Source organism: Macrotis lagotis, chromosome 3, assembly GCF_037893015.1.
Source record: "Macrotis lagotis isolate mMagLag1 chromosome 3, bilby.v1.9.chrom.fasta, whole genome shotgun sequence".
In the NCBI taxonomy this organism is placed as follows: Eukaryota; Metazoa; Chordata; class Mammalia; order Peramelemorphia; family Peramelidae; genus Macrotis; species Macrotis lagotis.
Window position 1 is genome coordinate 15375995 of NC_133660.1, and position 246959 is coordinate 15622953.

Here is a 246959-nt window from a genome sequence, read left to right on the forward strand (position 1 = left end):
AGCCAGGTGAGGCTGGTCACCGCTGCCTCAGTTTCTGCAATTGTAAAATTTCAGCACCGACCTCCTGGGAGGTGATGCTTGTAAGGTACTCTGCAAACCTTCAAGCTCAATAAATGGTAACTGGTCTCAAAGTGTGGCTGCCCATCTTGGGAGTCTCTCTGTGGAGGGTGCTCCCTCCCTGGGTTATTGCTCCCTACCCCTGGACCCTCTGGGCAGGGCAGAGAGCTCTGAGGAAGCCAGGTCTAGAAGACAGCATTGAGCCTCTACCTCACACCAATGTTAGTACCGACAGAGCTCGGTTGAAGACTTTCTGAGTCATCTGATCCTTGCCCATCTCTGGGAAGCAAGAGCTAGAACCATGTCTTTTAGCTAGAGGAAACCGAGGCAGCCAGAGGCCACCCAATTAGATTTGAACTCTGCTCTTCCAGGATGTGGACTCCGGCCCTCTGAAGTCACTTAACCGCCTGAGCAGAGATGACTTCCCTGTGACCGGGAGTCACGGTGAGACGCAAATCCGATGGTTTTCGTTTGTGTAATTAAAAAAGGTTTTCTCGAATTTAGAAGCGAGAGAGGGTATGCCCCTGAGGTTGGGGGGTCCCGCTCCTTTGGCCCTCTGGTGTTCGTAAACAAGGGGTAGGACCCCAGGGAAGTGCCACATGGCTGCCTAAGTGGTCCTGCCGGCAGCACCCCTCGTGCTCTGCCCTAGTTGGTTTGGGGGCTTGAGAATGGACGGGCCCCCCCACAACCGACCCCCCTGCCTCATCCACCCCCCACCCATGCATCCCAACCCCCCCATCGGCCCCAGACCGGGCCCGAGGGCTCCCACGGCCGCGGGTCCGTGGGCGCCGGTCAGTGGGCCGTGGCGCGGAGGCTGCAGGCTGTGTCCGCCCCGACGGCCCTCACCCGGCAGCTCCACTCCCGCCAGGTTCTTGGAGATGAGGGCGCACAGCTTCCTGCGGAGAGAAGGCAGAAGGCGGCCGTGGACGGGGCCCCGCGGGCCGGCTCCCGCCTCCCTCCCCCGCGCCCCCCGCGCCCCCCGCGCCCCCTCACCTGGGCACCGCCATGGAGAAGCTGGAGGTGCCGAGCGCGGCTCCCAGGAGGTCCCCGGAGCAGGCCACCAGGTGCCGCCGCTGCGGGTGCGCCAGGCCCTTGGCCTTCACGTAGGCGTCGAGGTAGAACAGGACCTGGGGGGCGGGGCGGGGTAGGGCCGAGGCCCCCCCCGGGCCAGTCACCCACACGGCCCCGCCCCCTCCGCACGTGCACGCCCCGAGGTTCCCAGGCCCGGAGGCGCCCCGGGCCGGAGGGGGGGAGGGGCGGGGATGGCCCGGGCCGGATGGGGGGAGGGGCGGGGCGCCCCGGGCCGGAGGGGGAGGGGCGGGGGCGCCCCAGGCCGGATGGGGGAGGGGCGGGGCGCCCCGGGGCCGGGCGAGGGGGGTGCGGCGAGGGTACCTGGCTGTAGGTGAAGGTGTCCCCGCGGGCGCCGCCGTCCTGGAGCACCCTCAGGAGCAAGGGCCGGGGCCTGAACTGGGGGACAGAGGGGGGCTGGAACCGGGTGCTGCCTCCGCTCCCCCGAGAGCGGCCCCTCCCCCCGGCCCCTCTGTCTCAGTTTCCCCCGGGCGGCGGGGGTCTCACCAGCGCTTCCCTGGGGGGCCCGGGGGGCCCGGGGGGCCCGGGGGGCTCCATGGCTCGGGCGCTCCGCTCCGCTCCGTCCTCCGCTGTCGCCGCCGCGCGGGCTCTGGGCTCTGGGCTCTGGGCTCTGGGCCTCCCGCCCCGCCCCTTCCCCTCTGCCCCCCGTCGCCCCGCCCCCAGTGTCCCCCAGGGGCGTCGTGCGGACCAGAGAGCCCCATCCCCGGAGGAGCGTGCCCGCGCCCCGAGCCTCGGCCCGCCCCCCTCCACGTGCTTCCAGGCGTCCCCCGGGCGAGGCGCCGCGTGCCAGGCCCCGCCCCGGCCCGGCCGGGCTTCCGGGGGGGGGGGGGGGAGGAGGAGGCCCCCGGGCAGGGGGAGGAGGGGGACTCCGCGGGGGGCGGGAGCCCGGGAGAGCAAGGAGCCGCGGAGGGGAGGCCCACCGGCCCTGGGGCGGCCAAAGCGCGCCGAGCCTCTTAGGAACGGCCACGGCTGTCCCCGGGCCGACACGTCCGCGCGTGAGCAGGGCAGGGGAGTCCGACAGACTGGCAGCAGCTCACCCGCACAGCCAGCCGGCCACCTGCTCGCCAAGCATCTCCCGCGCAGGCAGGCAGCGCACGGCCCTTTTTGGGGCGGTTGATCAGAAGGGCCCTGGCCAGTGTGCCTTCAAGGCCAGGTGTGCCTGTGATGAATCATGTCAAGGCAGTTCCGCCCCCTCCCCCTCCCAACAGCCCCCAGGATGCCCAGGATGGCTTCAGGCCCCCTCGGGCAGACCTATCTGTACAAGAGAACTGGACCCCTGGAACCTCCCCAGGCCGGGACAAGCTTCCTCAGAGCTTCCCCGCCCCCCACCCTCACCTCCACAGCGGAGAGGCCTGGCCCTATAGGACGCCTTCCAGCTCTTGGTTATGAAGGCACTGTAGGACCTTGGTCCTGGTATGCTTGAGTGCCTCGGGGCACACCTTTCCCCTACATTTACAAGGAGAATGATGCTGGGGAGGAACTAGACATGTCTGCTCCGTGTCTCTTCAAAGTGATACAGTTGACAGTGGGTTCTAGACAAAATGGGATCGGAACCACAGAGAACAGATGTCCCACACGTCACCTGGCTGCCTGGCTGGAGCAACATAAGATAATAGCTCTTGCATCTGCTGAGTCTACCCACAAGCATTTTAAAGTACCTACTGTGTATCAGCTGGCAGTTGGGGATGGAAAGGTAAAGCACAGCCCCTGCCCTCAGGGAGCTTACAGTCTAATGGGGAGGGGGGGATAAGCCTGTCCTATGGAGCGAGTCAATAAAACATCAGTCCAGCAGGTTCTCTAGCCCCTTCCTCATTGTCAGTGACAGGAGCATAGTGGGACCAAAGGGAGCAGAAGGAAGGAAGCATCACTGGCTTTAGATCATTAGCCAGACACCTGTTTGCCCGTTGATTCGAACTGTTGGTCAGGTTGAAGTAGCTGAGGTGAACCATCATAACCTCAGCATTCTGGCCACAAATGAAAACAGACCAGAGGAAATTGGGACAAGCCTGGACCCCTGAGCACCATTTTCTGATGTCAGTCCCTGAGGTTGGCAGCCTGAGACCTGAGGGCCTTACCCTAGCCCCATCTTTCCTGGACATTTTCCTAAGCCTCCCAAAAATGGAAAATGAAAAGCAGAAATGACCCAAACATCCAAGGTAATGACTTCGAAAAAGCCAATGCATGGTAAATGAGACCCAAAGAGCCCAGAAAACACCTTTGCAAGCACTAGACTTACTGGTTCACCAAAGGCAAGCCAGATTAGGGTGTAAACCCATTTCTAAGATCATACAAAAAAGGATGGTCTAAGAGGGGAGATAGTGTTGGGTGAACTAGAGAAAGTTCTGCTAGATAAACAGTGAAATAAACCCATACGAAGGTCAACTGAGGATGGAAATGGAAAGATGATTACAAACAAGAAAAAATGTACCCAATGACAACAAAGTAAACTTGCCAGGACCTTTATAACAGAAACAGAAATCACAATAGAATCAGTAAGTGCCTGTCTGTAATGCTATTCAAAATAATGTTGCAGGAATTTTTTTGGTAAGTTTTTTATTCACTTTAAACTTAAATACAAGGGAAGAAAGAAAGAAAATTGTAATGTACATACAAAGTATCTCATTTTTTTGTGTTTCCTTTAAGCAACATATTGTTGAATTCAGATTCCTAATTTATCCGTTTCTGTTTAATGGGTAAATTCATCCCATTCATATTCTAAGCTATAATTATTTGTGGTGTGATTTCCCTCCTTATTTTTCCTGGATAAATCTTTTCACCCTTTTTATCCTTTGCCTCCTCCACTCCTCATGGGATGCCTTGCCTTCCTACTCCTTAACCTACCCACCCCTTGAAGAGCCCTTCCCTTATCCTCTCTTCCCACCTTCTTATACTTTTATACCTTTCTAGCTATCTATGTTCCCTCTTTAACCCATTTCCAATGAGAGTGAGGTTCACTTGCTTCTTCTGTATTCTTCCTTTCATGCCTCATTTGTATAATTACTCCTTTTTTATCTCTCCCTACACAGTTTTATTTTCTAGAATCACCCCATCATGCAAGCTCAGCCCAAGCCTTTCTTTCAAACTACTTGAATAATGATAAGTCATAGGAGTACTGATAACATTTTCACATAAAGGAAGTAAATAACTTGACCTTATTGGATACCTTATAATTGGTCTTTAATGTTTTAATGTACCTTTTCTTTCTCCTACATTCTATATGTCATTGTCCTGGGGATTATTAATTAATGTTCAGAAGAGAATAATGACTGTCTATTGATGTGTGCAAAGATGAAGGTGGTAGGGACTCAGAGGCAGTATGAGTCTCAATTAAGGGACAGACTGAAAGGGCATATTGGTCAGTCATGGCCTGGATCCAGAAAAAGGCTGAGAGAATGAAATGGCTGTGCAATGTCCCAGATCAGAGTCAAGATATTCGCTTGGGTGGCAGAGTATGAATAAAGTACTTTGGTGTATATGGAATATCAAACTACTGGAAATCTACTGTCTGCTCTGCAGTAAGACAGAATGGTCAACTTGTCAGTTTACAAAATAGCCCCAGAAAATGGTCAGGATTCTACAAGGACGATTCACAAGAATTGTCTCTTTTCTCTAGGAATTAGACTTTCCGGTGAATTGTCAGCCAGGGATAATGGGGACAGACAGACAAGGAAAGTTTCTACCCACACATTGAGAGCAAATAAAAGCAACTTAGAAACATGAGCTATTGATGAAAGTGAAATGACATGCTTTTCCACCCCGATCTTTCCAGAGGATCAGAGAGGGTAAATTCAGAGACAACTCCATTTTTTTGAATATACCCCAGGCATTAGGATATAGGGTATATTAGGGAGGGAACAAAGTACACCCACTGGGGGACTGTAAAAGCCAGCTTGAATCATCAAAGATCTGAGTTATCTTTGTATAACACCAATAATCAGCAATCTGGATTTAAATTATTAAATGATTTTATTAATTAATTTAATATTAATGAATTAAATTATTAAATCTAGCTTTCAATTATTTAAATTAAAAAATATTTCCATATTAGTCATTTTGTCGAAGAAGAAATGGACCAAAAAGAAAAGCCACAGAAAAAAATAAAGTTAAAATAGTATGCTTTGATCAGACCCTATAGTTGTTTCTCTGGATATGGATGACACCTTTCATGAGGCTTTTGGATCCTTGTATTGTTGAAAATAATAAGGCAAGTTATTCATAGTTGTTCAATATTGCTGGTTCTTTGTACAATATTCTCCTGGTTCTGATCATTTCACTTTAACATCAGTTCATATAAGTCTTTCCAGATTTTTCTGAAATCCTCCTGCTCATCATTTCTTATTGCAAAATAGTATCTCAATACATTCATAATAGCACAGTTTCCAATTTGCCAACATAAAAAGAGCTACTATAAATATTTTTGTATATAGAGGCCCTTTTCCCTTTTCTTATGATATCTTAGGGATAGAGACCTAGTAGTGGTATTGTTGAGTTATTTACAGTTTGATTGCTCTTCAGAATGGATGAATCAGTTCACAACCACACCAACAATGTATTAATGTCCCAATTTTCCTTCATCACCTCCAACATTGATCATTTTCCCTTTATGTCATATTAGACAATCTGATTGGGGTGGAGTGGTAACTTAGAATTATTTTCATTTGTATTTCTCTAATTAGCAGGAACTTTGAGCATTCTTTCATATTACTATAAATAATAGATTTGATTTCTTCATCTGAAAACTGCCTGTTCATATTTTGACCATTTATCAATTGAGGAATGACTTGTATTTTTAAAATTTTGACTGAGTTCTCTCTATATTTGAGAAATGAGGCTTTTATCAAAGACACTTGGTGTAAAAAATGTTTCTCAAATTTCTGCTTTCCTTCTAATTTTGGTTGCATTAGTTTTGTTTTTATAAAACCTTTTTAATAGATTCAGAATTACCCATTTTATTCTTATAATGTTTTCTGGCTTTCTTCCTTTACCATAGATCTGACAAATAAACTTTTCCTTACTCTTCTGATTTGTTTATGATTCCAACCTTTATGTTTAAATCATGTACCCATTTTGATCTGATCTTGATAATTGGTGTAAGATATTGGTCTGTACTTAGTTTCTGCCATTCTGTTTTCCAGTTTTCCCAGCTGTTTTTGTCAGATAGTGAGTTCTTATCCAGGAAGTTGGGAGTCTTTGGGTTTATCAAACTCTAGATTACTGTGGTCATCTACTACTATGTCTTGTATGATCCTTTACTCTATTTCTTAACCAGTGTCAAATAGTTTAGATAAGCAATCTAGGAATTTAGGAGACTATCAGAACTATTAAGCCAATTATTAGATTTGCCTATGATGTACCAGGCAAAATAAAAGAGAAAATTACTTACATTGCTAAGTATATGGTATAACTCTAATATTGGCAATTACCGTTTGATCCATATTTTATACCATTCATTGAAAATAGCATTTATTGGAAGGTGGAAGTCATTATTTTCTATAAAATGTTGATATATTGCCTTTTATTTAATGTTATTCATATATTGCTTTTATATATACAACTTCTACCCAGAGTTCACTTGGCCAATTCATGCTAATATTGTCAAACAGAGTTCAGGGGAGAGTTACTGCTATTTCCAAGTCAATGAGTCAATAAACATTTAATAAATGCCTACTAGACAACAGGCAAAATCTTGGAGTTTCAAAGAGTCAAAAGGCAGTCTCTAGTCATAAGGAGTTCACAATTTAAAGGGGAAGATAAGAGGCAAACAATTATATCCCAGAAAATCTATATACTAGATAAAGAGGAAATAATGAACAGAGAGAGGGATTGGGAAAGACTTCCTAATGAAAACAAGATGTGGGGGTGGCTACGTGGTGCATTGGATAGAGCACCGGCCCTGGAGTCAGGAGTACCTGAGTTCAAATCCGGCCTCAGACACTTAATAATGACCTAGCTGTGTGGCCTTGGGCAAACTGCTTAACCCCATTTGCCTTGAAAAAACCTAAAAACAAAAAAAGAAAATAAGATTTGTATTTGGGATTTAAGAGAAGCTATGGAAACCAGTAGGCAGAGAGGAGAAGGGTAGCATTCCAGACCAGGGGAGCAAGCAGAGAAAAGGTTTAGAGGCAAGAGATGAACGGTCTTATTCAGGGAATATCTAGGCGGCCTAAGTCTCTGGATCACAGAATGTTAGGGAGTAAATAAAGTGTAAGAAGAGAGGAAAGAGAGAAGGGGTCCATGTAATAAAGGGCTTTGAACTCCAGAGAATTTTGTACTTGTTCTTGGGGGCAATAGGGAGCCACTGGAGGCTACTGAGTAATGTTACATGGTTGAACCTGTGCTTCAGGAAAATCTCTTTAGTGGCTAAATGGAGAATGGATTGGAATGGCAAGAGACTTGAATCAAGCAGACTACCCCACTTCCTAGTAACTATTGCAATAGTGCAGCTATGAAATGATGAAGGCAGCCCCAGTGTGGGGGACAATGTCAGAGGAAAGAAGGGGATGCATATGAAAGATGTTGCCAGAGTGAAACCACCAGGCCTTGGTAACAGCTTAGATGTGTAAGTGAGGGAGCAAATGAATGTTGTGAGTGTGTGTGTTGGGAAATGAAAGAGAGTGAAAACTCCAGAATGACTCATGGGCTGTGAGTCTGGGAGAATTCCCTTAACAGGTAAGGCTTGTGGACTTCCAGTTTGAGATAACTGAAAGTTCAGAGAGATTGGGGCAGGATTGGTTGGCTCTTGCCCTTTGTTAACAAAGAAGATCAAAATGACATCACTTTGTTTGAGACAAATTATAGTGTGTCCGACTATGACTGATCAGACAAATACAAGTTCTACCACAGGTTGGGCACAAATAATCCATGTGACTGGGGAGTCACAACTTATATATGTCACTTTGAGCTGCATCAATTCTACCCTCCTCATAGAGTACAGCACCCTCACTGATGGCACATCCTGCTGGGTGGTCCTGTGCCAGGGTCTCCCAGGCTGTGCAGTCAATTATAAAGTTCTTCAATGAGACCTTCAGGGTATCTCGATATTGCTTCTTCTGACCCTCTTATAAATGCTTTCCTTTGGTGAGTTCTCCATAAAATAGTTTTTTTTTTTTGGCAAGCATATGTCTGGCATTCTAACAATGGGTCCATCCTATCATAGTTACTCTCTGTAGTAATGTTGGAATGCTAGACGGTTTAGCTCAAGAAAGGACCTCAGTGTCTAGTACCTATCTTCTCCTGCCAGGTGATCTTCAGACTCTTCCAAAGACAATTTAAATGGAAGTCATTCAATTTCCTGACATGGTTTCATAGGCATATAACAATGAGGTCAACATAATAAATCTGTAGACCTTCAGTTTGGTAGTCAGTCTAACACCTCTCCTTTCCCATACTTTCTTTCAGAGTCTCCCAAATACTGAGGTAGCTCTGGCAATGTGTGTGTCAACCTCATTGTCAATGTGTACCTTCTTGGAAAGCATACTGCCAAGGTAAGTGAACTTGTTCACAGTACTCAAAACTTTTCCATTTGCTGTGATCGAAGGTTTCACATATGGATGGTGTGATGCTGGCTGATGGAGCACCTGGGTTTTCTTGGTATTAATGATTAGACCAAAATTATCACAAGCAGCAGAGAATCTATCCATACTTTGTTGCATCTCAGCTTCAAAGACTGCATTGAGTGTACAGTCATCTGCAAACAGAAGATCCTGCACCAACACTCCATCCACTTTGGTCTTGGCTTATAGTGTTTCAAGTTAAAGAATTTGCTGTCACTGTGGTAGCTAATCTTGAGGCCATGTTCAACCTCAGTGAATGTGTTTGATAACATGCCTGAAAACATAATGATAAAAAGTATGGGAGCAAGGACACATCCTTGTTTCACTCCATTGGTGACTGAGAAATCTTGAGAGCATCGCCCACTATCTAAAACCCAGGCATGCAGGCCATCATGAAATGATGAACTTTTGTGGGCAGCCAAATTTTGACATAATTTTCCATAACCCTCATGACTGATGGTATCAAAGACCTCGGTCAGATCTAGAAATGTTGTTTATGGACCTCTGTTCTGTTCCTGACATTTTTCCTGGAGTTGTTGGGCAGTAAACACCATATCAATTGTTCCTCTACCCTTTCTGAAGTCACACTGGCTCTCAGGGAAGTAACCATCTTCTAGGTGAAGATCAGCCTATTGAAAAGGACTCTGGTAAGAATCTTACCAGCAATGATTAAAAGAGAAATACCCCTGTGATTGTTGCAGAACAATCTGTTCCCTTTACCTTTATAGAGATGGACTGAAGAGGCATCCTTTCATTCTTGGTGGGTAACCTCTTCAATGCCATATCACCTAGAAAATTTCAGTCAGTTTTTGGATGAGCAATTGATCCCCTACCTTGTGGATCCCAGCTGGAATAGAATTAGCACCAGGTGCTTTGCCACTTGAAAGGATCCTAGTGGCATTCCAAACCTCTTCTTGTTGGAACTTCAGCTAGGGACTGATTGACTTCAACCTGAGGTAAACTGTCAATGGCTTCTGCACTGATTGATAATGGCCTTTTAAGAACACTGTGGAAGTGTTCATCCCATCTCTCTAGGATCAAGTGCCTATCATTAATCAGTGTGGATCCATCAGCAAATGCTGTGGTTGAGTGGTTGAGATGTATCATATGTCTTTGGTCCTTAAACAGCTTTCAGGGCATCATAAAAGTATTTTGATTTGTTACTGTCCATATAAAATTGAATTTTCATTTTCCTTCTTACTAAGCCAAGAGTTCTACATCTCTCTAAGCTTCACTTGGACTTTATTTTTAATGGAATTAAATGCTTCCTTCTTAGAAATGGATGAACTATCTTACTGGTAAACCTGTGGAATTCTCATTTTTCATTTAGCAGCTTCTGTATTTTCCCAACATTTTCATCAAACCAGTCTTGGTGTTTGCAAGGAAATATTCTTGCCTTTAGATAAATGGAAAACAAACAGTGTTTGTGATGAGAAGGTCATGAGATGCACATATAACAACCTTCTTCAGTAAGGTGACCATTCCAAAGTGGTAGAACACACCTTATTCACCATAAAAGTATTCATAGTGGAGAGAAACCCTATGAATGCAACAGATGTGGTAAAACCTTCAATGGTAGCTCATCTCTTATACAACATCAAATAATCCATACTGGAGAGGAACCCTAAATATACAGTGAATGTGGAAAAATTTCTTAGGAGAGATGATTTCTCACTCAGAAAACTGACATTTAATGAATGTTAGAGTATAGACACCTGATATTCATTTGCTTTTTTTTTTTTTTGCAAGGCAAATGAAGTTAAGTGGCTTGCCCAAGGCCACACAGCTAGGTAATTATTAAGTGTCTGAGGCCGGATTTGAACTCAGGTACTCCTGACTCCAGGGCCGGTGCTCTATCCACTGTGCCACCTAGCCACACCATCATTTGCTTTTAAGAATAAAAAATAATGACAAAAAAAAAAAGGTGAATGTTACTGTTGATGTTTCCAACTCTATTCCTCTCAAGGACTCCCTGCCATGTCTGGTAATCTGAGCCTACTCTAGGATTAAAGTCACTCAGAATTACAAACTTGTCTACTTTTATCCAAATAGCTGCCCTGAGTGAAACAAGGCTTCCAAATGAAGGTCAGCTTACTGAAGTCGGAACTGGATACACATTTTTCTGGAGTGGTCGCAGTGAAAGAGAATGCTGTGAAACTGGAGTAGTTTTTACAATCAAAATTAATCTAGTCAACATTCTTGAATGCCTACCAAAGAAGTGAATGACAGGCTCATGACAATGAGATTGCAACTCTTAGGAAAAGGCCTTTCCACCCTTATCAGTGCCTATGCTCCCACCATGACAAGCACTGAAGTTAAAGAAAAATTTTAAAAAGACCTGGAGACCATTATCCTCAATGTACCAAAAGAGGACAAGCTTATGATTGGGGCAGGATAGGAAGATTTGAGCATCACCAATGAATCCACAGGAGCTAAGGGGTCTAGAGGTAGGCCTACAAATGTCCATCCTGCTAACTTTTAGTTCACAAGCCCTAACCAATCTGCTTTCTCTTTAACAATCAGCCAAAGACTCAGATCTTTAGCAAAGGTATTTACTCAAAAGGCATGTCAAAAACAGTAGCTGCAAAACATTTAGTTCTCAATACTAGGGACAGACTCTCCCATACATACAGCCAGAGTCAGAGGGAAGGTGAGTGTGGGAAGGCTGTAAGTACAGTACTAGCATTGTACACTTGGAAAGGATATAGAGGGAAATGTCTTTTTCAACTTCTCCTTTTTGTTTAGTATTTTATTTTCCCCTAATTATAAATAAAAACAATTTTAAAATTCATTTTTTAAAGCTTTAAGTTCCCCACTATTATTCTATTAGAAACCAGGAGGGATGGGAGTTTAGGAAAGCCTGGAAGGATTTGCATGAACTGATGCTGAGCCAGATGAGCAGAACTAGAAGAACCTTGTACACCCTAACAGCAACATGGGAGTGATGATCAACCTTGATGGACTTGCTCATTCCATCAATGCAACAACCAGGGACAATTTTGGACTGTCTGCAATGGAGAATACCATCTGTATCCAGAGAAAGAATTATGGACTTTGAACAAAGATCAAAGACTATTACCTTTAATTTAAAAAAAAAAAACCATTATCTTATTATGTAATTTTGCTATCTCTTATATTTTATTCTTTTTCCTTAAGGATATGATTTCTCTCTCATCACATTCAACTTAGATCAATGGAACATGGAAACAATGTAAAGACTAACAGACTGCCTTCTGTGGGTGGGTGGTGGGAGGGAAGCAAAGATTAGGGAGTAAATTGTAAAATTCACAATAATTCAAAATACATTTTTAAAAATTTGTAAAACACTAGATTATAAATATGTTTGTTCCTATGTTTTACTTATCTAGTTTATTGCATTGATATAATTTATTTCAAAACCAGTGCAAAATAGTTTTTCAACCTATTTATTTTATAATACACATTGAGATCTTGAAAATCTAAAAAAACAAACAAAAAAACTCAACTTTGAGTTCCAAATTCTTTCTCCTCCTTTCTCCCCACTCTTCTCATTGAGAAGGCAAGCAATTTGATATAGTGTATGCACATGTAGTCAATAATGCAAAACATTCTGTTTTCTATGACTGTTTTCTGTCCTGGGATTGAACTATAATTTGTCAAATTTATCCCTGTTTCTTCTAAGAATGCAATTTTCATAGCATGCTTGATAATGATGTTATTAGTTAGGTACCACATGATGTAAATGGAGATGCAATCTGTAGTCATTAAGATAAGTTGTGGGTGAATGAGTAGGCATGATGCCATCCTACTACCTAGCATCCATTTTTCTTGCTCAGTAGCTGCTGTCTTATGGAGTTTTCCCTGTGATTCCTTGAGACTCCCCTCAGACCCATGGGGTCCCAGGGGGAGGGATCTAGATTCCTAGTCCCAACTAGTATCATGGACATAATGTTTGGAACACCTTCTCTAGAGGCATGGTTTCACTTATGGGCCTCCATCTAGATGAACTACATAAGTTTTCTGCTTTTCTAAGTTATTTTCCTGACTAGGTAACTTCCTCACCTCATCCCACCCTCCACTCCCCAAAAACAGAGCAGATAGGCCCACACCAATTTGGGCAGACCATAGAGAACACCAATTTTGTCTTTAAGGTCTTGAGATCTATATTGAGTTTCTTGGCCATTTGAGATGGGAGTCCAAACTTCAAGGAAATTGCAGAATTAAATCCCTCCTTGTTGTCTTTGTCCCAGCAGTCTGCTGGGGCTGGTCCAGTTGTTTTGGGTAGTCAAGGACTGACAGGAGGGAGGGTAGAACAGCATTTGGAAGATGAGGTGATCTGTTTGGTGTGGGCCAGTGGATATGAATTTCATTCACTAGTGAGCAGTACTGAAAGGAAGGTAGCAGAGGTGAGTGTCCCCCAATGGGGACAACTCCCTAGTCCAGATCCCCAGAGTATGAGGGAATACTTTCCCAGAGGAGAGATAAAATTCTTGAAACTTGCTGTAACAGTTGTAACTGTTCAGAATTATGGGTATCCTGAGGGAGTGAGGCTACCTACAATGGGGAGGGTTCTGTGGCTTTCTCAGTAACTAACTGAAAAACCATAATGAAAAGAAAAAGGGGGGATGTGAGGTGGGGAACAGGAACCACAATCATTCTGTAATATTTGGATGAAACAATCCCCTCACTCACTCCTCCCCTGCCTGAACCGACTATTTGGTGGTCGATTATTAAAAAGTCCCCAATCTCTATGCAAGATTATGATAAAGCAGATGGCTACATCCACTGCTGAAATAAATATTTTTGGATACAAGATGCTGTAATTTTTTCTAAAAAGATAACTTCTACAATTGTAAATATCTGATCTTTCCTCTTTTAATTCCTGCCTTTGAGTGGAAATGTTTTCTTATTCTGATAATACATCTTATCAAAGGCTTCCCTTTCTCCTTTGGCTGATCCCCTTCTTTCTCTATCTCTCCCTCTCCTATGAAATGCTTTTCTTGATATCCCAAGTTGCTATAGAAAATTGCTAATTGACTGTGACCTCTAAGCAGGCCTGAAAAGTTAGAGAAGAACCAAGTCTGATTTCCAGGAATATGGATTTGTTCTTCCTGACAAGAAGCAGCTGCCTCCTGGCCCATGATGCTCTGTCCCTTGGCCCCTGGCTTTCTATAACATGGGAGGCCCAGATCACAATGTTAGGTCTCTGTCTCCTCCATGAGGTCAGGCTGAGATCCATTAACCAATAATATGGTAAAATGGACATTATACAGCCAATCCCATTGCTGATCCTAGAACTCTTGGCCATCATGAGTCTAGGGGAAATGATATTCAGATTCAAATTGTATTCTGACTGTTTTCTCTTTAATAGAGGAGTGAATCCCTTCACACCAAATGTTTGTTACAAACTGCAGCATACATTGTGAATAATAATAAATCAGGCCACAGGGCTGCGTTTGGGCCTAGCTAGGGATCTAACGTTTCTGGGGATGTTAGTGATGATGATGATGGTGGTGATCTGTGTGTGTGTGTGTGTGTATGTGTGTGTGGTATATGTGTATGTGGTGCCCTGGCCCACAATCTTTTCTGTTAAATGATTTCCACTGCTCTCTAGAGTACCTGTTGTCAGGTAAAGATGAGCACTGCCATGTATGAATCCACATGGGTCTACTTAAGGTTACCTTTTGTAGATGTGTGACTAGATGTTTCTGGCTCTTCCTCTGTCCAACCTTTTCCATGAGAAATTTTGAATCTCACCAGCCAGGGTTAGGAAACTGTGACCATGAACCTGGTTACCTTGCTCTCCTCAGACATGGGCCCAGTCCCCAGAGATGAGCTCTGGGCTAGAATTCTATCTACCCTCCTGCCTTCCCCCATCATTATTCTAGGGGAAATAACATTCCACTTCAAACTGGGGTCCTGATTTAATGCCTTCCCCCCAAGTACCAGATACAAAGACATTGGGAAGAGCAAACAGACCAATCTTTCCAAGCTAAAAACAAACAGAAATCTCCCATTGGGAGTAAACTCTTAAAGCTCAAACATAAGAGGGAAACAGCCAAGGGGAAATTCCCAAAGGCTTGTGTGTTGGTTGGTTGGTTGGTTCTTGTCCTTTATTATCCATAATGACCAAAAGAACATCAATTTGTTTGACACAAATGACAGTGTGTTGACTGTGGCTGATCAGACAAATATGAGCTTGGAATGCTCTATCACAGGTCAAATACAAATTGTCCATGTGAACCCCTGGGGTGGGGACTGTAAACTTACAAGTGTCATGTTTCCTTGGAGCTGCTTCAATTCTGCCTTCCTCATAGAGTGCAGCCCCCTTACTGAGGAGGGCATGTCATGCTGGGTGGTCCTGTGCCAGTGTCTCCCACACTGTACAGTCAACTCTAAAATTCTTCAATGAGACCTTCAGGGTGTCTTGGTATTGCTTCTTCTGATCCCTTTATGAGCGCTTGCCCTGTGTGAGTTTTCCAGAAAATAGTTTTTTTGACAAGGGTACATCTGGCATTCTAACAACATGTCCAGTTCATTGTAGCTGCACTCACTGGAGTTATGTTGGAACACTGAGCAGTTTAACTTGAGAAAGGACCTCTGGGTCTGGTATCTTCTCTTGCCAGGTGATCTTCAGAATCTGCCTAAGTCAGTTTAATGGAAGTGATTCAGTTTCCTAACATGGTGCTGGTAGACTGTCCTGGTTTCACATACAGCAATGAGGTCGGCACAGCAACTCTGCAGATCTTCAGTTCGGTAGTCAATCTAATACCACTTCTCTCCCACACTTTCTTCCAGTCTCCCTGATACTGAGCTAACTCTGGCAACCTCATTGTCAATGTGTACCTCCTTGGAAAGGACACTGCCAAGGTAAGTAAACTTGTCCACAGTACTCAAAACTTCTCCATTTGCTGTAATTGATGGCTCCACATGTGGATAGTGTGATGCTAGCTGATGGAACCCCTGGTTTTTTCTCGGTGCTCATTGTCAGCCCATTATTAGCACAAATAGTAAAGAATCGTTCTGTACTTTGTTGCATCTCTGCTTCAGAGACTGCATTGAGTGCACAGTCATCTGCAAACAGAAGATCATGTACCAACTCTCCTTGTACTTTGGTCTTGGCTTGTAGCCTTTTCAAGTTAAAGAATTTGCCATCACTGTGGTAGCTGACCTCGAACCCATGTTCATCCTTGTTGAAGGCATTTGATAACATGGTTGAAAAGATCAGTCTAAAAAACATGTTTCACTCCATTGGTGACTGGGAAATCTCGAGAGCATTGTCCATTATGCAGAATCTGGGCAAGCAAACTGTCATGAGATTGATGTACAATACTGATGAGCTTCTCTGGGCAACCAAATTTTAACATAATTTTCCATAATCCTCATGACTGACAGTATCAAAGGCCTGGGTCAGATGTACAAATGTTGTACTATTAGAATAGCAAAATTTTGTAGTCCATAAAACCTTTTTTAAAATCGAAGGTAGTATCTTTGGTCTTTGTTTTAACTCCCACTGCTGTTTTCAATTTATCCTGTATAGAGCTTGTCTGCACATGGTGTTCACAAGCAGCTGGGTGGTGCAGTGAATGGGAGCGGCATATTTCCTGGAGTAGTCGGGCAGTAAACACCATATGGATTGTTGCTTGATCATTTCTGAAGCCACACTGGCTCTCAGGGAGGTGGCCATCTTTTAGGTGAAGGATCAGCCTATTAAGGAGGACTATGGCAAGAATTTTATCAACAAAGACTAAAAGAGAAATACCCCTGTGATTGTGACAGGACAATCTATTCCCTTTAACTTTAAAGAGATGGATGATGGAGGCATCCTTGAATTCTTAGGGGATAACTTCTTCAGGCCATATAACCTGGAAAATTTCAGTCAGTTTTTGGATGAGCAATGGATCCTCCCATCTTGTAGATCTCAGCTGGAATAGAATCAGCACCAGGTGCTTTGCCACTTGAAAGGAGTCTAATGGCAATCAAATCTTGAGTGCAGAATTCTGGGAATAAGAGCATTGTCAAGTTCTGGTTCTTCTTGATATTGGTTTCTTCTTCTTGCAGTCTTTCTCACCTTTCAGGAGCCTCCCCCTGAAGAGATTATGGAACTGCCTTTGTTCTTTGTCATTTACTAAGCACCTACTGTGTACTTGAGGACAATGCTAAACTCTGCATGTACTAAAAAAGGTAACAAGAAACCTAAGAAAGGAGACAATGCACAAACCTATGTGATGATGATGATGATGATGATGATGAGGTCTGTCTTTCATTTTTGAAGAAGAACATGTCATCAGGCAGGTGATGCCATGACAAGCACATGAAATGGATTTGAGTAAGGAAGATTGTGCTAAGTCACCAGCCTCACTTTCTTCTCCAGAGCCATTTGGGGTCCCACTGGACCACTTCCAGATATAATTCAAGATAACTGGAAATGTCCTAAGTGCAAGAAAACCAGGATTAAGTGACTTGCTCAAGGTTGCGCAGCTAGTGTCAAACATTTGAGGATAAATTCGAACTCTTGTCCTCTTGACTCCATCCATTCCCATTCACTGCACCACCCAGCTGCTGCTAAATACCTGTGTACAAACAAGCTCTGTACAGGATAAATTGAAAACAGCAGTGGGAGTTAAAACAAAGACCAAAGATACTAGCTTCGATTTCAAAAAAGTTTTTATGGACTACATAATTTTGCTATTCTAATATTTTATTTTTTACTCAAGGATATGTTGTTTCTCCCAAAACATTCAATTCTGATCAATGTATAGCATGGAAACAAAGTAAAGATTATCAGCCTGCATTCTGAGGGAGATGGGGTGGGGGGGAGGGAAAGGGGGAAACTGTAAAATTCAAAAGCTTACAAAAATGATAGAAACTACTATTGTACATAAAAGGAAAACAAATAAAATATTAAAAAAAAAGAGAATAGCAGTGGGAAGACACTAGAATTAAGGGGGATCTGGAAAGACTGTCTAGAAGATGGAATTTTAGTTGGAACTTGAAGTCAGTTGGAGAAACCAGAACTAGGATCCCTTATCAATTCCACCCCTCAAAAAGTCATGGAACATTGGGTAATCATTTTCCTACCCATTAGAGACTTATGGAGATGACCTTGAGACCCATTGCTTTCCTAATGGAGATTATGATGGACATTGGGCTTTGGACCCCGCTGCCTTAAGTTCCCTCTCCATTTTTTCCTGTTTCTTGGGAATTCTTCAACATCATGGTTCAAGGAAGCTCTCCTCACCCAGTATGCCCAAGCCTTTTTGGAGAAATGCAAAGCCAGGGAGGACCAGGTAATGAACAAAGCCACTGAGGAGCTCAGGAAAAGGTGGGATTGCCTCAGACCCCTTTAACTTCTGTAACAACAGTACTGGAATCCAGTGGCCCAGACCTATTTGGTTTTTAACTGAGTAGGAGGGAGATGGGACTGGCCAGGTCCCAAGCCCTAGCCAAATCCATCCTTTAGAAAGCCAGTTCTTCTCATTTTATCTTGTGCAATGGTACCATCTGATGGCCACCAGCTGCATCGCACCTCTGCTAACTCCCAAAGTCATAGACACTAGATAAATTCCTTACCGTCATTCTCCTGCCCCCCAGGGGTGGTCCCTGAACCCTGTTGTTGACTGACATGGAACTCATGACGCCATCACAGGAACCACAAAACACAACCAGTAGAGAGCCCCAGCTCTCCCTGTCTGTGGGTTTGGGGGTTCTTATGGTATCTGGTTCACCCCAAATGACTCCTGTGCTTAACCAGCCTTTCCTATGTCCCCTCGCTCTCTGCCCATTGCTGTGGAAAAGTTGGGAGATGGAGAAACTCAAGAATGATGGTGGAATCATCCTATTCCATTATCCATTATCCATTTGCCTTTCACCCAAACCACCTCTCTTTCTCTTTTCCTGCAACTTCTCAATTTCCCAGCACATCACTCATTTCACCATTGCTGTGTTTTAGAGAACTGACTCTTCTTAGGCCTGGAGCCTTAGGGAGATTGGGGAGCCTGAAAATCCCCAGGAAAAAAGAAAAGAGCCAGGTCTGAGGGCTTCAGAAGTCTGGGGTAGAATGAGGCTACTTCACCTTCATTTCTTTCATTCATTCATTCATTCATTTATTTGGTTTTTATTTGTTTATTTATTTATTTTGCTTCTGTATTTATTTATTTATTTTGCTTCTCTGCCTTCTAATGCATTCAGGAGGCTCTCAAGTTTTGTGACCATATCTCAGCTACTGGGTGACCCTAAGGGAGAGGACCTGGAACATGGTAGTGTAGACCAGAATGGGTTCTTCCTTAGAGAAGCTAGTGTGCAGGAAGGATTTGTGGGCCTCTAACCACAGGACCTGGCCAAAGCTTGGGACCTAGTTCTGAGCATTCATGTCTCATATTTAGTGTTTTTAGTAAACTGATTGGGAACATTACTAAAATGTACTGTAAAAGGTATGGGGGGGCTATGCATTTATAAGTGTATGAACTCATTGATGTCAGGGTCCTTGCTATCTGGGGGGTGGTGTAGATGAGGACAAGTTTCAAGGGACACCTTAGACTCCTAGGTCCCTGACCACTCCCTACTTCAACCAAAATGGGTCCGATTTATTCCATCATTTGTCCTTTACATTGTTGTTATTGTTCAGTCATTTCAGTCATGTCTGCCTCTCTGTGACCCCATTTGGAGTTTTCTTGGCAGAGATGCTGGAGCGGTTGGCCATTTCCTTCCCCAGCTCATTTTTACAGATGAGGAAACTGAGACAAAATGGGTTAAGTGACTTGCCCAGGGTCACACAGCTAATAAGTGTCTAAGGTCAGATTTGAACTCAGGAAGATGAGTCTTCTTGACTTCTACCTAGCTGTCCAATTTGTTTTAGCAAGCATTTTTTTTTCATTTCTGGAAAATTTTGTCCACAGTCACACAGTAGTTCTGTTTTAGAGACAAGTCTTGCTTCAAGTCTTCCCATATCCAGGGCTAGTTCTTTTTTATATTAAAATATTTTTTATATTAAAAATTTTTTGTATTAAAAATAGCTTTCAAAATGTAATCTTAATTTATTAAAGGAATTTGATGGGAGGGTAGCAGATATCCAGTGTCAATAGGGGAGAGGGGAGGGTGGGAAGGGGGAAGGATTTAGCAACCAAAGACCCCTGAAGGTGTTTTAGTAAATCCTCTCTAAAAGCTGATAGTAGCATAATCTGACTGATTGGTGATGGGGGGATATAGGAGTAGCAGAAGCCCAACCCTTCTTGGATGCCCTTAGAACTCTGAGAATCAGGATTCAAGTGACCTTTTACAATCTAATATATACTTTTTATTTTTTGTGTTTTGCCAGGCAATGGGGTTAAGTGACTTGCTCAAGGTCACACAGCCAGGTAATTATTAAGTGTCTGTGACTGGATTGGAACTAAGGTCTTGCTGACTCCAGGTCGATGCTCTTTTCACTGCACCACCTAGCTGCCCCAATCTGAACAGGGACCCAGACTTCAGCAAGCTTCTGAGGAGGTCCAAGACACCAAAATGATCAAGAATTCCTGTTAAAGAGAAGATGCTAAGTACAATTTGCTTGGTGACCAACCCTCTGATTACTCTTATTAAGAGAGGTGTAAAATGGTTTTCTCCACGAGGGTGTTTGCACTAAAATCCATCAAAGCAGGTTCACAATTCAAATGGAAGAGAGAATCTCTGGAACAGATTCCCTCTGATCAGGCCACACAATGTCCCTATCTGTGAAGGACATTGTGCTGTCTCTGGACCTGGAGTCCTGCAGGGTCTCTGATGAGATCCATCATCACTTAGGCAGTTTGGCCTAACTAACGTTTGGGCAGTAGGGGTGACCAGGACAGCAGGCAAGAGTTGATGCCAAATATCTCTTGTCCACACGGACGACCTTAAATGTCAAGTGCTATTACCCCCAGTGGAGGGAGTGTAAGGTACATGAAGCAGGAACAAGGGACATCTGTGATAATTCATGACAACTAGAGACCCCACCCAGCCTCAGTACTCTATGGATCCCCTGAGCAGGGTCTAAAGGAGAGAGACATAGAGAAGGATGAGTCACTAAGGATGAAGTGGCCTGAAGATCCCCCAGAAAGCTCCAGTTCAAGGTACCAGCCTCATCTGAGGTCCTTGAGGCTCCTTCTAGATACCGAAGTAGAAAGTGGTCTCACACAGACTGGGTGTGTGGTTAGGCCAAGTGACCTGCTCTCTCTTGGCCTGTTCTCACCTGAAGAATTAAGGAGTTGGACATGATGGTCTCTAAGAACCTTTTGGGCAGTAAATCTGATTATTGCTATTATTAAATATTTTCCCCCTTTTGAATGTTTATGTTGCCTAAGGTCAACTCATAGCAAAGTCCTATATTTTAGGCTGAGTCTGGAGTTCAGTATTCACCACCTTTCTAAAGCTAACACTCCATTCCCAACTTTCCTGACTTGGTTTCCCCACTGTTTCTCCTCAGGAGGAAGATTCTGAACAGTCCCACATCTTTGCTTTCCTTGGGCTCCTGAGATCACTTCATCAAGCAACCATTCCATTTGGGTGAGATCCTCCAAACCTGATGGGAGTGGGGAGGGTGTGTTTTATGAAGAGTGGATTGTCAGGAAAAATGAACCAAGGCCAGACAGTCCCTTCATGTTAAACATTTAATAGTGCAATTGTTGATTATATTCTGTACAGTCATTCATAGCAAGTTATATAAATCTTTTCCTTGTTCATTTATTTCCATGGTAATCATGAAAATCTTTATTTACAATAAAGAAAAAACCACAAACATGTTGAGTTGAGGTATAAAACCCATACATCTGACATATAAATACAAGTCTATTTTAAATAATACTCTGTATCATGCGTTACCTGTGTTACTCAATGGGATGGTATGTTCAACATACAATCTTCCATAGAAAAGGTTTTAGACGGAATCTACAAGGTCTAGCTATTCACAAGGAGCACATGCTCAAGAACGCTTAAGGCCCTTTATGGCTGAATCTGATCTGCTCCCCTCTTCGTGCACACACACACACACACATCCGCGCACACACACGCAGTTTCTTCATCAAGAAGAGCTTCTCAAGTAACACTGACAATGGTAACTGAAGCGCACAATCAGACAGGTACAACTCTTCCTGACCAGGCCCACTTACAGGTAGGCCATGACTGATCAGGACCAAGGAGAGGGATCCAAGAACCCAGGGCTGGTGGAGATGGAGCTTGCCATGCAGGAAGAACTGACCAAAGGAGTTCTTTGGAAACCCAAGAGATGAAAGAACAGAAAATGGTGGCACAACATGGAGGGCTCGACCACAAAGGACTCAAGCATCTCAGGGTGCCTTGGGTTTGCACAGACTTTCTTGGGAGACATGGGATTCCTTCCTCCTTCAGCATTTTCTGCTCTGGACAATACAGAATGGACTTTAGTCATGATAAGAAGTTTTTGCCTTTTGATAGAAATCAGGAAGTGTGGCCTTCCTTCTGATTTTAGCTTTGGCACTTGTATATTCTTCATCCTTCTCCTAACCTCTGTTCTTTAAAAACCAAAATACCCTTATTGTTGGATTTCAATTTTCCCTACTTTCCCTACTCAGTCCGACTGGGACTGAGGTAGGACTTTTAGTGTGGGATCATTGCCAGTGAGAGCAGATGGGCCACTCAAAATGGAGCTTCCAACAGATATAGATGAAAGGGGTCCTCTCAGGCTACAATCTCCTACACTGGCTCTCCTAATGAAAACGGGGGAAATATTCGGTTCACTGGAGAAGTTTGGGGGACTCCCCTATGAATAATGGTTGCTCATCATTAGTCCCTGCAGTGGTCAGAGATAATGCAATGGAAATCCCCCATTCTGGTAGCCTGCCAGCCTAGCAAGGCCCATTCCCTGTGTCTGTTCTGCACTCAGTCATGAACATTCACTCATACACACATCTCTCTACGGAAACCCACTCTACATTGCTGGTGTCAAGGAGAAACACCCTCCCCTCCAAAAAACACACCCTCTCTGTGATGGCTCTACCTGTCCTCCCAGCTTGGGTCCAGTCAGGGTAGTATCCCAGGAGAACAGAGTCCCTTTTTATTCCCTTCAGGAGTCCTGCTTCGCAGAAGCAATCTTAACATGGTACAACAGATGTTTTTCCACAGGGCCAGGTGTTTCAGTCAAGATTGGCTCTCATGAGGCATCTATCATGTGATCACAGCCCAGCTTGGTTCCTGGTTGGTGGTTAGACCCATCCTGCCCAGGGTTGGCCTATATGTCTTTAAACAAAACCCTCGGTGGTTCTGGGCCAAATGCAGAGTCTTGGCTGGTAGGTCTGTCGTTACCTGGATTTTCCATCTTTGGAATCCAAGTTTGGATGACTGAAAGAATCTCGAATCTTCACCACTTCAGCTACACACAAATGCCCAAACACCTTGGTGTACCATTCTGGTATGTGACCCCTAAAGTGAAAGGAGAAGGTCATTCACTAACTGGATGGGCCACACTTCAGGAGAAGTCTGGATCCATTCCCAAGCCACAAAACAATAGGATGTTTTATTTATTCAAGATTATATTCACATATCTTTATATGTATAAATATATTCATGATTCTAAAATGCCCATGGGAGCCTTGTATTCACAAGTTCTTAACTGAGAATCACAGAATTTGAGAACTGGAAGGGAGCTCAGCAATCTCTAGGTTGACCCACACAGGAAAGAAATGCAAACACATCCCTTGCCAGCCTTTGCTTGGTGATCTTCATGGAGGCAGAGCCTACCACCTACCAAGGCAACTTCTTCGCTGGGGATAGCTGCCTCTATCCAGTATCTTTCCTCTTTAATTCATCCTCTGCCCGGTGGCCAAAACATCATTTCTGAATTAGGCAGGGGCCTGCTGATGGTGCCATCTTTCTCTCTAGTCTCCCCAAAGAACTCTGTGTGGTGCTAACAGTCTGCCTCCAGCCTGGCTGCCCAGATAACCTTCCTTCTTTTGTTTTCTCTCAGGGCAGCCACAGTGTTCACTAGTCCTCTTTCCCACCTTTGCCCTTGCCTAGGCTGGGCCCTTGGGTCCCTCATCTTAGAATACTGGGCTTCCTTAGAGGTCACCTCCCACAGGAGACCTTTCCTGATTCCCGCCTCCCCCAAATCCTATGGCCTCCCCTTCCACCCTGAAATTCTTTTGTATTTAGTTACAAGAAAGCAGATTGATTTTGTGATATATGCTTCTGTTGGTTCATCCTGAGCCAGCCCCTGGCCCAAAATCTACCAAGAGAAGAGGTTTTTTTTAAAATAAATGCTTGTATGGGGCAGCTAGGTGGTGCAGTGGATAGAGCACTGGCCTTGGAGTCAGGAGTACCTGAGTTCAAATCCAGCCTCAGACACTTAATAATTATCTAGCTGTGTGGACTTGGGCAAGCCACTTAACCCCATTTGCCTTGCAAAAAAAAAACCCTTAAAAAAGTGATTTATAGTATTTTAGGGTGGCTAGGTGGTGCAGTGGATAAAGCACCGGCCTTGGAGTCAGGAGTACCTGGGTTCAAATCCGGTCTCAGACACTTAATAATTACCTAGCCATGTGGCCTTGGGCAAGCCACTTAACCCCATTGCCTTGCAAAAAAAAAAAAATCTAAAATCTAAAATAAATGCTTATAGCTCCAATACACTATAAGGTTGACAGTTTCTTTTCCACCCTGGTCATCCTCACCAGGATAGTCCTCCCTTGTCAAAGGAGCTGTCCTCCTCCACTTCCCTGGCCCTTGGTTTCCTCATGTTAACCTCATAATCTCTAAGGGTCTTCCGACCTCTAAATCTATGAGTCTATGGCCACTTTGCTGGGCTTCAATTTTTTCCTCTGTATAAAAAAGAAGGGGGCTGACCCTAATGGCCTCTGAAGTTTGTTCCAGGTCTAAGTCTATGATCCTGTGACTTCCTGGCCTCAGTTTCTCACTTTGTAAAATGAGGAGTTTGGCCCTTCCCTGTGACCTCCCTGGGCCCCAGGTAGGATCAGGAGAGGTGCTTGGACATCCGTTACGGAGATCATATTTCTAGCAATTCAGGCAGAGGAGGATGAGATGGGGTGAACTTCCCTCAGAAGGCTCCCTATTTGTTTAGTAGATAGGCTCCCAAGCACTGAACTCTTGTTCCTAAGAAGCTGCTGCAGGGGAGGTTGGTCAGGCCCATGGAGCTGGAAGGCAGGTGTGCAAGGGCTGAGCAGAGAACACAGGTCTCCGTCATCACAATCCATGAGCAATCATCCCCAATGGGAGCCATCTGGGGGAGGCCAAGGCCCTCTGCCTCGTGGTCCCTCCTGGCATCTGAGCCAGATCTGGCCTGACCTCTGCCTTCCCCCACCCTCTTTTCCCAGCTTCTCTAAGACTTGGGCCACAGCTACATACCTCAGGTCACTCCGGCACATGTAGGTGAGTTTGGATCTCCCGTTCCCAGAGGGCTCCACCAGGTATCGGGCCAAGAGCACATTCACTCTTACCCCCAATGCAGGGGCCTGGGCATGATCCACGGAGGTGAGCAGAAGCATGCAGGCCCCCCTGGGTAAGTTGGTCCTCCATGTTCTGTGAAGACAGAGATATTGAACCTAAAAATGGTGACGGCAATGAGCCCTGACCCCACATGAGGGATATGGGCTCTACAGCAAAGGGAGGAGAAACTTTTACAAAGTGGAAACCGAGGTCTGCTACAGGTTAGGAGCATAACAGGAGCGATTCTTGACTCCTCGCCCATTGGTCTGTTCAAAGTTGCAGCAGCAGCAGATGAGGCTGCGATGCTGCCAATGATGCTGCTGTGCCTCGGCTTCCTCCTAGAACCTCAAAGGATGGGCTTCTTGAACCCAACAGCCTAGGCTCTATACCCATTGAGCTGCTGAAGATACCGTGGTTGGCTGGGCACTCATGGGATCCCACTCTCACTTTGGTTCACATCCCATGGTATACCCACACCCAACATGTCCAATCCGCTGCCACCCCTGGGCATTTCCTCCTCCCCCTAAGCCCTCTCCCCACAGACCCAAACCTGGAGCAGACCATCTGTCTCTCACTCTGTGGCCTTCTCCCTGGTCCCCCAGTCTGCCCCCAGACTATTCACTACATGACTACCAAACAAAGTGTTTTTCTAAAACAGATCTGAAGTGGTTCACTATTGACTCTAGAATCAAATGTAAAATTCTGTTTGGCTTTTCCAGACCTTTCCTGGTTTCTCCTATTTTTCCAGGCTTCTCTGATCCGGTGACATTGGTCACCTGCTGGTCCTTGCACAAGATCCACTTTTTTCCCCACTAGAGCCTTTGCTCTGGGTGTGCCCATCTCAGAACGGCCTCCCTCCTCAGCACTGGCACCTGTCTGCCATGGCTTCCTTCTTTCCTGCTCCTCCTAAAAGGATCTCTCTCTTTCTTCCTTCCTTTCTTTCCTTCTTTCTTTCTCAGTCCGGACCTGTGAGAGTCCTTGCCTAGGACACTCTTAGATTCTCCCTCCACCAAAGCACCCTCTCTGCCCCTTAAGAGTCTTTTAGTGTAGGGGCAGTTAGGAGGCACAGTGGATAGAGTACTGGCCTTGGAGTCATGAGGACCTGAGTTCAAATGCACCTCAGACACTTCATAATTGCCTATCTGTGTGACCTTGGGCAAGTCACTTAACCCCATGGCCTTAAATAAATAAAAAGTTAAAAATAAAAGAATGAAGAACAAACAACAGCAAATAAATATTTTTTAAAAAGTTTTCTAGTGTTGCCTGAAGTCCCAGAGGTTAAGTGGTCACGACTTGAACTTGGGTCTTCCTGTACCAAGCTGCCTTTTGTGGCATGTGAGTCCATACTGCACACACTCCCCCAGGGAGTGGAAGGTGGGAGGTGCCTTTTTTTGGACTCTTTATCCCCAACACCCACATGGTAGATGTTTAATGAATGTCTTGCTTAATTGGCCTTTCCTGCCCATGTCCTGAGACTTTGAGAAGCTACTGGCCCTGCCATCCTGGCCCATCAGAGGGCGCACTCACCTCAGCACGACGTGGTCCCGGGAAGGATGGGGCACCATACTTCCCCGGACGAACTGATAGATTTCCGTCTGGCTGTCCAAGACCTCAATCACTTTGGCATCCAAGAGGTCCGGATCCCAAACATGCTGCTCCTTCAGGAGGCGGTTTAAGACATCCTCAGGTTTGGCAGGGACTTCAATTGTTGACTTCCACAGCCGAAGTGGGGGGCCTTCACTCACCTGGAGAAAGCACAAACATTCCTGACTGACCCACTGCCAACGGCAAACTACAAAGGCAATAGAAGGGCAGGTCTGTAGACAAGGCTGTGAGGACACTTAGACCTTCAGAGCCTTTTCCCCGTCCCCTTTTGCCCCCCAGAAAAAAAAAAAGTAGACTTGATAAAAATGACAATTCTTTGGTTTTCCTATAGGAGGTAAGGGGTCTGCTAGGAAAACAAAGGCCAAAAGTCAAAAACAAAGACACAAAGGAAGAAACAGTCCCTGCCCTCAAGGAGGGGAAGGCCACAAGTCTTTACTAGGTGAAACAAAATAAATTCAGAGTAGATAAGTGGGGAAAACCAGTTGCTACAGGAGGGATGGACATCCAGCAAAGGGTAGGATCTGAACAGAGCCTGCAAGGAAGACTTGGGAGTGAGAGAGACAGAGAGAGACAGAGACAGAGACAGAGGGGGGTGCTGTGTGTGTGTGTGTGTGTGTGTGTGTGTGTGTGTGTGTGTGTCCAAGTGGAGGCAGAGGGAGCTCAAGAAGACAGAAAGAGCAGGTTATTTTGAAAGACTTCAAATGCCAAACAGGATTTTATACTTGATCTGAGGTTCCCGGGAGCCACTGGAATTTGCTGGGGATGGCCACATGAGATTAGGATACTTTAGAAAAACCCCTTTGGCAGCGGACTGGGTTGGAGAAAGGGGGGTTGGTTAGTAGACACTGCCCCCCAGGCCAGTTGAGGAGACATCTGGAAGAGGCTGAAATGAATCTCAAAGGAGAGGCTGCAGACTAGTTGGGGGTGGGGCATGACAGAAGTCAGGGCTGTGAGAGCTACAGGTGGGAGGGGACTTGAAAAGTAAAGAAGCACCTCCAAGCTCAGCCCCAAGGGGCCTCCAGACTCTGGCCCCAGGGATCAGGCTGCCCAGGGAAGGTTGGGAATCTTCATTATGGAGATAAAAACAAATGCAGATCTCAAACTCTCCACCAAAGCAATTGGGTACAGGTTTCAAAATCCAGGGTGATTAGCAAAACAGATTTGGCCCCCAAGAGATAGAGGCAAATAAAGCAAAATGCTTAGGGTATTTGCCAGTACTCCAGTTAATGGGGGAAGGACCCAAACCACCCAAGATCTTGGAAAGCAGTCTGGCAGAAATGATATCTAGACCTGCAGCTTCTCACCCTGCATGGCAAGAGACTGGAGGATCCATGGCTTAGACATAAAAGGTGACATCCCAAAGGAGGAAGGAAGAGCAGGGAAGACAGGGAAAATAATGAAGAGCTTTAACAGAGAGACCTTTTAAGACTTATTTGTATAAAACCTAATGCAGTTAAACTAGAAGTGAAATAAGTAACTGGAGGATACCCTTGGAATGAGTTTCTTTGATAAAGGTCTCATGGTCAAGATACTAGAAATGTATTCAAATTTATAAACCAGAGCCATTCCACCATAGGCAAAAGCTCAAAGGCTAGGACCCTCTAGTTTCAAATACAGCCTCACCAAAAGTATACTGTAATGAGAATTGCAAAGGAAAGAATCTCTTAAGTTCCACCTCTCACCCATGGATGGTTATTGCTCTTTTGTCCATTTTTGCCAATTATTGGGGGGACTGTTGGCTGTTCTTTCCATGGAAGCCCCAAACTTAACTGGTGGGGGTGTTGGGGGATGGCTAAGTAAATTATGATATATAACTGTAATACAACATTATTGTCCACATGCAGGGCAGTGGAGACAACCTGGCTTCATCCCATGGTCCTGGAACAAGCAGCCTCCTTTATCTAGGTCTAAACTTTTGCACCTGTGAAATGAGGTTGTTCACCTCATTCCCCCCTCACCTTTGCTATCTTTGAAGGTACTTAGCCCCAGTCCTTGGTGACCCTCTGGATGCCCCCCACCCCCTTCCTGAGCCTCTGCTGCTGGACATCTGCCCAGCACCAATTACCTTCTTATAGGCCAGTTCCGCCTGCTCTGAGGTCGGATGGCTGACCCAGCCCTTGAACTTGTCCTTGACCTCTTTAAACAGGCTGTCCACACAGTCCTGGAGGAAGTGGCGATAGTCGGTGGTGTCTTGACCACTCAGGCAGCCCAAGGCCTCGAGGCTGAGGGGCCGCAGCTCTTGTTCTGAGTATGAGTTCCGACACCGGCTCATTTCCTCAGGGACCTAAAAGGAAGACAGTGGGGCCAGACCTTATTCCCTCAGCATTTCCACTCCCTGAGCTGGGGGCCTTCCCTTGGCTTCTCCTGTCTGCATCAGCTGCTCTTCAAGAGGCCCTAGACCATGGGATCTGGCCTTGACACCGGACACAGATCCCTGTAACTCATTTCAGTTCACTCAGCCTCAGCTTCCTCATCTGTAGAATGGGCATGGGGGTACCCGAGGGGACTCAGGAAAGAACCTGGACAGTCATGGAGGGGAGGTTACTCTAGGAGACCAGTGTCCAACTCTAGGAAGCTGCCTGCATGGCCCAGAGGTGAGGCAAGAAGCCAGGACTGTCCCTGGGCAAGTCCTAATCCCACAGAGAGGTAGAGGTTGTGCTGTTGACCAAGTCTGGTTCCCATCCCCATCTCTGTTCTCTCAGGGGCACAGATTCTTAGCCCCTTCTGGGCAACACCCCCCATCTCCCATCTGTTTTATGTATCCAACCCTCTAGAAAAAGATGTATTGACTCCTTGGGTAGAATCTGTGCTGCAAAAGGGATTTTCCTTCCAGTGAGACTGGTCCTTGGGCCAAGCCTCTGGTTACCTGGGGTGCCCCTTCTCACCTGGAAGAGCTTGTGGCATTCTGCGATCATGTGTGCCAGGCCTTGGGTAGCTGCCAGGTTTTCATTGAGATCTTTCTGGTCTGGTTTGCCCAGACTCTGCTTTCTCTGCATCACCCTAGACCAAGGGAAGGAAAGGGAAGGGGGGAGAGGGAGACTTGGTGAGGTGGCCTGGGCACTGGTCACCCTCCTGGAGTGTAGGGCGAGAGCCAGGGGAAAGGGTGCCCCATTGCCCAGAAGTCAGCAACAATTCAGCTGCTTTGGAGGATGGAAAGGATGGTGATAAACAGCCTTTCCACATCCTTTAAGGTTTGCAAGTTATTCACAAATTATTACAACCTTGTCAAGGAGGGGCTGCTTTTACAGTTGAAGAAACCAAGGCAGGTAGAGGGGCAGTGACTTGACCTGAGTCACACAGTCAGGAAATATCTGAAGCTGAATTTGAACTCAAAACTTTCTGACTCTAGGTCTCCATTCCGTGCAAGGCAGTCCCCTCCTTCCCCCTGCCCCATGACCTTTGAGAAAGCTGAAGAGAGATGAATAGTCCAAATGTTTCTGTACTAAGAGACAGACACAAAGAAATAGAGACAGAGACACACAAAAAGACAGCCAATGTCAGCCCCAAGAGCTTCTTACAAAATGGAGTTAAGCCATTACAAATGAAGAAGTGGCCTCTGTAAGTCTGCCATGTTGGATGCCATTATTTGGCCTCAGATAAAGGGGGAAGAAGGGAAGGGGTGTCCCCTCAACCCTCCCAGTCCTCTGTTCCTTCTGCAATAAACAAACAGGGCCCTGGCTGCCTGCCTGGTGTGCCCCACCACTTGGGCGGCCAAAGCTGTTAGTTAGTTATCTTATCTCTTCTTTGGCCTCCTCAGGGAAGCCTTCCCAGGGGAGGCCCTTCCCCTCAGCCGCCCCAGAATGTCCTCCAGACCTTCCTGGAGTCCATAAGAAGTGGGCTTGCCCAGCATCCAGGCTGCTCCCCTCCCGCTCCCCTCTAAGCCTGCCATGTCTAAAGATGGGGTGTGGCATTTTCCAGGAATAGCCTTCTAGACCCATCAGCTCATTCTATGGAGGAAGAATCAAGATAGCCCTGAAGGGGAGCTGGGAAGCTCAAAGACCCAGCTAGATCCCACCCTAGCCAAAGAAAAGCCCAGACCTCCTTCCTCCCAGTCAGCTGAGAACTTTATTTCTTTTCTTTTTTTTTTTTAAAGAATTTGTTAATGTTATTTATCTCTTACTGCTTACAATCCCATTCACTTCTATTTCCCACACTCTGACCTTCCCTGTCTTAGGAAGCCATTATTTGTCACACAGAATAGAAAAGCAAGAAAAACAGTATTTCAATCAACTCTCCCAACTGTATCTGGATAGGAATATATTCAACATTGCAGGCCCAGAGTTCCCACCTTTATAGCCCAAAGAGAAATAGCACACAGAAGACCTGAGGTCAAGCTCTAGTTGGGGGACTCTGGCCAAGTCCCTTGACTTTTTCATGCCCTGAAGACTAGAAATTGCTTAGAAGTAGTCAAACTGCTTTAGAGCCTGGGCCTGGCTTGGTCTGAGTGGTGTTCAGGAGGCTTTATTTGTTTTCCAGGTTCTCTAATTCCTATAAGGTTTCCTAGGCACCTCTGAATTCTTCTACTTCCTTATTTCTTTGAGAATTGTAATAAATCTTCTGACAAACATACACCAAAATGGGCTTAGCCATTTTCCTGATGTATGGGCATCAACTTTATTTCCAGATTCTTTTGGCTACAAAAAGCACTATTAGGAGTATTTTGTGGTAGAGGAAATGGTCATTGGAGTCACTTTCTTAGCAGAAGGCCTGGCTCCCCTTAGTGAATTCAAGTCCCCTCACCCATAGAAGCTTGCTCCTTGGGTCCTGAAAGAGCAGGTAGATATGACTGATGCGCCCCAGGCAGTGACATCTGCAAGAACATGGAAACTGGGGAAAAGAGCAGAGATCAGAGATCTCTGTTTTCTTTCCTTTCTTGGAGAATTGCCCCTCTCAAAATGATGGGTCACAGAGTTTCACTTCAACTCCTGGGAACATTCTAGAAAGGGACTTAAAGAGATGGGAAGGGAAGATTTACAAATGGAAGCTATGACTTCAAAGAGGCAGCCCAGCCTCATAAAGCACAGTCCATGCCAGACTAACCTTATCTTTCTCTTTTTGACAGGGTTAGTAAACAAGAGCTGAGTGGAATGCTGCATACCTGGATTCATTCATTCCCTCCATCTTAGCCAAGCCCCTGATTCAATATCTCAAATTCTTCTTTTGGAGAGGAAGGGGAGGTGTAGCCTGGATGATAATGCAAGTGTAGGAATCCAGGCCAGGTTACTGGCCACATTCAGAGTGGTCATGAACAGTTCAACAGGAAAGTGGCAGGAGGTCTTCAGGGGAATGTCCCAGGGCTGTTTGATTTGTTCATCCAGGACTCCAAGAAAGGCATGAATGACATGTTCATCAAATAAAGATGCCAACCATCTGAAGCTTATCTCATTTGATCCTCAAAGCAAGCCTGGGAGGTAGGTGTTATTGTTATCTTCATTTTACAGTTAAGGAAACTGAGGCAAACTGAGGTATAGTGGGTGGTCCAGTATCACACAGCCAGTATGTATCTGAGCATTGATTCACTCAGGTCTTCCTTGACTCTTAGCCCAGTACTCAACCCAATGTGCCTCATAGCTGCCTTTTAACACAGCGGAAAATAGTTAGGGTCCCAAAAGACCTCAGCAGTCCAGAGTAGTGGTTTTCAAGTGTCACTGACCTCTTTATAATTTTAAAAATTATTAAAGATCCCCCTCAAGGAGCTTCTGTTTATATGGGTACTAGTTATTAATTTTTGCTATATTAGAAAACAGCTTCATATAAATATAAAAATGTTTTGAGGGGCAGCTTAGGTGGCACAGTGGATAAAGCACTGGCTCTGGAGTCAGGAGGACCAGAGTTCAAATGCGACCTCAGACACTTAATAATTGCTTAGCTGTATGACCTTGGGAAAGTCACTTAACACCATTGCCTTAAATAAGTAAAAAAATATTTTGACCTCCTAGATTCAGGAAAAGCATCTCTGATGGTTGGACTTTGGGGGTCCCTTCACACCACTTTGTGAGCCACTGGCCTAGATCAATGAGTTGAATCTCATAAGTGGAACTTCAAAAGGGATAAATGCCAAATTTTCCACATGGGTTTCTCAAGGGCAAAAGAAGACTGTCTTAAGACTTGGGGATTGTAGGTAACTGCAAACTCATTGGGTTGACAGGGTGATGTGGCAGTGAAAGGTGAATGATTGAGGCACTTGCAGAGAGCCAGGGAAGATGCCCTACCCTGTCCTAAGAGAGCAGGTGAACTGGAACTCGGGGCGCAGAAGTAGACAAGCCTTTTGGGACATGGCCAAGCTGGGGATCTGACTCCTTTGACTCCACCCTGGATACAATAGTTTTCTTTTTCTTTTCTTTCCTTTGTTTTTCAATTCAGGGGGTGTGGAGAGTAAAAGGAAGGGGAAATAAATGTTTGATGTGATTTTTGGATTGCATCAAGAGAGCCAGGCTTCCAGGAATAAAGGCTGATGTCACTTGGAAGCGGGATTGGATGTGCTTTGTTTGGCCTCAGAAGGCAGAAGAGGGAACAATTGGGGGAAGTTGCTTGAGGCCTATCAACCCAGGCTGGATGTTAGGAACAAGAACTTCCTTGCCAGGAGAGGGGTCCCAGAGGACAGGCCACCCCTGGAGGTGGAGAGCGGCTCCTTGTCCCCTCAATCCTTCAGCTAGGGGACACAGCCAGTGTGACTGGAAGCTTTCCTTTGGGGGAGGGGCTGCTGAGGTCCCTCCCAGAGCTCCAAGAAGCAGGTCAAGACTTAGCCACACAACATGAATGCGAGTGAACTCAGTAAAGTCCTGGCAAGATAGGGATGTGAAGAGAGCCCAACAGAGGTCCCAGAAAGCCAGCAAAGAAGCCTCAGTAAATACCAACACTTTTTGACATTTTTTCCCTCAGTATATAAGTCTAGTCATTTGTTTTTGGATGGTTAAGGCAAACCTAGGAATCACAGACATCCTCCCTGAGGCCTGGGTCCTTTCCTTCTATCCACAAAGATTCCCATCCTTTTGAAACTAAGTCTATGAGCACTACCATGGATGAAAACTGGTACTAAGGACCCAGGAGTCAAGAAGCCTTGGCTTCAAATCCTGTATCAGGACATACTCCTGACCCTGGGCAAGACTCGTAATTCAATATGCCTCAGAAAAGAGAAGGCTGGATCCAATGACACATGAGGCCTTTTCCTATTAAGTCTTACTGGTGACCCTCTCCAAACTTCCTGAGGCTAATCCTCTGGTAACAGACCTCAAACCCTGTTCCTCCAATCTCCTCTGTCCAGTCTGGGAAGATCTTCTAGCTATTGGGGCAGCCTGGGAGGACTTAGGCCCCTCCATGATGAGGTGAGTCACTGGAGGAGGGGGAACATACCTAGGAGAAGAATTTTCCCTTTTCAAGGTGTTGAGGTGGAAGAGTGAAGGTGCTAAGCACACAGCCAGATTAGTTGGGGTCATCTGGTTTTCCTTGACAGCAGCGGTGACCTCACTCAGGAAGTAGAGCAGGGTCTGAAGGACCTCCCTGTTCTCATCTGGGAGAAGCATGATGGCCGCCTGGATGGCCTGGAGACGCTGGTCCTTGGGCACATCTGTGAGGGCAACAGCAGCAGTTACCCCTCCCTGGTCCCAAGCAAGTGTCCACTTCCCCAGTTCCATAAGACATAAGCCAGCAAGAGCAGCTAGGTGGCACAATGGATAGAGCATGGGCCCTTGAGTCAGGAGGACCTGAGTTCAAATCTGGCCTCAGACACTTCATATTTATCTAGCTGTGTGATCTTGGGCAAGTCACTTAACTCCATTCATTGACTTGCCAAAAAAAAAAAGACCTAAGCCAGCAGTCAGGTATCTCTAGTCTCTGGAAGAATCTAGAGGCAGTGCAGAACAGTGGTCAGGAAGCCCTGCATTGAAGCCCAACACCTTCCTCTCCCAAGGCTCAATGGCCTTGACCTGGGAAAGAACCTACCCTTCAGGGTGGGCTAGCCAGTCTCCCCCAGTTCCTCATCCGAGGTCAGGGCCCCCCACTCACACTGGTAGATCTGTAGAAATGTCTCCGACAGTTTGTTGGTCATCAATGGCTCTGGAAGGTCTCGGAAGTATTGCTTTAGCATGTCCGCCACATCGTATGCAGACTGCCCGTCATAGTTCACGTATGCCATAGAGCTCTCATTCATCTGGCGCAAAGCCTGGATCCTGGACTTGACGCCTGACTTTCTGAAGAGACCAACCTGTTTCCAGGCAACATGGCCGGGGGAGGGCAGGTTAGTGAGGGAGGCAGGTTGAGGATCTGATGAGAAGCTTGGCAGCCCACCCCAACCCTAGGGACTATGGCACTGACCTGGTCCAAGCACTGGCTGTGAAGGAAGCCCATGGCCTGCTGGATGCTCTGGGGGAGGGGCTGTCCTGTCCGCTGCACATGAACAGACAGTGGGACCCCAAACACGGTCCGGTCCTTGTAGTCTGGGGCCTTGAGCCTTTTCATAAACTTGGGCACAGCCCTGGGCCAGGGGCAAAAGAGGAAGACGTGGTTACCTTTCATGGGTCCCAAGTCTCTGGCAACTTAGGGGAAGCAGAGCTAGAGGGTGGGGAGGGAGCGGGGAAGAGGAGCTGGTCCTCAGCTGAATGTCCTAGACAAGTGCTCTCTTACTCAGCAGCTGAGGGGGATGGGCCAATGGCTTCACCTCTCTGACCCTCAGCTTGTCTAGCTGTAAATGGAGATCAAACTCATGTCCAGTGTGTGTGGAACAGGATGGCTGTGAGGAAAAGTGTTTTGAAGACCTTGATGTAGGTCGACGTGTACATTACCCTTAATAATACCTGTGTGACTTCACTGTAGGTGGACCTCAGTTTCCTCTTCTGTAAATGTTCTAGTTATGACCTTAGCACCTTTAGATCTGACTCTACCATTCTCATCCCAGAATAATCATAATAGCAATAAGAAGATACAGGACTTCAAGGTTTGTAAAAGACTTTACCTGTGTCCTCTCTCTTCACACATTTTGGGATATGGCCAAGATGGGAATTTGCTTTGTCAGACTCTGCAGCACCATTGAAGGAATGCTTTATCTTTAAATTTGCTCAAAATTTATGTGGGGGAGGGGGAGGAGTGAGAAAAAAAAGAGATTAACTGAAAAAAATGACCAATTATATCTTTGGCTTTTCCCCACACTCCCATGAAACAGTAAAATGGGGAAGGCCCCAGGGTCCTCTGGCTCATGGCCCCTGAGAATGAGAAAGGGGTCATGTGTTTGGGGTCTACCTTGGGTTCCCTAAACCTGGATGGGGGACTACTGAGAAATTGGTTTGATCCATTGAAGGTTATCAAAGGCCAGCCTTCCCAGAACCTTGTGGGAAAGGAATGAGAAGGATGAGAAAGACTGAGAAGGAAGGACTATGTCCTCCTTCCCAAACACAAGCAGCTCAAACACTTTCCTGCTCCCACAATTCAATAAGAGACATTTAAGTTGGATTATGAATGGGGAAGAAATAACTGACTTTTCCCCTTAAACAATATTAAAATACACCATTCTCTTGAGTACCAGGGGCTACTGTTCAAGTACCAGTAAGCTGTCATGTCCCAGCCAGACTGCCCTAGCTTTCTGGGGATGTTGAGGCATCAGGGCTGGATTTTCACGGAGCATGGCCTCTGGCATTACTGATCCAAGGCGTACAATGCCTGCCTTGTAAGGGGAGAGAGGCAGCCTGGCGTCAGGCACAGAGGATGGTCTCCGCTGAGAATCAGAGGCACATGGGAGAGGCTGTCCAGCACATATTTATTTCAGTCATTTGGAATAAATGAATCCTCTGTGCCATGAGGCTCCAAAGCTCAGCCCTGGAACAGAGATGCTTTCTTTGCTCCTGGGGATAGGCTCTAAACCCTGAGTCCAGAGGTGGCAGAGAGACCCAGGAGTGCCCCAGTAGGTAGGCAGGGTACCCTCTGGCCAGGTTGCTGCAATTAGTTCACCAAAATGCATTAAAATTAGGGGTCTCCTCCCCATCCTCAAATCTTTTAGAGGATCAAGTCCTTAGACCAAAGGGAAGATATTCCCAGGTTCCATGGAATGACCTATGGTTTTTATAATGTTCTGGCTTCCAAAGCCTGTCAAGGCTTCCCTGAATCCATTACTTGTGAGGTCACCAAAAGAGATGTCCCATCTGACTGTCCTCTCCTCTTCAGGAGGGAAAGAGGCAGAACTAGTGTTGTTGTCTTTGTCATGTTTTACAGTGGGCAGTCTTCTAAGATGGTTGGAAACCTGGAATGCACCCAACTGCCCTGTTCCAGTCATTGTGGACAGACACAGCCATCATCAACACACAGCATCAGAACCCATTAGAGTGGTGCTGAAGATGATGAGGCATCTATGCACTCACTCATTCTGGCCTCTCTTGCTTTAGCTCTGAGGGCAGAAGTTCTTTTCTTTGACAAGGCCAATACCTAAACCTTGAGCCCTTAAGGCCAGGAGACTATAGTCTTCATTCTGCTCTCTCTCATCTCCATTCTCCCCTTATCTTATCCCTTTGCTCTCTCCATACTTTCTTGGATCAACCACATCCTTAAAAAGTCTTCCCATGACCCTGCTGTCCCTTCTTCCACTACCAACCCTGCTGTCCCTTCTTCCACTACCATCCCATAGCTCTTTTTCCTTTCCTGGTTCAACTCTTTTGCCTTCACCTCAGCTCCTATTTCCTTTTCAACCCCTTTCAGCTTGGTTTCTGATTCTCAATGCAACTAAAATGGTCCTCTCAAAGGACCCCAATGATCTTTTTTTTTTAGGGTTTTTTTTTTCAGCAAGGCAAACGGGGTTAAGTGGCTTGCCCAAGGCCACACAGCTAGGTAATTATTAAGTGTCTGAGACCGGATTTGAACCCAGGTACTCCTGACTCCAGGGCTGGTGCTTTATCCACTATGCCACCTAGCCCCCCCAATGATCTCTTAAGTGCTATCCCAAAGGCCTCTTCTCAACTGCCACTATTCTTTCAGACATTTATGTAACTTTGGATGCAGCTGACCATCATGTGCTCATCATGGATTGTCTCTCTTCTTCCTTGGTCAACGAGACATTTCTCCCTCCTGGTTTTCCTTTTATGTGCCTGCCTACTCCTCTGCCTTTTTGGATGGATCTTTCTTCATTTCCCTCATGCTAAGTATCACTCTTTCCTAAGGAGGAAAGCTTTTTTTTTTCTCTCTCTTTACACCTTTTTTGGTGATCCTATCAACCCCTAATGATCATTTCTACAGGTGATTCCTAAATCTCCATTGGCAGCCCATATTTCCCATTGGCTGCTAGATGTCTCTATTGGTATGTCCCCCTAGGAATCTTAAACTCGACATATATAAGACAGAAGGCATTCTCCAAAACTGTATACCTCCAACATTGGTATTTCCATCCAAACCACAACCATCCATCTTTCCAGTCAACCCCATTTGGTTCTCTGCCTGTGAGTCATCCTCAACTCTTCATTCTCACCATGTCCCATTCTATTCAATCAATTGTTTTTTCCAAAAACCTTTCTCTTCTGCCCCCTTCAGTCTACTCATGTAGCTCCCACCCTCATTCAGTCCTTCTCCCCTTCTCATCTGGATTATTGCTACAAAGTCTAGTCCTTTCTGGGTCATTCCCTTACTTAAGACACTTTGGTGATTTTCCATGATCTCCAAACTCCTCTTTACAGTATGATACGCTTTCACTCACCATTCTGATTACTCATTTTACTCTGATTAATCTCACATTTCCTGCTCTACCCAAACTGTGACATTTCATCTCCTACCCCATTACCTCAGCAGGAACTGTTCTACATAATCAGAATAATATCCTTATTGGAGGCCAGAGCTCCCTTCTTGTTCCTCCTTCTCCCCCTGCCCACCCAGGATCACTCCCCACTTTGTTTTATTTTGAACCCCTTCTTTGTAGTTACTTATCTAGAAACAATTTCTAATTCTCCTGGGGAAAATAAGCTTACTGAAGGCAGCAGTGGTTTCACTTTTGTAACTATCTGCCCATGCCTGGTGCATAGCAGACGTCTAGTTTCTTCTCACCAATCTAACTGACTTCCCTTTTAGGGGTAACCAGTCCCTCCCATTATTTTCTCCTGACTTCTGTTATCAGCTGAATAACTGTAGTCATCCTGCTGGGGGATGCAAGCACAGATGCTCCATACAAGTGCTCAAATCTTGAAGCCACCCATTTTCTGGGTATTGTTGGGTCCCGGAACTCACCAGCTAAAGCCATGCTTGTTGGATGGCGTGTATCTCTCCAGCAAGGCCGTCAGTTTGAGGAGTGAATACTTCTGCAATAGGTTCATCTGAGCCACAGACTGGCAGGTGATCTGTGGTACTGCAGAGCTTGTGCTAGGCTGCTGGGAGCTCTGCCAGCTTAGCCTGGGCCTGTAATGAAGCAGAGAAACCAAAAGTCTTCATCCTGACACTAACAATAAAAATTAAGCATTTGCATAAGTATCTAGGTTTTCTCACTGAGGTCACAATGGAATCACACCGTTAAGAAGTGTCTGAAGCAGGATTCAAACCCACGGCCTCTGGATTTCAAGTCCTAACCTCTCTCTACTGTGGTGCTTAATTGCCTAACCTGTATTATTAATACACCTTTTCTTCCCCAGTCCTTATCCCCACAACCTCTCCTCCCTGCTACATAGGACTGGCAAAGAGTCCTCCTTGTGGTCAAGGTGTGGAGGGAATCTGACCTTGCTAACCTCTGTTAGAAGTGACAGAGCACCATAGGTGACCCCAACTAGGACCTTTGGGGTGTCTCTGAGCTCAGTGGAGAAAGGCTTATCTCTAGAACCTCTTTGGGGGAAGGCCCAGCAGAAAGGGCCTCTTTGAATGACAGAGTGAGGAAGAAGAATCCCCCTTCCTAAGGAAGGAGAGGTTTTTATAGGACCAGTGCCTTCCTCAGAAAAGTATCGTGGGATCCAAGGATCTGAGGCCTAGCACTGGAAGGGACCTTAAAAGTCATCGAATCCATCCCCTCGAGGACACAAGAGGAAGCTGAGACAGAGAGGTCAAGGAACTCTCCCAGGGGCCCCTCCTGACTCCAGGTCCTATTCCTTTTCTTCTCTGCCATGAGGCCTCTTCATTCCTAGCCAGATAACAGTTCCCCAGCTTCTCTGGCTTTCTTCCCCTTCTGGCCAGACAGAACCCTCCCTACATGGCAGAAAGCAACCTTCTCACCTGTTGGACCGAGTCAGAGATGCGCCCACACCAGAGTCCCGCCTCTCCTGGAGGTCAGAGGGCTCTTCAGTCTCATTCAGAGAGTTCCCCACACTGTCCAGGTCACTAGGTGAGGTACGGTCAGTGTCAGCCTCTAGGTGAATCTGCTTGGGAGAAGAAGGGCAGGGAGAGACGGAGTCCAGAGCCGAGTCTGAGTCCCCCTCATCAGAGAACTTCTCTGACCACTGGTTGACAATCCTCTGCATTCCTTTCACGTGGTACAAGATGTCATCGAGCTCCGGGAAGATGTCGTCCTGCTCGAGGTCAGCTAGGTCCCCGGAGCTGGAGTAGAGGCTGGAGCCCGGCACGTTGTCGTAGACGCTGAGGCGGCTGCTCATGGAGCAGGAGGAATTGCGCCTGCGCAGCCCCTTGGCCCCCTCCCTGCCATGGCTGGGGAAGCTCCCTGCCCTCCAGTTTGCAACAGAGCCCCCGTTGCCCGGGGAGGGGACTCGACCATTGGAGAGGGCCTTGGGGAAGGTGCCCGGCTTGTGGTCCTCAGGAATGTAGAACACCATGTCCTCGGGGCAGCTTTCCCGGTTCCTGAGGTTCTGCTCCAGGATGCTGTCAAAGGCCGCATGGTCAAAGGGGTCAAAGCCTTCCAGGTACATCCCACCCCTCTTCTTGCAGGTGCTGAGACTACGAGTCCTGGTCACGGGGCTTGGGGTGCTGACAGCACTGCCACTCTCAGATTGGCTGCTGCTGCTGCTGCTGGTCTGGGTGGAGTTGGAGATGCTTCTCTTGCGGACGCCTGGGACACTGAAGTGACCGCCACCCAGGCTGGAGATCTCCACGCAGTGCAGATGCTTCAGCTTCTCCTGGCCAGCCCCCTCCTGTAGGATGGGGCTGCTGATGACCAGGCCCAGCTTTGGAGGAACCGCCTTGGGCCGGCTGGCATGGGAACGCCGGAGCTTCAGGCTCTCCATCCTTTTGAGCAAGCCTCTCGGTTTGGCCTTGGCAGGCTGCCCCTGGGCTTTGGGGTGGATGCTTGGCAGCTCGGTGGAGGACGGCAGGGAACCCTCCTGGAGGCCCGAGGAGCAGATGCTCACCACAGAGTTGGCCCGGGGTGTGCCAGGCTCCAGTGGGAGGCTGCTGGCGCTGCCGAGACTGCGGACAGAGGCCAGCTCCTGGCCCTCGCTCACCTCGGTCAGCAGGCTCTCTCGACTAGCAGTAGCAACAAAGGCCTGGTTGCCTTGAGCCCCAGCAGCCAGGCCAGCCATTGGAGGGAAGATGTCAAATTCATCCATCCTGGACCATCTCTTGCTGTCCCTTTGGAAAGTCCACTTGCCGCTGATGGCGCACGGCTCATCCTCATCTGAGTCCTCACTCTGGAAAGAAAGGAGGGAAAGATGTGGAAGCCATATTACTTCTAATATGGAATACTGCAGAAGCTCTATACCAGGGGCATGGGCTGGGAGGGCTGCCAGGAGCCCAGAGCAGCTGCTCCTTGGGTCACAGTGGAAGTCCCTGAGGTCAAAGGGAGTCCTGGACTGGGGACAATGTCCACCTAGAACCAGGTTAGAGCAAGGGCTAACCCAGGACAGTCTCTGTTTCTTCTGTCTCTCCAGAATGAGAATGGACGTATGATTGTTTGTGTGTGTGTGTGTGTGTGTGTGTGTGTGTGTGTGTGTGTGTGTAAAAGAGAGCAAGAATGTGAATATGTACCCTCCAGACACTCTGAAACACACTCACTTGACTCCACCCCTCCATGTTTGAAGGGCTCTCCCCCATACCTACTGAAGCCCTTCCCAAAGCTGAGGTCTCTGGGCTCTGCCATCCCTCTGGTTGGGAAGCCCCCACCTCAGAGCACATCCCCCGGGCCTGGTTGTCTTGATAGCCACATCAAATGTGCAGATCTTGGGTTGGGTCCCCATGTATCCTTTGAGGCCCAGAGGCCTGCCTTCCCTTCCCTAGCACAAGAGACAGCAGAGGGAGGACCTTTTGGGGGCCTCTTGGTTACTTTTCTGCACAGTCAACAACACCTAACTTCATATACCTGGGGGGTGGGGCTGGGGCAAGGCAAAGGAGCCAGGGTTATTACTGAGAAGCCTCTCCCTGGGGCAGCTAGGTGGCATAGTGGATGAAGAACCAACCCTGGAGTCAAGAGGACAGGAGTTCAAATCCAGCCTCAGACACTTAATAATTACCTACCTGTGGGACCTTGGGCAAGTCACTTAACCCCATTGTCTTGCAAAAAAATAAAAAAGAAAAAGAGAAGAGAAGCCTCTCCCTGGAGGAGCACATCCTCTTGGGAAGAGAGAATTTGGGTTCCTGCATGTGGTTGGGATGTCCTCATTCTGGGGCTGCTCTGTTCTGTCCTCTGAGAAGACACCCCTACATCTATCTAATGCTGAGGGAAACTGTAGAGATCAGCTAGTCTGATCTCCTTTTGCAACCAAGGATGCTGAGGCTCAGATTGAAGGGACCCTCTGCCTCTAGATCCAGGGCTCCTGCAGCAGTGGGGACTGATCTCAACCTGGTCTGACAAGCTTCATTTCTCCAGGTTCTTGTGGTCTCCATGGCTGGAAGGAGGCCAGGCTATTGCTTCCCCTCCAGAGCAGGGGTGTCTAGCTCCCTGGGGCTTCCCTTGTCCCCCAGGATTTTGGGCCCCAAGCCGCCAGGCCCCCTGAGCAGCAGGGAGCCGGGGCAGAACATGCCTGCCCAGGTGGCATCAACATCCTTACCCGCTTCCTGTGGGGGCTGATCTCTAGCTTCATGACTGCACACTTATTTAATGTGTTCAGGCGCCTGAGGAGTAAAGACTCATGTTCAGTAAAGCAGGGTGGAGTCAGGCCACCTCCCCACCAGCCCACCTGCCTGCCCCCCAGCAGTGGCCAGGGCTGCCCATGCCACTTCCTGCCCGTCTGTGTCCTGACAAGACCACCATCACTGGGCCCTGTCAAACGGTTTTGCAATGGAAGGCAGAGGTTTAATTGGTGGAAATGGAGAAGTGGCAGGTCCAACTGCCTCTGGCCTTGGCCAGCTGGGCCCAAGGACTCCCTGGAGGCTTGACCATGGCTGATGCAATAGAAGCTCCTCGAGGGCAGGGCCTCTGTGTTCAACACAATACTTAGCGCTGGAAAAGCATGAGTATTTTTTTCATTTACTCATTGACCAATGACTGGGGTCTTTTCCTCTTTCATCCACCAAAAGATCTACAGTTCAGCCCCTTACCCGCCATGGCCTGTCACTGTCTACACCACAATGGGCCCTCCCCCCTTCTCATTTTAGGAGCTGGCGAGCCTGGAACAAATCTGTTTTGGAGGGTCCAGTCCCACTGAGTTATGAGCAGAGGCCAACAGTTTGCTCCTCCCCTCCCTCTACCATGCCCCAAATGCCCACCCAAGAAGAGAAGGGGAATGGACAGGCAGATGCCCTGGTGAGAGCCACCCCCCACCCTGGGTAATAAGCTTCCCAGAGGCCCCATGGGAGGCTGACCTTTCCCCCTCACATTGGGTGAGCCTTTTCAAGGGGTAGGCACCCTTCCCTAGGTGAAGATGTAGTACCGTCCATGCAGGTGAGGGAGCAGCACAATGCCAGCTCCCCCACATGCTTGGTCATTTGGGGGCAGGACTACCTGGTTCTCTGTTAACAAAGACAGCCTGAACAGCCAATCCGACTCCAGGACCTACTTATTATATAACTAGTTCATTAAAAAATGCACTTTGTGACTCTAAGCATTCAAAGCTGAATCCTTTTATTTTAAGGATGCCTTCAGATTTCTCTGTGGTCCCATGGTCCCCATCCTGGGCTCCTCCTTCCTGTGTACAAAGATAGGCCAGACTGACTTTGGGGGCCAACCTTAACTTAATTTTCTTGAAAACAAAATTCCCAAATAAAAGTCCATGGAATGTCATAGAATAACTGGGGCTTTAATGAATCAACTCTGCAATATCCTGGCTAGCTGGTATGCCACCCTGTTAATGACATGGGCCTTCAGACTCACCTTCCCCTAATGGCTTCCAGATGCCCCCCACCTTTTGTGCTTCCTCCACAAGCCTCACCCGAATGCCCCAGTAGGGGCCAGCCTCTGCTATTTGCCCCTCCTGGCTCAGCCTTTATTTATAGGTCCACACAGGAATACCTGAGTGAGGTTGCAGGCTGGCCCAGGCCTCCTTTGATGTCTGGGGACTGATTGATAAGCCTTCCTGGCCCTGAGCAGATTAAAGGCTCCCGGGGTCAGCATCCTGTTTATAGAAGAAAGCCTCAGGCGGGAGAGCAGATAACCCAGGGTGTGCTCCAGAGAGGATTCTCTTCTTCCAGTAAAGAGGGGGGTGGGGGAGCAGGAAAAGAGGAAGAGGGAGAGAGAGGGAGAGAGGGAGAGAGAGAGAGAAAGAAAGAGATGGAAGCAAGAGAAAAGAGGCACTTCTGGGAGCAACCCTGGCCTCGCGAGAACCTGGTGGACAAAGTCAGGGTCCCCAGATGCCCTGGCTCTGGGCCTCAATTAAACAGCTGGCTTGGGAATTCTCTCAAGGGATCTCGGGCTTCCTTTCATGGATCCAGCTTGGGGTGCAAGGCCAGCCTGGAGGGTGAGAACCTGCAGAGTTCTCTGGGACCATTCAGTCATGGCGTCAGGCCTCCAATGGGGCTCTCCACCAGTGATCCCTGAACTTGGGGTGCAGGCAAGGAAGGGGAACAACTGAGAAGGGGAAGCATCAAGCACAATCTACACTCGGAAGAGAAAGACAAAGGTGGAAAGTGGGAAATGGTAGAAATTGGGGCTAGATCAGAAACTTGTACCACACTGCACAATAAACTCAAAATGATGAAAATCTGAAGTCATCATTTCAAAAAAGAATAGAATCAAATCAGGGGCTAGTTCTTTCTAGAAGAGGGGATTTGGGCCATGGGGCGGTACATGGGCTGACAGCTTGGTGGTGTGCTGGTTGGTTTTGATTAACTGTGTCTCCTCCCCTGCTCTTTTATTTGTTTTAAATAAGGGAAAGTGTGCTGTGTAAGGGAGTAGAGGAGGGTCCTAGATGAGGGGATATTAAAACCAAAGATAGAGATTTTATATGGAACTAGGCATGACTACTTTATTTCAATATCCTCATTTTCATAAGGAAAACTGAGGCTAGTGGAATGAATGAAGTCTCCATGGTTGTGGGAAAGTGAGGAAGCCATGGCCCCAGAAATAGGATAACTGTCCCAGAGGAAGGAAATAGGCGCCTTTGCTTATCCCAGGTAAAAAAAGGAGTATTTGGAAGAAACCTTTTTTAAAGGCAGGACTTTGAATGAGCCCAAATGATTCAGCATTCTTCCAAGAAAATATTTTAAGACTCTTACCAACTCTTGGAGTTAAGGCTTCTCAATAACTTAGCAGAAGCCCTCATTTAAAAAAAAATAAGATGGATGTGATTTTCATGATGAGGAGGGGCATGTCCACATGGAAGGGTCAGTGTCAGAGGGACCATTTTGGCTGATTGCAATGTGTGATCCTGAGAATGTCATGGCACCTCTGACGACCCTCCATGTCCATCGATTGTAAGAAAGCTGCCAATCTATGTTGGTAGAGATATTTCCTTACTGTCACCTCCCTCACCCCAACTGCCCATAGGTAAAAGTTGCCAAGAGGCATAATGATCTGAAGAGCTGGCCTTCCCTCTTGGTGCCCCCCCACCCCAAGCTCTGGGGCTAGTGCTGCCTCAGTCCCCTCTCGACCCCTGCTTCCAACTGGGGGAAGTCAAACTTGGCATCAGTGACATCTTAGGCTGCACTACTACAAAAACAGATGCTGCTACAATGAGTCTTTGTGCAAGAGGCCAGGCTAGAATCCACCCCAAGACCCTGACAGATCTGGGGCCTGCATGCTGTCCAAGTGATCCTCCATTACCCAGCTGAAGGAAGCAGGGGTGGTCATACAACTTGGGTCCAAAACATTTTTGTATCAATGCCTGTCATCTCTCTGTGGAAAGCCCAGGTCTCTACCCCTGTGGACCAACTCTTTCCATGGTGCCAGAGGGGGCTGCTCCCTTGGGCCCCAGGTGCATGCCTGGCAGAAGCCCTCCCAGAGCAGACATTCAGAGGCCTCCTGACAACAGCCTCTGTATACAGACCTCCTGGGATGGGGAGCTGACCCTCACCATGAGCCAAAGTCAGCCTTGCTTGCCTCCTATTCAGGGGCCTTACACAGGCCCCTTGGGCCTTGGCTGAAGTCACCACCCACCATCCTGACCAGCTCCATGACAGGACCCAGACCGTGCCCTCCTAGACAATTCCCCAGGCCTTGCCCACAGTGCCCCAGGTGACAATAGCTCTTCTAGCAGCCACATCATCACATTTCATCCTCACACAATCCCATGAGCTGCTTACGTGTGATCTCATTGACAGATGAGGAAACTGAGGCTGAGGGCAGTAGGTCATTTGCCCAAGGTCACAGAAGTGACTGAGGCAGGACCTAGGTCTCTCATGGCTTACAATGGGGCTGCTCTCTTCTCCAGGGACCCACCTCTCCACCTCTGCCACCTCAACACATGCAGAGCAGGTTTCTTTGCTTCTAAGGACGGGGCTCCAAATTCATTCCCATGAGCTGTTATTGGAGCTGCCCTTCATGTTGACCAGTCAGTCAGCTGATCAACTAATGAGCGTTTATCAAGTGTTGAGATCTGCAGACCCAAAAAAGTAGCCCAAAGAGAGCCTGAGCCTCGCCTCTGGGAGCACCCAGGCCTAACGGGGGAGTAACACATCAGCAGCTCCAGGGCACTAGAGCTGGGGTGTTGGGAGCCCCACAAGGGCACCCTTCTCACCCCACTCCAGATTCGATGGGCAGGAGAAACCTAGGATGGAAGGGAAATAGCGTCCTCCCAGCTGCCGCAAAGCTATTATCCAGAGTCATTGTCCAGAGCATTTGAGCCAAACTGGTGGAGGAAGTGTGAGGGACAAAAGGGGGATGCTCTTCTGGGAGCTTCAAAGGCACCACCCTAACTCCTCCTCATCTCGGATACATGCATGGAAGCTTCAGTTCATGCACGGTGGGGCCATGGAGGAAATGTGGGAGCCACGGGGAGAACACGTGGGGTCATGAAGGGTGTGGGGGGCCATAGAGAGAGTGTGGGGGTCACAGGGAGAACGTGGGGTCATGGAAGGAGTATGGGGGCCACAGAGGGAACATGAAGGCCATGGAGAGAATGTGGGGGTTATGAAGGGAATGTGGGAGCCATGGGGAAAAGGTGGGGTCATGGAGGTATGTGGGGGCCATAGAGAGAGTGTTGGGTTCACAGAGAGAATGTGGGGACCATAGAGAGAACATGGGGGTCACAGAGAGAATGTGGGGTCAGAGAGGGCATGTGGGACCATAGAAAGAGTGTGAGGGTCACAGAAAGAACATGAAAGCACAGAATGTGGGGGCCAGGGAGAGAATGTGGGGGTTATGGAGGGAATGCAGAAACAGGCAGGTTCAGAAGAGGGGAGGGTGTGGGGCAAAGAGAAGGAGCTAAGCTTAGGATATGCTGTCTGTAAAATGTCTGTGAGACAGCCACTGGCAGAGGTCCGAGAGAGCAGAGCTGGGCTGACAAGGTCAAGGACGAGGAGGAGGAGGAGGAGGAGGAGACATAAAGGCTGTTGGGGGCCATGAAGAGATCACTAGTAGTCTGGTGCTGGATAGGACCACAGAAGACATCAAGTCTGAGCCCCTGGTTTTACACATGAGGAAATGGATTCCTGAGGCAGAGAGAAAGTGACTGACCCCAGATCACGCAGCTAGCAAGTGGGCATGGCAGGATTTGTACCCAGCTCCTCCTGACTCAAGCCCAGGTTCTATCCATCCCCTATGTTGCTATTGCTGTCTCTCCTGCTGTGGGCCTGCCCCTGCAGTGTGATCCTGCTTCTTCAACTGGAAGAAGCCCCATCATGTAAGCATGAGAGGGGAAGTGTCTTGCCCAGGGTCAGTCTTCTGACCCCAGAGCTCCTCTTCCCCCCATTGCTTAGCCTGAGGAGTCCCCCGATCTCACACTCTTTCCTCCCTCCCCCCATGGTTCACAGTTACTCTGGGGCCCCTCAACAGCAGCACGCCAAGCCTCTGGAAGGGGGCCCCCCTTCCTAGCCTATCTGTACCTCAAGTATTGGAACGAAGGAAAGGCCCTCCCCCACCCCCTTGCTGCTGTGAACAGATCCTGGTGACCTCTCTGGTCTGCCCCCCTCCCTCCCTTGAGCCTTAGTTTGGCAGGAGGGAAGAACTTCAGGGCCCCAGGTGGAGGCTGGGCAGGAAGCAGCCAGTTTGTACAAAGCAGTAGATGCAGCCCTAGGCCTGGATGTCTCTGAACACAGACTCAAACGAGAAGCAGCCTGGTTGGGAGAGCCAAGCCCTGAGGAGCAGGACAAGATATCCCCCACCCCCGCCCAATGCCCTAATTCCTGCCTCTCTCTGAGGAGGAAGCTGACCATGGCTCCCACTTACCGGTACAACGCCTCGATGGAGTCTCGATCCAAGAAGTCATGTTCTCTCTTGACAACCGTGATGTCAATGGGAAACAGGAGATCTGGGGGGAACAAGAGATGAACCTTTGTGAAAGTGGTTGGCACACACTGGGAGAGCCCACCAGGCTGAAGGCAGCTGCCCAAGTCACTGTCCTCCCCCAAGACTATCAGGTCAGATGGGGATCCTTGAGGGAGCAGACACTCTGGAGAGTGGGGGAGCTCCAAACCATACTGGAGAGCAGGATAGGGGATGTGTGTGTGAGAGAAACAGAGGAAAAAAGAGAGACAGAGAAAGAGACAGAGACAGAGACAAAGAGATAGAGACAGAGAGAGAGGAGAGAGGAGAGAGACAGAGACAGAGACAGAGAGAAAGAAAGAGAGAGAGAAAGACAGAGAGAGAGAGAGAGAGAGAGACAGAGAGGGGAGGGAGAACAAGTATACACAATGTATTTTGTCTTTGTTGACCCCAGGAAACAAAAAAGCCAAGCTCCAACCGCCAGCAGAGACCAGAGAAAGTGAACTGACTTTCATCCAGCGGCCGGCAGCCGGACCCTGGTGAGGGGTGGGGGTTCCAAAAAGGCAATTTTAAGCCCAAGGTTTTCCTGTGGAAATAAAGGATGAGATGGAAAGAAAGTCACAGGAGAACAAATACCAGCAGCTCCTGAGGAATCTAAGGTTCTGTGTTCAAGTCCCACCCTTGATACAGACCACCTGAACCACTTTGGAGCAGTCACTTAAGCGCCTTGGGACTCAGTCCTCAGTTTCCCTATTTGTAGAATAATGGGGTCAGGAACAGACTAAACTCAAAAATCCCTTCCAGCAAATAAAAAGAATGATGATAGTCACTAACATTTATATAGTTAGCACTTACTATATACCAGGCCTAAACATAATAATTATCTTATTTGATAGTCAGGATGACCCTGGGAGGTAGGTACTAGTAATCAATCTATTTTACAGATGAGGAAACTAAGGTGGGCAGAAGTAAAGTGACTTGTCTAGCGCCAAACACACTAGTGAATATCTCAGATCTTCCTGACTTCAGGTCTCCAGAGTGAAGACCCTTGCCATGCCACCCAGGAAGCTGCCAGACACAAGGCCCTCTGCTGCTTCTCTACCTCAATCATTTCCAAACACCATTCCACAGAAATGGGATATAAAATGGCGGAGGCAGTTGGTCAATCTGGGAACCCTGAGCAGGTGAAACCAAGCTCATCATGGGAAGTGGGAAGATGCTGTGTCCCGGGGAGGTGGCCTTCATTTTAGAGACATGAAGGCAGGTACAAGGGCATCAGTAGCCCAGTCACCCTGGTGAACATTTCCTGAGCCCCCGTAGGCGGAGTGATTGGTAAAAGGGCAAATAAGGGAAAAGACCAAGGTGGCAGAGCCCAAGCAGAAGCTGGAACCCAGCCTGTTGGCCACTGAGGCACTAGCAGGTGACAACAATGACCACTCTTCAAGTAAGAAATGCCTCCAGACACAGGCCTCCAAGGGAGCTGGTCTAGAAGCGGGAAGGGCAGAAGCATTCCCAGGAGCAGCCAAGTCTGTGACTTGGGATCCCCGATGCCAATGTGGGTTGGCACCTCTGGTTCTGAAGAGAGGGGCCTGAAGCACAGCCATGAGTGACTTGTCTGGAACCAGCCAAGAGGGCCAAGCACTGAGCAGAACCCATGTCTCCCTGGCCTGTTGGCCCGCTCTCTGTCCACCAGAATGGGTGGCTTCTTAGGTTCTTTCTAATGAGGAGGAAATAATGATAATACACTGACTGTCTAAGAAAAGCAGAGCCCTGGGCTCCCTCCCCACTCACCTTCATACAGCTGTGCATACTGAGGGAAGCCAGCTGCCCGCAGCCAGTCACAAGCTTCTTTGGCCTCAATTTCTGGAGGGGAACAGATAGGGTGCCTGGTTAGCCAGCCATTCATGAACCCCCTGGTCCCCTGCACCTAAGTGAACAGCATGACAAGCACCTGACAGATTGTGGATCAAAACCCCTCGGTGAGCCCCCCACCAAGCATATCGTGGGTTATCACTGGGGAAACTGAGGTTTTCTTTTTTCCTTGCCCAAAGCCCCAGGCTAGGCCACAGCTGAACCATAATTAGGAGGAGATGACTCTTGATCTGGTCTCTTCTCTCCTGGGAGAGCCTGTGCAATTAGGAGCCAGGGGTTGAAACAGATAAATAAGAGATGGCATGTCAGGGAGGCGCAAACTAGGCATGGCTGTAGAGTACACCCTTAGGTTTCCTGGACATCAGCTCTACACATAATTCTAGTTAAATTATTAGGGAGAGGGTGGTTGGAGAGAAGAAAGGACCACCAGGCCTTGCTGTCCACCCTGTCACTGCCCCCCCGGGGGCCACCAGGACTTGCTGTCCACCCCATCACTGCCCTCTGGGACCACCAGGCCCTGCTGTCCATGCTGTCACTGACCCCCAGACCACCAGGCCTTGCTGTCCACACTATCACTGCCCTCTGGGGCCATTAGGTCCATCCTGCTCCCATCACTGTCCTCTGACTCACTGAGGTCACGGAAGGCTCTTGGGCTTTGTCCTACATCTGTCCTTCCCAATTTGAGGGTGAGCATTTTTGGTGCAAGGTTAACCTCCTTTTTTCTGTTGGCACCCTAAGGATAATTAGCACTTAGTACTTTTCAGTTAGGAATTCATTCATTTAATTCAATTTACACACAGCTCCCTAATAAACTGATCATGATGAACATCGATTTTTGTGGGACCTATACCTGTAATGGGAAGATGAAGCCCCTTAGGTGATGGGCAAAGGCTCTGCCCTGATAAGGGCCCCTTAAAAGTTTTGGTTTTTATGTGAAATCGGTCATTTCCCACTGTTCCCCAGGCCCCATCAGTCCGAGTGATCCTGGAAGGACTCAGGAGGGGTGGGTGTGCACAGCAAGCATGGGAAGAGGGTCCTGTTGGAAGCCATTCCCCAAAGGACCAGAAAAGGCCTTTGGATTCTAAAAATACAATGGGGGCACAATGAAGCCTTTATTCCTGGCTTTCCTCAAGCAAACAGCTTGCAAATGTGTTAAGGAGGAAACAGGAAATTTTTATTGGAAACAGCTTTATTTGCTGGTCTGTTACCCCATGTAACTGAGCACAATTAGGTAAAGAACAGGAGACCCTTTTGTGCAAGCCCAAGAGCTACTGGCGCCATTTTTTAGCCATGGGTGCCATGATAAATCGGTGCCAGGAGAGAATGGCCTCAGAGCTCTACCACTTCCCCAAGCCATTCATCAGAAGTGAAACCCATTTCCAACATCCATCCCACTCCTGTTCCTATCAGGCCTTGGCCCACTTGTCAGACCTCCAGAGAACACCCTGGGAAAACCTGCCCCTTCACGTTCAACTCATTTGTTCGTTCATTCATTCAACAAGCACTTGATATAGTCAAGGAATTATGCTAAGCACTGAGGATGTAAAGAGAAACCAAAGGGGGTGGCTAGGTACCGCAGTGGAGAGAGCAGCAGCCCTGGAGTCAGGAATGCCTGAGTTCAAATTCAGCCTCAGACACTTAATAATTACCTAGCTGCGTAAGCCTTGGGCAAGCCACTTAACCCCATTGCCTTAAATAAAAAAATAGTTAAAAAAAAAGAAGCCGAAGAAGAATCATTCCTGCCCTTGAGGCCCTTCCTGGAGATAGGGGTAACATTTAATCAGATAGTAGAGAGCACCTGCACTGGAGAGCTCTCCCTAGGTTGGGTGTAGGCACCTGTTTATTCTATCACCCAAAGAAGAGTCCCCAAAACATCAAAGACCTCAGCTACACCCCTTGGCCTCAGTCAAGGATGGGGGCTTCTGAGTTGACAATGTGGGATTCACAATAAACTGCTCTGCTCTCCTCTGGTGCCCAAGTAGATGCGAAAAGACCTAGACTAGGAGAACCCTCTGATGACATCCTCTAGGAAGACAGAAGAAGCAATATCATTGCCAAGAGGAATGATAAAATGACTCGGGAAAGGGCTGTCCCCATGCTGGGAAGGCCAAGTTAAAGCCTTGCTGGTGACGGTGGTAGTGGATGGTTTTGATCTACAAAGGACCAAGGCTTCCTTGGGGCACCATGGAGAACCACCCATCCACAGTAATCCACTTTGTTCCACTTCTTTGGGTGACACTCCCCTATCCTTCCCCATGCCCCTTAGAGTTACCATTCTCCAAACCCTCCCTGGTACTGAAAGTTGAACCACCCTTCCCTGGTCCATTCCATTCAGCATAATAATCAACCAGGTTTCACTGTGCCCACTCATCAACAAACAGTGGGGCCAGGTCCCAGGTTGGGCTGAGGAAGCTGGCAGGAGCTGCCACCAAAATCAAGACTGTCTTTCCCGAAAGACCTAGAACTCAAGACTTCAGAAGAAAAAACAACCTAGTGATAGTAAGTTTGGCTTTTCTACTTTGTAAAAATTACTCTAAGCCAATGTCTCCTCATTCCTCCAGCATTCTCACAGTGATACACTCCCCCCACCACCACCACCAAGAAGCCTGGAAGAATGCAAACAAATGGATGCAAAGTAAAGGCAGAGGAACCAGGAAAACACGGCCATGGAGAGGGGAAGGAACTGGCAAAGCAGCTGGGGGATTGGAGACATCAGACATGGGAGATGAGGAGACACCCCCTCGGCCAGCAGTGAGGCTGCGGCTAATGGCAGGTAAAATTCTGCTGGACTTTTTTCTTCTTTATTAAAAGAGAAGGTTCATTAGGAGGAAGCAGCAGTAGCATTACTCATTTAGCATTACTTGCTAAACCCTTGACAAATATGATCTCATTAAACATAAGGACACTCCTGGGAGGAAGGGGCTAACGTGCTCTCCATTGTACAGTTGAGGAAACTGAGGCAGGCAGGGGTGAAATGACCTGCTCAGGGTAACTCTCTATGGTGGACTTGAACTGGGGTCTTCCGAACTCCAGGCCCAGCACTGCAACACCTGGCTGCCTAGAGGTGGGGGGGAGGACAAAGTGGGAAATGAGGAGTGTTTACAAAGGATTGATAGAAATTATTTTTCCAAAGAAAGTCTGTTCCATGTAATCTACATATAGATTCCTATGTGAACAAGAGGCCTGCTCTTATCTTTGATAAGAGCAAGGGACCTTGGGGTGTGGCCCATGAGGTGGGGGAGGGGGTTTCCTTATCATCTTATTTCAGGATCACTCCTCTTTCCCCCAAAGCCTCAGTAGAATCATCCCCAACTCCCTGGCAGACCCCAGATTTCCTGTCCCTCTCCCATGACCCACCCCACTCTCATCTCCCCATCTCTCTCTTCTCCCACAATCCTCCACACCATGGCTCACTTTCCTCATCACCAGGGTGACTGTTCCCACCCCAGAGGTAAAGAAGATGAGGCTCATAGAGGAAGGTGAAGAGTTAGTCCCCAATGGGCTGAGTGAACCCGGATAAAGTTGAGCCCTCTCACTCCTCCTCTGGTGCCTCCCTGGCTGCTCGGTAAGCAAGCCAAGGCACAGAAAGCTTGGCTGGTTTGCCTTGGGTCCCACAGTGGCATGAGGGGGTAAGGTGGTGAATCCAGGCTTTCTGACTGTGCTTACCTATTCTCCTGCTCTTTTCTTTGTGGGACCTAGAGAAAACACTAAAGAGGCTCTCCTTTGCCTCTGTTTTGTTCAAGTGTAGCCAAAGCCAAGCTGTTCTCCTTATCTGAGGTTATGCCTATTTAGGGAGGGGTTCATGAAGTCTCTTGGCTAAAGCAGGAGCCAAACAGGTGACCTCTGATCTAACCCCACTGGTGTCAGGGTCCCCAGCTCCTCCTCTGCTGACTCCAGGGAGGGGGTTGGCATGTAGAGCCACATATCTGCAGGGGGCAAGGGTTTCATTTTCAAGATGTGCAAGGAATTGATCCACATTTAGGAGAATAAATTTCTTCCCAATTATAATATTATATATATATATATATGTGTGTGTGTATATACTTTCCAAAATAAATGTTTCCCAACTGACAAACTCGTCAAAGGATATAAATTGGCAATTTTCAAAGGAAGAAATCCAAGTTATCAGCAGTCATATAAAAAAATACCCCAAATCACTAATAATAAAGCATCTCTGCAGTTCTATCTATCAGACCAGCCAAGATGACCAAAGAGGAAAATGACCCATATGGGCTGTGCTGAGCGGGTCCCGTATCTCTAGGAAGCTATCTGGAACTATGTTCCCCAAAGTTACTACACTGTGCTTCCCCTTTCATCCAGTAATACCTCGAGAAGGTCTCTATTCCAAAGAGGATCAAAGAAAGAAAAAGTTCTCTAGGTACAACAACATTTATAGCACCTCTTTGTGGGGTGGCAAAGCATGGGAAACTGAGGGGCCACCCAAGAACTAGGGAAGGGACTGAATGAGTTGTGGTGTAGGATTGTGACAGAACACTACTGTGTTGGAAGAAAGGAGGGGGAGGATTTCAGAACAACCTGGAAGACTTCTATGAACTGATGCAGAGGGAAATAAGAACCAGAAGACTTCAAACACTAATGAGAACTCTGGTCAGGGCCACACCGGCTCAAATGGAAATTGTTCCTTGTGGGCAGCAAACTTACTCAGAAAACCACAAATTAATTTTTATAATCTCTTGTTAAATCCCTCCCAATGGATGACTTTTCCATCTGCTTCAATGGATGTTGGGCATATCTGAACTAAGAAACCAGACACCTGATGGTGAATCTTCCTTTCCACCTCCTGACTGTCAGGGATGGACTCAGCTGCTCCCCAATGTCGGGGCTGGATTTGTCTGATCTGTATCCTTGTCACCAAGGGTTTTGCTTTTCAATGGCTGGGTGAAAGAAAGAAAACAAGATTTTTAATGAAAAATAAATCTAATGAGGGGATTGGACTCAGCAAATAGGGGAATAACAAGATATTAACCTGGAAGACCGGGTCCAACAGAGAGGCTTTCAGTGTAGAAATTTGGTCTTCTGGTCACTAGGGAGTCATTGGAAGTTTCTAGACCAGGGAAACACATGGGCAGAGCATGCTGGGATTTTTCTGAGAGGTTTTTCTAAAGACCTTTCTGACCTGGCTTTGGAATACTCTGAGGGTTCTGGTTTTTGTGGAGCCTGGGTGGAGGGGGATAAACCTGCCCAGCCACTGTGAGTTGCTCCCTGGGAAGCACACATGCTCCTTTTTGGCAGAGAAACCCTAGGGGCAGAGCAAGTCCTGGAGAAGACTGGGTCCTAAGGACAGGACATTATGGATGGCAGAGGAGAGAAGGGCCTTCTGAAAGCTGAACTAATGGAAATATTGAAAGAATTCAACCCAGGGAGTGATCAGGAAAACTACAACATGGCTGAAGCTGCCCATGGGAGACCCTACCCTAGTCTCCAGGAGTCACAACGTTTGCCAGGCCACCCATGCCAATGTTCCAAGCAAGGCACTGAACCAATGGTGTTTTTGGGATGCTAGGAAGGGTTAGCCACTTGCTATCTGGAAGTATTCTTTCTACTCTTGGTCCACGCCTCATCCAGTGGATGACCTTGGACCAATCCCAATCTGCTGCCCAAACCTTTGGCTTCCTCTGGAGTTCTAGACCACCTAGGTCAAGTTCTCCCAAGAGGTGCTGTTGGGAAATGGGGAACAAAATGCACCAAGTTGAGTCAATGAATATTTATCAAGCAGGTCCTACTAAGTAAGTGAGTACCCTTCCTGCTCAAGAGCAGGCTGAAGGATGCCAGACACTGATCTGATTCCCAGTTGTCTCTTTAACCCCGAGGTCGCACCCATCCTTCACCCAAGAGCCTAAATCTAGGACACCCTGTTAGGCATCTAGCCTCATTCCTTTGCCAATGGATAAAATGAGGCACAGAAGGGCAGCAATGTACTCAGGGTCATAGACTACAGCAAGATTTGGACCCCGGTGTTCCTAAGCCCAGTTCTCCCTCCACTAAGTTGTATTTTCTATTTATGTCTGTTTTCACATATTTCCAATAAAAAGTGAGTTCCTTGAAAAGGGGGGGGTGGAGCCAAGATGGCGACATGAAGGGATCCAGTCTTAGGAGCTCTCTGACAAAAACTCATCAACTAAGGACTCTAAACTTTCGAGAGACAGAACCCAGAGACCCAGTGAGGCAGTTCTCCTACTCAAGGTAACCTGGAAAAGAGCAGAAAGGCTCTTTCCCCCGGGGGGTCGGAGGAGCGGCCTGCCAGAGCCAAAGAACTTCAGCCTCCCGGAGGCAGCCCCAGGGTGCTGGGAGCCGAGGCTCACAGCAGTGGGGGAGTCTCCTGAGCTGCACCCCGGGGAACACCAGCACAAAGTGGGGGAACAGCGGGGGACCTCTGCCAGAGCAAGCACGTGGAGCCCAGCCCTCAGGGCACACAGCCAGCAGCTTGGTCTTTCAGCAGCCCAAATCCAGGAAACAGAAGTTGGTAAGCAGGAGCCCCCAGGGCATGAGCCCATTGAGCTGAGGGAGGGGAGTGAAGAGAGAGAGACTGTGGAGCTCTGTCCTCTGCCTCTGGAACAGGACTCTGGGGCTCTGACCACATTCAGATCCTGATCCCAGTCTAGGCCCCCCCACCTCGGCCCTGTGGCAGAGCGGGGAGCTTATGTTCATTCACAGACCAGGAGGGAGGACAGAACCTCACACACTGAGACCCTTGTGGGAGTGTCCCTAAAGCTCAGGAAGCACCCCCAAAAAACAGGCTTAGGCTGGGAAAATGAACAAGCAAAGAAATAAGAGGAAGACCATTGAGAAATATTTTGCAAATGAGCCCAAGAAGGATCAAAATACTCAGTCTGAAGATGAGGAAGCACAAGCTCCTACATCTAAAGACTCCAAGAAAAACAGAAATTGGGCTCAGACTATGATAGAGCTCAAAAAAGACTTTGAAAATCAAATGAGGGAGTTGGAAGAAAAACTGGGAAAAGAAAGGAGAGAGATGCAGGAAAAACATGAAAATGAAGTCAGCAGCTTAGTCAAGGAAATCCAAAAAAATGCTGAAGAAAATAGCATGCTAAAAAACAGCTTAGGTCAAATGGATAAAACAGTTCAAAAAGTTATTGAGGAGAAGAATGCTTTAAAAAGCAAACTTGGCCAGTTGGAAAAAGAGATAAGAAAACTCTCTGAGGAGAATAAATCCTTCAGACAAAGAATAGAATTCAGGGAGACTGATGAATTTACCAGAAATCAGGAATTAATACTTCAAAACCAAAAAAATGAAAAATTAGAAGAAAATGTGAAACATCTCATTGAAAAAACAACTGATATGGAAAACAGACTTAGGAAAGATAATTTGAAAATTATTGGAATACCTGAAAGTCATGATCAGGAAAAGAGCCTTGACATCATTTTCAAAGAATTACTACAGGAAAATTGCCCTGATATTCTAGAAGCGGAGGGCAAAATAGAAATGGAGAGAATCCACCAATCCCCCAGAGAAAGAGATCCCAAAAAACCAACCCCTAGGAATATTATAGCCAAGTTCCAGAACTCCCAAGTCAAAGAGAAAATATTACAAGCAGCCAGAAGGACACAGTTCAAATATCGTGGAGCTGCAGTCAGGATCACACAGGACTTAGCAGCAACTACATTGGAGGCTTGTAGGGCTTGGAATACAATATACTGGAAGGCAAAAGAGCTTAGAATGCAGCCAAGAATGAACTACCCAGCAAGGCTGAATGTCCTCTTCCAGGGAAAAAGATGGACTTTCAATGAACCAGGGGAATTTCAAATGTTCCTTTTGGAATGGCCAGAGCTGAACAGAAGGTTTGATCTTCAGATACAGGACTCAGGTGAAGCATGGAGATTGGAGGAGAAGGGGGAAATATGAGGGACTTAATGAGGATGAACTGCATGCACAGAAAAATGATACTGATAATATTCATATGAACCATCTCAGTTAATAGAGCAGGTAGAGGGAGCTTTTATAGTTGAAGCACAGGAGAAAGCTGAATTTGAAGATAAAATATGGTGTAAAAATGGAGTCAATAGGAAAAAAAGGGAAATGGAAAGGGAGAAAGAAAAAGGAGAGGGGGAATAGTCCAAGATATTTCACATAATATTTTTTTATTACAATGAGCTATTGCAATGATATGGAAGGGGGGAGGCAAGGAGGAATGAGGGAACCTTTGCTCTCATCAGAGATGGCTAGGAGAGGAAACAGCAAATATACTCAATGGGGTATAGACATCTGGAGTAAGAAGGAGGGGGGAGCAGGGGGAAGGGGTGGGGATGTGAATAAAGGAGGAGAGGATGGACCATGGGGGGGACAGTGTTCAGATACAACACATTTTCTTTTTTACTTCTTACAAGGGGCTGGGATTGGAAGGCCTGCCCAGGACCTCTATTAGAGCCAGGTGGATTCTGGGCCTAAGGGGTAGTATGGGGACTCAGGGCTTCTTGGCCCCAGGACCAGGGATCTGTCTGCTGTGCCACTCAGCAACCCTACAGAAGAGCCAGAGTGAAAGGAGAGAGAAAATATAGTACACGGTAGTGGAGAAATAAGAAAGGAGGGAGTTGCGATCAGCAATGGCAACACTGGAAAAATATGGAAGTAACTTTTGTGATGGACTTATCATAAAGAATGTGATCCACTCACGACAGAGTTGATGGTGTTGGAACAAAGACTGAAGCACATTTTTTGTTATTATTATTTGGGGGAGGGTGCAGGGCAAGTGGGGCTGGGTGGTCTGCCTGGAGCCACATAACAGAATGATTTTTGGGTGTCTGAGGCCGGATTTGGACCCAGGTGCTTCTGGCTCAAGGGCCAATGCTCTGTCTGCCACCCAGCCACCCCTACTATTATTACTATTTTATTTTATTTTGGGTCTTTTTTTTTCTTTCTTCTTTTTGGTTTTTGCAGGGCAGTGGGGATTGGGTGGCTTGCATGTCACATGGCTGGGTGATTATTGGGTTTACGAGGCTGGATATGGACTCGGGGGCTCGTGGCTCCAGGGCTGGTGCTTCATCCATTGCGCCACCTGGCCATACCTACAATTATTACTATAATTTTTTTTTAAATTTTAATTTTTTTCTCTCCCCTTTACTTTTTTGCCCAAGCAAGTCTATCTATATTCATGGGGGGAGGGGTATTTTGTTTACTTGTAAACAAGTATCTTTTATTAATGTAAAAAAATTTGTATGAAACGAGAATAAAAAAACATTAAAAAAGGGAAAAAAACAAAAAAAAAAGAAAAGAGGGACGATTTCATTTCTGCCTTATCTCCCCCGCTGGGCACAGTGTGTGGCCCATGATGGCCCTATGTGAGAAGGGAGGCATGGGGAAGACCAGCCCAAGCCGATCCACAGATTTCCTGGGAATAGAAGAGAATGGGATGGAAATCAACTCAGCTCCAAAACCTCTTTAGGTGGCCCAGCTAAGTGGAAACTGACTTTTCCCCCCCGAAAGCTCAGGGACCCCAGTGCAGTGCAGCTGCAGACTGCTCACTGCTCTTGGGGAGGTGAGGGCTCTTCCTCTGCGGGACTGACTGACTCCAGAATCCGGGAGGACAGGAAGTACAGGCCATGGGTGGGGAGAATTTATGTCCCATTCACATCCTTTGTCTAGGGAGTCTCCCACAAGTCCCAGTGAGAAGGCCAGTCGAGTTGGTGCTGGGTAGCCAAGGCTCCAGAGACAGCCTCCAAAGCTACTGAAAGGAATTATTCAGAGCACCTCAAGTTAGATTAAAATCCTGTCCCTGAAACTTCCCTTGGCTAAGTTCCTTCCCCTTCCCAAACCTGTCTCAGTTTCCTTATCTGTAAAGGGAAAATAATGGACCAAGTGACTTGAGTGGTCCTTTGGGCTAGACATCTATGGTACTGTGACCCTTCACCCAGGGATTTCAGGGGGGAAGCATTAAAGAGTCGGCAGTGGGCCCAAAGAGTTGGGACATGGGAGACCTGTTACCTGCCCACTAGAGGCTCCCACCAAGGAGAGAGAGAGAGAGAGAGAGAGAGAGAGAGAGAGAGAGAGAGAGAGAGAGAGTAACCCCTCTGGGCCTCAATCTCCCCACGTCACCTGAGGGGTTGGGACAACAACTTGCCAAGGCCAAACCCAGCTGGCTCGGATTTCTCCCCAGATAACCTCCACCTCCAGCCTTAATTCTAGAGCGGGCCTATCTTAGCAAACTCCCCCCAAAGGAAATGATGCTCGGTACACAAACAGGGCAGACAATAAGAGGCCTTCCTTCCATGGGAAGCTCAGGGCAAAAGTCCAAGCCCCAGCCTCTCCTGCTTCCCACCAGGAGCTGGACCTCCTGAGTGAGATCCAGAAGTCAGAGCCCCTAGTCAGTAAGATGTGCACATGGGGACTCCCGCTCAGCAGAAGCAGGGCAAGACTGCCTCCTGGGGGGGAAGGACACCCCTTCTAACCCCTTAGGAGATGTGGGGAGAAACCTGGGAGGGTGACTCAGGCTGAGAGTCCTGAGCAGGAGCCAACCACCAGTCACTCAAGGCTCACCCAAGCCACCCAACCAAGGGATAGTGGGGGCTCTTTGGGATGATCAAATGGCTACTAAGTATAAAAAGAATTGATACTGGTAAGGAGAAACAGCTAGCTAGATTTTCCATAAAGTTTAAATTTGCAAAACATTTAAGGATGTGATCTTGGGGCAGCTAAGTGGTGCAGGGGACAGAGTGCTGGCCCTGGAGCTGGAGGACCCGAGTTCAAATTTGAATTCAGACACTCGATACTTAGATACTTACTAGCTGTGTGATCTTGGGCAAGTCACTTAATCTCATGCTCCCCCAAAAAATATTTAAGTAGATTTCATTTCATCTGGACAATAATTCAGGGAGATAGGGAGCAATTAAAGAAATGGTCTGGGGTCACACCACCAACAGATGGAGACAATCTTGCGAGAAGAGAGGGGGGCACATTCTCCATCAACCCTCCCCCCAATTATCCACTAGTCTTTCCCTGATCTGAGTCCCCCCACATTGGTCTTCCCTTCCCCCTCACACCGGGGGAGAAAGGCTGGGCACTCTGACAGCTGGGGTGGGGGGAGAGCTGTTCATCGGGGGCTTTGGGGATGAGAAACCCTCCTTCCCCATCTGTCCATGGAGGAATCTTTCCTGCCCTTATCCCAGGTATTCTTGGTGCTGCTCTGGATAAGAGGCCTTAGCAAATGAGGCAACCTAGGAGAAATGTTTCTGCAAACCCCAAAATGCTCTATCCAATAGTGTTGTTATCCCACCTTCAGTCCCTACCAAAGAAGATTAAAGCAAAGTTGGAGATCAGCCTCCCTGCCTCCTGAGCATCCTCTCCCCAAACCCTCTTTGACTCAACCACAGGAATTTACAAAAGTCAACAGGCAGAGTCTCAAAGAGCCTTGCCGCGGCAACTTGAATTCCCCCAACCCAGCTAGGTGGCCCACTGGACAAGGAATGAGACTGGCTGTCAGGGAGACCTGAGTTCAAATCCTGCCATAAATACAGAGTAGCTGTATTTGTATCTAGGCAACCTCCTGAATAGTCTCCCACTTGCTTTAAAGTGCTATATAGCAGCTTGGTTATCATAATTCTCACTAGAAATGTGGGGGACCCTGAGTCATGGACCCTCTCAGAAAGGGAAGGGGTTCTAGGATCGAGAGCTATAAGAAATAAGGGCCCCAGAGGTCATCTGCACTGTTGTTTCATTTGGCAGTTAAAGAAACTGAGTCCCAGAGGAAGGAAGTGACCCAGTGGTGGGAGGTGTGTGTGGGGGGAACAAGCATTTAAGTAGCTCCCAGGCCCACCACCAGCAGATGCCAGTTATCTCCTTTGTCTGAGGCAGCATTTGAAACTAGGTCTTTCAGACTCAGAGTCCCGCCTATGGCCTCATGGATCAGAGAGTTTGCAGGGGAAACCAAGTCTCAGAGACTTGGGACACTCCAATCCCAGATCACCTCTGCCACTCTTTTGGAACATGTGTCCCATTAAACAAGGACAAACACATCGGTAGAGTGGGCCTAAAATGAGTCTGTTATGTGTACAAACAAGGGCCAGACCTCCAGGCCTCCAGGCTTCCCCGCACCAGACAGCCAAGAATCCTCACAAGTGGTCCTGCAGCCTCTGCTTGGACTGCCCCTTCCACACTGGAACTTCTGGGAAATTCTTCCACAAAACAAAGCTCCCTTCGACCCCTCCCCCTTTCCCCAGACCAAGAAGAACAAGTCCAGTTGCTCCTCCCTTCACAGGCAGCCCCCCAGCTCCTCCTTCCCCCCAGTAACAGGTCTCCTTAAGGAAAGGCTAGCCTACCAACTTGGTCTTAGCCTTCAGGGACTCTCATGAGGAGCCTTGTCCCAGTCCCTTGGTGAAGCTAAAGAGAGCCAAGGTGACACCCGCAGGAAAGCCAAGGAGGTGCCCCCAGAAAAGCCAAGGTGGCACCCCCCAAGGAAAGTCAAGGTCCTGCCTGCCAAGCAGCCAATGGACTTGCAAGCTCTGGGCTCAATGCTGGCTTTGAAATTCAAATCCTGGCCCACTGAGGCAGCCTGGGAGGAGGACTCTGGGGCTGTCTCCCACTCCCTCTCAGTGTCCCCATGCTACCCTGGCCCCTGCCATCCATCCATGGCCCTCCCCCAGCACCCTGAAACGGAGAGAGCCTCAGCCCCCACTCCTGGCAGAGCCAGGGGCACCCTGGGAGGCAGTCCAGGAGACATCAAAGGTTGGCCTAGGGCTCCCCAACAGTCAGCAAGAGCTACCCATGGCCTCAACCCTTTGGGTCCATTCAATGGGGGGGACACCCCTCTCTATCTGTCCAGCGCCCCCCCCAGGAGCCTGCTGTGGCCCATCCTTCCCGTAGGACTTGGGGGGGAGGGGAGAGAGGGTCTCACTAGGTACACTTGGGGGAGCCCAAGGGCTTGCCAGCACCCTGGCCCTTCCTTAGCGTGGCGGCTCGGAGTCCCCCCTTCTCTTGGGAGAGCTAACGGAACGGCTGGGGGTGCTCCCCGCCGAGGCCCCCAGATGCGTCTGTCCCCCATCCCGGCGGGTGGGTCCTGGTGAGGGGGGTGCGGTCCACCCGGAGGCCCTAGGCCGGCGGGGGGGGGGGCAGTCCGGCTCAGACACTTCCAGTTGGGCGCATCAGCCTCCCCCTCCCGCCTCTCCCCCAACACTGGGACAGCCTCGGGCGGGGGGGGGGGCAGGGAAGGAGAGATGGAGCAGAGCTAGAAGCCACCCCGAAAGCCCTGGGTCCCGTTCCAGCGGGGGGGGGGGGGGGGGGGGGGCCCACCGCCCCGCCCAGCCCCACCCCACCCCACCCCACCCCACCCTGGGCTCCAGGCCCCCTCCAGGGCTGGGTGGGGGAGGGGGCGGTTTCTGCCCCCCCCCGCCCCCCCCCCCCGCCCTCCCCGCTCCTTTGGCCTCGGGGCGCTGCTTACGCGTGACGATCATGGTGTCCGGGGCGGGCGGCGGCCTGGGCCCGCACATGGGGCCCCGCGGGGGCAGCCGCTGCCGGGGAGCCGGGCCGGGGCCGGGGGCTGTGGGGAGAGGGAGCCGCGGCCGGCCCAGCCCCAGAGCCGCCCGCACACTGGCCGGGGCGGCCTCCGGGGGCCGCCCCCAGGTCCCGGGCCCGCCCCCGGCCCGCCCCCGCCGCGCCCCTCCCCGGGGCCCGGCCCGGCTCCGGAGGACCTGGGACAGCGCGGGGCGGATCCCCGGCCAGGCGCAGACCCTCCCCCCTCCCCGGGCCTCGACCGGAGCGCCCCCTCCTCTCCCCCGGTGCTGAGGCACCTGGGGGCTACCGGTAGCCGCGGATCAGCAGCCCCCCGCCCCGAGGTTCGGGGCGGCCTCCCTTTGCTGGGGCTCCCCGGGGCCTGGCAGCCGGAGGCCTTCACTAGTGCGTCCGTGGAGGCCGCGGCCCCCAGCCCGGCAAGTTGCCTCAGTAAGACCCGGCCTCCTGGCTCTCTCGCCACCTCCCTCGGTCCCTGGACATTCAGCCTGTCGGGCCCCTTCTCACATCCTGGCCTCACGCGCCCCACGGGCAGCCATGCCAGCTTCGCCCTTCTGATACCAGTAACCACGAAGACTCGGGGCAGACCGGGATTTTGGGAAAGCCCTTCGGACAGATCAGGTGGTGGGGTCGCAGCCAGAGCTCAGCCCAGGACTCCTGACCCACTCCGGCGGCCACCTCTGGCAGGCTCCCCGCGAGCCCTTGGCAGACTCTGGCTGCCCTCCCTCCCACAGCCTGGCTTCAACTAGACGCTCCTCAGACCCTCTTGTTCTCAAGACAAGGGAGATAGATCGCCACCCCCCCCCCCATTAGCCAGTCAGAGACCTCTGTCCCTGGTCAGGCCACTGAAGCCTCCATGCTGGATGGCTCCTCTTTTCTGGGATCCCCTAATCACATCTTTAACAACGTGATTCAGCTTTGGTTCCGGAATCAAAATCAAAGTGACTTCATGCAGACTTACTATGGAAACCAAGGCAGTTGGCTCTTTCCTCATTCTATTGTCCCCCTTCCATTCTCCAAAATATCTGCACCTTCTTTCCCCATCGTCCCCCCTCACTCTTCTTCCTCCATCCTGTCTCTTGCCTCTTCCCCTCTGCCCTGGCCCCCTGGAGTAGGTCCCACATTTCAGCTCTCACCTTCTCTCCAATCCATCCTCTCCAGAGAGGGCAAATAAAAGCCCAAGTCTGATCCCATCACTCCCTCACTGTTCACAAAGCTCCAATGATGCCCTTTTGCTTCCAGAAGAAAATATCTCTGCCTTTTCCAAAGCCCTTCTCAGTGGGAATGAACCAAACCAATTTCACACTGGTCCCATTCAAAAACTCTGGGCTCTGACCCAACTCTTCTACTACCCATCCCCTAGCCTTGTTGATTCCTCTGGCTGGGTGGTGCAATGGATAGAGCACCAGCCCTGGAGTCAGGAGGACCTGAGTTCAAATTTGATCTCACACACTGGATACTTATAGTCTTCTGAATCCAAATCTGGACAAGAGACCCAGATGACTCCAAAGGAGAAAGTGAGGCTGAGGACTGCATAACCCCTCTCCCTCTCATTCAATTCATTTCTTTTTTTCCCCTAGGTTTTTGCAACGCAATGGGGTTAAGTGACTTGCCTTAGGTCACACAGCTAGGTAATTATTAAGTGTCTGAGGTTAGATTTGAACTCAGGTCCTGCTGACTCCTGGACCGGTGCTCTATACATTGTGCCACCTAGCCACCCCAATTCATTTCTTTGAGAACGAAGGTCAATCATCATTATCATCAGTCTCCCACCTTCGTGCATCCCTGTTCTTTGAACCTGGAAAACATACCTGTCTCAACCCTAGGAAGCCTCTTAGCATCCTGCATGTTTTTCAGGTGTCCCATCAACAAAGCCTCCCCACATCCCCTAGTTATTGGGATTATTTTCCTCCTCAAAATTCCTGGGCAGTTTTCTCTCAGGGTACATGTCACATCCTCCCTCCTCCTCTTCCTTCTCCTCCTTCAGTACAGTTGCAATGCCAAGGGGTGCTTTTCAGGGCTATTCCTCTTAGCCCAGGGTTGACAGAAGGCTCTCCTCTCTGGCTCCCTTGGCTTTTCAGTCCTTGTCATCTCCAAGCAGGAGGCTGAAGAGGTGTGGCTGCTGTTGTCCAACACAGCTTTCCTGGTTCAGAGCCAGGGGACCCTACTTTACTCAGGTCAGAGAGTCATGTTCCCAGTTTCTGACTGCATGTGGAGGAGGCTGGAATGTATACAGGGCTCTGGGCCAACTTGATTTTCTCCTGTGTACTCTTCATAACGATCAAGCTATCCAAGAATCAGACCCTTGCTCAAGTGGGAAATGTTTCATTGGCATCTTCTGACCTTTCCCTTTGTCCTTTGTCTCCCTACTTTCAGTTTTACTGAAGTGCAAGTGGGAACAATACCCCTTTACAAGCATCTATAACCATCCATCCATCATTCATCCTTCCATCCATTTATCCATCCATCCATCCATCCATCCATCTGCCTGTCTCTTAGGTGTTTAGGTAGCAAAATATAGAGAGTATAAGTCTGGAATCAGGAAGATCTGAATTCAAATTTGCTTCAGTGTATTGATCATTTGATCATAGTAACAGAGAATGATACCAGACAGACTATATGGTCTGTCTGTACCCACAAAAGGTCAAGAGATCTGGAGGAAGGTCACCCCCTTTTTTGGATGGAATTCTAGGGAGGATTTTCAGGAAGATACAGATATGAATTGCATGTGATTAGAAATTCTAGATATGCTTAGATAGACACAGAAGAGGTCAGAGACAAGGAAGCTAAAAACTGTCCTTGAAAATAGTTCTTTAAATAGTCTCTAAAGTAGAGACTCTAGAGAGTACAAACTGAGGCAAATCTGCCTGGGGTTTGTTTTAAACTGCAAAGCAGTGAGTGTTTACACTGTTTTTAAACAGCTCACACTCAGGTTTCTTCCTCTCCTTCTCTCTCCACCCCCACCCTCACCCCCTAGGAGGGTGTGCAGACACCCTACTATGGTAAAGTACTTTTCCTCCTTTATCTCATTTGATCCTTGCAACCACTTTGTGAGGAAGATATTATAATATTATTATTTCTCTTTGACAGAAGAGGAAACTGAAGCTGAGAGAAGGAAAGCCCAGCTCCAAGGTCCTACCATGCTGCCTCAGGAATCCACCACCTGCCCCTGGGCTGCAGGACACTGCTCAGAATGGGTCCAGCGGGCAGCCTCATTTCCTTCCTCCCTTGCCTACAGTCATGTGGATTTCTAATGGGGAATTTTTGCTTTTTAGGGAAGGGGGGACCTATAATGCTTTCTCCATTTCCATGTCCAGTCATAAGTCTTGCCAGTAAACCAACAAAGAGATATCATGTCAACCCATGATTTAGTCAGAGCCTGGTTGGAGCTGTGGGGATCTCCCTGAGGAAACCAAAGGTTTCTAAATCACTGAGGGTAGGCGTGGGGGGGGGGGGGGGAGGAAATGGGATCATATAACTTTTATTCAGTGGAACATGATAAAATTAGTGGGGGAAATAATTTTATTTGCAAGCTCCAAAGAGGATATGAGAAAGAATAGGAAGTTTAAAAAAGGAAACATGGATTAGTCAATTAGGGGAAAGTAATTAATCTTAAAAAAAAGATCCCTAGTTGTTCTAGAAATAACCACTGGGGATGAAGCTGCTCTGGCCAAAGGTGAGTTTCTTTCCCTGAAAGACTGGGATGGCTCCTTCCTAGAATTCTATCTCCTCCTCCCCTTCCCCTATGCTCCCCTCCCCCACTCCTCTCCTTGGTCAGTCACCCTGCCTGGCCTGTCTTCTTCCCAGTATCTTAAACTCCTTTTCTCCCTCCCCCCATGGAACCCCTAGCCAGTTCTTCGCATCACACCCAGTAAGTAGTTAATGATATTTGTTCAATGAATGCCACAGTAGAGTCATCCTAGAGACCTCCTAGCATCCTGGGCATTGAACTGGGAGCCTGTCTTGCCTGGGGGAAGGAGACTCTTTGTAGCTGCCTATGAAAGTTCCCAGTCATTACAATGTGGCCCAGTGACTTTTGGGAGCAAACTGAAAACCAGCCCTAGTGATCAGGCAGCCCCCAAGAGAGAAGGGGGGCTTGGGGAAAGGGTCATAGGGTCATAGGTCCAGACAGAGCTCGAAGGGCATTAAATGCAATCTTTTTATTTTAATGGGTGTTTAAAGGGTTAGGGTCTCTCTTCTTTGGAGTTGGGCACACAGACTGATCTTCGCATGTGAGGCGCCTTAGGGTTGGGATGCTGGTGAACCCCAAAGGGAAAGACACTCCTGGGACTGGGATGTTTGGCCCTTGAGGCTGCTTAGAAAATTTACCACTATAACTATAACTCCATCTACAGCTACATCCACACTCGTATCTACAACTAAATTAGAGCTACAACTAAACCTACATCTAGAACTCCAGCAGTGGAACCACCTATACCTACAAATCCTCCTACAGTCAAATGACAACTATACCTATAAAAATGGCAACTATTACAACTTACAAATACAACTCAACTATAAAATTGTAGTGACACCTATACCTACAAAGAAATTACACCAATAAGCTACAATGACAACTAAACTATAATCCCAATGACAAAATCATAACTATACCTCTACCTACACCACATAGACCAACATCTACAGCTAGACTACACCTGCAACTAACTATAAAACTATAACTACAACTACAGCTACACTACACCTACATCTCTATCTACATCGACCATGACACCTACACATGGGCCATGAGGGGGTGGCAGGTGAAAGAGAGCTGAGTCTCACCTCTGACTGCAACCCTTCGAAATCAGAGTGAAGCTCAGTTCTTCTGCCTTCCTGCTGCCCCTTCACCACACTTTCCTGACCTACACCTACACCAACTACAACTAAACTACAACTGTAACAAAACTATGTAACAAATTTTATATTATATATGCTAATAAATATTATTCTCATTCTCTCTCAAACGTCCCTGTGATATGCAATGAGGGTCCCCCTCCTTTCTGGAATGGATTTCCTGTTGTTCCCCCCCCCCTTAGAGTCTCTCCAGATGTGGGCCCTTCCTCCTCACCCCCATTCCCCCAGAATCTTGGGTTGACCTCAAGGTGTGGTTCCCTATTGGCCTGTCCTATTGTGCTCTTGGCCTGTAAGCCCCTTGAGGGTAGTGACTGTCTCCCCACATCTAGAATAGTGCTGATATCCAGAAAGCATTTAATGTTTGAAAGTTCTGTTTGCTGAGGTGCTTTTTATGGTTGTCTCCCAGCTACAGGAAATTTCCCAGAGTGTGGGATGGCTGTAGCCAGAGAGTAAGGCCTGACCCTTGACCTGGGAGCCCCACCAAGCCCTCCCAGGCTGTTCTGCCCTTCCCAGGGGACATAGTCTTTACCGGCTGCCTCACAACTCCTTGACCCAAAAGGAAGCCCAAGAGGGTGGCACACATCTTGTGTGTGGTACCCAGTGGGGATACAGCAGCCAAGGGCCTGGACAGTTGAACATTGGGGAATCAAGGAAAGGGAAAGGTGGGGAGGGATGGTAGAAAAATTTGGCTTTATTTTAAGAGCCTTAGGGATCAGGAGAATCATCAGCACCAAGGCCTTGTCCTTGGGTTCATTCAGGAATTTTTAAGTAGGCTGACTTCAAATCCCCCTACTTGACCAGAGTGAATCTAATTGAAAATAAGCGAGTCAAAGATCATGTGAGCAACTAGCATCTAGGATGAGTTCAGCAGGTTTGGGGGTGCCTCCTATTGTCTCTCATGGCCTCCAAGAGTGATGCCTTCGGGGTTCAGTGGTCTGAACATCCTTGGGTCCTGCAGCTGAAGTCTCCTAGGTCTTCATGGATGCTCCTTGGGAGCAAGGACTGTCCCCAGAGGAGGCAGGAAACATGCAATTTACTCTCTAATTTCTTCATTTCAGGGGAGAGAATCTGAGGCCTGCCTGGGATTTCTCAGATGGTGTTTGGTCCACTCAGACTAATTCATGTATACTAGACCAAAGGAACAGACACAGAGATTCAAACTCCTTTTAGATTCCCAGGTTCTGGACCTGAGACTTGGGGGGGGGGGGAGAAGGGGGAGAGGTGTCATCATGCTCTAGAGCCCCAGATGCTGACAAGAAGCATGACCAAGTTTACCCAGCTAATTCAGGAGAGCTCTAGCTAAAGTAGTAGCCTCCCCTCCTCCCTCATTCCCCTGGACTTCTCCCCAGCTGTTCTCTGGAATCCTGGAGCTCCTGGATCCCACCATGCTCAGGTGGAGATGGAATTGTCTTTTCCCCTATCTAAGCCATTAAGAGCTCTTTCTTCTATCTCTGGATTGCCTAAGGGACCCCACTTAGGAGGAGGCCGGGCAGAACCAGAAACTGATGTACTCAACGGCCCACTGGCAACCTGCCAATGCACTAAACCTCCTGGCTTCAAGCTTCAGCCGGTGACTGGGCTTGTCAGCTGGCCTGGCCTGCCCCTGGCTCACCTTCTCAGCCACTCATTGGCTGTTGACAAAGGGGACTGAAGCTGCCTTGGGGGATTGTAGTGTGGACCAGGCATGTCTGCAGCAGCAGATCTGGAGGCAGGAACTGAACCCTGCAGAGCGGGGAAGCAGGAGAACCCTTGCGACCCATGTGGCCCATGCTCCCCAGGACAGCTAATGCCATTACTGATTGTGGAGGAGTGAGAGAGTGCTCTCTCCTACTCTCTGTCTCTGATTCCCTGTGACAGTCTCTCTGTGTCTGTATCTGTGTCTGTGTCTGTGTGTCTCTCTCCTTCTGCCTCTTTCCCCCCTCTCCCCCCTTCTGTCTCTGTTTCTCTGTCTCTGTCTCCCCCCCCCCCCCAGTCTTTGTCTGACTCTTATCTCTCTTTGTCTCTGTCTCAACCTCTGTGTGTCTTTGTCTCTGTGTGTATCTCTTTCCTTCCCTCCCCCTCTCCCTCTGTGTCCTGTGGGTCCCCTCTCCCACCCTCCCTGTGGCCAGACACCATTTGCCACCATTTGTAACAGGACTGCTCAGAGCCTTTTGGCTGAGGGGCTAGAACAGGAGAAACAAGGACAGGAAGGAAAGAAATCTGGAGAGAATGTGGAGGATGGAGAAGAACAAAGACTGACATTTGGGAATAGGAGAGCTGAGGCAGAAAAAGGGAAGGAGAAAGAGGAGAACAGGAGCCTCCCAGGGAAGAGGAAATTGGCTGTGGCCAGCAAAGTGCTAATAAGATAAGAAGGGCTGGGGAGTGGTGGTGGTGGTGGGGTGGCTGCAGATTCCTACAGGCTGCAGTGGCTGGGGGCGGGGGGAAGCTGGGGGTGGGGGGAACCTGGGGGCTGCCTGGAGACACTTAATCCCAGAGCCCAGGGTCAGGAGGAGGAGAGGGGGCTTCCCTTTGGCCTTCAGAGCCTGAAGAGGAGCCTCCTTCTGCTCAATCTCAGGGAGCACTGCTCCCCTCCTCAGGGACAAACCCTCCCCTCCATGTACACCCCAAACACACAGAGAGAAGGACTCCAAGGTAAACAAAAAGACCAGGGGCTTTTAGAGAGCCAATCAACCAGTCAACAAGCAGCCATTCTTAAGCCCCATCCTGGGACGGGGAGACAGAAATGAAAGAAGATGGATGGGTGGGATAGCCCCAGAAAAGGGGGGGGACCCAAAACTCTTCCAGTTAACTCAGGAGCCCCCAGAACGGTCCTCCCTTGGCTGAGGACTTGGGTCAAAGCAGACCCTGCCTCCCTCTACTGATTGGGGTCTGAGAGATGATTTCCAGCAAGGGAGTCTGGGCAGCTCCTGCCAAGCCAGGTAAAGCTTTCTTTCCAGCATCATTGCCAAGAAGCTGAGATTGCCAGTCATCTGAAGGGGTAATAGACTATCCAAGTTTATAATATGCTCCTTATTTTATCAAATCACTTTTTTTGAGGTCATGTTCTACTGTCCTGAGAAGGCCTCTCAGGATGTCAAATTCGCCTTTTCTTACTTTGGTTTTGCTTTTTTGTTGTTTGTTTATTTTTGTTTGATGGGGAAGACAATGAGGTTAAGTGACTTGCCCAGGGTTACACAGCTAGGGAGTGTTTGTGGTCAGATTTGAATTCAGGTCCCTCCTTACTCAAGGGCCAGTGCTCTATTCCTTACTCCATCATGCTCCCATCTCTCCCTCCACTTCAAAGTGGGCATTTCATGAACAGTGGAGATGAGAAATTGCAATGTTTTGGTTTCCAATTTGAACAGTGGAAGGAAGGATGGAAGGAAAGAAGGAAAGAAGGAAGGAGGGAAGGAGGGAGGAAGGAAGGAAGAAAGGAAGGAAGGAAGGAAGGAAGGAAGGAAGGGAGGAAGGAAGGAAGGAAGGAAGGAAGGTGGGAAGGAAAGAAGGAAGGAAGGAGGGAAAGAAGGAAGGAAGGGCAGGATGGTGGTTATGTTCACCATTAATTAATAGAATTCTATATCAGACCATTGTTTAAAAGCATAATTTGTGGTTTGTTTCATATTAACTTGAAAGGTTGCTTCACATTCACATTAACAATCACAATATGAATCATTATTGAAAAAAAGTTAAAACCCGGGACTTTTTCAAAAAAAGTAAAAAACATGGAGCAGCTAGGTGGCTTAATGGATAGAGCACCAGCCCTGGAGTCAGGAGGACCTGAGTTCAAATCCAGATTCAGATACTTAATAATTGCCCAGCTATGTGACCTTGGGCAAGTCACTTAACCCCATTGCCTTAAATAAATAAGATTTAAAAAAGTGAAAAACAAATTATCCCCCCCCCCCCCAGTTGAGGCTTCAAGAAGACATTTTCATTTGGGTGAACACTCATATGGAACTCCACGAGACATGCTCATCCCAAAACAGAGTGGTCCAAATCTGTTCAGTCCATGCCTTGATGGGCTTATACACCACAATGCCCACCATCGTGAAGGTTATCAGGTTAGTGACGAGTGAATTCTTCTATCTTTTCATACCCAAAGGCTCATAGATAACTATTTCCAGAAAAAAACATTTATGATGCTTTAGATTAAGCCCTAGATGAAATCCTATAGGCAATCTAGTCCAATGTGCCCTAGTTTTGTGGGACTTGGAATCAGGAAGATTCAACTTCATGAGTTCAAGTCTGGCCTCAGACACTTATAACCAACAGCACCCTAATTTTACAGGTCTAAGAAACTGTGTTGATAGTACAGGTTTCTTCATGGGGAAGGGTCATGACCTACATTGGTAGAAGAAAGGTCCAAACCAATGGGACCCTGGGTTCTGAGAGGATCTGAGGTTCAGGAGGTCTCCTACACTGGCAGCATCAGCACCAGGGACAGGGTCAGATCTCTCACCAGACTGGGCAAGCATAGCAGCCCCAGTTGATTCCCAAGGAGTGCTTCCTAACCTGCCCTGGGATCCTCACTTTGATCCTGTCACCTTCATCTTCTCCCAGATGGCAAAAGGCAGAATATTCTCTCTACACCTCCACAGACATATGACATAGAGCCACAAGCATTCTTAAGAAGATTACAGGGAGACATTTAAGGTTTCTCTAGAGAGCAGAAAGCTAAACTGGGTGATGAAGCTGGAGGTGGGCATAGAGTTGAAGGAAGTCCCCATCTGGATAGGCTGGAGGGAGCTTCCTGCTCTGGATTCCACCATCCCAAAGTCCAGGATTTGAGCCATGGATGTGGCCACTCAGTGATGCTCCATATTCCCTCAGTAAAGAGGTAGTGGTGGTCCAATTACACCAGGCTCCCAGGGACAGCTTCTCTCCTTCAGAACCTATCCACTGGTACTTAGCTGACTTGGGTCCCAAGGGGTAGATGCCTTGTCCACTTTCACCTCTTCAAATTAGAACTCAGTAAGACTTTCAGATTAAAGAGTCAAAACTTATCAATCATTTCATGTACATAGATGACTTCTGGGTATATGAATACAAAGAAAATCACATGCAATGGCTCTTCCCTCTCAATGTCATCTTTTACTAATGGAATCAAAATGGCTTTTGTACCTGATAACTATAAAATTCTTCAAACCCCATTTCCACCCCAAGATAAATGGAAGGGCCCAACCTTGAATCCAGGGGTCATACCAAACAATGGCTAAAGCTGATACCAATGCAAATGACTTATTCTTCTCCAGCTAACTTCAAGATAACAAGGAGAAGGATACTTTAAAGAGGTTCACTGACATCCTGAAATCAAAGACAAAGGGAAGAACACAAGAAAAGCAACTGGATATCATGCAGATCTCAACTGATCCATTTGACTATAAGACAGGTCCAGAGAGTATCCTCATGAACCCTTGTACAATGGCAATGAAGCCCAGGCCCATCACCCTCGGGCAGATAGAGAAGGAGAAGCACTGCTTTTCCAAAGAGGAGGAACAGGACTGAGTTCTTGATTAACAGGTAAAACCAAAACCTTATAGAAGAAATTTCTGGGAAAAGCACTCACATTTACACTGAGAAGTGACAAAGATTGGCTGCTGGGTACATACTACCAGGTTTGTCAGATGGAATCAAAAAATAATCACCTACAGATATGGCCAATAAAATAGTGAAGATCCAAGAAAGGAATCCAAAGACTCTCCTTGGACACCATCTACATGCATTCAACATACATGTCTAAATTAGGAGAGTTAGCTTGTACAAAAGAGTGACTTATGATGACAGTTCAGGAGCAGGTCCTTTTCCCCAGGAAACATGGAAGGGTTATTTTTAAGAAGCCCAGACTAACCCATATGTTTCAATATATTCATAGCTCTTTTTGTAGTGGCAAAGAATTGGAAATTGAGGGGATGTCCATCAATTGGGGAACGGTTGAAGAAGTTATGGTATGAGTGTTATAGAATACTATAAGAAACCATAAATGGTCAAACTCTAGAGAATCAGGGAATGTGTTACATGATCTGATGTTGAGTGAAGAAAGCAGAACCCAGAGAACACTGTACACATTAACAATAACATTGGGAGTTCATCAACCTTAATGGGTGCAACTCCTCTCAGTAGTTCAGAGAGCTAGACCAACCCTATTAGACCAGCTATGGACAGTGCTATCCCTATCTAGAGGAAGAACAACAAAAAAACCCCAAAAAACCCTTTAGAATCTTTTGAACACTACATTCACTTTTTTAAAAATTTCTTTTATGTATTTCTTTCCCTTAATCCTAATTCCTCATACTGAAAATGACTAATCTGTAAGCATGTCTAACACAAATGTATGAACAATATTCACTTGATGCTTCCCACTGAGGGGAAGGGGGGGTGGTGGAAGGAAATTATGTAACTTTAAAATATGCATCTGCATGTGGATGAATGTTGGAAAACTTTCAAAACATGTATTTGAAAAAATAAAATATAAATTAAAAAAAGAAAAAAATGCCCAGATTTAGTGATCAGTGATGATTATGCAAGGAAGTGTGTAGTAGAAACTGCCTTAATATGTTACAGACGGCTGTAAAAATTGATCATCTACTGAATACCTATTAAAGCAGGACCAGCTGACTAGAATTAGACATTAGTGGTTGACTGTCTTTACTAGATTAACAACCAATGTGCATAGCACCACTCCAGACCTCAAAATGTCTTTGAGAACACAAATACATTATATAGGAACTGGACCTTTATCATAATTCCAGTCATGCCAAAATCTTATGGACATAGCACCATCCAATAAAAAAAAGGAAAAGTGATGTTTACAGTACATGCTGCCATGCCAAATATTCCCAACCTCCAAGCCCCATGGAATGAGAAACTTTCAAAATGTAGAGATTTGATCAAGGGATCAAAATCCTGAGGGGTGGAGGGGGAAGGATGAGGTGTATGGTATCTCTGTTGTGTGTATGTTCTAGACTGCTAAAGTCATCTTGAGGATACTTGCTGTGAGCTTCCAGAGGAGGCACTGCCATCACAATAGCCATCATGGTAACCTTGACATCAATGGCACCACCCTTCCACCCTCAGCCAGGAGGCTTGAGCAGGCAAGGAAGTCCTGAGTTGGCCCATGATGCCACCCTACCATCAATAGAATCACCAAGACCTCAACATAGAACCTCTGAGTCTGTGTGGTCTGATTCATTTTCTTTTTTTTTTCTTTTTTTTTATTAAGGTTTTTTTTTTTTTTTGCAAGGCAAATGGGGTCAAGTGGCTTGCCCAAGGCCACACAGCTAGGTAATTAGTAAGTGTCTGAGACCGGATTTGAACCCAGGTACTCCTGACTCCAAGGCCGGTGCTTTATCCACTATGCCACCTAGCTGCCCTTGATTCATTTTCCATACTCTGCTTCCCCTATGGTCAGAAAACTCCAATGACTGACTTCCCAGGAATATAGGATTCCCAGTTCCCATTCTCTGCTCTTTCATGCCTCCCCTCTTCCCCTTCTATGTCCCAAACCCCTCCATTATCCATTCTCCCCTCTATCTGGATGTGGTCAGGGTTGTTTCCATCCTGGATCTCACTGTGAGCCACATTGCTAATACCTTAAGCCAGGGAGTTGATTGTTAAATTTCAGGGAGCTCACTGACACCTCAGAAACTGGCAGATGCTCCAGACCACAGTCAGAGTCATTGTTTTGACTTATGAAAATAATAGAGGAAATGTTACAACTGCAGATTAAACTTCAAAATGTCATTTTTATACATTGCTACACCCTCACCACCAAAAGCTGCTTGTTAAACATTTACCAGCAGGCCCCTGATACTAAAGATCAAAAACTGACTGTGGAAGCAGTACTTAATACATAGCTTGCCATGTCATTTTCTTTCTTCCCTTCCATTTTTGGGCAAAGGGAGTAGATAGAGTAACTTTTGGTAAAAAGATAGGAAAAAAGAAAGAAAAGAGAATCATTGAAGACAGTTTTGAAAGACAGCAAAAAGAACAGACTGAGGGCCAGAAGGACTCTCAGCAAGCCAGACAGCTGGGAAAGGAGCTGTGGACCTGTGACCTAGCTCCCGAGAAAAGCAAGCACTGCCTCTCAGAGGACCCTGGTTTCACATCCATCCCTCCTTGGGCTCCCTTTTCCATCCAAATGAAAGCATTCCTTTAGTGGAATTTGTTAAGTTCAGAATTTTTTAAACTGAAGTGAAAAAACTGGTCCAGGATCATAGTAGGAGTGTGACTGGTCCCTGGCCTCTTTGATAATAGCTACGATCCATCTGTACTTTAACTTGTTTACTGTCTTTTCTCTTGAGTAAGTGCTTGTGGGCCCATGTGAGTTCCCACTGGCCAGTGACCTCCTGATCACTAAGTCAGAGAATTTTCCTTCCTCTTGGGTTGGGGCTTGGCCCTGTCAAGTTTGCTTGGGCCTGGAGTTTGAATGAGAGCCACTAAATGATCATATAGGCATGTGGAAATCCTGGCCAAGGAAGATACTTCTCTCACATTTTTCTCTCTTGGAATGTCAGGCTGAGTCATACAGCTAGAGGCTTCTCCAAATCCTGGTCTGCCCCAGGGTGAAGGAGCAGGAGGTGGTTGGCTTGATCAGGTGGTCCAAGTGGAAATCACAATTATTTTCTGCTTTGTTCTGAGCAGATTGTCCAACACCCATACTTGGAGCCAAAGCTGCTTGGACTTCTTCCTAGCCTCTGGGTATGCTTCCTATGGAAGGGTGCCCCTGGCCTTCCTGAAGAAGTTACACACATGCCCATTTTGAGTCTGTCAATCACTGCTAGGAGGTGAGGAGGATCCTGAGTTCCTGGTCCCAGTGGGTTGGTGGTAGTGCTAGTGGGGCCAACATAACTCTTTCAGGTAATGTTGGGCTTGAATTCGAATGGCAAAGTACTGCTATCCTTCCCTTTCTCCCCCAATTTTTATTTAAGTTTTTGAGCCTCAAATTCTCTCCCTCCTCTCCCCTTCCAGATAATAGGTTATACATGTGCAATTATGTAAAACCTTTCCAGTTAAGTCATTTGATACAAGAATACTCAAATAAAGAAAAAAAATGAAAGTGAAAAACAGCAGGTTTTCATCTGAAGTTAATCAGTATAAGTTCTTTTTCTGGAGGCAGATGGTAAACTTCATCATTAATCCTTTATGATTGTCTTAGGTCATACTAAGTCATTCCCAGTTTTTCATCAAATACCATTACTGCTATTTTGTTCTCCTGGTTCGGTCCACTTCATTATGCATCAGTTCATGTGAGTCTTTCCAGCATTTTCTAAAATCATCCTGCCTGTCATTTCTTATAGCACAATAATATTCCATTACAATCATATACCACAGCTTCTTTAGCCATTCCCCAATTGATGGACCTCCTTTAATTTCATGTTCTTAGCCACTACAAAAACAGCTACTATAAATATTTTTGTACAAATAGGTCCTTAACCCTTTTTTTGGGATGTTTTTGGCATGTAGACCTAGTGGTGGTATTGTTGAATTAAAGTTTTATAGTCTTTTGGGGCATAGTTCTAAATTGCTTTCCAGAATGATTGGATCAGTTCACAACTCCACCAATAGTTGAGTTAGTGTCCTAGTTTTAAAGATACACATATTCTTTAAAGAGATCTGGCACAACATCTATGCTAATTGCCAGAGAATGAATGAAAGAATGAATGAAAAACACTTCTTAAGTGTGCTGAAGATAAAGAAAGAAAAATGAGACATTTCCTGACCACAAGGAACTTACAATCTAATGAGGGAAGACTGTAGTGATCAGGCAATGGGAAGCCATAGAAATGAGGAATGGAACAATCAAGTCCATTCACACACCCTTATTTATAATTCTCAAAGAAAGAGGTGGGACTCTGAGGAGGATCTTAAGCCTGATAGCATTTGAAAGAGATAAAGAGAGAGAAAAAGACAGAGATAAAGATAGAAATCTTTCAGCAAGCATTGTTGAATACCTACCAAGATCAAAAAATGTGGTAGATGCTAGAAAAAAGAAGGAAAGAAGAGAAAGGAGGGTAAGAAGGAAGAGAACTGAATACTAAGAAGCTTATTGGCTATCCAGGGCAGGCAGCATGTCCATAATACTTATAGGTGTGGCCCCAGTAGACCTGGAGCTCACTCTGGAACACCTGCTACAGACTGGGTTTTCCCAAAGACAGCTGGCTATTATTCCCTTCAGGGTTCGAGAGGGAACCCTGAGACCTTGAGACTGTTTTCTAATATTATCATCACTCATGTGCCCATATCCCCATATCCCTAGCATCAACTAATTAATTACTAGTACTTAGATTTTACAATGAAATATTTATTGAGAAGGTAAAACAAATACTTAAGTACAAAATTAAGGATGAATTCTTGGGTCTACACAACTTTTAAAGTCCTTTCCTTCATTGCAGGAATCCCCCCTCCCCCCACAAAGGTTATTGCCAGGTATGGCATAGTCAATGGACAAATTATTCTTTGCTTATAGGACATGCAGTAGTTCCTTACTGGTCAGGGTCAAACATCACTCCTCTGGTTGCTTTATCGCAGTTGCTGTGGCTACTGGCTTTGATGTGTCCTTTGATAGTCTGGACTTTTGAAGCTCAGAGAACCATATCCTGGCCCATTCTATTTCTGATATTCATTGACCTGAGGCCAGGAAAAAATAATGGACCATGTATTCATGTCCACATGGTGGCTGGGTGGGGAGAGAACATAATCTCAGCCAGCTGCAGCTCCAGCTGGTGCTGCTTCTCTTCTCAGCCAGAGGTCCACCACATTTTTTTCTTCCTGACTCAAAGGCCTCAAGGAAGAGCAGATCTGTTGGAGCCTGAGTATGAGCTCACCTCATTCCATAGGAGAGCCAATGAAAGGTTCTTAGTAGCTACACAAAAATCAGAGCATACCTGTATGTCCTCTGAAGCAGGGAGGTCCTTCCCTATATGTTTCTGGAAGCACCTTGACCAAGCTTAACACATGGAAACTGCATGATCTAAGAACCATGCCCTTATTGGCTAGTACTCCCCTCCCCCCAATCCCATAGGTAGAGGCACTCCAACAGGTGGGAATAGGGAGGCTACTCCAGGTAGACTGCACCACCCTGCCAAATTCAGAGGCATGGAGGTGGGAAGCAGAGAGCAATGCCAGAAAAATAGCAAGGATGCCAGCTTTCCTTGGACTGTTAAAAGTTCGTGAAGGGGAATGAATTGAAAAGATAGTCTGGAGCCAGGTTGTAAAGGATTTTACAGGAGAGCCCAGAGATAAGATACAGCCACTGGAATGGTGATGGGGAATGTCTGACCTTCAGGAAGGTACAGGAGAGCCTGAGAAAGGGCAGATGCTAGGTAGATCTTCAGAGTATTGTTTCCTGACTAGGAACTTGGAAATCCAAAAGCATGTTCAAGCACACCTAGGGCTATGTCTGTGAGTGTGTGTGTGTAAGTGTGTGTTTGTGTGTGTGTGTGTGCACTACATACCAATGTTCTGTCTGGATGTATATAGCTGTGTACAGAGTAGCTAGGCAAGTGGAACAAGCATGGCTTTCATCCCCATTTCTGAATAGAAACATGATAAGAAGCTCAGCAGAAGGGTCTGGCAAAGGGCTGAGTGAAGATTCGGGGGTCTGGGTTTGAATTCCACCTTTAATATTTTCCCATACCCTGGAAGCTTCTGGATAAGTCACTGCACCAGTGTAAGCCTTGACTCCCAGGGTTGAGGCTGAGATGAGGCAGGGGTTTGGGGGTGGCGGGAAGGTACACTTGAGATTAGTAATAGCCATCATTCCACCTGAGCTCCCACAAGGCAGAGAGGGACTGTGGGTTCACAAGCTTAGTCATTATTTGATGAATGAGGGAAGGACAATTGGGGGAGGAGGTAGACTTGAACTTTTGTCCCAGAATCTGGATTCTAGAGATACCTAGACACTAAATTACTGTGTGGCCCTGGATAAGTCATTTCATTTCTATGAGATGGCACTTTACAAACCTCCCATGGTGTCTAAATGCTAATCAGGATTATAATTAGTAATAAGAACAAATTGCATTCCTTGGACCTAGAAATCAATCAGTAACCATTTTTTTTGCATCCACAATGTACCCTTTGGATGCAAAAAGAGACAGAAGGCAAATCAGAAACTGCTCCGCTGATGGTGCAGGCAGGGACCCCTCCTGAGCATCAGGATCATCACCAGCCATTGGTTGGGCAACTTTGGCACCTCCTTCTCCTCTGCCATTTACTGGTACATGAGCCCGAATATCACTGGTCCCTTTCCCAGAGCTACTTATCCCATCAAAGCCCCTGAAGTCCTCTTGGCAGGGTCTCCCCTCTGTCCCCTCACTCACCACCATATCCATGTTCCTGTGGACCTGGTCAGCTCCTTCTGTTATTCCCCACTGGCTTCCTTGCCCATTGATAGGGTTTCCTCCATCCATCATCCTTCCTACACCTCTAAAAATCATTCTTCTAGGGCAGAAGTGTGACCATGCCACTAGTTCCCTAATGTTTGTAGCATCAAATGCAAACTGCCCTCAGCTTCACATCACTTCCCCAACTATTGGAGGAATTATTTCTCATCATTCCCCTTCTGGTGGGAGAAAGGATGACCCAGAGGCCAGAGGACCTTGGGACATCCATGCTCTGCTGCCTATGCCTATTGGGAGGGCCTCTAGGCAGCCCTCTGAGAAGGTGCCAACTTTCATTGATGATGGAAGTCTACTCATTTGAGAGTTCCCAGTGCCATGAAAACCAGGCTGGGTTTGTCTTCTTCATTCACTCTCTGGTCAGGTCCCTCAGCAACTCTTCCTCCATGGACAAGGGGCTACTGTCTGGCTGGTATCCCAGAGAGAATGAGAGACTTGGGACCAGGAGTCCTGGGTTCAAATCAGTGAGACCCTTTCTGAGCCTTTCTCATCTGTAAAATGGGAATTGAAGGCAAGGTTTTCTCTACCTGCGTTCCTACTCTGGACATTCCTGGTGTACAACCCCCCTCCCCCAACACACACGTATCCCTAGGTATGCTTGGGCATGTCTTTGTATGTAAAGAAGAGGAGGAAAGGACTTCATTAACCACAACTTGTTCTAGGCACAGGAGTCATTCTCAGAATCCCAATTTAAAATGATGCTATAATGACCAACATGGTGGAAATGACATCATCTTTTCTAGTCCTTCCATATCATTTGCAAACAAATTCACTCTCTGTCTGTCTGTTTATCCATCCATCCATCCATCTATCCATCCATCCATCCATCCATCCATCCATCATATGAATTTCCTTGAGGCTGGAAGAAATGGCTGGATAACTTAGCTTCTTGGAGGCAGCATGGTTCAATGACTGTCTTTGGGGTCTGACAAGATCCAATTTCACTTCTTATTCTTATCCCTTTCTTTTTCAGATCTGAGTTTCCTTAACTATATAAAATGTGATATTGTACTGAATGGCCCTGTAGCTCCTTCTGGTTTCAGATTTATGATCCTTTTCTGGGACTCAGTTTCCCCCTCTGGAAAACAAGGACACCAGACTAGATGGTCCCTGAGGTCCCTTTCAGCCCAAGAGCAAGGAAATGATGCTCCTGTGACCTGGGGTGGGAATGAGGGTGGTCCCAGACCTGACGTGCCAGGAATCATCTGGCTGCCCAGCCTATGCCTGAGCAGGAAGCTGTCTTCTCTTCAGTGTCCAGGCTCCCAATGGGGAAGTCTGCCCATTGGAACATGGCCCCTCCTCCCATGGATGGCTAAGGGCAGTGGGGAGGTCAGGAATGTGGCTGGAAGGTCACTCATTCCTTGGAGCCACATTTCTGCACAGAGAGGGTTTGTGTTGGCTTCCATCCAGCTTATTGTCCTAGAGGAAACCTCCATGGGGTATTTTTAATCACTTTTACTCCTAGCAGGGGTGTGTGGCTATTTTAATCATTCCTGTTAGGAAAAAGCCAGGCGAGGCCTGGGAGATTGATTCTCCGGTGCCTCTAGCGCCTGGTTGGTGGTCAGGACACTGGGGCCAAGCCGGAAAGGGAGGGCAAAGGACAGGGAAGGAAGGAAAGAAAAGATGAGGGAAGTCTAGGACAGTGGGGCTTTTGTCCTTTGTTTTGAGATGGAAGAAATAAACCATCTCCAGCCCTCCCGAAGTCTGAGAATACCCCTCTAGCATCTTCAATGGACAATGGGCCTTTTCAGGCAGTGGGTGGTATTCAATGCTCTGCCCTCACTGAAGTTCATCAGTGGCACTGCTATGAAGGTGGGGCACAAGTGACCCTCTGGATATTGTGGGTGCCCCTCAGTTCAAGAGCTGAACCCCAGGTGAAGTCCTGAGCAGTAGGGCCACATCTCTAAACACTGGGAAAGGTGGAAACTTATCACTTGTGCTCATGCCCTCAGAGTTAATCAGAGATGAAGGAATGGATGTCAGACCAGCTAGAGAGACTATGCATCAGCTGGAGAGGCTGCTATCAGTCTAAAGGCAGGAGAGAACTGGTTTTCCCTCCATGAATTAATGATTTCCATCCATCTGTTCAGAGAGAAGCCCCTGTGGGGAGCAAATCTTCACCTGTTCAAATATTCCTAAAGGTCTTTGCTTTTATCCCACCTTGTCTTGGATCATAGCTCACTGTCCAAAAGGTTTAGCTCCCACCCAAGTCAAGTGAAGTAGCAGAGAGGAATTATAATAGCAACAGTCCCTGGCATGATACTCTATTAATAAAGTTTAATAATTTAATATGAAGGGGGATTAAGAAAATGGAATTCATTCTCTTTGGCTCTAAACAGACTATTACTAACAACAGCCAACAGTTATGGAGCTATTTGAGGTTGGGAAACACACAATCTTGGGAGAGAGGAACAACTCTTATGCCCATTCCACAGATGAGGAAATTAAGACTGAGAATGATCAAGGGGTTTGTCCAGTGGAGGATTGGAACTCAGCTCTTTCCTGAACCCAAGCCCAGCACCCTAACATCTATATTACCAAGCTGCCTAGTGGGAAGGGAGGACAGTCCTTCTCCTTTGCATCTCCATGTTTCCCCAAAGCTATTCCATGAGAATCAGCCCTGGGAAGTGGAGCCTTGTCCAAAATGGTTCCATTCACCCTGTCCAAGGTTGTGTTTGGAAGCACCAAGGGCAAAGAGGAGGCCTGCTCAAGGCAGAGGAGAAGACCCAGGGATGGTTCCTTGTTCCCCTGAGGCTACAATGCCAGTGCCCTGGCCAGCTGCAGCCAAAAAAGGCACCGAGTCCACCAGGACTGAGCCCAGCCCCCCCCCCCCCCCCCATCTATGTTTCAGCCCCAGGTCCCAAGTCCCTGTGGAGTATCTGAGCTAATGATTCAATCTTGTTGATAGCAGGAAGGGGCAGTGGGCAAATGAGCATCCTTCCTCTGGACTCTTCCCAGGACTCCTGAGTCCAGACCAATCCTGCCTCTGCAGGCATGAAGAGAAGGGAGAGCAGCAGGCTGGCAGTCTGGGTGGCCTTTAATCTGCTTTTGAACTCTTATTCCCTAAGCTTTTGGCCCTGGCCATTTCTTTATTAATCCTATGCTAACAGGAAACACTGTCCACCACAGCTCTGTGCCCTGGCACAGGCTTCTTCTTTTCTGGAAGGACTGAGGCTTGGGTTAGGAGTGCCAACCAATCCCTAACACAACCAGGGAAATTTCCCAACCCATCCTTTGAGAATCCAGACCTGCATGATGTCTTCAGTGGGTCACTCTTTCCCAGGAGACCCAGAACCTAGAGCTAGAACAAGGAGGGACCTTAAAGTGAAGTCCTTCATTGGAGGAAACTGAGGTCCAGAGAACTGACCCGACTTGCTGAAGGCTACCCAGGTCAGAAATAGCTCTGTATTTTGTCAAATGTTTTCTATGCTTTGGTTAATGGTAAAAGTTTCTGTTATTATTCCCTTTACATGAGGTAGGGTTGCAGTGAATGCATATTAAATGTTTGTTGAATGAATAGACTAACTAATAATGAACGAGTGAGTGAATGAATGAATGAATGAGTTAGTGATTGAATGAATCAGGGAATGAATGAATGGATAATTCAGTGAATGAATGGATAATCCTCTGGGTCAATGGTTTTCTGGACTAGTTCCCAATCTTCTACCTCCGGAGATTGCTTTGACAAAGGAGAGGCTTCTGGTGGGTGTGGACGGGTTCTGCACAAATGGAAGCCTCCAGAGGGATTATTCTATATCCTATCATCTAGGAGCATTCCAGGGGTCTTGGGGGAAGAGGAGCACCTGAGAAGCCTTTTTGTCAACAAGGAGGCACAATCTCGGAGGAGAAAAACAAGTCAACAAGCCTGTCTGATTGTTTGCTCCTATCTGGGGAACAGCAATTCCTTAGAGATGGAAGGAAATTTCATGGATTAAGACTGGAAGAATTTAAGTCAGCCCAGTACAAGGCAGTGTATTTCTCCTGAAAGCTCACCAGTATGACCTTAGGATTTAATTCTGAGTTTAATGCACAAAAATAATCTGACCTCCTTTCTGGTGGCCATGGCACCCTTCCCCCAATACACAGAGTGATTCCTTATGATGGAAAACCATGTTTGATTATACTGGAGACCACTGGGAAAAGGCATGTTGTTGTGTTGGTTCAGTTGTGTATGACTCGTTGGGATTTTCTTGGCAAAGATACTGGAGTGGCTTGCCATTTTCTCCTGCAGCTTATTTTACAGATGAGGAAACTGAGGCAAACAGGGTGAAGAGACCTGCCTAGAGACCCAGCTTAAGTGTCTGAGGTCAGATTTGAACTCAGGAAGACGAGTTTTCTTGATTCCAAGCCCCACTATGGTACCACCTAGACCATAGGGATAGGGGTGTGGAAAGGAAGCAGAAAGGTGGCCTGGTAGAATAGCGATGAGAACCTTCAATTACCCGGATATCTGCTAGAGCAGCCACTGAGTTTTGGACTTGCCTTTGAGATCATTTCATGCTTCAACATTAGAAGAAAGGATAAGGGGGTTGACTGGTCTGGACCTGACTGACAAATAAGGAAGGACCAGCAGCAGAAAGAGGAAGGATTGGAGCTTTGGGGAGCAGTGGTCACTCCATGTGAGAATCCAGGATGGAAAGAAAAGGAAAAGTGGAGGTAAGACCCAACAGAAGAGGTAACAGAAAGTGTGTGTGGGGGAATACAACACCTGCCTCCAATCCTGAGGTAAAGTGACAATCAGCTGGACTAGAGAGAGTTCTTCAGGCTGCAGAAAAGACTGGTTTGGACAAGCTCCAATAAACAAATAAAAAAGCCTGGGGTGAAGCATGTGATGCATAAGCTCCTGGGGGCAGGGATGGGTCTCTTCCATCCTAGAATAATCTCTTTTGGCTAAGAAGTTTTCTCTGCCCTTTGAGATATGTTATCTCTTTTGATTTGCTCAGAGTTGCAGGCTAACTGTTGTGTTTGTGTGCTCTTGTAGCATAGAGATATTTCAACCAAACCCTTGTAGTCATTCTCCCTAAGACTGTCCAAAGCAGAGGGTTCATAAATAGTCTTAACTGACCTATTGACTGGTCTTCTCTGACACTGCCACTGTTTTGGGGCCATCCCCATCACTTGAGCCCTGACTAACCTCCTGGCGGAGGTCCCTGCCTCAGTTCTGGGTCTGCCAGAGACAACTGACACAGTGAGCTTCCGAAAGCTCAAGACTGATCCGTCCCCCATCCCCCTCCCACACCTTAGTATTGTCCCCAGTGTTCATTCTTCTGTGGGCTTTCAAGGCCTTTCCCACCCTAGGCCCCTCTCCTCCTACCCATTCCCTATTATCCCATGATCTGGCCTCCTTGGCCCTGCCTCATACAACATGTTCCAGCTTGAGGCACTTTGTCTGCTCGCTCCCCAGGCTGCCATGTTCTTCCTCTGTCCTTCTGTCGGCCTTCCCTGAGGCCCTTCTGGAAGGATCTTCTCCACCAGAAGCCTCTCCTGTTGCTCCCTATTAGCTTGGGAATTCCTTGAAGGCAGGCACTGCCTTTCTTTTTTATCTTTTTCCCATTCCCCCCACTCCCCCACTCCCCCAGTTAGCAAAGTGCTTGGCCCACAGTAGGCTCTTCATGTTTATTAACTTGACTTGAAAAGCAAGGACAAGATGGGTAGCAGAGAACCAGGAACAGGCTGGGCCATTGAGGCACAGAATGAGAAGTTGCCTGCTTCTGAGCAACTGCCTGGAACCAGAGCCCTGTAAAACAGTAGACATCTACCTCCCTAGCTAAGTGTATATTGCTTCATTTCTAGGATAGAGGAGGAGGAAGAAGGGATGGGGAGGAGGGAAAGAGGAGAGGAGGAGAGGGAAGAGAGGGAGGAGGAAAAGGAGAAGCAGGAAGGGGAGAAAGATGAAGAGGAGGGGGAGGAGGAGGAGAATGGGAGGAGATGAAGGAGGGCAGGGAGTGGAAGAAGAAGAGGAGTAAAAGGAGGAGGAGAGGAGGAGAGGGAAGAGAGGGAGGAGGAGATGAAGAGAAGGAGGAGAAGGAGAAAGAAGGAGAGGGAGGAGGAAAGGAAAAGAAGGGAAGAAAAAGGAGGAAAAGGAGGAAGAGGAGGAAGGGGAAGAGAAGAAGGAGGGGGAGGAAGGGAAGTGCATTGCCCTAAGGGGCAGGACATGCCCAGGACTCACACCCATGAGTTGGTAATGAGCCTCAGAGGTAAATGACATTAGCCTACCAAATGCCCCAAGAACAAAATGACTTGAGAAAGGGAAGGAAGAAGTTTGATCCAGCTGGGAAAGGCTTGAAGAAAACTACTGGGGCCCGGCATGCTTTGCTCAAGTTTTAAAAAAAGAGTTTTTTTTTTAAACCAGTAACAGGTGATTCTCCTTCCTCCTCCTCCTCCTCACACTTCACTTACACCTGGGATGGCCCCATAGCCCCTGGGGCCCTCAGGCAACAGAAGGACACAGGGCTAGGGCCTGCCCTTCCTTTATATTTTTCTCCTGGATTTTTTAGATTGGAGGAGCCAGGTGCTGGGATGGCTGAGCTACTGATGGAACTGGATTGAAGCAGACATTCCAAATACTAAATGTCTGTGTCTAGTTCTTCTCCTTCTTGGTCTCTCTGTCTCTGTTGCTCTCTCTTTTTTTCTCTCTCCTCTTTCTTTTCCTGACTATCTTTGTTCCTTTGTCAGTCTCTCCTTTTATTAGGAGAAGATCTGCTGAAAAGTAGATGGAATATGGGAGAAGCTCTCCAAAAATTTCGAGGCACATTTTCTACATATTTCAGGGACTGAGTGTGCTATTTCTTTCTGCTGCTCCAATCAGCAAGAACTAATTTTTCATCCCCACCCCCCACTAGGAGGAATACAAGCTGAATAATATAACCATTCATCCTTAATTGATTTTTTAAAACTTCTGCCAAATGAGCTAACTTTGGAGAGATTTGCTAAGGTCTTTTAATATGATATTATAACTTTCAAGCTGGTCAATGTTACACATACACACACACACACACACACACACACACACACACACAAACACACAGCTTTGGTTTTGCATCTAAAAGAGGAATTCCACTGATATATTTCTACCATTTTGCTCCCCCACCCTCTCTTCTTAAAGAAGCTGCACCTTGGGTGGTGTGACCTCAATTGTTTGTTTATAAAATTCTTCATTTGAGGAGGACAGGGCCCTTTTCAGGGTTTGGGGAATTCCAGGAACTTTGGGATGCCAGAAACCCTTCAGAGTTATGTAAACAGAATGACCATCAGCATACTCATTTATTCTTTATATGCATGGATTAAAATATTTGGGATGTATCAGACATATCCCTTTAGTTCCACTGTCTTACCCAAGTCCTTGGGATATGTACACACATGGACACATGCACAAGCATACACAGACCTGCCTAGAGAGGATCTCAGGAAAGCTCTCAGAAGTCCCAGAGGCCTGAGCAGGACTCCCCCTTGCAGTGGTTCTGAGTAGCTGTCTAACCTTCCCTTTGAAAGATGGGGCAGAGAGGGGCACCTCCTGCCTTTTAAGCCAACACTTTTTACTTTTGGATGGTCCTGGAACCTGACCCTGGGGTGGGGGTGGGAGAGATGCAGCTCACAGAATAGGCAGAGTCAAAGAGTCTAGAGCCCAATGGGCATTTTTTATTAAAGGAGACTCAATTAATAGCAACTCAGGAAATAATGCTTTGTTGTCTTAATTAGCAAAATGAGAAATTGCCTTGTGCTTTGTTTTGAAATTTAGAATAGCTCTTGCATCAGAAACTCCTTGCTGACATGAAGGCCTGGGCATACACTAGGAATGATTTATTTCTCTGGTCATGTCCCAGCTGGGGCATCTTCTGGGGACTCAATATCTGGCATTGTGAAAGGATTGCCATTGGCTCCCCTTACAAGCACTTAAGCTCCTATGGCTCAAAACAAAAGTCAGTGTTATTGATAGACTGACAGGTACCAAAAGGATTTCCATTTGAGCTCCCAGAGATCTAGTTGCCTTTTCCTGAAAGAGTCACATAGATTCAGGCACTTACTGCCTTGGGTAGGAGTTGGTCAAAGGAGTAAGCTGGGTTTGACTTCTTCATGTCGGTGCACCCCTTGGAGATTCCCTGGTCTGGGCTGTATTGCTTATTCCCAGCAGGCCTCTCTAGGTGTTACCAGTCATTGTTCGACATTTCTTTCTTCTCTCTATCTCTGGCAGGCCCCAACAGCTCCCAGCATATGGGATAGCTCACTTCTATTGCTGGCTCCCATAGTTTTGCTATTCTCTAGGCAGATAGCATGCAATACCTTTTCCAGGGCACCAACCTTGGATGTCCCAAGATATTCTGGTGGATATGCTCTTTAATCTATTTATCTTGGAAAATTATGTTTTCTGGGTGTCTCTCTGGGTTTGAGGCTCATTCTCTTAATAAATATTATTCTCCATGAGGATAATAACCTAGTCTTCTCTAAATTGTCCAGCAATAGGATTGACAGGGCTCTTAATGAATGGCTATGGTTGCTGAAGCAGAATTGGAGGTGCCTTCAAAAGGTCTTAGCCTGTTGCAAATATTAGATCTTCTATCCAAGTAGCTGATAGGTACTGTGCCAACAGTAGTCTACTGGAAGTCTTTTTAGGGGTGAATATATTGTGTCTCTGAGACCCAAATCGGGGTCAGAAACTTGCAAACCTTAGTTCATAAAGGTAGCAGTCATCCAATATTACATCATTTCAGGTTCACTGAATGTTTTTTTCACCAGCCTGAGTATTCCCTGAGATCCTTGAAGGCCATTGGATTTACTACTCAGAGAAAGTAGGATCTGAAGCACAGAAAATATAAACCATGACCAAATAAGTCCCACTAATATGCTCCTCCAGTAGTGAGATGTTGTTAAGATTGAATGTAGAGGACTTGGCAACTGACTACCTAGAGGGAATGAGGGAGAGGGAAGAATCAAGAATTATTGAGGTTACAAACCTCAAAGATTAGAAGAATGGTAGTATCCCCTTCAGAAACAGAGAAGCTTGGAAGAGGGATGGGTTTGGGGGTGGGAGGAAAAAGTCTTACATTTTGAACATGCTGGGTGTGAGATGGTGCTGAAATTGAAGCCTGGAGATGAGTGACTGGTGTTTAGGAGAAAAGCCAGGGTTGGATTTGTAGTCTTCCACATAGAGGGGATTGGATCTGTATGAGAGCAGATGAGATCTCCAAAAGATAACAGCAGTCTGACCAGTTGTTCTCTGGGTGTACAGGCAAAGTGGTTTTTCTCCCCTCTATGTATTTGGCAATTTTTCACATCCTGACTTGTTTCATCTCTTGAATTGTCCTGGCATGTGGTTAAATCTGTCACTATCCTTGTCTGTTCTCCTGAACTAGACTGGAAGTTCTCCAAGGGCAAGGGCCTTAGACTTCCTTGTGATCTCTCCACACATCTGGCACAAGGTTCAGTTTATGGAAGATGCTCCATGAATGTTTGTCTTCGGATTCAGAGAGAGTCTGTGACAGACTGCTGTGGAAGTGAACTGGGACTGCAGAAGCTGGGTGAGAGTCTCTAGAGGCCACATGGAGGTGTAAAAAATTCAATGCTTTGGAAAGTGACTGGTTGCCATCTTGGATGGGTGGCTGTAGATGTTGGCATCTCCCTCTATACTTTCTCCTTTCTATGGGTCACTAGGATTTCACCTGAATCTTTGTCATGGAAGAAGCCCCACTGCTTCCCTCATAATCTGGAGGCTCAGCCCCAGGCTTCAATACCAAATTAGGTTAAGGAAAGGGTCAGCCCTTTGAGGGATCCATCTGCCATCTACAGCAGCTAAAAAGCACACTAAATACAGGGGCTTCTGCTGATACTTGTTGGAACCTGACCTTGACTGGGGTCTATGGGCCCAAGACCAAAAAAGGCACATTTACAAGAATTCATTCAAAGAAATGAGTGAATGTCTGATGCAGTCACTGAGAATGAATAACTCACCCAAAATGTTCCTTTTCCACCATACCCCAGGAAATCACTATTGGAAAAATCTCATCATCTTGCAAGATCCCCTCAGCCTCGGAGTGTGGGAGCTAAGCTCAGAACAGCTCATTTCTCATTTGGCTGCATTTCTTTGGGACTTCTCTGAGTTTTTTTATCATGCCCCCAAGTTGGGTAATGTACCCCCTGCCTTTTCAGCTTCCTTTTGGAGATTCTTTTCCCCCATCAGACAGTAAGTTCTATGAGGACATAGTGCTTGGTAACTAGTAGGGACTTAATAAATGTTTATTGACTTTTTTTTTGGTGAGGTAATGGGAGTTATGTGACTTGTCCAGGGTCACCAGTTAATAAGTGCCAAGTATCTGAAGTCACATTTGAACTTGGGTCCTCCTGACTGCAGAGCCAGTGATCTATCCACTGGGCCACCTAACTACCCCTGTGTTTACTGACCATTATGTAATGACTGCCAGCTTTCTCTCTTTAGTTTTGGCTCAAGTTTGCTTTCTTCTCTGGCTTTCTTCAGATGAGCTGATTTGTAATAATAACCTTAATAATAGTGCTACTCTTACTACCATTAAGTTCTTTAGCACTGTCCATAAAATCTGTAGCACCATGGCAGTAATATGGTGAAGGGTCATCCCCCTCATTTTACTTTGGAGAGGAAATGCCTGGCTCTCACCACTCTTAAGTTCTAGAGCTGGATATTGAATGCAGGTCTCCACCAGTGCTCTCTCCACTAGGATAGGAGGGCTTCAGGGCAAAGCTGATGCCAGATGGTCTTGACCAGTAGTCATTGTGGTGGGGTCTGGGGTGGGAGTGTCTGGGGAGGGTCAATCATAGTCTGGCTCCCAGCTCCTTGTCCTTTGTCTATCCCTGCGTTACCCATCTCCTGGGATGGATGCACTCTGAGATGTGTCCCAAATGCCTTCCCAAAGAATAAAAATAGTGACTGGAGTGACTGGACCTGTCCTGGTATGGGATATGCCCAGTTTTGGAAATTCCCTTAATTATTGCAGTTTGGTATCTTCTTTGCAACTTGGGATGTCTTTGAGAGCTTCTTAGAAGGGTGAAGCAATCCATCTAGGGCCCTGTATACAGGATAGGTCAGAAGGGGAAGACCTGTTTTTTTTTAAATTTAAGGCAGTGGGGTTAAGTGACTTGCCTAAGGTAACACAGCTAGGCAATTAAGTGTCTGAGGCTGGATTTGAACTCAGGTCTTCCTGCCTCCAGGGCTGGTGCTCTATCCACTGTGCTACATAGCTGCCCCCAGAGGGTGACTTGAGTGTCTAACCACTGTGTGGCACTGCCCCAACCTACCCTTTCTGGGATGAACTACTCCAAGCAGCATCCAAAATGGACCATGGACCTGACTAACCCTCAAATAACCTTTATAATATTTGCCAGTGCTGCTGTGAATCTAGGTACATCCACACCTGAGGTGACAGACCACACAGAACTGGGGGAGTTAACAATCACACCCCTCAGTTTAAACACTTCTACACCTGCCTAAAGAAGCTTGTGAAGAATGGAGAAATCAATCATCTCCTTCTAGCCTCATTCTTGCTCTATGGGAAACACATTAAATCACAAAAACAGTAGCAACAACAATAACAGAATTTATAAAATGCTTTGAGATTTATGTAGGTTAGTGATCCTTGTAACAAGCTATGAGGTTGGTTTACCATTATCCCCATCTTCCAGAGAAGGAAACTGAGGTTAAGAGAAGCTAAGACCAAGACTACAAAACTGGGGAATGTCTGGGGCAGCCAGCAAGACACACCACTCTAAAGTTTTTCTACTATCAACAGTCACTTGGAAAAATGTTCCAAATTCCAATGATCTCTGGTTGGAGAAAAGACAATCGAAGTGATTCTATGTTCAGCAAATAACTGAGCCCCAATTGGAAAGGGATGGTGTGGGAGGAATTATGGGAAAATTTTGATGAGTGTGAATGGGCTGCAACCCTTCCCAAAAGCCATTTGGAATAATGCCCAGTGATGAAACAGAGCACGCTTTCTGACTCAACCATACAACCACCTGGTTTCTACCACAAAGAGAAGAAAAGGGCCCATAAATAAGTTTTATAGCAAGTATTGTGTGTGTGTGTGTGTGTGTGTGTGTGTGTGTGTGTGTGTGCTGGTAAAAAACTATTGACTGAAGGGGGTATCTATCTAGTGAAAACAGCTGAACAAATTATGTTATAGCAATGTAAAGGAATACTTCTTCTGTTAGAAATGATGATCAGAGAAATATGGCTTTAAGGTTTAATTGCCCTGCTGTGTTTTCCCTTTCCTTTCTCCATGGTCAAGTCTCCAAGGGTCCCCCATCACTTCAGTGCTCCCCCTTCCAAAGCCTGTATCTGTTTCCTGTAGGGATGTCCCTTTTTTTCTAACAACCTAGACTAGGAGGAGGCATTCTGGGAATCCTTTCATGGGAAGGAGTCCTTGGCTTCCCCTTTAAAGACTGATAACATTGGTAATGGCAGAAACATCAACATCAAACATTCCAATGAAAGTCTGTTTTTCCAACTCTACATAATGGTTGCAATTTCCAGTCTTTTCCCCTGGTGGGTGTATGTTTATACTTCAACTTTAAGGGCACTTACTGCCATCTTAGGAAAAGAAATCGGAGAAGCCATAAATGAGTTCCCTTAGGAAATACAAAAGGGAACAAAACCCAGGCTCAGATGGATTTACACATGACTTCTATCAAGCATTTATAGAGCAATTTATTTTTATATTGTATAAACTGTTTGGAAAAATTAGGTAGAAGTGTCCTCCTATAGTCCTTCCATGATACAAATATAATTTTGATGCTGAGACCAAGAAGAAAAAAAGAAAAAGAAAACAATAGGTCACTTTCCCTAATGAATATTGATGCAAAAATTTTAAATGAAATATTAGTGAGGAGATCACAGCAATATATTTCAAAGATCCAAACACGATCATGAGGTGGGAATTATAGCAAGAATCCATGGCTGGTGCAATATTAGGAAAACTAGATGCAGAATTGATTATATCAATAACAAAAAGAATAAGATTCACAAAATTATACTGAAAGATGAAGAAAATGACCCATTCCTAATGACATCACTAGGAAGTATAGGAGTAAATGGAATTTTTAAAACAATACTTTAGCATTTTTCCCATTTATCTAAGAGCAAGAACAAACATTATCTGTAATGGAGATAAACTAGAAACCTTTCCAATAAGATCAAGCAAAGATGCCTATTATCACCATCATTATTCAATATTATTAGAAATGCTAGCTATAGCAATAAGGCAAGAAAAAGAAAATGAAGGAACAAGAACAAGCATCAAGGAAACAGCTATCACATTTTTTCAAATGAGAAGACAGTATGTATATTTAGAGAATCCCAGAGTCAACTAAAAAACTAGTCCAACAAGGAACTACTTTGACAGATTTACAGGATATAAGATAAACTTGTAGAGATCATCAGAATATTTCTATATTTTACCAACAAAACCCAGAAACAGAAAGGGAAATTCTGTTTACAAAACTGCAGATAGTGTAAAATATTTAAGAGTCTGCCCATCAAGACATTCTAAGGAATTCTAAGAGCACAATTATAAAGCCTCTTCACAGAAGTAAGGCAAATCTAAATAATTAGAGAATACATTGCTCAGGGGTAGGCTGAGACTATATAGTAGAAATGAAAACCAAATTCATTTGGTGCCATACCAAAGAATTACTTTATAAAGCTTGAAAAATAATAAAATTTATCTGAAGGAGCAAAAGGTCAAGACTATCAAGGGAATCAAGGGGAAAGAGTAAAGGAAGATGGCTTAGTTGTACCAGATTATGTTACTGAGTAATAATCATCAAAACAATTTGATTGACTGCTAGGTGGTCAGCAGAGAGAACCCTGGGCTTGGAGGCAGGAAGATTCATGTTCATGAGTTCAAATCTGTCCATAGATACTTACTATTTGTGTGACTCTAGAAGTCACTTAACCCTGTTTACCTCAGTTTCCTCATCTGTAAAATGAACTAGAGAAGGAAATGGCAAACCACTGCAAGAAATCCTAAATGGGGTTGTGAAGAGAAGAGTTGGACATGACTCAACAACAACAACCATCAAAACAATTTGGCATTGGATCAGAAATTGAATCAATGGAATAGATTAGGTCCAAAATTTAAAGGAATGAATAATCACACTAATCTAAGGAGTCACAGTGACAAACCCAAAGATCTAAGTTACTGGGACAAGAATTCACTATTCCTCTCCAGCTAGAGAACTGATGTCCTTAGAATGCAGATTGAAGCATTCTTCCTCTTCCCTCTATTTTATTTTAATTTTCATTTATTTCATATTTCTTTGTCCCCCCCAACATCATTGATGAGAAAATAAGTTTTGCATGACTTCATATGACATACATACATACATACAATAGATATATTTCTAACCCAGACAGCTAGATGGTGGATGGAGCAAAGGATCTGGAGTTAGGAAGACCTGAATTTAAATTCAGTCTCAGATATTTACTAACTAGGTGACCCTGGAAAAGTCACTTCATGCTGTCAACCTCAGTTTCCTCATCTGTAAAAATGAGCTGGAGAATGAAATGGCAAGCCAATCCAGTATCTTTGTCAATAGGGCCACGAAGAAGAATTGTTGCTACTGAAACAAATGAACAACAATACATTTTTTGCCTTCTCTATGGGTGGAGGAGACAATGGAGGGAGAAAGAGAATTTGGAACTCAAAATAAAAATGAAAATTTAAAAATTGGAAAAACTGTTTACGTCCAGTTACTACATTTTACCTATCTCAGTCAAATTCTTTGTCTTCTCAACAATGCCATAGCACCCCTGCCCTTCCTTTCATAGCTCCCCCCATTCCAATCCAGTCTACCTTATCAGTTTGTTTCCTCATTGGACACCTGAGGGAACCTCCTAAAGGTGAGATTGAGTTTCTGGCAGGGAAGAAATGTCAGAGTTAGAACACAGAGCAGTTCTTGTGTTCCCTGAGGTTTAGGTTGTTTTCTCCTCCCCCCCTCGGTACTTCCTTTGCTTCGCTGCTCCTAGGCTCACCTCCTCTCTACATTCCCCAGTTGGACACTGCCACACTTGAAGCACTGTCAGGTCTCCACAGCCCCTAGCCTTTGGCCTCTGGTCTCATGGGGATTGTGTGACCTCAGTTCCCCACTGTTGTCTGGGGCTCAGGGCCCAGTCTGTCTGCTTTAGGTTAGAAGGTACCAGTGTTAGCCAGTATCACCAGTATTCTCACCTCACTGGGAAAGGCCCAGGGCAGAACTCTCTGTTCTGATGGTGAACATGAAACATGGTCTTGTTAGATACAATACCAATTATATATTCAGCTCTAAGATTGGAGGTAAGGATGGGAGGGAAGGGAAGAATCCCTGACTTCCTGGTGGGCCCAACCTACAGCTGATGAGGAAAATTTCTGTTCTTGAGACATTGATTTGGACCGCTTATCTACACTAACCCTTTAGAATCACAGATAGAAGAGGTCACTGGCATCCTTTCATTGAAACTGCCATTGACATTGGACCCTGGGACCTTGAGTCCATGGGCTGATTTCAGCTCTTTTCTGATACACAATGGCTGAAATTTAAAAAAAAGGCAAAACAAGACCCCATCATTTGCTTCCTGGATCCATCCAAGAGTTGCACTCAGCATTTGTATCGTCATGGTCCTTCATGAGTCTACCCTGCTGCCCTGGGGAATGGCGCAGTAGCCTCATCATCCTGCCTCAATGCCAGTGTCAGAATGTATTCCTGTGATGTTCTATCTTCCTGGGTCCTGTCCAGGGGACTGGCTTGTTAAACTTCATTGTTCACTCCTCTGAGTAGGGAGGGTTAGCTTTTCCTCTCAGCTCAATATCACCAGCAAGTTTGATGACAGTTCCTCAAGTCATTAATAAGCATTCCAAACTGGGTGGGTCCACCCTAGAGCCCTCAGGCACTCCTCTGGAGACCTCTTTAACATTGACCAGTCACACTGAGACTCATTAGCAGTTTCTCTTGGAATTCAACAATTCTGAGTTCACTTTTATTATATTCCTGTCTAATCCCTATCTCTTCATCTTCTTCATCATAATAAACAAGAGAAGTTATCTTTGAAATCACAGCATTGGCCTCCCCTACCTGTCTGACCCTGGGGGCTAGTTGACCTCTGGCATGACCTGCCCTGGATGAGGCTCTTGGTCAACTCTGCTTTTCTTTCTACATGTCCCCCAGGCATCTCTTTAAGGAGCCTGGCAGACTGAGTCTTACTAGCTTCTAGTATGCAGGCTCCATACCAGGGCAATATTTGCCCCTCTCCCATCTGCTGGTTTTCTCTTCCAGAGATATCAGCTCAGTCATCACAGGGACCATTTCCTTTTCAGATCCAAGGATATCATTCATCTGAAGTAGGAGACTTGAGTTCATCAAGAGTCTCTCTTAAGAGTAAACTCTTAGACAAGAATATTTTATTAATGTATAAAAACTATTATTTGTATAAAATGGGAATAAATATTAAATTAAAAAAAAGAAAAAAAGAGTCTCTCTTGACTCCTCTTGGGCATCAACCACCTGAGAACCACTGAAGATATGGCCTTCTTCCTCCAGGCAGCTTTTCCTAATTCTTAGGTTGACATCAGTCTCTGGCCTTAGATCTCTAGATACTCTATTGGCAAACTCTTTAATCCACTGATTTTGGGCAATTCTTGAAGCTTATTCTTTTACTAAATCAGGAACCAAACATACACTGGGGGACAGGGGAGATAAGAGGGGAGAGACTGGTTAGGAAAAGGCTTGTCGTTATCAAATAACCATTGGGAACTCCTGGGGTAAGATAGCATTTTCACAGCTCTCCTTTGCTCACCATCACTTTTATTTCTGAATATGAGATGTTCGTGTCTTTTATCCCTTTTTGGATCTGCAGTGCTACATACCCTTATCCAGCATACAGTAGGTGCTCAATATATGCTTGTTGAGTGAAATGACTCTTCTTACTCCCTTCCCAGGGAGCCATACTTTGTAACAACAACTAATCAACTAAACAAACAAATTAAAGTGGGAAGAGCAGACCCCAGCATGTTGAGCAACGGCTGGGACATGGTTTCCTTATTTCCATGTGTGCTGGGAGGGGGCTTGGCTCAGTTCAAGAAACTCTGGGGGGGGGGGTCCTAATAGACAGTGAGTGAAATGATCCTCAGGTGTAGCATTGCCCTACCCCCACAGATTCTCCCCAAGCTCCCTGGGAACTGTTGTTAGATCAGGACTAGGTTCCACACCCATGTATGTGTAGAACCAAACCATCACACATTTAAGCATGCTCTTATACGTATCCACAGACATATCCAAGTGTATCCCATATAGGCATAGACATATAATAGACAGGACATTCCAAAAGTCTTCAAGCAGTTTCACATCAGTGATGTCTGAATCTACTTGAAACCATTAGGGATGCCATGTGTGTCTGCATATGTAGACATACAGATATCTCCATATACACATCTATCCAGTCAAATCTCTACATATATGATTTCTTTGCTATTTTCAACTGAACTTGAAGCTATTTCCTCTTATTTTGGGAGTGGATGAAAGCGACACCTTCAGGGCAAATGGCTGAGCTCTGAAGTCTCATAGAGGTGACAGTTCCTCTCCCTTCCTCTTTTTGGTAGTGTAATGTGAGCAGTGATGAACTTTCCCATAAAGAGAAGCAGACGACCCATTTGTTCCTGAAGTTGGATTTCCCCCTAGGCTTCTGTTTTCCTTCATTTTCTGGCCTCTCATTCCTCATGTTAGCATCAACTCAATCCTTGGCTCCACAGGGGTCTTTTTGGTCAGTAGAAATGGGATGGACAAAGTTGGAGGAATTTTTCTTCTTCCCTTTCTTCAGACGTGAAGTTGCCAGACCAAGAAAGGGAGGCAAAAATCTCTTCGGTGAACACTGAAGTGGATTGTCCACCGTATCTGCTATTAAGTTGCTTAAAAATAATAGCCGTGGTCCTGCTGGCGGATGATAAATGACAGAGGTAGGGATGCCCCACCAGAATTCAGGGAGGAGAAATGCCCATTTCCTTATGGCAGACATGGAAAATTAAAAGCTATTTGTTACCAGAATGACAGTTGTGTTTCTCCAGCTAAAAGGGAAATTAATTTGAGCCTGACAGTTGTGTTTAAAATTCTTGTAAATCCCCACGAAAAGACTCCCATGGTCCATAAATGTCAGCATTCCTGACTGATGGGAAGAGGGGGGCTTGTAGCAGGACCGCACTGGGGACCCCAAAGAGCAAAGCCATGGAATGATTAGCCTTCCATCAGAGGTGTGCTGGCCCTGGCCCCAGCAGTGCAGGAATTGGGGGAAGGAGGGGGTCTCTCAAGAGTTCAGATGGAGACCCTCTCCCCTTCTATGTGACCCTCAGTCCCAGTTGGGGGTCCTCTAGGGCCACTTCATCAGATCACAAGCTTTTGAGCAGGGCTCTGGGGTTCTGGGAGATCCTTGCCTCCACCCCCTGTTTCTTTTTTAAGTAGCTGAGAATATTGGAGATGGATTGTGGGTATTCCTCCTGCCTCCCAAGACCCCTCATGCATTGAGGATACAAAAGCCCAGGCACAGAAGAGGTTTCAGTGGCAAGGCCCAGGATCCACATCTGATGATCATCCCCAGACTGGGGTGGGGGGAGTAGTGTGAGAAGACCCTAAGGATGCTCCCTGCTATCTTGTCCTCTGGTCTCCAAGGGCCAGGCTCTCAGGGTGTTAACTCCCTGCTAGCACTCAGCTAGGGTTCTGAGCGAGCCTGGCTTGGTCCCAATCCATGCTCAAACACCCCAGGAATGTGGGCTGGGGCTCAGCAGCCCAGGGCTGCAGTGGCCACCTCCTTGTTCATGTTGACAACTTCCTCTGGAAACTCTAAGTCCATGATGACTTGGTTTATGTCCTTAAGGCTACAGAGGCCTCAGCTCTGTAATAGCTACAGAAGAATCAGGTGTGGGGTGCCCATGATGGGTCTTGATGGCACCACTAGGCTGTGGCATCAGCTGGCCAGTCCAGGGTCACTCCACATCTTCTACATTTCCTGTCTCTTCAACACAGATGAAGGGATGCAGGGTGACTCTGGGGTCACCTAGCCTAATCCCCCTCTTCTTACAGAGGAGAAAACTGAGGCTGAAGGTTCTTCATAGGAAGAATCTGACCAGATCCAACTTTCCCCCATAAGTAGAAGGAGAAAGGAAAGGTGAACTGGGTTGGTGCTAAGTTTTGAGGGGCCTGGATAGCTCCCAAGCCTGACCCCCTCCCTGGGTGTTTCCCAGTATTATTAGTCTGATAGCCATCTGCTTCTGCCAAACAATCCTGGATTCCTACTTAGATTTCATCCCGTGGGTCTATGCTCAGCTCGTCCACAATTGTGGCGCATCTTGGTCATTCCCTAGCATTTTAGGTCCTCCCCTCTGGCCTGCACCTGAAATGGGGCCCCTCTCATCCAATCCACAGTTTTTGGGGACATTCTTTGTTGGGCAGCAGCACCCCCCACAGCTGGACAGTCGCCATGTTGGTTCCCCTCTGAAACGCATATTGGGAAGGGCCTTCAAAGCTCAGCGCCCTTGAGATGGCCAGGGACCATCCTGCCTTGTGCCTGCCTAGAGTGGCCCAGCCCACAGCCCCTCAGAAGCAGCAGTGAGCCCCACATCTGTAATCAGCTGCCCACAACTGGCCACCCCCTGTCCCTGGCCTCTGGAATGCCCTAGGGATCAGAAGCTTTATTCATTTTTGTGGCCTTAATCACTCGGAGAGGTGTGAGATGGTGGCTCAGAGTTGTTTGTCTTGCATTTCTCTAAGCAATAATGATTTGGAGTTTTTTCTTGTGTCCATGTATAAGTTTAATTTCTTTATCTGAGCTGTCTGTTCAGATCCTTTGAGATCACAACCTTCTTTGACAAAGTTCAGACAGGTATGAAAGGCTGGGCGAGATCAGCATGGATGGGGCTTGGGCCAAAGGCAAAGAGGACACCATCCTGCCCTTGAGGAGCTTATGCGCTATTGGGGGGATACTACACAGAACACAGGGCTGAACCCAGAGCTAGTTGGTGGCTGACAATGAGCGAGGGCAGGGCAGGGCAGTGGAGACCCTTGGGAGGGAGAGGGGATGAGAACGGGAGTCGGGCTGGCTGAGCCCACAGCCCTATGGGATGAGAGAAGCCCAGTCTGCACGCCCGTATTTATTTATTTATAGGCGGCTTATCTCACCATGTGAGTTGGGAGTGGAAAAGCTCAGTTTTTAGATGAAGTGACTTGCCAGGGTCTCACAGCCAATTAGGAACTGCTGGGTGATTTGAACTCTAGTCTTCCTGACTTTGGGGCAGATTCCCCTGGCCTTTTGGGCAGACTATGGAAGGATGGGCTCTAAGGATGGACTGGGGACTTTCTACTTCACCTGGTTGGATTCACCTGGGAGCAATTAGATATTTCTGATCCGGCAGCTGAGACAAGCAGGGGTTGGGAAGGGGAGAGGCAGGAGGCTCAGAGACCAGAGGCTGCAGGGGTGACCTGGGGGAGTTTAGGGACAGGACAGGGAGGTGATGAGCATTCAAGACTCTGTGGAGGTAGTAAGGTCAGGTCAGGCCCTGCTGATTAGTCAGGTGGCTTGGGCTACCCTTAGAGAGGGGGTGGGGTGGGGTGGGGTGGGGTGGAGGGGGCAAAGGGAGGGCCAAAGTCTGTCCCTACCCTAACCTCCTTAGAGCACACAGCCTTCCCCTGTCCTTAGCCTTCCTTCCCAGGCCTTCACTGGGAGGCCTTGGGAGGAGTCTGGCTCCTGCTTCTCCTCACCCAGAGGGCCTCTCCCAATCCCCCCAGGGTCCTGGTCTCCTCCCTTTCCTTACCTCCTCCAAGCAGCATTATATTTCTATCAGGGACTTAGGGTCTTTGGCCCTGAGGTGTGAAGGCAGCCTCCTGGGCTCTCCCTCTCCACCAGCCCTCCCAGATGGTTAGGTCCCAGGCCAGGAAGGCTAGTCATGTGCCCCTCCCCCGGAGCTGGGGAAAGATGAGCAGGGGTTCTGGGAGGCTCAGGAGGAATGCTAACCCTCTTTCTGGCTAGATCATCAATGAAGGAGTGAAAGAGGGCGGGAGGATCTTTCTGCCCTCCCACTCAGGTATGACTTCCTACCTTCCCCCCACCCCCCCCACTTCGGCAGATGCAGCAGTAGCAGGGCATCCCAGGCACCCCCCACCCCCCACTCCTGAGCTGCCCTCCTTATCTCCCTTCCAAGCCCAGGTGCAGGTATGGACATGAGCCTACAGATTTCTGCCCACATAGCCACCAGCTTAGGTGACATTCTCATTCCCTCTTGCTTGGACTATATGGAAGCAACATCAAAAATGAAATCATGGCATAGTAAATTGAATTCTGGTCTCCTGGTCAGGAAGATTTGAGTTCAAATTCTGCCTCAGGTACTCATGAGCTGTGTGACCTAAGTCATGTAACTTCTTCCAGCCTCAGTTTCCTCATCTGTAAAATGAGATAATGACAACACCTCCCTCTCAGGATTAATGGGATCAAATAATATAATTGTAATGAGCTGAGTTTGGCTTGGAACATCGAAGTGTTATAAAAATGCCTATTCCTGTCCCCCCATCCCCCTCACCATGTGAACAGAAAAATGAGATTCCTCAAGCACAGGTCTGACTCTGGCTCTCTCCAGCTCAAGAAACTCCAAAGCTCTCTATTACCTTGGGGACACAAGGCAGCTTCAGCCCTTCCCCACTAGGTGTGATCCTAGACAGTGCTCTTCTTCACCTCCTCTGGGGCCAGCCTGCCTGACTTGCTTCCTGCTTCTCATCCACCCCACTCCATCTCCACTCTCCTTGCCTTTGCCCAGGCTGCGCCCCCTGCCTGAAATGCCTTTTCTCCCCATCCTTTTATTATAGAATCCTTGCTTCTTGCCTCTGTCTTCAAACCCTCTAGGTCTGGGGTCTTTTGATCTTTGCTCCATTTGCCCTTCTGATCCCAAATTTCTGGGATGAAGTCTCTTTCACTGTTTTTTGGTTGGAAATCATAAGGGCCAGAGATAAGGTCCAGGGCATTAATTGCCTGACTTTTGTGGTCTCTGCTCATCCTTACAATCACCTGTGAGAGGTAGGTGTCTTTAGGATTTCCATTTTATAGGAGAGGAAACTGAATCCTAGAGAGGATAAATAACTTGTCCAGGGTCATTTGCTCCCTATAAGGGGCATAGGATTAAGGGGTCACTTCACTGCTCACTCCTAATCGGATCATGCTAGAAGGAACTGTCCAGGTCCTGCTGCCTTAGTTGGGCATTCTGAACACAGTCAGACATGGCCCAGCATATGTAGATAGCACCCAGTTTGGACAAGTCATCCTACCCATACCCTATCCTCTAGACCAGTCACAGAGGATGCCTGCTATGGCAATATACCACTTTATGCCAAGATCCCCCACCATGACCAGGCACTGACCATCACTGCACACTGGGCTTGGTCTCTGCCATACCCTGTACCCCAGGCCTGGGTGCTTCATGTAAACAGTGCTTGGTGCCCTGGAACTGGCTCCTCTTGGACAGTATCTATTGGGTAAGCACCTGCTCAGTGCCAGGTCCAGAGATACCAATACAGCACCTGCTCTCTGGGAGCTTACATTTTCATCAGAGGAATGTAGTACAATTCCAGGAGAATAAATGCAGAGAGGAAGGGGTTTGGGGGAAGGAAGTTTGAGAAAGACTTGTGGGAAGTGGGGCTGGAGAGGACTCCAAGAGTGAGGTAGTTACCAAAGTCAGGGGGACAGTCTATAAAAGAGAAGAGGGGATGTCACTCATGGTGAGGGGCCAGGTGGCCAAGCTGGCTGGAAGAGAGTATAAGGGCCAAGGATGAAGGATACTCAGCCTGGAAAGATAACCTGTAGCAGGGGGTTGAAGGACCAGGGAGCCAAAGGCAATAGGGGGCCCCTGGAGCTTCTTGAGTAGAGGAGGTCCATGATTTAGGGGCTTGGAAGATGGATTATGAAGGGGAAAGAGCATCGAAGGTCTGACCCATATGAAGAGACTCAGGACAAGATGGAAGGTCCAGGCAACGGTATAAATACTCCAGCTCTGTCAGGGAGGAGAAAACCTGAGGCAAGATCAAGGGACTGAGGCAGGATAGGAGAGCCCATCTAAGCTTCCTCCCATCCCAGCAAAGGTATAACCTTCTGCAAGAAGGCTCTCCCTGAGTTATGAGCTAATCTAATCCTTCTGGAGAGCCATTTGGAACAACACCCAGAGGGCCATAAAACTGTGCATCCCCTTTGATCCAGCAATGCCCCTACTGGGTCTGTAACTTAAAGAGATCAGAAAGAAAGGGAAAGGACCCATATGTACAACAATATTTATTGCACCTCTCTTTGTAGTGGTAAAATACTGGAAATGAAGGGGATACCCATCCATAGGAGAACGGCAAAATAAGCTTATTACATGAATGAAATGCAATGTTATTGTGTGGTAAGAAATGATGAGCAGGTAGATTTCAGAAAGAAACCTGGATTTTCTTGAACTGATGCTGCATGAAGGCAGCAGAACCAGGAGAACATTGTACACAGGAACAGCAACATTGTGAGATGATCAACTCTGATGAACCCAGTTCCTCTCAGTGGTCCAGAGATCAAGGACAGCCCAGACTGGCCATGGACAATGCCATCCACATCCAGAGGGAAAAACCCACAGAAGCTGAATGCAGAGCAAAGCAGACAATGTTCCTTTTTTAAATTTGTTTTTTCTTTTGCAAGGCTTCCCCCTCTTGTTCTGACTCTTTTACCACATGACTAGTGTGGAAATAGGTTTAACATGACTGTGTATGTGTAACCTGGATCAGATTACTCACTGTCTTGGGGAGGGGGAGGGATAGGAAGAAGGGAGGAAAACTTGGAACTCAAAATCTTACAAAAGTGAATGTTGAAAGCTATCTTTACATTTAATTAGAAAAACATGCTAAAGGGGTGGCTAGGTGGCACAGTGGATTGAGCACTGGCCCTAGAGTCAGGAGGACCTGAGTTCAAATTCAACCTCAGACTCTTCAAAATTACCTAGCTGTGTGGCCTTGGGCAAGTCACTTAACCCCATTTACCTTGCAAAAACCTAAAAAAAAGGAATAAAGAAGGAAAAAAAAGAAGGAAAAAGAAGAAGAGGATGAAGAAGAAGAAAAAAGAGAAAGAGGAGGAGAAAGGGGAGGAGGAGGAGGAAGTAGAAGAAAGAAGAACAAGAAGCCTCTCCCTATCTTCCTCAGTGCTACCTATCACCTTCCTCCTATTCATTTCCTATTTATTTTGACTCTCTTCTCCACCCTTAATCTGGGAGCTCCTAGAGAGCTGGAGTCATCCCTCTAAGGGATCTTAACATTCTTGTATTCCCAGAGCTTAGCACCATGCTGGGAAATAGTAGGTGCTCATTTAGTATATGCAGGAGGATGATGACGATGATAATGATTGTCTTCTTGAAGAAGATCATGACATCAGGGAGGTGCTGCCATGATCATCACATGAAGTGGATTGGAGTGAGACTGTGGGCATGAGCAGTGAGTAGCTCTGAGGAAGTGGAGCAACTTTAATGGGCAGCTATGAGGTAATAATAATGATAATGATGATGATGATGATGCTTTGTTCTTCATTCTTGAAGAATATCATGACATCAGGGAGGTGATGCCAGCACAAGCACATGGACTGGATTTGAGTGAGGAGAGGCTGTGCTAAGTCACCAGCCTCACTTTTTCCTCCAGAGCCATCTGGGTCCAGTGACCAGATAGGAATCAGGATGACTGGAGATGGCCCTGGATGCCAGGCAGTCAGGGTTAAGTGACTTGCCCAAGGTCACATAGTAACAGAATCAAGTGTCTGAGGCCAGATTCCAACTCTTGCTCTCCTGACCCTAAGGTTAGTGCTTCTATCCACTGTACCACCTAATTGCCCCATAGCTTTGAGAGAAGTTTGGTTGGAAAAGGAGGAAGAGATACAAGAAGACAATGGGGGTCAGTCTAGGCATGGTCAGATTTCTGTCTCTCTCTGTCTTTGTCTCTGTCTCTGTCTCTGTCTCTCTGTCTCTCTGTCTCTGTCTGTCTCTTTCTCCATCTCTGTCTTGGTCTCTTCCTCTCTCTCTTTCTCTCTCTCACCCTCCCTCTATTCATCCATCTACCCATCTGTCCCTCTATCTCTGTTTCTCTTTCGATGGAAGAGATATGGGCACATTTGCAGGGCAGGGAAGGATTTAGTAGGTAGAGAATGAAAATTACAGAGAGAAAAATCAAGATGGGCAAGCTCCCAGAGGAGATGGGAAACACACATTCATTTGTTCGCTCATTCATTCATTCACTTCAGTGATTCAGAAAATTAGCCCTAGGGAAGTGCAGGTTATGTAGTTAGTTATAGAAGCAGGATGGGATCTAGTGTGCAACTAGGTGGTGTAGTGGATAGGACCTGAGTTCGGCTCCAGCCTCAGACACTTAATGATTGCCTATCTGTGTGAACCTGAGCAAGTCACTTAACCCTATTGCCTTAAATAAAAATTTTTAAAAAATCATTAGAAGCAAGATGGGATGCCAGGCTGTCTTTTTTGGATTGCTTATTGCATTCAGTCCAGTCCTTGGATTTAGAAAGAGATGAAAGATGATAAAACAATAGTCATTTTGAGAGATTCAAGGGCAGAAGTCAGTGTGATACAGATACTCGATTGAAGAGGTTGGAAAATAGGTCAGGGAAGGGTTAGACAAATCTTGTCTCAAACAGGTTGTATGACCTTGGTCAATTCATTCCAACATGCTATGCCTCAGTTTCTTTAATTGTAAAATGAGAAAGATGGACTGAGTAACATCTCAGGTCCCTTCCAGATTTAAATTGGGAGAGATGATGGTCAGACAGGAATTTCAGAGCAATGATTCATGGAGGTGGAAAATGGGTGACCAATGAGACAGAGGGCATTGTTGATCTGTGGGGTGAAGGAAGGTACAGATCCTGGGAGCTGAGGTCAAGGAAGCAGTGAAAAGGCTTCATGGACCCTGATTGTCTCTTGTTATGAGCATGAACCCCTGCACTGGATGACTTGACCAGAGGTTTAGAACTGGCAGGGACCAAGAGCTCAATTGTTGCTGGAGATAGAGTCAATGCCAATCCTAACCCTCCTGGTCAGCTTATCTGATCTCCCCACTAGCCTGGTGCCAGTGCTAGAAGTATTATGGCTCTGTCAAGCATCTCCCAACTCCCACCTTCATTTTACAGGTGAAGAAACTGAGTCCCGGAGGGTTCCTTGCCTAGTAGCCCAAAGGTAGGAAGAATGAATATTCAAAGCTAGATGTTCTGAACTCATCCCTGCCCACTCACAAATTCCTGGCTGTGTCACCTTCCCCCACCCTCCCCTCAAATAGAAAGCATTTATTTCCATAGAACATTAAAGTTTGCAAAGTGCTTTACAAAATGATCTCATTCCAACATTCCAACAACTGTGGGAAGGAGACGCTCTTGTGATCACCAATTTAAAGCTTCCTTGAGTCACCCAGCTAATGTCAAAGATGGTGTTGGTCCCTAGACCTAGAGATTGACTAGGGGTTGGGTGGGGGCTGAGGGAAGGGAAAGTCTGGTTGCTCCTGCCCCCTCACCCAACTGACTCCAAAGTCAAGGTCAAGAGGGTTGAATTGAGTGTGCAGCTCAAATGAAGTCTTATCAGATTCCCATCACCCCCCCACCCTCTCCATGTCTCTTCACCAGAATGACTTTAATTCATAAGCAATTGGGGACTCCTGGTTTGGTTTTGATTGTTTAAACAGCTTCCCCAAACAGGAACCCTTGGTGATAAGGAGTAAGAATGATTGGCGAAGGAGTAAATTGCTCAGTTCTCAATCTGAGGAAGCATCAAAGAGATAACCCAGGGCTTCCATGTTTTCAGAGGCAGGGTTAGGAAATGGATAGTGGAGTGTAGTGGGGGTGGTGGTGGTGGTGGTGGTTGGGACATCCTGAGACCAGGTTTCTATGGTATCTGTCTGTACATTCTTAGCTGTGGGACCCTGGACCCTGTGAAAGGGAGGTCATGGCACTATTACCAACCAGAATCCACAATAGTCAGCAAGCATCACTTAAGCATCTACAGTGTGCTTAATACAAAGCAAGGTAAAAGATAGTTCCTGCCCCCTGGTAACTTCCAGTCTAACTCTACAGGTTTTTGTCACCATGACAGGAGTTCTGGGCAGCCTAATTATGTCAGTGGGAATTATTATTGTGGTGGCATCATGGATGCTTGTCAAAGGTGAAAAACCACAGGTGGAGAAACAAGATGGCACACAGAATGCACTCCTGACCTGGGGCAATCATTGCAATGGCCTGAGAGAGAAGGAGAGTTAGAGTTGGGGATTCCCTGCTCAGACCTCCTTCAGAAAAGGACCTAGATCCAACAGGGCTTGTGGATTTGGGTCTCTCTGCCATCCACCTGGGGACATCACCAAGTAGACACCATAGCATGAAAAACTGTTTGGGAGTCACCCTAGATCAGGGACCAGGGAAGTCCTAGGTCTACTGAGGCTCTGGAGAAGGGGCACCAAAACTGAGGTGCTTTGGGAAGGGAAGGGTTTGCTCAGGCAGGCCTAAGCTTCCATCCTGGGCAGTTTGTGCTGCCTCTCCTGTCCCTCCCCACCCTCAACTCAACAGCTCTTGGCATTGTTTTCCCAGAAACTGTCCTTTAAAGTTCCTCTCTCTAAAGGAGACCAATGGGTTTGGTGGGAAGTTTGAGGACAATCTAAAGGTTCTAGTTATTTAAGATCACAATGATCTTAGAATCTCATCCTGGGTCCAAATCCCAGCTCCCTTCCCTCCTCCCTGTGTCTCTAGTTTGAGTGGAGGTATGGGAGAGTGAACCAGCTGAGAAAAAGAACAGGAGGTAGGAAGGCCATGAGCCCATCATGCCCCCAATGTCAACAAATCAAAAAAAAAAATCTGGTGACCACCAAATATTTGCCATGTGTGATTAATGGTGGCAGCAGATTGGTTCTAGGGAAGAAGTTATGATTCTCAGCTGGGGTTTTGACACACTGGTATTTCTTTTTTTTTCTTTTTTTAGGTTTTTGCAAGGCAAATGGGGTTAAGTGGCTTGCCCAAGGCCACACAGCTAGGTAATTATTAAGTGTCTGAGATCACATTTGAACCCAGGTACTCCTGACTCCAGGGCTGGTGCTTTATCCACTGCACCACCTAGCCACCCCAAAATCTGAAACAATTTTAGAAAGAAATTTATTAGATCATTTGATAGAAGAGAATGAGGCAGAAAAGAGATTTGACTCCCTCTCCTCAAGGTCTAGATTTTTTTTTTTTAGGTTTTTGCTAGGCAATGGGGTTAAGTGGCTTGCCCAAGGCCACACAGCTAGGTAATTATTAAGTGTCTGGATTAAGAGACCAGATTTGAACCCAGGTACTCCTGACTCCAGGGCTGGTGCTTTATCCACTGCACCACCTAGCCACCCCCACTGGTATTTCATCTAGACTCCAGTGGCAGCCACTCTGGTGAAGCCCATGAAGCGCTTCTCAGAATCACATTTTTAAATGCATAAAATAGGACATAAGATTCCAAGGGAAACTAAGCATATTGAAATAGCTATTGAATAGATTCCCCCAAAAGTTCATAGATTTGAGGTTTAAGAACCCCTGCAAGAGATGGGAGACACTATCCCTGCATCATTGTGATAAAGGCACAGATGAGGAGTGGTCCATTTCCCTTTGATTCTCCAGAAGGCAAGAGAAAAGTACTGAGATCGTGAGGTGGTGGAAAATGCTAGGTTTCCTTCAATAGGAGAAGCTAGAACAGAGAGCACTCATATATCATTCCCTAGACCCAAGATGAACAGCACACATCAGAACTGGACTAGCCTCTCATGGATGCCCATGTTCCATGGGATCTCCTCTATGATGAGGGCTGCTCCCCTCTATGATTACCAGGCAGTACATAGGTTCCTCCCCCCTTCTCCATGTGGGTAACTCATCCTTGGAAATTTATTTTCCAAATGTTCCTTTTTCTTTTCTCACTTCCCAATCCTCAAGACTTTCCTTGTGGTTATTACGACTTGTATTTTAATTAATTTTGAAAGATTTACTTGGGTATTCCTCTGTGATTTTTAGAGACAATTTGTGTTTTGTTCTTTTATTGATATTGGATGGGGGGAATGTCTCATTTTTCTTGTACTTTTATACTTCAACTGTTTAATTTTAAATATTTTTCTGCTTATTGATTTAATTCCACTGAGATATTTGAAATCTTGTCTTAATATTTCTCATTTATTTCTCTCTCTCCCTCCTTCCTCCCCATCTCTCTCTCTCTCTCTCTCTCTCTCTCTCTCTCTCTCTCTCTTTCTCTCTCTCTCAGTCTTCAATGACATTTCTCCTTCCTCACTCTCAGAATTTAATTTTATCTGTTTTTTGCTCTATTGTGAGCAACTTCCTTTGAATGAATTTTCCATTTTGTTTCCATTTTAGATTTTGGTGGCATGTGACTTTTAAAAAACATCCTTTCATCTTATAATATGTTTTTTTATGTCTAGATCCTGTATCCATATAGGGTGTGAGGTGTTGGTCTTGCTCATATCACAGGGCAATAATCAGGCCCAATCTTGGACTATTTGCGATGGAGAATGCTATCTGTATCCTGAGAAAGAACTGTGGAGTTTGAACAAAGACGAAATTTTAAAAAAATGCTATCTTATTATGTAATTCTGCTATATCTCATACTCTATGTTTCTTCCTTAAGGATATGATTTCTCTCTCATCACATTCAACTTAGATCAATGTATACTATGTAAATGATGTAAAGACTGAAAAATTGCCTTCTATGGGGAGTGGAAAGAAAGATTGGGGGGAAAATTGTAAAACTCAAAATAAATTAAAAAAACTAAAAAAATTCCTTTCCGCTTATCCACTATAAATTTTACAGTTTTTCTAGGAAAGTCTGAGAAGGGAGCAGAGGGGTATTGGTCAGAGATGAAATCCATTCCTCCGTCTTGCCTTCCACTCTTTGTCGCTAGTGACATAAAAGGAAGGACGGATGGATGGAAGAATTCTCTCTCATCTTTTCTGGTTTCCTTCAAATGAGTTAATATTTATAAAATGTGGTTAGTCCAGAGGCTAGAATATGCTGGAAGTTCTAGAAAGACTTGTTCTTTTCCCTGCTCCTCATTCCCCAGTTCTCAAACCTACATGCTAAAGATATCCTGATTTTGGACAATCTGGTGCTGCAGCCACCTCTGCCATTCTGGAGGCTGATGTCTCCATGACCATGTGTTCTGGGAAGGCCCCTATGCAAAGTGCTCTAGGTCTCTGATTTTTTAAAGAAAACATTCTTTTTGATGTTTTTTTGTTTTTGATGCGGCCTATATTTCCTCTTCCCTTTGCTGTCAGCCATCTCTAATAATAATACAGAACAACAACAAAAATGTAGAAAAGGAAATGTGGCCACACTTTTTCAGTACTAGCAAAAGTCTAATGTGAAAAGGTGGTGTCCACACTATTGGCCTTGACTTCTCTTCAGGAACACTCCCACACTTTCCCCATGGCGCCCTCCATACTAACCATTTTGACACTGTTCCTTCTATTTCTATTTCTCCATTCTATCCTAATTTTCCTGGTTCTGCTCTTCTGCTTTACATTCATGTTGATTTCATGCTTCTCAGTATATATCATTACCAGTAGCCTGGTAACATTCTGCTCTCTGTTATGTGACCCATTCTCCTTTCTAGAGGATCTGGCTTCGGATTTCTTGGCATTTCAGGCTTGGTTTTTTCCTCTCCTTGGGGCTGGTGTCTGGAGCTGAGTCTGCTTTATATTGTCTGCTTGAAACCAGTTTCGACAACAGAAAGCCCAGATAGTTGGGATGCTTTGACTGCCAGCATGGTCCCGAGCAGGTCTGCCTTCCATTCATCTTCCACGTCCTCCAGGCAAGTCAAAGTCAGTTGGACTGTCTGACTCCAGCCGGCCAGAGCCAGATTGTGGAGGGAATGAGGGCATCCCCGCTGACTGCCACCTCTTCTGGACAAAGAGGCTTCTGGGTTTCCTCAACTGATCAGATTTTGAGCGGCTCAGTGACCAGCAGACTCCCAATACCCAGTCATCATCAGTCATTGGACTTCCAGAAAGAATCTGAGACAGTTCCATTTCTAGAGAGTTTATGGTTAAAAAAAGAGATGCTCTCTCCACATTGCCTCTTGAAGTCAGTAGGGCAAGGTCTCATTTCCCAGGCCACACTTAACTTCAATAGTGTCTCCCATGGAGACATCAGAGCTTTTAAAAGGTTTCTGTCTTCTTAACCAGGAATGGTCCAAGTGCCCTTCTCCCTGTGGTGTCCAAGGGAGAATCTCAAAGACTGTCAAGTGATGGAGAACTTTCCTTGCTCTTTGGAAGGTCAGCGAAAGGGAGTGTCATCTGAGAAGAGACTGCTGCCCTGTTAGGGCTAAAAAGAGATGCAGGGAAGGAAGAACAACAGGACATTGTCCCTGAGATGACTGCATTGAACATTGACATTGTAAAGAAATAAGAATTGGCTTGGTGACCTGGGTCAGTGTTCCAGAAGGGAGGAGAAGTCAAAAGAAGAGACTTGGCTGGGTTCTTTCTCACTGAAGAAGTCTTGCACAATGCTTATTTATTTATTTATTCTATTGTTTGTTATCTCAGTACATTTTAAAGCCAGGAACTTTAATGTTAAGTGTGGGTTATTAGCTATATGTATAATTTATAAATAATTATAATCATTTATCTATTTTATGCATGTGTATATAAACTCACATGTTTAATGTTTATATGGAGAGAGTGACATATTAAGAGACAGAGAAAGAGGGGGCAGAAAGAGACAGACACACAAAGAATGAGAAATGAGCAGCTAATGGTATGAAAACATGTTTTCCCAGCTTATTGAACCAACAGTAGTTGTTGGGTTGGGGTGAGAGCTCAGAACTAATTGATCAGTTAATGAGAGAGACTGAAATCTTGGTAATTACGGACATATCTGAACACACATCTAGATTACCTTGGAAACTGGGATGATAAAAATGAAAATGGTAAAGGGACCAGCAGGAGTCACACAAGGGAGAATGAGTGATAGCCAACCAAGGTTGTATAGAGATGAAGGAGCTCCAGGGGCCTCCTGGGAAGGGCAGGAGCCCAGCCTCCCATGCAGGGGGTTGTTCTTTTGGCTCATTTCTACAGCTTGGAATGAGATCAGAACTTCTGGAATGACCTCCATTGATTGCTGGGAAAAGAAGTCCCTGAGCTTTGCCCTTCATCATCTTTTTTTTTTAGGTTTTTGCAAGGCAAATGGGGTTAAGTGACCTGCCCAAGGCCACCCAGCTAGGTAATTATTAAGTGTCTGAGACTGAATTTGAACCCAGGTACTCCTGACTCCAAGGCTGGTGCTTTATCTACTACACCACCTAGCCACCCCATAGCTAGGTAATTATTAAACGTCTGAGGTCACATTTAAACTCAGATCCTCCTGACTCCAGGGACATGCTCTGCAACACCACTTAGCTTCCCCGCCCTTTATTATCTTTGGTGGGAGGGGTTTGGAATTAAAATGGAAGGGCACTATAAAGGGCCAACTGGACTGTTTACTTCAGATGTTAAAAACCAAACAATTTCAAGACAGTTGGGAAAATAATTCATTTGTCCTGAGGAGAAAGAAATCATTTGATCTGAATTCGAACTCCTTTCTGAACCTTTAGAATTTAGGCTCATTGGGTCAGCTAGGTGGTGCAGTGAATAGAGCACTGGCCTCTGAATCAGGAGTACCTGGGCTCAAATCCGACCTCAGACACTTAATAATTACCTAGCTGGGTGGCCTTGGGCAAGCCACTTAACCTCATTGCCTTGAAAAAAATCTAAAAAAAATAAAAAAAGAATTTAGGCTCATTCCCCCAAAACCTGATATTTATGATTGGTAGCATTTTAATGGAACAGACATTGGCTAGCCTGATTTTATAATAGTAATGACCCCGTGGGATGAGGGAACTTGGAGGCCATCTGGATCTCCTTCTCATTTTGTAAATGAGGGAACTGAAGCCCAAGGATAGGAATGATTGAAAAATACTCCCAAAGAGCAGATTTTGTACCTATAGCATCCTGATGGATTAATTATAGAACCAGACTTGAAGCCAGGAAGGCCTGGGTAGTCCCATCTCAGACAAAAAAGCAGCTTTGTGATGCTGGGTCAGCCCACCTCTCAGAACTATGGGGATTTTTTTTCAGCCTAAAAGTTGCAGAAGAGATGTCTACTTGCATCAATCAAGGGACTTTCCTTATTTGGGAGCTGACTACATCCAAGAAAGCCCAGGTCTCATGCCTCCTTCTGTCCTACGTGCCATCCTGACCTCTAGGATGCAAATCTAAAGTGAAAGAAAACCCCCTGTCCTCACAGAATTGATGTTCTAACAAGGGTAGGGCACACATGTAGGGAGCTGGTTGTGGTGACCTGTGGGACTGTTACTAGGATGTCAAGTAGAACCCTTTCCAGGAGCCAGGGGACTGGATAGCTTCAAAGTGGGAGGTGGAAGAGGGGCTGTGGAGGATGGGCTGGAAGGTCAAGGCCCCAGCCAGCTAAGGTGGGTTCTTCATTTCTGAAGAAGACCACGACATTAGGGAGGTGATACCATGACAAACACATGAATTATATTTGAGTGGGGGGGGGGGCTGTTTTAAGTCACCAGTCTCACTTCCTCCTCTACAGCCATCTGGGTCCAGTGGCCAGTTATGAATCAGGACAACCGGAGACAGTCTTGGGTGTGAAGCAATCAGGGTTAAGTGACCTGCCCAAGGTCACACAGCTAAATGTCTGAGGCTGGATTCGAACTCCTGTTCTCCTGACTCCACAATCAGTGTTCTACCCCCTGCTACCTGGCTAGGCAAGGGCCCAGGTAGGACCGTCAGAACTAGCAAGGTTGCCTCCTCATTCCCAGGAAGAGATTTTGTCCCTAGTCACACAGCTGGTCACATTAGAGTTGTGAGTCACAAGAAGAATGGTTGTTTACATTCCTGAAACTCTTTTCAGATCAGGGTATCCTTTCTTTGGAGCAGCCCAGGGAGGGAGCAACAGATGTTAGGGAGATGTTAGGGAGATCCCAAAAGGCTCCAGAAATGATCTGTTTTTCCAGTGGATAAGAGGTCTTCACTCAGACTGGTGCAGAGGAAGGTCCAGACTAGCCCAACATGTAAGGAAGAATCTTCTGGGCATTGGGGGTGGGATTGCCCAGGCTGGTTTCCTGCTAGCTTCAGTGAGTATGGCAATCTTCATTCACTCTCTCTATGACTCCTGGTGTCCTTCTGCTTAGTGGCATCCTGCTTTGGGGATACAGAAATGCCCTGACAAATGTCTGCTTGTCCAGAGCACCATCATCCTACCAGTCCTAAGATTTATGGCCTCCAAATCACCTTTGCTTCTTTCCTCTCATTTGCTGTTCATACTCAATTGATTCTCACATCTTCCCACTTCTCATTTATCCCCATCTCAACTCAGAGGGCCACTGGCCCAGTCCAGGATCTCTTGGCCTCTCTCTTGGGTGATTGCCATACCTGCCCAATTGGGGTCCCCACTTTCATTCCCTTTTCTCTTCAATCCATTCTCCCTACAGTTGTTGAATTGAGATTCCTACAGCCCAGGTATCACTATGTCACACCTCTCAAGCTTAGAAAGGGAGCTGAGCCTGTTTTTTGAATCCTTTTTGGTGGGTCCTATGTTTAGAACCTATGTACTTCCTGCCTGGACCTGGGGCAAGAGAAGAAGACTAATCCCTTTCCAAAGGTAAGGCTCCACTCTCATGCCTCTTGTACAGGGCATGTTTGCTGGGAGACCTGGGGGGCAGCCAGGTGGGTAGAAACACACTTCCTCAAGGTAAATGTCTATGGTGCCATCAAAGCTGAATTGGTCCTCCTCAACTTCAGGTATCCTCAAGAGTTTTTACCAATTAACCCTATTTGTGGTGGCAAAGAATTGGAAATTGAGGGGATGCCCATCAATTGGGGAATGGCTGAAAAAATTGTAATAAGTGAATGTGATGGAATATGATTATTCTTTTTTGTTGTTTTTTTTCAAGGCAATAGGTTAAGTGACTTGCCCAAGATCACACAGATAGATACTTATGATTAAGTGTTTGAGGCTGGATCTGAACTCAGGTCCTCCTGACTCCAGGGCCAGTGCTCTATCCACTGCTCTATCCACTATGGCATCTAGCCACTCTGGGGAATATGATTATTTTATAGATAATGATGAGCAGGTGGATTTCAGAAAAATCTAGAAAGACTTACATGAACTGATGGTGAGGGAAGTGAGCAGAACCAGAAAACATTGTACACAGTAACAACAACATTGTGCAATGGTCAACTGTGATAGACAGCTCTTGGCAATGCAGTGATCAAAGACAGTTCTAAAAGACCTGAAATGGAAAATTCCATCCCACATCCAGAAAAAGAACAGTAGAGTCTGAATGCAGAGAAAAGCTTACTATCTTCCCCTTTTTTTCTTTCTCATGGTTTTTCCTTTTTTGTTTTGATTTTTCTTTCACACCATGACTAATGTGGAAATATGTTTTACATGATTGTACAAGTTAACATATAAGATTGCTTACTGTTTTGGGGAGGAAGAAAGAAAGGAAAAAATATGGAACTTAAAATCTTACAAAACTGAATGTTGAGGGGCAGCTAGGTGGCGCAGTAGATAAAGCACCGGCCCTGGAGTCAGGAGTACCTGGGTTCAAATCTGGCCTCAGACACTTAATAATTACCTAGCCGTGTGGCCTTGGGCAAGCCACTTAACCCCATTTGCCTTGCAAAAAAAAAAAACCTTAAAAAAAACTGAATGTTGACAACTATCTTTACATGAAATTAGAAGAAATAAAATACTATTAAGTGGACAAATGAACATTTTTAATGCCAACTTTTATCCCATTGGTCATTGGGAGTTTGATGTGTGATGGACTAAAACTCTTAAGAGACTTCTAACAAGCTAATCACATTTAACTATGTAAAGTTATTTATGGACTGTGAATAAATCTGTTTCTAATATTAAAAAAAGTTTCTGATAATTAAAAGAGAGTGAGTAACTTATTCAGAATCTCTTAGGAGAGAGAAAATATAGTTTATGGTAGTGGGAAGGTATGGATGGTGGGAATTGTGATCAGCAATGGCAACAGTGGAAAAATATAGAAGTAGCTTTTATAATGGACCTATTTATTTATTTATTTAGCTTTTGCTAGGCAATGGGGTTAAGTGGCTTGCCCAAGGCCACACGGCTAGGTAATTATTAAGTGTCTGAGGCCAGATTTGAACTCAGGTACTCCTGATTCCAGGGCCTGTGCTCTGTCCACTGCACCACCTAGCTGCCCTCTATGATGGACTTATAAAGAAGGTGATCCACCCAAGATAGAGCTGGTGGGGTTGGAACACAGACTGAACCCCTTTTTTTTTCTCTTTCTTTTAATTTATTTCTCAAGATGGTCTATATGTTTTTGTGGAAGGGGTATTATGTTTACTCTTAAACAAGAATATTTTAGTAATATACAAAAAATATTGCTTGTACAGAAATAAAAAAATTTAAAAAAAAAGAAATAACCAACACTTCAGAGAGTTGCTACAGTGACCATCTGGCCCAGAACCTTCATCAGGGTTATAGGACTGAAATTCAGATGTGGAAGCTTACCATTGTTTTCATTAACTTCTAAGCAAAAGTGACTGTTTTCTTTGGAAATTCCAACTTCTTAATATATCAATGTTATAAGAAAGATTAGCATTTGGCCTTGGCCCAGCATGGCCAAATTTCTCTTGTTTCAATTCTGTAACAGGAAGTGCCGCCTGTGGGAAGATTGACTCCAAGCAGGAGGCCCTGAGATAAAGATATCCTTGTTCTGTTGCTATTTTCAATTAAAATGGGCCTGGGGGATTTGTTTATCCCATGTCAGAGAGTGAATTATGCAGGCAATAGGGACTAGAGAAAAGGACTTGGGTCAAAAGGGTAGATGCTGGGGGTCTTCTTTGCCCACTATTTCCAGTGACTTCCATCTAATGGAGGGGATAATGGCTGCTCTGGGCAAACGCTACCACCAAACATCGAAAATGCTAGATTAGGTCAGACTCATGCCCAAGGAAAGCCAGCACCAATTTATGACTATTGGCCTAAAGAGTTTCCTCAAGATCCTTTCCCCTAATGATCCAATAATTTACCAGACCATAAACTTCTTGGGGTCACCAACAATACTTCATGCATCTTTGATTCCCCTAGAGCCTAACGCAGCAAGTTTGTACATGGAAGACATTTAAGAAATGTTTATTAAATTAAATAAAATTGAATTACAGCTTTATCATCCATTAATTTATCTATAGCTTTCTTATATCTTTTTATAGCTTAGCCTATGGAAAACCATCAATCAGATGACTTTATGAACCTCACGATTAATTTCATAAATATATTGTAAATTTACTTTGATTTGTCCTAAAGCAATCTCATTTACTCTTTTTTTTTTAGGTTTTTTGCAAGGCAAATGGGGTTAAAGTGGCTTGCCCAAGGCCACACGGCTAGGTAATTATCAAGTGTCTGAGACTGAATTTGAACCCAGGTACTCCTGACTCCAGGGCCGGTGCTTTATCCACTGTGCCACCTAGCCACCCCGATCTCATTTACTCTTATAGCAGACATCCTTAGTCTTATGCTCTCTGCCTGTGGATGTAAAACAAATCTCTTTTTTGCCATTCAAGGCAATCTTGTCCCCAGAATCCTTGATCCTTTTCTTTGAACCTCTTTAGCTCCATTGTGTTTCTTTGAGCTGACTAGAATGCACATGATCTAGGATAGGAAAACATCATCCAAACCTATTCTCTGACCAGGGAGTCTCTAGACATCATTTCTGTTTCCCTTTTTATCCTTTCCCAGATGTTTTCCAGGGGCCTTTACACTCCAGTTCATGAATTTCTTTGCAGTTTTATCCTTAATATTCTAAGTCATTCTTTCCATTTCCTTTCACCCACTTCCCCAATACTCCCAAACTTAACTTTTTTCCCTTTTTTAAAAAACTCACTTCTTTCAAGAAAAACACATCCTTCTCATGTGCCAAAGAACACAAGTCAACAACCTCATTGTTTTTCCCATCAGGATTTCTTATGGCATGTAAATAATTTAGTCTTCATATTTTTGAGAAGTATTGTTTCTATGGTCAGCAATATAAGATAACCCATTTTGCTTGTTGGGGTAAGAAAATGGCACCTACTGTCAACAGGCCCAAGGAAAGCTACATCTTCTTTCTTACTTGTGGGCTGTCAATGGTTGGTACATAAACAGATGGGAGAGCCTGGTCCTCTGGGTTGGTATCTCTAAGTCATCCCTTGGTGGTGGTTGAACTGTCGAGGAAGAGGCAGAAATTGAGGAAAGACTCAATTCTGTTTGGACAATGTGGTTCTGGGGTCACTTGTTTCCCTACATGGTGTCCCCTGGGTGTCTAGGTCTTGGTCCCCTGTGCTGTCTCCCTGGGAAATTCAAAGGTCAGTGGTTTGTACTAAGCTCCTTGAGGGCATTTCTGTGAGTCCTCATATGAGAGCCTCCCTTCATGACCATCTCTCTCTCACAGAGTGCTTTCCTCCATTAGAATATAAACTCCTTGAAGGCAAGCATCATTTTTGCCTTTGCATTTTTATCCCTAGTGCTAGCTAGCAGGATGCTTAGCACAGAACAGGGGCCTCCTAAGCTTTTTCATTCTTTCTTTAGGTTGTCCATTCATCCATTTATCTTCCACAAAGTAGCGAACACTATGCTTGCCTTTGAAAATTCTTTTTTTTGATCTCTTTATGGTTGTTGGGGGCCAGAGCCTCTGCTATTATAAGTTATTTCTTTACAGCTCTGTCTCTCTACCTGCCTGAGGAGGCTCAGGTAAATGGACCAGGTATTTGACCAGGCTTCAGTTACAACATCTCCAGAATCAGGGTAGGTTACCATGTCGTGTGGGCAGCTCTGGTGACCCTCCACCCTTCTAAAGATCTGTCCTCATCCTGTGAAGGGGCTGCTATAAGACTCTGCAATATATGGTTCCATAGGTTGGCTCCTTGCCTAACCAGTGAGCAGGGTGGGGTCAGGAGCAGAGCCAGGTTCTGGACTCCAGAAACCCAACACTCAGGGCTCTCTTGGATCCCGGCCCAGAGAGCTCACCAAGGCAGGAGGTTGCCTCGCCTCTCCCACACAGTTTTTCTTGCTTGGATAAGAGATGGATGAAGGACAAGCACAGGGGCTGTCTGAGTGTCAGGGCAAAGATGTGAACTGCTAGTTCACATGTGAACTTAAGTTCACCCAAGGATTCCTTAGCTCTGCCCCCTTTCTTCCCAGCTCTCTGCTCTTCCCTGTGCTGCCATGGATTCACACCATTTCCAATTGCTGGGGATGAGGCTGGGCCCAAGGGTTGGATTTGTCCAGGTAGTGCAATGGAAGCCTCTGTCTCATCCAGAAAGGGACATGGCCAGCAGCTGCTCCTATGAGCTGGCCACAGTCAATCACTGCAAGTCCTACTTGGGGAGGGTGGGAATAGGATGCTCCCCACAGGTCCTCTCTGTTCTCTTCCACTTCTGTGTATCACCTGGGAGCTTGGGTAAAGGAATGAATGGGGAAGGCCAGTCACAGAGCATGAAAGGCACGGGCAGGGGTGGCTAGGTGGCTCAGTGGATAAAGCACCTGCCCTGGAGTCAGGAGTACCTGGGTTCAAATCTGGTCTCTTAATCCAGACACTTAATAATTACCTAGCTGTATGGCCTTGGGCAAGCCACTTAACCCCATTTGCCTTGCAAAAACCTAAAAAAAAAAAAAGGCATGGGCAGCCAAGTTAACCTAGCCTTGTTGGTCACTGGAGGGGAATGGGAAGAAACATTTATTACACATCGATAATGTGCTGGACACTCCTTTGGTCCTCACTGCCATGATGGGAGGGAGGGTGATTCCTCTTTTATAGCTGAGGAAACTGAGACAGACAGGGATTAAGTGACTTGCCCAGAATCACATTGCTAGGGCCTTCTAACTCTAGACCCAAATGGATAGGTGGTGGCACATGTAGTGGTTGTTATAGGAATATTCACAGAGGCCAGAAATACTGGGCAAGTTGAGCTCCTCACCTTGTGGGCAGGACCCATGTCCCACCAGCAACACAGTCAGTTGGACTCAATGGCCAAGTGGCAGATGGATTATTCCTCCAGCATTGGCCCCTGAGTATCTCAAAGGGCAGAGCAGGTGGAAGGCAGGCCTGACCAACACCAGTCTTTGGGAAGCCTCAGTTTCCTGTACTGTGAAACAGGATGATCTCAAAGGTCTCTTTTCCAAGACTGTCAGAGCATTGACATATTTCAGAGACAGGGGAAAAAATCGCCTGTGGGTCACATTTTAAATTCTATTTACTATGATTCCTCCCATTCCTTTGTGCCTCTACCTGAACCAGATTGCAGACTCATGGTAGTACAATGGATAGAGCACTGAGTCTGGAGTCAGGAGGACCAGAGTTAAATCCAACCGCCGTCACCTGTAACTGTGTGACCTTGGACAAATAACTTAACCTTCAGCTCAATTTCCTTCCCTGTAAAATGGTAATGACAGCATCTAATTTACTCATAGAGCTATTGTGAGGATCAAACAAGCTAATCCACATCAAGCATTTGTAATCCTTAAAGCTCATTATAAATGAGAGGGAAGAAATTTGTAATATCACAGAGGGGGAAGCCATGGTGGGAAAATCCACTCCACTAATGGAAGATAGCAGGCTCTCTCCATTTTTTGGCTTAGAGAGTTGCTTAGACTGGTGGTGCCAAACTCCAATGCAAATCCCACAACTACACTTACAGATCCTTTGGGTAGGCACATAATGACTTAGAAAACCACACGCTAACATCACTTACATTCTAAGTTCTAGATCAGGGCTGTTCAAAATATGACCCATGGTGCCAAATTTTTCAATTCTATCACTAATCAGTAATCTCGTTCTTGTTAACTCTCTTTGGTGTTTTTAAGCAATATTGCAGACAGAACATAGCGCCTGGAATTTTCAGTCGATCTGTGGAATGCATTTCACCTGTATGGTGCAGACCAGTCAGTGTACACCTGGCTTTATACTATTGTGTTGTCGCTTTGTGGCTTTGTGTTTGCTTTTGTACTTGGTGCCTTTGCCTGTTGAATTGATGATGTGCGTTCCCCCACTTTCTAAGAAGTTAAAGTACCATGACGTTTCATAGCACCAAACCTAAGGTAAGACTACAAATTGACTATTATATAAATGCACTGTATTTTACATTCTGGGTGTGACCCTCAAATAATTATTTTATTTTAATGCAGCCCTAAGATAATCTAACTTTGTCCTGTTGTAGATGGTGATATAATAGGATAGTACTGTAAGAAATGATGGGGAGAGTTTCAGAAAAACTTGGAAAGACTGACATGAACTGATGCAAAGGAAGTGAGAACTGGTAGATCATTGGGCCCAGTAACAGCAATAATGTAACAATAATAAACTAGTAAGAACTTGGCTACTCTGGTGCAATGGTCCAAGACAAATCCATCGTGATGAAAAATACTGTCTGCCTTCAGAGGGAGAACTGAGCAGTCAGAGTGAAGGTTGAAGCATGCTTTTTACAAACTTTCTTAATTTTTCTTGTTTTTATTTTATGGGAGTGACAATTTGACTACTACGTTTTGCCTGACTTCATATGCACAATGGATATCCTATTGCTTACCTTTTCAGTGAGGGAGGAGTTAGAGGGAGGGAGAGAATTTAGAAACCAAAATAAAGTTAAAATGAATGTTAAACAAAGTTACCTATGTTCTATTGCTTTTAAACTTCTTTTGTTAAACATTTCCTACTTACATTCTAAGTTGTTTTGGTTTGGACTCAAGAGTATTTTGGTCTGGAGTTGTGAGTTGAAAGCCTCTGTTCTAGACTCCTGAGACACTTTTTGATGCTGACTCTTGTCCAACATGATACCTAGTCCATCAACTTATCTTACACAATGAGATCTATAAGAAAGATAGAGATATAAATACATAAAATATAAGCTTGTTAAGGTCAGGGTCTATTTTGACAATTGTCTTTGTACTCTCTCCCAGTCATATTTTCTTCCCCATACCTAGCCTAGTGACTGGCATCAATATGGTAGGAACTCAATCACTCTTGAGTGAGAAGAAGTTGGGGCAAATAGGTGGCACAGTACAGTCAGCAAGTTGGGAGTTCAAATCCTACTTTAGATGTTTACTTGGACAAATCACTTCACTTTTCTGAGCCTCAGTTTCTTTATCTGAAATATGGGTATAATAACAGCATCTACTTGATAAGGTTTTTGTAAAGCCAAAATGAGGGTATATGGAAAGTGCTTTGAAAATTTTAGTGATACATTCATATATGTGTGTGTGTGGGGGAACGTGTGCCCATATACACCTATGAATTTGGCAAATGTTCCAGTTGCATCTTCATCTAAATCAATGACAAAATGTTGATGAGTCCAGGACCAAGCAGAAATTGCCAATGTTATTAAGTCAGCTAGGTATGCAGTGGGTAGAGGACTGGAAATAGAATCAGGAAGAGTCATCTCCCTGAGTTCAAATCTCACCTCAGACACTGGGTGAACCTGAGCAACTAACTCATTTAACCCTGTTTGCAGCAGTTCTCTCAAGGTGTTGGAGAAGGAAATGACTTCTTTATCAAGAAAATCCCATAATGGAATCATAGAGATTGGGCACAAGATTGAATAACAAACAAAACCTCACTCCAAGTCAACAGGACATTAGTTACAACTCTTCAGTTCTGGTTATTCAACTGAATCTTTATTCACCAAACTGTCCTATTGTTTATACCACATCCTCCATCTCATTCACGTGATAATGAACATCAAGATCCCAGTGGCCTCATAGTGACTTAGTTTTAAAACATAATATTATGTCTGTTTGATTGTATTTTCATTGATTTTGCTATTTCCCCTATTACATTTTAATCACACTCTGTACTCAGGAATGGCCTGGGTCTGAAGATTAAATGTGTGACACTTCAGGCCTGGAACACTGAGAAGATTGGTCACTTGGCCAAGGTCATGCAGTCTCAGGGAATGAACTTGAGGTTGAGTCTTGCTGCCTTTAAAACAATTCTCCTGCCCATCCTGTCTTCCTGACTCCTAATCTGTAGCATTAGTCTTCTTCATTCCTTCCCTGCTTTCAGGTCCAACTCAATGCCCTCTTTTCCATGAAACCCTCTGAACTGGCATTGAATTCTCCTGCCTGTGGTTCCAGGCACTGAAACTTCTTTCTTTTCTTGCTTCTCTAGTAGGAGACATTTTGTGTCTAATAGGTGAAGATGTCTGGGTCATCTCTTCCTGCCTTAAGCCCTGTGAGGGCTCACCTTATACTGACTCTCCATACAGTTGGTGCCTAATCAGTACTTGGTGGTTTGTTGGCCTGAGGGTCCAGAGGCTTATTAGTAAGCTCCTTCACATCTGTCCATGTCACTGCTACCTTTTGTCACAGGCTGTATAGACTTGAAGCTTCACAGAGATCATATTTCAAGTCATTGCTTCCATGGGAACCAGGTTCCATAGAAAGCAAGGCCTGATGGGAAATAGAGTCCTTGACATCCTATGTGTATGCCACAAGAGGAACAACCACTGTTCTCAGGGGTATCCCACCTCTTCCACTACCTAAAGGGTTCTTTGAAAGTTCGGTGGACTACTTATAATCAGAGAAATGCTGATTAGAACAACTCTGGAGTATCTCTGTATAAGATCAATTTGGCAAAAATAGTTAAAAAGTGACAAATAGGGGCAGCTAGGTGGGGGATAGAGCAGTGGCCCTGGAGTCAGGAGGACCTGAATTCAAATTCAATCTCAGACACTTAATAATTGCCTAGCTGTGTGACCTTGGGCAAGTCACTTAACCCCCCTTAAAATAAAAAAAAAATTAAAAATGACAAATATCCATGCTGATGAGAAAGTTTGCCATGATTTTGTTGTTGGCACTATAACTTAGGCAATCTTTATTTAAACATCTCTTAAATATGCCTTCTTTTCTACTTTGACAGAGCTTTCACCTTGGCACAGATGCTTATCACCTACCCACCCTGCTGGTGGGTCTGTCTGCCTCAAGTCTTTCTCCATTCCAATTTATCCTCCATTCAGCTGCCAAAATGATTTTCCTAAAGTCAAGGTCCAACCATGTCACCCCACCCCTTAATAAACTCTAGTGGCTTCCTATTGTCTCTAGGATCCCAATACAAAATCCTTTATTTATCCTTTATCAACTGCCCCCTCCTACTTTTCCAGTCTTTTTCTACTTCTCACCTCTCCAAGTACTCTTTGACTCTGGTTCCTTGCTATCTCTCAGTTCTGTGCCTTTGTCCTAGCTATGCCCTGTGCCTGGAATGATCTTCATGTTCTCCTCCTAGTTTTACTGGTTTCCTTCAAGTTTCAGCTAAAGTCTCACCTTCTGTAAAAGGCCTGAATTTCCTCAATCTTGTCCCTTCCCTCTAAGCTTATCTTCAATTTACCCTGTATTCTATTTGTACTTAGTTTTTCCCATGTTGTCTTTCCTTTTAGACTGGAAGGTCCCAGGGAGCAAGAACTATTTTTGGCCTTTCTTTGTATTCCCAGGTACTTGACATGGAGGAGGTGCCTAATAAAAATGCTTATGATTGAATGATAAAGAAATCAACAGCACTCAGAAGAGGCAAAGGAGAAGGTTTTCCTTTCTAGAATCAAAGCCAAAGTAGTCTTCTGTAAAGACCTCTCTGCAGTTGTTTTATTTGTCAGATGGAAGAGCCCAGGGTGGGGAATGCCAGACCCAGGATGGCAAGTCCCCCATTGTTGGGATCCAGAGTAAGCCTCAAAGCTCTAGGCAATTCTCTGAGACCATCAATAATAGAGAAAGAAGTGACCTGCATTGGCAAAGAGAGTCTGCTCATCAGAATGACAAATAGGAAAACAGTGAAAAGAAGCATGAAGTGCTGCCTGGTGAAGAAAGGCAGCCTGGCAGAGTGCAAAAAGCACAGGATTTGGAGGCAGAGGACCAAAATTCATACATTATCTCTGCTCAACTGTTATGGGCTGTAGAATCCTGGGCCAATTGTTTAAGCTCCGAGGACCTAAACTTCTCCATCTGTAAAAGTGTCGACTATTCAGAGAATGACTGAAGAAGCACGCCACCCACCTGCTGAGAGGTGAGGGACTCAGAGGGTAGAATGCACCACACCTTTGGACCCAATCAACAAGGGAACTCATTTTACTTGTCTATATTTATTGGGAAGGAAAGAAGGCAGATCGTTGTTAATTGGAAAAAAAACTAATAAAAATGACTCATCCATCTCTGACTCTATGACCCTTTGGAGAAAGCAGAGACATAACCGCATTCATTGGGTTGAGATCTGTATGGTAAATGTCAACCAGGAAAGATTGCCCCAGAAAAGAGACTGGAAAAGAGAGGGGGTACGGAGCAATCAAGACTACTGATATTTGGGGTTTTGTGCTTTCCTTTGAGACTTCATTTCTTACTTGGTTTGTTTCATTGCTTGTGTTTCTTTGGGTCATTATTATACTCAGTTCTTTTTGAGGGATACTCTCAGCAGCTTTCCATTTCAGATCCCATTTTAGGGTGTGTTTCTCCAAAGCTTAAGCTTGTGACTAGTGTTTATAAAGCAATTTAAAGATGACTATTTTTCTGGGATAGATTGGGGGAGTTGAATGATGAAGTGGCCTCATCACCTTGCTCAGCTGCAAAATTCAATGATAATAATTTTGTGGAAGGAGTAGGAATGTGAATCCTTTGAAGAAGCAGAAAGGGAGGACAAGGAGAGAATTTAAAGAATTGCTAAGGGGAGAGAGGGCAGAGCGGGAGGCGTGAAGAAGGCGCCACATCAGAGGTGGGACTTTCAAACCCATGGGCAATGAGAGAGAACCCTTCCTCATCTTATGAAAACTCCTTTGTGGGTGGCCAAGGGAGGAGGGCTCCTTTTCAGAGCTGGTACTGGGCACTGGTACTGGAATCTCTCTGAGGCAAAAGGCTTATCTGATAACTAGACCCACATATGATTTGGCCCCTGCTTTCTAGAAACCTGCCTCCCAAGGAAAGGAATTCAGGGCACTCAGGACAAGTGTAAGAGAACTTGGACCTCTGCCAGTACCTGCCATCTCTTTAGCCTTGGAGACCATGTAAGGATCTCCCCTCCCCAGAGAGGCTGGAAGTATCCATGCTTGAGCACTATTTTACAAAGGAGGTAGCTGAGGGTTAGAGAAGATGAACTTATAAAACTCAACTTTTTCAGAAAAGGACTAGACATCACCAATATTCTAGAGCATACAGATCAGCATTTCTGGGGGTCACCATCACAAAATAAAATGCCCAGCCTGCAATTTTCTTTTCATTTTTCTTTTCTTTTTTGTTTGCTAGGCAGTGGGGTTAAGTGGTTTGCCCAAGGCCACGCAGCTATGCAATTATTAAGTGTCTGAGGTCGGATTTGAACTCAGGTACTCCTGACTCCAGGGCTGGTGCTCTATCCACTGTGTCACCTAGCTGTCCCCATCCAGGACTTTTCTTCAGATGACTCTCAAGAGGAAAGGGTCATTTGCTGCAACCCAACATTTTTAGTAGTGTGAATGTTCAAGATGCATAATGAATTCAATTTCCATTCAATCTCACAAATAAGGGTTAGATTCCTCCTCCAACTTTGTGGCTTTGTGATGTATATAAAGATGATTCAAAGCCAGTCCCTGCCACCAGGAGCTAATGTTTGATTGGGCCAGTTTACCAGATATAGAAGGAAGATCTTTATCTTAGTGAAATCACGGGTATGGTAATTGTCCCTAGAGATTAACAGCTGTACTGACCAACACTCTCCCTGTAAGATGGCACATAGGTTTAGAGCTGGAAGTTACTCTGGAGACCCTTCAACCCAACTCCTTAAGGACAAAAGCCTGCTGAGCCATAGTCGAGCATGCACAGAGAAGGTTCAAACAGAATACTCTCTCTCTTTCTTGGTGGTGACAGAAGCAAGAAGTTCAATGAGCCTTTGAGTGGAAGGTGGGAATACAGGTCTTTCCATGGCACTGACTTCTTTGTCTCCCCACCCAGCCACCATATGTCCATGAAAACATGGCTTTGGTTTCTACTGTGTTTCATTTTTTCCTGATCTCAGGTAAATGAATCTTGGAGACAGAATAGATCAGGATAGGACCTTGTGAAAGGCCAGAAGAGTTCCTGAACATCTCTTGCTACAACAGCTAGATCCCATGGGGAGCAGTCTACTCTGGAGGAGACACAATGATCTATCCACCGGCTAAACTACATCCAGAAGTGAACCATAATTCTGGGAGGTTTTTGTTGCCACCACTTTAATCTTGAATCCACTTTCCCCAGGGACTAAGGAGGTAGTCAATTGGTTATTAGTCAACATGCAAAGAAAGGCCAAAGAGAGTCCTGCCCTCCAGGAGTTTACATTCTCTAGAGGAGACTGTGCTCCTCCATTGGGAAGGGGGGGGTAGGAGAAGGCTTCTGTACTTTGGTTCTTGCTGTACCTTTTCAGTAAAGAGATATAAATATCCTGATCATAGGCAATAGTTAACAAACATTGATTAAATGTCCACTGTCTGCTGGGGACATTGCTAAATACTGGTCAAGGATGAGATGGAAATTGATATTGGGAAGAATGTACCAGATGGGGGCTCATGAGCAGCAGTGCTAGAACCTCCCCTCTTCAATCCATCCCCTTTGAGGAATCCAACCTGAACCTGCTTGTCTATGTAGAGGTTAGATGGGGGGCAGGGTTTGAAGCCTGCACTAAAAAAATTGCCCAAGGTTTGTATTCCTATGGATGAGAGGGAACACAGGTAAATCATCCTTAGGGGTCTGCTCAGGGAGTCCTCCAGGAGGGGCTTATTTTCCCTCATGGAATGGAACTGTGCCTTTCCACTGGACAGTATCCTTGACTTAAGTCTTGCTGTCCTTGTCCCAAGATCTCCTCCTACTTGTGCCCCATCTTCTATCTCTAACGCTGCTCTGGGAATTAGCCCAGAAGATGCAGTTGAATGAGGACATGGTCAACTTTTCTAATAAGACTATGCCTATCCCCCTCCAGCTCAAGTGGAAGATTCTCCCATGGGCCTCTTGTAGGCAATCATTCCTAAGCTCCAAACTGGGCCTCCTTGAAGTCAATCTATCCAACATGGAAAGGTATCTGGCCAAACCAACTCTGGGTCCCACTCAGAGGGAAGATGGAATCCTGACCTCAGTCACCCAGAAATTTCCTCCTGGTCACAAAAGACAAAGCTTCCACAAGTTGACTGGGTCAGGAGACCCCCAGGGCTGGGGCTGGTCTTCATGCCAGCACTGGCATTTCACTGGCACAAAGAACTCTCTTACCAAGGCAGGCTGGTACTTCCAATGTCAGTTAATCTTAGAAAGCTTGTTCCTAGATCACCAAGAAAAGCTGAATGACTTGGCCAGGGTCACCCAGCCAGCATGAGTCAGAAGTGAGACTTGAATCTGGTTCTTAATGATGTGTCCCGGACCAGTTTTCTCTCCATTATAGGAGCAGTAAAAATTAGAGCATCTTTTCCCTTAAAGCTGTAGTTTCTATTTTCCTGCCAGTGCCCCCTCCTTTCAGGGGCATAGGGGCTAGCAGCTGTGCCAGCTAGGGGAAAGATCACCATTTTCATCTCCTTCAGGGTAATTCCAAAGCCCTTCCTCTGGCAAGGCCCAGTGAGAGACTGGCAGAGGAAATGCCAGTCATACCTTCCTGTTCTACCCTCCTTAGCCAGCTGGCAGCCAGCTTGGGAGTCAGGGAATACACCAGTACTAGATGGAGGGCAAAGAAGGGAGATGCCCTCCCAAGGCCACACCAGACCACACCAGCAATGCCCCAGAAAAGGGGGTCATCCCAAGGATCTGGGCTATGGAACACTCCAATACCACTGATTAAGACAAGGCATTGAGAAGGACATGCCTCCGGCTCAAGGTTAAAAATCGTACATACAAATGTCCCTGCCCCACCCCCAGTCAGACAACCTGCTCTAATAATACTCAGCCTTTGCCCAGCACCCAAGAGCAGGGGCAGCTGCCAGGGCGGGGAAGGGCAGGGCAGAGATAGGTGCTGTACAACTGAGGAGGCCAGGAGGCCTCCAGGTCAATGCCAGCTAGCACTGCTCAGCTGCTCTTTTCTCTTGTCTCTTGCCAACCTGCTCCCCCCTCTGCCCCTCACCTGCCAGCCTTCTCTCTCTTGAGTTTTTCCAGATAACGTCCAGGGCTCTAGCGGTGGAGTCTCGGATCTGGTCACTAAAGGACCTCCTCAGAGGGGCCTTCAGGGGTCGTTCCATCCTGCGGGGCAGAGTGTTGCCCACCCACAGCACCTCTGCCCCTTGGCTGTTCATCTTCCTCCTGGAGGAGGATGGATAGAGGGAGCTGCCTCTTGTGCCCGATCTAGAGAGGGATGGCGAAAGGAAAGGGGATGGAGGGTAAGAAGGGGAGGGGAGGGGAGAGAGAGAGAGAGAGAGAGAGAGAGAGAGAGAGAGAGAGAGAGAGAGAGAGAGAGAGAGAGAGAGAGATGGGGGAGGGCAGGGCAGCAGGCTGGCAGGCTAGGGGGATGGGGGTGGAGAGGGAGCCTCTTCAGGAATCTGGCTTTGCAGCTCTCACTGCGGCGGTGGTGGAGGCGGCCTGGGCAGCAGACAGGGACTGCAGGCTCCCTCCTGGCAGGCTGCCAGGCTCCGCAGCATCTGGAAAGACTTCCAGATGAGCTGGCTCCATGCGGCACTCCCCCGCCTCACTGCAGCAATCTAGTGGGCAGGGATCTCAGGCAGCTGCTGGCCTTCCTAGCGCTCCTGCTTCTCATGGTTCGGGAAGAGGGCAGCCGCATCTTTTAGGACTGGGGTCACTGTGGGGGGTGCCATGCTGGGCAGAGGACACTGGCTCTGAGATTAAGAGATGAGTTCAAATTATGCCTTGCTACTCACTAACTATAAAACTTTGGGCCAGTCCCTTTCCTGATCCAGGTGTATCCATTTGTGCCATGAGGGAAGAGAGAGATGGGCCAGATGGTTCCTCTCCTTCAGCTCTCAAAGATAAGGGTAAGCTGGGGAGCTAAGAGGGGCCCATTCCTATAAGGGTGACAGGGTCTGCTGTAATCCTGTTTGGGGATGAAGTTTATTGAGATCTGAGCCTGGCTTCATCTAAGTAGTTGATTAATAAGATTCCTTTTAGCCCTAAGGCAAAGATTTCAGGATAAACATCCACCCCCCCATATAAAAAAAGACACCCCCCCCAATGCCCAACCTGGGGATGACTCTAGCTACATATGAAAAGACCAGTAATGTGATTAAATGGAAGAGGGCTCATCAATCCTGTCCCTTAAGCTTAGCTTACCTCTGTGATTTGATTCTCCCTTCCCTCATCCACATGGGGGAGCAGAAGTGGTTGGGGTTTAAAATCTGGGAATTCTTAAAGCCCAAGATTGCTTTTTGTTTGTTTTGGGTTAGGGACTCATAACTGCTAACTGAATAATAAAGAGACAGGAATCTGGGAGGCATGTGGAATGACCATGATGAGATGGTCTGAGCTCTCTGCCAGATAGACCAGAGTCCTTGGACCACAAGGAGGGCCCCCCCCCCCAAAGAAAGGGCTGTGTTGGGAGGCACTGTATTGCTGGGGAGATACTGCTTTTTGCTCTGGAGGGCACCACACCTGGCTTGCACTGAGAATCTATGACTGGGGTTTGGGGTGAGAGGTGCCCACAGCAAAGACTCTGCAGTTCCTGGTTTAGGTTCTCAGTTTCTTTTTTTTCTCTTTAGAAGGACCAATGACTAATTTACATAACTCTCCTCCTCAGAGTGTCACCTTATAAAATTTTTTTTTAGTAGAGGAGAAAAACACTTCAGCAAAGTTACCAACATATCCAAAAATGTGACATCAAGTGTAGTGTTCTTTACCCATAATCCTGCATCTCTGAAGAGTTGCTTATTAGTTAGTAAACCAGCATTCACTAAACTTTGTTCTGTTGCTGCTGTTCGTACCATTTACTTTGTGGCTGTCATTGTGTATCTTTTCATGACTCTGCTTTTCATCAGCTCATTTAAGTCTTCCTATGTTTCTCTGGATTATACAGCTATCATTTCTGGCCATATGATACTATTTCATTACACTGATCTACTTTCTATACCTTATTTAGCCATTCCTCAATTCGTGGTTGTTCTACTTTGGGCTGATCTTTATATCCTGGTGAATATAAACTCCTTGTTTTTATCATTGACCTTCTTGTAGTATTAATTCAGCTTTGGAATCTCTGAGTCAAAGCATTTGGACAAGTTAGTCGTTTGCTTAGAATAAATCCAAAATTGTTTTCCAGATTGGTTGAATCAGTTCACAGCTATACGTTCAATGCATTCTTATGCCTGTCTTTTCACAATCCTGCCAACATGGACTATTCCCATTTTTTCTTTTTTCCATTTTTTTCATTTACTAGGTGTGAAATGAGACCTGAGGTTCTTTGATCTTCTTTTTTCTTAGCATTAGCAATTTGGAAAACTGTTTCATAGGGTTATTAACAGTTTATAATTCTTCTTTTGCTAAAATTGCTTGTGAATATTTTTGAATATGTAGCCTGTAGGGAATAGCTCATGGTCTTCTACATTCCTGGTTATTGCCTATTTATCTTGGATCTAAGAGCCTAGGAGATATTTGATACAAAGATTTCCTCCCCAGTCAATTGCTTCCATTCTCATTCCAGTTGTGTTAATTTTGTTCATGGAAAAAGCTCTTCAAATTATCGTAATTGAGGTGCTAGATTTTATATTTTGTGGTATCCTTAATTAAGACTCCATCCTGTAGCTATATCTCTGAAACATGGGGTTTTTTTGGTTCCTTTTTAATTTAAAAAAATATTTTGTTTTTGTGGTATGATGCATACCCACTGGTTTTATTGTGGTAAATTGTTTAAGATTTGTTCTACAACTGGATTCTCCCAAATTGCCTCCTAGTTTTCCCACGAATTTTGTCAAAGTGGGAGATTTTCCCTGACTAATCAAGTTTCTTGGCTTTCTAAAGCTCTGGATTATGGACTCTGGGTTCTGACTTTTTCTTGTTTCCTAATTTATTTTTAACCAGATGTTTTGATGATGATGATGATGATGATGATGACTTTATAATATAATTTTAGGTCTAGGAATACTACCCTCCCCCATTCATTCTGACTTTTAAAAAATATTTTACCCTAGAAATATGATTTTTAACTCCTGCAAGTGATTTTTATTAATATTTTCTGCTTGCCCTTGTTTTCTTTGTAATAATAGCTAGTGTTGATGATGAGTACTTAACACTTTTGTTCAGTCATTTCAGTTGTGTCCAACTCTTTGTGACTCCATTTAGAGCTCTCTCTTGGCAAAGATCCTAAGTAGCTTACCATTTCCTTCTTTCATTTTACAGATGAGAAAATCGAGGTCCAAAGGAATAAGTGACTTTCCCAGGGTCACACAACTAGTACGTGTCTGAGGCCAGCTTTGAATTTAGGAAGTTGAGTTTTCTTGACTCCAGGACTGGTGCTGTAACCATGAGGCCATCTAACTGCTCTTTGAGAGATGGTATCCAATTTATTTTTTACCACAAGACTACAAAGTAGGTGCTATTATCATCCTCCCAGTTGGGAAAACAATCTGAGAAAGGTTAAATGCCTTCAGTCCACAGTCATGCAACTGGTAAGTGGATGAGGTAAGATTTGAACTCAAGTCTTATCCAGGGAATTGTTAAATTTTCAGCATGAGGTTCAGCTTGGTAATCCAGAACCTCTCTATTCACTCCATTGATTGTTTTGTTATTTGTCTAAATTTAAGAAAGCAGGGAAGAAAATGTTAACCTGCAAATTCAGATTAGTGTGTTGTGGATTGCTCTCCTCCCCTCCCCCTCCCCCTCCCCCACACCTCCTTACCAGCCTTTACCATCTACTCCTGGCAGGGACTGCATCTTTGTGCAACCCTCCCCAACTTGAACCTGTACAAACCCTTCCATCAACCATTAGCTAGCATCAGTAAGTAATTGGTGGCAGGAACTTCCTAAATGTTTCTAAATGGACTGGCTGGGTGGAGGGATGGATAGTGGCTTTGGAAAAATGAAAAGGGACACAGGCTTTGGAAAAAGAAAGGTAGGGTAGCACACAAGGATGGGAGCCCTGAGAGAGAGCAAAGAAAAGAGAAGCTGAGGATTCTGTGACTGCAGGATTGGAGGGGTCCTCATGGCCCCCTGGGGTGGCTGCTCAGATCTGGAGCAGGGAGCAGTGGACACCTGGGTCTGACTCAACACCATCGTCATCTGGGAGGATCCAGGGCAAGGAGGATCCCCCAACCCCTGCCAAGGAACATGTGCACCCACCAGAGACTCTGCCTTACTTTTCTGCCAAAGTCTTTCTTGGCTTCTTCCCCTCTCTGCTATGAGGACGTGAGCAATCATGTTCTGCCCTAGTCCTGGAGGTGAGGAGGGGAGTTCTGGGGAAGCAGGAACGTGCAACTTCAGGATCTATTCTAGAAATAAAAGACCTTGAAAAGCCTTGGCAGAGGAGGAGAAGAACTAACACAGCCAAGGAATGAATGGATGCAGATTCCACAGCTTGAGTCCCTCACCTCTGTCATGGAGACAATGTTCCATCATCTGTCCTCTAGACACATGGCTATCACAGCATTGATCTTCTAGTTCCCAGTGGCCTTGTTTTGGAAGTTGTTCCTGGATCCATCCTTCTCCTGGTTCTGCTCATTTCAGCCTCCATCAGCTGATCAAAGTCCTCAGAGCTGTTCCTTTTGGGAATTTTGGCATCATCAGCTTCATCAGCACCACAGGCATCAACAGCATCACCAGCATCATCGGCATTAAGGGCATCATCTGCATCATCGGCATTAACAGCATCATTGTCATCATCTATATCATAGGCATCATTGACATTAACGGCATCATCTATATCAATGGCATCATCGGCATTAACAGAATCATTGGCATCATTTGTATCACAGGCATCATCCGCATCATTGACATTAATGGCATCATTTTTATCATAAGCATCATCGGCATCAATGGCAGCCATCAGCATCATTGGATTCACCAGCATCTGCCAGGAAACTGTTCTCTGGCTTCTGCTCCCTTTACTGGACAGCAGTCAGTTCTTCCATCTAAGCCTTTCTAGGTTCTGTTTGTCAAAAGACTTGATTTCCCCCTTTTGTCCAGCAACTCTATCACATAGTGATCAGGAAAATTGCTGAGTCTGCTTTTTTCCTCCTCTCAATAGAATGATGGCTGATAAGGAGATAGATCTGGGTTCATTTGGAAAAGGGGGTGTTCCAGCTGTGGGTAGCTACTTGCCTGCCAGAGGTCTTCTCTTATTATCAGTTTGACCTGATGGGTTCAACTTTGTTACAGGAGACTTGGAATAATTGGAAATGTTAATCAGTCAGATCACTAAACATTGATTTAGCACCTGCTGTATACCAAGGGTTGAATGAATTGTTTGTTAACACAAAATGCATCAATGAAACTGGAAATACAAGCACCCCTATACACAATATGTATATTCTATAGACATATATGTCTAGGCATGTATACATACTGACACTAGAGCAAAAAGACAAAAAAAGCAAAGGGTGTGTGTGTGTGTGTGTGCATGTGTATGTGTGTGTGTAGCAATTTCCTCTCTAGCCCTATGCTCATCATTCACATTCTTCTCCCTCCCTGGGTCCCCATTTCTTCTCTAATGAGAGGAAGGTCAGCTTGGAATCACCCCCAAGTTGTCCTCCCTCTGACAGCCTGACCATCTGGGTCTCAGCTGTGGTAAATTGGAAGTGCTAGCTCTAGACAGCCTCCCTGCAGAGAGGAGCTGAGGGACCAGGAGCCTGGTGACCTCCTAATCCCTTGGCCAGGGATGGAAATAGAGAGGGAGCAATCTCCTCAGCTCCTTCCTCGCTTCTCCCCTCTCCCTACCACCCATGGCTGGGTGGAAACAATTAGTGGAAAAGACCTCTTCCTTTGAAATGCATAAGACCCCAGCCAGGGCAATCTGGGGGTCATTCTCACTTTAGTGGGAATTGATCTGAGGGGGTCTGCTTTTCTACTAGCACCTCCACTGGGCCAGCTGCCTAGGACTGAAGCATTTGGCTGGGGGTGGGGCAGCAGGAGGAGAGCCAGCTAGGAGGGTGACCTTTTGACTGTGGGAAGATGGGGACAGTCCTGCTGGAGAGGGCAGGTCAGTGGACCAGAAAGAGGAGTTAGGAAGAGCTATAGAGTTCACAACAAAATTTCTATTTCAGGACATCTTGGCCTAGGCATTTGGGAGTAGAAAGGTTGTTCATAGGAAGCCCTCCCCCCACCCCACCTCCCACCCCCTGCACTGAGCCTGGCAGGGCTTTCTGACTCCCAGGAAGAACTTGGGCCTAAGTTTGGTGACAGGCTCCCTATCCTCTAAGGACCTGCTTAACTCAGGGAGAAGGACTGAGGTCTGGGCAGGGAACTGAGGGTGCAGCCTCAAGGTGATTTGACTTCTAGAGGCCATTTGCCTATGCAAGAGGACTTGAAGGCTACTTCTTGTACCTTTTACTATTTTTCCATTCATCCTTTGAGATGTTACAGATGTAAAAAACTAAAGTTCTTTTTTTCTTTGCATCTCTATATGAGCAGCTCTATCAGGACTCGGAGACATATTTTCTTTTCCACAGTTTGGAAAAGACCTCCCTCTGTCTCCAAAGTCATTCAGTTTACTCAAGAGACAAACCACATGAAAAATGCTTATGAGATCTATCTATTTATTTATCTATGTCTGCCTATTATCTATCATCTGTCTATTATCTATTTATCTATCATCTATCTATCATCTATTTATTATCTATCTATCTATCTATCTATCTATCTATCTATCTATCTATCTATCTACCTACCTACCTATCTATCTCTTCTCTGTCTATCCACCCATCTCTCATCTGACTATCAAACCAGCTTTCCATCTTCATGGGCTCTCTACATGGGCCATCTATTCAATTTCTTCTCCCCTGGGAGGCTGGTAATTCAAGGCAGCAAGTGTGACTGCAACATTTGGGAAAATGGAAGGGCAGAGTTGAAGTGATGGGCCCCTAAGAAGACTGAGGAAAGAATTACATGGTGCAAGTGACTGTCCCCCCAGGCCCAGAATTTGCATAAGTGAGACTTGAACCTAGGTCCCCTGATGCAAGTCCAAGGTCCATTCTTTGCCCCAAGCCCTCTGGGTAGAATAATTATAGGTGTCCACATTTTCCCACCTTTATAATGATGCTTTTGGTGACAGAGCTTAGAGGACATGAATTTTTAAGTGTTAGAATAGGATGGTGTCTCCTGTGGGGGGATAGGGATGAGAATCAGGGAGGCCTGGATTCAATTTCCCTTCCCCCACATTCCCAGTCACAGGTACATCCTCCCAGTACTCATGTCTGATGGTCATCCTAACTCCAGGGGAGCCTGGTTGCCCCCAGGTCCATCCACTGTGGCTTTGGCAAGGAGGAGAGGGAGAGATGCCTCACAAAGTGTTGAGGTGGGCATCTGGGACTAGTTTGGCCCAGGGTCTTCAGTGTGAGTGTTTGCACATCAGAAACCAGGACTGTATTGTTTTGTAGATTGTCTAGATTTGAGAATGGCTAGGAGTAAATTTTTTTGTTTGTTTTTGTTTTTTCAAGGCAATGGGGCTAAGTGAGTTGCCCAAGGTCACACTGGCAGGTAATTATTAAGTCAAATTAAGGTCATATTTGAACTCAGGTCCTCCTGACTCCAGGTCTGGTGCTCTACCCACTCTACCATCTAGCTGTCCCTACAATAAACGTGAATGATGTTGATTAAATTGAAAGTGAGACCACCTTGGACCTGAGAGAGAATTCCCCCCTCCTTGCCTTCCCCCTTTTTCTGGAGATCTAGTTGTTAAACATTTAATCCCCACTCCATCCCCACCCCTGTTTAGCACTTCATGCACCTCACAATGCTGACACTTCTGGCTAAAGCCAAAGTCTAGTTTCCCATCCCCACCCCACTCCTTCCCTTGGGACAGAAGAAGCCCTTTGAGGGCAGGGCATCTCCTGCTTCTCTCACATTGATGGACACATGATAAGGATTCATGAATACTTGTTGGCTAATTGATCCACACACACACTGGACTGGAGGGTTCACTCTGATGAAGAAGACCTGGCTTTGACCCTTGACCCTCGGGTGGGGGACAGTGGGCACATCCTTCATCTCTCTGAGATTCAATTATTTTCCAGTCAACTTTTGGTAACACATGCCAGTGTAGGCAGCCATGATAGGTTGTGTGGGCAGCAAAGAGCCCCAGAAAGACTGTGGATCTTTGATCTAGATATGAAGAGAGCTGAGAGGCTCTGTCTTAGCAGACTGTCCAAGACTCAGAAGAAATGTGGCAGAATGGGGAGTAGAACTCAGCTCCCCTGCCTCCTGAAGTGAACTAGTACTGGGACCAAGTATGGGCTAACCTGGGAACCCAATGACCACCTAGAGTATTGTCTATAGGAAAGTGCATCTGGGTTTGGAAGAAGTGACTTTAAAATGACTTTTTGGGATTTATATTTATATTGGGGTATGTTCATCTTGTTTAAATAGAATTGGAATTGGGGTTGGTGGACTCATTTCTTCATTTGTCTAAGTTTGAGTCAACATTGATCTTGTGGCAGGGTCCCATGTTGAAGATCGCCTGCAGGTGTTGCTCTGTAACCACTTCTCCTAATCTTGCCTTTACAGTGATGGGCAGCTGCCAGACCTGGGGCATGAGGTTGCTTTGCTCTGTGCTAAGCTGACTAAACTGAACCATACCTCCCAATATCAAAGCCCACTAGGCCTCCTTCGAGCCTGGCTGATGCCCAACGTGACCAACACTTGACATTGTGGTTGAGACAATGGTGTAGGGGATGCTTCCTCCCCACCTCAGCCATTCTTTGGTTGGAAGCAGGGGCAGCTTGTCTCTTCTGATGGTCCCTCCAAACAGCAACATGCCCTGGACCCAGACAAATCATTGAGCAAGGTGTGTTGTGGGGGGAAAGGAGCATTGGGTGAGAATGTGGTCACCAATGTGGCCAGGGTCTGGAGAAGAGGCCTTCTCAGGGAGGAGGCATTGGTGGGGCTCTCTTGGCTCACTCCCTGCTGAGCCTGGAAAAAGTAAGCCGCGAGCCTCATTCCTCATGGCTTTTTTTAGCCTCACTAAATGTGCTTTAAAGTAGCAGAAATTTCCTGTCTAGGCTCATGGCTAGAAACCACTTGGTCTGAGGCCTCTGGGAAGATTCGGAGCAGAGGGACTTTTATTTCCAATGAAAATTGGTCCTGGAATGCTCTGGGAAGGGCTTGGGTGGGGAGCTGTTGGGAGAAATGTGTCAGATTGGCCTTGACCCCAGGATGGCTGACCTAGAAGGAGCTGGCCTGGTCTGTCTCTCTTCTTGGCCCTCTGGGGTGACCTGCTTTGGTGAAATAGTGCCTGTGTTCATAGGTCACATTGAAGAATTGAGTAGGAAGCAGGTCAATGGCAATGCAATGGCCCAGAGAAAGGCTCAATATTCTCACCTCGTCAGTCTTTGAGACTCTCAGAGCACTAGAGAAATACAATTTAGTAATAATAAGATATAAGGAGTGCTGAGTAGACAGCCTAGAGATTTGATGGTGGGCTTCCCCTTGGCTAAAGGGTGCCATCTCTTTGCATCAGAAGCAAGTTGCTCAGTATAATGAAGAGGTCACTGGACAGGGAGTCAAGGGGATTTAGCTCTAAGCAAGTCATTTAACCTTATGGAACCTCAGTTTCCTCATCTATAAAATGGGGTAGGTTGGGGTGGACTTGATGGCCCACAGGTCACTTCTGACTCAATCTATGACTTCATGGATAACTGGCAGCCCATAGTTGTGACCTGGGCAGAGCTGGCAGTGGTCTGTCTGTTGAGCATCTTCATCTCCCCCCTCCCCCCAGCACTGCTCCTATGGGTTTGCAGAGGGGAGAAGGAGGAGGAGGCCCAGATCATCATACTGACCACAGGGATACTCCAAGCTGGCTGCTGTTACATTGCCCTCTACAGGTGGCTCAGATCGTGAGTTCAAATCCAGCCTCAAAAGCTTCCTGGCTATGAGACCTTGAGCAAGTCACTTCATTCTGTCTATCCTGGCTTTCTCCTCTTTAAAATGGCACAATAATAACACCTCCCCCCCACCCCAGGGTGGATGTGAAGATCAAATAAATTCATGTCTGTAAAATGCTTTGCAAACTTTAAAGAGATAGACATGCTATTATTATTATTATTATTATTACTATTAATTCTTATTAAGCAATCACAAAATTCCCTGAAAAGGTCAGATGGCTCCGTTCCCTTTTAAGGGCCCCTCTCTACCCCATGCCTCCCTCCTCCTCCTCTGCTGTCCAGAGGGTAGCACTGGGCTCTGCCCCCAGAAGGGACAGAAGCCCTGGCAGCTCCTACCAAGCTGGGTAGGTGTCAAGTATGAACATAAGGGCAGTCTGGTGGTACAGTGGTTAGAACACTGGGCTTGAATTTAGTGAGACCTGAGTTATAATCTGGCCTCAGATACCACATAGCTGTATGACCCTGGACAAGTCACTTAGCCTTGGCCTGCCTCAGTTTCCTCATTTATAAAATGAGAATGATAACAGTGCCCACTTCCTAGGATTGTTGTGAGAATCCAATGAGAGAAAATTGGTAAAGAACTTAGCTCAGAGTAGACACCATATTGATGATGATGATGATGCTGGCAATTGTCACGCAGGTGCCAGTCTCCTGTGGGCGACACTAGAGGCATGGTACCCGGGGTTTGCTGCCACAGTGGGTCAGGGAGGAGGGTTGGGCAGGGTTGGGTAGGAAGGGGCACTCTCATGGGCTGAGGAAAGCACAGATCCTCAAGGGAAATCCTCAAGGGATTCTGAGAAGTGCTTTTGATTGTCATAAGCCCCCAGAGTCTCAGCAGGTGCCCCACAATGCCTGCCTGCTGCCCTTTACTGGTATTTGACACCAACCATTTGAGGGGACTGGCAGGGTCCATAGTGGCCCTTTCAGAGGATAGTTGACGCCATCTCAGACCTGGCATCTCCATTGGTGGAAAGCACCCTGTTTATCAAACAGATGAAAGCATTCCATGGAGGGAGGCTGCCTGAAGTTGGCTCTGGAGTCCCCCAGTTTCTGTCTCAGCCCTACCTTTGGAGAGGCAGTGAGGGCCTCTGCTTGGCAGGGCCCGTAAGACGATGATGGGCAGACACATTCCTTCCCCCCCTCCCCCCAGACACCCACCTTCTCACCTCCCAGTCCCAAACCTGGGAACACAAGCCACACGTTGTATTACTGGCTGGCTCCTGGCAGGCCAACAGCGACTGGCCTTTCAGAAAAGCCAAATTATGGACCTCAGGAATTCCTGGAGATGGAACATTTAATGTTATTTCCTCTGGGCAAGCAAACCAAGCCTTCCTGGGGGAGTCTACACTAGTCTTCAGGAGAACAGAGTGGTTAGTTGTGTGAAGACGTACCCCAAATTCCAACCTCGTCCAAAACAAAACCAAACAGAACCTGAGTTCGTCAGAGAGCCTTGGACCAGGCAAAGAAAAGCCAGGGAAGTTGGACAGCCCATTCCATTCAACAGGGAATCCACTTTCTGAGGGGAAAAAGGGAACCAAGAATGTGGAATGTGGGCACACATCCAGTTGAGCGAGGAAGGCTTTCCAGGTCTTACACATGCCTGTAGGACACTCTGTGTGTGTGTGTGTGTGTGTGTGTGTGTGTGTGTGTGTGTGTGTGTGTGTGTGTCTGTGCATGTGTCTGTGTCTATGTGTGTATCTGTGTGTGTGTGTGTGTGTGTGTGTGTGTGTGTGTGTGTGTATCTGTATGTCTGTGTTTAAGGCTGGATTCTAAGGAGAAGATTGATTTTCATCCTTTGGTGCAGGATCTCACATTCAGCTCAAGGAAAGTGCTACTTCTTTTCACTTTTTTATTCTCACTGTCATTTTTGAATATGCATTGTCATTTCCCCACCCACTTAGCCTTTCCTTGTAATAAAGATTTTTTCCCCTAAAGTTTCAGGAAAAGCAACTAATGTATCAATGGTGCTGGACCAGGAATACACAATCTTCTGAATCTACAATCACCAGTATCTCTCTTAGAGGGACGGATCCTGCATTTCCTCCTCTCTTGGGGGAGGTGGGGAGGAAGGGAAGGATTTAACAGCATCCCCTAAGCTCCTTGCAGGGGCTAAGCATTGGGAATACAGTTCCTGTCTTCTCTTCCTACTCGGGGAGACAACAGCAAAGGACTATGGACATCCTGGAGAGAGCCAGGAGAAAGTGGTGGTAGCCTCAAGCAGAAGGCACTGGTCTTATGGGGGAAATCAGGAGAGGCTTCTTGCAGAAGGAGAGATTTTTAGCTGGGACTTGGAGGAAGCCAGGAGACAGAGATGAGGAGGGAGAATGTTCCTCCAGAGATGGGGTCAACCAGTGAAAACAGTAAAGGGACAGAACATCATGGGTGAGGAACAGCAAGATCTGTTTAACTGGATCTCAGAGGGGAGTGATAGAGTAAGATGTAAGAAGATTGGAAATGGGGAAAAGGTTCAGGTTAGGAAGGGCTCTAAAAGTCAACAGAGGATTTCCCATTTGTCCTAGAGGTAAAAGGAAACCATTAGTCTTTATTACAAGCGGTGGGGTGGGGTGGTATCCAGTTGAAGGAAGATTAATTTGTCACATGAGTGGAGGTTGGACTAGAGTGGAAAGAGACTGGATGTAGTCAGATCCATAAGTATGGTATTATATTTTATATTTGTTCAGGTGAGAGGTGATGAGGTCCTGGATGGAGGTGGGGCAGTGTCAGAGGAGAGGAGGGGACATATATGAGAGTGGTGATGAAGATAGAGAGATGACACCACTCTACTGCTTCTAATTGGAGGGAGGGAGAGAGAGAGAGAGAGAGAGAGAGAGAGAGAGAGAGAGAGAGAGAGAATGAGAGTTTGAGAAGATGCCATGGCTGTAAGCTTGGTATACTGGGAGAATGGTGGTAAACTTGACAATAATTGGAAAGTTAGGAAGAAGGGAGATATACAAACTGTTCAAGATATCTATGAGACCTCTATGTGAAGTGAGTTCAAGACTTACAAGTATATCTAAGAGTTGTCTGCAGAGAGGGGATACATGAAACCCTGGAAGATGAGGAGTCAAGGAGTCACCAAATGAACTAATGAAGAGGCAGAAGAGAACTCAGGTCAGAAACTTTTGGGACTCTCAGTAGTGGGAGGAAGAGGGATGAAGATCCAGCAAAGGAGCCTGAAGAGGAGTCAGTTATGTCAGAGTAGAACCAAGAGGCAGGGATGTCCCAAGATCCTAGAGAGAAGAGCATCTCAAGGAGGAGAGAGAGAGAGAGAGAGAGAGAGAGAGAGAGCATTGAAGTCCAAGACTGCAGAGAGATCAAGGCCGCCCTCGCTCGACTGGATGTGTGCCCACATTCCACATTCTTGGTTCCCTTTTTCACCTCAGAAAGAGTGTAAGGATGGTGGATAGAATAGTAAAAGAATGAGGTCAGAAGCCAGATGGTAAGAGGATAAGAAGAGAGTGAAAAGAGAGATGGGGAAGTTCCCACTGTAGAAACCTTTCTGGGGACTTTAGCTACAGAGGGCAGAAGAGACATAGGATAGTGGTTAATAGGGATGGAAGAGTCAGCTGAGGATTTTTTGAGCACCACTGGGTTTCATTATACTGTTTCATTATACTTTCTTTTCCCATTGTTTTATACACACACACACACACACACACACACACACACACACACACACACACACACATATATATATAGTTTATAAGTTTTCTATGACTTTATCCCACATCTCTGTAGAGAAATCTTCCCATGTTTCTCTGAATTCCTCAGATCTAATTTGTCTTATTAGTTGGTATCATTTTATTAAGTTCTTGCACTGCAAATTCTTTTTTTTTAGATTTTTCAAGGCAATGGGGTTAAGTGGCTTGCCCAAGGCCACATGGCTAGATAATTATTAAGTGTCTGAGGTCAGATTTGAACCCAAGTACTCCTGACTCCAAGGCTGGTGCTCTATCCACTGTGCTACCTAGCCGCCCCTGCACTGCAAATTCTTATGGGCACATCTCTTGTTTCTAGTACTTTCCCCACATCCCATTGTTCTACAGAGCCAGAATGCTCTTCCCTCTTATTTCCACCAGATGCCTTCCTTGACTTCCTGGAAATCTCATCTAAAACTTACCTTTTCCATGAAGTCTTCCAAATCCTTTTCCTTCTACACCTTCCCTCTGCTAATGATTTCTCATTTATCCTATGTATAACTTACATTGCACATATCTGTGTGCTGTCTCCTTCACTAGACTGTAAGCTCCATGAGGACAAGAATGGTTTGTCTTTCTTTGTAATCCCAGAGATTAGTTCCATGTCTGGGACATAGTAGGCACTTCAAAAATGCTTACTGAGGAGGGAGTAGAGCCAAGATATCAGGGAAGAGGCAACAATCCAGGTGAACATTCTCAACATTTCCCTCCAAACCACTTTTAAACAATCCCTCCCTTCAAAATTTTGGATTAGCAGAGCCAACAAAAGATCAGAGTGAGACATTTCTCCAGTGACTGAACAATAACCAAGATGACTTAGGAAATCAGCAAAAGAGACCTGTGACATTAAGGTGGGGAACAGGCTGGACCAGAGAACAGATGGGCAGCACCAGGACTGGGGTTTGAAGGTGGTCATGAGCCATGACAGAGGCAGTAGCAGCTTTGGTAGTTCTCAGTTTAGAATCAATAAGGGGATCAATTAACTGGTCAGAAAGAGATTACAATGAACCCTTTATTGGCACTGAGTGCAGGACTTGATGATGTTTGTCTATAATGGCAGCAGGGGATAAAGCACCAGTGCTGGAATCAGAAGTTCCTGAGTTCAAATCTAGCCTGAAACACTTACTAACTGTTTGATCCTGGGCAAGCCACTTAATCCCATTTGCCTTGCAAAAAAAACCCCAATAAAACAAATAGAAAAGAATGAAAAAGAAGAAAATGTTAAATTTTTCATTCACAAAAAAACTGAACTGGAAAATAGATCAAGAAGAGATAATTTAAGAATTGTTGAATTATTTGGAAACCATTATCAAAAAAGGAGTCGAAACAACAGTTTCAAAAAATTATGAAAAAAACCACAAGGATCTACCAGTCACCTCCTGAAAGAAATCCCCAAATGAAAATTCAATATTATAACCAAATTCCAGGGCTCTCAGATTGAAGAGGAAATATTGTTAGCATTCAAGAAGAAGCAATTCAAATAGCATGGTGGCTTAGTCAATGTCACATAAGGTTTTGTAGCTTCCGTGTTAAAGGAATAAAGGACTGGAAATGTGATATTCCAGAAGGCAAGGGAGCTAGAATTGCAACCAAGAATCATCTACCCAACATAACTGAATATATATAATCCTGAAGGAAGGGGAAAAAATATCAATATTTTTTAATTTAGAGGACTTTAAAGCAATCCTGATGAAAAGATCAGACCTGAATAGAAAATGTGATGTTCAAATAGGTCTCAAAAGAAGCATAAAATGGTAAATATGAAAGAGTAATCATATGGGAGTCAATAAAATTAAACAATTTATTTTCCTATATGAGAAGATCATACATATAGTACTTAAGAACTTTAACATGATTAGGGCAGTTCTATTTAAACAGAACACATGAATGAGAATCAATTATGTTGGGATGATCTTAAAAATGAGTATTGTGAAAAGAGGGATGCACTGGGAGAAAGGGGAAGGTAGAATGGAGAAAATTTTCTTACATAAAAAAGGTGCACAGTGAGTATCTTTTACAGTGGAGGGGAACATTGGGGTGGGTGGATAATGCTTGAACCTCATTCTCATCAGAATTATTTCAAAAAAGAGAAAAGTTTATATACATGCTTAGTTGGATATAGAAAAGGGAAATAGGAGGAGAAGAAAATAGGAGAAAGGGGAGGTGATAAAAAGGAGGGATGATTAAAGGAGTCATGATCAGAATCAAAACATACTTTAGATGAGAGGATAAAAAGAGAAGAATAAAGAGAAGAACAAGGAATGGAGGGAACTAGTTAGAAATCTTAACTTTGAATGTGAATGGGAAGAGCTACCTCTAAAATGGAAATGGATAACAGAATGAATTAGAATTTAGAATCCAACAATATGTTGTTTGAGACACACTTAAAACAGAAAGAAACACACAGGTAAAAGTCAAGTAGAGTCTATTGTGCTTCAGAAGAAGTAAAACATGGAGGGATAGCAATCATGATCTCTGAGAAAGCAAAAACTAAAATAAACGCAATTAAAAGAGAGAATCAGGAAAACTACATTTTGTTAAAAGGTACCATAGATAATGAAGTTATGCTAAAAAAAATTTTCAGAGCAAATTTCTCTGATAAAAGTCTTAATTCTCAAATGTAGGGGCAACTGAATCAGATTTGTAAAAAATAAGGACCTTTCCCACATAAAAAACTGATTCATTCTTGGGAATTTTTTGATATATTTTAATCTGTAGAATTCCAATTTATGTTTACTTTTTTAATGGGTAAAGAAATTTACTCACTATTTTAAAAATTTTAAATATTTTATTTTTTCCAATTACATGTAAAAGCAATTTTTAACTTCCATTTTAAAAAATTCTGAGTTCTCTTTTCTCTCCCACTATCATGGAAAAGGCAAGCAATTTGCTTAAGTATCTTGTTCATCATTTCTTATAGTTCAATAGTTTTCCATCACAATAATATACCACAACTTGTTCAACCATTCCTCAGTTGATAGGTATGTCTCTGGGGTTCTAATTCTTTGCCACCATAAGAGTTGTTTTAAATATAAATATAAAAGGACAAATAGGTCCTTTTCCTTAAAAAAAATCTCTTTGCGATACAGAGCTAGTAGTGGTATGGTTGGATCAAAGAATATGCACAGTTTGGGCCTAGTTCTAAATTGTTCTCCAAAATGGTTGGATTATTTCACAACTCCACCATCATTGCTTTAGTGTTCCAGTTTTCCCACATCCCCTCCAACATTTGTCATTTTCCTTTTCTGTCATATTAGCCTATCTGAGAAGGGTGAGATGGTAGTTCAAAGTTGTTTTAATCTGTATTTCTCTAATGAATAGTGATCTAGAACATTGTACATGACTATACATAACTTTGATTTCTTCATCTAAAAACTTCCTATTCATCTCCCTTGACCATTTATCAATTAGAGAACGACTTGAACTCTTATAAATTTCACTCAGTTCTCTATATATTTGTTTACTCACTATTTGTAATGATCCTTTGTGTAATCAGCATCTGGTGCTGCATTTCCCCTGCCTCCTGTACACCTGCTCCCATTAAGAGCTACCAGGAAAGTGGCTTTTGTTCTAACCCAGTCTTACTCATAAATCATAGACATCTGAGGGGCACCCGATAGACATAATTCCAGCACCATATCCCTCTTGGACACTGGAGCAAAGAGTGACCAGCCTGGGGATACTGCTGGCTCTGCTTGCCCCTCCCCTAGGACTCAGGTTTTTGGGAGAGTGGCCTTGCTTCTATTCTGATGCCTGGCTCAGAACTCAGATCCAGTCCTTCCATGCTATCCACGAGCCACTTGTTTATATATCTATATATTTAGAAGTTCTTCCTCTCCCTTGCCACACACAATAATCGTACATGTGGTCACATTAGCAGGTCTGGCTGCTCCTAAGGTTATCCTATTGAGCTGAACTATGACAGTCAATTTCAAAATAGAAACTTCTGGATAATTTTGCATGCCGTTGATGTCACTCTCTGTTTTTGTTGGTGGTTGGGACAAGAAACTGGATCAAAGGGATATGCCTCCCTTGGCTCCATCCAGCTCTCTGGGAAGGAAGAATCAGGAGCCTGGGATGCCTGTCCAAACCCAACCAGGGTTAGGAAGCAATTCCTATGAACTTAGCACTAAATAGATGGTGGGGACCAAGTAATAGGAACAGAAAACAGTCCCTGTCCCTGTTTCTTACTATGCAAATCTTATCAAGGCATCAAAGTGGCTGGGTGAGCAGAGCTCTGGAATTGGGGTTCAGGAGGGTCCAAGTTCAATTTCTGCCTTAGACCCTTACTGGCTGGGTGATACCAGATGAGGAAGCTCATTGCTATGCCTCATTTCCCTCACATGTAAAATGAGGCTAGATTCTGTGAAAGCTGGGGCTGGGGAGTTAGTGATGTCAGGGGTTCTGGAACAGGGGCAACCCAGTCCTGGGTCTGTTTCATGGAGAACAGTCCCTCTCCTTTGATCACTTTCTGATGGATGCTCACAGTCTGAAGCACAAAGTCATGGAGGGGCACAACACAAATGGGTGTTTTCCTTTTACCTTCCTGGAAGAGCTATGCAAAACTACTGATCCTCTTAAACAAGGGACCATTTCCTCCTGATGCTTCTAAGGTTTCCCTTCTACCCTTCAACATAAAACTGAAGAAATGGGACCTGATATAAAAATGTGAGGAAATATGGGGCACAAATGGACATCCCCAACTTCAAGTATATTAAATCAAAAACGTTAATTAGATGCAAAAGGATATTGGGGAGGTGGAAGGAAAATCCCCTCTCCAGGAAAGTTTTCCTTCATTTCAAAGACAGCTGAGGTTCCTTGTATCCCCTTGGATTGTGGTCTGAAACCTTCAGTGTGACCCTGCCCCTAGCAGCTGAAATCATAGCCTGGGGTAGCCAGCCACAAATCACAAGGGAGGAGAAAGCCATAACCCTAGGATGCAAGTTGGAGTTGCCTCCATCTTGAGGTTCTGTGACCTTTCGCAAGGTCAAGAGCTTCACTTTGGGATTTGTACTTCTCTGTTCTCTCCTTCAAAGACTCTGAAAGAAGTGGCAGATAGTGACCTGGCAACAGCCACCCTGATTAGTGATGCAGCTGGCCAGAGTGACTGACCAGGAAGCATTGACCCCAGTGGTCCATTTGGGTGAGATGACCCTTGTTGCCCTTAAAGAGAGTCACCTTCTCAGGGTCCAAAGTATGGGTCAGGGAAGATGCTGCTCATTTCCTGGCTCATTTGGAACCTTCTCTCTGAGAGGACTATATCTACCCTGGTTGTCCTTTCTTCTTGGGATTTCTGGCCTTTCCTTTGCTACCATTTTATCTAGAGAGACATAAAAGGGGTCAGCAGTTGCTAACTTTTGTGTGTTGCTGGATGGGAAAGAGGAATCAGGAGCCCAAGCAAGAATATCAAGTTTATGCAATGCCCATTATGGATAAAGACAAGAACTAGGTGGGGAGACAGCTAAAAAAAGGGCCCAGTCCCCTAGAGTCTGCAGCATAAGGTGATAAGAAGGAGAAAAAGAAGACTGGAAAGGAATTTATAATGGGAAGACAAAATTGTCCCCTAGCTTACTGTAGAACCAAAAGCCCAGGATGAAGAAGGAAAGAAGAAGGTGCAGCTCATAGGCTTTCTTCTGGTTTTTTATATTGTGCCTCCTCCCCTCCAATTCAGTGATACATGTGGGTTTACTTTTCTTCAATAACTACCTTATTCTACATAGGTTATACATGACCCTATCATAGTAATGATTGTTGTTTGCCTTTTGTTCTGGAAGAGAACCAAAGACATCAGGAGGATGCTATCTTAACTGGCAAGTGAATTGGATCTCTCTAAGTGAGGCATGTCTATATGTCTATATGTGGGCCTGGATACATAGATACATGTGTATGTGTATCTTTATGTAGATGGAAAGAGACAGAGAGAGCAAGAGAGAGCGAGAGTGAGAGAGAGAGAGAGAGAGAGAGAGAGAGCAGTTCAATGACTATCCCACTCCCACTTAAAGGAAGGGATAGATGTCACAACCAATTACAATGATGCAGAGAAACAGAAAGTCAAAGACTTTTATTAAATCAGAAAAGTTCTTGTTGGTATTGAATGTAAATGTTCTGTCTGGCTGAGAAAGCTTGGTCACATCCTTTAGACTGTCTGTAAAATCGACAATTCTGAACTTCAGAAGACATCATAAGAGAGATTATAGAATCCAGCAATGGAGAAGAATGCTTCTGGGGGACATCCAGAGTTGAGTCAGAAGGGACCACCATCCAAAGAAAGGAGAAAAAACATGTAGGACTGAGCTAGGGCAGAGAAGGGTGTTATGAAAGATGGACATTCTCCCTAGGGACAACTCAAAGCAGAAGGCTCAGGCTAATGCCACCCACTAAACCCACTTCATTCCCCACATTCCCCAAACATTTTGTATCAACCACAAAGAAACCAAGGATTAACTAGAGAGTGAAACAAATGTAAATTAAGTCAGAGAGTTAACCCTCTGCCTAAATAGTAGGAATTTTCCTAAATAGGGGCTCAAAACTTTTGCAATTGTAGTTCTAACTTTTCATCAGAGGTAAGTAGATGGCACAGTGGATAGAGTGAAGTCAGGAATATCTGAGTTCAAATTTGGCTTCAGACAACTCTGGACAACTCATTTAACTTTGCCTCAGTTTCCTCATTTGTCAAATGAGCTAGAGAAGGAAATGGCAAATAACATCCATTTGTGTAACTCTGGACAACTTATTTAACTCTGCCTCAGTTTCCTCATTTGTCAAATGTGCTAGAGAAGGAAATGGCAAATCACACCCATATTTTTGCCAAGAAAACGCCACAGAAAGTCACAGAAAGTCAGACACTACTGAACAACAGTGGTTACAACAACGCTGCAGAAGAGGGAACCACCAAATGGAAATGAACACTCAAGGTTCAAGACATGTGAATTGTTAAAACATTATGTTACCTACCTATTACAAGTGAAAAAATGAACAATATATCAGAATCCTTATGGTACTGAAAGAATTTGTGTGATAATCAATAGGGAAAGCCAGAGTGATCTTGAAACTGATTTACCCATTACTCAGTCATCAAACTGCAGAATCAGAAGGGGTCAAAGAGGCCAACCAATTCAATTCTTTAAAGTGTGAATCTCAGCTATGATATCCCTGATAAACACATGTGCTCTTCTTATAAAGATTGTTGGTGATGGCATTTCCCCACCTTCTAAAGCAGCCGATTCCGCCAAGGTACAAATCAGGACTGTGAGGAAGTTTGCAATTTTCCCGACTTCTCCTGGTTCTATTCTCTGAGGGTCCTTGGAATCCTTGAAGACAGCTTTTCTCTTGTCCCTGAATCCTGTCTTTACATTCACCCCCCCCCAGTTTCTTCAAATGACCCCCATGAAGTCTAGTCTTCAAACACATCATCCCAGGAGCCCATAATTTTCCTTCCTGTGATTCCCAGAGTTCACCTCAGCAGGTGATGAGCTGATATGAGCTGACCAATCCAGAGAGCAGTAGGACAGGATTCATTTTGCTGAACAATGTGCTTTTTGGACTACCACATCAAAAAAAAACCTCATACCAAAGCTAGTAATAATCACTAATCTACAAAGCCAAAGACCAAACTGATCTATACAGAATTTTCAACTTCCAGGAAAAAACTTCACACTGCTAAAGTACACATACCAACCATGCCTATCTATACATCACAAGAATATCCCCATATTCATTCTTCTTCCCAAGACAGAAGTAAAAGAAATTTAAGTTCCATTTGATCTGAACTCAGACAGATCTGGACATCTTAGACATCTTCTCTAATGTACCTGTTTAAGGCAGGAAAATTAGATAGAAAGTCACCAAGTGGTTACTTACCAGCTTTCCCCTTCTCTGATGCACTGGGCACAATCTGAAAAACAACAATTAAAATCACATTACTGGAAAGGAAGAACAAAATCCACAAGTCAAGATTATCAATATAGTAAGACTCAGGGGCATATCACTACTTGGTTGCCCATCACAACCAACCAAGGCTTACCAGAACAATTCCTTGTCCTAGAGCCTGTTAAGGTTTGCCAACCCGTTTCCTCAGGATCATTTTGTATTATAGGTGGGCCACGTATTCCAGAATTATTCCCATTTTTCAGATGAGAATGGTTATTAAGATATAAGTGACATCATGGTTTCCTAAACTCTCCTTCCTTCCCTCCAGTCCATTGCCAGGGTTTCCCAGGTTCTCATTCCCCTTATGGTCAGGTTTCCTTGTCAGAGGAGGCTTTATCTTCTGTTCCCTGATTCTTCACTGGGAAATCTTGTTCTTATGATTCTGGTTTCCTTGAGAGTCCCTTCCCGCTTTCACCCATACAAGTGTTCTCCTCCCCATCCAACTGTGTTTGTCTGATGTTTGATGCCCCCTGGAATGTTCTTTCACACTAGAAGCTGAACTGATATCCATCCACTTCATGAACTACAAGAAGGAGAATTTCTCTGAGTATGGAGGCCAGAAGGACATTCAGTTACTCATTATTCTACTACTTTTTACAAAGCTTTATTAAATGTCTGCCATGGGTCAAGCTCTGTGCTGGGGATATAGAAGCACAGATGGAGCAGTCCCTTCCCTCATTCTTTTAGAGATAATGGGCATAGAGATAAGAAAATAAAAGCCACAGACAAGGCAACAAGATTATTCCAAAGAGAAGAGAGAGAGAGAGAGAGAGAGAGAGAGAGAGAGAGAGAGAGAGAGAGAGTGATGGGAGACAGAGACAGACACTCAAAGAAACAGAGAGACATAGAAAAACAGATAAAGACAGACACAGGGACAGAGAGACAGAGATAGTCACACACAGCAACAGACACAAAAATAGACTGAGACAGAGGGGCCAAGAGAGACTGAGAGATCAGGAAAGAACCTGGAGCTTCTTAGAGGAGAAGGTGAAGGAGAGGAGATCTAGTAGATACATTTCAAGACAAAGGAACAGAGGAAGGAGAGAGAAGTTCACTCACAGCTAGTATCTTGATGTAGGCTTATGTTCTTTTCTGCTACTAATGCAGAATTCTTACCCCTCTTTGTTCCTCTTTGGGAACAATCGAATTTTCCCCTTGACCATGTTGTCCTTCTATTGTATTTCCAATGGATGAGATAAGCAAAGAGTATGGAAAGAGGCTACCCCAATAAATCAAGTTCATGGGGAAGAGAAAGGGCCAAGGAGTCAAGAAGACCAGGGTTCAAGCCCCAGTTTTGCAACTAAATGACCTTATGTATGTCCCTGTTGTCCCTTGGTCCTCAGTTTTCCCACATTAAAATGAAAGGGTGTGCTAGTGATCTCTGTGGTACCTTCCAACTCTAAGATTTTGTAACTCAGTCTTTTCTGTGGCTGAAAAAGCAGCCTCAGCACAAAAGGATGTGACAAGATACATGATTATTCACAAAATGATTTCTCAGTTGTATTGAGTTCATTTTGGTGAAATTGGGATTTGGGGATCCAAGTTGAGGAGATCTCTTAAACTCCATAGGATTGCAAGGTCACTTTTAAGCTAAAAGGGAATGGAGAGAGATAGTTATATGCCCAGCTTCACCCAACTAGTGTTAAAGACAGGATTTGCCCCTAGGTCTTGCTCATTTCATTTACCCAACTCATACCCATAGCACCCAACAGTAGACAGAAGAATGCAGTCTTTTTTTTTTTTAGGTTTTTGCTAGGCAAATGAGGTTAAATGGCTTGCCCAAGGCCACACAGGTAGGTAATTATTAAGTGAATGAGGTTGGATTTGAACTCAGGTACTCCTGACTCCAGGGCCGGTGCTCTATCCACTAAGCAACCTAGCCACCCCTTTTCTTTCTTTTAATAAAGAAACAAATTCAAGTCCAGAGAAAGGAAGAGATTGGCCCAAGGAAACAGAAGAAGGGAATGCCAGAACCTGGATTGGCCCTTGAAACTTCTGGCTCCCATTCCCAACCCTGCACTGCCTCTCACTGACCATTCCATATAGTATTTTCACTCATTTCAGGGAGAAAATGTTGCTGGCATGAGTGCTCCATCTCAAGAGGAGGTTCAAATTCATCAGCGTCCCTGGTTAATGGTTTCCATCTGTTGCAGTTGAACTGCATCTCCAGGAAGTGAGTCAACATTTTTGGCCATGAAGCAATTAATGGGATTTTCCTGCTGGCCACATGGGTCTGCCCTAACTTCACCAGGACTCTTCCCTCCTCAAGATGGAAGAAAGGAAGACCCACTAATAACTTCCAAATGACAGAGTCACAAATGTAAGAAGAAAACCAAACACAAGCACTGAAGGTCTTCCACTGTTGTGCACTCTTTACTCTTGGACTCAGACCCTAGGAAAGCCAGCTCACCAGTTTTGTCTGTCTATACCTCCTCAAAGTCACCACTCTGCAGAGAAAGTGGTGACTGAGTCACTGGAACCAACCACTCCCCTCCAAATGAGAGGGAAGAGTCTATCTACCAGGCCACAAACAGCAACTATAGGAATTTATCTATGCCATCCTCTTTATAGAAAGAAAGATGATTTCTATAACTGGAAAGGAATTAAGCAATTATAGAAGGGTCATGACAATATAATAACAATGACTCTGCTATTAAGATTAATGTACTTACTGAAGGCCATACTAACTTAACCACTAAGGGATAACTTTACAAAGTTAAAATAATTAACAGTAAAAGATGTCTGGAGGAACAAAAGGATAACAATCTTAAAGGGGAACATGGAAAAAATTGGGAAGTGGCTTGACCAGATCCCAAACTACAGTATAAAACTATTTGGTGGTCTCTCTCTCTCTCTCTCTCTCTCTCTCTCTCTCTCTCTCTCTCTCTCTCTCTCTCTCCTTTCTATCTCAATATCAATATATGGCTATATCTATATCTACAAGTATCTGTTTCTAGATTGTATCTACCATCTATTTATCATCTATCTGTTATTAGGAGAGCAGATTTTGTACATAAGACCCAGGAATAATAGAACATGGCTTTATAGTCTTTAATTAGCTCAAGAAAATTAAATAGTAGGTTAAGGATCAATATAGAACAAAAAATTCTGGAAAAACTAGAAAGCAATATGCCAGAAATTAGGTTTATTCTATGATCTCATACCACATACCACAATGAATACCACATGTATATGTGCCCTAAATATAAAATTCTTCTATAATATTTTACAGATAATGTAAAAACATTTCCAAATCTATATACAACAGTCCATGTCCGGGCCATTCTCACAGTATAGGCTATTGGAGGCAAGTCAAAATACTAACTAATACTCTTAAAGACTGGTGTCCAAAACCACACTAGGGCAGAAATAGCTTGAGAGAACTGTTGAAGACTTGTGGGAAGGTTTTGGAAAATTACATTAACTTCTAGCTGTTATCTATAATAGAAAACCTGAATACTCTGCTAAGTAAAGGTAAGCAACATGGAAGATGTAGAACACATCCCTTAGAAAATAAAAGACAAACTTAAGATGCCATCCAAAAAAGTCAAAGGTTATGAAAATGCGAAAATCAATGTCATACAAAGAACACAACTTAAAAAGTATCAACCTCATCCAGAGAAAGAATTGTGGAGTTTGAATAAAGACCAAGGATTATTACCTTCAATTTAGAAAAGAAAACCTGATATCTTGTTGTTTGATCTTGCTATTTTTTTTTTTTTTTAGGTTTTTGCAAGGTAAATGGGGTTAAGTGGCTTGCCCAAGGCCACACAGCTAGATAATTATTAAGTGTCTGAGACCGGATTTGAACCCAGGTACTCCTGGGTGATCTTGCTATTTCTTATACTTATACTTTATGTTTCTTCCTTAAGGATATGATTTCTCTCTCATCACATTCAATTTGGATCAATATATATACCATGGAAACAATGTAAAGACTGACAAATTACCTTCTGTGGGGGTGGGGGAGGGAAGTAAGATTAGGGGAAAAATTGTAAAACTCAAAATAAATAAAATCTTTTAAAAACTATCAACCTTAATCAAAACTGTTAGCCTATAGTCTTAAGAAACAAAGATTTCAGAAATAAGGAAGAACCAATGGAAAACATGAATATGGAGATTTCCTGGTCATCTCTGGCTGCTAGTAGCCCATGGGGACAAAAGCCCAAGACAGACTCAACAGCGCATTTTTCATGAGTAATAGAATGAATGACCCAACAGAAATACTAAGGAAGATCTTTAGTTTCTTAGCATAACTGGAAAGTGGCCAGAAAGGAGAAGACCTAGTCTTTTTGGCATGAGTCTTGACAGTGTTGTGAGAACAACAAAGTCAGAAGTGGGCCAACTTCCCCTTAGATGAAAGTCAGATGCCCAAAGTATCACTTGTGGACTACTTGAGAAGAGGAAAGGTTTCATTCTTTTCACTTGTATCCTCAGTGGCTACACAGTGCTATGCAAACAGTAGGAACTTAATCAGTGTTGTCTGATTGATTCATCAGCTACCACAAGGTGAGAACACCATAGATCCTTTTGAAAAAGGCCATTTCTCTCTTTGTGTACATTTTAGAAAACACCAACTGCTTGTATTAGTAGCATAAAAATCTATCAGCTCTTACAAGAAAATGATCTATTGTCTGAGATCAAAAAGTGTTGGGAAAAAGACACTTCCTCCCTGGGTGTGGCAATTCCATCCACACTGATCTGACCAGTGGGTCTTCTAGATATGGGTCACACCCCCATGATCTGGTTGGTCAGCTTTGTGAGGTGGAAGCCACAGAGAGGAGAAGCCTGAGGGGCATGGGGCAGATCAGAGGGTCCAGGACTCTTGGATTTAAAGCAGAAAGAGCAAGTCATGATGAAACCTCATAAGAGAACAAATGTTCATGATGGTTTCACCTAACACCCCACCTCAAAGCTCAGATCCTCAGGGCCCTGGTGGGAATCATCTAGGCCAACCGTCTCTCCTCTTTAGAGGTGAAGGGACTGAAGCATCCCAGAGAAACAGACTCCCAGAGGATCAGGAGACTCAGAAATAACTGAGCTTGAGATCAGACTGCTGGATGCTGAGCCAGGAAAGCCAAAGTTCCAACCTTTCTTCAGACACCTTAGCTTTTCCAGTCTCAGTTTTTGTATTTGTAAAAAAAGTGGGTAGGGACAGCACCTACCTCCCCAGGTTATGGTGAGGGTCACCTAAAATAACATTTGAAGACTGATCTTATAGTGCTGTGGAAATGCTGGCTCTGACATGAGGGGCTCCTCTAATTAAATAAATGTGGAAGCAGAGCAGATGCTCTTGGCTGTTTCCTGTGGGGGCTCTGGAACTCTTAAAGGTAAGATGGACAAGTTGCCCCTTGGGAGGAGAGGGGAGAAGTTTGGTGGATGCAGGGAGGTATGTACATTCCCAGCTTGGAGAGACTTGGGTTCAGTTGGAAATCTGGGCAAGTAAAAGATATTCTGTTCAAGCACTGGTCATGCAAGAAAGTGGCTGTGACTGTGGATCAAGTGTCGCCTGAGGGAGCACTTCCTTGGGCAGACAGATGCGGCAGTGGATAGAATCCTGGACCTGGCATCAGGACAACTCATCTTCCTGACTCACATCAGATACTTACTTGCTGTGTGACCCTGGATAAGTCTCTTAACCCTGGCTGTCTCTCATCTGGAGAAGGAAATGGTAAACCATTCCAGTGTCTTTGCCAAGAAAACCCCAAATGGGGTCATGAAAAGTCAGAAACAATTAAAAAATAAAACATGCTCAACTGTTGCCCTGATGTCATTCAGAACAAGTACCTTGCCCATTTTGGTCCTGCATCCTTAATTAATTGTTCCTTCCCTCTCCACACCTTAGCTAGGTGTCTCCCTGAGGTTCTGTAGCTATCTGATAGCTGGCCCTCCTGTGAACCATGGGCATGCTATTGAAGGTCCAAGGATAGCCCCAAGGTGTGAGTAGATTGGAAACATATGGGCTGTGCTCAAACAAAGAGAAGGTGTGCCTGGACTTCCTTCTTTGTAGCAGAAAAGAAATGTCTTTTCTTTGTAGAGAGAACTTGGGTGACCTGGACTACTATTACTTGAGAACCAAATTTACATTTCACAGAACCACAGAATCAAAACATTAGAAGTGACCCCACAAGCCAGGTCCAACTCCTTCTAGTGCTGATGCTTGCCCTCTCTTGATTTTTTCCAGTTCATTTGGTATGTATTTTGTTTGTACTTAGTTGTTGCCAAGTTGTCTCCTCTACTAATTCTGCCCTTTGGGAAGGAGAACTGGTTTTGGCCTGTTTTGTATCTCTAGAACTTCTCCCAGTGCTTGGTGCCTGGGGGTTCTTACATGCTTGTTCTTGGATTGTCCTTTGGTTCACCCCTTCTGTGATAGGATTCCTGCTAGAAAACACCAAGTGATGGCCCAGATTCTGGTAGCACCCCTAGGAGAGAGGATCCCCCCAGCTCAGCAGGAAGTACCCTAAACTTTGGGGCAGCACAGTGGTTTTCCAAGCCCAAGAAAGGGAGACCAGTGACCTCAAGGCCCAGGTGGAATGGTGTGGCCTTCCTTGCTAGTCTAGGCAGCACAGTCTGGCTCAGACAGCTTGCCCAGAGCCACTTCCCATGAGGTTGGCATCCACTGGTGAAGCCAGACACGTGTCTGAGTGACTATTTTCCCTGCTATGATCAAAGATGTTTCCCTGCTTCTAGGACACAGTGAGAGCTACACCACCTGGAACAAGCCAAAATTGGGAAGGCTTGAAAGGAGGTGCTCCTCTTTGGTCCTTGAGGGGTCTGAGCAGGACCTGCTATTTCCCCAGTGTCATCTGTGGAGTGGCTGCTTGACTTTAAGGCTGTTTATAGCAACCCACACAGCAACCCAAGCAGAGCGGGAAGAGACCAAGGGTCATGGGAAGCATGGAAAGAGCCCTGGGCTTGAAAGTAGGTCCCACGGACAGAGGGGTAGGATCTTGTGCTTCCTATTTTTCCAGGCCTGTGGAATGGTTCCAATGTCCCTCCCCACTCCCAACCTCCTCAACTCTGCCCCTTCCCCCAACCCCTTTTCCTAGGAAGGTTGACAGGAGAGACAAGAGACTTCTGCTGAATGGAAGCTCCCCCTCTCCCAGAGGAATGAGGATGCTCTGTGCTCTCCCAAAGGGCCTCTTGGCCTCTAGGCCATCCTTCCTTCTACAGAGAAATTGGCTCAACAGCCTCTCCTGTTTACTTGTGGAAGGTCATGCCCTGCCAGAGGTCAGCCTTGTAGGACCAACCATTTCATTCAGGAAACAGTCCTTGTTCCTCCATTTAAATACACAGCAGATAAACAACAGAGATTCCTCTGCACCTCCAGGATCAAATAGAAAGCCCTCCGCTCGATTCTTGATACCCTTCCAGGCCTGTCCTCTACCTCCCTTCCTGGTCTTCCTCCTTCCTCTTCCTGACTTTGTTAGTGACCCCAGTCGGCTGCCCTTCCTCACTCATGACCCTCCAACTAGACCTGGCAGGCTTCTTCTTCAACCTCCATCTTCTCCTACCTTCCCTGGCACCCTCCACATCTCATAGAATCCTGCCTGCCTCCCTCAGACAGGTGCCTTCCCCCAGGATGCTTCCCCTCTCTGTGTCCCCTTTCCCCACCATGCAGCTTGTTTGTGCTCAGTTGCTTCATGGGATAAGAGTTGTAAAACTCTTTGCAGATCTTGAGGTGCCTTATGGATGTGAGCCATAGCGAGTGATGGGGTCCCCTCCTGAGCCTGGGAGCCCTGGAGAGCAGGAGTGGTTGGACCACTCTGAGTGCCAACTGCTTAGGCAGTTGTTGGAGCCTGAGAAATGTTTCTTGACATTTCAACTTGACATGTTCAACAGCACAAATGCAGTTTATGTGAGGTCTCTATATTGTTCTTCCCTTCCTGGGGAGCACCCAAGAGCAGGTGGGGCTGAGCCCCTACTCCCATGGACCCTCACCCAGAGCCAGCTCCAGGCTGGAAGTCAGGCAGGAATCAGGGACAAGGAGAACCCTGGATGGGAGGCAATGGTGGCAGGGCACTTGGGAATGTCTCAGTTAAAACCCAGAAGTTCTGCCCTTAGGAAGAAATGGAGTCAGCAGTCATAGAAAGGTGCTAAGGAAATAATGTTGGTATTGCACAAGAATATCCTATAACTATGCCAAAGGAAAATCTGGAACAGGATATTCCTCCCTACCCCCAATTACTTATTGCCAAGAATATCTCATCCTCAGTGTTCCAACCGAATATCATAGAACAAGGGGGAATTGGGCCTTAATACAAAAGAGGATTTTCAGGCCTTCCTGATAAAGCATGCACACACACATGTTTGACGTAGGAATATAGGAACTTCAACAGAAAATGGCTGAGAAAGGAGAAGTAGAACTAGGATTCATTTTAAAGAGAGTAGATTGGGAAGGAAGCAATTGCAGCAAATTATCTTCAACTGGGAAGGGTAGATCATGGAAGGAGAATTAATGAGAGAAAAATAAAGTCCAGGTATCAGTGACTGGGTTCTGAGCTTGGAGAAGGGAGGAAGGACAGAGACTGAGGAAGGGACTACTTTAATGGCAGATTACTAGGGTCCATACAGTTCCTATTCTTTCCCCAACTTCTTTGCAAATTGGTGATAGGGCAGCTGGCTAAGAGAAGAAAAATCATAAGATGAAAGAGGGAAAAGTAAAATGAGTAATAAAGATCATAAATGGAAATGGGATGATGTAATTACCAAATTGATGACTATAGTAGAATGCATTAGACAAGAAAACTTAGCAAGAGAAACATACTTAAATTGCACAACTTCACAAAAGTTGAAATGAAGAGGTAGAGCCAAATTTATTAGGCATCAGGAGCATTTAGAAATGATTAGGGGAGGCAATCATAATCACAGAGAATCAAAAGAAAAAATAGACCTAGTAAAAGGCATAAGTAGAGAAATTAGGTTTAAAAACAAAGACAATGAAACAATATTGGTACACTATAGACAGAAAGATCAATAGGTAGTTACACTGAGGACTTGGTAGTTAAATATTTAAAGAAAAAACCAACTGAATTACAGAGAGAAATAGACTGCAAAACCATAACAATTTTCAGACTCCTTTCAGACCCCAAAAAATCTAGCAAAAATAAAGGTGATAAGGACCTGAACTGAATTTTATAAAAGTCAGACCTCTGACAATCAAAAGGACTGTCAATATTTTTTTACTTGGCATGGCACTTTTAAAAAAGCCTCAGAGGGTGGCTAGGTGGTACAGTGGATAGAGCACCGGCCCTGGAGTCAGGAGTACCTGAGTTCAAATCTGACCTCAGATACTTAATAATTACTTAGTTGTGTGTCCTTGGGCAGGCCACTTAACCCCGTTTGCCTTGCAAAAACCCTTAAAAAAGGGGGGGGGGAGAACCTCAGAAAAAATTCTTATAAAATGCAAAAAATCATAAATATTAAACATTCTTTACTGACAATACAATACAAATTATAATCAATAAAATCCACTTGAAATAGAAGATCAAAGGACAAAAGAGAAACAATAAAGAATTTCATCAATTAAATGAGACTTCTAAAAACTTTTGGAAAAGTAGCCAAGGGAATTTTTGTAGTAAGGGAATTTTTCCCATTGTCTAAATATTTTCATCAACAAGGAAAAGGAAGAAAAGATCAGTGATCCTGTCATGCAAGTTAAAAGCATTGAAAAGGAAAAAAAACCCCTTAAATTCAAATTTGAAAATTCTGAAAATAAGAAAGTAATAAAATTAAAATTAAAAAATCGAATGGAGAAATAGAATCTTGAGTTGTTTTGTGGAAAAATCTAATGTGGAAAAATACAACGGAGAGATCTTTTTTTTCAGTCTAATTTATTTTTAGAAAAAGAGAGAAATGGGGCAGCTAGGTGGCGCAGTGGATAAAGCACTGACCCTGGAGTCAGGAATACCTGGGTTCAAATGCAGCCTCAGACACTTAATAATTACCTAACTGTGTGGCCTTGGGCAAGCCACTTAACCCCATTTGCTTGCAAAAAAAAAAAGAGAGAGAGAGAGAAACCAAATTACTCTACTCAAAAATGAAAGAGGAGAATTTGAAATAAATGACAGAACTTATAAAAAAAAAAACAATGTTGTTCAATTAAATGTCAACAAAAATTATGAATTGAATGAATGGACATCTAAAAAATATAAATTACTCAGATTAACAGGACCAAAGAAATTAAATAAAGGAATAAAAAAAAGAAACTGATTATACCATAAATGAGGTTACAAAGAGAAAAACCTCAGTTCCAGTTGGAGCTTCAAAAGAATTCTTTCCAAATTTCTTTTTTTTCTTTCTTTTCTTTTCTTTTTTTAGGTTTTTGCAAGTCAAACGGGGTTAAGTGGCTTGCCCAAGATCACACTGCTAGGTAAGTATTAAGTGTCTGAGGCTGCATTTGAACTCAGATACTCCTGACTCCAGGGCCGGTGCTCTATCCACTGTGGCACCTAGCCGCCCCTAATTTCAAATGATAATCAATTTCAATTTTTTTTTTGTAAATGTAGGGAAAGAAAGTCAATGAGACAAATAGGACACTGATGCCCAAATAAATGAGAAATAAAACAAAGCAAGAAAATTCTAGGGCAATATGTCTAATGAATGTTGATGCCCAAATGGAATGAAATATGAACAAAGAGGTTTTGGTAACATATCACAAAGATTATGCCCTATGACCAGGTTGGATTTATGTCATAAATTCAGAGTTGGTTCAATATTAGGAAAACTATGAATGTATTAGATCATATTAACACATTAAAAAAATCTATCAATAGATATGTAAAAAAGCTTTTTTGACTGAATACAATAGTCTTCCATGTGGGGGAAAAAACTAATCCCTAAAGCATAAGAATAAATGAATCTTTTCTTAATAGTACAAATAATATTTGTTTGAAGCCAAGAGCTGATATCCATAATGAGGAAATGATAATAGACTTTCCAAAAAGATCAAGTAAAGGCAGAGAAGAAATAATAATCTCACTTATTGCCAATGACATGATGGTTTCCTTAGAGAAAATTAAAGTTTCAAATAAAATTAATAGCAGGATATAAAAATAAATCCACCGAAATCATCAGCCTTCTTTATATCACTCACAAAGCCCAGTAGAAAGAGTTAGGAAAAGAAATTAAATTCAAATTAACTATAGAACATTTGACAGATTTGGAGGTTTTCTCACTAAATTATATGAATACAACTACAAAACACTCTTTAAAGGAATAAAGGAAGATATATAATTGAAGAAACAAATTGTTCATGGTTGCTTTGCTAATATAATAAAGATGGCAATATTATTGACTTTAATTTTAGAAACACAGTGTTAGAATATTTAAACTACCAAAGAGTTAGTTATTTAGAAACAAAAGGTTAAGAATCTCAAGGTAAAGATGAAAGCAAAAGAAAAAAAGTGAGAATGAAAGGGATCTATCTTTCTCTTGAAATTACATGTGTATGAATAAAGCCTTTGGACTGTCTATCTGGCATTCGAATGCCTTTATTCTTGTCATATGACCAGTCCATTTTTTCTTCTCATTATAGATTTTTAACATCAATTATTCTTTCTTCATGGGTCCCCGTTGACACCATGGTATGTTTGGTTCCCACCCACCATGAATTCTCTATTACCCTCCATGTGAGTTTGGACTCAATCATGCCTTTCTGCTGAATAGCAACATTACTAGAATATTAGTATATAAAAAATGAATCTTTGCTTTAATGGAAAGTTTGGAGTTTTGAGCGATATCATTCATCTACTTGATCTGGATGGACAGGCTAAATTTCTTTGAGTGATAATAGATCTCTTTCAGGAGGCAATGTCCAAGGACACAATGCAGTCAATACAATTCCATTAGCAAACATGAGTATCTAAAGGACCCCACCACCCACAGGGCATCCCTCTTTGACCTCACTCTGTCCTGGATTTCCTTCATTGTGCCGCATCATTTTGGTGATCATAGATCTCTGTTTTATGCCTTACTCAACATTTGTTATCAGAGCTCACTGAACAGGGTTATTTCTATTATTCTATCTTCCAAGGGACACAGATATTTTCATGGATGCATAATAGATGCTTTGGTGTAAAAGAGACTTTGAGGTGATACTTTCTTTACTGAATCATAGGCAGGAAATGATCAACACAAAAGGCTCTTGTATACTTGATGTCTTTTAGATAACCTGAAATGGTTGAGATGTTGATGGCCATACTTTATGGGGTCCTCACTTCATGTATAGATGACTCTTAGAAATATTGCTGGTGGTTCTCTGAGTCACTTCTTCCAATATTAATAAGATGCTGGTATAAACAAGGTCATGATAGGGCCAGAATATTCAGTGACCCTCCTCCAGGACAGCCCAGGCTAGCAATTGCTCAGGAGCTGGCATCCCTGTAGCTAGCATCCTCACCAATAATAGCTTTGGTGATCCATGTCTGATATGGCTGATGTCTTGGAAATAATGGATCTTCTCCTCATGATTGAGGCTGAGAGTTCAGCTCTTGGAGTCCTTCCCCTTTGGTGAGGGCTTCCCCTCTTCATAGATAAAATCATATATATGGATGCCTGGAAAGCTTTGGCCCCCCTTTCTCTCTAGTTCCCTATTCTGAACTGGAGGCCTAATAAATATTAAACAGAGTTGCGAAGCAATCCCTAGGACAATGATACTAATTAATAGACAAGTGGCATACTTGCTTTACAAACATCCTCTCATCAAACCTCACAATTAACTGGAATGGGGGTGCTGTCATTATACCATTTGACAGATGAGAAAACTGAGCTTAAGGAAGGTAAATGACTTACCTAAGTCATACAGACTTGAACTTAGGTATCCCTCACTCTAGTGGCTCAGGAGATAGAGCACTGGGTCTGGAGTCAGAAGACCTGAGTTCGAATCTAGTCTCAGGCATTTTCTAGTTGTGTGACCCTGGGCAAATCATTTCACCTTTGCCTGACAAAACCCACTGGATCCACTGCAGAAGGACCCCCAAATAGGGTCATGGAGAGTCTGAAACAACTCAGAAGTGAGTGAATAACAAAACAGCAACACAAACTCCCTCCTCGGAGGCCTTACTCTGCCCATTCAACTACCTGGCCACCTTCCTAGTCTAGCCAGTCTGCCTTTGAGACCCTCATCCCTGTTAGCACCTCTGGGTGTCAGAAACTGGATTTGGACCTCATGGAGGGGAATGGCCTCTCTGTGGAACTATAAATAAAACCTTTGAGCAGAAGACCCCTCTGGGCTTCAGGGTTCCTGACTCTGGTTGGATATTACAAGGAATGTGTGTATGGGTGAAGGCTTTCTGTGTGTTTCCCCAAGGCCTCCAGGGCTCAAGACTGTCCTTCTGCCTGGCTTTCTGGGCATCCTTCCTGGCAGGGTCCCAGCCAGAGGGTCTTGGAGTCAGAGTCAGACAGTCATGGGAGGGGTCTCCTGGCTCCATCCCTTTCTAGTCAGTTGACTATGCTTGGGTCACTTAACTTAAATGAGTTGGGTTCCCATTCATAGGTCCCCATTGACAACATGGTATGTTTGGTTCCCACCTACCATGAATTCTCTATTACCCTCCATGTGAGTTTGGACTCAATCATGCCTTTCTGCCGAATAGCAACATTACTAGAATATTAGTATAAAAATGAATCTTTGCTTTAATGGAAAGTTTGGAGTTTTGAGCGATATCATTCATCTACTTGATCTGGATGGACAGGCCAAATTCCTTTGAGTGATAATAGATTTCTTTCAGGAGGCAATCTGACCCATCTGACTTGGATGGCCCCTAAGGCTCCAGACATGTGTCCTCTGATGACCAAGAGAAGAGTCTTTCTTGCTTCCTCTGCTTTCTCCTGGCTGGCCCCTGGCCTGTCTGCTTTGACCTGGGAGGAGAGTTCATCCTATCTTTTATATCTTGGTGTCTATTTGTGGTGGGGAAACTTCAAAGAGAGTGCGGGCTCCTGGGGTCATGGTGAGATAGCATCTATGTACAATAAAGTAGGAGAGTCACTGCCATGACCTGGCTGTGCAGACAAACAGACCCCCTCTCTGTGATTGGGCCTCCTAGAGCTGTGGAGTTCTCCAGGCTTGATCCTGCTCCAGTCTGGTACCATCCAGTCCTGCTCCCAAGGGAGACCACTATAGCATGATCAGACCCCCTCAAGTGAGTCAGCTAAATTATGAGGTGTCCCCTACCCCCTAGCCAGCTCCCCTTCTCCCTGATGGTACATAGTGACTCTTGGTTGACTCCTGGCACCTGCTCTCCTCAGTGTTGTCCTCATATGGTGGTAAGGGTCAACCACTTGGGGAAGATTCCTAGGATGGACCTGGGAAGGAAGTCCTGCCTGCTTGTGTCCAGGTGGCCTGGGGTTTTTCTCAGTACATAGGCCCCAAATAGGCTGCCTCAACTGCTCCAATCAGTTAGGATTTTGATGACAAGCTTTTCCCAAGGGCAAGTTAGACCTTATGGATCCTGCTGAGGATTCACTCCTTTCAGGGGAAGTAAGACTCATTCCAGGTTATCTGTTGTTTTTTGGTGGCTCCCACCAGGGGATGAATCGCTCCCTGTTTCCCAAGGTCAGCGATGTGGGTACCACAATTCTAGTAGGTGTATGAGAAAATAGAGGCTTGGCAATGTGTGGTTGATGTCCCAGGTACATGGATGGCATCTGAACCCCAACCTCCTTGCAGCTAGGTCTGACACATTTCCCCCATTGCTCATACCATTGTGTAGGATGAGATGGGGAGGGGACACTGATTTAGGATGGGGCCCAGGGGACCATTGAAGAAAGTCACAGCTTCTGCCTACAGCCAATGCCACTGTCCATCAAGGCTGCTGAGGTAGGTAGGCTCCCTAATGATTGGCATCCAAGGAGAGGGATCCTGGCTTGCATTTCCTTAAAAAAAAGCAAAATGAGCCAAACTCTAAGTGACCATCTTGTTCTCCTCACTATGAGCCCCCTCTCATTGCAGATCCCAGAGAGACTGAGGCAATGAACTTGGGGCCAGAACAGCATCTCTGTGAATGGGTGGACCAGGCCTGCCCATCTACTGGAGGCTCAGGAGCTTTGAAGGGCACCTTTATTTCTTATTGGTTGCTGGTGTGGGTAGTTGCTAAGGTCTCCATGGCCACCTAGTGTGACAAGGTGCTCTTCATTCACTCTCTATCATGGGAGCTTGGGATCATAGGTCTCTCATTTACAGAAAAGGAAACTGAGACTAGAAGGCTTGCCCCAGTGCAGACTAGAAGGAGGGTACATGGGGTGTTCAGGAGGACTCGCGCTTCTGGGATGAGGGCTGCTCATCCACCTTTGAGGTCCACTTGACTCTCACCTGTGACTCCAAGAAGCTTTTTATTGGTCAGCAACCGTACCCCAGGAAAACCATCTCAGCATCTGGGGTAAACCAGGCCACAAACCTTTAGAGAGTTAGGGAGGTGTCTACCCAAGCATGTGAAGACATCCCCCAACCTAATGGGTGGATGAGAACAATTGGTTCTAATGGTCAAGATGGTGGAATGAAGGCACTGTGGAATGCTCTGAACTCAGGGTCTCCCAATGCATCCCTAGTCATTCCCTAGTCATCCCCCAGTCATCCTGACATTTGTCCTGATACTGGACTTCAATGACTTAGGAAGAGAGAGAGAGGGCCAGATGAGGAGGTGGTCTGCCTCACTTACATCCAATTCATGAACAAGTCAAGCCCTCACCCTGTGATGTCAATGGTTCTCTAGGAAACAAAGGAGGGAAAACCAGCAACAAAGGGTGGCACTGACCCCCAGCCCTTGGATAACAGATGAGAACTTCCTTCTCACAACCACAGTGTGAGTTATGTAGAATCAGGATCCTTAGCCTCATTTTGTGGGAAAATTGAGACCCAGAGAGAGCAATTATCTTATCCAAGGTAACAGAGGTCACAGTCACTTAACAAGAATGCATTACAGGTGCTAAATGTTGCAGATTCAGAGAAAGGCACAAATATCATTCCTGCCCTCGAGGAGCTTCCAGTCCAATGAGGGAACTAACCAGCAAATGGCTTTGTCCAGAGAAATGGAAGATTGTCAGTGGGGTTGAAGGTCTACCAGAAGGAGGGGGCTGGAAGGAAGGCTTCCAGGGGTTTTAGGAGGGACCTGAAGGAAGCCAGGGAGGCCAGTGGTCAAAGCAAGGAGGGAGGGGTCTGATGGACTGGCCAGAGCTGAAAGATGGAGGGTCTTGTGGGAGGAACAGCCAGCTGGCTGGGATCACACAGATCAGATCAATTCGATCTGAACCCAGAGCCAGCTCCCCCTGCCTAGGAAGCACCTTGACTTGGGCTTGGTCACAGATCTGGGCAAGCATTCTGTGAGCTAGGGTCCTGACAGAATTAAAATAATGATGATGAGGGGGTGGTAATAGTGAGCATAGATTTGATTCACATAACCACACAAGGATCTCATTGGATCCTCACAGCAATCCTGGGAGGCAGGTGCTATTTTTAGAGATGAGAGAATTGAGACAGGTAGAAAGGTTAGGTGACTTGCCTTGTCACACTAGTAATAAGTGTCTGAGGTCAAATTTGAACTCAGATCTTTCTAACTAAAAGTTCAGCACTCTGTCATCCCCTGTGTCCCTCCCCCTGCATTGCCCCTCACTGAGTGCCTCTGAAGTCCTGGTAAGAGACATAATTTATGCTTTCTGAAGCAGAAAGGGGAATTGAGGCTTCTCTCCCCTGGCCAGGCTTTGTCCAGGACTCTCTTCCTGAACCTTCCAGGCTGAGCCTAGAAAGAGCCACTGGATGTATGTTAGGAGGGAGAGGGGGAACTTTCAGGAGATGGCCAACAAACTGAAGCTCAGAGAGGGTAGGAGACTCACTCAAGATCCCCCTTGGCAGGGTGGTGGCAGCAGTTCCCACTTGGTCCAATATCCCAATATCTAATATTCCTGTATCATTCACTTACTCACTCATTCACTTATTCTTTCATTCATTCACTCATTCTCTCATTCACTCTCACTACTCATTCACTCACTCCTTCATCCACTTACTCACTCTTTCATTTATTCATTCTTCTACAATGATTGGTAATTGTCTCTGAGGGACAAATCCCTGCGTGAGAAGCCCAGGGAGAGATGTGAAAGGTTCAGTCTTTTTTGAAGATAAGCCGTAGTTCTTTGTGAAGGGTCTAGTAGGAAATAAAGGTGAGGGCAAAACAAAGGGATAAGCCTTAGACCTGGATTGCTTAGTCAGAGAGAAGAAGAGCCGAGAAGAAGCTCCTTTCCTAAGGCAGGCTGGCACCCTCTTTGGGAATTCAAGTCCCATGACCTGCTCAGGGCCATGCAGCTGAGTCGGAACCAAGTCCTGGCATCTGTCTGGGCTGATTCCAGGCTTGATGGGGTCCAAGCACATCTCAGGGATGTGCAGCCCCCACTTGGTTGTTAAAGATACTAATTTTTATAGAAACAAAAGAAAAAGGTATTTACATTCAACTGGAGAGAGCTGGGATTCACGAACCAATAACCCTTTATTGAGCAACTACCATTGCTAGGCCCTGTCCTAAACTTCAAGGACACAAAAATGGCCCCACACTCCTGGGGCTGAAAGCCCTGCCCATCTAATGGGGGAGATAGTAAGCAAGCTGATTTACATAAAGCAAGAGACACAGATCTATGAGATCAAGAGGCAGCCCTGGAACTGAAGGGCTTGGATGGCTTCTTGTATAAGGTGGAGTGGTTGAGACATAAAGGTCTCCAAGGAGGCAGCAGGGACAGATGAGGAGGGAGGAGAATGTTCCAGGTGTGGGAGCCAGAGAAAATGCCCAGAGTTAAGAGATGGAGGCTTTTGGTGGCAGCACAGTCAGGAGGCTGAGGGCATTGAATTAAAGAGTATGTGATGGAGAGTGAGGTATAAGGAGACTGAAAAGGGAGGAGGGGGCTGGGTTAGGAGGGCCTTGAATGCTAAATAAAGCATTTTGTATTTTTTTCCCTGGAGGTGATGGAAGGTCACTGGAGTTTATTGAGTGGGGTAAGGGGGTGAGATGATCAGACCTTTAGGAAGATCACTTTAGAGACTGAATGGAGAATGGACTGGAATGGGGAGATAAGGAAGACAGGCTACCCCTCCTCACCCCACCCCAGCAATTATTGCAACCATTCAGGTGAGAGGTGATGAGGCCTTGGATCAGGTTGGCATATAAGACAGACCTTAGCACCATATTGGATCTGGAGTGGGGGTAGAGTGAGGAATCCAGCATGATTATGGTACAGCCAGCCTGGATGACCAGGAGGTTGATGGTGGCTCTGAACACAGAGGAGTAAATGGAGCAACAATGGATCCCAGACAGTAGGTGGGTTTTGAAGAGCAGGGGACTCCTGAGCTGAGCCATGCAGGAAGGCCAGGACTCTGAGTGACTCAGGTATAGAGAGAATCTACTCTAAGAATGAGGGATGGGCCAGGCAAGAGAGGAGAGGCAGTGGAACAGAAGACCTGGAAGAAAGAGAACAAGAAGAGGTTCACTGGAGACCAAGTGCAAAGGTTTGGACAAACCAGTCTGGGATGGCCTTCCACCTCAAGGGGCCTCAGAGCTGAGGCAAACCAAAACACCAGCTGGTCATGTCAAGGTTGTCTCAGAAGGGATGTGTTCTCCCAGGGTTTGGTTCTCAAGGCCTTGTTTTGTGCTCCTCATTTGGCTAAATACACTTAGAACAGCCTGTGATACTGAGTGATGCTATGACTCTTTGGGTTTTGGAAACCCACTGATAACCCAAAGAGATTATAAATGAGAAGGGGGTAGCCCCAAGAAAATGGTCTGTGACCTATGCCTCATCCTTTTTGGCTCTCAGCCATTGGCTCTAAGCTTGTGGTTTAGCATGAATTATGAAATTTTGGCCAAGGGTTCAGGGAAATAGGTCAATTCTTCCATGAATCATCATTCTAGTTCTTCTCATTTCTAGGATCCCTTTCTCCTGGGAAGTGCACTGTGGGGTAGTACTTTGATAATGATGGTCCTACTTCAGAGACAGTGGGAGTTAGTGGACAGTGTTGGACTCAAGATCAGGAAGACATGTATGGGTGGGTGGGTGGCAAGCATTTCTTAAGGGCTGACTGTACTAGGGTGTGAAGGGAAGGGTGATATGAAAGGTTGCAAAGTCAGGAACCAGCTGAGAGGAATGACATCTCCAAAATGGCAACTTGGGAGGAATTTGTCAATGGATGAAGGGGTGTGGAGGATGGATGTTCCAGAGGGAGATGGCCCCTGGTGCTGAGGGAGGTGTAGCAGAGGGTGATATTGAGGGTCACAGAGGGTTCCCAAGCTCTGGATACAGGGGCCCTAAGCAGGAAGGAATAGGGATGTTGGGTGAAGCAAAGGTCAGCTTTGAACATGTTGAATTAGAGATGCCTGTGATATATGAAGTTTGAGACATCCAAAAGGCAGCTGGTGATGGAGCTCAAGGGAGAGCCTAGACAAGGATGTATATAACCTTCATGTTATCTATATTGAAATGATAAATGAACCTGTGGGAACTGATGAGGTTACCTAGAAAGGTGATATGAAGAAAAAAATGAGCCTTGGGGCGGGGGGACACCATGGATGATCATGAATGAGCAAGGTTGACTGAGGAGTGGAGTGTAGGAAGAGAGGAAAAGAGGAAAGGTAGAAAGAGAGGAGAGAGACAGAGACAGAAATACAGAGAGGAGAGGAGAAAAGAGAATAGAAGAGAAGGGAGAGAGTATTCAGGAAGAAAGGGTTGAGAAGAGTGTTCCAGACTTTAGTAAGGCTGAGAAGCATCTGAATGGAGAGAACATGAGTTTGACTTGCACAGAAATCACTGGCAAATCTAGCCCCAGCAGCTTCAGCTGAGTGAGGAAGCCTCATCGGAGAAGGTGTAGACTAAAGTCAAAGAGGGAGAGGTGGAACACTCGGTACAAATAGATTTTTCTGGAAGTTTGGATATGCAAGGGAGGCAAAATCTATGTGAATCAGGTGGGAGCGAGCAGGGCCAGGTTTCTCCTGTCATGAGTATAAAATCTCCCTCTTCCACCTCCAAAATCCCTTTCTTCATCTTATACACGTCTAACTATGGTGCAGATCATTCCATTGGTCCCCAAAACACCAGCATAAAACTCTGGGATTAATTGCACCTTATTTTATGTTCTTACATGCCCCTAAGGCATCCCTGGGTGATGCCACCACACTACAAGACCTCCCAAGACAGGATAGATATATCTGCATGACAGGCACCACACCCCCATTCCACTGTCATGTGACAATGGAATCCTGTTCTGTTGGTGTGGTGCATCTGACATTGGAGTGTAGGTCAGTGGTCATGACTGGAACTCTCCTTATGCAGGAGAAAAGAGGCCTTGCCAAGTCTGCCAGTGCTCAGGGAAGCCTCAGAGGGCCAGGCAAACATGCTGGAATCTATCAAGATCAGGGATGACAAAGTTAGTTTTGTAATGCCTGTTGTCTCTACAAATCTTTCAGGATGGGTTTGAGATATCAAAAATTCTTTCAAAACGCTCATTCTCTAGTGAATTTACTTATTTAAAAATATACCATTCCCTGCAATGGGGTAATGCAGAAATCTAACTTGGGTGGGACATCCAGAGTTTTGCCCTAGGGTGAGAAGAGGAAGAAGACATTAGGAGCATTTAAATGTATGGAAATCATACTCATAAGAAAAATGATTCATTAAAAACACTAACCACTTGATGGAGATCATATGCTCTTCCCAGATCTTCCACCCAAGTTAAGTTCTCCCCCAAGCAGAACCTGATTTCCTGTTCAGTAATCTTGTCTTAGATTCTCAGTCTCCCTACTTCCTTCCACTGTCTCTCCCCTTTCCCATCCTTGGAAAGTTCAGGCCTCAACATTCTGGGGCCATTCATGCTTGTGGAATTGGATTGGATCCAGTGGTGGGTTGACTCTGACTCCCCACGAATCTCCAGTGGCTGCATTCTCTGGAAGTATTGCAGAATGTGCCGGCCCCACTAGGCCAACATATTTCTCAATTCTTGAGGATTGCAAAATGGACCTTCCTCAGGGTCTCGCTGATATTTGGGGCCAAAACAGATTTCAGCACAGAGGGGACTTATGTCATGAATTTCACAGTTGACTTTAGTTGGATGAATGGAAACTGGGTACAGTGGGATGTAGGGATTGTCTGTAATGCCAAGGTCCCCATTATACTGAGGCAAAGGTGAAGGGGGTGGGGAAAGGTGGCAAGATTTCTTTTATGGTCCTGATTCTGGCATCTAGAGCTCTCCCCAAGCCTGTTTCTTCATCTCTAAAATGGAGGTAGGAATATTGATATTGCATACCTCACAGGATTACGGTGAGCTAAATGTCTTGGATACCCTCCAGGACTCTATAAAAATGAATTAAAATTAGACTTCAATCTCCTTTAACAATTCAGGTTTATAAATGATCTAAAATAATGACTCAGCCATCTCTGCCTTCTCTTTGAGTTCTGGGTTCTGTCCCTGCAGGAGAAGGACCTGGGAATCAATGGTAGACCCTTTGTTACATGGGTCATTATGGCCCCAAACTCCCCATCCAGTGGCCAGGCAGTTTGAGATGAACCTCTGCTGAGCTTGGGCAGCTCCTCAGGAAATAGACCTGGGACATCTCCAGGACTATTCTTTACATCTTGCCTACCTCTCTCTGGTCTTGGAAGAGCTGGTCTTGATCCAGAAGAGGCTTCAAAACCCCAGGGTGTCCTTCATGACAGTGAAACATCATTGTGGGACCTTCTGGAATTCAATATCAATTCAATTTTTGACACTTTCACCATGAGAATCTTGGCCAGTGGTCAGGGAGTTGACCCACTAGTAAAGGAATTAAGAGGGACAAGGACTGAACCTGGAATGGGAAACCCCCAGGTGAGGGAACTCACTCTACCACCACAAGTTGGTACCTTCTTTGAAAACGAATGTCTTAGAAAGCTGCCTGGGGAAAGGAGAGGTAAAGTCCCTTGCCCCCCCATTATAGAATCATCTATGTCAGAGGTGGGGATTAAAATCAATCTTTCCAGCTTCATGACCCATCTCTCCCCACTAAGCTATACCAATATTGTCATTTTTGGCTATCCATGAAACCAGTAGATAGAAGGAAATTGCATGTGAATGGAAGGATGTCTCATAGGTTGTCTTTGGAGAGGCTCCCCTAACCCCCTGCAAGTGAAAAGGACAAGTGTATTTGGTTTTATCTGGTGGCCAAAGTCAATAAGAAGCATCCTTCCAGGGGCTTTTGGGCATAGTCTACAGTTACCATGATGAGCAGATGTAGAATGGCTTCTATAAAGTTTTTTAAATGCTATAAAGCATTTTGCTCAGATGTCTATGGCAGAGAATTCCAAGGCAGAGAAAAATCTGTGATGAATGAGATACTATCCTAATTAAACCAGCTTACCTCCACATTAGGTGATTTCAAGACAAAGATGGGCTTGGGGGCAGGTGGAGTGTAGAAAAGGTGGTTCAGGGTCAAGAAACAAGAAGGACCAATGGTTTAGTTACAAGCCATAGGCCTGTGCATCACAGATACTTTCTTCTTGAAGAGGTTTCTAAGGTACTGTCTGTGGCAAGCCCCAAATATTATGATGCTTGGTGATTTATAAGCAAGAAGCCTAAAAAAGTCCTTAAGATCAGGAAAGGTGATGGGTGAGTTGTATATGGAGACAAGGCATAGGAGATGGACAGGAGGTATCTCACTAGAGTCAAATTCAAGTGATAATCATAATGCTAGAATTTTGATGGGCCTTTGAGGGAAGAACTTTACACATGTGGATCCTCACAACAATCCTGGATGGTAGGTGCTGTTATGGTCTCCATTTTACAGGTGAGGAAACTGAGGCAGAGAGAGGTAGAGTGATTTTCTTAGACACATACATGGCTATTCATTGTCTGAGTCTGAATTAGAACTCATGCCTTCTTGTTTTTGAGTCAGGGCTAGATTCTCTGTGCCACCATTGAAATTTGAGCCACTTTGGCGGGGGAGACTCTCTAGAGAAGATGCAGGTGACACGAGAAATACATAGGGTATTCAAGATCTGGGTGGTCATCTGTGGGGGGGAATGTCCTCACTGAAGAGATCATAGCTGCTCTGAGGCATTGAAATCTACTGTTTATCAAGGGAAAGACAATGTCTTAGCCCAATTTGGCATCTATTTCTGTGCCTAGCATCATGTTCTAGACCCAGAAGATGCTTAATTAATGCCTATTAAATGAATTCTAGAAGGATGTGTGTTGTATTTTATGAAAATCCCATGGTACACAGTGGGCTTCCCTCCCCAGGCCTTGATTCTTAGCCCCTCTGAAGTCTCATGTATTTGGCAGGGTTCACTTCCCTCTGCTCTGAGGTATTTTTGCCAGCCTGGGTTTTAGTGACCTTGTGGTCTTGACTTTTCTACTACTCCACTGGATTGGTAGCTCCTTGAAGGCAGGGACTTCTTTTACCTTTCTTTGGAACTCCGGTACTTAGCATAGTGTCTTAGCATACAGTAGGTGTTTAATCAATGCTTCTTAACTGTCAGACCAATCAGTTATTCTCAGTCTCCTTTATTGAATCATCCTCCATTTCGAACCCAAATTTATGCATGTGCTGCCAGATTCTGCTTGGGGCACTCCTTCTTTCTCCGAGGAGGAAGCAACATGGGAATCATTAGGAACATAGATGGTGCCTACAGTGGTGATAGAAGGCTATTTTAATAGGGAAGGCATGAGCAGCTGAGGGGCCCCAGGCAAGTCCTCCTACAAAAGGTGCCACCTGAGAGGTACAGAAGGAAAGCAAAGTTACAAGATAGCAGAGGGGAGGAGGGAGAAAAATCTAGACATGGGGGTCAGACAAAGCACAGACCTAGAAATGGGAGATGGAGAATCACTGGGGAGAATGACAGATGGTTGGAATTGCATGGAGAGAAAGAAGCATAGCATAAGAAGTCTGGGAAGAGAGGAAGGGTCATGTTTCAGAGTTTTAGGAGCCAAATGGTGGGGTTTATAATCAACCCTGGAACCAATAGAGACCACTGCAGATTACTAAATGAGGGGTATGACTGTGATAAGAGTATTTTATTGATTGATTGATTGATTGATTTTAGTAATATTCCCATATTTTAGGAAAATTCTTTTGGACTGGGGAGATATTTGAGAGAGGGAAACCAACCCTTTGAATAGTCCAGGTAGGAGGGGATGAAGGCTTGAACTAGGGAGATTTGATGACTGAGTGAGAGGAAGGCAAGTCTGAAAGATGCTGTGGAGGTATAACAGATGAAATTTGGCAATGGACAGGGGAGACTAGATAGCAGGGGTATATAGAATGGCATCAAGGTTGACTGAGAAGATGGTGGTGGCATCCTTGACAGTTGAGAAGAAAGTTGGTATCTTTTTCTTTCTTTTGATTGAGTCAGGGGATTATAGTTTAGTGGTGGATCTAGTGAGTTGGAGATGCCTTTACGACCTCCATTTTGAAATGTCCAATGTTTTGCTAATATGAAATTGGAGCTCAGCAAAGTGGTCAGGGTCAGAAAAGGAAATCTGAGAGGCATTGGCATGAGAGGCCATCATAGCCTTGAGACTGTTAAATGATAGAGTAAAGTAGAAAATGAAAGAGAGAAGAGGGTTGAGGAGAGAACTTTGGGGAGACCCACAGAAGGTAATCATGTCTTGAATAACCATCTAGGAAACAATCAAGAAGGAGCTATCAGATTGATAGGAGGAGAACCAGGAGAAGTACAGTTATAAGAACTCAGGGAGGGGTGGGAGAAGACTTATAAAGATTATGAGGGTTTTTTTTTTAATGATGGGGAGACATATATATGTTTGTAGACAGTGGGAAATGAACTAGTAGAGAGGGAAAGTTTGAAAATAAGTGAGAGAGTGGGGACGATGGGGGTGATGATCTGTTGGAGGAGACACAATGGAATAGGATCACTTGAGCAGATAGACGGGCTTGCCTTGGTAAGCACAAGAGCACCCCATTATATGAGACAGGTGTGAAGGAGGACAGAAGGTATCTCAATAAGAGTAATTGAGGAAGAGGGGAGATGAAAGGGAATCACAATTGACCTTAATTTTTTTCTTGTAAAATATGAGGGGAGGTTCTCAATTGAGAGACTAGGGGGTGGGGAAGTCATGGGAGCTTTGAGGTGGGGTGAGAACGTTTGGAAGAGTCTCAATGGAGAATGGGAATGAGAACTGATAAAGAAAATATAGTAGAATTGCCTTGCAGCAATGAGGACTCAGTTAAGATTTTTTTATATAATTATTTAATGAACCCAATCTGAATGGTAGTGTGATTTTTCTCCACCTTTGTTCAGCTGTGTGTGGGAGCAAAGGGAATGAATGATGAGAGTGATCCAAGACTGAGGCTTATATAGGCATAATTGAGGATATGTTTTGGGGGCTAGGATTTAAGAAAAGAGGACAGTTAAATGGTTTTGCCAAGGGGTAAATATGGGAAGAACAGAGAGTGGCTACAGAGGAGATGACCTGGGAGAGGAATGAGGGATCAAGGGTTTGGAGACCACACTGGGGACAAAAGTAGGTTTTTATAAGGAAAAAAAGAGGGAGAGATGAAAACCAATAGATATAGTCAGATAAGAGGATTTCAGAATTCTTGAACATGGAGGTAATGCATTTGTGAGAGATGGAAAGCTCTAGGGTAAGAACATTTTTGGGTGTGACCAAGGTGGGGTGGAGGAGTACATCATGCAAGGTCAGTAGGTGGAGGATTGGGTGGTTAGAGTGTTTGTGGGATAATCGATATGCATCTTGAAGCCTCCAAGTATGAGGGCAAGATTGAAGAGGAGAGATGAATCATGTCATGTGCCAAACTTGTTGAGGAAGGAAGGGGAATGGCTTGGCGGGAGGTGGAAAGGATCTGAACCAGGGTGGTGAATGTCTGGGTAGAAAGCAGAGGAAAAATGGGAGAGATGCTGAGGAGGTAGAAACAACCAAACTTGGCTGCTGATGGCTCTGTGAAGTGGGGGATAATGAAAAGTGGAGGAGGATTCTCTGGGTGACTGGGTACAGATAGTGCCTTTGGGTGAAACCAAAGGATTGGGAAGAGTGGATGGAAGGGGGTGGTGCATGATGAATCTGAGATACCTATAGGGCGTCCTGCCCAAATTTCCAAAAGGTGATTTATACTGGACCTTGGTGAGAGATTTGGATGTGAGATATGAGAATCTTCCACAGAGTAATAGTCATTAAATCCAAGGGAGCTTGGCATCCAAGATGCCAAGAAGAAACAAAAAAGGGTCTGGGTCAGGGCATAGGGGGATACCCACATTCCAGACCCACAATATGGATGATGAACCTGCAGAGAAGACAGAGAAAGATGTGTCCAAGAGGCAGCATGCAAACCAGCAGAGGGTAGTGTCAGGATAAAGCAGAGGTGAGCATAGAGAAGGAAAGGTGTACCCCACTGTGAAGCAGAGGTGGAGCCTCAGCTCTGGCATGACTGGCACTCACCTACTGGGACCAAGGCTGGTGCGTACCTGGGTGGGAATGATTGACCAGGACACATGCCAGACTCGTGACGCTGGGCTCTGGACTCTCCCCAGTGAAATCCACAACCCCTTCATTGTGGACCACAGCAGCAGCAATGGAGAGACGATGTTTTCTTTCTGGGTTTCCAGACATGTCTCATTTCCAGCCTCATATTTAATAGCATGTAACTGCCCAAAGTGGAGAGCCTGGAATGTATGGCATGTCTCACCGAGTGAGCATTTTAGCTAAAAAAACAACTCACTTTCTAATGGAAAAAATTAAACTCCCTTCCCCATTCTTTACATAAACACCCACCTACTCATGATTGTCCCCCAACTCTCATCTAGAGGTTATGATACATTTACGTGAGCTAAACTATGGTATATGGAAGAGAATGAGATATTCACTTATACAAAGGCCTCTTCCTTGCTTGTAGTCAAGTCAGTCTATAAGCCTCTTTATTTTTTAAACTAACTGCCCTTCTCTTCCATCTGCTCCAAAGATAACTACTGATGAACCAACTAAAAGCTGAGCTTTGAGACTGGGGATATAGAGAGCCAGGTGTGACCTATGGGTGATCAGTAGTCAATAGGATGAGCTCCAGCTGACCAGCGAAAGGCAAACCCTTTCCAAATCAACATGAATTCTGTAAAATCTAGACATTAAGAGACTAATGAATGGGAAGTGCCCTTGGTGATCAACAAATCCAACATGGTTCCAGATGAGTAAACTGAGGACCAGAGACAGGCATTGCCATTAGCTTAGGATTCTCCCCACCACCACCACCACACTGGGCTGCTTCTCTGGATCTGATGAGAGTATGGCAATGAAGCAATTAAAACATCAGCTCAGCTTGAGAAGAGAGAACATGTTTGGACTCTGAACAGTGCTTAAGTCACTCCTATCTCTTCTCTATTTTTCTGAACTCCCTTTGGGACCTTAAAGTCATACAGTGAAATCCTGATCTGGAGGCTGATTGTCCCCTTATTCTATTCTTTTCATCTCTGTCCCCCTGGAACAGGAGGGAAATCTCAATGGTTATCCTGCTAACCATTCCTCATATTCCTCACTTTTTCCAGACATATCTGTTTTTGAGCCTGCAAGCAGATTAGAGGTCCCTCTGTTCAATGAGGAGGGGAAGAATGATAATCAGAAGTCTCTTTCATCTCTGACCTCCCATCCTGCTGCAGTGTATTCCTCATCTCATGCCATTTTCTTCCCTTCTCTTATTTCCCTTCTCTCTTTTGTTTACAGGATGTCTCTGCCCCCTCCTTCTGCAGCAATTCTTACTCTTAAGTCCCTGGAAAAATCTATGAATTAGATATCAAGTCTAGGAGTTGGTATTTTACCCTAGAGGTAGTTGAAGTCAAGGATGCTTCATAAGCTAGAGAGATGAGAACAGTTTGGGAATGACAGTTACATTGCCTTTCATTGACTGGTTAATGGAGACTAGGAAGATTGAGAGCTTTTTGACTTCATATTTTAGCTTCTAAGTTGTGAATAAGCTATGGAGAAGATTTGACCTCATCTCACTGAAAGAGGTCTCCTGAGGACTTACTGAGGACAGATGTCACTCTTGTAAGTAGTGTTGAGCCACTTTTACTATCCAGTCAATGCATCTTATGAAATCCATACACTCCCTAGATAGGCATGGATGGAGATAAATGGGTTTCCTTCTCTGTGTTGCCCTTTATCATCATCTCATCCACCCAGAGATAATAAGAGCACCAAGAACAGTTTTCCTATCCCTTCTTTGGAGAGGTAGTTAAGGCCAGTGGAAAGAGATTTAAATGTGCAGTCAGGAAGGCCTGGGTTCTAATCCCACCAACCAACTCAGGACCTGGGCAAGATGTCAACTCTCTCTGAGTCTTAGTTTACCTTGGTCACTACTGCACAAGTGGAATGATATTTCATGTCCAACAGTTTCAAAAATTTTCAGTGCTATATAAATGTCAGTTATCATTATCACCTTTTTCATTATAGTGTAGATAAAATAATGCCCTTGTTGTCTGTATTTTTCTTACCTGTTCAATTTGTTTTGCATTTATATTCTACCACCTGCCCTTACTTGATTTAAGTTGGTGGGAGAGGTCCCTTTTTAACAACTCCTTATATTCTTATTTAAAAAAATCTTTCTCTTTGGACTTCAGAGTTTTGTTCTTGAGTTCTTTCATTTCTTCTTGAACTATATTCCTCTAAAGAATTTTTGACCATGGAATTCTACCTATATTCTTTTTAAGCCTTTTGAAATTTGCTCTCATGGTTGATACAACTTTTTGTTCCCATCCACAATCTTTTCTCCTTAACTTGATGAGATTCCTTGGACTCTTAAATAACTAGATTTTGATTAACATATAAATAAGTCACAAATAAGGAAAAAGAAAAAATGGGTAATGACTAAAGGACCTCCCAAGAGAATAATCTTTCAAATTAAAAAAAAGGAAAGAGCAAGGAAGTCAGCAAGCAAGGGATAGGTAAAGACATTTTAACTGGAGGACAAATACTGTGGATGAAAAGATCCTGAAGAGAAGCATTTGTTAGAGAAAATAGCAAAGTGCTGCCAATAACAACCAAGAAAAGGAACTGGATGTACCCCAAAATCAGTCAAATTGGGCTCAAATGCTTTTAAATCAGGGAAGGAGGGTCTGGCATCACTGCAGAGTCCTGGTGGCAGTAATGAGATGTCCAGAGTGAGGAAGAACAGAGCAGGACAGATAGGTGATCAAACTGAGGAAAATTTGAATAAGGGAGAAAATTCAATGGGGAATATAATCCTCAGGTTGTCTGGCCAGTCAGGAAAAAGAGACAGAAATATAATAAAAATAAGGTCAAAGAATTAGTTTTTACTTTTTAAGGTCTCAGGGACAAAGCTAAGAGATAGAACTTAGGTTATTCCAAATGCTAAAAAAAGGAAGAATTCAAATGCCATTTTACAGGGAACTATGCAAGAAGAATTTTTAGGACCAATAGGATTAAAGAACAAACAGAAGTCACAGGATACTCTCAGAAAGGAATGCAAGGTTTAGATCACCCAGGCTTAGTGGCTGTCAAGCTCCAGAGCCTCCTTTATAAAGTAAGCATCTTGGGAGTGGGTTGGAGTGCTGTCAGGAAAAGGACCTGGAATCCCAGGAAGTTAGAACTGTGAGACCTTTTGCAAGTCACTTCATCTCCCTTGCTTCAGGAGAGAGAGAGAGAGAGCTTTCATGACTTCTCAGTTCATTTCTGGCTTCAGTTCTGTCATTTTAATAACAATAACTAGCATTTATAACTAGCATTTTCATGGTGTTTTAAGGTTTATAAAGTCCTTCACAAATACTATCTCATTTTATTCTCACAGTAACCTTGGGAGGTTGGGCTATCTGTTATTGTGCACATTTTATATTTTAGGAAACTGAGGCAGATAGAGGTAAAGTGACTTGCTCAGTGCCCCAGAGGTCACCCAGGATCTTAGGTGGGATTTGACCTCTGGTCTTCTTAAATTTTGGCCTAATATATTGTAGTTCTGCTTAGAATAGCAGAGCATTATTTGCCAATCATAAGAAATTCAGTCTGGTGGAGCTAATAGAAAGGTAGCTATCAAGGCTAGGTCCTGGGATTTAGGTTCATTTTCTGCCTCTTGGCACATCTTGGCTGTGTGGCTGGGAGCAAGTTACTTCACTTGTCCAGACTCTGGGAAACCTTTCAGATAATTCCTGGAGAGACTACACCAGGCTCCACAGCTAGGTGGTAAAGGGGATGGTGTGCTGGCAGGGAGTCAGGAGGACCTGGAGGAGAATTCTGACTCAAACAGCAGCTAGCTATGTGACCCTGGGCAAAGGAATTCAGTTAGCCAGCAATGAACAGTTATTAAGCACCTTCCATGGGCAAACATCACACTAAATACTAGGAATACAAAGAAATGCAAAAGCCAGGCCTCTGCTCTGGAGAGTATACTTTCAGCTTCAGTTTCCCCCATGAAATGATGATAATATTAATGTCTCCCTTACTAGGTGGTTTTGAAGATTATTTGGGATAATGTATAAAATATTTTGCAAGTTTTAATATGCCATATAATGTTAGCACTGACCTTGATGATGAAGATAATGATTCATTAGAGATGTCTGACATGAAAATCAGGGGATAATATGAAATGGAGATCGCAAATACTAATCACTGTTTGGAATCAGCTTAGCAAAACATCTCTGACCTGAAATTCTCTTGAAGAGACAAGGAAAATACTTGGTGGGTGGACTTGGGGGGAAAGGGGAGCAATCAATTATGAATATTAGCCAGGAGAGGAGCTATGGTGCTCTCAGGAGCTGGAACATAGGAGCTGGGGAAGGGGAATGTCAGGAAATGTGGGATTGGACAAGCAAAGAGACAGTGAACTGTAGAATCAACAATTAAGGGGGAAATGGGCAAAGAGAAGAGGCATGACATCCAGAATGCCCTGATGGTTCCTCCCCTGGCCCATCAGTGGGCAGCCAAAGCCCCAGGCCAAACTAACAAACCAGGCATCAAGGGTGTTCTAATTACAGCTAAAGTGTATATACACAGGAATGAGGTCAGGTGGAGAAAAAACATAAATAATATAATAACATTTAGGTCAAAATAATAGGCAGAAAAAGAACGAATAAATTCTATAGAAATAATTATTTAATTACATATCCTATATTCTATGATGATTGATATTTGTCCTCATTCTCAAAGAAGACCATGTGATGCCATAACATGCTTATGGAATTGAATTTGAGGGGGGTGGGGCTGTGCTAGGTCCCCAGCCTCACTTTTTCCCCCAGAGCCATCTGGGTCTAGAGACCAGATATGAATCAGGATGACTGGAGATGGCCTTGGGTGTGAGTCACACAGCTAGGGAGTGTCCAGGACCAGATTTGAACTAAATTCCTTCTAATTTCAGGGCTGGCACTCTTCCCACTGCACCATCTAGCTGTATGTTATATAATGTATTATAAGTATATTTAAGATAATAAAGAATCAGAAATAAATCATAAGCATAAAGGTGTAAATAATACCCCCCAAATCTATACACCCAGAAATGGTTCAGAGAAAATGGAGAGAGGATTGAGAAGGTGAATTCTTTGATAATGAGCAAATAATGAAAACTAGAGAGGACAGTTAAAAGAGATAAAAGAATGAATGCAGACTCTTCAGCTCCTTCACATCTACTCCAGTAAACTCTAGAATTGGCACCAGAACCAATAATGATCAAGAATTCCACTGAGAAATTATGATGAGTGACATATTTCACACAGAACCGCTCTTCCACACAATGCACACATGTGAACACATGTACACACATGTGTGCATACATGCACACATGTGTGCACACAGTTTTATATAGAAAGTACATCAAACTCAGAATAGAGAATGGAATAGTTAAGATGGTTGACAATTTCCCAGTCATTTCAGTTGTGTCTACCTCTTTGTGATCCCCCTCTTGGAGTTTTCTTGGCAAGGATCTTAGAGTGGTTTGCCATTTCCTTTTCCAGCTCATTTTTTACAGATGAGGAAACTGAGGCAAAAAGTATTAAAAGATTTGTTAGGGTCTCACAGCTACTAGGTTAGACAGCTACCTCTCTCTGAGATCATATTTGAACTTAGGTCCTGATTCCAGGACTAACAGTAAATTCCCTTTGTCATCTAGCTGGCCTAAGAAAAAATGATGATGAAGAACTCAGAAAAATACATGAAGACTGAAATGAAGTTGAGGGGAAAAAATTGAACCCCAAGAACAGTCTCTGCATGGGCCATAGGTGTGTATTAAAGACTAACACGTTGCAAAAAATTATTGTCCTGTCCCCAGAGTCATTTGAGGATGCAAAAGTCCAAATAATTTATATGTCTTTTGGGTGGGTAAATGACTTGTAAGAAGAGGAGTATATCTTTTGCTTGTGAAGTCACTGATAAATTCTTGGGTTGTGGGCTTTGGGCCACGCTTACTTTTTAATTCACTCTTCTCAAACTCTTCTTTGTATAGTCAATTTCTATGGAGCTAAAATTTTTCAAAGGATTATTTTTTTCCTTAAAAATACTCAGCTTAGGAGTGGCTGGGTGTCTCAGTGTATAGAGCACCGTCCTTGGAGGCAGGAGGACCTGAGTTCAAATCTGACCTCAGACACTTAATAATTACCTAGCTGTGTGGCTTTGGGCAAGCCACTTAACCCCATTTACCTTGCAAAAAAATACTCAGCTTAATCTCTGATATTTGATTTTCTCCTCAAGGAGATGAGTTCTCTCCCAACACATTCAATTTTGATCAATGTAGAGCATGGAAAGAATGTAGAGATTACCAGACTGCCTCTGGGGGGGGGGGGGAGGGAAGGGAAGTGGCAGTGGAGAAATTGTAAAATTCCAAACCTTACAGAACACGATAGGTAGAAACTACTATTGTACATAATGGGGAAACAAATAAAATATTAATAAAAAATACTCCACTTAGAAGGCAACAGCACCAAGAGAACATTGTCCACATTAACAATAACATTGGGAGTTCATCAACTTCGATGGAAGAAGCTCCTCTCAGCAGTTCAGAGAGCTAGGACGACCCTATTAGACTGGTTATTGGCAATGCTATTCCCATCCAGAGGAAGAAAAACAAACCAAACCAAACTAAAAACCCCTTCCGAATCTGTTGAATGCCACATTCACTTTTTAAAAACATTTCTCTTCTGTATTTCTTTCCTTTAATCCTAATTCCTCATACCGAAAATGACTAATCTGTAAGCATATTTACTACAAAAGTGTTTGTACCATATTCACCTGACTGTTCGCCACTGAGGGGAGCGGGGTGGGAAGGGAGGCTGGAAGGAAATTATGTAAACTTGAAAATATATCTATGTATGTAGATGAATGTTGAAAAACTTTCACAACATGCATTTGGAAAAATAAAATATCAATTAAAAATAAAGAACTATTCAGCTTAGTTAGAAAATTGGTTTGAGGCTGGAGGTTATAGATTTTCATTTGGGTAGGTTATGTTCCCAGCATCCCTTTATCATGCTGTCATTTCACCATTTAAAGTTATTAAAGCTAATGCTTTGTGCATCTGGAGCATCTCAGGTCAATGGACAAAACCTAAACCAGAACTGTGAACCACCCTACTAGAAGGAATGCCCACATTTGTCAGATCACATCCATTAAAATAGATATTCTATAGACAAGAAGGGAAGATGTGAAGTGAGTTAACATCTCAAAAGATCTTCTGAACAGGCTTAAAGTGACAGAGAGGTCAATTCCAGTCAGATGGCTTTGATTATATACACATAACTTTATACATTTGGGTTGAAAAAAATCAAAATTATAAGTGGATGATAAAAAGTATTTTACACCAAAAATCATGGACCAGTGGATTTTTGAGATGGAACCTCTCAGGACTTTTGGGTTGTGCTTGCTTCTGATTAGAAAGTGGGAAGTGGACCAATTATCATGACTGTAGAATGTCTTCTGACTATGGGACACAAATCTAGATGATTTCCATCTTTTCACTTTCCTTTCCAGTGACCTAAGCCTGTATAGGTGCTCCATTGGGAAACTTGGTTGAAACTTTTCCTGAGGTAGACAAAACTGTTCCCCTGAAGGGGAAACATGGGATCATCCCCCTTCCTGTCAAAGATATGCATCAGCCAAACCCACATGGATGAGTCGGGGCATCCTGGCACACCTAGGCATTGCTAGGCATTTTGAGGGCATGTCTCAGTATATTTTGACCTTAGGGAGCTAAGGCAATCCTAGGGATCATTTGATCTTCACACATGCTTTAACGACAAGGTTGAAGAGCCCAGTTTCAATCCTTTGTAACTCACCGTTGCTTTGGGTTTGGTTGCAGAGCTGGTTGTGGGGGAGATAGAGGCTAAACCAGTCCCTAAGGAAACTGACTCCAGATTGGGAGGTAAATCCACTTGGTCTTGACTCAATGGTCTGCCATTCTCTCCACTCTCATCTCTTGACTCTTGATCCTGTGAAATATTAGGCAATCAATAGTCAATAAACATTTATTAAGAGCCTACACTGCCAGATACTGTGCCAGACACTGGGATCCAAATATTGAAAGAAGGTCATTCATTAATGACCAGGACATGTCTTTGCAGAGCTAACCCCTCCACCTTTTGCTCTAGAGGCTTTCAATGGTGGATTAAATTCCATTATCAGCACCAAGCCTCAGGGGTAGGTGGCCTGGAAAGGGACTCAAGTGCAAAGTCCTGATTGTGACATAACTGCAGCCCTAACCTTCTCTCTGAGGATAGATAGGAATAAAATCTGCTGGTCCACAAAGAGCCTTGACCCTAGTGTTTGCATGGCAGAGGTTTTTGGTCCAAGAGCAAGGTCATTTGACTGTTGACTCTTGGCCACATGGGTGGAGACTCTTGGGAAGCCTTGTTTCAATTCAGGGAATAACTTCTTCACTATGGCTACCTTCTATCATGGCCCAAGGAGGCAGGGAGTCATTTTTTCCCCCTATACAACACAAAGGTAGGAAGTCAAGGTATCAACCCAATATGTACAAGTTTCTGTGTTGCCTTGGAGAGGCCATTGGAAAAGCAAACCAGACTCAGAGTTCGAGGGTGTTAATATGAAGTCTTGGCTTTGACATCTTCTGGTTCTTCCCAGGACTACCACCAGAGATGGTTCAACAGATGGCCAGCATCTATGGAGGGTGTTACCCACCCATAAGGAATTATGCTTCCAGCCCCAAATACAACTGCACACACATGCGCTCACTTGTATAGGCACACCCCTTCCAGGATTTGAGGCTTCATTCAACATATGTCCCCCTACCAAAGCCTGGCACCCAGCTCCTCCCCAGCCATCTCTGAGCCTCTGCCCTTAGTGGTCAGCCTTGGAGTTTTCTTTAAAGATAGATTGGTCTAGTCCAAGAGATACTTGCTCATATCCAGGTCATTTTCAAATCCTTTCCAGGTTTCCTGTGTAAGGGCATTGGCAAACCATAGAGGAATGAAAGAATGAAGAAAGAAATGAAATTAAAAGTTTTTATTGGGTGCTTGCTATTTCTTAAGTAATTAAAATGAGGTAGCTAGGTGGTACAGTGAAGAGAGTACCTGCCCTGGAATCAGGAGAATCTGAATTTAAATTTGGCACCAGACAATTGAAACTTATGAGCTGTGCGATCTTGGGCAAGCCACTTAACTCATTATCTTGTAAAAAACAAACAAAAAAAGTTAATTAGAAGGAGGAAGATGGCATAGGAGGAGAGCACTGGCAAGGTGCCAGGTTGGGAAGCTTCTACCTAAGTCATCTTTGTATACAGTTGTTTTAATCCTGTTTCCCTGTTAGACTCTGAGCTCCCTTTTTCCTTTCTTTGAATCCTTGGATATTTGCATAGTGTCTGAAATATATATATATATATATATACACATATACATACACATATATATGTGTGTATATATTTAATATATTATATACTTATTATATATTATTTTATATACTTAATTAATATATATATATATATATATATATATATATATATATATATATATATATATATATTTAATAAAGTTCTTTACTGGCTGACTGACTTCAGATCCGGGCTCAGACGCTTGCTAGATGTGTGACTTTAGGAAAGTCACTTCACCTTTCTCAGCCCAAGTGTCCTCATCTGTAAATGAGTAATAATAACATCCACCTAACAAGGTTGGTGGAAGGATAAGGTGAGAATTTTTATATATATATATATGTGTAATATATATCTGGATATATATCCAACCTTAGAACCTTATATAAATGTCAGTCCTCAACAACGTGCAGTGAATGAGCCAACTCAGAAAGGAGACGGTTGTATTTTGTATGCCCTGAGTGTCTGTGGCAGGTAGAAAGGAATAATGCCTCTCAACCTGTCCTGGGAAGTCATTGGAAGACCATAAGTTTCTATAAAAGAGGGGCCATTGGGACAAGCTTTGCCAGACATCTTATTGGATTAATGTGTGGACTAATCTTGAGTCCCTATTTCACTGTTGTGGGCTTTGGAAGGAACGAGTGGTCTTTTATAGTCTCTCTGCCATGCAGTTGATAACTCAACATGAAGTTGGTTAATTAGTTCCCTCCCCCATTCCCCTCCCATTCCAACACCTCCCCCCCCCCAAAAAAAAGCCCAACCTAACCTTCCATTTCTCTTCCATCAGTTGAGCTCTGCTTTTGGATTTATGCAGGATGGCTCAGGGGAGCTAACAATGACTAATAAGAGGGGCATTTGAGAGATGTTCCCTGCAACAAAAACCTTGGGGAAGGTCTGGACTTTTTAAGTCTGTCCAGTGGGCAGCTAGGTGGTGCAGTGGATAGAGCACCAACCCTGGAGTCAGGAGGATCTGAGTTCAAATCCCACCTAAGACACTTAATAATGGCCTAGCTGTGTGACCTTGGATAAGTCACTTAATCCCATTGCCTAAAATAATTAAAATTTAAAAAATATAAATAAAAAAAGAAGTCTGTCCAGAGGGAAGCCAGGAGGCTGAGTAGACTCACAAGAATGGGCCTCTGCTGCTGTTGGTGCCCCTGGGGGCTGGCAGAAGAGGAGCTGGTACTGAGGGCGTTCTCGATGTCCCGGTCCAGCTGGTCCAGTTTCATAATGAGCAGGGCCATAGAGTCAAGCCGTCCTCTCCCTCGATCTTCTCTCACTTCCTGAGGAACAGAATCATTTTTTTTTTTTTTACTGAATCTGAGAGGCCATATCCTGGGGGGGGGGGCGCTTTGGTTCTTGTCTATCATGGGCTCAACCATTAAAGCCTCTGCTTGGTTTTTTTTTTAAATCCCTTCCCAACCAGCACCCCCAAGCCTTGTGGTTGTCTCCTGCCTCACTCCTCTGCAGGTACTCTTGGTCCAGTGACAGGGGCCTCCTGGTGATTCCTCCCACAAGCTCCTCCATCTTTCACCTCTTCTCTCAGGTTGCCTCCCAGGGTGCCCCAGGCCTGGCACCCTCTTCCTCCTCTATCCGATGATTGACCTTTGTGACTTCTTTTGTCACAACTAAAACCCCACTTTGTTCAGGAAGCCTGCAGTTTATCCAATCTATATGTGATGGACATAGTTATGTTCATGCTAGGTGCCCCATTAGACTGGGCACTCCTTGAGGGCAGGGACTGCCTTTTACCTCTTCTTATTCCTATCTTCTGTGACCAGCACAATGACCAGCGACCCACACAGTGCCAACCTGGCACCCTGAGCCAAGGTCCTGGCTGTTAACAGCTCATGGGGATTGCCTTAGTGCCCACAGACAGAATGACTCAGAGATGGGGCTTCATTTGGGATTGTATTCCAACTTTAGCTCAACTTCCACTATGGGTTGCTTCTCCTACATTTAGAAAAAGGAACTTTTCTAGAAAAAACAACAAAAGAAAAGCCAGGGATGCTTCTTCTGGAGAAGAGGTGGAGGGACATGAGGGAAACCAATAGACTAGGTACAGTTGGACAAGCAAGGGCTTTGGGAACTGACCAGTGAGACTGGTGACTCCTAAAAGAGTATGATGTGGAGGAGAGGTGATGTGATGTGTGCCATGTGGTGGGAGGCAGATTTAGACTCAGTTTAAGGAAGAAATCCTGATAATTAAGGGGTTTGAACCTGCCATGGTCTGCTTCAGGAGCTGGGGAGGAGCATTCCTCTTGCTTGAGGCTTACACACAGAGCCTGGAAGACCAAGCACTGGGAATATTCAGGGGTAGGGTGGGTGGAATGTGGGGGAGGTGGATCCAGAGGCTGTTGAGGTCCCTCTGCGTCTCCTAGAGACTCAATGGGATGTGCCAAGGACAGGGTAAGGGCAGGACATTCACATTAAATATTCACTGACAGCCAGAGGGAGAAAATATGGGCTTGGATGAAAATCTAATGCTGATGATTCCATAATAATAATGTATTTGGACAAACCCAATAAATCTAAGACTGTGTGAAGTGATACAGATGAAAGAAAGGAAAACTAAAAAACTATCTGTAGGCCAGCCTATATTAGTCATAACAATAAAAGTCATGGATGACTAAGCTAGGAGCTAGAGAAATGCAACCTTTAATGCCACTCCTGCCTTCCCTTGGAGACCCCAGCCCCTTCACTCCATTTATATGGCTTGTACAAACCTAGTTGTTTGCATGTTGTCTCCCCATTAGGCAGGCAGCTGCTTGGGCAGAGGGATTGGACTTTTGCCTTTCTTTGCAGTCTGAGAAATTAGTACTGTGCCTAGTATAGAGTAGGCACTTAATAAATGCTTGTTATCTGACTGTACCTTGGACCCAATATATTGGTCCAAATAGATTATTTAAGATGAGTGATAAAGGTAACATCTTTGTCAAAAACTGAGTTTCTTAGGGCAAGGTGGTGGAAGTGTGTGGCATGAGAATGACTTGTCTGGAAAGAATCTTGGGAGTCAGTGGGTCACAAGCATAAAAAGAATCAACAGTAGGATGTGACCATCAGAGATCATAAAGCAGCATGGGACGGCCTTAAGAGAATATTCAAACCTGGGAGTCCAATGGCATCAGGAAGTTAGAGAGTGGCCACAGGAGGGCCAGATCGTCAACAGGAAGCTCCTGATGGGCAGCAACGGGGATTGCCTCCTGCCTCACCTTCTGGGTCTGGCTAGCTAAGTTGGCCATCTGGACCTGTGGGTTGAGCTGTTTGGCATGAGGTATAGCTGTCTGGCCTCTTCTCCATGGGACCATTGACAACATTTATTAAGTATCTATTGTATCCTAGGGTTTATGCTCTAATAAGTACAAGGAATACCAAGAAAGGCAAAAGACCATCCTCCCCTCATGGAGGTCATCTTCTCATGGGGGAAAGCAACCATGTTCAACCAAGAAAGGAGACCAGACTGAAAATACCAGATTTAACTGATACTTGAAGGAAGCTGACCAACCAAGAGGAAGGGATGAAGAAGGAGAGAGTTCCAGTCACCCTGAATGGTCAGAGAAGAATGTCTATACATGGGAAGTTGATGTCTGGACCCCAAGTCCACCTTGGCCGTTTTCTCCTCTATGACTAAATGACTAAATATCGCTCTTGCTTGCTAAACCCTGTTTGAATGTTGACTCAGAGACCTGATATCTGAGTTGGACTTCCAGTGTGTGACATCAGGGGATGAAGCAAAGCCCTTCTGCCCCACTTCTCCCCAACACTAGTAATCACATGTGGTTGCGTAGACATTTCCCCGCTCCCATCTCCAAGTGGTTCTCCTTGTCCTTCAAGACCAGGCAGATGCTCACCCAGGGCCTGATGACCTGAACTCCCTGAGGAAGGGGGAACCTTCCTGAGCTTCTCCCAACTATTCTGGGGTGTTCACCAACCCATAAATACCTCATTTCCTCCTCAATCCACAGATCCTTATCCTTGAAAGAAAAGACAAGCAGACTCAGTTTAGTAGCAGAGCCTTCACCAATCTCTTTGCCCTTGGCCTCCCCCCAACTCCCCCCCATCTTCATTTGCATTCAACCTACTCTTGGCTCAACAGGACTAAAGGAAAAATACACATGCAGATAAATACAGCCAGACACTCTTCTGTATGTGTATGCATGTCACACATACATGTGCAGCCACCCAATGCACATGCATCTACATATAGTGCTAAATAGATGTCCACACCCACATAGCCACACTGTATACCTCATGTATTCATGAACACAGGCATATATATATATATATATATATATATATATATATATATATATACATATATATATATGTATATATATATAATACATGTTGGTGCAGTTCTTCAATGCAGAAATACACACAAACACATGTCCATCTAGACATATGCAGCCCAGACATGTCTGCACACACACGCTCAGATCCATATAAGTACTAGTATCGAAATCGACATAAAATACTGAACTACACATAAGTGTTGGGCAGTTAGATGGTGCCTTAGTGGACAGATCACTAGGCCTCAAGACTCATCTTCCTGACTTCAAATCTGGCCAAAGGGAATGATTAGCTGTGTGACTCTGGATATGTTTGCCTCAGTTTTCTCTTCTGGAAAACAAACTGGAGAAAGAAGTGGCAAACCTCTTCAATAGTTTTTCCAAGAAAACCTTAACTAGGGTCTCAAAGAATCAAATAGGACTGATATTTATTTATGTCTGTATAGACACACAAATGTGTCTATGCATATATCCACATTTACTTTTGTTTTCAGTCCTATTAGACTCTTCATGAGCCCACCTGGGATTTTTTGGGCAGAGATACTATAGTAGTTGGCCATTTCCTTCTCCGGTAATTAAGACAAACAGAGGTTAAGTGACTTGCTTAGGGTATCTCTCTCTCTCTCTCTCTCTCTCTCTCTCACACACACACACACACACACACATACACACACACACACACACACACACACACACACACACACACAAGCAGGCTGGTTTCACTTTCCTAATGTTAGATCTGACCTGTCCTTCCTCTGACCCCTTTGGGATAGAGCTTGCCAAATCCACGATGACTAGCAAACCCCAGTCTCCAGAGTCATTGGCTGCTCAAGGATTAGTCATTCCTCCGCCAGCCAGTAAGACCTTTTTTTGCTTATTAGCATTGGGTCTAGGATGACATGGCCTTGGGACCTTCCTTTAAGTAGGTGAAATTGTGATGAAAAGGTTTCAGACACTTGCCAGGAGATGCCTCTGCCTCTGTTGGAGCACAAACCATGGCAGCCATCTGTCTATTGTCTGTCTTTCTGTCTAGAACCTCTCATCCCTATTAGCTCCTGCTTCCAGGTTGGGTTGGACATCTGTTTCCCAAGCCCCTGCCCAGGATCTTGTTCTATCTAGGTCAGAGGTTCTTAACCTGAGACCCAACTTGCTTCTAAGGTACTTGGATCACTACATTTCCATATACTTGGCTTCCTTTATATGTACCTTATTTTATGCAATATAAAAACATAATTTTGAGAAAGGGTTCATGGCCTTCACCAGAATGACTGTCCTAGAATCCAGGACACACACAAAAAATGAAGAACCATTGGTCTGGGTGGTCCTTTAGCAATATCACTCCTGCTTCTGCCTCCATTAAGGATTAAGGTCATCTCTCCCATGTCTCTTCCTACAGGTGCCAGGACTCCTTGACATGAGGATAATTCCTTAATGCAAATCTGTCCTCTCTTTCTCCTCTCTTTTCCTAACTTCAGTCCTCATGGCTAAGGAACTAATATTGATTTTGATGTTTTCAAGTTAATTTCCAAGCATGGAGCCTCTCTCATGAAGTCTCAGGGGTGACTCTAGGTTCACCTTTGCCTCCTCACAATAAGGACTCTACCTGGCTTAGTATCTCTAGAACGGAAGATCCCACATAATACCCATTCAGATGGCCACAGGAGGAACAATGAAGCAGTGCATTTCTCTCTAGCAGCCTCCCTATGTCACATTAATTTCCCTTCCCTCATGCACGTCCTCCCTGACTTGGCTGACAATTTGACTCATGTATAGCCCAACAAAAGCCCAGTTGACCTTCAGAGGCCATTGTGCCCAACCCCAGCCCAAAGCCTATTCCTAGTCACTAGAGACCATCTATTTTTGATTTTAGTGAGGAAACTGGTACAATATCTGAGCAATTGTATTCAGCAACTCCATAACTTCAATATAAAAAAAAATGAGCATGAGATTCTCAGTATCCAATGCTGAATCTAGAAGAGATCAATACAGGAATACAACAGAAAGGAAAATCTCAAAAAAAAAAAAAAACCTAGGAAGAGAGGAAAAACTGAAGACTCAAAGCTCCCTCTTATGTTGTTCAACCCCTAGTTTTCTCTGTTGCTAGGCATAGTGAAAACAGGCAACCCGAGAGCCTTGGAACCCAAAATCTGGCTGTGGGTATCTCTATCCACCTCCTACATTCCTCTGACAGACTAAATTCCTCCTCAACCCATGAGAAATGGGCAGACACTAATTTTGCCCAACTCTGGGAAGGAAAAGGAGAGAAGAATCTAAGGAGAGGGGCAGAAAACAAGGGCTGAACACAAACCAAGTCAAGTCTGAGGGACTCATCCTCTTCCCCAGAGGTTCCTCAGAGCAGCTCATGAGCTAGTATCCTTCTGACAACTCTCTCCTCTAAATTGCCCAATGAGATAGTGAATTCCCAGAAATAACTTCAAAATGTTTAAAAAAAATTAAAATTTAAAAGATGAATTCAAGAATTTGTCATCAGTCACAGATCTCTGTAACAGAGAGTTTGAACAAATAGACATACAGAGTAATATAAGAAAGACTATCTGATGAAGAATCTCTCCAGAGAAGTAGAGGCACAGTGAAAGAAAGTAATAGACTAGAAACACAAAATGTTGAAGCAGAAGATAACTTGACAGAAGAGAAATAAAAGAGTGAGGTGAGGGGTAGGGTGGGTAGGAGAGAGGCACATTTGGATTAACTGGGGAAAACTTTTAAAAAGAAGAGAAATATCAACATGAAATTAAAAAAAACCCAAAACAAAACAAACCTACATGATTTTTTACAAGTCAAATTGACTGACCTCAAAGACAACATGCACAAAGAGGCCTTAAGGATTCTAGGTGGCTTAGACTTTTTCGAATGTATAACTGTATTATTATCAAGCAGGAAATAATATGAGAAAACATTCTAGAAACTGTGACTAGTAAATCCCTGTTTTGGGGGACTGATTCCCAAAGTTGATAGCGCTGAATGTTTTGGATCAATCTCTGTAGCCTGTGTCTAGGGAAGGGGAGGACAGGGAGGAGTCCCATGCTTTATTTCCCAACCAATCATAGATCTATAAGAAAAGGAATGGTCAGGGAGCAGCTAGGTGGCAAAGTGGATAGAGCACCAGCCCTGGAGTCAGGAGGACCTGAGTCCAAATCCAGCCTCAGATACTTAATAATTGCCTAGCTGGGTGACCTTAATCCCGTTGCCTTAAATAAATAAATATTGTTCAAAAAAAAGAAAAAGAAAAGGAATAGTTTGAGGAATTTTAGTCCAAACATACATACTGCATTGTGAATTCTGGTCATCCAAGGCCCCCAAGCTACAAATATCCAGGACACAGTATTGAACAATAATGTCCAAAGATCAGTACCGGAGGGAAAAGCAAACCCAGCCTAAACAACCCAAACTCTTTACTTTTGTCTCTAGGAGAAAAATTCATCATTCATAAAGGAACTCAATTGAAATAATCCAGAATGATTCTCTGAGTTCACTGGAGATAACACATCCTGCAAACCCCGGGCCTACTGCTTAATGAGATCATTCAGGTTGCCAACCAATGAGAAGCTTTGAGACATTTCCAACAAAGCAAACCAGACAGAATAACCCAGAGGTGAGAGAAGTACGGGACTCAGAACACCCCAAACACAAAATAAAAACAAAAAAATCACAGAAATTCATGGATGAAAAAAGTCAGGTCACGAGATGTGGCCAGACCAGCTAGAAAGCCAGTCCCCAGACCCACTTCCCTTCTAGGTGGGGAGCTGGACCAATATAAGACAAGGGGAAGGCCCAGGAGCCCCCAGCCCTGGGGAGGGGCCAGCATAAGTATAGCTGTCTCAACCAGTGAGACAGTGGCCAAGAGGGGAAATCAAGCTTGGCACTGTGTCTTTGGGAAACAAAATGGTGCTGAGAGGGTACTAGAGACCCACACTCCTTTTCACACTTTCTCTCTTTCTCTGGAGAGGAGAATTCACATCCTGAGGAGGTCTTTACTCGTTTATTATGTGTGTCCAGAATATATAGATGGGTATCATGTCTAAATATGATTTAAAGACACCTTAAAAAATTTGGGCACAGCTCACAATTTCTCATGTAAGCCTGTTTCTTGGACTTTTTAATATGTTGAAATATCTATTGATAATTGCTAATTTCACAACAAAGAATTATTTTAATTAAAAAAAGAGCCACAGACCCTTCCCCTGTGGCCTCTGGAGTCCCTCTCAGTCCTTCTCCAGGTTCCCTTGCATGACCCAAGACTATGGTCTGATACAGGACTAGAGGAGCAGGGACAGTCTCCTGTACCAGGGGAGATGGCCTTCTACTTTGTGCTCCCCTATCTGTGGCTGAGGCAGAGAGCTCTTTGCTGCTGGGGTGGGAGCATCTCCTGGGAAGGAAGGGCATCAGTGGGCAGAAGCAGAAATGGAATCAATTACTCTTGCATTTATTTATAAGTGCACATAAACCCAGGCCTCCCAGGCATGGTTGTGACAAGACCAGAAATAGACCAGGCATCCCTCAGAGAACAGACCTCTGACAGGAACAGAAATCAAATAAGGGACAGTGTTGGCCAATATTTTATCAGTTAAAAGTTCAGGAACCAAAATGTACATTTATAAATCTAGAAAAGGAAGACTCAGGGATCCCTAGCTCAGAGGACTGGCCAATGGGCCTCACAGCCATAACAAGACTGGAGGTGAGGACAAGAAGGATTCTTCAGGCAGGTCCTGGTTTCTCGACTCTTCCCTGGAATCTGGGATGGCCTGGTCTCTCCTTCCTCCTAGGCTCCTTAAGGCATGGGAGGCAAGGAGGAGACTCTAGGGCCCTTCACCAGTGACTCAATTTAGATATTCTAGCACAAGGGGTCTGTCTAACCAGCCCATCCTTCTTCCTCAGACAGTTTCAATCCCCTCCTCATTCTCTTTGCCCTTTTTCAAACATTCTCCAGCTGGCCAAGGTCCTCCCAGATGTGTGACTCAGTTTCCTTGTCTTTAATATGGCAAGAATAATAGCTGACACCTCCCTGGGACATTGTAAGGATCAAAGCAAAGGAGATAATATATATAAACTACTTTGCAAATCTTAAAGTAGCATATCCCTATGCAGATAGATTCTTAGCCTTTGTTGGTCTCAGTTTCCTCATTTATAAAATGGGTATTATAATAATAGCCTCTCCATACCTGAAGCACAGAGCCTGATGCTTCATATGCACTCTACAAATGTGAGGTGTTATTATTAACAACAACAATAATTATTATTATTGATCTAGCTAGGGCAGAGGGCAGTGGGATGAAGGCTGCACACTCTCCTTCTTAGCTCAGGACTTTCCTGTGGAGCACAAGTTCCCATCAGTTTTTTCTTTTGGAGGGAGAAGCAGAACCCCCATATTTTCAATTTCTACCACAGAAGATAAATAACTATAAAAGTTTATGCAAAATCCATGTGATCTCTAAAGTCCTGTCTTTAGAAAAGAACCCTGGGAAGCTTGCCTTGGTGGTCTGCCCCTGTGCCCGGCCTGGCTGTCCCATGTGATGTCAGTTTCAGTGACACAAAGGCCCATACTGACTCTGCTGGTAAGATGGAGAATCTCTGCTTGGATCTTCATGGGAAAATATGGGCAGAAGGAAGAAATCCAGAGAATAGGGCTATCCCAAACTGGCCTTGGATGGACCATCAGTCCCATGGACAACTAAGGAAGCACCAGGGCCAGCAGGGGCCAAGGATGCAACTTGCCCCCCTTGGAAAGCAAAGGGAATGGGCCACATGCTAATAATGCCCCCAATGCCACAGTAATGACAGGGCACAAAATTAGCCACCCTGACCCATCCTTGGCTAGCACAACCTAGACATTATTGTCTAAATAGGGAAGTCTATCTTCAGAGTGAAGTCATATAGTCCTGTGGTTCAATGGCCACAAAACAAAACAAAAACAAATCTAATTGCCTCCCATCTTCATGTTATCAATCCAAACCTTGGGAAGGGAAGGGACCTTGGAAATTCTAGGCCAGAGAGGCCGTCTCCAAGACCTTGGTAAATTCTAGGAATTATCATGGAAATGAGCTTAAGTGACTGTGTGGAAAAAGAATCTGTGATTACTTTGAGCCAGGGAGGCTTCATCAAGTACAGGTCTGGGGTGGCTGATGCTCATTTCTTTGTGGACATGGCTACTAGATGAGTAGAGGAGGGGAATCTGTTTATTTAGATTTTATCCAAGCCCTTTACAATGTTTATCTTGCTATTCTTGTGGCAAAAGGTTCAGAAATAAGATCCAGGAGGTCGTACAACTAGGTGGATTCCAAATGAGTAGAAGGGTTAGATTCTAAGGAGAATTATCAGTGATCCAATGTCAACTTGGAAAATAGTCTCTAGTAAATTTGTCTTTATCCTTGTACCCTTCCATGTTTTTAATCTCTAAATTGAATAAAAAATGGAGAATCAATGACCAAATTTGCAATTGATAAAAATTGGGAAGTATCATATTGTTAGTATTCAAAATGTCAAAAGGTGGCTAAGTGGTGCCCTGGGTAGATTGCAGGACTTGGAATCTGGAAGACCTGAGTTGAATCTGGTCTTAATTACTGACTATGTAACACTAAACCAGCCACTTAATCAAACTCAGCCTCAGTTTCCTCGGTTATAAAATGAGGAGGTTGGAGTTGATGGCCTTGTAGGTTCCTCACTGCTCTCAATCTTTGCTCCTACACAGAATCCCATAAGTCCTTGATTGGCAAGAATGTTTGGTCAAAACTAAAGAGATGAAATTGAATAAGAAAATAATCATTTTTTTTTTCATATGGGTGTTAAAGACCAGTCTCAAAAGTTCAAGATGGTGGCGATATTAGGAACTATTTCTTATATAAATCTTAATTGGTCTCATGACTACCTTTAATCACCATTTCTACTTCTGAGTGATGGAGCCAGGCAAACCAAGGTAAATCCTTCTTCCAGCTCTGGGCCTGGAGTCAAGAAGACTTGAGTTCAAATTCTGCCTCAGACACATAAAATCCTTTTATCTCTTCTTACCCAAGTTTAACAGCTTATGTGAGTGTGTGTGTGGAGGGAGGGGTAGTTAGGGTGGGTATAAGGTAAAAACTGCAATGGTGAAGTATACATGACTGGGGCAAAGCTTGCATATATTTTCTTCACCGAGTCCCCACCAAGTTCACCATGGTGATAGATGTGGTGATGGATTTCTATTTCCAGCAGACAGGTGGCTCATCTGAGCCTTGTGGGAAGCACCTTGTAGGAAGTGGTATCTCTGTTGGCAAGGGTCAATCAACTGTTGAGCCAAGATAAACAGGAGGTTCAGCTCCTAGCAGACATTGAGAATATCACCTCCTTGATCTTGGGTCTCATGCTTCACTCAGTACAGTCTAAGATGACTTTAGCTCTCTTGACTATTCATATTTGATAGCACTTGGGAGCCTGCATTATCTCTGAGCTGGGCCAGATAGGTACTTGGTCATTGGGAATTCTCAGGGAGCATCTCTGTTGGACTCCTGAGTCCACTGAACTGTTTGGACTTCCTCTTCGATGGGCAATTGCAGGCTCACAGTACCTTTAGCCACTCTTGAGCTCTCAGGGCTATTTGGCTTAGTTGGCCAGCCTTCACGGCCAGCTCAGTGGCCAAATGTCTGTTTCCTGGCTGCTCCATGGGCCTGGGCTTAATATACACACTGAGGCCAGTGGCCTGGGGCTGGAGTTGCTCATCGTAACATCTGTAATCTTAGGTGAGGTTGTTGTTATTTAGTTGTTTCAACCATGTCTGATTCTCCATGACACTCTTTGGGTATTTCTTGGCAAAGATACGGAGCTGTTTGGCATTTCCTCCTCTAGCTCATTTTACAGATGAAAAAACTGAGGCAAACAGGATTAAGTCCCTTGCCCAGGGTTGCACAGCTAGGAAGTGTCTGAGGCCAGATGTAAACTCAGAAGGTTGAGTCTTCCTGACTCATCCAGGTCCACCTATGTGGTGCCTCTTCTATGTGTGGCGCAAACTATGCCCCAATGGGATATGCTGAGCAAGTCCTACCAACAATGGCAGGGATGTTAATCCAAAGATGCTCTGGACCTGGGCTTTGAGGGAGGAAAAGCTTGTCAAAAACCCCAAGGAAACTGGGCGACTCTGTTGATCGAAAGGTAGTCCTGGAGCCAGGGAGCTCTGGGTCTAGATCCCACTTCAGACCTGATTTCAAATCTAGTCTTGGAACTGTGAACTACCTCACCTAGAGTTGCCTCAGTTTCCTTTTCTGTAAAATGAGAACAGTAACAACACATCCCTGGGGTAATTGTAAGATTCCAAGAAGATCATTTTGCTAAAGTATTTTAAAAACAAGAGTGCAGCAGAGAAATGCCTGCTGTTGGGAAGAAGGAAGGCTGGCAGCTCTGGCCCTGGGCTGGAGGGCCCTCCCAGCTTTGCCTCCCAGGACCTCGGGAGTCTTGGACCATTTTCCATTTCGGTAACTGAAGCTAGCCTTGCCACTGCACATGTCAGGGATTAACTGGCCTTGGACTCAGGCTTACAAAGAGCCACAACAAAGCCTTAGTCAGACTGTAAGAACATACAATCATAGGAAAGGCAAAAAAAAAGACCTACAATCAAATCTGGAGTCAGATGGGATCCAGTTTCTTTTCTTTTTAAACCTGAGGCTGAGCCTCTGAGTGGTGGAATTTGCTAAATAAAACAATTTGGAAGAAGAAGGAAGAGGGACTAAAATATTTATGAAGCACTTGTCATTTCAACTATTTCCTCATTTGATTCTCCCAATATTTTGGGGAGGGAGTGAATATCTTCATTTTACAATTGAGGAACCAGAGGCAGATGAAGATGAAATGCCTTGCTTGGGGTCATACAGCTAGCATTTGAAGCTAGATTTACACTCAGGTTTTTCTGACTCCAGACCAAGCACAATGCCACTAGCTGGTGCTAAGGATGATGGTTAAAGAAGAAAAATTTTTACAAGCTCACACATAAATAAAATGCCCTTGAGTGAATGTTAAGGACCTTAAGGAATAATATTCCACTTGTAGTTCTGGAGATGAAAAAGAATCCCTTGAGGCAGATGGGGAATAGAAGTCTAGAAAGTGTTTGGGGAAGCAAAGGGTGAGTAGGACTTGGTGGGCAGGCCCATTTCCTCTAACTCCCTTCAGAGACTAGAAGCCTTAGAGGCTAAGACAGGAGGGCTTGGCCCAGCTGCCCTCTATACCCAAGCAGGCTAGTCTCTTGTCCGAGTCTGCACCCACAATAAGCTGTTCCCTGAGGTCTGGCTTTCTTTGGGCTCTCTCCTTTTTCCAAGGGATGCCTTTCCTTTCACATCCAGCCTTCTATAAATGCCTGACTAGTTGGTAAGGAGAATTGGGTAGTGCAGTGGATAGTGTTGGCCTGGGAGTCAGCAAGACCTGAGTTCAAATCAGTCCCAGATACCTACTAGTGGTCTGACCTTGGACAAGTCCAACTACTAGTCTCAGCCTCCATTTTCTCTTCTCTAAAATGGATCTCACTGGTTTTGTAAAGATCAAAGACATCCTATAGGAAAAGTTCTTGACCATTCTAAAATGCCTGCTGCCATCAGCTAGTTAATGAGCAATTATTAAATGCTCACTATGTGCCAGCCCCTGCTAAGGGTCAGGGCACACAGAGGCAAAAGCCAGTCCCTGCTCTCCAGAAGCTTAGGGTCTCATGGGGAGACAATACGCAAACAACCAGGGACAGATGACTAAAAATGAGACAAATAAGGAAGGAAGGAAGGAAGGAAGGAAGGAAGGAAGGAAGGAAGGAAGGAAGGAAGGAAGGAAGGAAGGAAGGAAGGAAGGAAGGAAGGGAAGGAGCATCTGTGTTCATCTGTATGGGAGACTGAGTTTTTCTGATTATTAATAGGGGTTTGTGAGTGCATGTGTGAGTGTGTGTGGATGTGTGAATGTGTGTGTGTGTCAGTGTGTGTCAGTGTGAGTGTGAGTGTTGTGTGTGAGCATGTTGTGCAGGCCAAAGAAGAAACAACACCCCCTCCCCCCACCCAAGCCCAACAGAGCTCCTGGCTGCTCCATCTCCAGAACCCCTGCAGCTGCCCTTTTTTCTCCTTCTTGGTCTCGGGAGGCCTTTTCAGGCCTGGGAACCTTTCTTGTTTATCAGCTTGCTCTCGTCTTCCTCAGCTTCTCTCCTCCTCCTCTCTGGATTTTTCTCTCTGAGACAGGAAGCTGGGGGTGTTGACTCTGGATCTGGAAGGCTCCCAAAGCAGAATGAAGAGGGTCTCTTACACAAACACAATCCCAAGCTTCCCAGCCCAGCCCAGCTTTTGAGGGGTCCAGAGTCTGAAATGTGGCCCTGCCTCCTTCTCTCTCGGCTGGGAGATGATCGACTCTTCCCTGCTTTCTCTCTTGAGTTCCTTTCTTATGAAATGAAGATGAGTGCTTGGCTTCTTGGGATTCCACAGTGATTCTGTTGACTCATCCCCTAAGACCCTGCTTACACAACCCTCTCTGTTCAACACCAACTCTGGGGACTTCCCCTCCCTGCTGAAACCTCCCAGCCAGGCCTGCTCCACTTTCCCATAGTCTTACTGGTGACCCTTTGCTACCAATGAAAGAAAGAAACATAATATTATGAAAAACAACATGACTTCCTGTGAGCCAGGGAAGCCACACATTCCAAAGGACACACAAGTGAGGCCGATAGGCCTTTGGGTCCAAGCCTTTTACAAAAAAAGGTCAGGATGCTGGGGAAGGGCTGTCAAGGAATCCAAAAGGAGGATTTTCTTTTTCATTTGGTTACCTTTGCCAAAATTGACTGTATGGCCCCTACTCCTTTCCCTAAGAGCTTTGCTCCCATCAGGGATGACCCTGGACCTGAACTCCTCACTCCTCAAGCCTTTTGGCCAATCCCAATCCCCACACCCACCCCCACATCCAGGAAAAACTCTCTCCTTCCTCCAAACACTTGATCATTCATTCCATATCCATATGTTCCTGCTATGTGTTATGCCTGTCCTCCTCCTGTAGGTAAGGATGGGGTAGAGTTAATTCCAGCTGCTTGAAGCTATGCTCTGAGGACCGCTGTGACTGTTCTATCAGACTTGGGACTGAACTACCCATTGTTGATTTAGAAGGGGAGCTACTTGAAACAGATTTTCTGTACTCCCATTATTTAGAGCTCAATGATGATCATTCATCCATTCATTCATACCATTGGAACTCAAGGTTCATAAATGCTTCCAAGCTGCAAAGATTTTGAATCCAGATCTATATTTATCTATTGTCCAAAGACAAATCTTGTGGAGGTCACAGGGGCTTATCACTGAAGGGTTTATCACCAGGAGATGACCACACACAGTATTTTAAACCACTCGCATTTAAGATGACCTTTCACAAAAAATGTGGTGGTGTTGCCAGGGGCCTTTTCCCCTCAGTATTCCAAATAAAACCAGAGATTCAATCATACTGAACTAATCTTAGAAAAGGGCCTGGGGGGCAGATGTTACATAGATCAGATGTTAGAGGAAATGGCAACTTTTTCATGGGTCAAGGTCAATCATGGTTCTTTTTTTTTGCAAGCAATGGGGTTAAATGGCTTATCCAACATCACACAGTTAGGTAATTATTAAATGTCTAAGGTCACATTTGAACTCAGGTCCTCCTCACTTCAGCACTGACTCTATCCACTGTGTCACCTAGCTGCCCCAGTCATGGTTCTTGATACCATTTCCACTTTCTTTTTCTTTTTTTCTGGCTTTTGAAAGGCAATGGGGTTAAGTGACTTGCCCAAGGACACACAGCTAAGTAATTATTAAAAGTCTGAGGCCAAATTTGAACTCAAGTCTGCCTGACTCAAGGGCTGGTGCTCTTACCACTCCGTCACCTAGCTTCCCACCCAAGCTACTTCCATTTTCTAGACTTTTTAGAAGTATCACCATTCCAAAAGGCATTGGTAAGAGGCTGCTTGGTGCTCCTTCTGGTCTTTGGGGAGCCCAGCTTCTCACAACAGATTTAAGAGGGAAACATGATCGAGAAGAAGCAGGACAAACACTAGTAAATTCAAAGAAAAAAAATAAAGAACACACTACTAAGTTCCTCCATTTCATCCAGGACAGTACAAGAAGAGAGGCAGAAGACAGGAGGCACACCAGGGATGGGGAAGCTAGTTTTCTTCTGAGAGAAATCCTTCATCATCTGATTCTGAAGTCCTACAAAGATCAGGTCCCTTCACACAGCCACCAGCTTCCTTCACCTGATAGTACCTTCTCTCATGATATTTTCCCTTGAGATTCTCTCCTTTTACCCAACACATTTTGTCTTTTGTTACACTTATTTATACTTATATCAAGGCCCTCAATGATCAAGGTTGAGGAAAGGGAATGTATAATCTTTCATCTCCATCATTGTGTTTGCATGGGCTTGCAAACAGCAGGTGCCCAATAGATGCCTATTCAGTGACACTGACTCAAACCTCACATTTTCCTGGTATGGGTTCTGTGACAGACAACTCCTCTGAGTGGATTCTTGGAGGTCTCAGCCTTCTCAACACAATGCCCATTTTGGACTTGCCTAGGACACAGAGGAAGGGAGCCCATGTTAGATCTCTGCAGGTGCTAAAAATATAGAAAGGCATAAGAAGATGAAGAATACTGCCTAGAACTGGGTGGGAACAGATTGGATTAAGTGTAGGAAGGGTAAAATGACTTTAGGGAAGGGAGAAACTCATTTCTACCTTCCAGACTTTCTCAATTGAAGATGTTCAAAGAAGAATCTCTTTTCTCCTCAGGATTTTAAGATGATGTGTTCAGGTGTTGATGTCCTCTCACCAAACTCAGGGTGAGGTGTATGTGTTTTGAGGGGCTCCCTTCCATATTCTAAGTACAGAAGGCTAGGGGAGTCAGTCTGAACAGAAGACATAGGGAATTGGGGAGACAATAGGGAGGCTAAGGACATTTGATCCCCTTTCCAGTCTGAAGATCATGGTGGGGAGGGGTGGGGAGGTCTAAGAAGGAAAATGTCTGTCCTCTAGGGAGATAGCCCAGATAGGATCTGAGCAGAGATGCCAAGAACGCCAAGGAGACACCGGCTTGCAGAAAGCTCATCTATCCCCAGCAAAGTTTCTGGTGTGATCATTCTCAGAATAATGGATTCTGGAGACTTGTCTTCCAGTTGTGACTTTGGCTACTTATGGGACTCAGTTTCCTTTCACTTCAAATGAGGGGCTAAACAGTGTCTGGCAGACTGTAGGTGTTGGATAAATGTTTGATGATTTGACTAAACAGCTGCTAAGACTACCTGCAGCTCTAAAAGCTGAGATAAGGAAGAGTTTATAATTATAGAAGGCTTTAATGTTTGCAAATCATTCTGCTTGCTGTCTCATTTTGACCCTCAGAATAACTTCAGTAGGGAGGTGCAATTATTATCTCCATTTTACAGATAAAAATGGAAGCCTACAGAGCTCCAAGGACTTGTCCAGGCTCACCCAGGTAGCAAGATTGAGGCCAGAGTTGGACTCAAGCCTTTCTATAAGTGGAATTCAGTTCTTTGTACCACCTAGTACCACCTCAATGCCTAAATCACATTCATTCTCTTCATAATAATATAAAATACAGTATAATATACTATGGTTCAATCTATGTATATTTATATATAAAAATGTATCACCTCTATGTAGACATATTTATGTAGTTGATTATTAATATTTATCTGTATCTATATATGAAAGTATGAATCTCTCTTTCTGTCTTTTGTTTCTATCTCTGTCATCTGTCTCTGTCTCTTTCTGTTTCTCTGTCTGTGTGTTTCTCTCCATTCCTTTGTCTCCTCCTTTTCCTTCATTTCTGGGAATCTGACAAGCAAGACCCTATTTACAACAGGCCATTACCTCCCCAGGGGACAAACTGCATCACGGTTCCTATTCTGGCAAGGACACATACCCCAAAGGACAATGACAGATGCAGAAGAAGTGGGATGAGACATGAGCAGGGAAATGTTGAGGAAAGCATTTCTACAGCTTATATAAAAAAAGTAAAAGGGGGTAGAATCCTTGGGATGGCTGAGTTGATCAATTATTGTATTTGGAGTCAGGATGACCTGGGTTCAGAACTCTTCACTGACTCCTATGGTCTTCATGGGAATAAGAGAACAACAATACCCATAATATTTACCTCATTCATTTCTTGTGAGACCCAAATGTTAGAAATGATGTAGAGTACTTTGTAAGCATGAAAGTCCCAGAGTAATTTAAATCATTTTTTTAGTTTTTTTGCAAGGCAAATGGGGTTAAGTGACTTGCTCAAGGCCATACAGTAAGTAATTATTAAGTGTCTGAGTTTGGATTTGAACTCAGGTCCTCCTGACTCCAGAGCTGGTGCTCTATCCACTACGCCACCTAGCTGCCTCAATTTTAATCATTATGAATGATCTCTAAAGATCTTCCAATTCAGGTTGTAGAAGAAACAGAAAGTCAGAGTGGACAAGGATCTCCCAGGGGATCTACTACAACTTTTCGTTGCAGGAGAATTGCCTTCACATCCATTCCTCACCCCCAAAAATGATCATCTGGCTCCTGCTTGAGGAGCACCACTGATGAAGACCCCAGGATCTCCATTCGATATATGCCTATTTGCAATGACCCTGATCTTGAGTCTGAATCTTCAACATTTTTTCCCACAAATGTCATATTTATCACATAGGGTGGTTTCCTGGTCCCCCTCAAAGGTCTCTCAGTGCCTGCCCAGTTCTCATCATCAATGCTCATGACTGGGTTTAGCTTTAGCTTTCTATAAAACTCTAAGTCAATAAGTGTCTGCTATAATGATCCATAGTATATATTCTTAATGCATCCACATTAAGACCTGAACAACCCTGAAGAGAAAGCAAGGACAAGAGAAATTCACTTAATTAAGAGAGATTCTGGGGTTCCACCCAACACCAAAAGAAAGGCATCAAAGAGGAAAATCTACTTATTGGGGAAAAGGTTTTGATTGCTTGTCTTTTCACAAGAAGGAGGTTGGAAAAAGGAAGAAATATTTATTGAGTGGTTGGGAGCTAAGTGCAAAAATGGTGGAAAATGATGAACTTTGTGACTAAATTCCAAGCCTTGACTCCATCCCAAGTGTGATGTGGGATCCTGGTCAAGTCCCTTCCCCTCTTTGGGCCTCTTCTTTCTCAGCTGCAAAATGAAGTCATATTGGGCAGGAGCTAGCTAAACATTTCTGCCAGGTCCATGTGACTCAGGAGGCTCCAAGATGTAGCCAGCCAGCTGCATGATTGGATTGATTTTTTAGGGGAGGGGGTTGTTTTGTTTTTCCAGGTTTCCTCCCATGGTGATTTACGTAGTATTCTGGCTTATGTTTGGCACAGCCCACCATAGCTATTCTGGGTTTGGACCCCACAGTCACCATCGTGTCTTTTTCAATGTGTAAACTGACTTTCCAGCAAAAATTCAACCCAAGTTTTTAATCTAACATCCCAAGCTTTTACTCTAACAACCCACTGCTCAGGGTCGGAGAAGTGGGAAGCACATCTGTCTTCTCTGACAATGTATGGAAAGACCCCAGTTCCCATGGGGCTGTTTCCTGACCAAGTGAAGGCAAACACTACAGCGATTATTTCAAACAAAGAATTTCCTCTGATCATGGTCCCTGGAGAGCTGAAGGCCCAGCTCCCCTTGGAGCCAGACTTCTTCTGCCGCTGTGACATCAGGGCTGACTAAGGCAGAGAGAGTGCAGGCCAGTGGGAACCTTGACAGAGAAAACTCCTGCAATTCCCCTCCTGGAAGAGTGAAGATGGAGAGTCTGAAAAGTTCACACACAGATGATAAAGACCTCTCTGCTCCAAGAGGTGGTCCCTGGAATAAGCCAATTCTATGGCTCTGCCAGAGTCAAATTTTCTTTCCTCTCCCTCCTCAGTATGATTGATTTTTCACTCTCCCAAGGAATGTCTGAGAGTATTAGGACAGTTGGGGCTCAACTTGCTCATCTTTGGGATCCAGATCAGATGCCAGAAGTGTTCTGTTCCCTCTAATCACTGGGTTAAAGGATTGTGAGCTGCTAAGATCTCTGCCAGCTAGGTGAAATGAGAGGCCCTTGTCACATGTCTGGATAAGGATCAGGCCTAGGATTTCATTGGCAAGTCAGGAAACTCCCTCTCTTGGCCTAGGTTGGCATCCTAATCCCAAAGTGTCCTTCAGTTTGCCATTCTATCCCTGTGGCTTTCCCCACATGTGGCCTTTCCCTTTGATGACTTCCTCTTGGAGCCCCTGCTTTGTGGAGGGGCCCAGGTCAGTCCGCCTTCATTTCTCTGAGGCTCATTTCTGCCTTTCTAGACTTCCAAACCAAGGTCCCCATTCTGGACCCTTCTTTTTCCCTCCACCCTCAGCCCCAGCTTTTCAGATCTTTGCTTTGTGCTGTCTTTTGTCATTAGAACAGAAGTTATGAAGGCAGGAACTGCCTTTCTTTTTACTTATATTTAATCGCATTTTTCACTTCAGAGTTCAGCACAATGCCTGGCATACCACAAGAACTTAATAGATGCTTCCTTCCTTCCATGAATTGCTACTGATTCCTGGCCTCAGCTCCCTGTCCATCTGAAGGACCTGCCTGGGATTGCGCATACACTCATGGGTGGGATTCACCTATGTATGCACATGTGAACACACATGGATACATACATGGACACACGGTACACATGAGAAGACATGAATGCAATGCACACCTGCAGATACACAGGCCCAAAGACACAACACACACATGCACACACTATGGCTTTCATCCAGTTTTCCTTGTTTTTTTGATAGTGCTGAGGCATCAGTCCACTGAATCTCCATCAGGTTTAGTTGATGAAAGACCACTAGTTGGGTTTCCATCCTCCACATTTCCCTCCATTCTTTTCTTTTTCCTTCACAGTATGTCATATGTATCCTATGTGTTTTACAAAAAGGAGGCCTCCCCAAATTCTGCCTACAGGTGGGCCTTCCAGAATTCTATGGGAGATGGGAAAGATCTGGAAAACTTCATGTGAACACTGGTTGAGGATGGAGAAAGCATAGCTTAGATGATGCAGAGGGAAGAAGCTGAGTTCTTGGCATTGCTCTGAAGCAGAACTTTTCTGCAGCAGCTGGATTCTCACTGCTGCCTTGTTTGTGGCTGCCTGGGCAGGCTGGGAACATCCTGGTCTCCCTAAAGAACCCCTCTATTGTACTCCAGGAATCCTCTCTGTCCACCTACAACTGTACAGAAATAGATACTTTCCAAGTTCCCCCCCTTTCCTGCCTTGCAGGCACACATAGGTACATAATGATGATGATGATGATGATGATGATGATGTTTGTCCTTCATTCTCAAAGAAGAACATGACATTAGGGAGGTGCCACCATGACATGAATGTGAATTGGATTTGAGTGAGGGTGCAGGGGTCCAGCCTCCGTGGGGTCCTTGGAACCTGACAGGAGGGATAGAGTCGGCGAAATGAGTTGAGTCAACAAAGGGGTAAAGGCAAGAGCAGGTTGACTGACTGTCAGCTGCTTGGATTTATTTTTATAGTCTCAGAATCATGTATGCATCAAGCAAGCTAAGATCATTTCCTTGGTTATAAAAGTGTACAATTTTCATCATCAATCATATAATTCATGTGGTTAAAAGTTTTAATCATGTGATTACAAGTTTAATTAATAATCATATAGCTAATTGATTTTTTATTCCTACTCAGACCATGATGACATCAACCTATCTGTTACCTTGTTTATTACTACGTTGTATAATTGTTAATTCATTTAATGTTATTAAGTAATTCTTTTAATGGGAAGTTTTTTTTATATTTTCTGTGTAAGTAATGTTTTTCGATACACTTCCTTAACAATCTATAGTGAGGGTCTTTATGCTTGTCCACCCATCCATTAACTCTTACAATAACCAATTTTTCTTTTAGACCTTGGTGGTAGAAACCACAGTTTCTGTGACTTTTTTTATTCTTTTCCATGAAACTAAGGCTGCTGGAGTTCATATATTGGTCACCTGTACTAACTGTTTTCTCACCATCTTTTTCATATATTTCTGTGTATGATAAGGGGGGCAAAACTATTAATTTTCCTGGAATTCTATCTGACCCATCTTGTATCTATATTCCCTGTATATATTCTGACATCTCCTTAGAATTCCCAGTGTTGGGTTTTCCAGAGATTTCATAATGTTGAAGCCTTTTGTATGCCTCAGGAAGAGGTGGTCCTGTTAAATTTGGACAGAGTTTACAATCTGTTTTATTCAAGGAATTTTTCTGAAATCCTTCCTTTATAGTCATTCTACTATTAGGGTGAGTAAATACTGCAATCAATAATAGACCTATAAATATTGATATGCATGGAATCCCTATATATATTGAAGAAGGAAATGTTGTTCCATCAGGCAGTGTGACCGCCTTGAGTCTTCTTGCTGTGACTATGTCAAACAGCTTAGAGACCCTGGCTCCCAACATGAGGGGATGTTGTGTTGTCACCAACCTCACTTTCTCCTCCAGAGCCATCTGAGTCCAGTGACCAGATATGAATCAGGACAACTAGAGATGGCCTTGGATGCAGGGCAATCAGGATTAAGTGACTTACCCAAGGTCACACAACTAGTAAGAGTCAAATGTCTGAGACTGGATTCGAACTCTAGTCCTCCTGACTCCAAGGTGCCACCTAGCTGCCCTGTCTGTCACCTGATACCCTAAGGATAGCACCCTATTGACAATGATAATATACCTGATCTCAATCCTTCATCACTTCCTGATACCCTAAGGATAGCACCCTATTGACAATGATAATATACCTGATCTCAATCCTTCATCACTTCCCTAGTTCAGCGAATCTGAATCCTGTCTGTTACTATTCACTCCCTATTCTCTAGCCACCAGTGAAAGTTTATGTTACATAACCTTAACTGGATTCTCACCTATATTTCCCTGATTTTCTATCCCATTCTCCATAGCAGCTCTCCTGAGTCTTTTTATCCTTCCTCAAACCTCTTATGGCTCCTCCTTCCTCCACCTTCTCAGTTAAGGATCTTACTTCTTTTTCACTGGAAAAAAATTGAGGTTATCCACATAGAGCTCCATCTTCCTTTCCCCTTCTGCCACTATCTTCTACTTCAGCTCTATTTCACATTAAGAGATGCCCCTTCTCTTTGCCAAGGGGAGCCCTTCTACCTGCACAAATTATCCCATTCCATCCCATCTTCTATAGATTGCCTCCTCTGTCAGCCCCACTTTCATCTATCCTTAATCTCTCCATGACAACTGACTCCCCATTGCTTACGATACTGCCACTTCACAAAGCTTTCTTCTCTATAGCCCACAAACATCAACATATCTCCCTCATGCTCAAACAATCCTCACCTGATGCCTCCATCCCTGCTAGCTCTCAACCCAGATCTACTTTCTTTTGGGGCTAAATTCTTTAAGAAAGCTGTGTACAATAGATACCTCCATTTACCTTCTTTTCACTAATTCTTAACTCTGCAGTTTGACTTCCAACTTCCCCATTTAACTGAAGTAGTTCTCTCCAAAGTTATTAGCAACCTTTTAATTTCCTAACTAAATGAGCTTTTTTTTAACTCTTTCTCCTTTTTGACCTCCCTTGGTCTTTGACACTGTCAATCATTGTCTTCTCCTGGGTACTCTCTTCTCTCTAGACATTTAGTCTCTTCTGGTTCTCTTCCTGCCTATCAAACCACTCCTAAGTCTTTTTGCAGAATCTTCATCTGAGTTATACCCTTATCTCTCTCTCTCTCTATCACACACACACACACCAAGAGGGTCCTGGGCATTCTTCTCTCTTCCCTCTCTACTATTTTATTTGTTATCTCATGAGATCCCACAGTTTCAATGATCATCTCTATTCAGATGACTCTTTGGTCTTTTTTATTTAGCCATAATTTGTCTCCTCACTTCCATTTTCATGTCTCCAGCTGCCTGTTGGATATCTCAAGAAGGATGTCCCATAGACATCTTAAATCCAACATTTCTAAAACTTAATTCATTCTCTTTTCTTCCAAACCGTCCTCTCTTTCAAATCCTATTACTGTCAACGGCACCACTGTCCTCTCAGTCACTCAGATGGCCTAGGTACTGTCTTTGAGTCTTCACTCTCTTTCATTCCCCAACATATTTAATTAATTGTCATGTCTTGCCATTTCTATCTTCACAGCCTCTTTTGAGTATGTCTTCTTCTCTCCTCAGACACTGCCACCACTCTGATGTGGGTTCTTATCTCCTCATACTTAGCCTATCCCAACAACCACTGGAGGATCTGTCTGTTTTAAGTCTATCTGTCCCTTCTTCAACTGTTAAACTGATCTTAAATCTCTGGTCCTATCATTCAAACATTCTTTCTCCTCCTCCCCAACCAGTTCCATTCCAATGAACTCCATTGACTCCCTAAAATCTCCATGATCAAATAGCAAGCCCTCAAAACCATTCTGTACTGGCCCCTTCCCAATCTTTCTGGTCTCACATTTTATACCTCTGCCCACTCCCACCAGTATTCTGTGGTCCAGTGACACTGATCTCTTGGCTCTTCCTAACAGGACACCCCATCTTCATTTTTAGTGGTTGTCACCAGACTTGGAATGCCTGACTTCTCTTTTCCATATCTTGACTCTCCTGGCTTTCTTCATGTCTCTGCTCAAGTCTCACCTTCTGCAAGAAGCTTTTCATGAGCCAGAGGAAGCAAGGTAGCACAATGGCTAGAACACTTTAACCTTTGTCTGCCTCAGTTTCCTCATATGTGAAATGGGCTCTGACTCCTAGGGTGGTTGTGAAGATCAGATAAGATAATATTTTTAAAGTCCTTAGCATACCACTGAACCCTTTCTTAAAAGCTTGTCTCCTCTCTACCCCCCCAAGCTATTTCCTTTAATGACAGTTTCTTTCCCCTGTTATACTGGCCCCAGTTATACTGTCTATATTTTGCTTGCATGGGTGGTTGCCTGTTGTTTCTCCTATTAGAATGTGAGATCAGGTTACCTTGAAACCACCTCCAGTCCCTTTTTGATATCTCCAGTGCTTAGCCTAGAAGGTAGGGGAATCTTGACTTAACTCACTGGAGATGGAAATAAGAGTAGCTGTTTTCCATGAGATATTCAGTCTCCATAATATTTGCATATTCCTCAAGGAATAAGAAACATGAGCAAGGTTCACCATGAACTAAAAAGTGGCCAGTAAGGTAAAGAGAATATGGGATTCTTTGCTAATTTATTCTCTTACTTTCCACAGAAACAATTTTAAACCTCTTCCATTCCCCCTCCTCTCCTCCTCCCTTTTCCCTCTCCTCCTCTTCCCTTTCCCTCCCTCGCCCCTCTCCCCAATCTCTTTGTCAGGGACCTGGTTTGCTGCCATGAAATTAGACCATTGAGAGATGGATTAACTTTATCTTAACTCTTTTTTTTTTTTTTGGTTTTTGCAAAGCAAATGGGGTTAAGTGGCTTGCCCAAGACCACACAGCTAGGTAATTATTAAGTGTCTGAGGTCAAATTTGAACCCAGGTACTCCTGACTTCAGGGCCGGTGCTCTAATCCACTGTACCACCTAGCTGCCCCTTACCTTAACTCTTGAAAGTTTGTCACCTAACAAAATTGCACTACTGAAGATCCTCGGTGATATGGGAAAGACCTGACTCTAAAAGGTCAAGGTCTCCCATTGATCACTAACTGTCCTCATCTTACTATGTTAGATCACTGGGCTCACGTAGCTTAGTGAGAATGGCATCTTTATATAACTCCCCATCTCTTGATCAATCTTATGTGTAAGTCATAATGTCATAATATCATTTTCCTGATATCATGGTTTTCCATGAGATCAAAGGACAGCTTCTTTTGGAAAATTTGAGGCTATTCTTAGTAAGTTCTTTCTCCTTTCTCTTCATCTCAAAACACTTTGACATGGCCTCCCACTCTCCCATTCTTCAACTTGGTCTCAGAAGAAGAGGTGGTTCTTGTCCTTGTCTCTGTGTGCCCTTGGCCTCATCCCTTCCTGTCTTCTCTAGTGGATTTTTGTTCCTTCTCCTCCTCCTTACTAATTCTGCATTCTAGGCCTAAGCAGAGACAATAGTCACAACTGCCTGTCTATTTTCTTCTCTCCTACAGGAAACATCCTCAGTTTCCTTTCACCAATAATCATAGTGTGTTTTCTAGTCTCCTCTCCATCCTGCTTCCCCTCCAATGGATGCACCCCAGTTTGTCAAAAATAAAACAAGGCATTGAGGATTAAAAGATGATCACCCTCTTCCACACCTCCATTTTTGTTACCTTCAATTGAGTTATCCCTTTCTATGGCTGTGCTTAACTGAATCCATTCCCAAAGTACAGTCACTATCTTTAGAACAGCAAAATCCTCAGCAATTCAATGTAAATTAGGGCTGGTGGAGAAGGTATGGTTTTCTTCCAGAGGGCAAAATAAGAAGTGTCCCTGCTCTATTAGCCCTTGCAGAAAGAAGCTATTTATAGTATTCTTAGCAGGACTATGCATCTCCAAGTGGGGAACATCCCATTCTCAGACCCAAGACCCAGGCCTGTCTTGGAAGTTGGGCAAAGCTTCTATCTTGTCTTGGGTTTGTCAGGGCCCAGAGAAATGAATGTAGGTGGCATTTCTGTTCTCCCCTGAGAGGATAGAATGCTGAGAGTCTTCTGAAAAATGTAGCTAAGGGGATTCAAACTGGGTTTTTGTTCTGAAGCAGGATATGCAAAGGGAGGATGGTACAAAGTAGATACTGAGGTCAAGACAATCTTGATTCTGACACATGTAGTCCAATGAGTTTAGCCTAACCCCAGCTTAGAAAAAACACATTTCCCTACCTCTGACAATGAAAACAGTTACTGCAAACATAAATTCTATGTGGCACTTTAATTTTGTGAAGTGATTTATACATATAATTACCTCATTGTGGCCTTCCAATCATCTTGACAGGTAGGTCCCCATTTTTCAGAAGAGGAAACTAAGGATGAGAGAGATTGAGTGACTTTCCCAAGGTTATAAAGTTCCTAAAGAGCTGGGACATTTCAGATTTGGTTCAGTCTCAAATCTGAATCCAGATTTTCTCTCCCTAGGCTACCCAGCTGGTTTTTGGGGAGAGAGAATCCTAGATGGAGGGAGATCTTGCTGTTGGCAAGAAGATCACACTTGGGGTGGCTAGGTGGCCCAGTGGATAAAGCACCGGCCCTGGAGTCAGGAGTACCTGGGTTCAAATCTGGTCTCAGACACTTAATAATTACCTAGCTGTGTGGCCTTGGGCAAGCCACTTTACCCCATTTGCCTTGAAAAAACCTAAAAAAAAATCACACTTCCATATTTCCAGGACAACAATAGGCACAAGAGAAAATGGAAAGAGGAAGCAAGGAGGCAGCATTGTTAACAGTAAGAGTACCAGAGTTGTGAAAACTGATTTCAGGTCTTAGCTCTGACCCTAAGAACCATGTGGACCCTTGGGCAAGTTGCCCTAGCCCTCTAGGATATAGTTTCCTCCTGGACAATCATATTTGTACTACCAGTCTCCTAGGCTCTTAAGATTTCTGCTGCAACACCACCAAACTGGTTTGAGAGACTGGAAATAACTGGAAAAGGGTCTGACTATGGGAATGAACCTCGGGGAAGAAGAGACTTACAGGATAAACTGGGGAGAATTGTCTGAGTTTGGACAGGCTCTCAGGCACCAAGTTCAAATAGCACCAAAAAAGAAGGTGCGAAAACATTTACTTCTTACAAGTTGGCATTGGAACAATAGAATTCCACAATGCATACATTAAACACTTGTTGTATGCTATGCATTGTGCTAAGCACTGAAAATATGAATAGAAACTGAAAGAAAGATAGTATCTGTCTTCAAGGAGCTTATAGTATAATGGGTCAGAGTTGATGTTCCTTCATAAAGTAACACCTGATACCTCTTGGTGACTCAGCATATTTAACTATGAAAGGAGAATGGAACAGAGTATAAAGATAAAAGAAATACTAAAATAGAGAATGGTCCTTGTTTCTTTCTGAAGACACCACGGTGATGGACATTTAGGGGAGTTTGCCATCAATAGTGAAAGTGCTCAGTGGACACCCAGTTCTGATGCAGAGAATTGTCAATGTAGAAAAATTATAATCAGAAACAAATTCTGTAATCTTTCAATGCTGTTAAGGGTGTGGAAGGATCTTGAGATGTAAATTGACTCCTATTGTTTTTTTTTTGTTTGTTTAATGTAAAATTTGTATGCTGTCTCCTCATTTCCAACCTGTCTTCAACCCTCTACCTGGTCATGTAAGGGGGAGGGATTTCCCCTTTATCCCTCAGTACCCAGATGAGGGGCAAGACTATAAAACTGGCCTGGACCTGAGCTCAGGGCTGGTCCTTTTTCTCTCTGGCCTGGTCAGCTCTCTCTGACTGTCTTTATCCCTGCCTCTCTTTATCTTCCTCTCTCTGTCTCTATCTCTTTCTCTCAAGCAACCATGCCTAGCCTTTTGTTATTCACTCTGTCCTAAAGTGCTTGTTGAACCTTTGGGAGGAAAAGTTTTTTTTTTAGGTTTTTTTTTTTTTTGCAAGGCAAATGGGGTTAAGTGGCTTGCCCAAGGCCACACAGGAAGGTAATTTTAAATATCTGAGACCGGATTGGAACCCAGGTACTCCTGACTCCAAGGCCAGTGCTTTATCTACTAAGCCACCTAGCCGCCCCTAAATTTTTAATCTTTTTTTGTTTTTTAGGTTTTTGCAAGGCAAATGGGGTTAAGTGGCTTGCCCAAGGCCACACAGCTAGGTAATTATTAAGTGTCTGAGACCAGATTTGAACCCATGTACTCCTGACTCCAGGGCCGGTGCTTTATCCACTGCACCACCTAGCAGCCCGGGAGGAAAAGTTTTTTAACCAGTTTACTTTGCTATATTGTATGATAAAATCCTGAACAGTTACATCTCAGAGAATGTGTGATTTCATTCATCTTCTAGTGACCCTCATTTCTTGGTTACCCCAAAATTCTATCTTAAAGACCCCCAAAACCCCAGTGGCAACAGTTCCATCAAAAAATTTGGACCACGTGTGGGCCACAGATGATCTTAGCTGGCATCTCATTGAATCCTCTAATTTTAAGATCCCAGTTAACAAGGGAATTTTCTTAAAGACACATAGTGGCAGAACCTAGAATTCAGACTCAGGTTTTCTGTCTTTAAATCTAAAGGGTTTTTTTTTTTCCATTTTGTTGTACTGCCTTCGTGAATTAGATGTTCTTTACATGGACAAAATAGAGAGGAGGAGGAAGATGGCAGATGATGATTCATCTAGGTAGAATAAACCTGGTTGACTGGACAGAATTGAAGAGAAATAATGCATAGATGGATGCGAAATTGGAAGGAGATTTCTGGGAGATTGACCCAGGGATTTATTCTTGGTCAGGTGATCCTTAAAATTGTTATCATTTTCTTGACTGAAGACCCAAGGTGGCATGGTTATCAAATTTTCAGGAGATTGCTCCCCCCAGTGGGAAGCAACAACTTACATGATTAAACCTAGGTGGTTAGAAGATCTAATAAGATGATCTTTGATAGGAGTAAATGGCTTACACTCAGGTTACCACATAATCAACCTTGCCATTTGAAGAGGGGTAGGAATGATTAGAAATTTTAAGGCGGATCAGTAGAGTAATAAGGCTATCAATCAAGTTAATTTAATGTTAAGCTGCATTAAAAGAGGAACAGAATAAAAATTGGGTTGGTAGAATGTAAACTCTTTGAATGCAGGGACAGTTTCAATTTTGTATTTGACTTAGAAGTGCCTGACATTGCTACACATTAAGACAACATTGCAAGCTGACCAACTCTGATGGACGCAGCTCCTCTCAACAGTTCAAAGATCTAGGACAACCCAGGGAGACCTGCTATGGACAATGCCATCCATATCCAGAAGATAATGAAACAAGCCTATTTACTTGTTTAAAACCTTCTATTTTTCCTTCCTAGTCCATTGCTTTTTTTTCTTTTCCCTTAGTCCTAATTCCTCATACATAAAATGATTACTATATAAACATGTTAAACCTAAATGAACTTGTACACCTTTTACTAGACTATTCATCACTGAGGGGAGAAAGGTGGGAAAGGAAGGTATTTGAAAATTATGTAACTTAGAAATATGCAAGTAGATGAATGTTGAAAAATGTTCAAAACAGGTCATTGGAAAAATAAAATAAAATATCAATTAAAAAGAATTGTATGATATAATGTCACACATGTAAGCCAGTTATGTTAAATTGACCTGGGAAAGCCTGAGGCTCTGGGAAAGACCGATGGGGGGATATGTCAGTCAACTCTGGCCACCAGATTGTTGGAAGTGCATTGATGAGCTGGAGAGCATCCAGCTTGAGGTGAACCACCTCAAAGTCATGGGCTATGTGGGGATTAGTTGGAGGAAGGAGGGACCTTAAACCTGGAAAAGAGAAGATCTACAGGATCTAGGATAACTGTTTCTAATTAAATAAACAACATGGTTGTTTAGTGGGTTCAGTTTATCCCCAGACTATTAAGAGCAATGGGAGAAAATCACAAAGAGGCCAATTTTGACTTGATTTCAGGGAAAATGTTCTAACATTTTGACCTGTCTTAAAATAGAAAGGTTTGCCTTGGGAGAGGGAAGTGATGAGATCCTGTCCCTTGAAGGTTCCTGAACAAAAGCTCAGTGGTTCCTCATTGAGGGTATTTTAAAAGGAAATATGGATTGAGCAATGGATTGGATTATGTACCAGTTTAAGTGGTTATCTTCAGTAATAGAGAACTGGGTCTACAGTCAGGAAAACTGGAGTTCAAGTCTAGTCTGATGCATTTAATATGTGTAATATTGGGAAAGTCACTATCTTCTGTTTGCCTGTAAAATGGGCACAATAATAACAACCCTTAGCTCATAGATTGTGAGGAGGAAATGAGAAAATATTTGTTAGTTATTACTGTTAATTTTATATACATTCTACAGGGCAGCTAGGTGCTGCTGTTGACAGAGCACTGGCCTTGGATTCAGGAGGACCTGAGTTCAAATCCTGAAACTTACTAGCTGTGTGACCATAGGCAAGTCACTCACTCTGATTGCCCCATATCCAAGACCATCTCCAGTCATCCTGATTCACATCTGGCCACTGGACCCAGATGGCTCTGGAGAAGAAAGTGAGGCTGGTGATTTAGCACAGCACCCCCTCACTCAAATCCAATTCATGTGCTTGTCATGACATCACCCCCTGATGTCATGACCTTCTTCAAGAACCAAGGACAAACATCCCTACCATAAGTTTTTATGGTCTTTTACAACTTGGAATTTCACATAAAAACCATGGGATCCTTTCCAAACATATCTCATAATGTCATTTCACAACCAGGATGAAAGAATGCTCAATCCACCAACAATATATACTAGAACCCAAACCAAGCTTGAAGCTTGCAAATTGATCATGCAAACAGTTGCTTATCTCTTATATATAAACTGACTCACATTGGGAAGGTTTTCAAGGCTCATGACTCAGGAATGACTTTGTCCATGCATGGGTCTTACCTTTTTTTCTCGAAGAGTGACTTGCCCCACACAAAGTTCCCCAGTGGTCACAGGAGGTGTTCCATGTTCAAAGGTTATGCCCTCTCTGGAGCCAGCATCTGTGGGATGCTTGTTTTGAGAGATACTGTGGGAGTGGGTGACACCACTTTTGTCCTGAGGATGGAGAAAACAGGGAGGCTCCCTCAAGCAGATCTCAGAGTCTTCAGGTTGCAGATGTGTCCTCCCAGGACAGTGAGAGGCAGAGATCCCTTCCTGAAGGGCCTCACCAGCAAGCCTCTCATTCCTGTCTTTGATGGTGTCAGCACATTTCCTTCTTTGCTGAGCAATTACAGCTGAATGGAGCAACTGTTTCTCAGGCAGAATTTCGTTTGCACTCAGAGTCTCTGAGAAATCTGCTTTGGGTGACTGTCTGACTCGATTTACCCTGAGGTCACTGCCAAGCTCTCCGGTCTCCCCATTGGGATCCCAGTCTTCTTTTTTTCTACTTTCCTCCATAAGACTAGACTCCTTACTAGGTTCACCAGCTATCCCCAAGGCCCCCAAAGAGCGTGACAACTCCTGATCTTCCTCAGAGTCTGGTGGTTTATTTACAAAGGTAGCTGTTCCATTCAGTGTCCATTGCCCTGCTGTTTCCCTGTCTTTGCTTGTCCAATGGGTCCCAGCAGCCAATTTCATCTCTGTATCACTCTCATCAGACACATGGACCAGAGTTTCTGTGCTGGCCTCCAGGGAAAGGAGACCCTCCTCCCCATCACAAATGTCATTTCCAAATTCCCTTGGAACATTTCTTAGGAGCTGCTCAGAGCAGTTGGCCAGCTCTGAGGCCTGGCAGCAATCTGGCAAGGATGCCCACCTCTGCTGGTGGCCCCCAGGCCGAGCTCCTTCCTTGTTCATGCCTGTGTGCAAGCTATCAGCTACCAGCCCATGGTGGCATGTTGGGGTCGGGGCATCTGGATGAAGGAGCAATCCCATCCGCTGGGTGACATGTTCCTCCCAGCTTCGCTTCCTGATTGCCACAGACATGTCCCTGAAGTCCCCCAGGGGACCCTGGATTTTTTTAATCCAAGGGGCATCCAAGAAAGTGTGGTTAGGTCATACAAGGCATCAGAAGACAAGAGAAATTCTCCTCATTTTCATATCTGTAAGAAAGAAAAAGACTTAGGGCCACATGCACATTCAAGGATTAAATAAATCTTGAAGTTTGGGAGCAGTTAAATCCCAGTAGATGTTAGCTGGGAGAAGTATTTTAACAAAGAACAAAAGAAAGCAAACCACACAACATTTCAAATGAGAGGCAGCATGGTTCGATGGATAGGGAGCCTGAAAAACTTGGGTTCAACTCCTACCTCAGATACACATTGACTGTATAACCTTCAGAAAGTCATTTAATCCTTCCATAGTCTATGCAGTTCACAGTAAAGATGCTAGTATACATTGATAGAGGGAGTTTCCTTATGTTATTTATACAAATACAATCATAGCTCCAGGACTAATTTGTACACTTCTCTTAGATATTTTCAATAGCTTTGAAACACAAAAACACACAAACTCACACTAACACACACACACACAGTATGACAGCTTAGAGACCCTGCCTTTCTAATTAGTCTCTTTAGTCTCTAATTAGTCCAATTAGTTTCAGGGAAGCAGGAAACCCCAAAGCAGGGACACTTTCCTGTGGGGACAGATGTGCACCAGTTCTGGGCTCCTTGGGCTGAGTTCATGTTGCTGAGATCATGGAGGCAGAAGAGGGTGTACTCACTCACAGCCAGGGGATGTGATAGAGATGTTGATTCTATAAAGGACACGGAAAAGGTACGATCATTGGTGTGGAAGAAAACCAAGAGAGAAGTGTCTTGAAAAACCAAGAGGTGAGAAATTCTGAGGAGAGGGTGATTGTCGGTGTCAAAAGGTTTCAAATGAAGGAGGAAATGGTCAGAGTTGACAACTAAGAGCCTCAATCTGAGCAAGAGGCATTCCAAGGACAGAAGTAAGATGACAAGGATTAAGAAAAAACCAAGAGGAGATGGAGAAGACAATGTGTGTAAGAGATTTTTCCTCTCCCCAGGAGTTTGGTGGAGAAAGAAAGGAGAGGCAGAGAGCAATATTTTGAAGAGATGGGAGGAACTATGGAGACTTGTTTAGGAATGGAGGAGAAAGGTTTGTTTATCAGGAGTAGGGAAGAAATGAGTAGAGAGGGAGAGACTGATAATTAGAGAGTGAAGGCGCCTAATTTTGGTGGTAATCTGCTGGAGAAGACTGGAGAGGCCAGGTTCAGGGGCACCTGGGTGGGAGATTGGTGTGGTGATGAGAAAGATCACCTCTTCCTACACAGGAATAAATAGTAAGAAAGGAGGAGGAGGCAGTGTCAAAGTGTTGAATGTTATAGAGAAGGGGAGAAGAGGGAAATGGGGATAAAGGGTCTCTTATTTTCTCGGTAAAGGAGGAATAGAGATGCTCTCAGTTTGAGTAAGGGGTGGAAGGAAGAGAAGATCTGGAGTTGTCACTGGGGGGAAACTATAGGTGTGGAATGAAGCATTAGGAAAAACAGTTTGCTTTGCCTAATTGAATTTCTATGTGATAAGGACCAGTTCTGTTGAGAAATCAAGAGACAGGGACAGTTGATAGCAATGTAAAAAAAAATCAATAATATATTTATTTAAAATATCAATAATTTCCCATAACAAAAAATTCCTACCCCTTTTTTAGGTTTTTTTCAAGGCAGTGGGGTTAAGTAGCTTGCCCAAGGCCACACAGCTAGGTAATTATTAAGTGTCTGAGGCTGGATTTGAGCTCAGGTACTCCTGCCCCACCTAGCCGCCCCTTAAATTTCCCTTTCTCAGGAGTCAGATTCAATTTTTGAGATTTGATGTTGGGACAAGAGGGAGGAGTTTTTATTTTTATCGCTTCCACCACATCCAAAGGATGTATGTGGAAACTACCCAAGATCGAATCCTGATTCCTCATGGCCATGAAATACTATATCCAAGCACAAAGAATTAGCTGGGACATGTGCTTTCTCTATAAAATTTGACAAGGGGCCCTTTTAAGCAACACTCAGTCATATGGTCATGTAGCTATTCTTTTTTATTAATTTTTATTTTTCCCCAATTACATGGAAATATAGTTTTCAACATTCATTTTTTTTTTTGGTAAGATTTTGAGTTCCATGTTTTTCTCACTTTCTCTTTTCCCTCCCTCCTCCCTATGACTGTGAGTATTCTGATATAGGTTACATATGAAGAATCAAGTTAAACACATTTCTATATTAGTTGTGTTATTAAAAAAAGTAAAAACAAAAGGGAAAAATCATGAGAAAGAAAAAAACATACAACAAATTTCAAAAAATTAAAATTGCTAGCTTTGCTCTTCATTCAGACTCTATAATTGCTTCTCTGGATGTGGATAGTATTTCCCAACGCAAGTCCTTTAGAACATCAAAATGGATCATCACTAATGTGTACATTGTTTACTTCATGCAGCATCAGTTCAAGCAAATCCTTCCAAACTTTTCTGAAGTCCTACCCCTCATGATTTCTTACTGAACAAAAGTGCTCCATCACATTCATATACCACAGTTTGTTCAGTCGTTTCCCAATTGATGGCATCCCCTCAATTTTCAATTTCCAATTCTTTGCCACTATAAAAAGAGCTGCTTTCCCCTTTTTTTTTATGATCTCTTTCAGATACAGACCTAGTAAGGATATTGATGGATTAAAGCTATGCACAGTTTTATTGCCCTTTGGCTGTAATTCCAAATTACTCTCCAGAAAGACTGAATTAGTTCACAATTCTACCAACAATGCATTGGTGTCCCAGTTTTCTCACATCCCCTCCAATATTGATCACTTTCTTTTTTCGTCATATTGCTGCATCTGATAGGTGTGAATGGTACCTCCAAGCTGTTTTAATTTGCATTTCTCTAATCAATAATGATTTATTATTATAATTATTATAATGTTTCATTATATATCACACTTTATTATATATTACATAATATTATTATAATTAAATATAATATTTAACATTATTATAGTCATGTGACTATAGATAGCTTGAATTTCTTCATCTGAAAACTGCCTGTTCACATCAGTTTATCAATTGGGGAATGACTTGTATGAATATAAATCTGACTCAGTTCTCTATATATTTTAGAAATGAGTCCTTTATCAGAAACACTATCTGTGAAAATTGTTTCTCAGCTTTCCAAGTCCTTTCTAATCTTGGTTGCATGGATTTGTTTGGGCAAAACCTTTTTAATTTAATGTAATTAAAATAATCCTTTTCTCATTTTTATAATAGTTGTTATCTCTTGTTTGGTGATAAACCCTTTTCCTCTCCCTAGATGGGACAGAGAAACTTTGCTTCTTTTTCTAATTGGCTTATGGTATTACCCTCTAGGTCTAAAAAGTGTACCTTTTGGACTTTATTTTGGTATATAGGATGGAATTTTTGGTTTATGTCTAGTCTCTGTTATACTAATTTCAATTTTCCCAGCAGTTTTTGTCAAACAGCGAATTCTTATCTCAGAAGTTGGAGTCTTTGGGTTTATCAAACAGTAGATCTATGGTTTCTTCTGTACCTGATCCATTCCTCTGAATGACTACTCTATTTCTTAGCCATTACCAGATGACTACTATAATATAATTTAGATCTGGTATGGCTAAGCTACCTTCCTTTGCATTTTTTCATTAATTCCCTTGATATTCTTGACTTTTTGTTTCATCAGATGAATTTTGTTACTATTTTTCTAGCTCTATAAAGTTTTTTTTTGTAGTTTGACTGGTATAGCCCCGAATAAATAGGTTAATTTGGGGAGAATTGTCATTTTTATTATATTAGCTTGACCATTAGGTGAGCAACTGACATTTTTCCATTGTTTAGATCTGACTTTATTTTTGTGAAAAATGTTTTGTAATTATATTCATATAGTTTCTGGATTTGTCTTGGCAGGTAGACTCCCAAGTATTTTGTTGTCCACAGTAACTTTTAAGTGGAATTTTTGTTTCTATCTCTTGCTGCTAGACTTTGTTGGTAATATAGAGAAACGTTGATGATTTATGTGGGTTTATTTTATATCCTGTAACTTTGTTAATGGTGTTAATTGTTTCACATAAATTTTTTAGTTCTCTCAGATTTATTTTTTAGGTTTTTGCAAGACAATGGGGTTAAGTGGCTTGCCCAAGGCCACACAACTAGGTAATTATTAAGTGTCTGAGGCTGGATTTGAACTCAGGTCCTCCTGACTCCAGGGCCGGTGCCCTATCCACTGCAATACCTAGCCATCCCTCTCTAGGATTTTCTAATAATTTTCTATCATATCATCTGCAAAGAATGAGAGACTTGCCTCCTCACTGCCCATTCTAATTCCTTCAATTTCTTTTACTTCTCTTATTGCCACAGTGAACATTTCTAATACAATATTGAAGAATTGTGGTGATAATGGGCATCTTTGTTTCACTCCTGGTCTTATTGGGAATGCTTCTAGCTCATTCCTATTTATTGTAGCTATTTTTATGGCTAGTATTGTTATGCTAATTAGACAGATGTGGAAGGGAGGTTCTAAGAGTGATGGGGTCCCCAATCCCAGGGTTTCTGGAAAAGGTCATGGTCACAGAGCTGGGAACCTCTCCCTGGGCCTCAGTGTCCACATTTGTCCTCTGAGGAGGTTGACAAGGTCCCTCATTCAGTTCTCCATCCTCTGATGTCATGGTTAAATCCTCTCAACCTTGACGTGGTTTGTTCAGCATGTTCCAACCTGGCCCTGTTTTTTCCTGGGGAGGGGCTAGTCACCAGGAAAAAGTCTTGTTTAATGATGCTTTAATATCTATTGGAATTAGGTGATAGCACCCCTCTACCCCAGCAGCGATTGAGCAGCTATGAATATGCCGCTTCTCTTTTTGGAATCTCAGTTTTCTTCTCCACAGCACCCCTCCCCACCATGGGGCCATGGCCTTACTGGGAGCACAGGTGAAACTCTCCTTTGGAGCCAGGTAGGGAAGGAAGAGGCAGAACCCGAAGAGAGCCGCTCCAACAGGTTGGGTCCTCTGGCCCCAGGGTTTCTGGGAAGCGCTGCCCAGATCTTTCTAGACTGACAAGAAGGTTGGACTATGGTGCAAAGATGGCCTCTTTTTTTCACCTCTAAGAGGTCCTGACAGATGCTGAGATGGTGTGGGCAGCCCACAGCCTTCTTGGTCCCATAGGCACCACCTGGGATGACCACTGAATTACAAAGGGGCCCAGACTTTTCATCACCTGCTATTGCTTCATCAGGAGCTCACTGGAGAATCTGAGGTTCCTAAAAGACCTGGGCCTACATCCATGGTTCTGGCTTCCTGGGTCAAAAATGCTAAGCACACCCATTTCCTATTCCCTTTTCATCAGTCCTGTATTGGGGTTCTGGATTGGGGGCCACTGTGGTAGTCAAGACCCATCAATAAAGGGGAGGGGAGTGTGGAAGCCCCACCTCTGTCTCTGTTTAGAGTAAACTGGACCTTGAAGGGACCTCAAGTCATAGTGGGGAGGGGGTGGATGGGAAGAATGTCAGAGCCTTTTGTTCCAGTGAGGTGAGCCCCTTCCCTGGGTTGTGCTAAGGTACCAATGGACACATTTGGGGTTGCTTTGATGACTTTTCAAATGCCTTCTCCCTCCAGACCTCTGCATTTCATCTGACTCAGAATGAAGTCATTGCTGAGACTTCCCTGGGGACCCTGGGGTGTCAGCCCTTCCTGAGTGAGGCCATACTATCCTAGGACTTAGGAGGGGGAGGGATTGGGGCTCCTTTGTGTGAATATATTCTCAGACTCCAGAATTTTAGTGGAGATGAGACTTGGGGACTGCTGAGATCAAGGCACCCCAAACCTTCCCAGCCCATCCCAGCCCCTGGCAGTCAGTGAGGAAATGCTTCGTTCCAAGGTTAGAATCGGTATGGGTAACTGGAGTCACAACCCCCCATCCCAGAGGGCATACCATGCCCAGGGATCTCATGGTGAATGGTTAATTACCAACTCTCTCTCGGAAGGAAAAATCCAATTATGAGATATTTTAAAGTTTAATCTGCATGTTGATATTTTTCTCCTTCACTTTCTTAAGTCTGAACAATCAACAAGGAAATGAACTGGGTCTGAATTTGTAGCATTTCTGAGGTGTCACTACAAACACTAAAATTTAGTAGTCAGTTTTCTAGTCTGAGCAGGCTCCCACACATTTCTGTATGTACCCCACCTTCTGTTGAGTTTAGATACCCTTCCAGTCTCCTTCCCTTGGCATGGTTGGTCTCTGGAGACCTTTCCATGTCTCTCCTGGAGCTTCCCTCTGAAACCCCTTCCTGCTGCCTGCTTGGGGCAACCTGCAAGTTCTGAAGGAGCATCGGGGGATCAGGGTGGGAAGGGCCAAAGATGGGGATAACCGGGGTGAACAGGGATGGGTTACCATTCCTCTTAAATATTCCTCAAGAGAGCAAACAACCTTATAAATCCAATTTAAATAATGCTAAAATAATCCTCCTTCTCTTTCAGTTGGGAACTAAAGAGCCCAGAAAGGACATTAGGTGGTCACTCTTACATGTCTGGTGCGTTTGCTGAGAACCAGGCCTGTTTTAAGTGCTAGCCCCCTCCTTCTACAGATGAGGTTTGGAGAAAGCAATAGACTTACCCAGGGTCACCTGGCTAGTAAGGATCTCTTTGAACTGGCTTTCAGTCTCTAAGCCTGGTGTCTTCCCTGCCCGCTCACCCCCTCCAGGTGATCTGGAGGAAGGAAAGGGCTGGGTCAGCTCAAGGTCTGCATTAGTAGGGCTGTGTGCCTCTTGGGCAAACCCCCAGGAAAGATGTTTCCTGGTAGGGTGCAGGAGGGGAGGGGTCCGTCGTTTCTCTTGCTGGGTAAGAGTTGGGCAGAGGCTGCCCTGGTCTGATTCTCCTTCTTTGTCATGACTTCAGTGAACTGCATCAGGAAGGCCTAGCCAACCAGAACTGGCTCCAAGCTGGGCCTGCTGATGAGGAGAAGGAAATTCAAAGAAAAATCCCACAATCCTTGCAGTTCCCAAGGTCCTCCTCGCCCATCTTAAAGATCTCCAGGGAAAGAGATGCTAGGGGTCCTTCCTGACTCATCCCCACTACTACTGACCACTCAGCTGGGAACTAGCTGGAAGCCCAAGAAAGAGAGCGATGGAAAGCAAGGAAATGGGGCCAGGTGAAAGGGGCCGACTGAGGGTCAAGACAGGAGAGAAGGGAGGGAAGCAGGGCACGGGGCGGGGGGGGTTGGTGTCAAATCCCAGAGACTGCCACTTGTGAGTCTCTAGGTCTCCTTTTTCTGTCAGAATTATTGGCTGCTGTTTTATTGACTTCTTCCTTACACCAGTCTCTGTCCCTTCTGACACATCAGTCTCCCATGTCATCAACAACTTCAGTCCCTCTGATCTTCCTCAGTCTTTAGCCCAATTCAGTAATGAATGGCAGTGGTCATCCATCTACCAGCCCCACAACTGAATTTGCTTCAGGCCAAAGCTTCCTTCTGACAACTGTGGTTTGGCTTAGATTTAGTTGGGATGCACACATTCAAGGAGGGTCCCAGCACTGTTATCTTGCAGTCCATCTCAGGAGCAGGCAGTGAGAACCAAGCACCCTGGAAGCCACCCCTGGTGGGCCCCACAGAACTTGGGCTCAGGTCCCTGCCAGGAGGCTCATCCGCCTAAAACAGGGGCCACCTGTTTGCTGTTGCAACTCTGGTGGACAAAGGACACTGTGACATTGGGACTGCAGGCCGGGCTTCAAATCACACTGCCAGCACTTGCCAGATGCATCTCTGAACCTCAAGATGCTGTCTAGCTGAGGAGATGCAGACAGCCCATAGACCCAAAGGGCTGGGAGACCTTGACATTTTTTTTTTTAGATTTTTGCAAGGCAAATGGGGTTAAGTGGCTTGCCCAAGGCCACACAGCTAGGTAATTATTAAGTGTCTGAGACCGGATTTGAAACCAGGTAATCCTGACTCCAAGGCCGGTGCTTTATCTACTACCCTACCTAGTCGCCCCAGACCTTAACATTCAACACAATTCAGTGACACCTCTTTGTCCCTGGGGATCCATCATTTGATAGAGACCAAGATGGGGCCTTCAAGGGGAAGAGAGGGGAAGAGTTGCTTCTCTACTTTTGTTCTCTCTTAATCCCTGATTCTTTACTCTGACAGATGACAAAGCTGGCCTTCTGACCTTTGGTGACAGGCTCCCCTTGGGGCATCTGCCCAGTCCGGAGTCAAGGTGAGCACTACCTCTATCACTATGGCATCACCAGCTGGGAAATAGACTGGCCAATGGTGGCTCAGCCATGGGCAGAGAGGAGCAGAGTTGGCAGTCTAGGGGCCAGTCTTCTTACATCTTCCACTTCCTGAAGGAAACACTAATGGAACATGGGCCACCATGTAGAGCTCTTCCATTCAGGCACCAGGTGATTTTCTTTGTCTAGCCCTTAGCACAGAGCCTGAGACATAGGAAACAATGGCTGACTGAACATGAAGACTGACAAGGGTGAAGACAGGCAGTGTTTTATAGAGCAAAGAGCATGGTGTCTGGGCTAAGAGGGCTCAGATCAATTCAAGACATTTCCTCTCCCTATGATTTGGTTTCCTTTGGCCTTTGGTTTCCTCAATGGCCTTTCACCCCTTTTCAGTTCTTAGTCTATGATCCTATGTCTCCATGACCATTCCCTCCAATGGCAGAAACCCATCTGTTCCAAATCATCTTGGGTGAATCTTGTCCACATTTTCTGATTGTGGAGGGCCACTCAGTGTGTTGGAAGCTTTCCTCTCTATGTCCTAACATTACAAGGATGCAAGTGGTCAATCCCTCATTCCTCCTTTTTGCCATGAAAGCTGCCCATCTTCCCTTCCTCTCCATGTCCTCCTTCACTACTGTTCTTTTTGGAATTGCTCCTTGGTTCTATGTGGAGGAGGCTCCCATCCAACTCTCCATGTCTCTGCTGCCTTCTGAATGATTCATTTTTAGTCTTTTGGACACTGTTTGGTTCCATATCTCAAAATCATTAACAGGAACTGGCAGAATATGTGCATTGAGAGTTGGTCCTTTATTTCTGGGAGAAGATCTAAATCATCAAAGGAAGTTTGTGCTTCCCTAAAGGCAATCTAGCTCACTTTCATCACCTCTTTAATCCTAGGTTCATTGTGCTGGTGCCAAATACACACACATATCAATGAACTGACCCTATATATGGGATGTCTATCCAACTTAGCCTTATTAGGGCAAGAGACATTCTTCTTCCCCACAGAATTTCATGTGTGGGTGGCTAGACCAAACCTATTAGTGTGGTTACTGATCTCTTCCAGAAAGGCTCTGCCATAATCCTGGGCAGCCCATGGGAGGTCAGCTGGGTGGAAACACTCTCCTTAGAGGGTCCCTCTTTACTTTTACACTGCCTTGATTCTCTGCAAGGGAAGAAAACAATGCTGAGAAAGAAGGGGATGGTGATGGAAGAAGGTCAAAGTAAAATTAAACTCGAAAGTAATAAAGTCTAGGTAGCAATTGTTAGAACAAAGTAAAGGAGCTCCCAGGACAGATTAGATACCCAAAACCTCAGGGTATCTATATTAAGCAAATATAGTTCAATAAACCCAAAGATATCTCTTACAAGGGAAAGGATTCACTATTCAACAAAAAATATGGGGAAAACTGAAAGGCAATCTGACAGAAATTAGGCAGAGACCAGCATCTCACAATACATTTTCACACTAAGCTCCAAAAGAGAAGTTTGACCTAAATATACAATTTTATGCCATAGCAACATTAAACAAGGAGAAGAGATCACTTTATTACCTGAATCAGTTATAACTTATCTTCCCCTTCCTTATGGCTCATGGGAATATTCTGAATGGAACAAGGGATTAAGATGATTTTAAAAGATATGATTAATAATTTGGATTAGCTTTTATAGATGAGTAAACTGAGGCCCCATGAGGTGAAGTATTTTGCCTGTAGTCACTCAGGTATCAGAATTCAGCCCATGTCCTTGGCTCTGGAACTATGGCTTTTCTCTCATCATCAAGTCCAATGCTCTTTTGGATTCTGAGGATCCTGACTGAGATCCACTGTGTTATCCATCCAGTAGTGCTTGGGCTTACCTGTCAGTTTGTCAGATGCATCGATCTGCTGCCCATGTCATCCAGGCTACTTAGCCCGAGAGCTCAGTCTTTCATCCAGTCATCTTGTCCAACCCAGTCCCTGCCCTTAAATCCACTGACTCCAGGATACAGGCCAATTTCCCTTTGTTCCCACCAACTTCCCACTAAAGCATTTCCAAACCTGATACTTCACTTCAACCACTCACAGGAGTGATCACCATGATCTCCATGATCCAAATGATCACATTGTCTAATCCTTTCAGTTCCCCCATCCTTGCCTCTCTCTATCTTGATTCTTTGTGGGGACCATGATCTCTAGGCCCTCCCCCTCTCCATCACCCCTTCTATGACCTCATTTTATTCCCTTTCAACTCTGGAACCCATATAGAAGTTCAACTTTCCTCTATCTTTTGTTCTCCTGTCCTACCTTGAGCCTTTGGTTACTGCCATCACTGTCTTGGAAGAATTATGATTACTGGAAGAAGTTACAGCCATGTGTCAGCTGGGTCCTCTAAAAACTCACCACCCTCCAGTCTCCTAGTCACCCTAATCCTTCTATTCTCTCTACAATGATTCTTCTAAACTTTTCCTTCCTTCCTTAGGGCACCTACACCTACTCTTTCAATCTCTCTCAGTAGCAGACCCTCCCTAAAATTTATAAACTCTCTGCTTATTTCCCAGTCTCCCCTCTTTTCCTCCAGTATCTGATGGCATTTCTCTTTGTAAAGACTCCTTTTCTTCTCCCTTTGATCCTATGCCTCTGCTACCACTGCCCTCTTCTTTAGTCTTGACTATTACCATCAGGATCCTTTCCTGTGGGTTACCAATAGGTCCAAGGGCCCCCCATACCTTAAAACAAAGAAAGAAAAAGAAAAATCTGACACCCTTGAAAGCTATAACCTTATATTCTTTCTCCTTTATAGCTAAAATCCTGGGGGGGGGACGTGGTCTGTATTCCTTCTTCCATTTCTTCACCTCCCACTCACTTCTCAAATCCTTGATTTCTGGGTTTTGATCTCAACTTTTTTTTTTGGTCAAGTTCACCAATGAACTCAGAATTCTAAGTATGCTTCTCTTTTCTCAGTTCTTTGTCCTTCTAACCTTTGTGCATTTTTTTTTTGTCAGTCAACACCAGGCTGACCTCCTCTCAAGTTGTGCTCATTTTAATGGCTCCCATGATACTTCTTTCTCCCAATTCTTTTCCTAACTGACCTTCCTCTTCAGTCTTCTTTGCTGGATCTTGATTCCTCATATGTCTGCTCAGCATGGATTCCCTTCTGTCTCACCAGCTTATCTCTTGATGATCTCCTCTCCCATGGCTTCAATTTTCAGATGATTCCTAAATATATATGTGCATATATATATATATATATATATATATATATATATAATATATATCTCCAACCCTCACATCTTTTCAAAGTTCAAATACTGTATCTCCAAAAGTCTGTTGGGCATCCCTGCTTCCCCCCTCCTCCCAGCTTCACATGGGTGTCTCGCAAAGCATTTCAAATGCAACATATCCCAATATATCTCCCTAATCTCAACTGTCTTTCTGTCTTTTCCTGTTTCTTTTGAGGATACCATCTTCCTACCAGTTACCCAGTTTTATAAGTGAAAAATATCTTTTATTCCTCTCTGCCTCTCACCTCCAATATCCAATTAGTTGTTGAGTGCTATCCAAGGCAGCATCTCTCAAATTCATCCCCTTTTTGTTCACTCTCCAAACTGTCAGTCAAGGAGGGAGCTTTACCTCTTCTCTGGACTAATGGAACTACCTACTAGTTAATTGACCTCCCTACTTCCAGTCTCTCAAAGCGATCATTCACCCTGTGCAGAAAATTATCTGTTTCTGTCAGGGTCTTGCTAAAGGACCTCTCAGTGGCTCTTAATTGCCTCTAGGATGGAATATAAACTTCTCTGCTTGCCATTGAAATCCTTCTGTGTTTTACTCTCAGTTTAGCTCCCCAGACATTTTTCATCATTCCCCTTCACTCTTCTGTGTTCTTGACAAAATGGGGACAGTTACTTTTTACTAAATTTGATATTTCATCTTCTATCTCTGTGACTTTGCACAGGCTGACCTCCAAGTCTGGAACATACTCTTTCTGTCTCTATGTAGCCCTCCAAGGTTCAAATTCAGCTTTGGTTCCAACAGGAGGTCTTTCCTGACCCTGGTGGTGTGGTTTTCTCCTTCCTAAAGATATCTTGTATGCACTCTTCATATTGTCCCCAGAATGTAAATTCCCTAAGCACAAAGTCTAGTTTTCATTGATCTCTTCATAGAACTCCAGGTCTGATACAATGTCCTCAAAAGAGTTGGCATTCCATACATACTTGTTGAATTGCATGGGAAAAGAAGAGAATAAAATTCAAGGCAAAAGATTCAATGAGTAATGCTATGAGGCCTCTGAACCCTAAAATTGTAAGAACCTCAAAAACATAGGGTTAAAACAAACATTAGAGAAAAATAAAATAAAGATTTATTTTCTGGGATCTACTGACTCCAAAATTCTATAAGTGGAGACCATCTAAAGACAGTCACAAAGAAATTGGGATAGTGAGTGAAATCTTATACCCTTTGGGGAATGGTGGAAAATCATCACCCTCCTTAGTGACCTGAACATAGGAATTTATATAATATCTCTACCCACTGGTAAACTGATCCACAATGATTATCATCTTTGTATCTCTTCTTGAATTCTCTTATCTCTTCCTGGGATAATGGTCTCCTTACATCCTGAGCATTGTTCTCCTAGTTTTATAATTATCATAGGGAACTTAATTTCTAACTAGTGAGATGGTGATCTGATATAGGCCTGATATTCTCTAAGGGAATTAATCTTCTATCACAATATAGTTATGAGAATTTATTATTACTTTCACAGTACTTTGACTTTTTGGTAATCAAAGAAATCCATAACAAAAACCAAGGGGAAACCAACCCAGGAGTGATGGGGAAATTCTGCAGTGAAGATACTGAGAGAAGTTAGCAAATTTGGCTTTAATTCCTGGCAAGATTTTGTAACATGTCATGTCTTCTGACCTTTAGCCTTACTCTTTCTCCTCTCTATGACTTCTAATCCTTCAATTCTTTCCCAGACTATCGCCCCTCTACTCCTGCACTTCCCTCCCTTCCCATTATTGACCTTTGGTGAACCAGCTCTAGTCTATTCTGTCCTTGCATCTCTTTTCTTTAACCCATGCAGATGACTCCAAACTGGAGGAAATCATGAGTCCCCAGATAGAACCCTTCACAAATATGTGTTGCTATCATCTCAATTAGGTCTTAATGCAGCTCTCGCTGCTCTCCAATTTTTCTTCATTCTTCAGTTCTCCCAGAGAATACATTACCTGTACTCTCTTAGCTGAGAAACTCATGCCTCATATATGCCTAAAACCAAAAACTGAGCCCATTATAGTTGAGAATTCTCTTTCCCCTCTTTTCTCTTCTATCACTCAGATGCCTTTTGCCATTATCTTTTCCTTCACCCCATCTCACAAGAAAAAGTAGCCCTTCTTGCCAAGCCTCTACATGCATAAGTGGCCTCATGACATCCAATTTCCTCCAGAAAATTGTATCCTCTCTAATTCCCATGCTCTCATTTTTCTCTAATCTCTTCCCATATCCTGGCTGATTGGCTACTACCAACAAACATGCCCATGTCTTCTCCAACAAACAAAACAATACTCAATTCTATCTTGGCTGGTTGTCATCTTGTACCTTTCTTCCTTTTCATGGCTAAACTTGAAAGAAAGTCCACTGGATGTCTTCATTTTGTCTCCTCTCATTCTTTTCTTATATCTCTACAGTCTGGCTTCTGACCTCATTATTCAAATGATATTGTGCTTTTTCCCAAATTACCAATGATCTCTTCCTTTAAAAAAATTATGGATGTTTTTTAAAAGAATTTTATTTAGCAGACCAAAAGTTACTATCTTCAGTTTTTAAAACTTATCTTATGTATTATGTCAGTTTTTTCTCTTTAATATTTATTCCTTCAGTTTGGATCTGATACTTTTTTCACAACAAGATTAGGATGGATCTATGCTTAGCGGAACTACACATAGTAGAGCCTATATTAGACTGCTTTCTGTTGGGGGAGGGGGAGAGAAAGGAGGGAGAGAGAAAAATGCAAAACTCAAAGCCTTTAAAAAATGATTGGTGAATGGGGCGGCTAGGTGGTGCAGTGGATAAAGCACCGGCCCTGGAGTCAGGAGTACCTGGGTTCAAATCCGGTCTCAGACACTTAATAATTACCTAGCTGTGTGGCCTTGGGCAAGCCACTTAACCCCATTTGCCTTGCAAAAACCTAAAAAACTAAAAAACAACAAAAACAAAGAAGATTGGTGAAAAATTATTTAAATCCCTCTCAGAATCCAACTCTACCCTCTCCATCCCAGATTACAAAGAAAAATGAAGAAGAAGGAAACCACACTAAACCAGCACAACCCACCAAAACATCTGAAAAGTTCTCATCTCCTGCCCAGACTATTGCAATAGTCTGTGGGTGGATCTTCCTAACTCTCCCCATTCCAGTCAGTCACCAAAGTGATCTTCCTACTGTCCAGGTCTGACCAAGTCCCCCTCCCCTATTCAACAAATTCTAGTGGTTCCCTGTTGCCTAAATGATCATTCTCTGGTTGTTGTTCAAAGTTCTTCATAACCTTCCCTCATCTCTTACTTATTTAGCCCTCTTCCTCCTTACTTTCCTATATGTACCTTTCCATCCAATGCCACTGGTCTTCTGATTTTTCCTTGAACAAGATATTCCCATTCCTGGGGCTGAAGATTTTATCTGAACATCCTCCATTTTGAAAACATTCTTCTTTTTCACCTTTGCCTCCTGGCTTCCCTGACTTCCTGTTAGTTTTAGTTCAGGTTCCACATTCTGCCCAAAGTCTTTCCCAATCCTCCTTGATCTGAATGCCTTCCCTCCGATATTACCTCTAATATGTCCTGTTTATCACTTGCTTGTACCCAGCTGTTTGCTTGCAATCTCCACATGAGACAGCAAGTTTCTTGGGGGCAGAGGGCAGTTTAGTCTTCCTTGGTATCCCTAGGGCTTAGCAGAGAGCTCATGCTCTGGTACATAGTAAGTGTTTAATGACTGTTCCTCATTGATTGAAGATTAAATCAATTAAACACTGAATTGATAGTGTTAAGTCACAGACTTGGATTAAGTCACAGAGCATCTCTATGATTAGGGAGGCACAGTGATGAATTTGTCAGAAAATAATTTGGGCAAGTTAGTGGATTGCAAATCGACAGTGTACCACTGTAGTTGAAGCAGTTGCTTATTTCACTGTTGGGCTGCCTTAAGAGGCAAGCTATGGAGGCATCAGGAGGAGATGACTCCTCTCCACTCCTCAGTGGTCAGACCAGTCTGGGAACACTGAATCCAGGTTTGTATACTACCTTCTTCAAGAGGAGCTTAGAGATCAGTTGTGATTTTTACCATTTGGGGCATCATTGCTCATCAACTATGTCTAAGCTATTGACTTGTTAGAGCTAAGATTGTAATTAGTCAAAGATTAAAAACAATAAAGATATGATCTCATTATATGAAAGAAGACAACTCAAAGATGACCTATTTTTAAAAGTTATTAGGCTTTCTCCCTCTCAGATAACTGAATGTGAACATCAGTACAGACGATCACTATTTTCTTAGGAACTATAAATATTTACATTGAAAAATAAACCATTTACATAGAAAACTGATTTCTATGTAAATCAGTTCAGCATTGAGAAAACCAAAATGCCTGAAAACAAACTTGTCTAATAGACACCTACTCAACTTAGCAAGAAGAGTGATATCAGAGCCAAGGGCAATGACACTTTAGAAAAGAAATGCATTTTTAAATACATTGAGGGGAGGAAGAAGGTTGAAAAATTAGGAATAATATCACTTTGTAAAATGGTCAAAGCCAGTGGTGGGAGAAACAAGATCATAAAAAGCTTTTTATATTGCCCAATGAAGTAGACTTATCCTGAGGGCTTTGAAAGATATAACCAGGAGGAGTATAATAACAAGCAGTTAGGAAGTGGAGCCTTTAGAGCTTATTAAGGCTCTGATTATCAAGGACAGGGGAACTTCCAAATCTGGTATTGGTCCTGAGTAGGCTTCATGAGGAAGAAGTGGAACAGAAGAGGGCAGGAAATAAAGTGAAGAAATGTAGCTACATTTATCCAAGCATATGCAAAGTCCAGCCACATGGGAGGAGATGAAATTTCATAAAGGTCAGAGAGTTTGTTTCTCAAGGCATTTGAGAGGGCATGAGGCCAAAGGCTTGGAAATCATCTTGACCCTTACAAGAAATAAAATAAAATAATGCTTATTATTAATGCTGTATATGAGTAACTAGTGATCCATGTGTCTACTTTTTTATGGGAATATAAATTAGAGTCTTCTCCCACTGGGTTGAGGGCATCATGACAAAAGCTTTGAGAAGGAAAAGGACTGAGGGGCAACAAGGTGCATAGAGTGCATAGAGCACTGGCTTTGGATTCAGGAGAACCTGAGTTCATATCCGGCCTCAGATTCTTAATAATTACCTAGCTGTGTGACCTTGGGCAAGTCATTTAACCCCATTGCCTTAAATAAATATTTTTTTTTAAAAAAGAGAAGGGAAAGGATGGGCTTCCTCTAATGACATTCTATAAGCCCACCATTGATTATAAAGTCCTGGGAACACAAGCCCATCATATGTGCTTTTTGGCTGAATTTAGGCTTTGGACTTACTAGGCATATATGTGACAACAGAGAACAGTTTGTTCAGTGATCCCCTGAAAATTACACACGTGTACATACACACACACAGACACATGCTTGCCAAAAGTGAGCATCATTTTCATGGAAACTGTCCATTATAATATCTAGAGAGAACTTTCTGCCAAGATGGTGATTGATTTCTTTGAGCTCTGGAATGTTTCAGAGCTTCCTAGATGAGGTCTGTAACTACCCTAAATACTTTGATCTGTTTACACAAGAAAACCCAAATGGATGAAAAATAACAGTTGGGGAGACTGTGAAGAGCAGGTGACCAGATACCTCTAGGAGCTGGCCCATCATGATATCTACCTTGGACAGAAATGTCAAATGACCAAAGACCTGGATCCGTACTTGGAGAGAAGAGAGCAGATGGGATTTCCCTTAGTAAATAGTACAGTTTATTTATGCACCCTATACTTCTCCTTGAAACAAGGACTCACTTACTTAACAGCAGTATTCTTTTGGTGTGTGTGTGTGTCTGTGTGTGTGTCTGTGTGTGTGATTTAAAATGTTTCAGAAGAACTGAGGGTAGGCATCTCCTAAGAAGATGGAGATATGCCTAGTGATCAGGAGCTGGCTCCAACAGATTACATAGGCAGAATTATCCTGGGAAAATGGCCTAAAGTTTATTATCAGAAAGTTGAATGTCTGGGAAAGAAGATGGACCCATCTTACAGGGAGAGGAAGGGCTACTGCTGGATGGGCCATGTACTTCATTGGGAACCTTGGATTGTGCAGGAACTGAGAGAAATGGTCTCCAGAGGAGAAATGAGGATCAGCTGGGGAATCATCCCCTGACCCCAAAGGTTGTGTGTGTGTGTGTGTGTGTGTGTGTGTGTGTGTGTGTAGTCATTTGTGAGTGTGTACATGTGTATAACTGCCAAAGCAGTGTGGGAAGAATTCATATTTCCCTCTACTAGCCAGTCATGGGACTCATTACAACACAACTACCTTTCTATTTATCTCTCAACACTGCACTCTATATGTACTTTGGGATTGATCCAAATAGCCTCCATGGGAGTTGGGGATTGGCCTCTCAGAGCAATTAGAAACTACCCAGGTCCTCACAGCAGGTCTCTCCCTACTCCAGTCCATCCTCCTTTCAGTCAGCAACAGGACCTGACCATGTAATCCTTTTCCACAATAGCTCCCTATCACCTCCAGAATAAAATATTATTTCATATTTATAAAACCCACTTAAATGTCTGTTTTTATGCAAGTCTTATGACATTCATTATAATGTGTAGGGTAATGCAGAGAAATAATTGTAAAATTAGTAGATCTATACCTATAGAGTTGAATGATCAAACGTTATTGTTAGAATCACTGGTCCAATTGCTCCCTTCTTCCATGTTGAGGGAGATTATTTTAGGTTTCCACCTCCCTCTATAAGAATTTATTCAATCCCTTTTGTGAGTTGAACTTTGAGGATGCAAAAACAAGTGAATTGGGCTCTGCTGTCAGGGTCTTTCCTCTCTCCTGGGGTGTAAAACATGCCAGAGGAGAGCCATACAGCTGTGGACTTCCCCTTCCTATTCAGGAATAGTGGGGCCAATGGCAAGGTGCCCATACTGAGGTGTCCATGTGGATGGCTGAAGAGACGCAGCACAGTCCTAGGCCCTCTCTCCCTAGCCCAACCTCTTGGAATCCCTGGGTTATGTCAATTGTAGTTCTGTCCAAGGGCTATCTCCTTTACCAGACTTTTCTTGACTTTGCCCTGCCTCTGGGCTAGTCCAGCCAAGGACGTATTTTTATTTATTCTGCCTGTATTTTGTATATAGTAATAAGGGTCTACGTTGTTGTTCTCACCTCCTGGCCCCAGCAGAAGGGGTTATTTCATTTTTGTCTCAATACAATGCTAGTACAAACAGCAGTTGTCTCTATAATGCTTCCTGGTTCATTGACTTGGCCCGGGGTCTGAGGAGCAACTTGGGTGGCTAGGTCCTAGTCCCCAGAACAGAAGGAGAATGCAGACCAGTGTCATTACAATACCCCCTGCCTTAGTTGGATAAGTAACTGGAGAAGGCAAACAGACCATTTTCCAATCAGGTCATGCATTTTGAATAATCCTTACTAGTTATCAAAGAAATGCCACTTTAAATGACATTGCCGCACCCTATCAAGTTGGGGGTCCACACAATCATGGCAAGCACAACCAGGAACTAGAAGAATCATTTCAGAAAGCAATCTGGCATCGGACTGTTTGGCTCCACGTATCCCCAGAAAGGAGCATAACTTGAAGGTGTTGTCAAACTAAAAATACAAACAGATAATCACAGCTGCCCCTGCCCCTTGGATGGACATTATTGTAATGACCTAATGCGTTATGACATGAAGGCTCTAAGAAATATCACATGAAGACCAACACAAGGGAGGAGGCCTGAGAAATCTGTCAAGATTTCTGTGGAATGTGGCTAAGGGCAAAAAACTACGCCAGACCACCGACTCTAACCGCCCAAAAAGAAAAGGAAAGAAGAGAGACTGGAGGACCTCAGACCTCCACTGGAAGCTTAGAGCTAGGCACTGAGACCCTGAGGCACCAAAGAGGTCACTTGGTCAAACCTAAGCCAGCCTAATTTGTCTTATCTAGGCTTCAGACCAAGTTGACAGAAATCTCTTGTTGCAAGGACTTGGGGACAGGCATAAATCACTCCTTCCTGGAGATGGAACCTTAATTAACCACACAAAATACAACCATCTGCACCACTTATTTTGTGAAGACACCAAAATGGGACTGAGTAGTTTTCTGTAAGTAAGCTCAAAAAGTCATTGGGGAGGCCACAGATGCCCCTTCCTTGATTTTCTAATTTTCCTGCACCTAGTGCACACGATCCAAACAACGAATCCAAGGTTTGACACTAATCTTGACTTCTTCCATGGTGACCATGGGCCAGTCAGGACAGGAAATCAGTTCTGAAAATTCATGTAAGTCATTTACATTTTTAAGAGTCCCCCCTTTGAAGTTGAATCTCTGTACCTGACTCTGCAAGGGGTAGCCTGGGGAGAAGCTTCCTGGCCTCAGAGCATTCATGGGAGTCTGTGTATCTGTATGTGTATGTATGTGTGTGTGTGTGTGTGTGTGTGTGTGTGTGTGTGTGTGTGTAGTGTGTGCATGTGAGTGTGGGGGGGAGGGGTGTCTACTGGAGCCCTCATATTAAAAACAAGTCCTTGTGGCTACATTTGCCCACTGACAAGGGAAGCAAGAAATTAATCTCGTCTTCCAACTGGAGCAAATTGTGTCTCTATTGTTTTTGATAACGAGTTTGAAGAAAAAGTGACTTGACAATCTGTTTAGAAAGAAGTGGGGGCTGAGGGAATGTGCCTCCTGTTCTGTTTATTTTTCTTCTTTTTAGGGAGAAAGCAAATCAAACCCACACCCAGACTTTATTTTAAAGCTGACATTTTGCTCACCATCTGGGTGGAAGAGTTCCCCATCACCCACCATCCCGAACCTCTAGCTGAGCCTGGAAACCTCTGACCAGTCCAAGAGGCTACCGCTTCTCCCCCTGCAGCCTCTTATCCATGGAGGGAATAGTAAAGGCTGGGCCACATCAGCACCGAAGCTCCCTTTGCTCTAAGCTGGGCAGCCCTAGGAGTCTCTCCCATCCCCAAAGTCCAGCTCTCATGGCTCCGATACTCACTGGGCTCTGAGTAGAGACTGAACAAAGTCTCCTCAGGCTGCCCAAGGCAGCTGGAGCCAAAACCTAGACTGCTGAGCTTCTCTCCCGGGCAGGAATTTGTGTCTGCTCAATTCAGACTGATGCTTTGTGAGAGGGGCCTCCATAAGCAGGCCCCAGATTGCCTGCAAAGTATTTCCTGCCAGAGAGAGAGACAGAGAGAGAGAGAGAGAGAGAAAGAGAGAGAATGAGAGAGACAGACAGAGACAGAGAGACAGACAGAGACAGACAGAGACAGACAGAGAGACAGAGACAGAGGGAGAGAGACAGAGACAGAGAGACAGACCAAGAGAGACAGAGAGAGAGAGAGAGAGAGAGAGAGAGAGAGAAGGAGAGACAGAGAGACAGAGAGAGAAAGATAGTTAGACAGAGACAGAGAGAGTTAGAGAGAGAGACAGAGACACACACAGAGACACAAAGACAGAGACAGAGTCAGAGAGACAGAGAGACAGAGAGAGACAGAGACAGAGAGACAGACAGAGAGAGAGAGAGAGAGAGAGAGAGAGAGAGAGAGAGAGAGATTGCATGATGGAAAGAGAGAGGGAGAGAAAAGACAGAAAGGAAGAGAGACAATGAGAGAAAGTGAGAAGGGGAAAGAGGCAGAGTGAGACATCAAGATGGAAAAGAAAAAAAAGAAGAAAAGAGGAGAGAAGCGGAGCCGGCTGGACATTTGGAGAATTCTCCCTCTGTCCTCCCAGTCCTGGGGCTCATCTGTCAAGGCTCCAGAATGTTCTCTGCAGCTCCGGCCTTCCCAGATATTTTCCAGCCAAAGCTGCTTACAGTAAGGCCATTCTCCCAGCCCCAAACAGAGGCCCCCGTTCTCCAGCCTCTCCCAACATTCTTTTTCTCTTTGGGACTCCACAGGGACTCCTGGAAGGGAATGGAGGAAAGTGGGCCTCTTCCAACCACAATTCCCAAGCAAACCTTTTCCCATGTGTATCCATAGGACCCCCAGCACGAAAGCCCCCAGACCATGAGGCTGCCCGCTAGTAGGACAAAGGAGCTGGGAGCCCGGCTTAGCCTTACCTTGGGTGGAGGAGTCGCTGGAATTGCACCCATCCGTCTGGGGAAGAGGAGATGACCCCATCGTCCTGAGTCTGGATAGATTTTGTTGTCAAATGAAGCCCAATAACTAGACTCTCCAGGGGCTTCAGGGAGGGCCTGGTCCAATTCCTGCTCCAGCAGCCACCCCTGTCAGTGCCCAGAGCCCCTTTTGGGGACGGACTCATCTATCTCTCTCCTCCGGCTTGCTTGTGCCTCCTCCAAATGACTTCCTCCGAAGGAAGGAGCGGCTTCAGACTGGGAGCGTGGACTTTCATTTGGTTTTGATTAAAACCAGACAGCCTGCTCTGGAGAAGTCAGCTCTGGACTAACCTCATGGAAACTGTTGGGGTGGCTTCAATTAAGGCACCAATTAATAATGGACGGAGCTGGTCTTGCTATGAACGAATGGGCCCAAAAACAGGAGAGCAAGGTCAAGGCACTGCAGGAAGGAAAATAAGGGGGGGGAGAGAGAGAGAGAGAGAGAGAGAGAGAGAGAGAGAGAGAGAGAGAGAGTAAGGCAAAGCCTCATTCCTTTCTGAACCAAAACTGTCCTTGGGGGAAGGGGAAGGAACACATACCGAGAGGCTCAAGGGACCTCCAAGATGTGGGAAGGCAAAGGGAGCCTATTTTGTTATAGAAAAGAAGCAGCAGTCCTCTGAATCCAAGGAACTTTCAACTGCTTCCAGTGGGCCATGAATGGGTCCGCTCATTGTTATTGGTCCTTTAGGAGTTAGAAACTTTTTTTTATTCCCAGGGACTGGTAGGATGAATGCAAGCCTGGAGTCATCAGCAGCTTGTGGTTTTCTGGCATTTTCTCAGAATGAGAGGGCCTGGGATGATGACAAATTTTGCTGAGATAACCATTCCATGTAGAAAAAAATAGGGAGGAGTTTTTCTTTTAAAAAAAAAGCAGCATTCACACTCAGCTCCCTGTTGAACTTTTCTGAATGCTTTCTAGGTGCATAGAAATGAAAGAATACATAGAGATCCAGTCTAGCACATACTTCAGACAGAATTCTTTCTACATCATAATCCAAAACATCTAGTTTCTCTGCCTTGGTTTGAGTGCATCTAGGGTCCTCCTAGAGAGTTCACTATGAACCATAATATCCTATCACACTTTGCAGTAGTTTTGTGTATCAGTCTTTATCTTGAGCCAATATTTGCTTCTCTGCCTTCTTTCCTTTGATACCAAGGCCCCAGAAATCAGCCCTTCCTTTTCAGAAGGCACCTATTCTATCCTCTTCTCCAGGTTCACAAAACAAGAAGCAGAGATCTGGGCTTCTAGTCACCTTATCTTCCTGATTGCTCTCCAAAACATTGTCTAACTTGGCAAAGGACATTCTGAAATGTGATTCTGCAAGCAGGAAACAATTCAGATGTGGTCTGGGTAAGGAAAAAATAGATCAAGATACAGGCTTCCCTTGTTTGAGATCCTTTGCCATCTCTAGTGTGACTTAGTATCACATTGGGGTTTGAGTTGGGGCAACCATATCACATTGTGTTGGCAACCAATAAAACCCGAGATCTTTTTTTTAAATGAAAACTATTGTCTAGCTACTCCTCATGAATTCAATTATGCAAATACCAATTAAAATATCTACTATATTCAAAAAAATCATGCTTGGTGCTTGTCGTTCAAAGATGAAAAATCATATCATCTCCATCATCAAGGGCCATACTTCCCACTGCCACTTGTATTTGTGCATTTAATTGTATTGAACTTTCAAATCAAGTTCATATAACCTTTTTATAGCCCATCTTGTTATAATTTTTGCTCTGGAGGGCTAACTCTTTGAGATCTTTTTGGATCCTGACTCTTACATTCAAATTGTTAACCATCCATCCCAGCTTTGAGTCAACTGTGAATCTGATGAATAGACTATGGCTTTATCCAAGTTCCCTGAAAAAAATGTGGAGCAGTGCAGTCAAGGGCAGGCCACTGGAACACTCTACTGGAACTCTCCTGCCCCCAGTGACATTGCACTAATAGCAATTATTCTTTGAGTCTGGACACATTCCACTGGGTTTGAATTCCTTTCATAGTATTATCATTTAAGCCACATCTTTCTATTTTCTCTAAAGAAGATTATGAAACATTTTATCAAAAGTTTGGTTAAATCTAGGTAAACCATGTTTTTAGCATTTCCTTCAACTCTTAGTTTAATAATCTTGTACAAAAATTGAAGAGAAGTTAGTCTGGCATGACCATTGCTTGTTGAAGCTAGGCTACCTCTTTGTAATCAAAGATTCCCTTTCTGGGTGTTCATCAACCATCCCTTTAGTGATGACTTCTAGAATATTCCCAGGAAGCAAAGACAACCTTATTTGTGGACTCAGATATTTTGCCATTTATGAAAATAGGGGTGTTTTCTTGGTTTTTCAAATAGGACAGAGAGTAGTTCAGCAGTCCCACCTTCCAGTTATTTCTGCATCCACAGAAGTAGTTTGTCTGAGTCAGGCAACTTGGATTCCACAAGGGCATCTGGATGCCCTCTTATGATCTCCTTACTATTCTCTGCTCTGTCAATATTTGGGTTATGTCATTTCCAGTGGAAAGGTCAAAATAAACAGAAATAAAATAAAAGTGGACCAGCTTGGTTTCCTCATTATTTTCAATTTTCTTTATCCCCTCCATATCAAGTCCTACTCCTTCAGTGTTATGTTCTAGAGGCAGCTAGGTGGTGCAGTGGATAGAACACTGACCCTGGAGTCAGGAAGATCTGAGTTCAAATATGGCCTCAGACACTTAATAATTACCTAACTGTGTGACCTTGGTAGGTCACTTAACCCTACTGCCTTGCAAAAATCAAAAAAATTAAATAAACAAATATTACATCCAAGCTTACATTCCAGAAGTGAGTTGATAAATGTTTAAGGACTGGCTCTCCTAAAAATTAAAACATGCACCCATCCATGCAGACTCCCAGGACACAATTGTAGGTTGAATTGGCATTATTTACCTTTTCTCCAACATTTTCTTAAATCTATACAATTAATAAACAATCCATTAGGCTCCAATTTTCAGTATTTTCTCATTTCTGAAGTTTAAATGCTCACTCTGAGAATTTAAGAATTATCTCTAGTGAGCTGGTAAGAGCTGCTATGAGAACATCACTGTACTTGTTCTCTCCCAATATAGCTATTCAAAAAAAAAAAAAAGCAAGGAAGCAAACAAACAAACAAGCAAAGACTTTGGTTTCCTTGGCTTCCCTTGCTAATCCCAGTTCATTCTGAGTTAAAATTTCGCATGTCGGATACCATTTTCTAATGGACAGCACATCTACAGTCTTATGCATTCTTTCTTATTTAGCCTTTTTGTTTGTTTTTTTTTTCCCATCTTCTGCACATTACTTTTAAAAATCTAAGTCCCTTGGTGAATTCTTTGTCATTGCACATGGGTCTTATCAGACAAATTCCATTTTTCCTTTTCTTTCAAATGTTTTACTTTTTTTCCCTTTGGAATTCCATTCTCGAGCATCTCCTCTCCTCAGCTTCCTGGGCTGACTTTTCCTGATGTATTTTCTTCCTTGTTTTCCTCTGATGTTTATTCAATCTACTTTCTCAAAATTGAGGATTTAGATCATATTATGATCTGATTTCCTCTCCTTTATTAGAAACTCTAGGAAGAAGAGGTCATTTCTTCCTCATATCCATAACATTTCCATTGTATTAGAGCATCATATACAGAAAACAATTTCTTCTTGTTGGATCCTCCAGCTCTAAAGTAAAAAAAAAAAAAAAACTTTGACTTTAAGTTAAAAAATTATTAGCTGCTCTGCCATTGACAGAGAAAAAGAGAATGTGCTCCCCAATACTACTTCATCATGCCTTTGTGCTAGGCTTGTATTCTATTTATCAAATTCCTCATCTCTTTTCTCTGTCTAGGCAATCTATAGTACAATTTAAAAATTCAGACACTTTTGTTATCTCTCCTTGGTTTTCACTCAGACATAATCTAGTCTGTTTCCTTCTCCAGTTACTAAATTTCCTCACATTAGGCTGCCTTCTCAATATCCAGGTTATCCCCAAACTCTTAGTGAAGTTTTAGGCTATTCAAATTTTAGAGTTTAAAATTGCTGTTTTTTTAAAAAAATTTTGAATAAAGTTTACCCATCCAGAATCATTTTTTAGTCATGGAGGTTCATCTGAGTAAGCCTGAGTCTAAGCGATCCCCCTTTCCTCTCTTCTGTTAGAATCCCTAGTGTCTCCTGTCTACTGTATGTATCTATGTTGTGTGTTTGTGATTAGGCATTTGAGATTGTTCATTTTGCTACAGGCTCCTTGAATTTGTTTCCGGTGAAACTCTGGATGTTCTAACTGCTATTCTTTTTCTCTGACTACCCTGGCATCTTGCTGGAGGCTTCTCCCTCCCTTAGCTGTTTTACTTTAGAGCCTTTTTGAGGTTATTTTTTTAAGGTTCCTGGTAAATATATGCTTATCATTTGCTGATAGGTACAGTCCATCCCTGGCCAGGAACCCATCATCCTGGTATTGTAAACTGTGGGTCAAAAGGCCAAAATCCCATTCTTAGTTATTCTTTTTATTTTTTTTTGCAAGGCAATGGGGTTAAGTGGCTTGCTCAAGGCCACACAACTAGGCAGTTATTAAGTGTCTGAGGACAGATTTGAACTCAGGTCCCCCTGACTCCAGGGCCATGTTCTATTCACTGTGCCACCTAGCTGCCCCTCTTTTTTAAAAAAAATTTAAATTTATTTTTAAATTTAAATATTTTTATTTGTTTTTCAAACTACATGCAACTGTCCTTTTTGCTGACTTTTTTTTGCAAGGTTTTGAGTTTTATAATGTTTTTCTCCTTCAGTTTCTTCCCTCTCCCCTCCCCTGACAGAAAGCAATCTGATATAAACTCTGTATTTATAACCATGCTAAACAGATCAATATTGAACATGTTATGAGAGAAGAATCAGATCCAAATGGAAGAAAGAAAATATTTGAGAGAGAAAAAAATGACAAAATCTAAGACAATTTAAAAAATTTCAAATTAATAAGCTACGGTCTTCATTTAAATTCCACAAGTCCTTCTCTGGATATAGATGGTATTTTCTATCACAAGTCTTTTTAAATTGTTTTTGTTTATTGTATTGCTGAAATGAACAAGTCCATCATGGTTGATCATGGCACCTTGCTGTTGTTAATGTGTATAATG

General features: G+C 44.7%; 2 protein-coding genes across 8 annotated transcripts in view; both read right to left on the reverse strand.

Moving 5' to 3' along the window:
• The window catches only part of LOC141515980 (E3 ubiquitin-protein ligase Mdm2-like), a 22754-nt gene extending 20933 nt beyond the window's left edge, over positions 1-1821 (reverse strand). For 2 of the 3 annotated variants that reach the window (XM_074227356.1, XM_074227357.1), the window contains exons 1-4: positions 1633-1821; positions 1450-1524; positions 1051-1184; positions 904-953 (exon numbers count right to left, since the gene is read on the reverse strand). In XM_074227356.1, the coding sequence (XP_074083457.1) occupies positions 904-953; positions 1051-1184; positions 1450-1524; positions 1633-1683 (310 nt within the window). In that variant the 5' untranslated portion in view covers positions 1684-1821. The remainder of the gene's footprint in view (positions 1-903; positions 954-1050; positions 1185-1449; positions 1525-1632) is intronic. The other variant, XM_074227355.1, reaches the window with a different exon arrangement.
• A 19464-nt stretch (positions 1822-21285) lies between these two features.
• On the reverse strand, positions 21286-242439 carry DLC1 (DLC1 Rho GTPase activating protein). Of its 5 annotated transcripts, XM_074228165.1 has the most exons (19): positions 242371-242439; positions 241775-242231; positions 219172-220310; positions 188504-188659; positions 185830-185982; positions 151522-151555; positions 50131-50202; positions 48304-48385; positions 42593-42656; positions 39873-41236; positions 38904-39071; positions 35025-35184; positions 34716-34914; positions 34065-34278; positions 29597-29711; positions 28777-28995; positions 26634-26851; positions 25026-25199; positions 21286-23090 (listed from the first exon to the last, which is right to left on the reverse strand). In XM_074228165.1, exons 3-19 carry the CDS (start codon positions 220192-220194, stop codon positions 22970-22972), a joined length of 4536 nt encoding a protein of 1511 aa, XP_074084266.1. In that variant the 5' UTR covers positions 220195-220310; positions 241775-242231; positions 242371-242439; the 3' UTR covers positions 21286-22969. The 5 variants fall into 5 exon arrangements, with proteins under 5 accessions (XP_074084266.1, XP_074084265.1, XP_074084267.1 ...); XM_074228164.1 differs by having other exon boundaries at positions 241775-242391; XM_074228166.1 differs by lacking the exon at positions 188504-188659 and having other exon boundaries at positions 241775-242391.
• Between the last annotated feature and the right edge of the window lie 4520 nt (positions 242440-246959).

What these genes read in the sequence shown, in the direction of transcription:
- DLC1 (XM_074228165.1), bottom strand. Translation starts at nt 220,194, where the DNA reads ATGTCTGTGGCAATCAGGAAGCGAAGCTGGGAGGAACATGTCACCCAG. An exon ending in ACAGCCAGTGCTTGGACCAG is followed by an intron (nt 34,915 to 35,024) that starts GTCAGTGCCATA and finishes GCCTGGAAACAG; the next exon opens with GTTGGTCTCTTCAGAAAGTC. An exon ending in AATGCCACAAGCTCTTCCAG is followed by an intron (nt 28,996 to 29,596) that starts GTGAGAAGGGGC and finishes TCTTCCTTTTAG; the next exon opens with GTCCCTGAGGAAATGAGCCG.